The following is a 288358-nucleotide window of genomic DNA, read 5'->3' as shown; positions in this document are numbered from 1 at the left end:
CAGATTGGTGCTGTCTAAGGTAATAGCCACTTCCGTGGACCTCCAGAATCTTTCCAGTTCTGAAAGGGGATGCTCGTTACATCATGGAGTGTGCTACTTAGAATAGGTAATGGCCAGGAAATTCTGTTTACTTTTGGAATATGTTTGGAGAAAGAGGAACTTTCATGTTTTCAGTGTGGTCTCAGGTAGTTCCCTGCCTCTTACAGGCCTCTGAGTCAATGTCCTGCTCTGTGAAGGAGCCCCCTGGAGTTCCACAGGTAGAAGGCCCTGTCCTGGGTCTTGCCTCCAGGGTTAGGTGGGCAGACTGGGTGGATCTGTCTACACAGGCAGTTTAGGTGCTGGGATTTGAATGCCCATCCTTCCCCAAACATTAATTAATCTACACCAAACAGGGCTGGATTCAGAAAGTAAGGGAGCTCCTTTTCTTTGCCCACTTCTTTTTAATTGATTTTATTTTTTTAAATACACGACAGTGGAATGCATTACAATTCTCATTACACATATAGAGGACAATTTTTCATATCTTTGTATATAAAGTATGTTCACACCAATTCATGTTTATTCAAGTACTTTGTGGGGTTTTTTTGCATTATAATTCTTACTACACATATATACCACAATTTTTCATATCTCTGTTTGTATATGAAGTATGTTGATACCCAATTCGCGTCTTCGTACATGTACTTTGGATAATGATGTCCATCACATTCCACCATCCTTGCTAATCCCCTGCCCCCTCCCTTTCCCCTCCCACCCATCTGCCCTATCTAGAATTCATCTAATCCTACCATGCTCCCCCTCCCTACCCCTCTATGAGTCAGCTTCCATATATCAGAGAAAACATTCAGCATTTGGTTTTCTTGGGATTGGCTAACTTCACTTAGCGTTATCTTCTCCCTCAATCAGGGAGCCATTGCTATGACATTTTTCATGAGCTGAATGCAGGGATTATCTTTGTACCCCTCTTATTGTACAACCTGCCCTGTTGCTATTTCTTTCTATTTTATTGAGCCCAGAAAATAGGAACATTTCTGTTAGCACAGGTAACATGTGTACATGAACACGTTTCCTGCTATGCCATTTAGATAAAAGTTTTAAGAGAACTAGACAGTTGACCTGGACTTTCAGTGGTGCTCAGTGGCTCAGTTAAAGCCCTGACATTGTCCAACGTGTTCTTGTGCATCTTTGACAGCAACAGCCTCTGCCTTGAGTACATAACATGTGCCTAGGGGTATGTAACCAAAGAAATTCAGAGAAAGAAAAAGCTAATTGTGTTCCTTAGGAATTGTCCATGGCTGCTCAAAACAGAATTGACTATAGTGACTGAATATTGAGAAGTTTGTAAAATATGATGATGGTGGCTCTGTAAGGCCATCAAGGATCCTGCTTGTACTGTTTTTGTTCACCATTTTCATTGTTTGGTTCCTATTTTCAGAGTCAAAAGATGGTACATGGAGTACCACCACCAAGGTCACATCCCAGAAGAGAGAGGAGTGGAGACGTTTGGGTTGGTGTTCCTCTGGTTGGCAGTGGGTGACATGCGAGTAGATGGCTCATCTTTCTTTGTGTAATATGGCTGCTTCTAACCAATTACTTTAGGCCATAGTCATTCCTTGGGGGAAAACTCTATTTTTTTCTTCAGCATATTTCTACATCTGTTTTCCTCTCTAAGGTGATATGCAATCTCTGGAGGAAGAAGTATGTGCCCGGGTGACTCGGTGCCTTTAGCAATTGCCTAACTTTGTGGTGGGTCTTCATGGACATCCTTGGGTCTTCCATGACCAGCATCCTGCTGGGTTCAGGTCAAAGTGCATAGCTATAGAGCTCCCAGTTCACTCTTTGGCTACAATGATGTGTGCTCTATGTTATCGATGCCCTTCCTTTCAGCTCTTTCTGGATATGGACCCAGGTACCATCCCCTCATCCTAAATATAGCCCTCTAAATCTGCCTACTCAGCAACACACACATCACCCTTTGCTTCCAGCTCAGTGTCCACACTATACAGAAAATGAGGAGGCTTTGAAGTGACCTAGAAATTCCATGAGTCTGGCCATGCCATTCTGTCCAGTCCACTGGCTGCCGCACGTGATTCTATGAGACCCTACACCTTAGCATCCTCTTTGAGGTACCAAGAAGGGAAATGGGATAAAAACCCAGTGTCCCTGAAATACCACGATTTATCAAGCACCCTTCCTCTCCAGAGCTCCTGCTGGGAGAGGGGAAGGCACACACCACCTGACCACTTGGAGACATTAGCATGTTTTCCATCTTTGCCTTTCAAAATACATGAACTCATAAGCTTGGCACTAATAGACCTAAAGTAACCATCTGCTGGAGGAAGATTAGAATTTATTACAGAAGGAAACCATTTATTATGGTGGGAATGAAAAGGGGAAGGAGATATTCTGCTTCTGATATGCAAATGGGATAATGCAGTAAGAAAACTGCCTCCTGAGCCAGGATATTGTCTTGAAAAATGATCTCCCCAACTTTTTTCATCTGTTTCCCTCACCCTTTTGCATTTCAATAAGGAAGCCTGTAGGATCTGCATCAGAGTTCTCTCTGTGTGAAGAAAATTCCCCCCGTGTCTATGAAGGTTTGTGGGAGGTCAGAGTCATAAAGGGGACTGGGACATGGACACAGGAAACCGTGGAAAGAAGTGTGGGGGGAGGGAGAAAGATAAATGAAAAGAAGAGAATAGGGATACTGACTGCAGAGCGGGCTGGTCCGAAGTGTTTCCAAGTCTCGAGCTTTGGACATCCATCCACCTGTGGTCTGTCAGGCCGAGGACACCCCAGGACCAGCCTCCTGCTCATCTCTGGCTTCTATGGAGCATAAACAAGGAGGCTCTGAAGTGACCTAGAAATGGGCTGGTGTGGCAGGGACATGAGGGCTTATAGAAAGAGCTACAGGGTGGACCACCTCATGGAGAGCAAGGGAGCATCCCAGACTGGCAGGAGGAGGTGACTATACCACCAGAAATGAGGAAAGGTGGTATCATTCTCGGTTTTATCCCAACAATAGCCTCCACCTCACTCAGTCCAGAGTGTGTGCCACAAACCACACAGACTGAAGGCTAATAAGCAGTAACAAGGTGGGAAGAGGGGCGCTCTAGAGATGGGCAGTCGGGGTAGGAGATGTGGGGCAGAGACCACTGGGCCCAAAGACAGCAAGGACATGTGGTTGCCACCTCACCCCAGGCACGCGGTCATCACCCAGCAAGGGAGAAGGTGGACTCCTCAGCTCTCCCTTTCTGCACAGAAGCTGAGAGTTGATTATCTCAAGGGCTGGTATGAACGACCTGGTTGGTTAAGTCCAGGTGGGTGGAGGCTGCCTTTGCCCATGTGGAATAACAGTAGGAATTTGGAGAGGGGCTCTCTCTCTCACCTTAGAGTTAAAATCCAATCCATTCATTTATTCCCTCATTTCAATGTTCTGGAAAAAGAAATATTAGAGAACATATTCTAAAATAAATCCACTAGTGACTTTTAGGAATAACCCAATCTGTTTCCAAATCCTCATGAGCTGCATTATAGGCTGAACCCATGAGAGGGGAGTTTCACAGCTGGGCAGGGCTGCCTACCTGCAACCTATGGGGCACGTTCTCTCCCTTCCCTCTGCCTCACAGCCTCTTCTCCCTTCCCCATGTACAGCTCAGGGGGCTGCAGGAACCTGGTGAGCTGCATGAAGAGCAAGACACACCGTGAGAGAGACACAGGGGTGTCCTCCCCAGGTCCAATCCCACCCCTTCACTCCTCCTGGAATGAGGGTGTTGGTCTAGGCATTAACAGCAGCACCTCCCTTCTCTCTCTCTCTCTCTCTCTCTCTCTCTCTCTCTCTCTCTCTCCTCTCTCTCTCAATTTGTTCTTTTCAGATATACATGACAGTAGAATGTATTTTGGCATATCATACATACATGGAGTATAACTTCCCATTCTGATGGTTAAACATGATGTGATGTAGTTAAAGACTTGAATAAAAGTCATTATTAAATTCACATGAATTCAAGCTTCAACGGGACTTCAAAGAAATTTTAGACTTGGGGCAGATAACTTCAAAAACTCTCCCCATGTGCCCCAGAGATGAGCACTGTTCCCACCCACTGCCAAACATGTATTCATATATGAACATACGGAAGTGACAACCAATTAATTCCACTGTCTTTCCTATTCCCATGCCCCCTCCCTTCCCTTCAGTCCCTTTTGTCTAATTCAAAGAACTTCTATTCTTCTATACCCTCACTCTCACCCCCCTTATTGTACATTAGCGTCCACATATCAGAGAGAATATTCATCTTTGTTTTGGGGGGACTGGCTTATTTCACCTAGCAAGACAGTCTCCAGTTCCATCCATTTACTAGCAAATGCCATAATTTCATTCTTCTTTATGACTGAGTAATATTACATTGTGTATATACATCACATTTTCTTTATCCATTCATCTGTTGAAGGGCACCTAGGTTGGTTCCATAGCTTAGCTATTGTGAATTGAGTTGCTATAAACATTGATGTGGCTGCATCACTGTAATATACTGATTTTAAGTCTTTGGGGTATATGCTGAGGAGTGGGATAACTGGGCCATATGGTGGTTCCATTCCCAGTTTTCTGAGGAATCTCCATACTGCTTTCCAGAGTGGTTGCTCCAATGTAGTGGTTGCTCCAATGTGCAGTCCCACCAGCAATGTGAGTGTACCTTTTCCCCCACATCCTCACCAAAACTTATGGTTACTTGTATTCTTGATAATTGCCATTCTGACTGGAGGGAGAGAGAATCCATAAATGGGCAAAGGAACTGAACAGGAGGCACTTGACAGAAGAAGAAATACGAATGTTCAACAAATATATGAAAAAAATATTCAACACTAGTAGCTGGAAACATGCAAATTAAAACTGCATAGAGATTCCATCTCCCTTTACTTCCACTTCCACTTTGAAAAGTAACCAAGACCCCCATGGAAGATGTGGCTGTTAGGACAGGGTGGCAACATGTCAACTACCTAAAGTGTTTGCAGGAAAAGTCCCCGAGAGTTGGATCCTGCATGTGATTCTACTTTATAGTCATGAAAGACTTTCCATGAAGCCAACCCCCCTCCACGCCAGGCTGTTCAGCTGGGACGTGAGCACTCACATATGAGGAAAGGGCTAGCAAGCAAAAGAAATTGCCAGGGAAGCTTCCCAGAGAATCATTTGTAGTTAAAGACTTGAATAAAAGTCGTTATTAAATTCACATGAATTCGTGCTTCAACGGGACTTCAAAGAGATTTTAGACTTCGGGCAGAAAACTTCAAAAACTCTCCTCGTGTGCCCCAGAGATGAGCACTGTCCCCACCCACTGCCGAACATCCTCATTCCCTAGAGACAGAAGCCTTGGTTTTCTTTGCACAAGCCCATCTGAACCTCAAGAGTGCTCCTAGTTCAGAGTGAAAAATCTCCAGGGCAAATTTAATCCAGCAGGGAAGAAACTCAAAATGATTATAGTACATATTCCAGATGATGTGACAGGCAAATTGTTTTATTTTCTCTTACCACCCCCCTGCCACTGGTATTGAACCCAGGGGTGCTCTACCACTGCACTATACCCCCACCCCCAGATCGACCCCATTTTTTGTTTGGTTGGGTAGTTTTGTTTTTGTTTTTGAGATAGGGTCTTGCTAAGTCACCCCAGGCTAGGCTCAAAGTCATCATCTTCCCCCCTCAGCCTCCTGAGTCACTACAATTACAGGCATGTACTACCACGTACTCCCATGCCTGGCTATATGCAAATTCCTCAAACAAATTTTTGGAGGTAATCAAAGTTCTTGAATGTTTAGATATGAACTATCAGTATTAAATGAGCTAAAAAGTACCAAGTTGGTTTTAAAGGAAATGAGACTAGGAGTTTGTATTCACATAATTTATGCTGTTATTTTGACCTGGTGGGTGTGTGTGCTCTGTGTGTGTGTTGGGGAGGTGGTTTCTATCCAAGAGAGAAGTTGGTTCAGTAAGCCGCTGGCTTGGCTATAAAGCTCTGGAAACATGAATGCAGTCCAGTCATAACATTTAGACCTTCATTTCAATCCCATAATAGTTAGCCTAAGTAATGTCTAAATATTTCTTTAAGCCACAATATCCTATTTCCAGCAACAGACTCTAAATCACAATGCGCTTATCTGCAGCTTTCCGGCTGGGAACAAGCTCCTGCGAGGACCAGTGGTGAGTTCCTCAGAGACCTGCCCACTGTACCAAGGTCTGAAGGAAGACCAGCCTAGGACCTAGGTCTGAGCCCACCCTGTGGGGAGTCACTGGGAACCTTCTGTCTCTACTCGACATCCGACTTGGTCCTGGGCTGACTTCCTATGGAGCAGAGCGGCCTCTGTGACCTGTCTTTGAAATTACAATGATGTGCAATTAAGGGGAAGTTGTTTCGGTTATCAGCAAACAGAGACTCAATTGGCCATCGTTAGGAACATGTATAAATTCCACAGATATTCAAAACATCTGGCCTTGGATGCTTCTCTCCTGCCATAATTGATGTGTTAGGCTGCTGGTGGGTGAAAGCACATTGCAGTGACATCTGTTTCAAGTTAGGGTTAATTGGTTCCCTTTGTGCTTCTCTCGCTCTCTCTTGAGCTCTCTCCCCTCCTCCACCCCCGCCCCCGCAACCCAAATACATCAGAAGACACAGATCAGGGAAGAAACATATTTGCATATAAGACTTTCTATTTAAATATCATATTTTAAGAGAAAAATGTTCAATTAATATGAAACTTTCTGAAATCTTTCACTCTACTATGACCTGAGATCATTGTCCCTGAAATCATAAATAAGACATTGAGTGATTGGTGTGCCCTGTCATTGATATCATTCTTATCAGTCTCTGTTTTTATTAATCACAGTAACTAAGCTCTATGGGACCAGCCTTGCCATGAACACGATTTTCCAAGTGAAGAAACATAGATGCTAACAAGCACATCAACATGTGCAAGGGCACAGCTCCAGTGTGAGGGCAGCTAGGCTCCTGCCTCAGTGGTCAGACAGTGAAGCCCACACTGTCGGACTGCCTGGGTGAGTTATCAACTGCCTGGTGACCAAGCCACTGTGTGGAAGTTGATGGTGCTGCCTGCAGAGCTCAGTGCACAAAAAACTTCCAGAACTAGAAAAGCTGGCCCCGGCTGTCCATCCCATCATCCACAGCAACGTTGAGCAAGGATCGGGACACACTTTTTATTCCAGGGGTCCATCTGGCCTTCCCCAGGTCTCTGAATCTCTCTAAATCTGAGTTTCCAAAGGTTTGCTGGTTCTATGTGCCTGGCGTATCTGGTAGGACTGTGGTGGAGAACCAGGGTTAATCTGTATTGAAAATGCATGCGCGAGGAATAATTTCCCCAAGTGTTAAGTCAAAGCTCACCTCGCTAAAAATGTTAACAGATGTTGCCGTGGAGAGAGTTCCCAGGTGTTCCTCTGGGACTTCTCTGTGGCTGTGGGTCACCTGCACAGAGGACAGGCAGGCTGCCCAGCACGGGGCCTCTGCCCCACTCTCCTGACGAGGGACCCTTGCCAGGGGCACTGCTCCTCCTCCCAATCTCTTGCAGTTGGTGATGCCACTGCTCTCCTGGGCACCCTCGGGGCCATGTGACCTTCTACTCTGGAACATTTTACACTGTTGTCAGACTGTGCACAGTGAGGTCCGAGGGCCTGAGCAGCTGGTGGCCGTGCCCTGCCTCAGCAGCATCAACCTGCAGGGGACACAACACCATCTAACCTGCTTTGGTTTGAGGTCTGCTTAACATACTCTTCAAAGATAGATACTTACTATGAGGTTCAGGTTCAATGAAGTATTCTTAGAAAAGTTAGATGTATAAAGTGGAGTTTTCTGTTTTTATCCATTTAAACTTTAGTTATTAAAGAAACACAAACAATGCCACTTTACATATCAGTAAACGGGGACGCTGAACAGGCACATCACTTGTTAGAGCTTCTTTGTTAGGACGCCAGCAAGAGGCATCCAGCATCCAAGGAAGCTGACAAAACAACATTCTTTTTAATTATTTTGATAAACAATTATTTTGATAAATGGGAGGTTTTTAAAGGTTTGGGGTTGATTCTCAGTCAAATAATTGACACATGACCACAAGCAGGCTTTTCTGAATATACAAGGCCCAACTAAATGCTCAGGACTATGTAAAAAGTTCCCCAAAACCTGTCGTTCTGATTACTTTGTCAGCCATCACCCCATGGTGATATTTAATGTGGCAATGGGTCAAAAGGCTTCCGTAGTTTTGATGATCATATACTCACAACTCCAACAGCTGCGTCTTGCCTCTAGAACAGCATCCATACTGCGGAACTTTCTATCTACCTGTCTTTCTCTCTCTCTTGCTTTTGCCCAATAGACTTTTACAAACAGTAGGACTCAGGTCCTGAGACTCTGCTGTGCCCCAATTTTCCCAACAATGTAAAATGTTCTAAAGCAAAAAAAATCACGTGCCCCACTATTTATGATAGTCCATTGGGCAAAAAACAAGAGAAAGAGAGATTCATAATATAAATAATCTAAAGACAAAAGCACAGCAGCCTGATTGTGTTTATATGATTACCACCATTAAAGTATTTCCAAAAATATAGAGGTTTGAAATAATAGAGTTACACCTGGTCTAATATGGTCTTCATGAAAGTTATAAAGTTTAATTGACAACTTATATGGCCGGGGTTGTGGCTCAGTGGCAAAGTGCTTGCCTAGCATGTGTGAAGCACTGGGTCCAATCCTCAGTATCACATATAAATAAATAAAAAATAAAAGGTACATCAACAACTAAAAAATGTTTAAAAAAGAAAAAAAGCTCAATTGAAGGTCTGTATACTCAGGAAAGGATACTGGAAAGAACAGTGCCTTCTGGTGGGAATTAACAGACCCCTCTCTGCACAAGTATGGGTTGCCAGAATTGGTTCCATGTCTGTTAGCATGCTTTTAACAAAAGTAACAGAGGAACTGGGTGCAGTGGCACACCACGCCTGTAATCCTAGCGGCTCTGGAGGCTGAGGCAGGAGGATCACAAATCAAAGCCAGCCTCAGCAAAAGCAAGGCACTAAACAACTCAGTGAGACCCTGTCTCTAAACAAAATATAAAATAGGGCTGGGGATGTGGCTCAGGGGTCGAATGGCCCTGAGTTCAATCCCCAGTATCAAAAAAAAAAAAAAAAAAAAAAAAAGTAACAGAGCTACTGGGCATAGTGGACCACACTTGGAATCCCAGCAACTCCAGAGGATGGGGCAAGAGGATCACAAGTTTGTGGCCAGCCTCTGCAACTTAGTGAGACTCTAAGCAACTTAGCAAGACACTGTCTCAAAATTTTTTAAAAAGCCTGGGGAAGTAGCTCCTTGGTAAAGTGCCTCTAGGTACAATCTGCAAAAAAAAAAAAAAAAAAAGTAAACAAATAAAGATAAAGTAACAGAGGACACTGCGTAAGACATAGCATGACTCGTGGCCTCACGTATCTGGAGGACCGGATCATTGGTTCAGGAACTTGCAACTTCTCTCTGATTGTTCAGCTTGACCATCAGGCTCATGTCCACCACCTGACTGCAATGGGGCTGCAGCACCTCCACGTATTGCTTCTTTACCCCTGCCCGGAGAAAGGAATTACGAAAGGTGTATCTTTCTATGGTGCCTCTTAATAAAAAATAACACTTTTCCCGAACACCTCCCAGCAAATCTTCCCTTTCAGTTCATTGGCTAGAATTGTATCATATGATCATTGCGATTTCTGTAACTGTAATGATTTATAGTTGTCTTAAACTTATTAACTTTTCCCTTCAATGGCGAGAGAGTTCAGACTCCCTTAAAGTAAGTACTTTCCCAGTCCTTCACCAAAATAAAAGTTCTGTGTAGACATGGAAGGATCAGACATGGGGGAGAGCAGTGTCTGCCACAAATACCTCGAAAATAAAATGTTCTCGTGAACAATTACAAGAAGAAAATGCCAATTAGAAAGAAGAAAATGTAGAGGTGAAATATCTCAGAGGAAATTTTGTGCAGGAATTACTTTAAATTTCTCAGTAAATAAATGATATTGTATTTTAGATTGTCACCAGAAATTATATTGAAAGAAAACTGGTGCAGTGCTTGGAAATTTTAACAGTTATATGAGGGGGAAAGAGAATTACATAAGTTAATGTTATTCTGTCTATACCCTATGGAATGGGCTTCTAGTTGGCATCGAGATGCTTAATTAGATAAACAGATCAAAGTTTTCTACTGCAGTTAATTTAACTATTCTCTGGAGGCTATACTTATGTATATATAAGTGCATGTACATTTGTGTCCCATATGTTTTAAGGAGTAATCTAATACTGGCTCTTGGGGAAGAGGGAAGCGGAGTCCAGGCTAGCTCTACGTTGTGTCTAGGACCATTCCTTATGAGATCCTGTTATACACATATGAACACGTGGGCGGACTTTCACTCTGTTCCCCTGTGCCCCCTGTGCTTTGGAGACAGAGGTTTGAAAATGAGAATTCCTTTCAGATGTCAGAACAGGACCCCACCCTTCAGGAGAAACGCAGCAGGAGGTTGAGGATGTGGTTCAGAGAGCAGACATAGACACGGAAGGATCAGAGGTGGGGGAGAGCTTCGGACTTCTGGTCTGGTGTAAATTTCTTATCAGTGTACACTGCCTTCCACAGGCTTGGTGGTTACCTAAGGGTCAGGACTGAGCAGACAGGGAGAGCTATGGCATAATGTGTGAAAGAATGACCTGCACATTCTCTCAATATTCATTTAGAAGCATTAATTGTCCTCCAGGGTAAAGAGACCTAGGATGGGTGGTCGCTATATTTGGAGCTCAAGACAGGAAGCAATGGGACAAAGATGGCCAAAAGAACAGGCGCAGGAAGATAAGAAGCACGGGGAAAGATGTGCCATGTAAGCCACCAAGGAGGAGCTCTCCCTCGGGTTGGGGAAGAATGATGCAGGAATGGTGATTTATTCATGAATAATTCAGGAGTACTCTAACCCACTGCTATAAAATGAATGTTCCCTCCTAACAGAGCAATCGCAGGTAGACTGGACCCTGGATTCACTCAGTCTTGCTGGGTTGCATGGGTTTGAATCTCACCTTCTTGCAAAGTTTATATATATATATTAAAGAGAGAGAGAGAGAGAATTTTTTAATATTTATTTTAAAGAGAGAGAGAATTTTTTAATATTTATTTTTTAGTTTTCAGTGGACACAACATCTTTATTTTTTTTTAATGTGGTGCTGAGGATTGAACCCAGCGCCCTGCGCATGCCAGGTGAGCGCATTACCGCTAGAGCCATATCCCCAGCCCTCAAAGTTATATTTTTAACCATTGATTTTTTTCAGTCTCTTTTTACCTCCTCAGAAAGATAATGAAGTACCCGACCATTATTGAAAAGACTTTTCTGCCAATATTTGTTGAACCGAGAGAGATAACCCACGTCCAAGCTTAGTACACACATGACATTGACCCCTGAGCTCCAGGTTTCATGAAGTAGACTTGGAATCTGGACACTCCCTCGACAGACAATGCAAAGCTATGTTGCTCAATGTCCTGGTCACTTTCCCAGCACCTTCTTCATCTACACCTAAAAGTGACTACAAAAAAAAAAAAAAAACACCTTTTAACCTGGAGATAATTCAAGCTGTTAATGGCACTAAGGAGGTCATGATCCATGGATCATGTCCCAGACAGATAGGGACAACTTTGCCTGTCAACTGGAAGCTTGGTAGGCAAACGTTGACTGCAGCTTGGCAAACTGGTGAGTCAGCTAAAAATCCTTCCAGATTCTGCAAGTGGCTTCTCAACTATGGAAAGAGCAACTCAGCCAAGAGCTTCTCATATTTATCCCAGTGTCTTACAAATACTTCCCAGCACTATTCCTACCTAGACTAAGAACTAATCTAATTATTTCAGGACCCCCAAAGCCACAAAGCTTCAGCTCAGAGAGTCCAACTCCTTCATTCACTGCCAGGCACACACAGAAAGTGGTTAATCCTGCCCAACTGAAAGTCTGTGCTGCTTCCGCTTTCTCTGAAAATGTCCATGGTTGCAGAGAGGCCTTGATGAGATGTATTTCTCTACACTGATAGCTCTCACTGACTTTTATGATGTGCAGCAGGTGACAAGGGTTTCATCCAACCCAAAGAGAAGAATCACCTAGTAAACAATGCCTGGGCCTTGACTTACCACTTCCTAGGATTGGGATGTAGATTCATGAAAGAACATGCTTCAGCTGAGATTGTTTAAGAACATGTGAATGAGTCACAAGTATCCAAGCCAATACAGAGTTCAGATCATTATTTAAGAAATAATGTCCTTGGGGATGAGGATTTCTCTTGGAGAACTTTTCCTAATTCCTAGTCATTCATCACATAACAACTGACACTCATATGGCATACCTCCATTGAGGTAGATCCCAGGGGATAAAACCCCCAGAAGAACGCTTCCAAGTAGATCCCCTTGGCCCTTCAAGTCTTCATTCATTCAGTAAGGCTGGCCATATAATTTGGAGGGCTCAGTACAAAATGAAAACATAGGGCCCTTTATCCAAATGGTATTAAGAAATGCAGGACAGCAGAACATCAAAACAAGAGTGCATCCCTTGAAGTGCAAGGTCCTGGTCACTGATGACACGAGTCAGTCCTACTCAGGAATCCAGCCTTGTATTTGCTACCTACTGTGCATTTTGTGGAATAATGCAGAGGATGACACTGTAAATGGGAAATAGTTTGCCTTCAAGGAGTTTATTGCCTAGCACGAGCGTTAAGTCCTGTTCAGAATCTGCAAGTCAAGCCTTCCTAATTACTTTGAGGAAGATTCAAGATGGCGGGCTGGAGGCAGCATTTCTAGTTTCTCAAGGTGGGTGAAATAGGGCTTTTACTAAAATTTGATGTTTGGCAGTCAGCATGTCTTAGAGACCCAAAAATTTGGGTGGATTGACCAAAAAACAAAGAGCACATTGATGCTGGGCTGGTTGCAGCAGAAGCAGAAGCGGTGCTGGTTCAGCACAAGAGGAGGGGCACAGAGAGGAGCAGATTTGGTGTGAAAAACATAAGATCAGAAAAGAGGCCAGAACTTAGCTGATGCAGAGGCTGCACTGTGCACTGGTGCCTGAAAAGTGCCCTGTGTTTTCCAGCTGGCCAGGGAGAGCTGAGGCCATGGAGGAGCCAGGAGCCCAGAGCCAGCACTGCCACACTGTCCCCGCAAGTGCCTTCCATGAGGTGAAACAGGCACTGAGAAGACCATACCCAGGGTATTCAAGTCAGAAAAGCAAAGGGGAGGCCAACCCACCTCTCCTTAGAGTCCTGCAGGTCACGGGAGCAGATGAGGCGGGTCAGGGATGTGAGCATGAGGGTGTGACCAAATTCGGGACGAAGCCTGGGAAGGCTGTGTTCCTGGGCAGCAGCATGTGTGTGGGACTGACTGGCTCCTCTGCTCCACCCGTGGAACTTGGGGAGGTTCCTGAGATCCAGAACCCCCACAGATGGGCGACTGCCAGGCCGTAGGGGTGTGCTGACCCAATCTCCCCAACAAAGCCCTGAGGCCTGATCAGACCTAAGCCCCAACATGGGACTCTGCTCCTGGAACTGTGCTGTGGCTCCATCCGGGAGGGCACTGATCTGGTCTGTACAGAAACACTCCAGCTGGCCATGCCTTCCCCTTCTTCCTCTGAGACCTACTTCAACCAGCTTCAGGTTTAGGCCATCCAACTGGCAGCACAGAAAGCAACACAAAAAGAGAAAGGGTTAATAACCCCCAGTCCTTGTTCCTACTCTTAATTCATGGCTCCAGAAGAAAAAGAAAGAAGGACAGACGTACCTATTCAGGGACCATCCTCTCTTACTAGTTTGAGCACCTCAGTGGAAATGATTCCTTCATTTCTCATTAAGAGCCTTTTCCCATGTGCGTGCCTTCCTGTGCTGATTGGTTGATGGACATATATTCATATACATATTTGTTTCTTTTATTCTCATTTTTAGAATTTTTTAATGCAGTTATTTTTCACTGCCTTGTGTTTTGAGGGTGAGTTTTTGATTGGCATATATTGGTTTTGTTTTGTATTATTTTCATTTCTCTTGCTCTCTTTTCTTCCCCTGATAACAGCCAAATTCTATTATTCCCTCTTTCTCTCTCCCTTTGATTTATTTGTTCTGCTTAGAACCATCACCTGCTACAACTCTTCTGCATTCTGCTGTTTACTTTTTGAAATTGTAAAGTCTTTTTTAAAATTTTTTATTCTAATTAGATATACATGATAGTAAAATGTATTTTCATATATTATGCATGTATTGAGTACAACTTCTCATTGTTCTGTTTGTACATGATGTAGAAATATATTGGCAATATAATCATATATGCTATTGGAAAGTAATGTCTGATTCATTCCACTGTCTTTGCTATTCCCATTCCGCCTCCATTCCCTTCACTCCCCTTTGTCTAGTCCAAAGTACTTCTATTCTTATCTAAGTACCACCACTCCCTTATTGTGAATTAGCATCTGCACATCAGAGAAAACATTTGGTCTTTGGTATTTGGAATTGGATTATTTTGCCTAGAATGTAGTCTCCAGATCCATTCATTGACTGGCAAATGACATAATTTCATTTTTCTTTATGGCTTAGTAATATTACATATATATATATATATATATATATATATATATATATATATATATATATCATATTTTCTTTATCCATTCATCTGTTGAAGGGCACCTAGGTTGGTTCTATAGTTTAGCTATTATGAGTTGAGCTGCTATAAACATTGTAGTGGCTATGTCATTGTAGTATGCTGATTTTAAGTCCTTTGGGTATAAACCCAAAAGTGGTCTAGCTGGGTCAAGTCATAGTTCCATTCCAAGTTTACTAAGGAATCTCCATATTACTTTCCAGAGTGGTTGCACCAATTTGCAGTACTACCAGCAATGGATGAGTGTGCATTTTCCCCCACATCCTCTCCAACATTTATTGTTGCTTGTTTTCTTGATTGTCATTTTGACAGGAATGAGATGGAATCTCAGTGTATAGATTTAATTTGCATTTCTCTAATTGCTAGAGATATTGAGGGGTTTTTTAATATATTTGTTAGCCAACCCTATTTCTTTTTCTGAGAAGTGCCTGTGCAGTTCTTTAGCCCATTATTGATTGGGCTATTCAGTTTTTTGATGTTAAGTTTTTTGAGTTCTTTATATATCCTGGAGATTAATGCTCTGTCTAAGGTGCAGGTGACATAGATTTTCTCCCATTCTGTAGGCTCTCTCTTCACATTCTTGATTGTTTTCTGTGCTGTGAAGAAGCTTTTTAGTTTGATTCCATCCCATTTATTGATTCTTGATTTTACTTCTTGTACTTTAGGAGTCTTGTTCAGGAAGTCAGTACCTAAGATGACATGATGAAGAGTTGTACCTACTTTGTTTAATTCTATTAGACTCAGGGTCTCTGTTCTAGTGCCTACATCCTTAATCCACCTTGAGTTGAGTTTTGTGCAGGGTGAGAGATAGGGGTTTAATTTCATTTTGCTATATATGTATTTCAGTTTTCCTAGCATCATTTGTTGAACAGGCTATCTTTTCTCCAATGTATGTTTTTGGCACCTTTGTCTAGTATGCGATAACTGTATTTATGTGAGTTTGTATCTATGTCTTCTATTCTGTACCACTGGTCTATGTGTTTTGGTGCCAATACCATGCTGTTTTTATTACTATACCTCTGTAGTATAATTTAGTTCTGATATTGTGATGCTTCATGCTTCACTTTTCTTGCTAAAGATTGCTTTGTCTATTCTGGGTCTCTTGTTTTTCCAAATGAATTTCATGATTGCTTTTTCTATTTCTATGAAGAATGTCATTGGGATTCTCATAGGAATTGCATTAAATCTGTATAGTGCATTTGGTAGTATGGCCATTTTGACAATGTTAATTCTACCTGTCCAAGGGCATGGAATATCTTTCCATTTTTTAAGGTCTTCTTCAATTTCTTTGTTTAGTGTTCTATAATTTTCATTGTTTTTCATTTCTTTCGTTATATTAATTCCCAATGTTTTGAGGCTATTGTGAATGGGGTAGATTTCATAATTTCTCTTTCAGTAGATTCATCACTGATACACGGGAATGCAATTGATTTATGGGTGTTAATTTTATTTTCTGCTTCTTTACTGAATGCATTTATGAGTCCTAGAATATTTCTAGTGGAATTTTTTGGGTCTTTTAAATGTAGAATCATGTTGTCAGCAAATAGGGATAGTTTTGAGTTCTTATTTTCTGATTCATTTCCCTTTCATTCCTATCTTCTGTCTAATTGCTCTGGCTAGAGTTTCAAGGACAATGTGAATTTTTAACTCTTTTGTACCTTCCTGTCACATTTACTTTTCTCTTAATGAACTATATTTTTACCATCTTTTAGAACTAATTGGTTTATATAACTCCTGTCTCACCTTTAATGCTGTTGCAATTTTTATTTTTGTAGATAACATAGTTGACACCTATTGTTTTCTTTAATGTCAGATCTAGTTTATGGTTACTTATTGTTTTTGCTGTTGGCAATTGCTGATCTCACCATTTCTATTTTTGGTGATGTCATAGTAGGAACCAGGTATTTATTTTAATGCTGTATATTTTTGTATCAGTTCTTGCTCTTGTTTCCCCCTATTCTGTGAGGTGCTGGGAAATTACATGGACACTACCACTTCACAGGGTAAAGACTCTGGTGCTGAACTAAACTCAACCAAAAACAGGGCATCATGCTCCACACACAGATTAATGACACTTGGTCTCCAAGGAATAGAAGAGACAAAAACACAAACTAATGACCAGGTCCCAAGAAGAAATGTCTAGGGATATCCCCCTGCTCCCACCTATGACATCCACTGCTACAGCAAAAACAGAAAATTAACAAATCTGTGGATACCACACCTATGTGGAGGTCTCAATATAGAACATTCTAGTATACTCTGGAAAGTGAAGACTGCCCTAAAAAGGCCCACGTACGAGAGTGGAAGAAAACTCTCTCCCAAAGATGCATGAAACCTAACACAGGAATAAAAGAAATATGAAAAAGCAAGCTCACACATCACCTCCTAAAGTTAATAATTCACTAGCAAAAATGACCCCAAAGACATTAAAGAGAAAAAAATAAGATAAAGTGTTCAAAAGACTGATTTATAAAAATGATCAATGAATTCCAAGAAAACACAATAAAACAACTGAATGAATAAAGGAAGTCAGTACAAAGTTTGCATGAGAAATTCAATAAGGAGATAGAAATATTGAAATAGAACCAAACATAAATATTGGAAATAAAAGACACAGTAAATCAAAGAAAATATTCAGTTGAAAGTCTCTGATAGAGGAGATCAGGCTAAACACAGAATCTCAGAGCTGTTAAAACACAGTGAGTGTCCAGCCTTGAACACTTAGACAGCATTAATGAAAAAAAGAAAAGAAGTACCATAATCAGAATACACAAGAACTCTGGGGCAACAGTAAGAGACTAAATTTAAGAATCACTGGAATTGAGGAGGGATGTGAGATGCAGGCTAATAGAATGGATAACTTCTCCAGGGAAATAATAACAGAAAAATTTCCAAGCTTTCAGAATAAGATGAACATCCAGATACAGGAGGAACGCCAAACTCTGAGTAGTTAATATAAAAAAATAACCTTTCTATAATGCATTATAATTAACACGACTAACATGTCAAACAAACAGAGAATTTTAAAAGCCTCAAGTGAAAAATGTCCAGTCATATTTAGTGGCAAGGCAATAAGAATCACTCCTAATTTCTCAGCACAAACTCTAAATTTAGGAGGGCTTCGAATGGAGTGCTCCAAATTCTGAAATAAAATAACTGTCAACCCAAATTGTTGTATCCAGCAAAGGTATCCTCCAAAATTGAGAGTAAATAAAAGCCTTCCAAGATAAGCAGGAACTAAAAGAATCCATGACTACTAAACTAGCACTACACAACTTACTTTAAAAAATACTCCACCCATAAGAAATATTTTTAAATGCCAGAACTCACATGAATAAATCTCATTTGGTAAGTAGCTAAGCAAATGAGAAACATGACCAAATTAAACATTATAAATAAATCAAAATGGCAGGACTTAATAAACATCTCTATAATAACACTGAATGTAAATGAGAATGAAAGACAATGAAAAGACATATTCTTGCAGAATTAATTACAAAACAAGACCCAACTAGATACAGTTTATAGTCAAAGACAGCTACAGGTTGAAAGTGCAAGAATTGGAATTGATACATCATGTGAATGAAGCCCCAAAACAAGCAGGAATAGCTACTCTCATATCTGACAAAGCAGACTTCAAACCAAAATTAATCACAAGACACAAAGAAGATCATACTGGAAAAGGGAACAATCCAACAAAAAAGATAGAGCAATAATAAATATTTAAGTCCCAAATATGAGTGCAACTAATTACATAAAAGAGAGATTACTTGAATTGAAACCTCAGGTAAACCCCAGTACGATAATACTGGGTGAACACACCTTGTTCACCAATAGATAGGTCATCCAGACTTAAACTCAGTAAAGACTCTTTGGATCTGAAAAATATTGTAAATCCTATAGCATATTTCATACAAGAACAGCTGAATATATTTTTTTCTCGGTGGCCCAAAATAGACACTACTTTAGACCATAAAGAAATTTCTATCAAATAAAAAAATTAATACAATTCTTTGCATCTTATCAGATCATAATGTAATGAAATTAGAAATCAACATGGAAAAACCCTATAAAACTATATAAACACATGGAGATTGAATAATGTGATTTTTGAATGATGAATAGGTGATAGAAGAAATCCTGGGAGAATTTTTAAAATTCTCGTATTCAAATGAGAATAGTAATACAACATACCAGAACCTCTGGGGCACTATGAAAGCAGTTCTATGAGGAAAGTTTACAGCTATGAGTGCCTACATAAGAAAATCAGAAAGATCCAAACAAACAACCCATAATGCATCTCAAATAAAAAAGAACAAACCAATTCCAAAACCAGTAGAAAAACGGAAATAATTAATGTCAGATCTGAAACCAAAAAAACTTGACAATAAAAAAGAGTCATTTCTTTGAAAAAATAAACATGATTGATAAACAAACTAATCGAGAGAGAGAGGAGAGAGATTAATAAAATTAGAGATGAAGAGGGAGAAAACACCACAGACATCACAGAAATCCAACGGATCATTAGAGACTATTTTGACAACTTCTACTCCAATAGATTGGAAAACCTAGAAGAAATGGACACATTTCTGGACAAATACAATATTCTGAAACTGAATCAAGAGGACATAGAAAACAGAAATAGACCAATAACTTGTAATGTGTTAAAAGCAGTAATAAAAATTCTTTCAAGAAAAAGAAAAAATAAAGCCAGGATCAAATGGATTATCAACTTACTTCTGCCAAACCTTTAAAGAAGAATTAATGCCAGTACTCTTCAAATTATTCCATGGAAAAAAAGGATGGAACACTTCCAAATTCATTCTATCACACTCCTACTAAAACCACACAAAGACACATCAAGGAAAGAAAAGTACCAAAATCCCGGGTGAACTTAGATGCAAAAAATAATTAATTAAATATTAGCCAATCATGTTCAACAACCTATTAAGAAAATTGTAAATCACTACCAACTTAGTTTTGATCCAGAGATGGAAGAATGGCCTAATATATGCAAATCAATACAAGTAATTTCATCACATAAATAAAAATAAAGGACAAAAAATACTTAGCCATCTCAATAAAAATGGTCTTCAACAAAATTTAGCTGACATTCATTCTAAAAACACTGAAAATATTAGGGATAGAAAGAACCTATCTCAACATTATAAAGGCTATATATGAAAAACCCAAAGCCAAGCCTCGTAGTAAATGGGAGAAAACTGAAAGCATTCCCTTTAAAATCTGGAACAAGACAAGGATTTCCACTGTCACCACTCCTGTTTAATATAGTGCTGCAAATTCTAACCACAACAATTAGGCAAGAGAAGAAATTAAAAGGGATAAAAATAGGAACGGAAGACGTCAACACATCCACAACAAACTGTGGAACAAGCCTACCATGTCCATCAGTGATAAATGGACAAAGAAGACAATGGAGTTGTGTTCAGCCATAAAGAAAATGAAATTATGTTATCTGCAGGAAAATTTTGGATGGAAGCAGAGACCATATGTTAAGCAACGTAAGTCAAACTAAGAAGGTCAAGGGACGTATATTTTCTCTCATATATGGAAGGTAAAGGGGAAAAAAGGGTGTCAAGGGATCTCATGAAAGTCAAAGGACGATCAGTAGAGGAAAGGGACCAGGGAGTGGGAAAGGAGGAGGGAGGAGAAGGGCTGGGGAGTGACATTGGCCAAATCATGTCGTTGTGCTGTGTATTGCGCACATGTGCAAATATGTATTAGCAGATCCAAACACTGAAAATAACTCTGACACATCAATAAAAATGTAGGGGAAAGGAGGTACTAATTACATTTAAAAACGTTGGCTAGGGCTGGGGAAGTGGCTCAAGGGTAGCTTGCTCACCTGGCATTCGCGCTGCGCTGGGTTTGATCCTGAGCACCACATACAAATAAAGATGTTGTGTCCTCCGAAAACTAAAAATAAGTATTAAAAATTCTCTCTCTCTCTCTCTCTCTCTCTCTCTCTCTCTCTCTCTCTCTCTCAAAAAAAAAAAAAAATACCCCATTGACTATTTGACCCTGAAGAAGGAATGAACAAGTGCGTCTGTGTGGGTGGCTGGACAGGGTGTTCCTCTCTCGTGCTATGCCATGAGCACTCCTATCATCTTTTCCATGAAGTTCTTCAAAGCTTTTGAAAATGATTTTCCTTCAGACCAAACTGATTTCCACCTAAGTCTGTCGGGCTCATCCTGGCTATACTTCCTGGATCCTCACTGAGGATCCCCAAATTTGACTTCGATCTCCCCAGTTGCTCTTGTGCCTCCCCAAACCTTGCCTTCCAAATGTTTACAGTCATTTTTTAGCTTTATGTTTAATTGGGTGGTTTGGTCTTTTTTTGTTGTAAGCTCCCTAAGTACAGGTGCGATTCTTCATGGCTGTCCACTGCCCAGCTGAGGTCTAGAGCCAGAGTGCCTTTACTAATATATATAATATATATGAATATGTATATATAATATATATAAATAAATATGTATAAAACTTTGAATCCGAACAGATGTGTAGATACAAGGAACAAGAAGCCAAAAGGGGAAAATGTAAGTAGAAATGTAGAACAAAGCTTCAAACTATAGTTGGAAAAATAGCAAAAATCCCAATTTGTTGGAAAGTATTGTTAGACCTAGTCCAGGAGGATGGGAGGACCGAAGAGCCTGAGCAGTGGATGGGGCGACACCATGGAAGTGCTTGAGGCCCTAATGCAGGACTTTATATGTCACTAGAGAGGTCATAGGGAAGTTATTGTGAATATTTTTAACCTGACAACTATTTTTTTTTAAGCAGAACATAAAAAAATATCAAGTGGAGTCTATTCTGAACAGAGGCAATTGACTAGAGAACAGGCTTAAAATTTAAGAATGAATCCGAATCTAGGAAGGAGACTTGGGGAGAATGTGGGAGAGCAAAGATGAAGACCAGAGAGACACTTAAACCATTGTTAACCCAGCAGGGGATTTAATCATCCAACTTCTCACTCTGGGGAAATGTTTTTAGAAAGTACCCTTCCTCTTTTCTCTAATCTGTTGTTGAATTAATAAACTATTAACTATAGCACATTTGCCTGAAACAGGAACTTAGGCTGAGAAACATTCATGAGTCCAGCCTACGCTAACCACATGCAGAGTTTCACTTTCAGTCATGTTAGCTTAAAGCATGTTTTACAGCACTTTGCACTTTTTTTGCTTTTGCTTTTCTTTCTTTTATTTTTGCTTTTAGAGGGGTGTCTTAAAATGGATTATGAAAAGATTACCTTCTGCTAGAATCCATATCACTTCCGGATATCTGAGGATGTTCTGAAATGGAAGTGGCATATACATGAAATTAAAAAGTTCCCCAAAGTTGGGGACTTAACAAAAATTACAGAAATGAAACATATCCATCCTGGGAAAAGGTTTTCTTTGTTGGGTGTGAGTTACATCTATAAGTCAGAAAAACCTAATAGAAAGAATTCTCTGCAGTGAAGAAGCATCTATCAGGTCTCTATGAAATGACCTGCTGCCATTGATGCTTTCATACTGCAGTACCTCGACCATCCAGAGAAGACGATGTTGGATTAAGGTAGAGAAGAGATAGGCAGCTCCTCTCACGTCTTGACACACTGTGACTTCAGTGGCTGTAAAGTTGCTCGGTAGAAAGGAGATTGCAGGGGACTTGATCAGAACATGCACTTTCAAATGCAAGGGCTTCTATTACTGGCCTTATGACTCAGATGTCATTCCTAATAGGGTTATTTTTTGGTTGCTGTTCAGTTTTTAAACTCCTACTAGCTAATCTATGAAGATGAATCATAGCCCACTTCAGATCCTTCATCCATTTTGAGACCTTCCTTTAAACTGCCCAAATTATTCATCAAATCAATGTGTATTAGCAATCATTTATTCATGATGTCAACATGCGTTGTCTATAATGTGCCAAGAACTGTGCTGAGTACAGATGATGAAAAATAGTGATAAGACAATATGCCCAAAATAATTTTCAGTGCTCTATCATCTACTTTGAAAATGTATTCAGAAGAATACTGAATGCAGGGCCAGCCTTGCTGAAAACATTTTGTCTCTCACATCAAGATATTTACAGATTCTAGTGCTGAGGTTTGGATAAGGAAAATATGTGCCAGGGATAATTTAAACAATATTCATAGATACCTCTTCATTATCTCTAGAGGAAGAATCCTGCTCTCTACAATCTAATGAGGATAAATGTCCCTTCTGGAAAGAGCTTTTCTGTACTTATGGAAATTGCACTGCATTCCACTTTACTGTATTTAACGTCTATTATAGGTACTTCGAAATATCTTTGCAAAAGGTCCCCAAATAATCTCCTCATTTTCTTTTAAAAGAATTGAGGCACAGAGCATAGATGGTCTGTTTGAACTTAGAAGAACTAACTACACTCATATAAAGAGCAAATCTTGGGCTGGGGATGTGGCTCAAGTGGTAGTATGCTTGCCTAGTATGTGTGAGGCACTGGGTTCGATTCTCAGCACCACATAAAAAAATATATATATTGTGTCCACCTAAAACTAAAAAAAATGAATATTAAAAAAAAACTCAACCCCAAACAAAGTGAGATTTAAAAAAAAAAAAAGTCTTTTGAAAAGTCTTGTCACATTATGTACAATTAGAAAGCACTCAACAAACGAATCTCCCCTAGCACCAGTGTCTACAGTAGTGTGATCACTGTGGACTAAAAACCAATCTAGATTCTGGCCACTTAGTCCACAGTTCAACTGATGTGTCCCACATCCTGAAAAAGCAGATGGGACTTTTGATCAGCACGATTAATAGCTTCCTCCCTTGTAAAGAAATGTGGGAGACAGACCATACCAAGTAGAGCCAAATCAACATTTATGAATACAAGTCTAAGGAAAACTTAGGTCCCTTTTCATTTTCTATTGCTTTACAAGCATATTCACGTTTATTTTACATCCAAAAATCTGTCTTTCCAATCGAGGACCCTCAGGTGCCCCCCTGGACTTTGTTGATACTTTAAGTGCCCTGTAAACCAAGGGCTTCCCGGGGACACAGCCACACTCTCTGCTCTGAAGCATCTGTGTGCTGTTTAAATCCCTGTCACTTGAAGGATGGTTTTGGGGGTTTCCTGTTTGTTTTGGTTGTCTGGGTTGGGTTTTTGCTTTTATCTTTTAATCTATAAAGTGAGTTCCAGCTTCTTGACAAAAGAGAAGATTGAATTGCTAATGCTGAAAAAGACCTCTGAAGTCAAGCACTCTGCTCACTTCTCTGAAGCCTGAAGGGGGTGGTGAGCAGGCAGAGGGTTAAGAGGGGGCCTGCAGAGATGTACAGACATGCTTTGCAAATGATGGCTGTAAGAGGACCCCAGGCATGTGCTGACCTGAGGCTTACAGGGTTGCTGCCGTGCCTCTCAAGAGCCAGGATGATCTGGTCACATGGGGGAGTAAACAGATGCTGGGTTTGCAGGGTTGGGGGCCAGGGTACCCTCAGGAAGGTTGAGAGCTTGCTAGCTAGCATTGATTTGGATGTAGCTATTTATACTAGCACTTCTCAAAATTTAGCCAATATCCCTGCCTAAGAGAACATAAATTGCTGGACTCCATTCTCAAAACTCTGATTCATAGGTATGGAGTGAAGGCCCCCAGAATTCCTAACTAGTATTCAAGCGGTGCTGCTGTTTCCAATGAGACCATGGAAAGAGGAGCTTGAAATAAAACAGCAGCCAGGTAAGGAATGTAAATGTGAGAAGCCAAACAGTGGAAAGCAGTGGAGCTGAGAGGGGAAGGAGGGGCTCTGCCTGCAGCATTCATGTTGAAAAGACAACAACAACAACAACAATAAAAGCCAAAATGAAAGGATATGAGCCGGAACAACCCTGTCCTCTTGGAAGGCTTGAAGATCTCCTAGAATCCTTCTGTATATTACTGACATTCTGTTTACGACAGGTACAAACTGGATTATAACTTCATTGGATTTCATTCCTATATTTCAGTAGCATGAAACTGAAGTTCATGGAGAAAAGTAGAATATGCAACAGGAAAACCACAGTGAAAAACTTCAAAGAAGTATACTTTTTAATAACAATCACACACCCACCTAAAGACCTAAGGGGTGGGCTGCCCCCACCTTGGGAAGCTCAGGAGTAATGGCTGAAGGTCACGGGCAGGGGGCAGTGTGCAGGGCACAGCAGGGGCTGGCACTCATTGAAGGAGAGCAGCCCACCTGCAGGCCTATTCCATACCATGGGCTCTTCTGGATGCTTTTCTCACTTGTTCTCACACTGCTCTAAAGGTGGCCTTGTTGAAACATTAAAACATTTTATATGAAGATGAGGAACCTGAGATCCGACCTGGGAAGATCAGTGACTTTTCCAGGATCACAGCCCAGTGACTGTGGGCCTGGGGACTGAGAGAGGCCTGTGTTGCTCCTGACCATGTTGGTTTCTGTTCTCTGGCTGAACAATGTTGCTAAAGGTAAACTCCCTGTTCCACCTGGAAAAGGAAATGAGCAAATTTCCCCTCCTGACCACTCAGATAGCACAATCATTATCATTCCAGAACTCGATCTGTCCTTGAACTTTGCATCCAATGATCTGCAGAAAGTGGAAGGCAATGCAGAGGACAGTTTTGGGGACTGGCAAATCTGGCTTTAAATTCTGATTCCATGAACTCTCCTGTCATTCTGCCTCCGCAGGTAACACAACAGGTGGAGGTCAGTCACATCTAACTAATATGAGGATAAACGGCCAATGGCACAACTTAAAGTTAAATGACGTAAGTTGAATATTTGGGCATAACTCCTGGCAGGGGGCAGATGGCTCAGGGATGTTATTTCCCCCACCTTTTTTCTAGGTTATGTATGGGCAGGAGCACTCAGAAACTGTTTTCACGACTGCTTAACAACCCCCTTTTGTTTTTCTCAGCACCTTATCTTAACTCTTGTACTCTGGTTTCCTGTTCCACTGGTCTCTTCCGCTTTGCAATGCCCCTAATCTTTTACTGAGCAAAAAAATGTCTTTTGTCTCATTATCCCCTTCTAAAATGCAGGCTAGCCCAGATCCCAGCATTCCCTAGAGAACAGATGCTACTGAGGGGAGAGTTCAAGCACTCTGTCACTGCACATGCACCAGCACCAGCATATTCCGCAGTTTAGATTTTATGTTTGGTTTAATCTCTCCTGGTAATAAAAATAAATATTATAGAAAATAGTAATAAATACCATGGACACTTATTTTAAAAAGGAAAAATATGTTCTCTAAAATGCTGTAAGCCATAAAAAAAATCCACATAATATCCTCAAAGTATTTTTTTTTTTTTTACAGGCTTCCAAGTGCAGATGCGCATGCGCACACAAAGTTCCTAACTGGGTTCTCAACGTTCTTCTCTGGACATTACCTGATTCTTTCTCCTTTGTCGTTAGGAAAACAGTTTTAAAATGTGCTGGCGGTTGCACAGTGTTTCATCACGTAGCTTCCCTGCTTTCTCGTTTGTTGTGTGTGATTCCCTGGAGAAAGAGCCACGGTGCAATTACCTGTTTAAATTGCCATCACTTGCCAAACGGGACTAATGAGAAAGGGCATGGTTATGGCCCACGTTTAGTCTCTCAGTTTGTTCACCTAATGATTTGGAGGAAGTGCAGAGTCCTTGCAGCTGTGGCTTTGTGACACAGTTACCTAAAGTGGCAAAAATCCAGCATCCCCGGTGCTGAGAGCAGTCTTACCACAGGCTCTGCATGCTGCCTCAATGGCAACATTCCTTCAGGTTCCTTTTTGTTAGTGGAGGAAGGTGGCCTTCTTCTGCAAACACTTCTCAAGCAAATGAAAAATAAAGATTTGGGTCTCTTTTTTATTCTCTGATAACAATGTTTTTTAAAAAGGGTGCCTGAGTTCCAGATCTAAAACCAACCATGATGGCAGATTCACAGGGGTTCAGTCACATAGTCAACTGAAGCAATTTTCAATAGTGATTATTTTAAATAGAAATTACTTTATTGTTCATTTTCAAATTCCTCTATCCACTCTGTATTCATGACTGCTGTATGAATCCAAGCAATTTTGTCCTTCAGTGACCCTCTGTTTTCTAATCTGCAAAATGGAGGCAGTTCAAGTAGCTAATTCTTAGGTCCAAGTCATCCCTAAAATCCTATATTTCTCTATTCCGAAAGATGACTTCCTTTGGTTTCTAAAATTAAAACATAATAGAGTCATATGAGGGAACTTGTCTTTGAGGATGAGAAAGAATTTGTTTCAAAGCCTTATTAATTTTTCAGACATTGTTGTACATCAATTACACTAAAACTTTAGAAATTAAACACTGGCATAAGGTATGGCAATCAACTATGGCTGCTGATCATATAAAATATAAACAGGCCCCAAACCTGCTGAGTTAACAAAAAAATCTTGTTGTCAGGACACTATTAGTTTCGATAAAATCACTATTTTAGTAAGACACAATAAATGAAAATATCCCTTTATTTTGTAAGATAGAGTTTCACACGGGAAATGGTAGATTATCCAGAATTTCAATAGTTCAATATAATTAACAGCCAGAAGTGTTTTGGTGCTTCAATGAAAGTGCACCATAAAAAACTTATTTTGAGAAGTACTTTAGCAGTTACAAAGTTATCATGTAAAGACATGTTATTACATGCATGCATTCTTGCTAGGAGGTGGCTCTTTGGTATTTTTTATTTTATTTTATTTTTTAACTAACTCAATTTTTACATTCTTTGTTTGCCTCTAAATAATGTTAATCTGTTTGGTCAGAGCGTAGGTGATGGAGGTCAGTGCATTCTCTGGAATCCTGTAGGTGACCTCATGGTTGATGTCCTCTGTGGTATGGACACAGCTAAGGACCTGGAAGTTTGGCCAGAGCAGTGAAAGGTCTCCAGGGACCACCTCCCACACAGCTGCCACACTGCCCATTCCCACTCCTGTTTTCAAGGTGGCTCAGACCTTTCCAAGAAATGTCTAGCAGTAAGTTTGAGCCCAGCACTCCTCTCGGGCTCTGTGACAGAGCCCTGAAACCAGTCAGCCAGACATCTTGGAAGAGCAGCCAGTCTTCACGGGGGGCCTCCACGTCCCCTGACAAACATTTTCCTTTGCACTGAGTCTGAGAGGTTTGTCTGTCTGCCTCATGTTATTGTTCCCTTCCCTCCTCATGAGAAGCTGAACACTCCTGGCATTTTAGCAACGTGAGTTTTTGGCTCCTAAAATATTTAAAACAAACAAAAAGTGTCGGCTGCTTCAACTTTCGTTTTCACATCAATATTTCCTGGACTTTTCAAACACACACACACATACACTTTTCTGAAGGTTTTAAAGAGGACCCCTGATTTCAGAAATGAAAAAGGAATGGGAGGAAAGCATGGTGGTTTACTAAATTTGTGGCAAAGAATCAGAATGTGTGAATGGCCAGCCCGCAAGGCGTGTAGTTAAAATATAAGCTGTTTAATATCAACTTTATTGTTACCAACCTCTCAAATGCCTTCTCTACAAGCCAGGGCCTTGCAGAAAGCCATAAAAGGGAAGGAATATAATTTTGTTTGCTGGCTCTTACTGAAAATCTAAAATAGAATAGTAACAGAAATCATATTGGCCAGCTCTAACCAAGGAGTTGTGAAACTTGGTCTCAGAAGATTGTAAGTTATGGTAAAAATGTTGTAGTTACCATCCTATTGACAATGTTTTATAGGAGTTAAAACTTTTGTTTAACCAAAAATGATTGAAAGCAACAGACAGCAATTAAGTAGCTACTCACTTAGATCTTAAAATAACTTACAAAATATATTATAAACAATGATGTGGAGCTTTTTAAAATATGTCTTCATTTGAAAGATGACAGTTCATTTTTTTATTTCCTGGTAAGAATTCGGAGTCTTGCAATGAAATTTTTCAAGTCTATGTAATCGTATCTTTGTAATGACTCACTCATTCTTCCAGTTGATGGGCTGGAAGGGTAATAAAACTGTGTTGTTTATTTCATAAATTCTAAAATCTTTAAAGCAAATTTGGGTGAATGAAAGCTTGCAAAAACACTTCTATAGTAAGAAATGACTTGGCTCCTCTTTGAATTGTGGCTTTCTCAGAAAGTAACTCATTGGCTACGGCTTGAATAGCTTAACCCTTTGCAGTGTAAGTATGTGTGTGTACACATGATACATTTTGCAAAAATTCAAAAAGTTTGAATTACAGATGCATATATAAAATTGTGAGGCACACAGGGAAAATTTGGGCAAAATGTCCCTTAACCAGAACTCGAAAAATTACCATCAGCTCTGGGAACTTTTGCTGATGTAATAATAATATACACTAGGGTTCACCTTTAAAAATACCTCCCTCTGCCGACTACTGCATTATGACACGACATAATTACTGCTCTTCAAATGCAATTGTGAAAGTGGCTCTTACTGAAAATCTAAAATATGGAATTATTTTTTATTTATTTTCTAATTATAATTTTCAATCAATGTAATAGCCAAGGCTACATTCCAGGAACACAGTCAATTTATCTCTCTGTATTTTTTAAAGTAAAAAGAAAACGAAGCCTTTTCTGACTTTCTTTCTGAAATTACTTCCTTATTCTGTTGTGAAAACAAATTTAATCAGAAATTTAAATTTAAATATGAAACCCTTTATCAAGATATGCATGTAATTTGGGGTTTTTTTCTGGGCTTTGTTCTCCATAAGAACAATTTCTATGGTTCAGGCTCTAGTTCTGAAATAGCTTAAAAGTAGGATTATGTTTTTTAAGGAACCGAAACACCGATTTTCTGTCTTGACTGGCTTTATCAATGCCTCTTTCCTCCTTCCCTCCACTACCCTCTCACATACCTTTCCACAAGCCACCAACCAGCTGATCCAAGTTCTTTCCCAGCTCCATCAAGTGCTTTCCAGGTAGCCTGAGGGTTGTCCCTGGCCAGGGCAATAGGTGTGTTAGGGAGAAGAGTCCCTGAGACATTAAATACAAGCTACACAGGGCAATGTTATGAGTCAGCTGGCTTCTCTGTCTCCATAGCCTGAGGTCTGCCATGTTTGTGGAGGAGGTTGAGCAGTGGGTGCACTTACTTGCCGCTCTATGGGGAAATGTGGTTGCTTTAGAAATCAGAACAGCAAACCATGGCTATTCTGAACCTGCCAGAGAACAAGGACCCGCCTCCTTCCCCATTTACATCGTTTGGCTAACCAAGGGCCAGTACTGAAGGCTCTTTGGGGAAGAGTCTGGGGACTTCACCAGACTTCTCTTTGGCATGCTTTCCAGCTCCAGGCTGCAGTGTTTCCTGGGGGCTTTGAACATCTGAAAAGGCAAGAGCTCTAGTTCTCCATTCTGTATCAACCTGCCATCAGAAATTCTCTTGATTTTGGTTGCCCAGGTTGTTTTTTCTTCTCTTAGTTTTTTACCCATTTTATTTCCCAGCTGTCTATGAGGAAGACCGTTTATTTCTTGTCTATTATCAATGTTTCTGATGCCTACTCTTTTCTTAAAAAATGATGGGATAAGATATAAGAAGATACTGGGGGGTTGTTTTACATTCCACCCAAAGAAATTATTGACATTGCACTCTGATGGTCAAAATCCCCACACTCCAGTACGCAGGAGATGGCACGTCCTTCTGCTATCATTGTTGAGAGCCACAGCCAAAGGGGCCCCAGCAAACTTCCAGCTGCCAGCAAACTTCCAGCTGCCGGCTGATGATTGGCTCACAGTGGCCCCAGCAACATCTAGCTGATTGGCTCCTCCACAGAGCTGCTCATTGGGCTGTTTCCCTGCCCTTTCAGACCACGGAGCTGCTCATTGGGGGACTTCTTTGGCTCCGCCCATGCGACCCAGCCAATCGGCCTCAAGAGCAGGAGGATTGTGGGAGGTGGTGAGTTTTTTGTGGGTGAGAGGCTTGTGGAAGCCAGTGGTGGCAGTTGGGCTCTGAGGGTTTTTTTCCTGAGGAGCTGTTTTGCTTGGCGGTTGTAGTTCTAAAAATAAAGTTAGTTTCTTTTGACAAGTGGCTCCTGAATTGTGCCCAGCCAGACTGCGGCAATCATCATGTCAAAAGTCAACTTCTGGCCCTGAGAACACTTCCCCTTTGGGGTGACAGGAAATTCAGCCTCAGGCCTCTTCAACCTCCTTTCCTCTCACTGGCACCAGTTGTATTAGAGGAGGGAGATCATAGATGATACAGAAGCCATAAAAGGTGGTGCCTTTTCAAGGTTTCGCCCTTCTCTACGTGGGACCATCTGATTGTTGGTCCTGCATCTAGAGCTGTTCTGTATTTCAACAGAAGCCACAAATATGAATATTTTTGTGTGAATTATCCCAACTCCAAACATTTATTTAAATGATGCCATTTAAATAAAATATATCTTGGAGCCAGTTCAGCCCAGTGGTTGACATTCTTCAACTTCTGTCTTGAACTGAATAAATGATGGACGGGCAATGGCCTTCTGCTGCTTTCTGCCCTTCATGAAGGCCAGGGGTCAGCCTGGCTGCTGTTAACTTTTCAGGGTGGAAGGGCCCAGTGGAGATGCTCACTTAGCTGGACTCCCATCTAATATTGGGTGATTATTGTTTTTTAGGAGCACTTTGTGCTTCAGGATTTCCTTGGTGCTCAGGGTTGTGAATGCAGCAGTAATAAATTAATGATAGCAAACCATAGGCATTGCACAGGCCTGAAGAGGTGAAATTGTAGGAAAAGTTTGGTTCTTCTTTGGAAATTTTCCACAAATCCGTTGATATGAGGAATCTATTTGTAAAAGTAGAGACACGAGAGGTTATATTCCCAATACAGGATGGCCTTCAAAAGTCCAGGAAAGAGCTAGTAATGGAAGTCTGAATCTGGACGGGGAGGATGGGAGGAAAGGAAAGCAAAGATGCAAGAGGTGTGAGGAGTGCAATGGGAGGGTCTGGTACCAAACACACCCCCAGCCGCTGAGGGGAGGCAGAGCGAGCCCAGATTGCTGAGGTTGGAGGACCATGTGATTGAGAGGATGAATTTTCCCTTAATATACATTTTGATAAAGGAAGGTTTCACAGGATCTAGAATCTGTTGTATTTGAACCCTGAAGCTCTCCTCCTGAAACTCTCCACAGGCTTTCTAACATGACTGGGCCTGCTTTTAACCTCTCCTGTTTGGTCTAGAAAGTCCTTTACCACAAGACAGCACACCCTCCAGTCCTTATTCAGCATGCAGAGTGCCCAGTGTTTGCTTCTCTTTTACAGACATTAAATGTTCTGTTGTTTCTCAAACATGCCAGGCAAATGCTGCCATTTTGCTGTCCTGTCTGCAGTGCCCGCCTTCTCCTTCTGTGCCTGGCAAACCCAGTGCTGAAGGCACTGGCATTGAAGGTGCTGGCATGGCAGAGCCGTGCCAGGTCCCCTTGGCACGGCCATTCTTCCTCTCCTCTGTTATGGGCTGATGTTCATTTTAGATGATGATTCTGGATGCCTAAGACTTCCTAGATTTCTTCCAAAGTGTTCTATGAGACTTTAACAGATGACAAAATAATTCACAGTAGTCCACTGAATTTAGCAGCTTCCTAAATTTTATTGAGTATATCATGTATTCAGCTGAAATTGGTCAGCAGATATTTTTTCCCTCTTTAGGAATGTTAAGGTTTTAAATTATTTTGAATGTAGTATGTGTATGCAAAAACATATTTGAATATAATCAAACAATTTAGTGACATTCAAAAATAGATTCTTTTGAACGTTGCTCTTATTTTCAAGAAATAACATATTTGTTGATGACTCAGACATGAAAACATTATTTAAAAGATTGCTTAGCAAGCGTGAGGCTCTGGGTTCAATCCACATAAACAAACCAAATAAAATAAAGTACTGTGTCCATCTACAACTAAATAAAATTTTAAAAGTAAAAATAAAAAAAAAACATAGAGTGGTGGTTTATCAATTCTTACATAAAAGACTTGAATCCGCAGTACTTTGTTATGAGCATAAATATCAATGCTCTCAGGAGTTTTGGAAAACAGGTTTTCCTGTCACATTTACCAGTGTAATTATTATTTTAGAAATTAAATAATCAGAATTTGTTTCTTTGAACTAACCAAGAGCATGCCTCCATCTTAAGCAAAACTTCTGAAGGTTTTTATGTTTGTTATATTATCTGAAGATTTAGTATATTTCAGTTTCCTAATATTATAAGTTAAAAAATAAAATCATTGAACCATCATACAAACAAACAAAACCACCAGTTTTGAACGCCGTCCTTCAGTGTGGTGGACACGGAAAGCAGTCTTTGGCTCGTTTTATAATTTTCCTATTGGGCGAAAGGGGAAAGTGCTTCATGATTACACAATGACAGGACTGCTGGTTCACTCTTCCCTGCCTTTCGGGGACACACGGGTGGTTGGCTGCCAAATCACCAACAGCCACCAGTAGGTGTGGTTGAGGAGAGTGGCGAAGGACAGGAGGGCGGTCAAGGAGCTGTCTTCATTGTTACGCCCCATCACCGGCTCTGTGACCAGGGTCACTGTAAACGAGATCCACCGAGTTTATAAACTCTGTTGCATAAAAAGATATTTCCCCACATAGTACGAGGAAATTGCTCAACTGAAATGCCAGTGCTCCACTTTCTCTGATCATTTCACCACCAAAGCAGCTCCAGGCACTGCCATTGAACTGGAGGAAAAACTCCACAAGGGTCCAGGAGCCTGGGCGTTTCCAGCTCTCCCTGCTCCTTCCCCCACCTGGGAACGGTGAAAACAACTCGGGGCTGTGTACGGAATTAGAGTCATTTAATAGGGTATTATACTTTTAGAGCTGATAATTTCGTTCAGGAGAAATGAAAAGGCTGTACTATTTTTAAGGGTTGAATGACTGTGAACAATCTTTATTTAAGATGGGGTGCTTGTCCTGAACGTTAAATCAAGCCATGTTTATACAGGGGATACTCAACAAATGTTAGGTTCTGATTAACGGACTGATGGCTTGGCCAAAAGGAAATGGAGGACACCAAAGTACTGGGAATGGTAAAGGGAGCAAAGGGTAGAAGAAGAAAACTAGAATGATAGCCCCGTCCTTCCAATGGAGTCCCCTTAGATGCTGTCTGCTGATAGTAAAGTAGGCTCTTCCGGGAATATTTAAAATACATATTCATTAATTTATCAAATGCTAGAAGTACATATTTATTTAGCAAAATACTTCTTCAGTGGAAAGTTTGGATGTCCTTGTGAAACATTAGGAGATTTGATTCTCATTATCTGTTGTGTTGCTTTAAAATGGAATCTTTCATGTCTAAACCACAACTGGTGCCCGGTTTATGCATAAATTTCTGATTCTGGCAACAGGTGGAGGGGAGTATAGAGACTTGGGGGAACAGCTAATATTGACTTCTGTGTTTCCCAGGAGGGTTCTCAGAGCTGACTGTGAATGAGAACTGTGTTTCCACAGCCATGAACTGGGGGTTGAGAAAACCCAGGCAGTGAGCTTGATGGGGGAAAGGCGGCCTCTTCTTCTAATGTCCCCAGTTCTTTTCAGTAGGCATCATTTGCAGAATTTCAGTCAAGTCTTTCTGACTCTCAGAGGAATAGAAGAGTAGGGAAGAGAGACAGGCTTACCCTTCCCCTTGCTCAGGACTCCTGCACCCCGACCTTGAACTTGCCAACTCCCTGTTTCCACCACTCCAGCCTCATTCTCCTCCCCACCTGACCACTTTGTACTACATAGGTCTTGGTTCTCACCTCCATCTCTGACTTTGAACTTGATTAAAACCTTCCGTATTTATTTTCTTTTCCCCCAAGACAGTATGATATATGTGTTCATTTCCTGCAAATGATTGTCTCCTGCCCAAGGTCAGCTGAGGGTTCAAGTCACACTTCTTCCCACTGTACTTACACTACCACAGGGCATCCTCTCGATGGCTAGTCATCAGGAGGGTGTCCTTAGGAGTGGGTATCTATGGAAGGCTCAGAGACACCCCTCTGCCCCTGAGCAGGAATTCATTTACATCATCCCAAACAAACTACCTCTGTCTTCCAAACTCATTTTTCATAATTAGTAAATAACGTCTAAAAGAGATCTGTGGTCCAGCTCTTGCAGCGAGGTCAGAACGTGCAGTGACGGCTTGATGTGCAAAGGCCCTGGAGGAGTGGGCGTTTGCTCTGACACAGCGGCCAGGAGGAGTGGGCGCTTGCTCTGACATAGCGGCCGGGAGGAAGGCTCCCGGGGTCTGTGGGGGGTTGCTGCAGGAAAGGAAGATGACTATGAGGACCTGAGGACCGCTATCCATCCCCGCCTTCCTCCTGGCCTTCTGCACTCAGAGAGGTTGAGAGAAGGCGCAGTCCCTCCAAAACCACCCCACCTCCTGGGAGGGCCTTCAGTTCTCTCCACCGTCCGCCTGTGCTCTCCCCATGGCCCTTATGTCCTCTGGCCTCCCAGACTCCCGCCCTCGGTCCCATCTAGGGCCTGTGTTCTCCACGGGCTCCTTCCGCTTGCTTCCTCGGGTGTCCTCCCAGGGCATCACCACTGTCCCCTGCCCTGGATCTTCTTTAGTCACCTGCATCCTCATCTGGTTCAATGCAGTGTTTAGGTCAAGCGCAGGGCTAAGGCTTAGGAAAGGATTTTTTTTTTTCCAACAAAACAAGAAATCCAGAAATAGTTACTGGTGTTGATCATCAGCTCAGAAATGTTGGGACTTCACTCCTCTGGGCCCCTGGACCTTTGTAATCACAAGCCTCCTGCTCTGGCTTCAGTCATTCATTCAAATTCCAGGCAAGACAGAATTTGTTGTTTCTCCCCCATGTCTCCATTTACCGAGAAGGAAGCGTCAAGTTTTGTATGAAGGCCAGTGAGGCCTCCTGAGATTTTAAACTCCCTACAGTTATTGTCGGGCAGGGGAATACTGGCAGAGCTTATGGGGTACAGCTTGGGGGGCTCCTGCAGGACCTGGCCAGATCAGCTGGTCTGCTGTCCTCTGGTATCCGCCTTCGGTAAATGGAGACATGGGAAGGAGGACAGGTAGGGACCAGGTCCCTGCCACAGGGTCCTTTCTCTTCTGTTAGGTGATAAGCCCTTATTTATAACAGAGCAGTGTGGGATCAAGAACCCTGGTGTGGCGGTTAATGTCATGTGCTTGGCCAGGGTGGTGAAGAATCTGGAGGAGCACCATCCAGGTGTCTCTGTGAAGGTGTTTTCTAGATGGGATTAACACGTGAGTCACTCCACTGAATATCACAGATGACTCAGCATAATGTGGGGGAGCTCCTTCAATTAGCTGAAGACCTTAAGAGAAAAAGAACCAGGTCCCCCAAAGGCAGAGGAAATTCCATCTCCACGCAGCCTTCAGACTCAAAGGGTGAGGTCATTTCTTCCCCATGTCTCCAGAATGCTAGTCGGCCTCTGCCTTGTGGATTTCATACTTCTCGCCCTCTCCCTTCCTAAGGAAGCATGAAGTTTTATGTGAAGGCCAGTGAGGACTCCTGAGATTTTAAACTCCCCACAGCAATTCCTTAAAGTAAATTTCCATTGAGAGAGAGAAAGAGAGAAAGAATGTTCAAGATTGGTTGGAATAAATCCAGAACACGAAGACTGCGTTCTAAGACCTTGTATTGGTGTGTGATTGGTGCATGGTGGGTGGGGGCAGATCTTTGATTTTCTCATTTCCGTATTCTCATTTCAACTTCCTTTTTTCGTTTCTTGTTACTTGAGCTTTTAAAAATTGAGCTTCCCCATTAAACTGCATTTATCCAAGTTGATCTAATTAAAATAACATACTAGAAGATTCTGACATGAAGTGTCACAGACTCATTTCAAGGCATGTGGGAATTTCCAACAGCTGGGGCATCAGGGACTGTGGGTGCAGGGACTGAGCCAAATAGATGGGCTCCTTGGAAAGTGACCAGTGTTGCAGGTGACAGTGCCTTCATTAGTGTAAATGTAGATGGTTCAGACTAGTGTGTGGGGAACAGCAGCACGATGGGTGACATGGGACAGGCTGTGCTGTCGTGGGCTAAAGGCATTGTTTGGTTTGGTCTAAGTAATTCTCTGTCCTCATCTGAGGTGGGGAGAAGGTCCCACATGCCTGTCTTGCTAGATTCCCTCAGGAGAAGGGTTAAACTTGGCTCTTATTTGGCTACGCTGGCTAGGGCAAGTTGGACTGACCAAGACTTCAGGGCCTTTGGGATGCCTGAAATTCTTTGCCCACAAGAGAGACTGCATAAAAATACAGTAAATAAATAAGTTGAGAGTGACCCTACAACTCAAAAATCAAGTCCAAAGGTCATCACGGTATTTAATGTAAATGTGTAGTATGCATATTCTGCAGATGTCTTCATTAAATACAGAGTTTAAGAGATTAAACATCCAAATTTTAAGAGATTATTTCGCATCAGAAGCAAATTCTTGTTTTTCCAGCAATAAGAGCAGTTATGGGAGAAGATGTTAAACTAAAGGAGAATTTTTATACCTTGTTTTAGATCATATTATCACAAAATTTCCTCATTTTTATTGAGTTACTTGAAAGTATCTTTACAAGAAGGAAAAAAGAGCCATCTTTCTCCTAATATGGTGAAATACAAGTAGAGTTTATTATTGGAACTTACTGTATTATTAACCCAAATTAGTTCTCTGTGAAATGTGACCAGTTATTTTTTGGATATCATTTCTTTTATCTTATAACAACTGTAGAAGATCTGGTTTTGACCAAAAGTGTTTTAAGATGTAGCTCAAAATTTCTAGTTAAAGTTTATAACTGCATATGTGATCAAGAGCCTTATTTTCATAGGTTTATTTTGTTTTATTTAGATAATGGGATTTAGTTAAAGTCCTGGATCTGAATACTGACTTCATGTGGAACATTGGAAAAGCTGCTTAACTTCTGCAAATTCCACAATTCCCCTATGTGTTGAATAGGGATAATAATAATAATCTCATTTACTAATAGGTTCTGACTTTCAAGGTTTATAGAAAAAGCCCATGTACAGTGCTCAGCCAAGTACATAGCATAATGAGAACTGGAGAGTTAGGTAAGTATCAGTTACAATTTTTACATTTTATAACAAAAATGATGGCTAAGTTTAATAGACATAAATTGTTTCTCATTTTAAAACATGTGAAATCTTGTAACTGGACATGATTACAATCAGCTATGTGCAGAATTTCTTGTTCACACATGAAAAATCTACTGATAATATCGTTGTCTAAACTGTCTCTCCTCAATCTGACTTAGGAGAAATGTTCACATGAAACAGAGGAGTCATACTTCAGATCAATAAATACAGAACCAGGAGGCAATGGAGTCAGGGAACCAGGATGAGGAATGAAGGGTGGGAGAGTGGGAGGGGAGGCCACGGGCTTTATTACCACTGTCACTCTGCTCCTTCCAAGAGGCCTTGCTCCTACCCAGGCTGGTCTTAGGGTAGAATCCTCGAGGGCTCACATAAGCGCTCTCAAAACACTGACGATGAATAAATTGCTCCTATTCTTATCATATTATCATTTAGGCATTCAAACTCTAAGAGATCACCATTCAGAAAAAGGAATGGGCAAAAGTTCTAAAAGACCAGGAAACACCAAAATGAAAAGTTAGGTCAATAGCTTAAGGAGGAATTTTGAATTGGTAAGTACCATGGGATAAGGCAACTGGTTTTCGGCCACAGGCAAAGGGCTGAAAGCTGGACCTGAAAACAGGGAGACTGCCCACCACGGGGGAAGGCAAAACAGGAGTGGCTTGTGGGACTGGTGACTCAGGCTTGCTGGAATACCAGGGAAGAGAGGGCAGCTCTTGGGCCAACGGACAGCACTGAGCTGGCTTCAAGCTCACAAGCACACCAGGGCACGTGCTGGCAACCTGCAACTCCTCATCCTCTGAGAGCAAATGATCACGACTCTGGACCATTCTACTGGGACAGGAAGTCTGCCTCTCCCTGCTTTTTATTATTTGGCTTTAATCATTCCTCAATTAACATTAGCAGAAGTGCTCACAAATCTGTAGTGAATATTGACCACACGTTCTTCCCTTTCATCCCTATTCTTCCATCAAACAACTTGAGTTTTTAGTTCCTCTCTCTAAGTAAAGCTTTCACACTCTGGTTTTGTTTCCTGTTTCTGTTTTTCATTCTTCTCCCCCTCTGTTGTCACTTGTTCTGTTGGAAACTCTTCATCGCAGCTGGGAAGAGTGCTATGCTCAGTAACTCAGGTAGACTCTAGTCCAAATGGATGTTTCTTGGCAGATAACCCTCAAGCAAGAATTTTTTAAAGGACACGGGCAAAGTCTCCACATCCACATGTTGAGTAGTAATAGTGCAGCCTTCTTGCATGAAGCCTTCATCCACGAAACAGAGAAGTCATACTTCAGATCAATTAATTGTTACCTAAGAAATAGGTAAACATTCTGGAATATCGACTTTTATAATTATATTTGGTTTTCATTCTAGGGAAATTTCCAGTGTGGTGAACTGAGAGCATAAACTTGTGGGCCAGACAGATCCAGTTGGAATCCTGACTCCTTCTTACTCTCACTGTAACATTGAGCAAAAGGCTTGACCTCTCGTGGTATCAGATGCCGCCCTTTGTTGGAGAACCGTCAAAGTGAGGTAAGAAAGTGCATATGACAGCACTCCATGGCTACGTTGTTTGCATCGTCCTTGGCGTCACTAATCCTGTTTCCTCTCCAAGTCCAGTCACTCTAAAATGCTGACAAGGCAGAGCTAATAAAGCACAGAATTTATAGAAAGTTTGTTATGGTGCAGCTTATTGCCCCTTTCAGAAATCCTGGTACCCAGTTTTTTTCTTTCAAGTTTTGGTAGTTAAGTAACTGCAAAGTCAGATACCATTCTGTCCCTCCAGGCAACAAAAAATACAGAGAAAACATGGGGGAGAAATTCACTGGGTGCTTTAAATACAATCAAAACTCAAGATAAAGTTGGATAGATGGATGAGAAAACTGATCCATTATTTATATGGCCACATTACTTTTCAAAATGCCTAATTTCTTCAGATCTCTTACTTGCTACCCCTAACTGGCCTCATGGAATAATCAGATAAAAGGATCTGGTGGCCATGGACATTTTCAACATGGTAGCATGGGAATAGGGTGAGAGATGAGAAGTGTGAGTGGAAGAACCTGCCTGATAGTAAATACAGGAAATTTTGACACTTTTGATGAAAAAAACTATAAACATGTTGTAGACTGACTTTTGCCAGTTCCTTTAGTAGATCAAACTTCTTGCCAAATAAAATGTTATGCAGAACTCTCCTGTAAAGGATTTCAGAGTAATACTTGGACTAAAGTGACTTTATAACTTAAAAGTTTGCATAATTGCTCCTGTTGTGTGCAGATTCAATGACACCTAGGCCTTTGAACCCCAGGGTGACAGAGGACACTTTTATTCTCAGCATTCATTGCAATTGAGCCCAAACTTTATGCAACTGCTAATAGAGTTGGATCCTGAGGATCCCTGAGAATTTGCTTGAAAATCTCTAGGGTAGAGCATTTAAGGACAGGTTTTCCTTAACTCAGTTGAAAATGGGAGTTTTTGAAGGCTTCTTCAAATCGGGGTGGTGAACACACTGCTTTAGAAAGACTACGATGACAAAATGACGAGGGTGAGCTGAGAAAACAACAGTTACTCTAGAGACCTCTTTATCCACAGAGTGCTGAAATAATTCAAAAGGGGCTGAACCAGGGCCCCAAATTATGGTGGAGTAAGAATGAGGTATTCACTAACATTCTAGTTTAAATTAGGGCTTTATTTTCTAGTAAGAAATTTTTATTTTATTTCCACAGCATAGTAGCTTATTACTTTTACATTGACCATATTTTTATAAAATGTTAAGTTATCTTGAAGTTAATTGTTACCTAAGAAATAGAACCTTTTCTAAACATTCTGGAACATAGATTTTTACAATTATATTTGGTTGAAAATACCTACCCGAAAAGAATTTTCTTTTTCTTTTTTTCTTTTTTCTTTCTTTCTCTAAGGTTTTAGTTCTTTCCTCTGAGCCTCTTGACCCATGCCCTCAGGTCCATCTTTCCAGCATGAGATTTATTAGATAAAAAGTCCACACACCACCCTTTACATGTACAAAAATATTAATAACTTACTAGGCTTAAGTGAATAAGGACCCCTCGACCTGTGCTTCTATTTTCTGTTCCACAAACTTCTGTCCTAAAGTGTAGGCTTTTCACCTGACACTGGAACCAAAGCTTAGAGAGAAAAGTTTAGAATAGTTTTGTTGCCAAGTTCTAGAACTCAGGTGAATATCTTGAAGATGTAAACAGCTCTGTCTAAAGGCTTTACAACACTTAATTTATCAATCATCACCAAGAAAACTGATATTCCACACAAGAAAGCACCAACGGGAGGATGCTTATCACCTGTCGCTCACCCCAGATTTATTTTGTTTCGGTCATTTTAAGGGACGTCTTCCATATGCACTTCACATTGCCGAGCCAGTGTGATAACAGCATCAGCAACAAAATTTCCTCAATACTCTCTCAGATTTCAGATTCCTTCCTGGGTCTTTATAGGATCACCTTGATTTTCAAAGTGTCTTGATTTCTTCAAATCTCTCACTTGGTACCCACCAGTTGGCCCTTATGGAATATCAAACAATAAAGAAATTTTAAAACGTTGTTACAATTACATGTCATATAAAAACCAAAAGGAAATGATGGTTTAAAGACCACTTTGTGACAGCCATGTGCCAATCGGAAATATTTCAACTCCAAATGGTCGAGGCTGTTGAATGATAATTTTTTTCATTAAATGGAATTATCACTGTAATTTCCTGAGACACCTGTAATTTCAATGCTTAATTTCCATTGTAGATGGTTTATGTTAAGACATGACAGGGAGGACATAGGTGAAGAATCCCTCTAAATTAAATAAATCCACCACTCTTTGGAGAGGCACGGCCACACAGACGGCAGCTGCTCTGTGTGGCATGGTTCCCGTGCCATTTCGGGCAGTTCCTTCCTGAAGGGGCACCCTCCCATGCCCACTGCACCCTCCCACCCCCACGGCCCCCTCCCACTCCCACTGTACCCTGGATCACCACCACATGGTTCTTATTTCTTTGTAATTTTTTTCTCTCAAATCTTTCTGCCTTCTAGACTTAAAAGAATCCTAAGGGAAAGACCTGCTCAGTTTTATAGACACAAAATAGGTCCCAAAATATACTCCAATTTTCTGTTCATTATTGAAAAACATTGGGAACCAGGCAGATCTAAGAACTGAAAGGCCAGGAGCAGAAACTCAACCTGTTCCTTCAGGTTCAGTCTTCCAGGCGATCTTGGGCTGTGCTTGCTCCCACCCCTCTTACACACAGACACATGCACACATACACACACACACACACTCACTCTAGCCATCTCTGCCAAGCCCAACATCCTATCTCATCCTCTCTCTCCTAATTCCCCAATCTGCTTTCCAACACCTCTGAATATTGATCCTCTGTTCCAGATAAGCCCGTCTTTGGTCCTCACATGTTCCACCAAAGCTCTCTCATGTACTTTTTTTCCAATTTAGAGTAGTTCTCTGCCTGTGACCACCTGTCACTCAAGTCCTACTTCAGAGAGAAAAGGACACTGAAGGCTCGCATCATTTTGTCTTTGAAACCAAAGGTTTATAAACTTAAAAATGACCCAGAGACCGCAGGATGTCCCAATAATAGCTCCATTTCATCATTTTGTAATGTTTGTTTAAAACAAAGCTAGGCCTTCTCTATACCTCATTCATTAACCGAATGAGCTACTTTTAAATGCATTTTAAGATTAGACAACTAAAGACCAGAGAAGTTAAGTAGAATTTCCAAAGGCTCAAAGGAGAACATCAGAGTCAGGTTGTTCCGTCTTGTGGCATCCTGTCTTAGAGCAATAGGATCATTGTGTTTTCCGGTCTCACCTTTCACTGCAGGAGAATTTCCATTTTCAGAAGCAACCTGGCATTTTCATAAAAGCCTCCTCTGACAAACTGTGTCTTCCTAATTGCCAAAGCCCTTTTCCTTCCAGGTTCTGTAAGCCTAGGAGCATTTGCCTGGTAAGTTGCAAATAGCTCCATATGGAAACCAGCCTGGTGCAGGGCTGCCAGTGAGAAACAGCAACGTTTCCATAATGGACATGAAAAAATCTAAAAACTCTCAGGAATACGTCAAAATTTCAGGCACCGTGACCTGATTCTTGAGAGATATTTGGGGCAAAGATATTTACTAAGACACATCAAAGGCAGAGAGGTGCTTCTGATGAAATCTGTATGATCCAAGCTTCTCTACTCACATCACGATGAACTCTAGCCAGTGGGAGTGGTAGTAGAATTGCTTTTTTATTATTTATTTTTAGCAGGGGAGAGGGACATGGTCGGGAATGGGTGATGTCTCTCCTTAACGGGCAGAGTCAGCAAGCAGGATGAACCACAAAAAGTACAAGGCAAACCAGAGGACATGACAGCTGAATGAAGTGCCAGAGGGAAAACACAGACTCCAGATTTTCTTCTCACAAAGTCGTGGGGTCTCATGATGACAGGAGGCAGAGGGAAATGCTACCCAACAAAATCTCTGTAGTAATGGAATTTTTAAAATCTCAGCTGCCTACTCAAGTTCCCCCTAGTTACATGTGGCCATCGAGAGCTTAGAAATGTCACTGCTGAGGAGATGATTTTTTTGTTTTAAATTTTATTTAACTTAAATTTAAATAGCCTTGCATGGCTAGTGGCTACTATTAAGACAGCTTGGAAGTCAAAATAGAAATTGAAACCATCTGCACCTTTTATTCCTGTCAAAGTTAATAAGTTTCTGGTTTTGGAAAGTATTATAAAGGACTCAAGGCTATACTATTTGTAATTTGGCTCAGCTTATAATTGTGACAAGTCTAAAGTTAAGTGACATAGTCCAGCCTTCCAAGCCTAGATCCCTAAGGTCGGCAATTGTAAACAGTTTAAAATGGAAATAATTCCCCTGAATGCATTAATGATCTATCCAGAGACACAGGTAAAGCCCCTTTGCACAAAATAGCATAAGGGGCCGGGGCAGGGTGACCCACGCCTGTAATCCCAGTGGCTTGGGAGGCGGAGATAGGAGGATCACGAGTTCAAAGCCAGCCTCAGCAATTTAGCGAGGTGCTAAGCAACTCAGTGAGACCCTGTCTCTAATAAAATACAAAATAGGGCTGGGGATGTGGCTCAGTGGTCGAGTGCCCTGAGTTCAATCCCTGATATCCCCAAACAAAAAAAACATAGGGTAGTAAATTAAGGTAGGAATTATTTATGGTGGTTCCCTTTGGATCAGGAAAGAATGCTGTCAGTGGTCTGGGGAAACCTCTGCCCCCAACCTGGCCTTCTTCCTCCATGGCTGCAGGATGAAAGGAGAGGGAGAAAGGGTAAGAAGAAAGGTGAGAATATCAGTTAAGCTTCTCAAGTTCAAGGGTCTACAGGCCTGGGCAAATAGTACTGCTACAGGAGGTGTGAGCGGAGAGCCCTGTCCCTGTCCCACGATGTCTTCCACGGCGCTCAGTCAGGCTGCACTCACCACCCTGGGGTGGCCACCTGCCTCTTTCATGGATGCTGGAGATCCACCTGCTAGATGATTTCTAAGGTCCCTTTCAATTCGGGGCCCCTTGGATTCTAGGATAATATACCCAGTATCTTCCATGGGGAAAAGGGGAGTCTTTGTTGAATCAAAATTCTAAAATCTTAGACTTTGAGGTAAGGATTACCTTTACAACTTCTACTTGCACTTATGGGAGGAGTTTAGAGATTATTATATGCAATTTTTCCCCTAGGTCAAGTAAAATTCACAGTTTACTTTCACACCCACCAAGAATCTCTAAAGCAGGTTGCCACCATGGGCACAACCTAAATTAGTGGTGTATGTTCCTTCACTATTTTATATGATGGCACCACATGGTGTCCCACCAACAGGTCTGAGAGGGCAGGAGGTACTCAGCGAAAATGCTCCGTGAATGAATGGTGTGGGCTCCTGCATTGAGCATAAACATATTTCTGTTTACACAGGCTTATTTTAAGCCACAACTTGCTTGTGACAGTGTCTGAGGACACAGTGTTCATTTCACCTTGTGCTCTTCTTCACTTTTGGTGCCAGACCAAAAAGTCATGCCAATAATTAAAGCCAGTGGCAAGCATTTATACCTGTCATGGATACTTCATCTTTCTAGGGCTTATGGGAGCCATGACCCTAACTCTGTCTCCTTCCCTGTCTCCACATCTCTCTCCTTTCTCAAAGCCCAGCGATTTTCAACAGTTGGCTTAGGATGGTTAGGATACCTCTGCTGGCACTAATTCCACTTAGGGACTGTGAGCTTCCTGGATCTGTAGGTTTCTCGTTTTCAACTAATACAAGAACTTCGTCCGTGATTTCTGCCCCCTCCTTTCCCTCCTTTTGTTCTGGGTCTCTACCGGCTTCAAATTGTCCCTTAGGCCATTGAAATTTTGCTTATCTTTTTCGGTGGTTTTTTTTTTTTTTTCTTTGTGCTTCTCATTCTGAATGGCTTCTACTGCCGGGCCTTTACATTTTCCAAAATGAATTACTTCTGATTTTATCAGGTGAAATTCTCACTTAAGATATTTAATTTTCATCTCTGCAGGTTCTGTTTGTTCTCTTTTACACCATTTTTGTTCTTACTGGGTCCATATTTTCTTTTCTGTCCTTGAGGACAGGAAACATATTGATCATAGATATTGTAAGGTGCCTGTCACTGACTTTACCATCTCTTTCACTTCTAGAACTGGTTCTATTGAGTGATTTTATCCAAGTTGGTTACAAGTTTTTAATCCTTCATACATCTAGTAATTTTTTCACTAGGTGCCAAGTATTGTAGATTTTAGGTGTCTGGGGGGTGCCCGATTTTTGTTTCACTTCTTTAAAGATGATTGTTAGACATTAGCCTCATTTTAGAATGCTGATCTTTTAGCCTTCTTGTTAAGTCATTTGGGAGAAGATCCAGAGTAAGTGCTGCTCTGGCTCCTTCAGCTCCAGTCCTCGGACATGGGCCCTGCTGTGAGCCTTACCAATGTTCTGTATATTCCACAAGGCGTCTATGCTCAGCCTGATGGGAATGCAAAGCCTCCAGCTCCATGTGAGTTCTGTGTGTTGTTCAAGAAAAACTCCCACGTAATGCCTCTTTTCCTAAAGGATCTGAGACTCATGGGGCTTCACTGCACTCTTGGGTTTGAGGTATGCAGCCAGAGAGGCACAGGGATCCCTCATCTCTTTTAGGAGGTCCTCTCCACCTGGCTTCTGTATCTCAGGTTCTTTGTATGGTGGAGTGGCGCCTTCTTGGCCTGGGTACCTATCTCTCCAATTCAGTGACTTCGCCAGGCTTATTTTAAGCCACAACTCATTTGTTTCTTCCCTCAGTGACCATTACCTGTGCTACCTATGGCTCAGTTCTGAAAATAAAAATATCCTCTGTTTTGTCCAGTTTTCTCCTTGCCTGTTACAGCCTCATGGCCAGAAGCAGAAATTTCCAGGTTTCCACACTCGATATTCAGATCTGCTTGGGTTTCCCTTCAGTCCCTTGAGCACACAAGATCCTGACTGGCCCGGTGCTCAGGAGTGTGCAAAGCACACCACCCCTGAACAACTGGTTACCTCCTCTTAGGCTGTTGCCTTTCTGTCTTCTCAGGAAAACCTAAAATATTCTTTGTCTAGGATTCCATGAATATATGAACAACTTTGGGGACAAGAGGTATTTGTACTTGAGATGGAGAATCAGATGGAGATGGATGTGAAGACATAATTGGATCCTGTTGTTATGGTTTGGATGTGAGGTGTTTCCCAAAAGCTCATGTGTGAGACAAGGCGAGAAGGTTCAGAGGTGAAATGGTTGGGTTATAGGAGCCTTCACCCAATCAGTAAATTAATCCCCAATGGGTTTAACTGAGTGGTAACTGAAGGTGGTTAGGGTGTGGCTGGAGGAAGTGGGCTTTGGGGCCTGTGCTTCTGGGGAACATATCTGGTATCTGGCAAGTGGCATCTCTCTGCTTTCTGATCATCCTGTGAGCCACTCCCCGCCCCACCACACTCTTCCACCCTGATGTTCTGCCTCACCTTGAGCTCCAAGAAATGGAGCCTGCTGTCTATGGACTGAGACCTCTGAAACCAAGAGCCCACAAATAAACTTTTCCTCCTCTAAAATGGTTCTTGTTAAGTCATTTAGTTACATCAGCAAAAAAGCTGACCAAATTACCTGTCCACTCACAGTTCTAATTACTAGTGGTGGGTACTGCAGTTTCACGCTACCAGGAGAGTGAATTTTAAACATCAGTGGAAATAAAAGTCTGATATTATTGTGACTTTTATCATAATTCATTTTAAAATAATTAAGACAGGAAGCTTTCCATGGTTGATTGACTTTGCCTCCCTTTCTAGAAGTTACCTGCATCTTTTAAGTTTTCAATAAAACTCAAGTTATGAGACAGATTTTTCATATGAAATATTCTTTAAATCTGATTTTAAATGTAACTATGAAATTTAGCTGTTATTGCTCCTTACAATTCTGAAAACAGGTAGAGCCACAGATCCAGTTAGGCAAAAATTATCATATTTTTTAACCCAGAAGATACAAAATTTAAAACTATTGATCTCAATATGATCATCATCGTGGAGCATCAGTGAACACATAACATAGTAATTTGGTTCTGTTGGAATCAAAAACTTCACAGATTTTTATGGAACGAAAATGGTGCAAAGATTATATTGTATCAGTGGTTTTATAATGTTCTTCCTGTCTATAATAAAATTCAACTAAAAAATGATTTTTAAGTGAAAAATTAAGGTACACTATGGGCCATAAAGGGAGAATACCTGAATGATTTCTGGTATTGATGTGAACATTTATTCAAGGACTCTCACAGTTTATGTTACTACATGGCATCCATCTTTTAAGTACAAAGAACCACATTGCAAATAGCTATAAAAATTATCATAAGTAAAATTCCTTATTTATTCAGATAGACAGTAAAGACCCTTCTGCAACATAATTCACGATGAAATAATCAGTGATTTCAAACTTCAAATCTTCAGCGGCTCTACTTAGACTATTTGGAAAATTGTGTGGAAAGAGTTAGGAGGCTATGTGAATGAACTTGCTTCAGCACGAGATTCCATGGATTGGAGAGCTTTAGGGCACAGTGAGTGCAAGGGTCTCACCTTCCTGTCTCCCTAGCATCAGTCATAGAACTTTCTGGTAACCATCTTCCTGGATTACGCTAGATGGTAGTACACAGTACACTCACATTTCAGTCTTTTGTGGTATCTTTAAAGATTTTATTGTTTTCTTGACCAAGCTAAAATAAAACAGATGCAAGTCAATCCAACAAAGATGTGAATTTGGCACATGAGTAGACAGAGGGTAGAATGAGTGTCTCTTCCTCATTGTTTGCTTAAGCAATGTTAAACATATTCTGTTATTGTGAACAAGGGCTAATGTTTTAGTAGCAAAAACTGCCAAGTTTTGCCAACTTTGAAATTGGTAATACATTAAAAATTAGGGAAATGGAGAAATGGGAAGAAACATGATACTAAAATCTGGGAAATCTACTAAACAATAGGAAAGTTCATGCACTGACTCACTCATTAAACAAGTATCTATTAAATGTGAGCATGAGTGTGTGTGTGTGTGTGTGTGTGTGTGTGTGAATGCCTGTGTATAATTGTAAATTATGTTGTGCATTGAAAATTACATTAGGTCGAAATGCAGCCATCACTATCCTAATGCTAACTGTGAAGTGAAAGGGAAGCATTACTAGTACACAACAAAGGGAAATTCACTTATTTTTAATTCTGAATAAATTTGCATTAGTATTTTACAAGAAAAAGAATCATTTCAAAACAAGCCAATGTGATCAGAGTTTACAAAAGTAAATTATCCATAAGCATGGGTGATGTTTACTCAGGGTTCATAGGAAAAAGAACCAATAAGATAAACACAGAGGTTTATTTTGGGAATTGGCTCATGTAGTAGGAAGGCTCAGCGGTCCCCTGTGGTGGGCTATCAGCAGGCAGGAGACCCAGGAAAGCCAGATGGATGGAGCCGCATTGCCAAGACAGAGGTCAAATGTCCCAAATCAGGGAGAGTATCTGCCCTCCTCCCTCTGCTGTGGTCTAGGCACTCAACACTTGGATGACATCCATCCACACTGGTGAGGGAGGGTTCTCACTCCTCAGTCTACTGATTCAATCTCAATATCTTCTGGAAATACCCTCCCAGATACAGCAGAAAAAAGTTCTGCTCTGCCACCTACCTGGGAACTCTCAGCCCACTCCAGAAGATAAAACCATCCCAGTTGTTTTCCAGGGAGACAAAACTATGTTTTTACTAAACAAAGACCAAAGGGCCAAAGACATAGGTCCACAGATCGTTACATTCTTGCTTTGCAAGAAAATCAAGATACAGTATGTGCTCATGCTGAAAGATGCCTGGATTAATTTGGAAGAGTCTATGGTAGGTGCTGGGGTTGTGGATCAATGGTAGAACACTGGCCTAGCACATGTGAGGCATTGAGTTCGATCCTCAGCACCACATAAAAATAAATAAATAAAATAAAGGTATTGTATCCATCTATGACTTAAAAAAAATAAAACAAAAGAATATATGGGAGCTTAAGTAGAAAACAAAAACTATTTTCATTCTAAGAAGGTATTTTTTTCTTTTTCTTTTATAATATATTCTGGACAAATTTTTAACTGATTTTCTAAACCTTTATCAAAATATATCAGTCTATTATGTCAGTTTTGCTTTTATACATCAACATTATATTCTTTGTAGTAAAATAGAGAACAAATCTGAACTATAAACATATTCCTTATTTTTTCTTCTTCCACAATCTGAAACAAAAATTATTTTAAACAGAAAATTATGAGAAATTTAAAGGATGATAAAATTATTTATTCATAAAACCACTTACTAATATTTACAACTCATGTAGGCAATCATTTAATAAGTATATTTTGGTATGTTTTAAGTTTTCTAACTAGAGACCCTTCTTCCTTATTATCTTTCAGACCAAATAATATTTCATATTGGTGTAGAGAAAGAATATGTATGAGCAAAACTTCAGTAAATTTTATCGAGTTTCTTTGTACATTTTTGGTATATTCTATTAAAATAGCTTAAATTCTTGAATATGAAATAGGTCTTGATATATTTTTATTCCTCAGTCTTACAAACTAATAGCAAATGTAACATGACAAGTCATACTTTTGGTCAAAACTCATCAGATGAGAACTCCAATTCACTATGTGTTGACTAAAAATTAAAATCATTTCCTTAGGAAATAAAAGTAGATGACAATAAATACGAATATGACAAAATAAATATGACAAAACAATATAACCCATAGAACAATGTATCATACATACAAATTATCGAGAGTTTTGAAAATTTTCCACATTATTTCATAGTTACTGGAAAGTGTCCATTATGTTTGACTTTGATGAATTTTTTCTTTTTCTCAAAAAAAGTCTATGAATATGAAATGAATAGGCCTCTTGTATACTTCCACCATGTCTGTGATATTCCCAAAGTATATATAAGTGAGTTTCTAGTTACATTAAGGATTTTCTACAAAAGTTTGAAAGAATCACCAAGTATTTTTGTTCAGTTCCACCACAAGTGGTCAACCAAAGCTAATCATGTGCCAGGCAGAGGACCATGTGCTGTTTACAGAACTGTTTCAATGGACTGCCCATGTGTCATGTGTCACATCTGTCAGCCTTGGTCTATTTTTTTCCAATTCTTGCCTAATTCAACCATCCATTACCTTCCCCTGTGTCACACTTTAATTATAATTAAGTAGTGAAGTATTTAACGTACTTTGTCCCAAACTTTCTCATTTTATACATGTAAAACTGATGTCAAAAAACATTATGTCATTTCTCTTTTAATGTCAAACCTAGAAGAGTTGAAATAATAATAAACACATATAAGCTTCACCGATTTACATTTCGACAGCTTTTGTTCTCTCTTCCTGATGACACACGTGTGTGTGTGTGTGTGTGTGTGTGTGTGTGTGTGTTCCTGTGGAACTTTCTGTTCCATGACTCGGTACTTCACCTCATGGGTTTTGGAACACACCTCCTAATAAGGATAGGTGACGTAGATCAGTGAGACGGCATAAATCTTGCATTAATTAGGAATCATAAAAAGTTGCATTGCTCCCTCTGGTTGATCCTAAATTAGATCTCTCCATTAAATAGTAATTTCAAGATCTCCCTGCAATAAAGGTTCATTTTACATTTATAATTTTAAAGTTGTCTGTGGGTGATATTTTAAATCTGTGTAGGTATTTTGTCCTTTAGAAATGTTCACTACCTGGTTTGCAGACTGAGATACCCTGGTCTCCACTACATCTTACATTGGCGGTGACATAGTGGCAATTTTCCAACCCCATCCCTCCTTGTAGGTGTATTGCTAGCATTCTTCTCTGCGGATGACAGCTCCCCTTTTGCAGGCCTCCTCATTTCCTTTCCTTTCTCAACCTTTTCGGGAACCACTAGGTCAAGTTGTCCAGAGATCTCCTCCGTATCACACTCTTACCTTCAACCTGGAAAATTCTCTAGTCTTGAGTCATGCACCAACATCTCCCATGCTGCACATCCCAGACATGCCTTGATAACCACTCTGTGCCAATTTCCCCGAGGCCCACAAGAGCTGAAGGATGACTGGACGAGGGACAGACTCAGAAGAAAGGGAACCAAAGGGAAAAAAGATTTTGAGTTTGGACTTAATGGCTCAACTGATTAATGGAAGCAGGAGGTTAGGTCTCAGGGTTCAGGTTGAGAGGGGGCTTCTTTATTTATTAGCTTATTTATCTTTTAAGTTGACAATTTCAAACATAAAGGAAGCCGAATGAATAAGAAAATAGACCCCCAAATACCCTCCATTCAGTTTCCCCCAATCTGACTGTCTTCTTATCGCATCTCCTGCTCACTCTGTTCATTTCTGCATCAGTGCGAATGCCCTCCATACAGCCCCACTGTGTCTATGCACGTCAGTATGTGTCTCTAACATGAGGGTTGTGGCAGATTCCTGGAGCCTCTTCTCCATCGTTCAACCAAACATCAATTTACTTTTTATTCCTTTTGCAAGGGCTGGGGTCATGGCTCTGTGGTAGAGTACTTGCCTGGCATACATGAGAGCCTGTGTTTGATAGCCAGCATCAAAGAAAAAAAATGCTTTTGCAAAAGTGGTTAAGATCTTAAGACAATGACCTGAACAGAAGAAGATTATCTGGGTGGAGCTTACCTAGACGTCTGAATACTTTAAGTCTAAGTCTAGAGATGGAAAACAGAGGAAGGCAGAGATTAGAGACTGAGAGGGACTTGACCTGCAAGATGTGCTCCATCACTAGTGGGAAGATGAAGGGGTCCAGGGGGAAAAGAGCATGGCCTCTCAGAGGTGAGAGGAGACCTCATCAAAAAACAAGTGTGAAGGTAGCCACTTCCATACCCTGGTGTCCAAGTTCACGTATGTAAACTTGGACACCAAGTTTCAAAAGGGAATAGCAACCCTGTCTGGTGCCTTGCTTTCAGCAATATAAGACCCTAAACAGAGCACTCGTCACGTTATGTGAGATTCTTGATCCACAGAAACTGAAGATAATGAATTTGTATTGTTTTATGTTGTAAAGTTTGTGGTAAGTTGAAACTATAAAAAAATTAGTAGGGGGGCTGGGGCTGGGGCTCAGCTGTAGAGTACTCACCTGGTGCACATGAGGCACTGGGTTTGATCCTCAACACCACCTAAAAATAAAATAAAGATATTTTAAAATTAGTGGAATTATATGTATAATATATGTATAATGTAAAGTCATATTTATATGTAAAATATAATGAAATAATAGAAAAAACATAGGAGGCTATTTAATTCAAACCTAGTCACCATATCATTATGATATCTAACGAAGCCAGCAATCATTGCTTACAGGGTCTGCCACATGAGAGGTCTTAAAGGGGCTATTAATCTTGGCTGTGTGGTGTGTTAGACGGACTTTCATGAGCCAGTTAGGAAAGTTAAAAAAAAAAAAAACCACAAAGTCTAATCTTCTAACTACAGGGGAGTAAATTTAAACAACTAACATAAACTTTTGAATCACATCCCAATAAAACTCAGAGTCTGTCTGTATTTCTGAAATTAATTAAAGAGTTATAATCAAATGACTGTGGAAACCAAATTACTTAGAACAAGTTAAATCATGTCATAGTTAACTTCCTCTCTTTGATGAGTATCTGCAATTTTAAATACTTTCAGTGAGTCATTTATTCTAGAAGTTTTTTAAGAGCGTGTCATTTGCATGACATATTCCTCATTTCTCCCAAAGGGGCGGTTCCCTTTCCAGTTTCTTTCATAATATCCCAGCGCTCTCTTCAAGCACCCCTGAATTGCACCCCTGACTGCAAGTTTTAATTTTTTAACTGACCCTAATGAAGAGCTTGCCAATTGTTAATAACTTTTCATTCTGATAGTGAGTACACAGTGTTTGTGGAACTATTTTCTGAACTTATTTTAGAATTTTGCTTCCGAATTAAAAAGAAACTGGTCATTTTCTAAACATTTCTTATCTCGCTTCTGACAAATTCCTTTGTGAATTTTGACTTCTTGATCTTCCTCAGTACGATGTTCCCTGGATATTTCTTAAATTAAGACCCCTGATCCCCTGAAGTCTTTCTTCATCTGACCAACTAACTTCCTGTGGTATTGAAGATCCTTATTTAAAGACATTCTCCACATCTTATTCTCTTTCTAGAAGGCTCTCAAGGTTTTGTGGAAGGAAATTACTGATGCACGTCATTCACCTTAGAACAAGAACTACTCCAACTTAAGGCCTAACATCATGTCATTACCTTCCAAGACTGCCTCTTGCAAGCATTGGCCTGTGCTGGTTTACAGCAAATAGTCTGTGTGTGTGTGTGTGTGTGTGTGTGTGTGTGAGAGAGAGAGAGAGAGAGAGAGAGAGAGAGAGAGAGAGAGAGAGAGAGAACAACAAAAGCTACGGCAGGTAAAAATGCTTTGAACATAGAGTAATCAACATAGGCATAGGAGCTTGGCTTGTTAAAAGATTTAAGTCAGTAGTTCTAAACTTATGAGTCATAGTTTTTACAAATGTTCTTTAAATCATATCCAAAGGATTAAGTAGAATGAGTATATATATCTTCTGTAAGAATATGTGCTACTGTTCAAATATTTGGAAGTATTGTTTTTTGTTTGTTTGTTTTCATTGCTAGGGATTTGAACCCAGAGTCTTGAGCATGCTAGGCAAACACTTTACCACTGAGCTACTCCCCCAGCCCACAAGTAAGAACTTTCAAGTGTTATCAAGTTTCTAGTAGCTTTGTTATTATATATTTTCCAGTCTGTGAATAATAAAAAATAAAAAAGGCAATTATATAGTATTCTGTTATATTTTATATAATCTCATGTTTAAAAATGATTTAGATAGAAGATATAGAAATCTAGAAGGATGAACAACCAAATTGAATAGTAATAATCCCCAGCTGACTGTAATGGAGAGTGATCTTTCTTATTCTCTTTACCTTTTCCCATATTTTCCAAGCTCTTGTGATGATTGCATATGACTTGTACAACTCTCACCTACCAAAAATTTACAGATGTACTGTTTGTATCTATATACTTATATGAATATGTGTGTGTGTCCCCCCAAAAAAATATTTCCAGGAAGCCAATGTGTTTTGTGTCCTGACACTCATGAAATCTTATAAACCAACCTGATTTAGTCAAGAATGCAGAATGAACATTCCGTCTCCCTAGGGTCTGCCAAAGTTTTGAGCTTTGACATTTTTGTGAATTTTCAGTCACTGGGAAACATAAGTGACTTCACTTGAAGCCTTTTAAAAGCTGTGTAACTGCTGGTAATTGGCTTCTGGGAAAAAAGAGAATGCATTAAGGCCCAATTTCTAAATGTTTTACAACAAAATGGCATGTTGTAAAGCTATCCAATGTGACCACCAAAAGCTGCTGGTAGTGGCCAGATGGATGTCTGCACTTGCCATTGACCCTCAGGATTTACCTTCTGATACTGTGATTAGGTCTTTGACTAAAACAGCTGCCTCCACAACATAGAGGTCAGTACCCCCAAGGAGCAGCACTTCTCTTTTTGATGTTTACCGTTCCACAAACTGTGAGCCCCTGCATTTCTAAATATGGATCTCATCACAACCCCACACAAACAAAATAAAAGCAAGTGAAGAAGCCCATGTGTGACTGTTTAAGAGCTTCTCACACCGAGAGCACCACTGTTCTTAGGAACTCGTGTACCAAGGCAGCCACTGTGTCCCCAGTGCCTCTGCTTGGCTGTGGCCTCTAGCAGTGACCACTACATTGCCTTCTCCAGGACTAGGATGGCCACTCCCCAGGCACTTCCCTCTGGGGACGTTTTCCCTGACCTGACCCCATTTTGAAACATGTCCCTGTGTTGTAGAGGTTGTATGCTGTTGAAAGAGAACATATCCTCTCTTTGTTTTGATATAGAAATAACAAACATAGCCCTCACCCAGAGGGCAGAAAGAAAACAAATTTCACCAGCTACATAAAACATTTCTGCTCACGGATTTGGAATGTTCTTGCAGAAAAGGGTGTTTCTTACAAACCTGTTTTGGTGAGCATAATTCATTTGTTAAGACAACACTAAGACTCTTATAATTTATATAATTGTTGATTAAAATTGCAATGAATGTTCTTGAATGAAAAGTGTTATATCTTTAAATGACTTTACATTTTTAAAAATAGAAAATAAAGTATCAATCAAAAAATTTAATCAAGAAGTTATTCAAATATGCTGGATTAAACTTTATAACAATTTTAAGTTATATTTTATGTTAATTATCCAAGAAGATTAGAAAGACAATTATTTGTGTCTTATAATTCACTGGTTCCATTAGACAAATATAATTTTTTGAAGACCTAATGGGAAGAAATTGAAACTCTTTATGGAAAATAAAGCATGTTTTCCTCCTTTGGAGGTAGCAGAGATAGCATATTTTCTTGAGTCTAAGACTTATTTTTTCCTATTTGAATAGGTCTCAAATAAGAATTGGTCTTTTTAGTTTTTCGTGCATCTTATATTTGACTCCAGGTGTCCACATATCTGGTGACCTAGAAGCAGAAATCAGAATTCCAACACCAGTTAATAGGACCGGAGTATACCAAGCTTGGTCACAGGCAAAGAATGGATCGGCACTGTTGGGAGAAAGTCCTGCTCCACACGACAGTGCTGGGCTGTCACACCTGGCACAGGGGCACAGGTGCCACCAAGCTGAGTGCCACAGTGCAGGCTGAGCATGAAAGAGTCCCTGGGCTCGATCCCCAGCACCCAAACCAGAACAACACAGAGTGACTTCTTTCTCCTGCTGTTACACTCTGAACGAGTCCGTGTTTCTACCCCTAGAACACCTGACGTATGTCCTTAACTCCATCAAGAGGATTCTAGAAAATACGTCACTAACTTGAGGGAGAAATCAGAAAAACTGTGAGGATGCTAGTGCTGCCAGATTGTTTTTATCGAAACTTTTTCTTGCATCATTTTCCTGTTTAAAAATATCAAATATCTCCTCTTTGTAAGGCCCTGACATTTTCCTACTGGCTCGATTTCTGCTAGGTCGTTGGCTGCTCACTCTGAACCCTAAGATCTACAGTTTAGGGCTAAGCCATCTAAAGTTATTGAGCACTTAAAACATGGCTAGTGAGATTGAAGATTGGATTTTTAATTGTGTTCAGTTTTAAGCAATTGATGCTTACATTGAAAAGTGGAAGCATTATCATTTTCTATATTGCTGCATATTGAAATGGTTACATTCTTACATATTGGGTTAAATGCAATTTTATTCAAATTCATTTCACCTGTTTCTCTTTAATGTTGTAAGTAGGAATTTTAAAAAATAATGTATGTAATTAGCATTATATTTCTACTAGAAAATGCCAGTTTATATATAATTTAAAAGTCTTGCTTTTCTTGATATTTTACACTTCAAATAAAACATGCCCCCTCCTCCGAGCATCCTATCTAATATAAAAGACTCTTTGGGTTGTGCATGATAGAAATTTAATTCAAAGAAGTTTCAGGGGAAAAAAACCCAAAAAACACAAGAATGTATTAGTGCAGTAAATTAAAGAGAAACAGGGTTTCAGGCTCAGCCGGAGTCTGTCCCTTTCTCCCTCTTGCTCTTTCTTACATCTGGTTTCTTCTCTGTTGGCCTCTTTCTTTTGCTGTCTCTCTCATCTGTGGTCTCTCCTAGTTTCAGCTTGCATAATTCTTATTTTGTTTTGTTTTGGGTACTGGGGATTAAATCCAGGGACACTTAACTACTGAGCTGTGTTCCCAGCCCTTTTTATATTTTATTTAGAGACAGGTCTCACTAAGTTGATCAAGGCCTCCGTAATTTGCTGAAGCTGGCTTTGAACTTGCCATCCTCCTGCCTCAGCTCCTGAGTTACTGAGATTACAGGTGTGTGCCACCACACCCAGTCCGGTTTACATGATTCTTTTTTTTTTTTTTTTTTTTTTTTTTTTTAGGTTCACTGGATTCTTAAAGCAAGCTGATCCCAGCAAAAACAGAGCTTAAAATTTCCAGAAATTTTGGAGCATAAATCTTATTCCAGAAGTATGTCTCCCTGAGATTTGAATTATATGCTCATCTCAGAACCAATCACTGTGGCAAAGGTCAAGCATTTAGTTTACAGGCCAGACACTGGTCACATGCTTCCACTAGTGTTGGTGTAAGAGAGAGATCAACGCCACTCACGTTACATGGGCTGATACCAAGGAAGACCAGTTCCTCAGGGAAAAGCCATGGGACCTGTCACTGCAAGAAAGAGAAATGGTAATGGGTACAGATGTGCAAAGAGCCTGATCACCCACAAGATAAGGGTTTTGTTTTTTACAACTTTTGTTTGGTTGGTTGATTTGGTTTTCTGTGCTGAGCACTGAGCCAGAGCCTTCCCCACTCGGAGCATGGACTCTGCCATTGAGCTAACCCCCAGTCCTTTTATTTTTTGTATTGTTTCTTCTTCAAAGAACATTGTTGAAAACACCACGTATTGCAAGGCCCCTCAGTCATCTTCCCGAGCCTGGCTTTGTCTGTTGAGTTTCTTCACCAGCCCTTACCAGCCCTCCCAGTTTATGCACCACAAATATCATACCACGTGCAGCTGCATAAAGTGGTGCCCTCTCTCTGGCTCCACAACTCCGCAAACTGGAGTCCTCTAACCTAGGACACCTACAGATTTGCAGGTTCTCTGCAACTTCACCTTCTAATATATCAGTTTCACACTAACATGCACCCCTCCATTGCATGACAGTTCTGATACAGATCTTGAGTGGAGTCTTCTTGAGGCGGTACATTTTAAAGTAACAATTTCAGGTGATTTAATGAAGGAACCATGTTTTAGGTTAGGTATGAGGTTTCTCTCCCTGGGTGAAACTATTGGGTTATGAGAGCCTTAATTTAATTAGTGTGTTGATGCACTTGAACGTGTTAACCGCAGGGTAATGTAGGCAGGTAGCTGTGGCTGGAGGAGGTGGGTCCCTGGGAGTGTGCCTTTGGGGTTTATATTTTGTTCCTAGTGAGAAGAGCTCTCTCTCTGCTGCCTGACTTGCGATGTCCTGTGTTGCTTTTCTCCTCCACATTCTTCCATCATGATGTTCTGCCTCATCTTGGGTCCAGAGCAATGAAGTTGGCCATCTGTGAACTGAGACTTCTGAAACTGTGAGTGCCAAATAAACTTTTCCTCCTCTAAAATGGTTCTTGTCAGGTTTTGTGGTCACAGTGGTGAAAAAGCTGACTAAAATAAATTACTGAGTGGTGTTGGCATGATTAGGAGTCAATGAGGTCTGACAGCACCCAGAGGCTAGCAAAGGTAGCAAGCCATTAACCCTTCTAGCCCTGAGAGGCAAAGAGGAGCCATTTTGCAGGAACCTACTGACAGCCCAAGCCGAGGAAGAGGAGAAGACAAAAGGACAGCAGCTGCACGTAGGGAACAGCCACTTTCAAACCCTGGCCCTAATGGGAAGAAGCAGAAGTAGGTACTCCAGATTCTCTCTTCTCCATCCAGTGATGGTGCCCCCATTGGCCAAAGTCAGCCAGCAGGTCAGCAGGTCAGCACAGAGGTCAGCTTCTAGATAAAAGCGTAGGGCTAGAAGGACAGGGAAAGCAATGCACAGTCCAGCTGATTTTGTATTTCCAGCTCTTCTTAAGCTTCTTTCAGAGAGTAGGTAAAAAGTCTCAAATGGATGAATGACTCCCCACAAATCTTCTCTCTTCTGATTCTTTGAATTCATTTTTCTTAATAAGCACAACATATGTAAATTGTAGAACTATTTGTGGTTTAATTTGTAGAATTTTGTAAAGTTTTCAAATATCTAGATTCACAAAGTAAAAGATTTTTTTGGTTTGATCGTGTGTCTCGAATTAGATTTTGAAATTGTCAACACCACACTTAGGAAGAAGCATGTCCTTCCTGGCCCTTGACCTGGGTAGCCAGTGAGTACTCAGAGCACCTATAAGGTGGCTATTCTCATCTCCTTTTAGAAATACGGAGACTGAAAGTCCGAGATATTTGAGAATGATCAGACAATGACTTTGTCTTCCTTTCTCTAAATTCACAGAGACAAAACAATAAGCATATGAATGTTAAAATATTAATGCTAGTTCTTCAATAAGTTAAAAATAAAACCAGTGAAACAGAAGTACTTTTTTTTTTACCACTGAGCTATGCAGATAGCAATTGAAATATTACTACTTTAGTAGTTTTAAAGTGGCTATGATAATATACCTTGGGAAAGAAATAGTGCTAAAACTATGGTATATTTATTTTATTTTAATTGAAAATTTTTTTCCAGAGACATATGCACATTGCTTAATGCTTTCCAGGGATAAGTTCATACAGGTTCAGTATTGCTTGTCTGAAACACTCAGGCCCAGAAGTCTTTCAGATTTCAGATTTCTTGGTATTTTGGAATATTTGCATGTACATAATCTTGGGAACAGGACCCAAATTTAATCTTTATGTTTTGAATACACCTTATATACATAGCTTGAAGATAACTTTATAAAATATATTGACTGTCACCTGAGGTCAGGTGTGGAATTTTCTACTTGTGGCATTGCTTCAGTGCCCAAAATGTTTCCCATTATGGAGCACTTCAAATTTTGAATTTGCATGTTATAGATACTCAACTTGTCACAGAGAAGGAGGAGAGGCAGGAGAGAAGGATGAAGGTGACAGAGAAGAGGCCTGAGGAATTGGGGTTGTTATGGTAAATATAAGGAAATAGGGAAGCTGTATAATGGTTTTCCAGTCTACATGATTTTTTTAACATCTTTGTGTTTTTTTATGTTTTTTTAAATTTGTTTTAATTAGTTACACATGACAGTACAATGACCTTGACATATCATACATTTGAATCAGGTGGGATATAATTTCTCATTTTTCTGAGTATACAGGTTGCAGAATCACATTGGTCATGCAGTCACATATATACACACAATAATAATAATGTCTGTAACATCTTTGGAAGGGTAATTTGAAAGTTCTAAGTGTGAATAACAACAATTACTACATGATTGCCTCATTGAAATAGTGGCAAATTTTTATTAAAAAACAAGGCATTTCGTTGTATTAGACATATTAATCTTACATTATTTTTAACACAATGTAAGATGTATTCTTCATACATGTTATAAAACTTCCGAAACATGTTTTAGTATATTTTTGCAAGAATGTGTTGCTTGGCATGTAGAAGAAATTAACATTTTATTGACTAACCAGGTTTTTTCCCAATACTAATGATAACTTAGAAGTGATGAGCACCACAAAAGGTTTAGATTGTGGTCCCAGAAAGCCCTATCTCACTAAAAGAAACCAGGTTCCTATAGACAAATGGCTGATTTGGGGCCTAGGGCAGGAAATACACAAAATTATCCCAGTTATCTTGTCCCAGAAAGCAAGGATATTACCAAAAAATATTACGGTCATCTCAAAAGGTTACAGCAGCCAGCGGAGAGGGCCTAGAGTGGATTCTGGGAAGACTAGAGCATCATCCAAACAGAGTGTTCATGACACAGGGAGACCGAGAACCTCACCTCAGCAATCAAGCTATCCAGGGAGCACACGTCCACGGTGAATGAACAGGCAAGTCATCAAACAGGAACAGGAAGGAAGGACACAACATGAGAATATGCTCAGTCTCTGTTTTAATCAGGAAATGCAAATGTAAATATTAAGATGACATTTTCTTACCCCTCAGACCTGCAAATCTTTAAAGGTTTCTCGACACAAGTATCGACTATTGGCAATAGTGTGGGAAAATAGGAAATATTCGAAGTTCAAACCAGTAAAACATTTGACTGAGCATGTCAGTCAGGACAAGTAACATTTTAAGTGTCTAGACTCTCTGGTCCAACAGTTCTTTCCTATATGTAGCCTAGAGATTTGGGCACTCTATTAAAGAGCCCTTTGCTCTGGTGTTGACTGACCATATTGTTTTTAATTTGCAAAAAGTAACACAGATTCAATCAATAGGGGGATTTTGCAAGTATATGAAATAGCTCAAATGAATGTCTTGGGAATATCGTCAAGTTATAAATTAAGGAAAAGATACATAGTGTGGTGCTATTTACATTGAAATCCCATAAATATCAAATTCTGGATGAATAGATATGTAATTTCACAGGAAATAGGTCTTCAAAGATACACACCAAACTGATAACACTGCTTACCTCAGGAGAGGAAACCACCTCAGAGGGAATTAGGATGGACTTTGGGTTTCTCTTTATTTTTCATACTACAAATTCTAAGTAAGTATCCTTTGTTTTGTAATCTTCTAGTAACCCTCTTAGGAGCAAAAGGAAGGCCCCCTTTACAAGTGAGGATACAGGGATAAAAATAATGGCTGGTGTGCCCCAAGGTTAAGTAAACAGTTGAGTTGAAAAATGAACTCAGGCTGATCTTAGGGCCTTCATGCAAACTCTCCCCAGATCACAAAGAAAAATGATTTTTTATTGTACTGATGAGAATGTCTCCAGGGAGATATCTGGGTGTAAAAGGGCACTTTAGCAGCCATTAGTATTTGCCATCTGAATGCATATTGAGGAGACTGTGGTAAGCAGGCAGGCCCAGACAGAGTCTGCAGAGTAGCAGCCTCCCGAACACACATTGTTGCAGACTTCTGTGAGAGAGGTCAGAGGGCGAGGGCGGAGGCCAGGCTGAGACCCAGAGCGCCACCAGGTGGAGGAGGGGTTCTGCAGTGGGCCTGGGGTGCCGTGTCAGCTACGAGGGTTTTGAGTGGCACTTTGGGTAACAAGGCGCTCTTTGGTGACCTCAGCAAGAGTCCTGATGAATAGGAAGGGGCAGAAACCCAGGAGGAAGGAGTGTGAGCAAACAAGGTGGACTTGGCAGCCTGGCGGTCCCTCCGGATGGCCAGGTCCATTTGTGGGTGTCTACCCAAAAGAATTGGAAGCAGAGATGCAAGCGGGTCTCTCTCCATTGGAGTCTACAGCAGCACCAATCATAGTCTCCAAAAGATGGGAACAACCCAAAGGTTCACCAATGGAGGGACAGAAACATAAAGTATGGCAAACATACAGTAGCATGCTGTTCGGCCTTGGAAAGAGGGACATGCAGACATGTGTTAGGTCCTTCATGAACCAGTTCCCAAGTCACATGGTCGATCCTAAGTGGACTAAGGCAGACGCAAGAGGACAAGTGTCACCATTCCCTTACACAGGGTCCCTGGGGTCTTCAGATTCACAGAGACAGAAAGTAGGGAAAGAACAAGTGACTCCTTAATGAGCACTAAGTTTTAGTCTAAAGGACGAGAAGGTTCTGGAGATGGGCAGTGCTGGTGATTGCCCAGTGACACCAACATACACTTAGAAATGGTTCACATGACCCATGTTCTATGATATACTTTCTACCACACCTACAAAACCACAGTGTTGACAACTTCCCCAAAAAGTTCAGAAGAAGGGAAAGAAAGTACTATGGTTGTCAGTCAAGGAGAACTTTTGAAGGGGGAGGAACATCAAACATATATACCACTGGGAAGTGGTCATCAGGGAAGCAGAGTTGCACACCTACCCTTCAGGTAAGAGGGGCACACACTCTGACTCACTTACTGAACTAGCACATTAAAATTACGGTTGCCCCCCCTTATCCACAGGGGATGTGTTACAAGACCCCCCAGATGGAGGCATGGGAGTGCATAGTAACACGCCTTACGTGATAAGGTTTTTCCTATTTTGTTCTAAAACATTGTTCTAAAATATACATCTTAACCTCAGCACAGGTTCCCTTTGAAGAAGGGCTTTCTCGCTTCTCTTTGGCATATTTGCACTCGAAACATCACTGTCCTTGCATTTGGGGGCCGTTATTGAGCACAACAAGGGTTACTTGAACCCAAGCACTGGAACACTGTGCCAGTGGGTGTGACAACTGCAGTGACTACCAAGTGACTAATGGAGGGTAGTGCATCCAATGTGGGCATCTGGACAAAGGGACGATTCATACTGTGGCTGGTACAGAGCAGAAGGGCCTGAGATTTCATCATGTCTGTCCAAATGGGATGCAGTGTTAAACTGATGAATTATTTCTCCAGTTTTTACTTAGTATTTCCTGGCTGTGGTTGACTACTTGTAACTGAAACCTCAGAAAGGAAAGCCACGTATAAGGAGGTCCCAGAGCACCCGCAGACATTGAGGACTACACTTCCTGAAGTGGGACTGGGTCTTTGGGGTCAGAAGAGCCTAGTGTTTCATGATACTCACATGCAGTGATATTTAAATTTTATCTCAACACACAGAATCTAAGTCATCTTCATTCCATCAATAACTTTTTCTTCCAATATTTTCCTACAATTACCTCACTAAAGAATTCAAATAAAATTTGATATTGATGACACTTGGGGATTTTGTTTTTTGTTGTTCTTACTTGTATTTTTGTTTTGTTTTGTTTTGTTTTGGGGGTATTATTATGTGGTGGTTTTCTTAGTTTGGTGTATTTCTTTTTACTTCCAATCAATTCACATTAAATTTGAGGTTAGGTGAAATAAAAAATATTCCCATTTCTAATCACCCGCTACTCTGTTGCCCCTTTGGAAATATTATTAAATAAAAAACAAAAAATATGATACTCTGAGAGCCACTAGTTCCTAAAGTCTTGCAGTGTGTGGAGGTTTGCATAATTACTGTCATTCTTGCAATCTCCCCTCCCACTTCCTCATTAAGCAAGGAAGGGTTGGAAGAACTGCCACCAGTTTGCCACCCATGGCTTTTATTATCGGGTAACCTGGGCATGGGAGAAATGTGTACCTATATGTATATTTAGACAGACAGATATCCTTTTATTTGAAGTTGACCACAGCATTTCCTTTGATCAACTGTCTCAGTTCCTTTTCAACCAACCTTTGTCCCTATGGTCCTTTAAATATTTCCATTTACTTCACCAACTTGGAAGAATCCTAACCAGTTAAATGCTCAGCATTGCAAGATCTGCACCTGTTTTTCACTCTTGTGGCTTGAATTATGAGAGATCGTGGATAAGCAACAGTTTCAGTTTTGCAATGCTTTATCTGTATGTAACAGGCAAGTATGCATGAGAAAGGAAGTTAAGACTTATAGGTAAAAACACCACTACCCAAATTCCAGGAAAATGGCCACTTACTGCTCTTGAACTTGGATTCTCTCTTTGTCTCTTTCTCTCTCAGATGCTTACAGTCAGATTATCATTTAGGTTATACTGCAGAGACTTTAAATTAACTACATATAAAAGTAAGTGTATGCCCCATATATTACTTTCACAGTTTTCTTCCACATACAGTTTTTCTTCCTTTTTTTATAATTATCATTAGCCACATAGAAGATGTTTCCTTATGTGAGCCTACTTAATCAAGTATAGATTTTAAGAACTTAACTTTTCTAAAATATGCTTAACAGATAAGTATGTTTATACATTAATTATTTATGCATAGATGCATAGATTATAGCATGTTTCCATGATTCCCAGTGTAAGCTTTGTGAATAATTCACCATTTCCCATAGAATTTATAAAGCATAATGACTCTGGTGTTTCACAACTTCCTCTTTTGGTGCACTAGCCTTCTGCTGAGGAAAAAAAAAAGTAACGTGACTAGAGAAGAGAGCTGGGTAGAGAAACAGATCTCCTTGAGGATCAGGGAGTTCAACTCACCAATGGAGCAGCTTGACGAGCAGCTGTAGATAAGACAAAGAGGTAAGAAGAAAGCGACGTTGTTCATATTTTAGGATTTGGGTTGCTATTTATATGCCAAAAAAGTAAATGCTGAACAGATTATAAAATAGACTGTGTAGACCTGATACTTCACTCAAGCGAGTAGTAAATATTTAAAATAAAAGACTTTAATAAACATATGGTTTCAAGTTCACTCGCAACCTTCTAAAAAGCCAGGAAATTTAAAAAAATTATCATTGCTCTCCAACTTATATTACCTGCAAAGTAAAACGTTCTCTTTCTTGTGTGTGAAGAAACTTTTGGATGAACAAAGAGAACTTTCCTTCCTCCCCTACCATCAGTTTATTCCTACCATTTCTAAATTCTCTCACGTGGATCTCTTGTTCATTTTGAAAAACCATTTAGTTGAGCCTTTTCAGAAAAAAAAATACATTTGTTTTTACCCACTGTGAAAATAGATTGAATTATTTTGAATGAAACATTTCAGTGCTATTTGTTATATCAACATGTGATGACACTTAAACTTAGAGTAATTTGTGATGATAGCATGATTTTAAAGTCTAAATAAGTAAATCTGACTTTCAAAATGGTTTTCCTAATAAGATTAATTGGTAGTTATGCTACTTAAAATTGGAGTAGGAACTAAAACAAAGACCATTTGAAGTGATGGTTAGAGACCAACGTAGGCTGAGGCTGATCTTGTTAGTAAGTCCCCGGATACTCTAGGTCCTGTAGGACCCTTGATCCTTGCTGGTGTGCCGGTCCAGGAAAATAGCAGCTCAGATCAACTCTACTTTATATAATTGTCTTCAAGGTACAGCAATTTTTAAATCTTCCTTTTAAAAGCTGTTGGTTTCTGTATACTTCAGTGAAGACATTACCGATATTTCATTGAATATAGCTTTAAGAAAAATGCAGATTTAAGTGAACAATTTCTGTCCTGTTGTGTGGAAGCAGGGGAGTTCGCCTGAGCACTCTGTCATTGAAACATTTTGAGGTGAACACTATACATTGCATGTATGAGCTTTGCAGAAGTAAATATCCCAAGTAGTGTTTCAGAATGCTCACTTGATTTGGTTTGCTTTTTGAATTCGACTAATCTCATGACTTTCTTGAAGAAAGTTCTTATCCCTTCAATAAATGGATTTATCTTTTATAAAATTCTGTAAAAATTGTGAAATATGTAATAGAACCAATAGAACCACCATCCTGTTGGTTTATTACATTACCTGGTACCCACTTTTGTAAAAAATCTATTTTCATGTAATATGCTATAAAAATAGTTGGTGTCTATTGCAGGGAAAAGGAAAGCAGGTTGGTAGTATTATAAATTCAGGAAATGAATTAAGGACACAACTTTGACATTTTTGGCTAGATCAGAATTTTAAAATTAAGGTGATCTTTTGAGAAATCCATTAAAATTGTGCATCTTTGTCTTTAGGTGCCACATTACTAATTAAACACTAATTCCATTAGAACTTATGTTAATTTAATACCAATTTAACACTATCTCTTTTTTTCAAAAAATTGTGGTTTTGAATGGACACAATTTTGCGTATGTGATATTTTGACATGGTGGACTATTGAGCGTTACGGGGAAGTGACAGTGAGTGCATGTCGTAGCTCTCTCTGGGGGATAAGCAGCCCTGAGAAAATGGAGCCGAAGGAAATAGCAAATGAAGGCCAGAGCAGCCCGAGAAAATGCTGTCCTGCTGGAAGGACAGATTTGTGGTAATTCTTGTTAATTGTAAAGGTCTGAATGAGCAGCCCAGTTTCAGCTTGTTGAAAATAAGTTTAGAATTTGTTCTTTCCTTGTGAAAATTCTATTTTCTAGAAGAAAAAACAGAGTGCTCCTCTGGCCGAGCTTCCAGGACACACAGGGGTGACTGAGGGGAACTTCTTGTTGCGATTAGCATTGCATTTTTTTCTCACATGCTGTTATTTTTAAAAAGCAGTTAGAACCTGCCACGGAATCCAAAAATTTTAAGTGAAATTAGACACATTGTAAATAATTCATTGCTCAAAAACTAATTTTGACTTTTGAACTACAGAGACGTATTTTACTACGATTCATTAGAGTATATTCATGTGACAATTATTCAGGACAGATATTTTCCTTGAGTCTTATAAAACTTGGAATCAGATAGCTGCTCAATGGCATGGTGAAGCCGGGGGTCTGACCTAATGAAACATGGCTGATCTAGCGACCTTCGGGCCATCTCGCAGGTGGTCTGTGTGACTGGAGAAAGCCAAGTGGCCTTAACTCTCCCCGTTAATGGGTGTGTCCTCCTGCTTCCCAGAAGGACCTCCCAGTCTCCCTCTATAAGAATCTGACCAGCTTACAGAGAGCGCTCTCCCACCCTGACACATAGGAAAATATATTATTTTCCAAACAATGATTTCACTTAGGAACAACCATGCCATTTGTTTTTGACTTAAATGACAAGACTTCCAAAAGAACATTGAAACATTTATTTTTTACTTAGTTGTTTTGTTTTTTCTTCTTTCCATCATTTTCCATTTTGCACCAATAAAGAGAAGGAAGTCAGTTGTCTTGAAAGAAAATTTATGGTTTGCATACGAGCTAAGAATGTTCTGATTGCAAAGCCAAAACTCCTCTAAATCTAGATAATGTACATCTTTTAGCCTTTTAGAAACAAATTTGTGTCTTCTATCTCTATAGAACTTCCATTTATTTTTAATGATTGTGACTTCCAAATAAGTGTCACACTTAACATTTTCACATCTACTATACTAGAAATATGTACTAATAAATAGGAAAATTACCGTGTTCACAAAATAACTGCTGTAAGAGCAAATGTGGCCTGTTATGATAGAGTGTGCATCTCACTTCATATACGAAGCAATTTGTGCAAATATGAAAGATAAAGGAAGCCTTTTTGTATTTCTGAACATTTCTACTTAAAAAAAATAAATGAAATGCAGTCTTATCCATCTGCACTGTAAAAAAATTTAAACATTTAAAAACACTGCTAATTTTTTAATCTTTAAAATACAAAGTATTTGTAGAGAATTGTTATATTTCCATCACTTTCCTGACAGCATTAATTTTTTGTAGTATTTTTTATGAACTAAAATTTGGCACTTAGATTTAATGTTTTCAAGATTATTTCCAGTTTTATTTTTTTGCCATTGTATATGTATGCCAAAAATATTACATTTTATTTAATAATATTTTATTTAACATTTGTTATTTTTTACATCATTGAGATAAATACCAGATTTGAGTTTTTAAATCAAAATTCAAGGAGAAATGAATTAAAATCATTAGCTGACACTGGAACCATGGAAAACAGATCATAAATCAAGTGAGCCTAAAGGTGTTGCTCCATGTACACCTCTGTATTATTTTGCTTTAAACATATCTTATTATAAGCCTTTAGGTATTTTTTTAATAGTAGTAGTTACCACATTCTCAACGTTATTGTCACCTTGGAAACAAATATGTAGTAATATGATTTTAAAAAACATCACCACAGTTTGTCCTGATTCTGGAAAATATAAATAAAATTAGTAGAATTTTTAAAATATACCTTCATTCATTTTATTTTCACTTGGCACAAGAAAAGAACTTAAGCAGTTGTGTTGTGTCTATTCTTTGTCATGGTGAATAGATCTGACTTAGAGGAGTCACAGAAGTCCTCGCCATGAAATTAAGTTGTTTTCTGAGCAAATAAAATCCTATGTGTGTGGTGGCAGGTTTTTTTAAAAATGCTCACCAGAAACTCTTATTAATTATTCAAAATATTTTTATTTCAGAATAATTTCAAGCTTAAAACGTTTCTAGGAAAAAAATTATAATGAATACCTTTCTGTCCTTGATTAGATTTGTTTGATCTCATTATTTTCCCACATTTGATTTCTAATTTGCTCTTACTCTTTTTTTTTTTATCCATTTCTATGATTTTTTTCCCTGAACCACCAAGTGCATGTTATGCATAGTATGGCCTTTAATTCTGTGCATTCCTCAGAGTAGAGATTTTCTTATGTCCAAGTGGCACGTAAGTGGCTACTTCATAAATTTGCAACAATGCATTACTTTTATCTAATATTTGTCCATTTTCGAGTTTTGTTGCTTATCTAATAATATTCTTAATAGCAATTTCTCCCCAGTAGATAATCTTGTCTAGAATCAGCTATCACTTTAAGTTGCCATCTCTCTTTTAAAAAAATTAATAGACAAATAAAATTGCATGTATTTCCTGTGTATATCATATTGTTTTGAGACACATATATTGTGGAATTTGAGCTAATTAACATATGCTTTACACCATCTACTTGCGTTTTGCGATGACAACACTGAAAATCTTTCTTAGCATTTTTCAAGAATTCCATACATTGTTATTAACCATAGTGATGATGTGGTACCATAGATCTCTTGAACGTCACATCCCTTTATGCTCTTTTAATGTGGGACATTTTTATATCTTGTCTTTGTCTCTTATGAAATTGAAGATTTTAAAGAACACCAATAATTTTTAATTTACTTTTTAAACTTAAATTTATTTTTAATGGTACATAAAATAGAAAACTTGTACACATGTATGGGCTACCCTGAGATGTTTCAATACATATATAGGTTATATACATAGGAAAATGTTCAAATCAGGGTGAATGCATTTATTTCTTCAAATATTTATCATTTCTTTATGGTGCCAACATCCTATCTTGCTGCTCTTGAAATATACAGTGCAGTACTGTTACCTGTGGTACTTTTCCACTTAATAGCATGTTTCTCATTTTGTGTTTGTCTGATTCCTCATGATTTGATTGCAATTCTGCATTTCCAATAGAGCACTGCACAGGTGACGTGGCCTCCCATGCTGACACCCATGAAGGCCCATGGTACTCGCCTGTCCCACCTGGTGACATGGCCTCTCAGGGTGACACCTATAGAGGTACCTGGTGCTCACCTGTCCCACCTGGTGAGGGGACTCTCATGCTGAAACCTTGGAGGCCCATGGTGCCCACTGGTCCCAACCTGGCCAGAGGGCTCTTTGCTGCCTGAAGGCTCCATTGAACTCTGTGATGCAGTGACGACTCCTCACCAACTCCTGGGGATTTAGTATCCACAGTCACAGACCTTCCCATCTGGGGCAGTCTTTTCTATAAAAATTACAAAATCATGATTATTCAACTTCTCACTCGTCAGGTTAACATCCATCTTTTCCATTCGGCTGTAAATACAAGAACTTCTTCTCTGATGTTTATTCAATGATATGGATTTTGCATTTCCCTGTGTTTCTTGTGTGAACTGCTGAACTCCCAGATTTTCAACAGTTCTCTACTGCCTTAATTATGTGATATCGCGCTGTCCACAGTTAACCACAGGAGCTCTGATGTTCTGTCTGTGTCCTGGTGATGTCCCCATCCTAGGAGTGAGCCACCTTCTCTACCTGCCCCCACCCTGGAAGCCTTCACCATCATTTCTGTATTAGGGAGTGGCCATAGGTACCCAAGTCAGGTGGTATTTAAATCAGCTTCTTCACTGCTCTGACTAAAATACCTCACAAGAACTATTTTAAAGGAGGAAAAGTTTATTTGGGGGGCTCACAGTTTCAGAGGTCTCAGTCCACGAACAGTAGGCTCCATTCCTCAGGGCAGAACATCACGGTGGAAGAGAGTGGTAAAGGCAAGCAGCTCACATGACAATCAGGCAGAAGAGAGAGAGACTCCACTCACCAGACACAATATATATATACCCCAAAGCCATGCCCCCAATGTCCACCTCCTCCAGTCACATCCCCGCTGCCTCCAGTCACCACCTGGTTAATCCCATCAGGATATTAATTCACTAATTGGGTTAAGGCTCTCACAACCCAATCATTTGTCCTCTGAACCCTCTTGCACTGTCCCACACATGAGCTTTTGGGGGACACCTCCCACCCAAACCCGAACAGGCAGTTAAGTGTATTCCCTGCCACTGGCCGCAGAAATACATTAATGCACACGCACACCAGTAACATGAGCACACAATCTGCATGCCAACGTTCATGCAGGCACACATGTGAGTATTCATCTACATGCAGACGTGGCTACCACCCACGTGTACTCTGGGTACCCAGTGCTCACTGGTGTTTCCTCTTCAACCCGTCCTCGCAGTGTTGCTGCCTCCCCCACTCCGGGGTGCAGTCCCTGGATGCCAACAACCCTGCTGTGTTTACACACCTGTCAGTTCTATGGCATGTCTAGAATTATTATAGAATTGCTTCCCTTAAATCACTGCAACAAGCAGATCTTCTGTAGCAGTGTTTAGGGTTTGTGCCCACTTCTTCCCTGGCACACACACCTTCCAGAAATGCTTTATTTATAAATTTCCTGGATTCTTCCTTCCCTCTTTTCCTCCCTCCCTCCCTCCCTCTTTCTTATTTTCCACTCAAGGTGACCACAGTATTAATCTCAAATACAATTAAGTTTGGTCCAGTTCATTTCCAGCTTCAGGGCTTTTTTTTTTTTTTTCCTTACGGTTTTTATTGGTTTTCTTTTATTTTTTGAGTAGATTATTTTATTTATTTATTTATTTTTAGAGACAGGGTCTCGCTGAGTTGCTTAACGTCTCATTTTTGCTGAGGCTGGCTTTGAACTCACCATCCTCCTGCCTCAGCTTCTCTAAATTTATTTTAAATATTTCTTTTCTAAGTCATGGAGTCAAAGGGCTACTCACCCTAGTCATTTTTATTATGCCCCATGTGTCCTAATTCAAATGTTATTGACAGAATTCACAAATACTTACTTGAGTTATCGATCAAAAAATTTTTTTTGTATTTCAATTCTAATCAATCTACCTCTAGCCTGAAGTCTAAACATTTGATATTTAGATGTTTGATATCAAAGAATATTACTCTTTGATATTCTAAAAAGTGACAACTTCAGAAAATGAAGTAGTTATTTATAGTCACACTGATGCTTGGTAAACCCTATGGATTCCAGAAGCTTTTTCTTTTTCTTTTTTTAGTTAAATGTACAGACAGCATCCTATTTACAGAAAAACAATTATGTAAGGAAATAAGAAGAAACTATGAATTTTTGCAATAGATAAGCACTGAAAAAAATTCTCTACCTTTTGTATATGATTATAGAATATCCCTGCCTCCAACAGTTCCCATATTCTACTCCAGTAAACGGGCTATGATATTTGTGGTGGGAAGAGAAAGTGGGTCAGTCTCAAAAGATTTATTTCCAGGTGGTACACCTTCTGACTGTGGGTCTGAATAAGTCACTTTTCTATGGCCAAGTGTCTCTCACCCCACAACTTGACTAATAAAAAGTCAAAGGGCCTTAACTTTCCGCCACTTCTGGACTTGTAGACAACCTCTGCTCACAGGCATCTCAAATTCCACACACCCCAAACAAAACCTCCTTTCCCACCTGTCCTGGTGCTATGCGATTTTCTCTCCTCAGTGAAGAGCATCACCTCACCCCAGCTGCTCAGGTGGTGTCCTCTGACTTTCCCTCTTCCGTACTCCACCTACCAGCAAAATCGTTGTATATCTAAGATACCTGCCAAAGCTGAGCAGACTCTCCCCTTGTGCATCTGAGACATGGCATAGGATGCTGTGGTCTCTGTTGGTCTGTGTGTGTGGTGCTGGGATGGCACCCGGGGCTCCTGCATGCCAGGAGGCATTCCATCACCCAGCTGCATGCCCAGCCCTCCTCTCTTTCCTCGTTCAGCCTCCTAGGAAGCTCTTTCTCTTCCTTGCAATCTTGCCATAATCTGAGACACAAATCCCACTATGTGGCTCCCTGCTCAAGATTCTTCAATTGATTTTCATTTTAATGAAGATAAAATTCAAATTCCTCCTATGGCTGTATCTTGGTCTCTGCCTACCTGTCCCCCCCTCACAGTCTTCCCCCACCTCTGCACTCACCAGATCCTGGCTCCACTCCTCCTCTTTGCCCCAGGGAACCCCAAGCTCATTCATGCCTCAGGGACTTTGCAAATGCTCACTCCTCCCTTCTTGGCATGCTCCTCCCACATCTTCTGTGACACAATCGTTTCCTTATTCAGGTCTCTGTCCAAATGTTCCTCCTAAGAGAAGTCTCCCATGACCAACTAGATATTTACAATGTCCCTAGCCCAGTCACTATCATTAATATGGCAAAACTTTTTTTTTCTTTAGTACCAGGGATTGAACCCAGGGGAGGGCTTAACCCCTGAGCCACATCCCCAGCTCTTTTTATTTTTATTTTGAGACAGAGTCTCACCAAGTTGTTGAGGCTGGTTTTGAACTTGCAATCCTCCTGCCTCAACCTCCCCAGCCACTGGGATGGCAGGTGGGGCCACTGAGCCCTGCATAAAGTTGTAATCTTTATTTCTTTATTCAATGATTTGTTGCCTGTTCTTCCTATTAAGGATGTAAGTTCCAGAAAGGCAGAGACTTGGGCTGTGTGGTCCAGGCTCATCCTCAGCTTGTACTCAGATGCACAGAGCCTAGTTAGTCTGTGCTCAATGCATAAATGATGATCAAGCCAAAGACCCCAATGTTTCTGAACCTCATATACAAATCAAATGGGCAACATGAAAGTACCTGTGTCCCAGGGCTGTCCCAGGGCTGTCCCCAGGAGGCCCTGGCCACGGCAGCCCTCCCAGTGGCCATGCCACCGTCAGGGCTCATGTTGAGTGCATGGAACTGAAACCAAAAAGTGGTTGCTGGAGATGGCAAGGGGAAGTTCTCCGTTCCTCTGTGGGGTCTCTTTTCCTCTGAGCTAAAGAGAGACAAGTTCATGGTGGTTGCCACTAACGTCCGCGAATCCCAGGGGGGCAAGCCCAGCTTGCCCCTCCCCCTTGCCCTTCCCACCAAGAAAGACACCCAGGTGCTTTGACAGCCCAGGGTCTGGGCCCTCCTGGAGCCCTGTGGCAGCACTCTGTCCCCCCAGCACCTTCCTCAGGAATCATCTGCCTGGCGGGTGTCACACCTCTGCAAGCTGGTTACACATTGAAATGAGGACTATTATTCTCATGTTATAGACTTAAGGAAAAAAGGAGAAATTCAGAGATGTAGTAGCTTGAAAAAGGTTACAAGATGAATCCTGGTGCATCTGTCTCTAGGGTGGATCTTCCTTGTGTAATTATGGCACCTCTACTGTTTTTTGAGAAGGAAAGCAGGCAAATCTGTGGTTTAGATACTGTAAAGAATTTATAGATTTAATAGTGCCACCCAGGGGGAAAAAAAAAACTTATAGTCTAGTAGAAGAAATATCAGAAGTAGAGTGTCATCCACAGCCTGAAAAATTTGAAGTGTCCTGTGAGACAAGTGAGAAGTGTACTCATGTGCGGGGATGGCCCACCGTGCCCTGCAGGGTGGCTCTAGACTCAAGCCACTGAAAGCAGCTCATTAGCTGGAGAAAGTTGGGATAAGAAAAGTTCAGAAAAAAATTAGAGAAATGAAAACTGATGTTAATAGTGCATGAATTAAACGTCAAGCCCTTTCCTTCTGCTCTATCGTCCTATCCTAGAGGTGATTGGTGGCCTTGGGGTTCATCTCAGGAAGTGGGCTTTGTGAGGAGGGCTTTAACTCTCCTGAGAAGCTAGTTTCCATCTTAAAGCAGGCTGCTCAGCACTCACCTGTCCAGTCCTGGGCATGGGGCACTGTGCCATTCATTGGAAACAGCAATAGATAAGGTCCAGGAACCCTCAAGGAACCCATGGAGGGAGAGACGATCAGCAAACCAGAAGAGAGGGACATTTTTAAAGGGGACTTTTAATGCAATATGACCAAAAAATGGTAGCAGAGTGAAAAACCAGAGGAGGGAAGCTTCTTACCCAGGTGGCCTCTGATAGGGGAAGGCTCAGGTCAAGCCCTGGATGACAAGAGGGTAGTCGCCCTGCAGGGGACTCGGACAAGAGCAGCCCAGGAAAAATGATTGCCATGAACAGGGACAGGAAAGAGTGTGGCATATTCGAGAAGGAGACTGGAGGGTGGGTCTTAGAGGGAGGAGGGAGATGAGGACATTCGTCATGCACCGTGGACACAGGCCCAGGAAACTATTGTTTGAAAAAAAAAAAAAAGCGGAAATTACTACGTAGCTCAACAGCTTTTGGGGAGATGAATTATTATATTAGATGAGGTCCTGAAAAGTCAGGTCTACCTTCAGAGGTTAACTACATTTTCTTGCCTTTTCATTTTGATAACAGGTCAGATTTGATCAAACTGAAAAGGACTCAAATATTATTTAAAATTGCCAACCTAAGACTTTCAGCAGAATTGGCATGGAATAATTGACCCTGGTCTCAGCCAGGTGCAAGTCTGAACAGTGGTGTCCGGTAATGGTGTTGCTGTGAACCTTGATTTCTGCATCCATATGAGGTGGAAAGGACTAGAACAGAGGCTGTTTTCCAGCCCCCAGAGATCACAGATGTGCCCTTGTTTATTCCCCAAACCCCGACACCAGTGACTTTTGGGCCCATGTCAACATCAGCCTGCTCCTCTTCAAAATAGAAGCAACTTTGTCATTTTCCACAGTAATTATAAATCTCCTCTAACATTTAAAAATTATCCCAAGAGATCCAAATGATCTAAATTATTACCTATGAAGCCCCAGCATAAGTTGGACCTGACTTCCTGTGGGGGATGGAGAGGTCGAGGGAGGTGACATGGGAGGGAGTTTGTAGCAAAGAGATGACTAGAAAGAACATGTTTTAATTGAGTGAATGGACTCAACCTCCACTGGTCACATCCCCAAAGTTAATGACAACAGATGTGGAGTCTTCTGTTTCTGGTTTGGGCCAAAAGCTGGCAATAAAAAATCTGGTAGGGGGCCATGGGCTGTGTGAGTCAGCAGTACCAGCACAGGGGGGAAAGAGAGGCTGGTTGTGACCCTGAGGCAAGCAGATGAACATTTGGCCACTACCAGCTCAGTGTAGAGTGCTGCAGGGAGCCCCAACTCCCGACCCTTGTGCTGCTGTGTTGGGGGGATATCCATGGCTTAGGAGCTGGGTGAGCAATGCTGTCCACCTGTCATTTACTTGTCCAGGTATGCTGCACCACCACACTGTCAAGTCACTGCAGAGTGTGAGGCAGGTGCGGTCCCCAAGTGCAGACACGGGAGACAACAAACCTGTGATTATCTGCAGTGAGTCTCAGAGGACAGCATGAGACATCAAGCACTTCCTGACCTGGCCAACCGGGTGAGAGGCACAGTGACTAATTATGAGGGTGTTAGGTTTCCTGCCCGATGAGTGGTGTGCATTTTCTTCGTCCATTGTTTGAAAGCCTGTTAACTAAGCCCTAAATCCTGTGTTCCCTTCCTGAATCTAGTTCAAGTCAAAAATGTGTGCCTCTCTACTAAGTACACTCCACTAAGTACAACAATAGGCTCCATCTATTGATGGAGAGCTTGGGAGTGCAGACGTCTCTTCACATACTGATTTCATTTCTTTGGACATAAGCCCAAGAGCAAGATTGCTGGATCACATGGTGTTTTCGTTTTTAATCGTGGGGTGGGGGTGGGGGACCTGTGTATGTTTTCCATAGTGGCTACACCAATTTATACCCTGACCAACAGTGTGCGAGGCTCTCTTTTGTCTATATCTCTGTCAAAGATTATTTTTGTCTTTCCATAATAGCCATCCTACCAAGAATATTTCATCACTGAGACAGTAGATGTTAAGTGTCTCCACCACAAAAAAAAGCAATAACTATATGAGGTAATGCATTTGTTAATTAGCTAGATTCAATCATTCCACAGTGCATTACACTGTACTTTAAGACATTATGTTGTACCTGATAAATACACACAACTTTTTATGTTAATTAAGAAACAAATTACACATTTTTGACATGATCTAGATTCAGGAAAGGAACACAGGACGTGTGGGTTTAGGGCTTGGTTAACAGGCTGCCCCCAGGAGAGGGTGCTAAGGATGCCTTCTCTGGAGCCCAGGGGCCTCCTGCCTTGTTTGGTTTTGCACAATGAGACATTGGCGACCCCTTGTATTAAAAAAGAATCTTTCAAAAGTATCAATAGTCTTTCTTCTGTGGGTGATGTCACTGTTCCTATTGACCAAGGCTTTGCTCCTGAATAGTACTTAGCAACACATGGTCATTATTTTCTCCCCTTAGCATTCTGAGCAATTCCTGACGGGTATTACAGGAATCGAGAGGGCTGGGGGTGTAGCTCAGCAGCAGAGCACTTGGGCAGCACATGTGACACCCTGGGTTCAATCTCATGCAAAGGAAAGAAAAGAAGCAAGAAAGCAACTGAAATTTCCATCCTGTGCCAATAACTCTGACTGGGTTGAAAGATATATTCTTAACAAACATGGCCCCAAAGGAAGTGGCTCCCATGAAGTACTTGCCATGCACTCTCACATGGCAGCAGATGCCTTTGCCTGGCTGTCTTTGGCTTGTCTTTCTAGGTTTCTTCCTCATCCAGTGCGAGTGGTGGGCAAGCTTGGACCAAAGAAAGCCTTGCACTGAACAAGGAAAGACCACCTTTCCAAAGTGCCAGCTCTTCATTGCAGGGGACACATAGGGCCCCTTTCTAATGACATCTTGCCTACCCACTCAAAGACTGCAAGGGCATCTCTGTCCCTATACTAGACTATCTCCTAAAATGTAGCTGAATATCTCCTAACTTCTTATGATTTGATTTAAATCATGACGTTTTGGAGGGACCTGAAGTTGAAAAGGAGCTTATTATTTGTAAAATTATATTTTAAAATTCACAGGTACTATCCACTAAATAATAGCAATAGCCATAATGCATCAAAGACCTCACCTATGTTAGGACAGTTTTCTTAAGTCATTCATTATCATCTTTCCGTGAAGTAGCCATTGAAGTCCTCAGGAAACTGTGACTTGAAGCAATCATTCACTATCTCATGCTTAATGACAGACCCTGAAACCTGTCTCTATCACACAGGAGCAACAGTCCTGGGCAGAGGAGCAGACTCTTAAATAATGCTCCATTTTCTTTCCATCCTGATTCTTCTAAATATTTGGAGACCTATCCAGGCCATGGCACCACACAGGGGGAGGGGGCATGGGGCGCCCGATTGCCAACGGCAGCAGCAGGAAAGACAGGCAAGAAGGCAGCTGCACCTGGGAACTGGCCCAGGTGCCTGGCAAGTGCCAACCTGTTGCCCAGAGCCCCAGATCAGACAGTGTTCTCTTCTTATTCACCCAGTTATTCATTTGGTGGTGAACCCAATAGATTGACTTCATTTGGCTGCTTCTTCTACCACAGTGAGGAAGGTATCCAAAGTTATGCCACATGTCATCCACACTGTCCTTCCTCCCCATAAATACTGGGGCTGCCTCCTGTGAATTGCAGATCAGTGCCAAGCATGCCCTTTCCCACAAGTTTAGGATGGATGGAGCAAAGCTAACACCTTCCAATACCACATGGAGGGCTTGCTGTGTAGGGGCCTGACAGATTACTTAACAGCATCTTCCAGATAGACCTACCAGAAATCTGTAGGAATAAACAGATCTCAAAGGCCTCCCCGGAGGAAAACCGTCCTGGCTAAGTCTGTAATTAAGACTGTTTTTAGAGAGGCCCAATTGTATAAAGATAGAGGGTCAGTGTGGCCGGCTGCCTTTGCACAGTTAACATTTTCTTTACTTAATTTCAAAGGCTAAAGGACAAATAGAAGAGTGTTTTTGCAGGAACGTGGGCATCTGAAGCTGTAGAAGGCAGGGGCATGGCGTAGGCACAGGGGTGGGAGTTACAGATTACTGCTTTATTGCTAGTCTGAAATAATCCCACATAAACATCTTTACCATGCCACCTTGAACAGAACCAAGAAACTCCTGTTATAGGCACTCGATGCATTACTTAAATAAGCATGTAACACCTTATAACCAAGAATAGAAAAATAACTTTACAACCAGGAAAAAGGATTTTTAAAAGAGCATTTACTACAGTACAATAAAAGATAATACAATTGGATTTTCTTTTTTCTTCAAATATTAATTCAAAAGCCGACATGTTATACTCCCTGAAAATATCAGAGGCTGACTTTGTCCACAGATGTCATCACTTTATAAGATTAAGCCTAAGAAGTGAATAAAAGTACCATCCAAGAGCACAGCGAGGGCATAGCAATAATGTTAGCTACAGATTTCTTCCAAACTTGCCCTTGGGGCCACATGGTGGACATCCTGGCCCTTAACAGAAATAAAGTCACTATTTCTGGCAACTAGTAACAGAATTCTGTCCTTACAAATGAAGATGAACCCAGGCAGTATAGACAGGTAGTCTAAGTACTTTGATGATTCTCAATGGCTATTAATTCTAGACATCTGAATTCAATCAAACAAAGGGGGAGATCAGAAAAATAATGATAATTGTCTGTTGAGTGTAGATTCACCACTTATACACTCTTAATCTTCTCTTTTACTCCATTTTACATGTTTAGATTATTTACTGAACTGATCATAATTTGCTAATTCAGACTCATTATCCTTGCTAGACTGTACACTCAAGCGGCTTCGGGGTCAGTCTTTCTAACCCTGTGCCTTCAGACTGCAGAAAGGCCAGAATCATGCCGGTGTTGAGTGGCTATTTGGGGACCAGGCAGGAAAGTTGATAGCAATAAGGTTTGGAATGAAAATGAAACAGTGTCTGGTGACCTGGTGACCTATGTGAAGAAAAATTTGAAAAAGGGAAAGAATGTTCCACATTGCTTAAATGTTCCACATTTATTACCGGGCAGGCTGGATGGATCAGGCCCTGTTAGCAGCTTCTCATTGCTAATCCCACTGCAAAATATGGATATTCAGATCTACCCAGTTGTGGCCAGGAGTCTCCCCTGGACTGATGCTGGTGAATTCACAAAGGCTGTAAATAAAGACTTTCGTGCCAACTTCAAAGTAATTTCAAATGAGGTGCATCTTTTTCATTTGTCCGTGTTTATGATTTAACTTGGTTAACTTGTCAAATGAACTTATAAAACAGACTCAAATTTGCAGAAGAGTGTTTGGCTATTTCTTCATGTGAATATACATACAAAAGAAGTGGTCCAGGACACACTGGGGTCCTGGAGGCTATAACATTCTCATGGGGGTTCATGATTACAGTTTCTCATCAAGGGATGAGGTTACGGGATTTTAAGCAAACAGCAATCTGTGTATTTTAGAATATGTCAGTTTGTCCTCTGTGAGCCTGGCCACTTCTCTAGTCTATGTTTAAGCCCAAAGATGGTGAATGCTTATATATTTTGGTTGCCTGAGAAGCTCCATCTCCAATTAGGTGCATGATAAAATATCTTCTTGCTCCTCCAGTTTAGCTCCCACGAGTATTTTAACTCCCAGGTTTCTAGGAGCTTATGGACACCAGCTTATCCAAACCTAACTCTATTTGAGGCAGATTTTCCCGCAGATAACACTGTTTCTATTGAACGAAATAAACTTTACTTGCCAAAGGGAGAAATGGAGTAGGTCAGAGGATTGCCAAGGAGCCTGAGAAATTTCCGTTTTCTCAACTCCAGTGCAACCTTGCCTCAGCGTACTGAAACCACCTGAGGGCCTTAAGAAAAGCCAATACATGGTGCCACTCCCAGAAATTTGTTTAATTGGTCTGAATTGTAGTTTATTGATCTGAAATGTAACCATGGTTGAGAGCCACTGTGCTAGTTTCAGTGTTCTCATTTCTAGCAAAATTATCACCTCCTAGGCCTCCTAAGAGGGCTCAAAGAGAATGTGTGAAGTTGGAGTCCCTAAGAATCCTGAATTCACCAAGTTCCATTCATCCTTTACCTCAGGAGGGGAACCAGGAAGGGAAGGAAGGTCAGTGAGAAGTCTGGGAAGGCGAGGAGGAGGGCTCCCTGCCCATTAGCAGGTCATTAGGGTTGACAAGCTGTCCTCTGTCAAAGCAAACACTTCTGATGGACTAAACCTCATTCTCACCTTAGTGTGAATGACTATAATCAGATAATCTCCTGTCACCTAGTGGATTGGCTGAAGGTCTAGGGGAGGCAAGGAGGAGAATCTGCAAAGCCCTCCTGGGGTTCACAGAGGTGCCCAGGGGATCCCTCTGCCTGCAAGCCCCGGGCTCCCAGAAGTGGACTTGTTCCTTGGTAAATTTTCAAGAGGGCACATAAAGCATCTGAAAAGGAAAGTTTCCCCTCATAGTGCCGGGCAGTGATTTGTTGAAGGTGTCCTCTGATCAAGGCACGTGTCTAATGGCCCGTGCTGCCTTCTCTGGGACTTTCTTTCTGCCATGACGCTGTTAACGTGCACGGGGTGGTTTTACCACTTGCCAGCCGCTTGGGGGTTGGTGAAGAGCAAGACCTGGCTCAGCTGGCCTTCCTTCCCATCTGCTTGACACATGGTAAGGGTGCAGGGCTTGTTGGATTGAACTGAATTGTTACATTTGCTACACTTGTGTTCAACGGGGTCCCCGCTAGACCAGCCTGCGAGCACCCCAAGGAACACTCAGGCATTCCTGTGTCCCCTGTGCCAAGCACAGCTCTCATCATATTGTTGGTGCTCAATAAATACTTGTTGAACGCATTTAGAAGCAAAAGCCAGTGTACTGATGTCTATGTTAAGATATTAAAGTTAATTTTCAACTGTACACTACTCAGTTCCCACACTGGTGAACAAGGCAAGCAGGGAAGATAGGAAGAAGATGTAAATGTGGAACTCCTCCTGCTGATGAGCACGACCAAAGTTGTTCTTATTCAAAGTCCTTTTAGGGCATCTCTTGAAACATGGTTTGAAGGTCATTTCAGGAAACCAGCTTGGTAAGAAAGAAAGAAGGTCCAACAACCAGTCCAGAGAGAGCACAGGATGGAATGGAAAGAGAACTGGGACACCTCACAACCAAAGATAGGGGCCTGGAGAATGAAGTGAGGAGACAGATACCACAGACACTGGGCAAAGAATCAACCCTCCCTCTAGCACTTAAAGGAATGTATTGGCCTTTAGAAATAAAAAAGGTGATAACCATACTTTTCATGGTCTTGTTTCCCTACATGGATCAAAATTAATGTGTAGAAATGTTTGGATTACAGTACATAAAATAGTTCACTATAACATTAATACTGTAAGACCTGTCACTACTATTTTTTAAAAGCTTACGTGGGAATTCTGGGCTACAACACACAACACACAATTTTATGAGAAGGTTGCACAATATTGCATTTTTTTTTTTTTAGAGAGAGAGGCAAAGAGAGAGAGAGAGAGAGAGAGAGAGAGAGAGAGAGAGAGAGAGAGAATTTTTAATATTTATTTATTTTTTTTAGTTTTTGGCAGACACAACATCTTTGTATGTGGTGCTGAGGATCCAACCCGGGCTGCATGCATGCCAGGCGAGCGCGCTACCGCTTGAGCCACATCCCCAGCTCACAATATTGCATTTAATTATTATTTATAAGCAAAACTAGATAACAGTATATTTTGACCTTCAGGCTACTGTTTTACATCTATTTTTTTGTATTTATTAAAAGACCATCATTATAGCCTTTCATGGTGGTGCACACCTGCAATTCCAGCTTCTCAGGAGACATAGACACAAGGATCACAAGCTTGAGGCCAGCCTCAGCAACTCAGTGAAGCCCTAAGCAACTTAGCAAGACCCTGTCTCAAAAAAATTTTGAAAAAAGAGGACTGGGGATGTGGCCTGGTGGATAAGCACCCCGAGGTTCAATCCCTGGTATTTCCCCTAATATACTAGACATTTTCTTTTCCTATTAACAGTCCATAGAAGACCTGTTTACATCCTAGATAGAGTGTTTAGAAGTATATTACACATTAAGCAGATTAATTTAGGCTCTTGGGATATAGGCTGGGAAACACTGAGAGGCAGGCCTCTCGGTCTCTTAGTAGCTGTGAGGCTTTGGTCAGGGGTCAGCTCTCCAGCCCATTACCTCATTGTAATGAGTAATACGGGATGCCATTTATTCCATAAGTTTGTGTTAAAAGATTAGATTTAAAAATTTAAATTTAAATTGCATACATAGTACAGTATGGATTATGTGAAAAATAAATAAATAAATAAAAATGCGTGGAAAAGCCCAGAGGAAATAAACTGTCAGACTAACAGTCTTTGGGACATGGAATCACTGCTGATTGTCATAAAAGTATGCATCTTAAGTGACATTGAATATTCTATATTGTGTTGATGCTAAAGGAGAAATCAGTCTCCCACACAAGGTTGCCACCTACTTCACTTGCCACAAGGCATGGTGGTGGCGATCCAAGGTACCCTCCTCAGCCCTGAGAGGCAAGATTCTAAGGTGTGCCGGACCTACTACTAAGCTTAGTCACCCTCTGTGCTGGGCCTCCAGCAATTTGCTGCTCCTCGCCCTTGTGGACAGAGCTGCTTCTTGGATTTGCCCTGACCCAGCAGCGGCACACCCCGGGTCTTGCTGTGAGAACAGATCCTCAGCCTCAAACAGCAGCTGAGCTGTCTGGTTTGGCTAGGGGTTTGGCTCACAGGTAGAACGTTTGCCCAGCACAGCAAGACCCTTGGTTCAATCCAGCACTGGGGTCAGGATCGGGGGAGTGTTTTCTGATCATCTTTATGAAAAGCCATAGCACCACCTACTCTAACACAACCATTAACAAAGGTCAAGGTCAAGATCATAGCCTTACATTTCCATTTGATGAATTTGTTAGTTTGCTGCTTTGTCAATTCCTTGGGCTTAGGTAGTCCTTTGCTTTTTCTTTACTCCTGGACATACAGCCTTACAATCAGGCCCTGGACACTTGGCCCCAGGATTCTCCTGCTTTGCTTGGTCTTTCCCCAGGCATTGCTCTCTTGCCAGTGGAGGGCCCAGCTGCCTACCTGTCCTTACTCCATCTTGGTATGTCCTGCCTGGCAGCAACTCTCAGCCTATTTTACTTCCAAGTGCTGATCTCCATCTGAAATTGCCCAGAGCTTATCTTCTTCTTTATTCTTCACTTGTTTATGGCCTGTCTCATCCTAGGAGAATGTAAACCCCTTGAGGGAGGTGATCTGTGTTCCCTTTTGTAACCACAGGATATAGAATGGGACTGGGCTATGGTTGATGCTCAGTAAACATCGGTGAGGTGAATACAGTCATTGTGTGAAAAAGTGGTTTCTGTAGGGAAAGAAGAAGAAGGAGAAGGAGAAGAAAAGGTAAAGGATAAGGAAGAATAAATGAAAGAGAAAAGGAAAGATGTAAAACTGACCACGTTCATAGACAGCTGCTAGGCCCACCTCTGGGCTTCCTGTTGTCCCCACTGTCTTTCAGGAAAAAGACACAACAAATGACCTGAAGAGTTAGAAGACATCAGTGCAGGGTCTACTCGTCCCTATATGATGCTCTTCGCTGGCCTCACTGGGGAGAGAGCCAGACGGTCACCCACATCCTGTCCTGCTCACACTCTAGGCTCTGAAATTTTAATTCTGAACTGTATTTGCTTTCTCTTTCTCTATCGCCAGATCCTCAAGTAGTTACATTGAAGGGTAGATTCAACTTTTAGGTAAAATAGCTTTAAAAATGTATAATGGAATTGATATTTTGCTGTTTTAGTTTTTAAATCATTTTAAGATAAATATATTGACTTTATATAATACTTTCACATTTGTGTGATTTATACAATAAGTAGTATATATTTTGCATGTATATTGTGTTATATACTACATATACAGAATTATATAATAGAATACATGTTATTTACAGTTGAATAATGGACATCGTTTAAAGGACTTATTTTGCACATGAAATATACAAACATCCTTGAAGATAAACAGAATTCATGTAATTCTATCAAGTGTACTTAATCATATAGCTGGACAATTTGAATTCAGGCTACGAAAGAGTATCCCACCTCTGCCCCTGCTGTGAAATATATAACAGAATACATTTAATGCATCTCTCTTTAAAACTGCTTCTCCATACAAGTATATTTGAGATGCTTCATTGCTTTCTGTAACTTTTCTTCTCTTAACAGTCTACATTTTAGCATGATAAGGAAGGACCAGACGTTGAGTCCCAGTTTTGACACCAGGTTTCAATTCATTATTTCTATCCTGGTCTAATAAAAATGGCATTCCTGGATCAGTGATTCAAGACCTTTTTACATTTCCATTTTTAAAAGTATCTTTTTTTGTGATAGTTTCACTTAGATGATTTGGGAGAAGGGGGCAGAAAAGAAAATTACATTTGCGAGGCAGTGAGTGCTTATTGAGCTGTGAATGTGGCATGTAGGACAGAAAGATAAAAGTCTCACACACACACACACACACACACATTTATGTGGGTGTGGTAAAGACCTCCATTTGACTGAAAAAGATAAATGCTACCATTTCTTTTATCTGTATTATTCGTAAACAGAGTTGATGTTATCTTTAAAAACCATATCCCTTATCTGTATTCCTATAGGGATGTACTGGTATAATTAAGACTCACTGGACTGATGTATTTCAGGAACCTGTGCTGAACATTCTTTCCTCTGTCTGAAAAAGTAGTTTTATTTCATCTGAAATTGTTTTCTATAATTTCCCTTTCCGCCCGCAAATGACCTTCTTTTTGTACTTATGGATGTACTTACTCATGGGCCTGTGGACTATAACTACACTTCACAGAGTAAGAGAAACCAGAGTACTCTCCTGGCACTGAGGAAATATCAGTGATGTTCTAAATGGGGAACTATTAACTTTTTATTACTGCAATGATTTCTTAGTAATTTCCACAATTTGCAATGTGGTTAGGATGCTACTGGTAGTTGAAAGCTGGCAACCTGATTTAATATTTTGACATGATCTAGTGTTTGTTGCAGTGCTTCAAAAATTTAAATGTCACTCTTCATATTATATTATAAATGATAATAGATTAGCTTTAGCCAATGGATATATTGTTTTATGTTACAATTTACTTTGGCTCAGTTTTGAGTTCTCGATTTACCATTTTGTTTTAAGAGTTGTTTCCTTAGCCATTCCTTTTCTCTTTATCTAATGTAAAATAACATTTTTTTCTTTCTTGTTCCTTGCTAGAGTATTTATTTTACTGTTCCAAACATTCAAGGGTCTTTCTTGTATTTCTTTGTGCTCCATTAGGTAGAGAAGAAATTTTGTCTCAGTTTCAATTTCTCTTTTGTTCCCAGCAGTACCTTTATTGTGTAGTGCTGAAGTAGGAAAATAATTTCCCTTCTTGTACCATACTCAGGTTCAAAGTCCTGCTTTTCACCATGTTGCTGCATAAAGTGAATTTCTGACTCACATAAAAAAAAAAAAAGAACACTAAAACTGTAACTTGGAAGTTGACAGGGTCTGAGAACAATGGAAAATTAACTCATGGATGAGACCATGGCAGCTCACCAGGCACCTTAGGAGAGGGACATGGGAGCTACCTGGGGCAGCAAACTGCCAGCAGATGCAAAGGTGGCTCTGCTGTCAGGAAGTTAGGCCTCTGCTGTCACAAAGAGTGGGCCGCCCACATAAGAAACGGAAGAGCAAGCAACAAGCACTCCAGTAGGCTAAGCCAGGGGCCTGGAAGTCTCCCAAGACGCCTCCCTTCCTCATTCCCTGCATGAGTCACTTCTCCACTGTGTCCACACCCATGCACCCTTCCCTTGCCATCACCCCACACTCCAGTCACCCTCCCTTCTGGCTGCTGCCGCAGGTCTTTCTGCAAGTCCAGACTCCGTTCACTGTCCTGACTGCACAGGCCTCTCTAGCTCATCAGTTCTCAGAGTAAAGCCACAACTCCTTTGGATTATCAACAGTCTACTTTTAGCCTCAACTGCAGCCACTTCCCTGTGGGACCCTCCCTCCCTTCTCTTGGAAAGGCTGGAGAGGCTTGGCTGTGCTGTCTGTCTCCATTGGAACTCAGCCCTCCTTTCATCTTCTATAGCCTTTCAGGGCACCAGTTGGGGGAATTCCTCCAGGAGGCCTTCCTGACTCTCCCCAGGGTCCTCCTTGGCATGCCCCCACAGCCAGCACTGTCCCTCAGGCAGAATTAATTGAGTTGCCTCTTCCCTCTGAGAAGTGTCATCTTTGAGTGTAGGAACTCTCTTATCCATTCTTGCATTTATGGCATAGTAGACATTTGTTGTAGTTGTGGAAATGAATGCTCATTGAGAAGAAAAGGAAGTCCCCATAGCTTGGGTAGTTACTGATTGGCAAATAGAAAGTACCCATCCCTGTTCTCTGAGAAAGTGTCAGTGTCCTTTTACTTTGTTTCAACTGTGTGGGGACTTGGGTACTTTTTAATGATTAACACTGAGAAGTGGCACCGTTTAATCAACTTATTTCTTCATTCTGGAAGTGATCAGAACAAAGCATTAACTCAAGTATTTTGTGCATGTAGCCAAGGGTTAAGACCTCAACTCTGTTATTAGTCTTTCTAGAAGATTCTGTACTTTAGCACTTTTCCTGATGTTTTCCTTTCTTCTTCTTAAACTGGCCTCTCCCTTTTCTACACTGCCCAGTGACCTCTCTGGAGGAACATTGTGCCATACCTACGTTTTGTCTCAAATTATGTCCCAAACCTGGAATAAACATTCTCAGAATCATCCCTGGGCAAGTTATTCAAATTCCTTAATTTTGAAGGAAATCCTGTCCCCAAATCTTTAAAACATTATCCCCTGACAGCAGCCCAGGATTCTTTCCATTCGAGGTGCAGCCAAGCTGCATCTTAAGGCGCTAGTGAATTATGATTTGAGGCTGTTTTCTTTTGCTTAGGCAACGACATGGCTTATTTGCCTTGGAATATTTCAGTATTTTGGAGAATATTTTATTCTACAGGAGGATCTCTACTTTCTGTACATCGCACAGCACAGAGCAGGCAATTCGGGGGTTTTTACAACCCAACTATCATTCATGAACACGATGGGACGCTGGTCTGTGTCTGTGCTTGTGCGACAACCAGTTCTACCGAGGACTTCCAGACCCAGCGCAGCCTGTTCTGAGACAGATCCACCCCGCAGTCCTGCGGATGCTTTTCCCGCCCGTTCCAGCCTTCGGGTTCCAGCACCGTGCGGTGCGTCTCGGGGCGGCAGCGCCCTGGGAGCCTCAGGTTGGGGCCTAAGCGGAGGCTAACCTTCAGCCTAACCTTGCCGGCGCCCTCGCCAAGCCGCGTCCGGGCCGCTCCGCGAACCCGCGTGCCCGGGGGCGGCCGATGGCCAGGGCGCGGCGCGTCCGCAGAGCGCGGGGCGCGGGGAACCGGGCGCGGGCGCGGGAGCGGGCGCCCGGGCAGGGCGGCGGGGCGCGCGGGCCGGGCCGGGCGCGGGCGCGGGGCGCGCGGGGCCGCGCCGTGCGCCGCCGCGCGCGCGCTGCAGCTGCGAGGCCGCCGGCTTCCTGGTGGGGCTGGGCGGCGGGGGAGGGGCCGCGCGGCCACGGCGGAAGCGCAGCCGGCGATAAGAGGCCGCACCGCGACATGCAACAGCCTTTCCACTGCGGCTGAGCGGGCGCGGCGCGCGCGATGCTCGCGTGACGGGCGCTGACAAGTTGGCTGTCCCCGCGCGGCGTCCGGAGTCATGACTCCCACAATGCCTCGGGCCCCCGCCGGGCAGTCGGGCTGCCCTGAGAGCGTGTGAGAGGTGAGCTGCCACCTCCGCCCGCGCATTGTTCGGGCCGTGGGCTGCCGCGGCGGCGGGAGGGCGCTCGCCGGCCGGGCGGGGCGGCGGGCACGGGGGCGCCGCGGCCGGGCTGCGGCGCTGCGGGCGCTGTCACCGCGGGCACTGGGCGCCGGGGGCGGGGAACAGGTGCGTGGAGTGGACGCGCAACTTGCCGGCCTGTGGGGCGAGCGCGGGTCCTGTCTCTGCTCCGCATCCCTCTTCCCGGGCGGCGGTCCAGCCCGGTTTCCATCTGGGCCAAATATGTGCACGCAAAGGTTAATTCTCTGCCTGCTACCCATAAATTACGCATGACATGTTTAGCTGGGCTGCCTTATATGGAGAGTGCTGTGTTTCAGTCCAGTTTGTTTTTTGCCAAGTTTGCAGGGCGGAAGACGCCCTGCATGAGAAGGCTGCTGCTGCTGCTTTTCCTTCTTCTGCTTCTTCTTCTTCTTCTTTTTTTTTTTTTTCATCGTTTTGTAGTGCGTCACTCAAAAACTGTAAGAAAAGTAAGTATAGAGGCGCTCTGGGTGGAGCCGCAGTTCGTTGATTGCATTGCTTTCTTGAAAGGTCTAAAAGAATGAGAAGTAGTTGGTACTTGGGTTCTGGTTTTTAGACAAAAGCAGGACAAATATGTGGCCCCCCTCCACCCACTTTTTCTTTCTTTTTTTTTAAACGGAGCCGGAATCTGTTATTGGTAGTAATGTGTCATGTGAGAATACTTTGATTCCAGAGCCTGTAACACGAGCAGGTATATGGTGGAGCTGTGCCTTCCCGGCTCAGCTCGCTCTGGGCGCTTTACAACTACAGGGTGTTGATACAAGACTAATTGTGCTCTTGCGTCTGGGGGCCTGGAGCCTCTGCGGCTGCTGGGATTCCTAGGTGTATTTCCATAGAGCATGCCTCCTCATGAAAAAAACCGCCGAGGAAGCAGATGCCGGAAAGGTGACTGCCACTCTCTTGGCCGTGTGTGCCCACCAGCGCAGGCAGGCACTGCCGGTTGCAAATGCATCCTCAACTGCCATACTCCAAGGAATTTCTTAAACAAATTAATAAACCCAGAGAAAAGTCATAATTTAATTAATGCCTTTGGATTTGCAGGCCCTCTGCAATGTGCTTTGAAATACTACACCAGTGGACGTCCTGTTCCTCCCTCTTGGGTTTGAACACGGTGTCTGTTTATACAAAGAGGGCATTTAGTACATAACTATTCTATAGCAGCCGGATTGAGCCCTGCCACGGTCTCTCTCTGTGGGTTCAGAGGGTTGGTGTTTTCTAGCCTTGTTGCTGTTGAGATAAAATATCACTCTGGCGAGTTAAGCCGAAAGTTGAACAACTTCAAAATTCATCCCAAGAATATGAAGTTCAATACTTATAATGTCTTGGGTGTGGAGTGATAGCCCACACAGAATAAGTTATTTTGTAGCCTGTGAAAGCACAGTGCTGTCACTTGGGTCTTTGCTTCCTTAAAGTTTGTGACAACTGCGGTTCCAGACTCTTTTAGGAAACCTGCAGTGTTCCCATTTTCCCTGGTTTTGTGCATTTGCTTGGGGGTTACATTTTCTTTTTATTGCTATGTTGTTAGGCCTTCTTTCAAAATGCAGACATAATTTTCAGTCTTCTTTGTTTAATGCGGGGTTTCTCGCTGAGAACTACAAAAGTTACCTTTTGTGCTTTAGAGAACAGGTTAGGTCAGCGCCAGCAAACCTGTTCATCTGTCTGTAATTATACTGTCACTTAAGACATAATAATCGGGTTTTATTATTACTAAGAGACTCTGCAAAACCTCACATGTGCCTAGTTGGATTTTTTCCCTCATATAACTAGAACAAATCTATGTGTATACGTACAACTGTGGTACTCTGTGCACTTGTGCCAAAGAGAAACCAAAGTTCTGTGTGGTTCGAGATGATATTGCTGTGTTTACATTTCCATATTTGAGGCAAACTTAGACTCCAAGTCAAATTCATTAAACTCTATTCCAACATTCTGTTCTTCTACTGGGCACAGAATTCCTATGAAATGAAACATTGGGTTCTCTTCCAGAACAAGAAGAGATTCTTCCAAGGTTTCTTCTTGGGGGAGAAAAGATTGAGGAAGAGTATATGACTTTGTTATATAAAATTTCCTGTCTTCATTGTAAGCAAAAAAAAAAAAAAATGCTCTTGCATTTGTGACTGCCATCATACATTAGGCCTGCATTTGACATACCTGTTTATAGAAACACATAGTCTTCCTGTACCTGCTGGCTTTCTGCTGGGTTTTTGGAGATGTATAGACTAGAGAGCACCTCAGGTCCTACTTGGAATATTCCAAGTTTGAAAAGAAGAGGTGATTGAAATTTTTATGCTCTAAGAAAATGACATTCAGGTGTGCTGAAGACCTGAGGGTCAGGGGCATGGAGGGAGGAGGTGAAGTATGTCACTGAATGATTGGCCCAGTATGAAGTCCAGCAGCCATGCCATGTCTATAGAGAGGTTACACAGGAAGATGGTGAAGTGTCTGGCCTAGTGAGCCCCAAAGCTCCATGGTTTGGGGAATCTAGAAGGTGCTATCCTATCAGTCACTAGCCTTATGTTCCTAGAGCACTTGAAATGTGGCTTAGTCAGATTGAGGCTTCCTGTAGGGTAAAATGTGTACTGATGTCGAAGACTTCAGACAAAGGAAAAAATTGAACATCTGATTAATGTTTTTATATTGATTATATATTGTAATGATAATGTTGTGGCTGTTGGCCTCAGTAGATCTTGTTAGGTTAATTTCACCTGTTTCATTTTACTTTTTTACAGTGGCTACTAGGAAACAATATAATAAATGTGGCTGACATTATATTTGTATTGGAGAGTGCCATTCTAGAATAAAGAAGGAAAACAGTATTCTGAGAAAAAGAGTTTGCTGGTCACAGCATAATGAAGTTGACTTTTAGTCTGCAAGATAAAGAATTTATTATACATAGAAATTCCTTATTTTTCTTATCCATTATAACCAGAATTTGAGAAAACATACCACCTTACATCTATTTTTATTTCCTGAAAACTACTACTTAGTTTAGAGATTTAATGGTGAGGTCGTAATAGCAGAGAAAAGACTTATAATTAGGAGATGAGTCTTAACACCTCTCAAAGGCCAGAATAGAGTATGATTGCTACTTGGGAACATTTTAGAGACACTATAGTTATCATTGTCCTGGAGTTACCGAACATAAACAAGTCACTAAAATTTATTTTAAAGTAGAGTTTTCAGTAAATAGCAGTTATCCCCAGAAACTTAATATGTATTTTCCTCTGCTCTAACTTTCCTTCCTTAGAAAATAAAAACACCCAATACATGCATACGCAACCCTTGACCTGGTGTTAATACAGGATTCACTGGAGCAAAAGCTTGTCACCAGGAGGGGCTCAGGCCTTGTTCAAGTGTTAGGAAAGGTAAAAAGAGGTAATGTCACAGCTTGGAAGAACTCCCGTGTACAGAGACATGGTCTGGAGACAGCGTCTGGCTGCAAACAAAGCACGATGGCACAGGTCCTAGAGACATTCCTTTCAGATACTTTCATCACTGAAGTCCATTGTGCCTCGCACAGTGAATCTGGAGCCAGAGAAATGTGGTTCTTTTCTAACCATATAAAGTATGCTTGCTGGTATTTTCTTGAAAGACTTCAAAAAGAGATGGATGTACTGGGCATTCTTGGAGGCAGGAGGACAGGTTCCACGTGGAGCGTGGAGAAGACTGCTTCCTGGCTGGTGGCCTCTTGAATCTGTCTTCTGTAGTGTGAGGCCTCAAGGAGTTATGTGGAGGATTGGGGGACAATGATCCCATTAACTGCATTGTTTCTGATGAGTCATGGGGCATATTCACTGATGGCTGGAGTGTTATTGATTGAAAAGCAGAGGATGTAAGAAGAGCTATTGACATGCAGCATTAAATGTCTGTGGACATATTTTTAAGTTCGAGATAGGGAAATTGATTTTTATGTAATATTTTTCATACTTCACAAATGTACATTTATATGAGCATATAGCCATATCCTTGAAAACAGATCAGAAATACCTAGTAAATCTATGATTGTGGGTTGACACCTATTTTTAGTCTTTTAAAACAGAAATTCACTACATCTCTTTCAGATAATCACTCATGTTTCTGGAGAGGTATCTTGTCACACATGCCTGGAACATTCACAGAATTAATCTTTGAGAGACTTGGTGTAGGGGGCATGTATTCAGCACTTTTCCCACTAGTTTTGAGATCTTGTTCTAGGTTGCTGTGACTATTCTTTGTTTAAACCATTAGAGGAATAATTACTCTCAAGGTTAAATGTAGACATGTTGGGTAGAATATAGAATTGCTTTTCTACTGAGGTCAGTTATTTCAAAAAGGCGGAGTTGTTTCTAGAAGAGTACATGGTTCATGTAGTATGTCTGCTCCAGGAGAACAGCTGTTGCTTCTTTTGGCATTTTTCCAAGAAATGGAGAGAGTGACTTTTACCTGTCCCAAAAGGTATTTGGTGAAGGTACATGGGGTGTGCTCTCCTTAGGTGGGCAGATGCATGCATGGGAATATGGGTGTGGAGATGCAACTTTTGCTAAAGCAGCTGAAGTAAGTTTGGATACTCTGTGCTAAATGCCGTGCTATTATTAAAAATTGTGGTAAATATATAATCCACAGACCACTGTTGATAGCCATACAGGTGTCAACTTCATTCTTGTCTCTCGTTAGTTAAAAAGAGATTTTCCACCCCCTCTGGAGGCATTTTTAATAAATTTATATTCGACACTGGATTTTCTCTACATTTTATTTTTTAAAAAATTGGAGGCTATTATCTAAAAATGAACTTGTTTTAAAAGTAACAAGATTGTAGGATTACGGGGATAGGCTTAATCCTGTGAAATGAATAGTCTGAGGCTGGTTTGTAATATTAATTTATCATGTAAAGTTGACTTGTAGGTGAATACATACTGTGAGACATACCCCACTAGCTCATGAAAATCTACCGAATTTAGTCCATATATCCCCCTCCCACCCCCATTGGCAGTCTGCTGAAGGGGAATGAAAGTTTGGAGCTATCTATGAAAAAGAAACAGCACTTCAGAGTTAGGGCTAGGAAACATGGCACAGAAGTCCCCACACAGAAAAGGTAGGTCCATGCAGCTCAGACCCATGTGTCTATAATAGAGCAGATAGTTTTGCAATGAAGCATGCTTGGGTTTCTCATTACTTAATTTCACCTTTACCAAAATCGTGTTCTCTTAAGGAGCATTGGTGACATCTGACTGCATTTCCCATGTATGCATGTACCATCTAGACACAGGGTTTTCCCCCATGTTCTTAAGCCTTTTATCTGGCAGACTTGTATTGTTTCCCAGTGACCTGTACTAGAATGTCGATAGAGTGCGTCATTAGTGTTAGTGAAAACCATAAAATTAAAGCTTTTTATAGTTACATACATATCAGAAAAACAAAGTGGGTAGCAAAGGCAAGCCGTGGATGTAGAGAGTTTGCCCAGGAGAAGCTTGATTGAAAGTAACCCAACTCTTAGACTAGGTTACGATAATAACTTGAATGTGCACCCAGAATTCGTATATTAAAGTACATCATTGCAAATGATACCGAAACATACCAAAAAGCAGTGATTTAATTTTGGAAAGTAAATGTGCATAATGAACAGCAAAGAGAGAAATACACGGGCTGGGGGGTTAGAATCAGAAACAGCCTGAGTATCTAATTTACCATGACTGAGTAAAAGTGACCCCAGACCAGAAGGTGTGGCTGATGGTTTTGGACATAGGTACAAGTGTCCTATCTTGAATTCAGTTTTATGGGTGTTCAGAAACCTTTATGATACTTTAAGGGCCCTGTCTGTGAAAAGTATTTTAGCAATGTCTGTAAGTTTTGTACTTAGAATCTCTGTGACCAAGTAGACTCTTCCAGAACATTCTTAAAAGCAGGATAAAGTTCTATATGCAGTGAAACTGTAAGGAAGTCAACAGTGAAAGACTTCTACAATCTATAGCCAGTGTTCATGGGAAGCATGTACTGTGCTGACCAGCACAGGGTCAGAATGAGGCCTTATTCTTTGTATTCATGTTGGGAGAGTATCACAGAATTTTCCTGAGCTTGCCTTAGTATCAGCATTCAGACTGTCCACAGTTCATTGTATCAAAATTTTTTCATCATCTGTTTAATAATCTATTTATCATCATTGCTGATGATACTAGAAACAGTACATTAACATTTTATTTGTTTCTCTCTTGTCCCATTATAAGAGAACTTTCCTTTCAGGGAACATTTCAGGCTCCCTTGGTTGGAGGAGATACTGTCTTTCATTTTCTAGTAGAAACCAGGCGGGCTACTCAGTGAGGGGAGGTGAGCAGAGGCGGGGCCAGGGCTTGCTGCTGGGGACAGCCCTGAGCCGGTGGCTGGACTCAGGATTCCCCTCCAAAGGCCCCTCATTGATATTTGTGTGGACTGAATTTTGGTTTCACAAAGCAGAGTTGGGAGGGCACACCAGTTCCTATGAACACTTCAGTTTGTTTTCAAAGTCCAGTGTTTATTGAGTGTAGGTGAGCCACCCAACAGACCTCACAGGGCATGGCACATTTGGAAGGTCAGAACTCCTTAGTAGATACAAGTGGTGACAGCCAGATGACTTTCATCATTTTACTGTTGTATCTGTATACATTTATTATTTTTTGTATACATTTATTATTTTCTTGAAAGGAAGAACAGATTTAAGGGAAAAAGTTTGTCTTCCCATGGCTTTAGTTTCTACATCTCTGAAATTATAACATCTAAATAAGTATGATCAAGTTAACAGAATGCCTCTTGCTGTACATCTCTTTATAAGGTCTCATTTAGTTTTTTCTGTGGCTGTAAAATAGGCCCTGACCTTGGCCTTCAAGGTTAGACAGAACGACTGGAGCTTCTTTGGTCATGTGCATAGTTCAGAGGCTTCATTGTTTTCTGATTTCATGTCCAAATTTTTAACCCAGATTTTTGGCCTCCCCTAATACATAAAAAATCGTGATGAGCAGAGTAGCCATACTTGCGCTCATTAGGATTTCCCGTGCATCAGGTTGAGGCTGATGTACTCATACCTGTATTCCCTGGGGCGGCTTCATGAGGTGGGCATGACCAGTACCCTGGATTCACAGATGGGGAAACTGAGGCACAGGTATACTTCTTGCCCAAGGTTATTTGCCTAGTAAGTAGCACAAGGAGTTGAACCAGGGTGGTCCCATATCAGGACCCATGCTCTTATGTGAAAGAATAGAAACAGATTTTTTAAAAAAATGCTGTGTTGGCTGCTGATAGGAGGTTGAGGGCATGAACTCTTGGGGTACTTGAGGAGTCATACTTGCTGCATACACACCTGGGAAGCTCCAAGAGAGTGGGCGAAGAGGAGGCGGGTGGAGGGAGATGCGAGAGGGCACCCAGGCTGGGGAGAGGCCGAGCGGGTGGAAGGAGGCTGCACTGGGCTTTGGACACCATTGGGGAGCTTGGGAGAGTATAGCAGGTGCTGAGCACGAGCTGACCTTGGCAAGGGAGTTGACCTCATGGAGCTGTGCGCTGGTGACTTTGAACAGAGGAAGGATGGGGCACATGGATGAAGTCCAGATTCTGGTTGGCAAGCAGAATGTGGGACCATGTGGAGACAGGAATAAGGGGCACGGGAATAATGGCTTCGTGTGCTGGGGACATGTGCCAGGCCCAAGGTCCTGAGGTGGAGCTGATGAGGCCAGCATGGGAAGCTTTGGTTTACTACCAAGGATTTAAAGCATCTTAAGAATTAAAAAGCTTCCTATCCATCAAAATCCCTTATTGAGAATTTGACTGCTTTCCCTGAGTATCATTGCTATATTAGAATAAAGAATTATATTTATTTATATTTTAAAATATCAGCAAGAGAGTGTCTCATCAGGGCTTCTAACTCGGCTGGGTTGATGACACCATCAGTTCCATTACTGGCTGTGCCAGGCCTGGGCCATGCTCAGGACCTGATGGGCTACAGAAGGCCACCGAATTCTCCATCCTGACTTGGCCCTTCTGAAGTTAGTACAGCCTGATCTTTACCGTCTGTTGCTATTTGCTGGGAAGTGTCTCAGTGTCCACGCGGCCTGCCTGTGTGACCTGTCCTCAGTGATAAACAAGGCGGCAGATAGATGCATGATAAAGCGAGTTTGCAATGTGCTCAGCGTGGCTGACATTTGTCCTCCTCAGACCTGGCTATTTTAGGGAGGGTATCAGTATAACTGTGTATTCTTTTTCCTGGAAATAAAAATCCTCGGTGATCAGTCACTCTTCTAAACAGAGTGATTTGCCTATGGGAATCACTAAGCCGTTGCATTTGGCTCATGGCTGTGTGCATGGCTGTGATTCCCGTAGAGCAGGAGGCTTTCTGTCAGGAGCCCTTTGACTTGAGACTCTTGCCCACTTGTTCACATAAATGACTTAGCATAGCGTAAGCAGAAGATGTCACAGTAATGATAGATCATCTTATATTCAGTCATATATAGATAAATCCCCATGAAACCAAGACAGTTTTAAAGAAAAAGATCCTATTTATAAGTACTCACCATTTATTATTAATTTAGGTTCTCTAGATCCAGAGCATGTTTATATGGAGCTAAAGAATAACCTTGCTCTGTCTTGTCTTGCCTTTGCTATACACTGTTAGTATGCACTGAGGCAGAAGCCAACTTTGAGTACATGCCTCTTTCTGTTAGACTCTTTTTCTTATCTGGTCTTTGCCTTGTGCTATACAGATGCATTGAAAATCATTTGTTATATTAAGAGAATGCTTAGAAAGTCTTCCTTTTTAATTAACTAAGACGAAGCAGTATTGAAATGAGAACTTCTGTATTATTGTACTGATTTTAACTAGACTAATTGACTCCAAATGACTTTGAGCCCTTGTTTGAGTTTTACTGCTCCAACATTCAGGGAAAGCTGTGCTGTCAGTTTGGGGGCATTCCCAGGAGGCATTTGGTATTAAGTACTTCCCTGAAAGTCTTCAAGAGATTGGAAGGACAAAGTGGTTGGCAATAGCAGGGACACCAGAAAGTCTTTGACCTAGGGATAGAGAGTCTCTCTGAGGTAGTGCACAACCTTTCCACTAGATAATTTGAAAAGTGCAGAACAGTAGTAGTTCGGACTATTGAAAAATATAGACCTCAGAGAAGATCCTGCAGAGTGCTTTGATGAGGCAGGGGCATACTTGCTAAATGTTGCATAGTGGAAATGACTATCAGAGGAATATAGTTTTGAGGACTGGGATTTTTAAAGAGCATTTATTATATTGGGAGCAATTAACATAGGAAGAAGAATATTACATCTACTTCTCAGTAATGGGTTAACATCTACTAAGTGCCCAGGTCTTTCCCTCTCAAAAGTTACTTTATCATGTTGACAATAAGACCATAGAAAGGTCAATTCACCTTTTATGTTCTGCTAAATAGTTAATTAGCACACATATTTGGAGCACCTGTTAGAATCAAAAGATTGTAACAGATCAGGAGAGGAGGCTCTCCAATGAGTGACAGTTTCTGACTTTCTCTCATGAATAATTGAGTTGGGGAAAAAGACACAGGAGTTAACAATGGAGACCACACAAGGGAGACCAAAGGAGGAAGCTCAAAGAAGGAAGGAAATTCAAAGAGGAAGTCTCTGGAACTGAATGGCCAGGACCTCTACGTGGAGGCCTCTGAAAAAGGTCTGGGGGTGCAGCTCTCTTTGCAGATGTGGAGGGAAGTGGTGCACACAGGGTAGATGTAGTGGAGCAAGCTGTCGCCCCTGAGCGTCTTCTCTGTGGGAGCCATGATGGGCTTGTGTTCTTTTCTGTGAAAGGCGAGGTGGGAGAGAGCACCCTGGCAGTGGTCATGGTTATGGGCTCATGGTGCTGACCAGGACACTGAGACTCAGAGAGGTTAATGTAGCAGCTAGAAGTCAGGTCTTCTATTGCATCCCAAACAGCATCTCTTCCCACCCCGTGTGATTCTGCCAGGGGTGAGGGTTAGGGTTCAAGTTTGCAAGACAGTCATTTAAAAACTTTACTCTTTATAACAGTGGACACAGGTCTAGGAAATACAAATTTAATTTAAATGGTTGTCAGATTTTCATGTTTATGCTTTGGCGTTGAGATTATAAACGGTATATAGTTTGGCAAACGCTTATAATCTTTGTTCCTTGGATTTGTAAAAACCGAAACGCACATAAGATAGGGCTCCTGTTTCGTGGCAGGATGAGGCTGACGGCGTGTGCTGCCTTCTGCACATGCCCTGGTACTTGTGTTGGGCTTCCCCTCAGAGAGGGACTGACTTGGGAAGTTCAGAGGCAAAGCACAGTTGTCTCTAAGTATCCCCAAGAACTAGATTCCAGAACACCCCTTGGTTCCTGACATTATGGCTGTGCAGGTCCCTTACATAATGTCCTACATGTTTGGCCTGCATTTCTAATCACCTCTTGATTACTCACAATACCCAGCATAGTACAAATGCTATGTCCGGGGCTGTCAGACTGGCAGGGAAAACTGTCCACATATTCTGTGCCGACTGAAGGTTCTCCAGTGTTTTTCTCCAGAGCCTCCAGCCCCTGTTTGGTTGACTGCAGATACAGAGCCACAGCGGTTCAGGGTGGGAGCAGTTATGGCACCATGCAGCTTCCTCAAGACGTGGTAGGACCGCAGGGCCCAGCCCTGCCCACAGGTGTGATTGTGCCTGGTGCTTTCAGAAGGCACCCTCGTCACCCATCAGTCTGTGCCCTCTGTGACTGCCCCTGTGACTCAGCTATGTCTTTAAAGGATGAGCCCTTCTGAGGACATGTTCTATAGGAGACCTTTCCTTGGCCAGTAGCCTCCTCTCTTGGGGAGCTGATCAGGACATACCCCAGATAGAGTCAGATGTGGTTCAGAGAAGGAGCGTTGTCTTGCTCTTGGCATCAGAGCAGAGTGTTCTGGTACAGTGTTGACTCTGTGCTGCTGTCACACCTGGGCTTCAGGGGCAAAGGGGGAGGAACATGTGCCTGTTCTCAGAGTGATTTCCTGTATAGTGATAGAAACGTTCACCAGTGAGCTAGGGCAAAACAAAGTGGGCACAGAGGAGCCGAGAATAGGCTGTTTGTGGGCAGAGTGTGGAATTTGCCTAAAACCATTCAGTGAAGCATTCACTCTTTAGTCACTTTGTATTAGAAAAAACAAAATCCACCTATAATTTTACTAAAATGATGTGACTCATTGCTTAAACTTTTTTTTTAAAGAAGTTTTTTAAAAAGTTGTTAATAAATAAGCACAATCTAACCATAGTGTTATCCTGGATTAGGCAGAAGAGATTAATTTATTTTTCATTTTGGTGCTTATGGAACAATGTGGGGACGTCCAATTCCTGTGAATCTTTTCCACATTAACTCCTGATTTAGGGATAGATTCAAACACTCTGTATTGACAGTCAAGTTTCAGAGCCTCCAACTTTTTCAGTAAAGAAAACCCATAAGCGAGAGGTGAACATGCTTGGTTACAAAGGGTCCTGGGTGTGCGCACCATGCCTTCTCCCCCACTCTCCTTTGGGCGTAGGAGATAGAACTGTGTTCTGCAGGCCAGTTTCTCCACTGTACATGGTCCTTTTCAGGGGAGGTGTTCCTGGTTTCCAGGACTCCATCTGCCCTCTAGTTAGAAAACTAGCTGCTTCCTAATTTCAGAAAACTAGATGTAATTATAAATATTTGTTTAAAGCCCCCTGCATGAGAAATTTTACTCTAAGATTGTGTTTGAAATATTCAAGAGCAATTTGGGATATGATTTCTGATGTTCTGAAGTTCATGGCTTAGAGAAAATGGCCCATTCATAAGTGATATAAAGCAGAACAGCCACCAAGACCTCAGCATTACCAATTGTGATATTAAAAAGCTGGGTTCTCAACTGCACAGTACCTGTTCGCTTACCTAGGTGAGTGTGGCTCTTACAGGGCTCTGAGAATTAGGCATTGCTCTCCTGGCTTACTGGGGGATGGGGCTTGGGGACCTTCTGGGTTAGGGGATTTGCTTGGGTGGTACGGCCAGGTGCTTGAGGGCTGAGACTCAGCCCAGGGGTCTTGCTGTTTGTGGGTGTGCTTGTTGGTTTCCATGGCCAATAGAAGTATCCAGATCAATGCAGATTTGAGGTTGGCTCCAGGTTAATTCTGGAAAGACTGAATGAAGGGAGTGAAATGTGAAAGGAAGTTTTTGAAGCATTGCGGTCATAAAACAGCAGACGTGAATGGACTTTGAAGTCTCTCTGGCTTAGGAAGGAGTCCTGTGTCAAGTGGCCTGATCTGCTGGCGTGGTTGCACAGTATTCTGCTCCCACCTGATATCCTCGGTCCTAGCACTCTCCAGGATCAGCAAAATCTACTTTTAGACTCAAAATCATCACCACCTGTGAAGTTTCTGATGTCGCTCGCTTCTGAGTGACAGAGCACTCTGCCAATTGCTCTGTTGGGTGGCTTGCTACATGGCCAAATTCTGTTTGTCCTGAGTCCCCAAAGAGCTTAGTAAATGCTCTTGCCCCCTGTTCAACTATATTATTGTAGGGTCAGGAGGATGGATTTCATTTCTCTCATCCTAGAAAAATACAAATCTGTGGCCAACATTCAAATAAGCAAACATGCCATCGAGAATTGATAGCTCTGTGTTCTCTTGGAGATTTCTGGTTGATTGTTCTCCTGTACCCCCACATCCTTAGCAGAGTAATCACAGCAAGTCTGTGTGTGTGCACGTCTGTGCACATTTTTGGGTTTTATCCATATGTCCAAGTGTATTCCATAAATGATCATGAAGTACTGTATAAATTGTAACTAAAGTTGGAACAGAATAAATATATGAAGCCACAAGATTCATTCTTCAATTAATGGGCTGGTTTATAAATTTGCTTTGAAACATGTTTTATGTCATCTTGTGGATCTCTGCATTGTGAGAGTGTAGGCTGCAACAAACTCTAAGCAGAACAAAAAACACTTGTAGAGACACATGCAAATTTCAGTGTATTCTTCATGACTATGTTTACTGAGGGTTGGTAAGTAGGTACCGTCATTCGGACCTCAGCCTGCGTCTTAATGAATTGATTGCCATTGCGGTTTTCTTCTGCTGGCATTCAGTTTTTTTTTAACATGTATTATTATTATTTTTTTAGTAGTTGGTGGACATAATACCTTTATTCTATTTAATTTATTTTTTTAAAGATTTTTTTTAAAGATGGACACAATATCTTTATTTATTTATTTATTTTTATGTGGTGCTGAGGATCAAACCCAGTGCCTCACCCATGTCAGGCAGGCGCTCTACCACTGAGCCCCAGCCCTGGCGTTTAGTTTTAACCTGTGTTTGGAGCAACAGTTTTTTGGCATACTAATTGCTTGACATTCATGGATAAAAAATATTTTCCCTTAATATGTCAAAAAATTTCAGAGATAGATACATTCATAGAGATGGATAAGTTTAAAGATTCTATGCTAAGGTACTAATGTATGGTACTAATGTGAGGAAAAGTAAGCACCTACATTTCAATTCAGTATTTCTGTGAAAAATGAAATATTAAATGTGCAGATTACACAATGTTTACTGAAATATACAATTGGGTTCTTTTATATTCTAGGTACTGTGGTAGGCATTGGGTAGGCATAAATAGTAAGTATAGTCAGGAAATGTAGACGTGTCTCCAGTTTTAAATTGGCCATTGAAGGAAGAATGACGTTTTGTAAGGTCTTCCTGCCATTAAATTTTTGGTCATTAAAAAGTATTGTGTATAGATGCCAGGAAATATTTATTTTAAAGCTTCTGCCAATGTTAGGTGTATTATGTAAGCATAAGAAGAATATTTCCATGTAAAGGAAAACGTCATTTTATGCTTAGCATTACTGCTTTACAGTTAAGTAAAAATCAAAGCATCACAAAATAGTCCAGAAAGAGAAAACTCAAGTTTGAGTGGCCGCAGAACATTGTGAGTTGGGAAGGTGGAGCCAGCGCGGAGGCTCTGGCTTTGCCGCTCCATAGCATGCAGAGTGCTGTGACAGCAGGGCTGAGCAGCTGAAAATGTCTGCAGCTGGGAAGCTTGTGAGTTTCAGAAGGTCATTTTGGCATCCTAGTAAGAGCACCGATTCCCAGACAAGGTCCAACTGGACAGCCAGGAGAAGAGAGAGGTCCCGAACCCCGGGGTTGCAGCAGCCGGGATTCTAATTGGTTGTGGCCATCTTTCATTGAAATATTTATAGAGCTGTGAGCTTTGCTTTTCTCTTCTGAAAGTTTCAGTTTTTCTTACCTCTGGTTTTGTCCCTGTAACAGGGCAAATGTTACTTTAGTTTTATTTATGTATGTCATCAACCCTGTCCAGACGAGAAGGAGTAGACTACACAGCACTGAATGTGCCTCAGAGGCACCTGTGAGAGGGAGCGCATGTCAATCAGAAGGAAGAAGAGGAAGCAAGTATTGGAGATGAAATTGAGGGTGAATTTCTCAGCTATCTGGCAACTGGAGCAAACATGTTAGGAAGTAGAAAAATCCATTTAATGAAAGTTCTTCATATCCTATATAGTGTTTTATTGTTAAACCTTTAGGGTGTTTAAATATCTAACTTTGCCTTTAAATGAGATCTTGGAAGAGATGAATTCTAAGTACTTAAGAAGTGAAAGCTGAATTCTTTTTTTTTTAATGTATTTTTGTTACTTTATGTGGTGCTGAGGATCGAATCCAGGGCTTCCCACTAGCAAGGCAAGCACTCTACTGCTGAGCCCCAGCTCAACCCCTGAAAGCTTGTCTTTCAAGGCCCTTCCAGCCTCCTCTCCTGCCAGCCCCATTGCATATGGATACACCCGAGAGACCACTCCCTGTGCCCATGGTCATCTCTTCCCCAGCTCTCTGCCTTATGGCCCATATTTCCACAGCCTGGCTTGCTTTCCCTCCTTGTCTCTCCGTGGGTAAAAGGCACTGTTCTGGAGCTGGGGCACAGCTCCGTGGTGGAGTACTTGCCTAGGATGTAGGTTCAGTCGCCAGCACTGGAAAAAAAGCCATTTTCCCAGGCCCACCTAGATGACCATCATGACGCCATCTCTGACTTCTCCTTCATCCCACCAGTTTTACCCCTTGTGTCTAGGCTGCGGAGAGAGGGTCATCAATACGGTTAACACAGTCAGCACACATACATCATTTTACCTGTGTATTGCTTTTAGCATTAATGCTTACATTTATTCATTTAATAATGTATGAATGCATTTAAATTTATTTTGGGAAATATGTATTCCTCTAAGACAGGAGGAGAAAAAGAACCGGAGAAAAGAAGCACCCTTGGAGGAATAGCAGGAGAGACATTTGGGGATGTTGGAACCGGGATTGTAATTTTTAAGTCGTTTTCACTTTGGGTTTTAATTTTCTGAACCAAAATACCATTGACTACTTCCCTGGACCACCAGGTGACTAACCTAATGGGGAGCAGGTTTGGCACATGCAGAAAGAAAGCCCTCACTGTCACTGTAGGTAGTGCTCGGGGCTTCTCTCCGCCATGCTCCTCTACAGTTTTAACAGCTGCCCGGGCTTCACTGTTTTGGGGACGGTCATCCCCCCTTGTCCCTGCTTCCCAGCCACGTCCTGGTGGCCCTTGGAGCTGGCTCGGGCTCCCTTGGCCTGTGTGGGTCTCACCCGTGGGGCACTTTCTTCTCACACACCCAGGTTCCTGAGGGAAGCACTGAAGGAAGCGCAGGCTCCTGTTGTTCCCAAGCAGATTCAGGTGGCCCTAGGGCCTCTTCCTCAGAAGCCATCCTTCCAGTCAGCAGAACCTGTGACCTGTGAGGAGAAGCCAATCGATGTGGTGTTGGATTTCCACGTCCCCAAGTGTACGTGTTGATGCCCAGCGTGGATTACAGGGACAGTGTGTCCTTCACTGTGCTCACAAAGGAGACCATGCCATCTCCCTGGGAAACCTTACCTGAAGGTGTCCCTGCACTTACCCATCTCACGCCCAGCAAGCCTCAGGAGAGACACCCGGTCATGGCCCACCAGCTTGACCCTGGGCACACCTCGATCTGATTTTGGCATCTGTGGTATTTATAGTCCTTGTCATTTTCATGATCTTTGATATGAAATGGCTGGGATTGTTGTGAATGAGGTTTTGTACCTGGAACCATCAAGACCTGACGCTGAATCTTGGCTCCTCCGTGTAGCTAGCTAAGGGGACTGTGGTGAGCGTCTTGGAACCATGCAGTTTATTTGTTTACAAATGAGCAATCACTGTCTCTGAGACTTGTGAAAAACAAAGAATGAGGATGAAAATAAATTATACACTAGTATGTAGAATATTATTTGCTGTGTTGAAAAACAGTAGGAGGTATGAGTTCTATGTGGAGAAAACCCCAATTCTGTGCTTAGCTTCTTCACTAGTAACTTCAGAATTCAGTGACCAGAAGGGGAGGCCTGAGCTCACATAGAGAGCAGCAAGAGCTCACTTTTCTCTTTAGTATTGGAGACCCTTTACCGCTGCTCTACATTCTCATCCCTTTTGTGTTTTTTATTCTGAGACAGGGTCTCAGTTGCTAAGGCTGGCCTTGAACTTGGAACCCTCCTGCCCCAGCCTCCCAAGTAACTGGGATTATAGATGTGTACCACTGCACCTGGCTCCAAGATAATTTTCAAAAGTTAATCTCTTTAAAGGTTATTACCTAATAATATTTTATCCAAAACAAAATGATTCTTATTGCAATAAGATTACAGAATGATCTGAATCTTTTTTTTCTTCCTACTAACTTGGATATGGAGGGTTTATTTGAATTTAAATAAAGGGCTGGGTTTTTGTTATATATGAAGGAAAAGATTCCATTAATTTTCACATACACACAAACATACACGTACATTAATTCTTATTTCACATTTTATCTATAATGATAATTTATTCAATCATATTTTAGTGATTGGATAGGTAGGTGTCTCAATTGTTTTTCATCTTTTTGTGAAATAATTTTACTATTCTAAATTATTATTATTGTCTGGTGGTACCAGGGATTTGATCCAGGGCCTTGTATGCTAGACAGGTGCTCTACCACTGAGCTATACCCCCAGCCCTTACAGTATTGTTCTTATAAATAGATAAGGAGCCTACATACCACTCTGTGAGTATGTATAATAGTTTGATACTAAAATGATTGAGAAATATGGAAAATTCAGGATTGCTACATGAGCACTGCTCTCATTTGTCTGATGCATTCTTTAAGATGTGCTGGGGGATTTTGTACAAAGCTGGTTGCTTTTGCCTCCACATTTGTAGTGCACTATTGGGCAGGACTCAAGTAAATGCCCCGAGACAGGAAGGGTGGTGTTTTACCGTGTGCAGAATGTGAGCGTGATGCCGAGGGGCATGCGTGACTTAATGATGAGCATTGGCAGAACTTTCCAGAACATTTTACAGGTGTACTAGTTTTCCAAAGTAGTTGATAGAGTATAATCAAATAGCATGCCACTAAATATGTAAGCAAGCCATCTTTTCAAAAAAGAAACACTTTTTTTTTTTTAAGAAATGATGGGGTCAGAATACAGTGAGCAGTCAATTGTGACAGGAGTGTGCTAGCTCTAGTTGACTGTGATTGTCAGAGTTATATGGGGTTAAGTATGACCTCTAGAGTCTGGTAAAAACCTGAGTTCCCAGTCTTGTGCCTCTGGGTGTCTGCTGTCTGTCCCAGGAGTATGTTTTTAGTGGCCAACCCTAAGGGGTGGATTCGGGTTCCCCTGGCCTCTTTCTGGAAGGTCAGCCTCCTCGAAGGTTGGCCTTGCAGCTGACCGATGCCTGGCAATGGCGGGAGCTTGCTTGCGGCTGCCCTGGGTGCTCTGATGGTGTGGAAAGCTACTTGTTGACCAAGAGCACAGGATGCTGTGGGACAGGCATAGTGCCCCAGTCACTGTCTCATTAAAAGGGCATATTCTTCATGTGACCCATGTGTCACGGCCCTTCTGGGATGCACAGAACCTATGTCCTATTGAAAGAATTAGGAAGAGGACCTTTTTTTTCTTCTTATTTAGCAAAGGAAACAAATCTCAAGCTGTCCTATTGGTTCAATATGTGTATTCTTTTGTAGAAAGTAGAAAATCCTAAGAATAAAATCTTTGATCCCATCTCCTAAGACACATGACTTTATTTATACTCTGACAACATGGTGAATCACTTTGTCAAAATGGGAATAAAAGCCTTGGAAATGCCCACATCCTGCCACCCAGCCATTTCAAGTCTTTTAAAAAACCCTCTTTGAGCTACTTCTGTATCCTGGAAACTGTTGTTTACTCACTGGGAGAGAGAGGGGAGCAAAGTCAGGGAGGAGTGCTTCTATTTTCTAACAGGACACTTGCTCAGGCGAATTAGAAGAGAGGACTGGGCATGGGTCTTGGTTCTTTAATTGGAAGTGCATGAGGCTTCAGGAGGGCCCAGTGCAGATCTGTGAAGGAGGCCTCTGCAAAGTTACGTGTGGGAAGATATGTCCGGGCACCCATGAGCCTTCCAGAATTTTGTTGTGCCTTAGCTAGTTTGATAATAACTTATATTTATAGCAGTTGTCAGAAACCATTTCCTTTAGTCAATTAGAATCTAAAGGAGGAAGAGGGGCATGGGCTATTTTCTTGCATTTGTAGAAGTACTGTGTTGAAGCATTCTTTACTCTTGTGACCGTGTTGTGAGGTTTCCCAAGTAGAGCATGTCCACAGACACCTGGAACTGCACAGTATTTTTATTATTATGAAAATAACAGTAAGCTATGGATTGTCCATTTTGATACTGTCAACCCCCAAGTTTATTCAAACTTCCAGCTTCTGTTTTTTTGGCAGATAATTATGGAATACAATTGCTTGATTGTTTTGGCAAGAAAGGCTTTACATTGAAATAACAGGAGTCTAAAAACATGTTACAAATGTTTCCATTGATTAGCTGCCTTATATGAACTAGCAATTGAAAAGATTTTGCAAAATACAAATAGGCTTTAAGTTTCATTATAAGAAAATAAAGGTCCATCATACTTTTTTGCATATTCCTACAGGAGAAATTTACAGTGTAGATTTAAAGATGGTGTCTTTTCAAAGTAAGCCTAGATTTAACAAAAACAGAGAAGCGTATTATCATTCATTGCTGGTGAGAGCATTTTGGTAAATATTTTCTTGAAAGAAGTTTGCTGTTCTAGTTCAGAGTTAATATATGAATACACTTCACGTTCTAAGATGTATACTATTAAAAGCACTCATATATAAGCATAATTTTTCATATGCAAATGCAGCATTGCCTAAAATAGTAAAATATCTAAGTTAAAGAAGTAGATATAGAATAATGTATAATTGTTAAAAAATAATTACATTGATAGATAGGTTTGTGTTGACATAGAAAGATCATTAGAGTGTTTTATATTTATACTTATACTGTAAAATAGCAACATGATTTGTTGTTATTAAACATTCCAGACCTAGTGAAGCATGGGAATTAGTGTGGAACCTTCCCCAAAGAATAGGAAAGGCATAGGGGAAAGAAACCCAAGTGGTCAGCACACCTCTCTGTCTTGACAGGCCTTACTCCTTTAGACCAGGGAAGAGCACCTGGCACCTGATTCGCTGTCATGAAACATTACTGTAAGCTATAATTTGAGATATTTTTTTTTAAAGAAAAGCTCACGTTAAACTGATCATCTAATTTTTGGTTATTTGGAATGCATTCATTTGATATTGGCATACTATTACGAGTGTGTTTGAAATCATTTGTTGAGCAGGTGATCTTCTAGATCAGATGTGTCAGTCAGTAGAAATGCCCACCCATCCACTGGCGTAAATAGACCGTGCAGTACCTGCATGGCTATGTATTTATAAAAAGTTCAGAATAAGAAATATGCTAGTGAAATAACAGAGACTTTTACTGATTATGTGGAAAGGAGGGAATGTGTGTGTGTTGTGTTGGCTCATGAGAAGTCTACTAATTCATCTTTTAAGGATGCATGTAAGTAATTCCACACTATGTTCACTCAAAAGTGGTTTTAGTCATTATGATTATTTTAGATCTTTGTATTTAATAATAATTTTTTATACTTTTCTCATAATGATTAATAATTAAGCAACTTATTTTGAGTAATCTTTAATAGAAGCCAGTAAATTCTTCCTGATTGAGTTTACTATGTTAGTTTTTAAATCAGACATTTTAGAAATTCAAGATCTATTTGTTAGAGTCAAGCTTTTATACTCAGATTTAGTTTTTAGTATTGAAAGCAGTTGCCACATTATATTTTTAGAAGTTTTATGAAGTATGGCAACAACTGATCCTAATAGAGATTAATTTCTATTTTGGGAGGGTTTTATACATTACTCTATATCTACTTCTTTAACTTAGATATTTTACTATTTTAGGCAATGCTGCATTTGCATTTCCATTTCTTCATATGTTTATTTTATTGTTTATTTTGGTACTTGGGATTGAACCCAAAGGGGTGCTTTACCACTGAGCTAAGTCTCCAGCCCTTTACATTTTTTATTTTTATTTGGTGTAAGGTATAGCTAAGTTTAAGTCCTTAAACCTGTGATCCTCCTGCCTCAGCATCCGAATAGCTGAGTAATATTATAGGTGTGTACCACTGCACCTGTGTGATTTCTACTTCATCTCAGTCAACTTGAGTCTGCTACAGTGGCAGCAGGAACAGGCTAATAGTGGAGAAGATCTTACCACCACTGGCTGTGAGAATGGCTTCTGTCTTGGAGGGAAGGTTGGACTAGTGGGGCAGAAGGGCACCAAGGGAGCAGCTTCAACTGATGCCTGTGGACAGGGGACTCTTTCCTCAGCTCTGGTGGAGCACCTCCGTGGTCACTCCTGAGCTGCAGTGGTGTCACTAGGGCAGCCTCAGAGACTCTGCTGCCACCCCCCAGGTAGTGAGGGACACATTCTAAGATGGGCTGATAGAAGTGTTATTATCAGCTCCATTGAGAAACAGGGTGACATTGTTCAACAGATAGAGAGGTGCATCATAAAAGTGAGACTTTAGCCCTTAGTCGGGTTGTCAAGGGTCTAAACTCATCTAGGTAAGCTGTAGGGTCATAGCCCATGATGGGGAGGGGCACTGTGAGGGGACACAGGACCATGGCGATGGCATTCCCTTGGGCAGTCAGGGTTTCCTCCGGCTCCTTTCACACTGATGGATTGTGGCTGCCTCCACATACCATTCTTCCTGAAAATCACCAGGATGGGGACATTGGTCTTTTCTGTGACTTAGCTCTTGAGTACAGAACAGCTTTGTTAACTCTGTGTGAGTCTGTGTTTTGATTTCTGACTGTTTTTCATTTTGAAATATTACTAGTTTTGGAAAGATCAGCTATGACTACCTGAGGCTAAAAAGATTATGCCGTTGTGTAATAGATGAGAGTAAATAAAACACCGAGGGAGTAGGGTTTCTCCTGAAGCACGTGAGGGTAGCACCGTGGTTTTCTCTCATTATTCCTCCGCGTAGACTCAGGGCAATGCTGAACACCGCCTGCTTGAATGTCATCAGGAAAATGCAAATGTTCTCTTCTTTTGCCAGAAATGAAGACTGGGTCTGTCAGAAATTTGCAGATAATTATTTAAATGTTTCAAATTTGCAAAGCCACACAAAACTGTTTTGAATTATTCTGTGGATAAGAAAATCTTATTTCAACTCACAATCCAGGAGGTATTTAAATGTTGTTCTATTTTAACTTCATTGCCTCCTGCTCTTTCGAGGGAGTGCCTTCCAGCGTGAATTCTCTTGGTTATAAAAGTGGCATTGCAGCTCAGTAAACTGTGCCCAGGTATCGGGATTCTTAGACCAGGCTTCAGATACACCAGGACAGACATCCTCTCATGTCCCAGGTGTGGGTGGCTTGCTTTCTGTGGATGAGATGCTGTTGTGTGATTAGCAGCTGCCTGTGCTCCAGGGATCCTGTGCTATGGCAGAGCAGGACAGGTAGTGGGACAGGTAGTGGGACAGGTAGCCACAGGTGCATGGCAATACTCTGCAGTTTTTCCTTCCTATGGCTCGTTATTGTTGGTGTGATGTTAGGCCTCTGTCTTTCATCAGGACTGGACTGGTGTTGGGAGGAGCAGAAGGTTGAGCCTTTGGACAGTGGCTGGAGAGGCCACTGGGGGGTACCCTTATGGTAGGGGCTGGCTGAAGGCCTGTGGAGGGCCAGCTAGGATCCCATGTGATGCCAGTGTAGCTGCTATAGTGGGGATAACCACCTGGTGACCCCAGACCTCAGGTGCTTCCTTGTGTTGCCTGAGGGAGGATTATTCAGAATTCACCTTCCACCCCTGTCTGGAGAGAAGCTTTGTGTTTCCTTTTGTCTCAAATGTAAACATTCTGATTTGAGTGGAGTACAATTAGTGGCCTCTGGAATTCTACTCTGGGGCCATGGCGCTTCACCTGACCATCCACCGCCCCCTGGTGACTTAGGGAACCAAGGCTGTGAGGGGGTCACACTTTGTGATCTTAGATGACTTACCTGTGTTCCTAGATGCACCTTCTTCCTCTGGGCAGCAGCCAGTCTGCCAGCCCAGCACAGTGGCGGTGTCTGGGTCGTTGCAAAACCTTATGACCGAAGGCCGTCTTTTCCTTAGTAGTGTTTCTAAAACTCCAGTCATCTACAGTCTCGTCCCCAGTCTCCGTGGTCTGCCAGGGCCTGCTCTCAGCCTTGCTCTTTTTATTGAATTTGAGCTTTTTTCTAAGCCGTCGAGCTGATGTGGTCACAGAACCTGCGAGCTGTTCTTTGCGTCCCATGGCATCTGTGAAACTAGTGTACTTTGCATGATACCTGCAAACATGTTGCGTTCCTGGGAGTGTGCTGACCCCTCACTAAGAAACGCCCATCTCAGCTCTTTGGCCAAAGGATGCTGAACACTGCTGAAGGCTACTTTGACCTCAGACCAGTTTTTCCCATCAAATAACTGACCGTGTTGTTCCCGATTCAGCACCTCAGCAGGGAGAGCTTTGGTGGACCAGCACCCAGGAGTGCTCAGGGGAGCATTTGCCTCCTGCGATCTTGGTTCATATTTGGGACCAGCCCTGAGCAAAATCGCTGGATGAGCAAACTTAGTTAGCTGAAGGGCTGTGTTGCTAATTATGGACTCATTGACATCAGTGATCCAGCGGGAGAAGTTAGGGGTTTGGGCAACGGGTCCCTTCTTGCCATCTCCAGACTTACTTGGTGAAGTTGACCTCACTGTCCAGTTAGATTAAAGCTTAGGGGGTGAGAGTCATCATGGAAGACTGCCCATTGGTACCCAGTTACCCTCTTGAGCACGTACCTGTCTCAACCTCAAGAGCTTATGAGAAGGGTCCCCAGATTCCTGCCTGAACTACTCAGGAGGAAGCTGGACCAGCCTGCCCACGTTTGGCCTGGAAGGACAAGAACAATCAGTAAACAGACGTGACTAAGAGATCTAAACTTGCTCACAGAGGCCACCCTGTTCTCAGAAGTAGAATCTCATTGCAGACCTGGTGCTGTCCTCCTCTTGCTCTGTGTGCATGTGGGTCTGGAAGGTGCTCAGACCAGGCCATCTAGCCCAGCACCTCAGTGCCCTTAGGGCATGACACTGGCCATGATGATACCTCTGTGAGCTCCATGATTTTCTTTTCTCTTTTACTTAATCCTTGCTCTTTTTCTTGGTTTTTCACCATCCCCATCATTTCACGTTGCATTTCTGTTTCCCCTACATCCGTCCTAAAGAAGAACACAAATGTGACTTCTCAAGAAGACATTAGTTCTTGGTTCCCAGGCAGAATATCGTGTTTGTAGAGTGTGTCACGTAAGGTGAGGAACTTGAGAATTTGGGGTTTGATAGGGGGTTAAACAGGGCTTGTTAAAAAGGCTTCAAAAGGTTTGATTTTCACTGCAAAACCGTTAACCTCCTCAAGCAATCTCTTTGTGATTGGGGAAGTTTATCATAATATGTTGAAGTACAGGTCATAGATTTACCTATTAGCCAATATCTGTAAAGTAGAAATATTTCCTTTAATAATCATTAAAAATAAAACAATTTTAGGGAAAAGATGTTTGTTAAGACTTGTCACAATCTGGATATTATCCACATGTTTTAAAACGTCCTCTATGTCTGTGGAACCAAAGCTTATTACCAGCTGAAGGCATCCTTTGAGAATTCAATATTGGTCTAAATTCTGTGAAATCTTAATTTTACTAAAACAGTTAATGCTGATTTCAAGTCTTCCCTGAAGTTCTTTTTTTGAATAAAGAAAAGGAATAAGAGATAATATTCCTATATCAGCAGTTCAGTCAGATCAGTTCGTAGGATAGAATCTGAATTTTGTGTGCAAAGTGCCTTACATCAGGGGCGGGTGCCCACAGCGTGGGATCCAGCAAGACCAGTAATACAGAGGGGTCACTGTCTGATCTGTCAGTGTGTGTGCCCAGCTAATGATAAATATTTTGATTCTCATCTATACTTATATCCTTTTTACAGTTAAATAGTATATGATGAACTTACAAACACATGTCTACAATATTTCCAAGAGCACTTTTTCAAATAGAATTTTTCTATTCCATAAAATAAAAGCAACCAAAACACTAATTTGTAAGCATTTTAGTAACTTTAGTATGCTTTGGGCTGAGCCGCAGCCTCAAGGAGCCTGTTACGTGGCAGAAAGGAGAAACGGTGCACTCTTGAAGGCAGTTTTGTCATTGTACTTAGATATAGCCACCAGTGCAGCTGTGCAGGTCTCTTTACTGGTACCGCTTGTTTGGACCCCATGGATCATGACGGCAAATTTCCTCAGAATTGGGGACACATCCTCATGTTCATGTTTATTCCAGAGCAAACTTCATTTACCAAACATGTTAAAAGGTTTGTTGTACTCCAGGATCTGGGGAGTGGGGTTATTGCGGGAGTCCACATGTTGTCAGGGAGTTGATCATCACCAAGGGGCCATAGGAAGAGGTCCAGGTTCTGAACATGGTGAGGTTTAGTATTGAGGCCCAGCCTTCAGAGATGGTGGGATCTGATAGCTGCTTAAGCAAGGGGGAGGGATTTGCCATGTTGCGGGGGGCGGAACCACACATGAAGCCCCAGGAGAGTGTAGTGGGCAGCCCTGTGCCTCTGCCAGAAGAGGGTGCAGTGGGAGGAGCTACAGAGTAGCCTGTCAGCTCATGCCAGGGAAAGGTCCAAGGCAAAGAGTGGAAGTGGTGGCCTCAGAGGTTCTGGAAAGACAGAGGCTGCCCTCAACTCTGGATGTTGGCCTCGCTGAATAGTGAAGTTCAGGGTCTGGAAGTCAGACCCAGAGAGGAGAGAACAGAAAGACTTTGGACACTGGGCATGATAGGTGGAAAGTAGTAGGGAGCGCAGGGTGTGCAGCCCAGGCAGCTTCCCCTGAGCCAGAGAGAAGGAGCTGCTTCCTAGAGGGCTGCATGTGTGAGGGGAGGAAAGGACAGTACCTGAGAAGGACCCAGCAAGGTGGATGTTCGCAGAAGGTCACCTGGACAGGAAGGGGAGAGTGCTGGAGGCTGAGAAGCAGGATGAGGGTTTCAAGTCAGGTGAGCAGCAGGTCAGAGAACGAGAATCCAGCTCAGCGGCCGCTGTTGTGACCATGACGTATCTGTGATGTATGAGCTCGTATGCCTTGATAGGGAGGAAAGCATGAAGAGGGCCTTGGGAGTGAAGATGTAGGAAAGTCGCTATTTGGAACGAGAGAGGGAACTGTCCAAGGCCCAGGGAAGAACCCTCGACAAAGGGAGGGTCTAAGTAAGTGACCCTGGAGCATAATAATTTATAAAGGCTGGTTCTGTGTTTTTGTTTTATTTATTTATTTTTTGGTACTGGGGATTGAACTCAGGGGTTCTCAACCACTGAACCATATTCCCAGCCCATATTTGTATTTTATTTAGAGACAAGATCTCAATGAATTGCTTAGGGCCTAGGTAAGTTGCTGACTTTGAACTTGTGGTCCTCTCGCCTCAGCCTCCCGAGCTGCTGGGATCAGAGGTGTGCATCACCGCGCCTCGCCTGTGCCTATGTTTTTAAGAGTGTGTTTTCATACTTGGGTGTGTTTATGCATAAGTGTACACGTGTATGTATATTTTCATGCCCTATAGGTGATCTCAGTCCTAATGTAGTAGTTGATTATTTAATCTACAGGTCGTTGAGTAATGCTAAATGCACAGCAAAGATTCAGGAAGGTAGACACAGCTTAGGGCTTTTGACTGGAAATAACTTGGATTTTATAGAATCAGGCATTAGGACCTGAAAATGTTTTTTTGAAAAGAAACATTTCTGAATACTTGGATGAGTTGGTTCTTATATCCCTCTCAAAAGTTTTCGTTGAGGGAAAGGGGAAATACTGCGGAGTGATATTGGCTAAATTGTTATATTTGTGTGTGTACAAATACGCAACACAATCCCACCATTATGTACAACTATAATGCACCAATAAAAATATGGAAAAGTAAAAGTAAAAATGTTTTGGTCTTGCTACAGTGTTTTCCAAGTAGTTTTGGAAGATAGGTTAAATTATATTTTTAAAGTTACTGTTGAGAACTAAAGTATTAATCTTAAAAAAATTGAAGTTTAGTAATATTCACAACTTTAATGTATATTTGTATTCTATATTTTATGTTCTAATTCCCCAAATTATAAATATACAAAATACCAGTCTACCTGTTTGGCCCAAGAAGCACTCCTTTGGAATGTGAGATTTAGTTTCTGAAGCCTAATTTTCTTCATTAGCAACATTGAAAAGTTAGGAAAATAAAAGCTTTTTTTTTTTTTTTTTTAACTAGTAAAATTTTCTGAAAGTTTTTCATCCTGATTGAAATAGAAAATCAGTTGTCAGGCGTCTGTACCCTTGTCTAAGGAGTGGTCTCAGGTGTCCAGGGAGCAGACCCTGGGTGCTGCCCTGCCCTCTTCCAGTGCCCCTGAACTGCTGCTTAGGTGCTGGCTGCCCGGTCGATTGCTCTCCTAATATTTAATGTTTCTGCGATGGAATCACTTTCTCCCCTGAGTTGACTTGGGATTTGCCAGACGCACTGACAACACTGCACTCCTTATTTTCGCCACATGACCTCAGCTTCTGCTTTAAAAGTGTTGGAATAAAGGATGCTTTTGTTCCTATCTCGCCTCCTGTGATATATGGACGAAGTGTCTGCGGGCTGAATGGAATAGTTCTACAGTAGGAGGCTGCCTTCAGCTCAGGGGCTGGCCTGGGCTCCGAAGGAAGTGAATCGGATAGGTCAGGAGAACGTACCATTTGTAAACACCCCTTTCCTTTTTTATTCACGTGTCAGGACAGCAGCAGCAGGCTGTTCAGCCCTCCCTGCGCAGAGCAGAGGAGCAGCCGGGAAGTGAGCTGCAGTTTTTAAACCTTGCCTTTTAATCCCCGGTAGTGATCTTCAAGGGCTTGGGCTCCTGTTAGGAGCTGTTTTGAAACTAACATGGTTTAGTCCACTAACTGCATGTTGGGTAAATTCAAAACCCACATGCTCGTCCTCTTGCAGTGGAATAAGTCACATCTGATGGACATTTTCTGTGCTTATAGCATAGTAATGAACGTCTGACAGGCGCGACCTTTCATAAGACAACCCACACTATTGGCTTTCTGCCCAGAATATTGCTGCAACACTATCTGTGATTGGTTATCTCTCTATCATGCATTGCTTCACAAGGGGAAACGGCCCCTTTTTTTAATAAATCTACGATGGCTGGCTGCAATATGCCTCACTGTAAGTATTTGTGTGTGTGTGTTTATGTGTGTGTGTGGGAGAGAGAGGCAGAGTTTGAAAATTACTTAGTCTGGTATCACATGGCAAGGTTGTGATACTGTAGGACAGCAGTGAAGTGCTACTTAGTAAATCTTAACCTATCTCTTTTTTCTACAGGTTGGTACTAAGAAGTGCCTTTCCTGACGTCTCTGCTGCTTGGAACCGCTTCTAGAGCAGTCTCTGCTTTTGCCTTGCTTGCTGCCAGCTAGACTGTGACGACAGCACATCCACCCTCCACCTCTGCCCAGACACCCCCATTTCTACTTATAATCAAGAGAAAAGCTCTAAGTATCTGGCATTGCCCTAGGCTGCTTTAGTTTTAAAAGAAAAGTTTGCTGAAAAAGTAAGATATCTTCTGCCAGGAAATCAAGGAGGAAAACAAAATCATTTTCTCGATTTTGCTCTAAACTGCTGCATCTGTCTATGCCAAACTAATCAATACCGATTGCACCACCAACTCCATTGCAAATTCAGCTGTGAGGAGATTCCCTTTCAGACAACTTTGCTGAAAGCAGCTTGGAAATTCGGTGTCAAAGGGTCTGCCACGTTTTCATGCTTGCATTTTGGGCTCCAAATTGGCACTGGGAAGGGGTAACCGAGAGCACAAGGCTGATTCCAGGCCCTACTTTTAAACGTTCATCTACTTACAATCCTAGTATTTCTCTGAAAACCAAAACCTCTTTGAATTAACAGTTTCGTGCTGTGAATTTCTCGTGGGAGATCTTTTCCTTGATATCGACAACACAGTTTTCCATGTACTTTTAAAACAGGGAGTGGGGGAAATATTTTGGAGGGGAAATTTTCATCATCATTTTACAGTTTTATCAGTTCATTGTTTTTTTTTGGGGGGGGGGTTGTTGCTTTTTTTTTTTCTTTTCTTTTTTCCCGGGGGGTCGGGTTTGTTGGTTTCACTGAAAAATTTAACTACCTGTAAAATCTAAACATGGCTGTTAGTGTCACACCAATTCGGGACACAAAATGGCTAACACTGGAAGTATGTAGAGAGTTTCAAAGGGGGACTTGCTCACGGCCAGACACGGAATGTAAATTTGCACATCCTTCGAAAAGCTGCCAAGTTGAAAATGGACGAGTAATCGCCTGCTTTGATTCATTGAAAGTGAGTAAACATTCTATTATTTTAAGGATATGCAATAATTGAATACAGTCCTCTGACCTGGGAATTGGGGGTTGCTTTATTGATAGTCCTACGGATGTTCTTATGATGATGTTGGGCTGGGAACTTTGTTAGATGATAGCACCAGGCAACTTTGCTCAAAGCAGATTGGAAATTCAATGTCAAAGAGTCTGCCACATTTTTTGTGCCAAACTTTGTCTAGCCAACTCTGTTGTGAATAACTTTTAAATTTTATTTATTTATTTATTTAATCGGTCCTTTTAGTTCCATGCCTTTTTTTCTGGAGCAGAAAGTGTTGATGTATGTTTACTTCCTAATGGAAACACAGTATCTGTTCTGGATGGTAAATGTGGAGACGTATGTTTGGCATGTGCAGACCTTATATGGTGAGGGTCTCACAATAGCTGAATGGAGATGATTTGCCTGTGTTGGCATAGGAACTGCCCTGTGGTCAAAGAACGGTAGATTTTAAATCAGTTAATTGTACATAGAGATTTTTTTTCAGTTTTTTTTTTTTTTTTTTTACTATTTTGAAAAGTTGGATTCTCTTTATTTTATGGGCATATTATTTTAAGGTAGAAGTCTTGCATTTTGTGGAAAATATAACTAGAAGTGAGAGCCAGAACTTTTGCTACAGTACCTTATTTGTGGCACAAGCTTTGTTGATAATGAATTTTATAGATAAGTGGAAACTCAGAAGTCCAGTTATTCATTGGATTTTTTTCAGCCTCAAAAATTCTAGTTTGAAGGAACTTAGCAGTTGATTTTATGTTAGATCCTTATTAGTTTTTATTTGTAACAGTCTTAGTTAGAAATGTTAAAAGTTAGCTTTTGTGGGCCCTGGAATACTAAAAGATTTACTTAAGCCTTTCTTGACATTCAAAAATGTCATTAGATTTGCAATCCAGGTATCAGATTTGGAAATGTGACTTGTGAAAGGTAGCATTCTTGTCTTTATTTTGACACACAAGATCAAGACTAGAAATGTTTTCTTAGTACACTCAACCTATTTAATCAGATTGTTTTTTTAATGCCAACAATGGTTAATTAATTAAACGTTTGAGGAGGGGATCAGTCTCATATCTACCCTTATACAGATGTGAAAGTGTCGAAGATCCAGCTTGTCTTTTAAAAAATAAATAGTGCTTTAATAATACTTCTAAAAACAATATCAGGGTGAGTTATGAGTTAACTGTTTCAGTCAACTGCTTCTTGATCCACCTTGGGCTGCTTACTCTGCTAAAGTTTTTGCCAAAGATTCCAAGGATATCATCTTCAGAGTAGGATAAAATTGAGACATTAACAACCACAGAAATATCTTGAGATGTTAGGTTGTTCTTAATGTCATAGCCCTGAGATCAATAAGCACAAGTTGTAAATTACTCTCGGGCCTTCCCCCCTTTCCTTTGAAAGGCGTGGATGAAGGGCACAGTGGTTGTACTTTCCTGAACACGTATTCCTAAATTCATGCTGACCGAATTCAGGTGTAATTAGAGATGGGGACCCGTAAAATAAGGGCCAAAGGGCTAATTGCTCTTCTCGATAACCAGCTGTGTCCATAAGTGACCCTGTTTTGACCCAATTACTGGTAAACCCAGTCTTTAATCCTATAGACGTTTGCTGGTGCATTTGTAGCTGCAAAGGGAAGGACATTAAATTTGGCTGTGACATTGAGTGGTTTCGCAGAAGACCTGCCCTCCACAGCGTCTGGAAACATTGTGAAACATTAATATTCAGTTGCTATTTTTCCATCTGAAAATATTTTTGTAGTTGCTGCTCACTTGTGGCCAGGGAACAGTTCCCCTTTGAGCTGAGCGGCGGCATCGCTCAATGACAGACTGTGTCACTGACGGGATCCAACTGCCACATCAGGGGCTCTGTTAGCTGACAGGCGGTTTCAAGATTTTAAGTTTATTGATGACATGCATTCACTGTAAGCAGCCAATCAACGTAAACTTTGTCCTTTGTCTAAGAGAAACTGAAATCTGTGTTGTCTAAAACTTGGTAAAATATCTGGGGCTTGAGTCAAAGGAGAAGAGAGTAAACATAAGTTTATTTATGGTGGAGCTTCGTCATCAGGACAGCAGCTCCTTAAATGTTGGCGACATAACTATAGTAAGAGTGAATTAGGACGATTTTGAATCTGCAGTAAAATGCTCATGCCTGAAAGACCATGTCTCATGTATATACATTATAACTGGTGCACGGTGTGATCTTTTAAACAGTGTTGAAAACGCTACCTTTTAGATGATAGCCTCCCTGTCTTCGGTTTTGTGGCTAAAATAGATCAAAAACATATTTTAAAACAGTTCAAGTAACTGTGACTCATGCTTGAAGTTCTGAAATTTGGGAGCCTGGCGCGGGTTCTGTGCCAGTAACCACTAGATGGCTTGCATTGTCTCAGTGAGCACAAGGAATTCAGAAAGCTCCGCATATCCCGACTTCTTCAGCAAAATGTGCCCTGTGTGTTCCTGCAGTCCATAGTCCAGCCTCTGTGAGTTCTTGAGCCACGAGATGGAGGTGGCCTGTGTAATCTGCTATTTTTAGAAAGTTAGGAAAGCAAACCAAATACTCTCTGAGAGGACCCTGTGAAATGGCTGTCCCCTTCAGCTGTGCCGTGGCAGGCTTTGGCCAGGCTCCCGGCTGACTTACATCCACGGCAGACTTCTTGTTAGGAGAATTTGCTCCATTAAAAAACACAAGTTAAACACAACAAGAAAGTATTTATTTATCTAAAATCAGTTGGCACGATACTGAAGATGATAGGAAGAAAGTTAGCTGAGGATATTTCAGTTGGCATTCTGGTGAGTTTAAGTTGCAAAAAAATAACATTGAATATACAACAGGGAAAACATAAAAATCTGTAACAATAAATGTGTTGCTAAGTAAAATGGTTGTACATGGTAATGAGGAATGTATATATGGAGTGTGTGTGTGTGTGTGTGTGTGTGTGTGGTGAAACAGAATGAGTTGCAGTGAGTGTAGTATAACAACCAGTATTTTAAGCACTTAATTTCTCTCATTAGTTTTGCTTTTAGATTTGGAGTTCTTGTTCACAGTCCTTAAAAGAGTACGTTCCATCTGAGGCTCTGCATGTTTACATGCTGTAGTTTTGCGTGTTTTACTTACTTCAGAAATCTAGGACATTTGAAACATGTATTGTTTTATGCTGATGAGGAATTTTCCTGCTTATGGCTTATGAAAGGAGTACCAAGAGAGAGAAAAAATAGGAATTAAAAATGCCAGTCTTACAAGCCATCTTTAGAATGTCATATATAAGAAACAATATTTTAGATAATAACTGATTATGGTTACCTATTTTCTTCAGTCATGACCTTTCAAATTTAGGGAGTATATGTAAAGAGAGCCTACAAAATGTTTTTTTAATGTGATGTTGAATTTGTTATATTCTTGAAAATTAGACTTTTATTATATGATCGACAGAAATGGAGACTTATTGTTGAATGACTTGTTTTCTTTCAAATATCCATTCACTTTTCAGTGCTGGGAGGGAGGGAGAATAAACCTTTATGTTTAACTATATGTCTTCAAAAAAATCTATCAAAACTCATTTTTCTTGAAACTTCAGTAACTTGTTCTCTTATCAAACTAAACAATTTCATTTAAGATAATTAAACTTTCATTTTGCTATTATACATGTCTGTGTGTGTGTGTGTGTGTGTGTGTGTGTGTGTGTGTGTGTAGTCTATCTATATTTATCTCCCCTGATGAGATCTATCATCTTTCTTATGTATTTATCTCCCTCCCCTTACAAGGACTATCTGTCTGTCTCCCTTGATGAGATCTAACATCTGTTTGTCTGTCTATCTATCTAGCTATTTCCCTCCTCTGACAAGATCTGTCTATGTTCCCTGATGAGATCTATCATCTGTGTGTCTGTTTGTCTGTCTATATAATCTCTCTCTCCCTCCCCTGAGGAGATTGTTGTAGATACAGCAGAAATCAGATTCTCTCTCTCTTTCCCTCCCCACCTGACAAGATTTGTCTGTCTCCCTTGATGAGATAGATCATCTCTTTGTCTGTCTGTCTCTTTCTCCTTCGCTCCTCTGAGAAGGTTGTTGTAGACAAAGCAGAAATCAGATGCCACTGCACAGTGGCATGGGATCTGGGCATTGACCTGGGACAGCATATGAAGTCTAGAAGTTGGGCTTTGAGGCTCACAGAGGTGCATTAGGTAAAGGACCAGCTCAGTGCAGAAAGGAACCTAGTCTCTGGGTGTCCCATGTGGGCTAGATGGCATATATGGAGGATAGGAAGTGGTCCCAAAGGTGTTCTCAGCTAATTCTTGGAGTTGCTTCTGTTACTGCACAGGGTTCTTCAACCCAGTGACTGCCTGTATTGCCTCTGTTGCTGAGCCTCAACACGGTCTTTTCCTGTATTTGTGACCAAGTTTAACAGTAACCCTGACAGAAGGGTATCTGAGAATTCTAGATACAACATCCTCTTTCAAATTAAAATGTTCATCCAGTAGGTGCCTAATTGGAATAGCTGTTACTGAGTGTTTTGTTTGTTTGGTTTTTGCCAGTGATGTCTCCACATGACATTAAAGCTTTTCTCATAGTTACATGTGGCTCTTTGGGCACATGTTCAATGTGCCTCTCAGTGATGGGTTGACACGGCAGATCCTTGTCTCCCATATCTTTGGAGATGAGTTCATAGGAGGCATGGCGAGCACCATGGTGCTCAGTGCACAAGTGCCACTCACACTTGGTCAGCAGAATCCTCACACCTCTGAAGAGCTGTGCATGTGCCCAGGGCCATCAGCTTTGACGGGGACCTTCTTAGCCAGGTCCTTGGTGGCTGCAGCTGCTTCAATAGACTCGGGCCTATGTTCATTTGCTGTTTATGCTCTTATAGTTAGAAAGTCTTTGAGAAAAGATTTCTAAGTGAATGGATGTCTTTAAAGTTATCGGACAAACAAATCTGTATTTTGAATGGCACTCTGTGAGGACAAGTGTAGACCCTGCAGTTGAGCCACTGCTTCTGCTTTGCCTTTTCTCCTTAAACCTCGCTTCAGTGTGTGCTGTACTAAGCTGTTGCGACCCAAGGCGCACAGGACTTTAGTGATTAGGCTCAGGTTAGTACTAGGACTTGAGCAGTTAGTGCTCGGGGTTTGCACACATCTAAAACTGCTCAGGGTCTGTCTGATTCCATGAAGAATTTGGAGTGGTCCAGGAGCTCAGAGCAGTCCATGGGGAGCTGAGAACAGTCCAGTGGGAGCTCAGAGCAGTCCACGAAGAGCTCAGAACAGTCCATGGGGGGCTCAGAGCAGTCCACGGAGAGCTCACAACAATCCGAAGAGAGCTCAGAGCAGTCCACGGGGAGCTCGAAACAGTCCCACAGCCAGGCTACTGCTAGGAGGGTCCATTCTGTGAGCAGCACACTCCTGTGGCCAGTCCAGGGTAGAGGAGAGACACTTGAGTGTTTCTGAGACCCCACAAAGGTACTTGGGGACTTTTTTTAGAAGCCAATCCTGTCACTTTCCTTGCCAGGGATAAGCACAGGATTGTGGCCATCAGCATGGCTAACCCGGTATCTTTCATGCTGAGCAGTGTCTGCCTTCCCACAGACATAGACAAAGCTGCTTATTTTCTTAAAAGATCCTATTGAAAAATTCGAGGCTCTTAAAAGTTTTTTTTTTTTTTTTTTTTTTTTTAAATTTCAACAGAAACACATTCTGTGTTTTTAGCTAGAGGAACAGTTTCCTATGTTGACATGTAGGCCAAAAATTAAGATAGTAGAAATGGGTAATCAGGTGACTTAACACTAGCGAGAGTTGTTAGCATACAGAAAACTGACTAAGGTGAAACCCCCTGGAATCTTGATGGAAATACTTACTGGGTTGAAGTGTAAGAGGTTATTGGAGTAGTGATTTCTCTGTGAACGTCACTGTAAATGAGATTAATTACAGGGAGGAATTCTTAATCTAATACTCAGTATACACTAAACTACTACAGAATTTTACCAAATATCATATTTCTTACATGTATCTAGTGCACATTTACGTATAGCATCATCCTTAACCCTCTGATGTATTTTTGGAAGATTTTCACTGGGAGATAAAATTTCATTTCTTGTTTTTTATGGTACAAGATTTTATGTTGTAAAAATCACTGGCGGTTATTAAACTGTCCAACTGACTTATCCCTTTTAGTTTGATTGACAGGCTGTCCCCGGGATGTCTTTGGACCTTGTCCATCTTTAACCTCTGTTCTTCCTGTGTTATCTGTAAGACCTTTCCAGCTCCTAGCTGTCCAGCCTCAGAACTGTTGGTTGTGAACCCTCTTTATTTTCCTCTCCACAGTCACACAGAATTCATTTACACATGTTGTTTGTAAAATATTAGATTCAGCATTGAGTAAGAGAGATACTTCATCCCTCCCGAGCATTTGGCATAAACAAATTAGGGGTTTATAATCCTTATCTAGGCCTGTTGGTGACTCCGTAGTCATTAGAATTCAGGTTCCTTCATCCTTAGTTCTGAGGCGTATTTGACTTCCAAATTCAGGCTTGCTTTAAACCTGTAAGATGGCTGCTGCAGCCCCAGCCATCATATCCTTGTTCTAGAAAATAGGAACAGGAAAGAGACAGAGGGACCTCAGTCCAATCCAGTCAGGATTCCTTTCACAAAGGTCCTCTGAGCTTCACTCAATGATCTGTCCTGGCCTGTAGTTGGTTGGTGTTGACATATGGTTTTCACATAACCGTGGTCTTTTGTTATCTTCATTAAAATGAGACCTCTGGTAGGTAAGGTGAGAGGATGGTTGGGGGTCCAGTCACGGGGGTAAGAGTTAGAGATGTTTTTCACCCAAAAGCTTCTAGAATCAAATAAACCTCCCAGAAAAGCAGGTAGGTGTGGGATTGGCCGGAGGGAGGCCACTTCTGAAGAGAACCTTGTGTCTTGTCTTGCGGCAAATCTGTCGTCACTTCTCCGTGTTGGCCAACCTGGTGTATCTCAAATGGATTGATTGTTACTTGCATAAAAATAAAACAGCTTCACTTTTATTTTCTGTAACAGTGCCTAATTATATATTTACTTACCCATTTGCAACTTGAGTATAACAGGCACACCTACCATAAAAATGGGTCCCAAATGATCGTACATGATGAGAGATTCTGTGCTTACCGTGATCCTGTTTCTGCTTCCTCCATAAAATGTTCTTTTTTTTTTCTTCCATATAGAATACAATAATAAAATGACTTAATATTTAAGTTGCTGCATGTGGGCGCCCTGTTCAGTGCTCTGTGCTGTTTGGTGATACTCAGTCCTGCTAGCAGCCCTTGGACCTTGTTCCTGACACTGCTCCCATTTGAGAGATGGGCAGGTGAAATGCAGGGAGGCTGGGCGGGCCTCTGTTCTGCTAGTGAGATGAACAGGAAGCCTCAGCTTGTGCCCTTTCTGCTCCCTGGGGAGCATTCCTTTGCATTCCCATATTCTAAGGAGTTCACCCAAATCACACAGCATGCTTAGGAGTAAAAATGAATATTCCAGGCAAGTTTACAGCCCAGGGCTGTAAAGAAGTAAGTATTTAGAAGCAATTATACTTGAAGTCAACAAGGAATCAACAAGTATTGAATCCAAGAACTGGAGAGCAGGAGACCAGCTCTCAGAGATGACGTATCTGTTGTCACATATGTGGCCATGAAGGAAAGATCCTCAGCTGAGCATCTGAGATAAGGAGCCACTGTTTCAACTAGATAGCTGCCCCTCCCTGGATACAGCCAGTTCCCAAGTTGTAACTGTTGAGGAGGCCTTTTCCCACAGAGCAGTGTGGTCCCATCATCAGGCCGCGGCTGAGAACTCAGAGTGACTGGAGGGTGCTGGGATTACTGTCTGGAACAAGCAGCTTTGAAAACTCCCCTTATTGGTGAGGCCCAGGAGGCTCCAGAGAGGCCTGGGAAGAACCACGCCTGTCACACATCTCAGTCCCACAGTGCCATAGACCCTGATGCTCTCGTCAGAGTGTTTCTGTGGGAGAGAAGTGTTGGAAGTTTCAGTTTGGGGTTCAGAAAGGCACCTGGGCCCAGGTGGGGGCGGCGGGGGGGCTTCCCCAGCTCCAGGAGTATCCTCTGCAGCCCTATGTGGGGGTTCTCCGGTGTCATCTCTGGGCTGCTCCTGTTCCCTGCAGCTGGCCTTTCGTAGGCCAGGGCTGGAAATGGGCAGACCAGAGAGGGTGGGGGTGGGGGAGCGGCCTTGTCACTTGTAGCTGTGGCCAGACAGGCAGACGGTGGAGAGGTCAAGCTCAGTTGTCCCCCTTTCTGGCAAATAGTTAGGGGTTCATAATCAACTCAGATGGGAGCACAGAGGACATTGAGGAGGCGACGGGGGGAGTGTTCAACTGTTTGAAGACTAGTTCAAGTGCTTCCTATGTCAGACTTGGGAGGGGCAGGCTTTAAAACACAGGGCCCGGCTCAGGAGACCAGGGTGTCAGGGAGTCGGGTGATGAAGGAGGACCCGAAGCGTCCGGGCAGGAGTTGGGGCGGGAAGTCCTGCTAAGTCTGAGACCACAAGTGGGGCCAGAAGAACTGGAGGGAATCCCCATTAACAGAGGTCCCCTTCCCACAGGAAGTAGCTGGCCCTGGTGGTCAGTGGTCAGGTGGGAACCACCTACATTTCAAATTAGATCACAGTTTTGGGTCCAGCAGAATTCTTCTGAAGCTTGCTGGGCTTATTTAACACTGTTTATGTTTTAGTAGATGTTAATGTGAGTTTGATGTTCAATGATTAAGGCCCAAGACCCAGGGCTGGGGCTGGGGCTCAATGGTAGAGTGCTCGCCTCGCACATGCGAGACCCTGGGATTGATCCTCAGCATTACATAAAAATAAATAAGTGAAATAAAGGTATTCTGTCCAAATACACCTAAAAATAAATATTAAAAAAAAAAAAAGATCCAAGACCCTGGACTTTCCAGTGTCTTAGGTTAGAATTTATCTCTGTGCACAAGACCCAGACCTAGTGTGGAGGCTTCTGGATTATAGAAACACTTACGCCTAAGTCCAGGCTTTTCTCAAGTAAGGAGGAAGCAGCTGTAGCTAGCAGTTGACAGTAAATTACACGAAGGAAAACATGGAGAATTAAAGTTAGGAAAGCTGGGAAAACTTTCTGTCATTTCCAATTTTCTGCACAGATACAGACACAATCAGTGTTCAGGATCTGCTTGTGACAGATAAATTACATCTGTAATTCATTCTTTTCCATGGTACTGCATTCAGACAATTTGCTTTCAGATATCTTTGCTCATCTAATATTCTAAAATCTTCCATAGACTGAAAATAAATCTAGTAACATCTTCCAATCCCAGGAAGCTTTTATAACTAAACAGTGTTAGCTTGCAAAGTGGGCCAAATTAAGAAAAAAAAAAAGGAAAAAAAGAAAGAAAGGTTTTAGAGAAAAACACAGCCAAATTTATCCTTCCTGAAATAAGATTCCTTTTTGTAGACGACATTGCTTTTCACAAAACAGTTCTCCTTTAAGGGAGGCAACCAAGAAATGAACCATGAAGAAAGACATACCTAAAGAAGTCATTATTTATATAAAGAATCTCGTTGAGAAAGATCTATGTTCTGAATGAATTATTTTTCTCCACATTATCTCATATCTCTTCATGGCTAAGTGGAGACTAATGAAATCCAAATCTAGCTCTGAGAAAAGATTATCATCATGATTTTATTTATTGAACTTTTTTTTTTTTTTACTACTGTGAACTTTTACTCCCAGACATCGCCTCCCATGAATCATAGCAGAATAATAAATTGAAAGCAAATGTTCAAATATGAAAACCCAATATATTAAAAAAACCCTCAACTCCCATTGCAAATGTTTTGTGTTGGGATCACCTGAGTAGCTCCTCTAGTACCTTTAAATGATTATTAAAGTATAGTAGTTTAATATGTACTGTATAGTATAGTGGCTTAAGTATATACAGAATAAGAAAGGCAAATAAATTCAAAATGAATTTTGCTCTGCTTTTAGTATCTTTATTTGCTACTCTCGGCTTTTTTATCTCCTACTAAGGCTGAATAGTGCAGGAGGAGAAATCTCATGGGAAATACACACTTTTCTACTAAAGGTTTATTTAAGAATTTGAGGACATTATAATTTAAAGTACATGCCATCTCTGCATCTCAGTTGCTAAAAGATAATCCATCCTGCTACCCTCTCATTACCTGCTCCCTATCAGACGTTGCAGTTGGCAGGACTAATGTAGGGTGAATGATAGTCTTGCTGCTTTGGGTGTTGACACACTAATGGTTATTCTGAGCTCTCAGGCTATTGAGAAGTACAATGAAGATGAAAATGATTGTAGAATAATAAAATATTGTTTTAAACTTCTCAAGTCTTTAATTTCAAAATGTTCCACTAGAAAACAAATTTGCCCACATAAAACACAGGCAGGTATTAAATGTCTGAATATGTGCTTGAGGTTGTCCTGAAGTGGGTTGGAAATGTCATCTGCTTACTGTAGGAGAAGCAGAGAGGAATCTCAGCTTCGGTGCTGTGTACTGCAGAAGAATCTGCGTGTTTGGGTTGGAATGGGTATAACCCTGATTTTTTTTTTTTTTTTTAATGTGACAAGAGGGTTATGCCAGGCCTTCCATCAGATTCTGTGATTCAGTGAGATAAATCCAAGTCACATTGAGTTTTAGGTAGCACAAATATTTGTTGAGTCACCACTATTGCCTGAATATAACTGTACTTTAAAAAATCATGATCAATTAGACTTTATCTGAATTCAGAAAACTATCTCCACACAATTTCTTAATTTTTTTTTCTCATTTAGGATGTGGAATTTCCATTACATTTTAAATTAGGGATCTGACAGCATAGAGTCTAACCCTTGGGTCAAGTTGAATTTTAAAATTTAAGCCATGCACAGAGAACAAACATGTTAGCAAATGGAACAAGCTGTATTGGGAAAAAACCACGAGAGTCAAGATTGCAGGATGAGGCCTCATAGTGAAGGAAAGGGCAGCAGATAAAGGGGTTTTCATCTCATGACTATCCTGATGGGACTTTTTTCTTAAAATAGAGTATTCCTTCTTTCAAGGAAGCAGCATAATTGATGTTTACCTAATGCATGTAACTGTGGGATGAATTTGACGCTGAAATTTCATTTTTTTTGTGAGTTTTACTGGGCACTTTTTAAAATTTCCAATATTATTATGTATGCTTAAAAAAGACTTGGTTAGTTGTACTTTGTGAAGTTAACTGTAAGTGAGAGCCTTCTCTGCCTCTTTGCCAGTGATTCTCGTTAAAAGTCTTCCTATTGTATGTTGTACTTATATGTTTATGATTTCTAATATGGCATTTCAAAATAAGCTGGGAATAAAATCACAGTAATTAATTTTTATTCTTTGTGTATCTGTAATACTGTGTGAATAATACTGACATCTAGATCCAGGTAGTGGAATTTTTTTCACATAAAGTATGAATTTCAATGATGTATTTAAAAATAACTCAACATCATTTTTGAGACTTTTGTACTCTATGTAATTGAAATAAAAAGGACTATGTAAATGTAAGAATGCTTTTTGCATTTTGTGCATGATATGGCAAAAAGAGCATGTTCACTCTCAGAAAAAAACATGGATTTAAGAAATCCATGAAATTCCTGGTCCTATGGAACGTTTAGGAAATCTTAGTTTAAATTGTCATCCTGGACTCTTAGAGATGTGGCTAGACATTAGTGCCCACGGTGTGATTTGGAATGCTCTGGGAAACACGTGATTCTCAGGGAGCAGTTCTTTTGGATGGATGGCAGGAACAGAAAGACCCCCGTGTTCGAGGGTCTCTCCTGAAGGGGAAAACACTTGGCTGCTTAGCCGTTTTCTGAATCATATCAGTTTAGTCTAACAGCCAGTTGGAAATATTTTTTTTTTTAGAAAATTGGTTGCTATGTGGATGGAAAGTTGGTGCGTGAGTGGGATTCACTGTTTCCAGGACTGAGTGGCAGTCCTCGTCCTTCGAGTTTGTCTTGTGAGCCGTTTGGTTTCTTCATCATTCTGCTCTCATGTCACCTTTCCTTTTTGTTATCTCTTGATGTTTTCTGAGGGTCTAGATTGGCATCCCTGCTCTTTTCCTTGGGGTGAAATTTACAATACACATGAGGCAAGTGTCAGTGCCAGGAATAATGAGAGTGTTGGTCCTCTTGCTACCTGTGGAGTTTTAATCAAAGTGGGGTCTTGAGGATGGTTGCACAAAGCTCTAGGCAAAGTCTAGTAACCAAGAAACAGATTCTTTATGGCAAAGATTGTCAAGGTCGCCTTAGGATCTTACACCTGGGATTCAGCTGGACATAATTTATCACGAAAAGAGAAGAGGTTCCCTTCTCTGTGAGCCCCATACCTGTCCTGAAGGTTCTTGAGGATTCTGTAAGGTCCACTGTGTTATGTAAATCACCTGGGCTCTGTCTTGCTCTCTGTGAATACCCTGTAAGCAGTGGCTATTGGTATTGTTCTTGTCTGGGTGCCAGAATTCAGTGGAGGTTGTATATCCCCTTAAGAGAGAAACTGCCTTGGTTCAGAATGTCACTCACCATTTTGCACATTGCATGGTAGGTGTCCATGGGTCAGTTGATTGAAACAATGAGAAATAGCTGTGGAGGTGGTATCTAAACACACACTCTCACACTCTACCTCATTACTGTCACTTACCAAGAGAGAGTATCCCATCACATGTCTATCACTTGACCTCGAGGTAACGAGGTCAGTATCAACAGAATAACCCTGTATTTGCACTATTGTTTGTGCCTAAAACCCATTTAGTGAATGCATTTGTCCATGAATGGAAAAGTCGTTATAACCATCTGTTGTAAATTCGATTTCATTTTAAACTAGTGCCTCTTAGCTTTGTGCTGTTCTACAATAAATAGATCTGCATTTGATATTTCAACTGTGATATTATCTATGTAAATTTCTTCCCAAAAGACTTATCTAAAACATTTTAAAAAATTGATGTTTTTTCAGTAGAGTACCTGCACAGAACAGAAGGTTGAATTTCAAAGTCCGTTTCTTCATGATTCGTACTGTCCTCCTGTGATTCCCTCACCTCTGTGAACTTTCTCAGTCTGACCTCTGCCTCTTGCCTTCCCTGGGGCCTGAAGGAAGTTTCAGATCCCTGATGCTCTGTCTTTCACAGCCTCTGTTTTCTTCCTCTCGATGCCACTCCCCAATTCATGGGGATGCACTTCTAGCCCATTGAAATGGCCCCTTTGCACCAAGGGATTTAAATGCGTTTGCTTATCAACTCACAAGTGTGGAGCTTTTGTACTGGTTAGAGGTACAAGAGAATCTGCTCCCCACTACCTGCTGCCCCCAGAAAGTGAACAGAAGCAAAACAAAACCATCACACAACACCACCTCGGGTCCCTGCTGCTGGGTTTTGTGTGTGGCTCACGTGAATGTGGTCGCTGTTATGTCCTAGCTCTGAACAGGGGCGGTGCGTTTTCTGTTGTCTGACTGGGCCATGCCCCTGCCTCCGTAAGAGGCTAATTATTGCCCACTCTGGACTCCTGGGTAGCGATGAGTGTGTGGTGGTGAGTTAACTGTGTTACTTCCTGTTCTGGAAGGATCAAGTGTGTGCAGGGGAGGGGCTCCAGGCTCTTAAATGGAGGTGGCTATTTTAGTTTCTTACATGTTGAGAAACAATTAGGAGAAAGTACAGGGGGACCTCTGAGAGCAAGGAATATAAAATTTATTTTCAGCCTTTTGGCAGTTGCCAAAAATGGTGCAGTAAGACCTTCCTGGAATCAAGTAGTCAATTGGTATTTTGTTAGCAGATGCATAAAACCTAGAATTTTTCCTCTCTGTTTCTTTTAAAAGTCAAAGAGGGCAGCAGCACTATTAGCTGCTTCCATTTTCCTGAGAAAGATTCCCTTGTCTTTAAGAATGTTTTCATATTGAAACTGCATGCTGTTGGATTTGTGAGTGAGTACAACAAGGGGTGGATATATATATACTGCTGTTCACATTTTGGGATATTGCAGAGGTAGAAAACTAAGCTAAAAATTAGCAATCAAGTGTATTCTGACTTAGATTTGTTTTGTATTTTATAATTTAAGTTTTTTCACATAATAATATTTAAGGCAAGGCAGACATTTACTTATTTTCTTTGACATTGATAGTTTGATTTTTCAAATTTTAGACAGTTTGCAATTAATGCAAAAAATCAACCGTCAGAATGAGATCATGGTGCCCTGCTCCACTAATGAATGTCACCTTTTGTTTTAGCTCTCAGTTGGCTCTTATCCATGGAAAAGTTTTTATTTCCCATCAGCTCCAAGGTAAGAGCCAAAACCAAAGTTAAAGAAACATTTTCCAGCAGACAGGTTTCTATAGATACTATCAACAGTTGGAGCCCATGCACTCATGCTTGCTTTCTTTCTCAGACTCATGCAGGCACTTCTTATGGGTCTATTAGATCAGGAAAATATGCTGAAATAATGATCATCAAAAATAAGGTTAAGTTAATAAAGGTGTTGCTCCTTATTAATCCCTTCTAGTTACATGTTGGTCCCAAAACTTGATTGATTTTTCAAAAAAGTATTTGCTTCAGGATGAATTGAGGATCTGCCTCTCTCCTAACCTTGATGCCGTCTAGCAAGGTATATTGCCACCTTGGTTTCCTTGGCTAGCTTATGAGTTTTGAAGGAGGAGGGAACATAAACAATCATCAGAGGCTTTTTCTAAATGCCCATTACAATCCAGGCCTCAAAAGACCTGTCAGTTTAGAACTCCAGCTGTAAAAAAGCTTGGCATTCAGTCACTCCTGTGGGTGCTGGTGCACGTGGACCCCATTGTTATTGGCACCTGCTAGACCCCCACCTTGCCTTGCCTTGTGGCCAGTGAGTGGCAGCCTCCGTGGTGTGGCCACTGTGTGCTCAGCAGCATCTTGAGCCCTTTTCCAGGTGTCCTGCTTGAAGCACAGGGAGGGGAGCAGTGTGTTTATTTCCCGGCCTGTTGCTGGCCCCACCCCTCCACATAGTTGGTTGGAATTGCTGTTCCAAAAGATGTGACCAGGTAGATGTTCTTAAGAGTGGCATGCTCGGGGCTGGGGATGTGGCTCAAGCGGTAGCGCGCTCGCCTGGCATGCGTGCGGCCCGGGTTTGGTCCTCAGCACCACATACAACAAAGATGTTGTGTCTGCTGGTAACTAATAAATAAATAAATAAATAAATAAGAAATAAAAAAAAAAAAAAAAAAAAGAGTGGCATGCTCCTGATTGGCAACCATTGCTTTAATGTGTCTAAGCAGGCCAGGGAACCCAGCATTTTTGCTGTGATTTCTCAGTCCGAGTAGAAGGAAGTATTTGTCTCCTAAGGCTAAAACCATCTGGAGACCTTCACAGGCTCCAGTCTGAAATAGAGCTGGCTTTTCTTCTTAGCACTGTGGGTAACTTTGAAAAACATGATTTGAAAAACAAAATTACCCTTCTTATCTACTCAATGAGTTAGTTCTTTTTGTATCTGTGTTAAGTTTTTGATTAAAAATTTGTTCTCCAAAGACCATTTCCTATGGCTTCTGTTCCCTAGAATGTGAACCTGATGTATACTCATCGTCTCCATTGAATACAGCTTTAAGTTTGCTGTATCTTCTCCATCAATGATGTTTGCCAGTAGATAAAATGAGCTGTTATCTTTTATACGATTCTTACAAAACTTTTCAACAGATGTGGAGTTCCAGTGACTACCTGGTATAACTACCCTATTTTTGTAAAGAATTCATATTTTTACCTATTTCATGTCATTTTTGATCTACAAATAACTATATGTGAATTTATCTCCAAATGACTCTTAATATATTCTCTTTGAGTTTTTAATTATTTCTTATTTGTAGCATGGAAATTAAGAAAAAAAGACGGATATTATTTTATTTATTTGATTTTTTAACCTTCTGATTGCAATGGATTTAAATAAGTTTTCTTAAAGAACAAGTGGCAGTCTTCAAGTACAGCAAATTAATACATTACCTTGTGTGTATGTGGTTTTATAAAATATCAGCTCATAACAGCAGTCTAAAACTCCAAGTGTTGTTAGTTTAGAACTTCATGCATAAATGTGTGTGTTGTTCTAGGAAACAGAGAAACTGATGGTCGGTATTAGCCTGTAGTGTGTTTTGACAGCATGAATGAGTCAGGCAAGCGATTTTCCAGACTGTTTAATAGTACAAAGGAAAGGTTTCTAAGGAAGTCATCCTTATGACGAGCTGAAAAATGTTTTTTCTTTGTAACTGTTCTAGAGAAAAACAGGTCCCCAATGGAAGAAAAAAGAGAGATCTCGAGTTACATGCATTCTGAAAATGACTCGATCACTTCAAATATGTGTATTTTAAGACAAAAACACCTTAAAAGGATACTGCAGAATATATTTTGAATTACTTAAAGACTATTGCCTTGAAGCTCAAACAACAAATTTTGTAGCACCATTAGAAGTTTTATTTCAACCATCAAGGTGGAGTTTTAGAGCTTTTAATCGTTGAAGAGAGAGAGAGAGAGAGAGAGAGAGAGAGAGAGAGAGAGAGAGAGTGTGTGTGTGTGTGTGTGTGTGTGTGTGTGTGTGTGTGTGTTTATTCCAGTAGCACAGGTAACACTGTGTCATCATAAAGACAGTGTTTTAGTTTGATGAAATTACTGCAAATATATTCCAGTGTGTGGCACAGAACTGCGTTTGAGTTAAGATGGGACTTGATGGATGAAAACTTGTTTGCTTGTGGTTTACAGATTCTACTCTAGGTCAAGATGCATGGTCCAGCACAACCCTTAACCCAGATATGTGGTACTTAGTTAGCCCAAGCTCCATGGATGTGAACCACTGGGTTTATCATCATTGCACAGATCCTTGAAAGGACAGGCTGCAAATCTCAAATCTGAGGCATGTCAATGTGAAGGGTAGAAATAAAATCAATACAGTTTTTTTTTAGAAAACACTTCCTAAAGTTATTCACAGACTGCAGACCAGCTCTCAAATTATAATGTCTGACTGGTTAAGTTCCCCTGATTATTGTGCTTTTTCAGTATCAGGTTAACATTTTGAATTTGTTGTATAGCTTACTAGCCTTGTTTCTATTCACCGTATTGAAAGTATCTGTAGCTTTTTCGAAGGGACTGGAAAGACACTGATGGTTCAGTTGTGGTTCCACTCAGGTTTTTATCAGGACTGCCATGGAGGACTTCCAGATAATCCAAGCTTCATAAAAATGTCAAGACTGAAAACTCAGATGTTAGCCTTAGTTCTATGAACAGTCTGACATTTTTTCTTCTTGTTCTACATTCAAGATTTGTTTAGTCTTTGCATTTTGAAATATAGTTTGTGTAACCGTAGAGGGTTTGGATTAGTGTTTGGAGGTGATTTTCTTCCTTTGCCACGTTCAGCATTGAGCTCCAGTGATGTGCTGTTTGGTTTTGCAATTGAAGGCACTTTAGAAATGATGTCATGTGATGCTTTCATTTTACAGATTAGGAAACCAAGGAGTGGTGACCGTAGGGATTAATGATATTCATAAAAATGTCATGGTTGGCAGGACCTTTTATAGTGACCAGTTTCTAAGTCGAAGGAAAACAAATGGAACCTGCTGGGACATTGGGATATTTTCATTTGATGAAAATCACATTACCGAGACACCTGACCGATGAGGGTCCCAAGCGGAAAGCTTTCCTGACTGTTCTGAAGCCTTGCTCGTGGGTGGCTTAAATACATACACTGTGTTTTGCTGTTCTCAGAAGAAAGCGGTGCCTGTATATACATCATAAGTGAATTATCAGATTTCCTAATATAAAGGATGTGCGGGACACAATTTAATATTATGATTAAATATATAATGCCTGCCATTTTAAAATCGATGTGGCCAGTTGATTCTTAGTGAATGCCGCGTTCATCTTGGCCAAGTCTTGCTGCTAGCCACCCTGCGGCCTCAGCGGACAGAGGGTTTGATTCTTCTTCTCCCGGAGTCCCCCACCTTCCGATAGCCCTCACACGAGGCCTCCTTCATGAAGTGGGTGGTTTCTTCCTTCACATTTCCTTGCCATTTGTGTCCTGTAGAATAAATCATATTATGCTGAATTTTACGGCCAGTTTGTGTTTTCCCCCTCTGGTTCATAAGCTCCTTAAGACTGGGTGGCTTACATTAATCACCTCTGTATGCATGGTGTCATGAATATCCTTGGCATTCATTAAGTGTTGAGTGGGTTGAAAGTGGTGTTTCCTCCTGACCATGACTAGTAATTACCCGTGGATTTTATGTGCGTTTGAATCCAACTTCAGAGAATTTCTTTTCAGGAGATGGGACATTGGCCAGACAGCAGTGTGACTCCTCATACGTGCTATCTCTGAGGATTCCAGCACCCTTCATTCATGGTGGTCCTCATTAGTCATGCTGCCATGGCACAGTCAGGGTCACTGGTGGTTCTGTGGACGGACACTTTTGGAGCAGGCCTTGATCTGGACCCCTGCTGCGTTTGTATGTCACCCTGTGCTGGCAGCATGTGGGGGCCTGGCCAGCCTCCCTGACACAGTGACTAGTTTCTGCAGCCCGTGTTTCAGAGGGATTGTAGACTGGTCTCTGCAGGGCACAGTCCACAGGGGTGCTAATAACTTTGCCAACTCCTTGTGTGCAGTGTCCTATGGCTTGCCTCCCCTTCAGGGGCTGTGGGGAGGGATGCCCTGGCCAAGGCAGCAGCATGAGTAGAGCTGTGGCTGTCTCTGTTTTGACCCTATTGAGAGAATCAACAGCAGTTTTGCTTAGATCCGTGTTGATTATGAGAGTTACGCTCTGAAAACCTGACTACCATCATTACTTTGTTTTTAATATAGAAATAATAATAGTAATAAAGATATGTGGTATTTGTAGAAAGATGTAAGTCCCATTACACTTTACTCTCTCCCCACTCTTAGTTTTGGGAAAAAAAATTGTTTTATCTTTCAAAAGTGAATATGGTGCTGCAAATTTTCACACTGAAATAGAAAGGAGATCTGAGCTTCTAAAGCATGACTCTGCCGATTGTTCACCTGCTCATTATTTTTCCCTCCAACAAATTTTAGGACCTCTGTGATATGAGCTATATTTAAAAGAAGTGAAAAGTTCTATAGAGTTAAAAAAAATGTTCCAGATTATGCATTGGTGCCAGCAGTACTGACAATTAAGTGTTTGAGGAGAAACCCACATTTATCCACTTTGAAGAAGGATCATCAGGAGGGATTAAACATTTAGTACTTGAGGCTCATTAAGGGTTAGAGTGGAGTAATTATGTGTGTAGCTGGTTAACATGCTACAATCTGCACGTGAACATGAAGATAGACTCCTGGCTCTGTCAGGAGCTTCCCAGATTGTAGAAGTCATCTGCTTCCAGAGTAAGTTCTGCTGTCCCATTATTTTAGATCAGCCCTGCTTGTCTGCACACAGCGTGTTTTCAGAGAAGAGAAGCTTTATAATAATCTTTAGAAAATACGGACTTACAGAACTTGGCCTGAGCAGTACTTCGTGTGTTGAGCAGTGGGTTTTGTTCACACGGTGTTTGAAAGACGCACACGTGAGAACCTTCACACTGCATTCTCTTGGCTTGTGGGTAATTCATGGCTGGTCCAATTTTCTAATCTTGCAAGTTGGGAAGTGATTAGAATACTCTAAGGACTGCAGATGGAGCTGGTGTTGTTCTTCATCAGAATTCTCAGGGGCTTCCTATCAGTCACTCTGCTTTGGTGTATTTCAGTCCTGATTCCTAATTGTATTTGCACACTGGCACATTCATTTCAGAAGAAAATGTAGTCCGATCTGCTTTCCAAACCACTGGAGGAGATAGTGGTAGTTGTTTTATCCTGAGGGTTTTTGTCGCTATTGTTCTTTCTTTGTAAAATCTGCGCATATCAATTTTCTCCTAATACAATCTCTTAATCCCTAACCAAGAGCCGATTCATTCTTATTTTAGAAAAGCCGGGTGATATCCTGTTGTACAGATATTTGAAAAATAATGAGAAAACATGGCTACCAAGTTATTTTATGGCATAAAAGTGCAGTGACCAGAGGGCCATGGTAGAACTCTGCCCCATGCCCATCTGGACAACTGCCATCAGGCTTATAACTCCAGCTGCACTTTCTGGAAGCTTCTGAAAGCAGAGGCGAATGCCTTGGTTATCTTTGGATGTTACCTTCCATGAGATTGCCCAGGGGAGGCCCCCAACAAACGTTCCTTGACCCAGATGGGGTTTAAAGTGGGAGGGAGTGTGGACTGTCACCTGACACAGCTGCTCCCCACCCTGCCAAAATCTCCCTCGCTCCCACCCCTGGGTTTGAGAAACATTTAATTACAGTCATTATTGTTGTGAATGAGGTCACACATTTGATTAAAAATGGATGCCATCACCTTTTCGAAGGACCACGTCAAAGACAGGAAAAGTAGCGTTGTGTCAGAACCCTGAAATTGTTTGACTTGAATTTATTTTCACTTTTAACTAATCGTGATATCACAAAGATAAAAAAAAAATAAAGTCTACATTTTCTTCTCAGTCTGATAACTGGCTGGAAAAATGTCAATTTCGTTGAATAACAAATTGGTTATTTTGTGTACTAGACAGCAGTATCATTCATTGATTATTTTTTTTCCAGTTTTAATCACAAATTCTGGGGGTTTTTCTCCCCTAGGCAGTAGATTGAAAAAGTGACATTTTTTTTTCTGCCATTTATAAGAGTTAAGAGTAGAAATCAATAGTTAAATTGACCTGATAAAAGATTTCTGTTCCCTGCTGTTGAAACAAGAAGAACACTGGGAAGCAGCATGCTATGTGGGACAAGGCCCTGCGCCACCCATGTGAACTCAGCACAGGACAGTGCTGATCAGTTACATTTGTCCCCGCAACCCTGTTAAGCCAGGACTCTTTAAGAAAAGGGCTGCAGGTTCTTGTGAGCCAGACTCCTCAACAGGTCAGCCACGGGCGGAGTTGGGACATGCTGGTTCACTTCACACATGAGCAGTTGGGGTAGAATTTGTCTTCTCCATGTTGTTCATCTCTGGTTGCTTCTCTTTAGCATTATTTTTTGCATGCCTTGTGAAAGATGGATGCTATACTTAATTTAAAACTTTTATCTAAATATACTTATTATTATTTTACCTAAATATACTTATTATCTAAATATACATATTGTTCATTAGACACTTATTAAATGATAAAATGATAAAAGAATTTATAAAGTGATAGGATCAATATATAAATCTAAATCCCCTTTTATGTATATACGGTTTGTTTAGCTATTCTTATTTATTCAGTGCTATTGCACGAATATTCTAAAGTAATGTTTTTAAAGCAATAGTGAAAAGATTCTAATATTAGTGAGAACCCTCATATACATATACCTGTATATATATTCATTAAGTATAAACAGTTAAAAAGGGATGTATGGAGGATGGAGAAATTTGTTCCCTTTTCCTTTCTGGTCAATATTTATTCACCTTTTGCATGACATGTGGTTTGAATAGGACATGCAAAAATAATTCCCCATTTTGGCTTGTATTTATTGCTGACCCAGATCAACTAGTTTCTTTCAGCTGTGCTTTGGTCTCTAGTTGGACATAAATCCTAGTGTGCCCCCGAGGGAGGAATAGTTAGCAGAAAAATCACTTACTAATCGCAGTTCATGGATCATATGTAAAGAATACTTACTGAGTGTCAGTTGTCATTCATAGAGAGCCGGTTTCCTTGCAGAATCTCTTTGAGTTACTTATTCATCCTCAGTGTCTTTTGCACAGTAGCTACATTCCTCAGGAGGTCATTAATTTCAGATGTAAGTCGACAGGTATTTGTTTATAGAGTCCTGTGTATAACAGACAATGTCAGTTGCATCTTTTCTTTGCTTACCTGCCTCCCTTCCAGCTTGTTGGCCCCACACTCCGCATGAGTAATTCACAGAAGGTTGTAGGAAGGATGTGCAGGAACTGGCTCACACAGCTGCTTCAAGTTGGCTATGGGAGGAGTATTTACACCAGGGAAATTGGCAGAGGTTACCATCCAGGGGCCTTTCCTCTCCAGCCATCCATTAAACCTTTAGTAGCACTCACTTTTTTGGGGGGGGTACTTTGGGAATTGAGCCCAGAGGTACTTTACCACTGAGTCACATCCCCAGTCCTTTTTTTTTTTTTTTTTTGAAACAGAGTCTCTATTTAAATTGCTGAGTCTGGCCTTGAACTTGAGATCCTCCTGCCTCAGTCCCTAAGTCTCTGGGATTACAGGTGCATGCTATCATGCCCAGCCATTAGCACTCACTGTTTACAGTTCTCTCTGTCCTTGGGAAAAATATTTAATTCTATAGGAATAGCCATGTAGAGTTTTCTTTCCTGATTTTTTTCCCCCTACACTGAAGCACTCAGAACATTCTTTATTATACCACTTGCCTGCCAAGTGCCTGTGAGTTACTTCAACCTCTGAGCCTCAGTGTCCTTACCTGTAAGACCGGGAGAAGACGACTTGCCTTGGGGGATGATATGAGGTTTGTCTTATTAGAAAGGTTAATCTTAGAGTCCCTGCCTAGTGGCCTCGCACACAGTGAATGCTCTCATAATGCTGCCTGTGTCTTGATTACCACAGTCCCCCTCGGTGTCCCTTAGGGTTGCTCACGGGCCCTTATCCTAACCCTCAAGGGTGCCGCATCCTCTGATGTTCAAGTCCTTATTTAAAATCCTTCGGTGTTTGCATGTAAGCGGAGCTCACCCTCCTGTATGCTTTAAATTTTCTCTAGATTGGTTACACTATCTAACACCATGCAAACACTAAGGAAATAGTTATGATATTGTATTATTTAGGGAATCATGACCAAAAAAACCCCTGTCCATGTTCAGTGTGGACACAGGGTTGTTTTGTTTTTGTTTATATTTTCTGTCTGTGGTTGGTTGAAGGCCTGGAGGTGGAACCTGAGGATGTGGAGGCGTGACTGTATATGTTTATTGATCCCTTGCTGAGTCTAGTGGGTCATCTATGGAGAATCAGTGCCTCTCACATGGAATAGTGTTGAACACACAGGCCTGGGGAACATGGCTTCCTGTGCCGTTCCACCTGATGTCTTTCTGCCTTGGATTTCCTTCCTGATGGGAGTTTGGTGAACCTCCATATTTAGATTTGGTTTAGAGCATCCCTCCTCACCCTTGCCCTCTCCACCCTGCTGTGTCCTCTGCTGCCGCAGCTCGTGCACATCATACTCTACCTGTGCTTGGAGTCACCTCGAGCAGCTCCCTGCAGCTCAGGGTTGGAGTTCATGGCCTGAGCTGGACTGCTTCTGCGTCCTTATCACTTGGTCACAGAGACTTGACACATGGCGGACTCACCAGAAGCAGATGTGGTCCGGCTGGGAGTTGAAGGGATAAGACCTGAACTTTGCCCCTGGAGACCTGGCTGCTTGTTTGAGAAGAGATAATGTATTCACACATGTGTGACGTAAGGGTGAACACGTCATTACACGGCATGGTAATGACCCCTACAACCTTAACATTTTTAGTTTATCATTCATTTTCATATACATGAGATTTTTTATATTAACCAGTTATTTCCATGCTACACCTGTGAACATTCCTGTTCACAGATATAAATGCATTGTGTTAGGCCAGCCAGACCAGCCTGTCAGTAGCAGAGCACATTTTGTGACTTCAACTCAGATATAAAGTATAGCTTTGTTACTTGCCCAGGCATTAACTCATTCTATTTTTCTGTTTGTTTTTATTTTTTGATCACTTTTCCATCATCATGATAATTTTTAAACATGCAAAATTAGAGAAGACCTTCTGAGCACCTTCATGTCCACCTGAAGTCCCATATGCGCCTGCTGCGCAGCTGCTCACCCCCTGGCCTTGGGGGTACTGTGTCTCTGTGTGCCTCTGTCAGCATTTTGCCCATTTAACTTATTCCCTCCACATGCCTTTTATCCCTGAATTATGGCAAAGTAAATTTCAGCTCCATACAGTTTCCCGTGTAAACTCTTCAGTAGTATTTCCAGCAGATAAGAACTTGTCTAAATGTGACTCTCTCCAGATCTGTCAGATCAACAGTTCTCATCATATCCTGTGTGCACTTCGAGGGCCTCTCCCTGCACTGGAAGGGAAAGCAGTGTTTCTCAGCTGTCGCTCAGGCAGCCGCATCTAAACCAAGTCTTTTAAGATTCTTTGTTTCTGTGTCTCAATTCCTGCTTCTGTTTTCCTCTTAATGCCATTATTTGTTAAAAAATTCAGATCGTTGTCCTGAAAAAAGATCTGAAATTCTGAAATCAGCGGACTGCTTCTTCTCTGTAGTGTCATTTATTTTGTCTCCTTCCACCACCCTTGTTGTTTGCACCTGAACTTGGAGCTGGAGTTCTGTGCACCTTTGGTATTATTTCTTAGGGTTTGGGAGACCCTTCCTGGAAGGTCAGGTGTCTTGACAACATGCCAGCAGGAATAATTCCCCTGGTCCCCACTTGCTGTGGTGATGGTCTGTCAGGGGCTGGAGTTGCCTGACCCAGGCCCTGGTGTTTCCTAGACCCAGGGCTTTTACTAGATTCTCCATCATTTTCTAGCACCGTTGATTTAAAAATTTTTTGGGGGGATTACAAAGTGATGACTTCATTTCTACTGCATTTGTTACCAGAAATTCTATAAAGAACTTTTCTTTAGTATTAATTGGTTGCTCTATTATGTAGTTTATAATCAGGAAGTAGGAAAAACACCTGATTTTTAGATTTATCAACTTTCAGATTCATATGTTAATTTCTAATATAAGATCTGAATAAAGCCACACATATATTTAGAGTATTCTAGTGTATCTAGAAATTCTTCTCTTAGGAATATTCTCAATTGCTCTTTCTAATCCTGTTGATTGTTTGGACTAATGTGTTTTGATAACATTACTTACCGTGGTGCCAAGAAGTTTTCTCATTCTTTTTTCTTTAACTATAATATGCCTCTATATGATGGGACTTGTTTGTGCAAAGATATGAACAGATATGAACCCTGCCTTTTCACAGAACACATATTTTTGGTTTGTTTTATATCCCTGATGTGATTTTAAAAAATGGACATGTTGTCTCTGAATCTGATTTTGCTTACTATGACCTTTAATATCAGATACTATACATTTTAACTAACAGTATTTTCAACTGACTTTTAGAGTTGTAGGTCTTACTTTCAAATTAGTGGCCGTAAGGGGGGATTTGGACATTGAATTGAATTTGCTGAAGAATGCAACAATTCTTCTTTGCTGATTCCAAAGAAGAATCAGATGATTCTTTAGGGCACTCTACATGACAATAAAGGAATTTTTAATTAATTTATTTCAAAGAAGTAAGAATTAGAACCACCTCCAAAACAAAAAGCAAATTATAGTTTTTTGTGGGTTTTTTTTTTTTTTTCATAATGGGGATTGAACTCAAGGGTACTTAACCACTGAGCCTCATTCCCAGCCCTATTTATTTATTTATTTATTTATTTATTTATTTATTTATTTTTGAGTCAGGATCTTGCTTAGTTGCTTAGGGCCTTGCTGAGTTGCTGAGGCTGACTTTGAATTTGAGATCCTCCTGCCTGAGCCTCCCCGAGCTGCTGGGATTAAAATGTGTCCCACCACACCTAGGAAATTCTGTGTGTTTGGTTAAGATTTTTAATTGTAGTTTTTTTTTTCTCAGAAAATGCATTTTTTTTCCAGGTCTGTGAGCATCTTGATTGGCTGGCCAGTGTGAGCAGGAAGGGCTTCTTTTTGCCCCAGGCCTGTGGCTGGGATAAGGAATATAATACCAAGTGTGTCACATAGGCCTGGGGTTGGGGTCTATGCTGTGGTTTTGCTACACGTGGTTCTGTGCTGTGAATTTTAGGATACATTATTTAACTGATCACTGTAATTCTAGAAGTCTCCTGAATATTTTCTGAAGAGCAGAAACACAGCTCTTACTCGAGTTCAGATGCTATAACAGAACCATTACAATTATTTGGGATTATAGAGAAGACAAATTCTTGGCATGAAATTATACTATATTTTACAATTGATTAGGAAATAAGGAAAGCTTTATTTAGGTTGTGCTCATAAAGCCACGGTAATACATTTTATGATGTTACAGAGAAGTAGCTGGGAAGAAAGAGGTCTTTAAAAGGAGTGGTATTCTGTTTGCTTTGCCGGAGTACCTTATCAGGAAATTTGAAAGGAGAAGAAAGATCTAAACCCTTTAATTGTGGCATCTGGTAACACTAAGGATTAGGCTGAATTTAACTTTGAAGATTAACAAAGGGTTATTTATTTATGTCCATTGAAAGAGTAGTTGCATTTTTGACTTGAGGAAGTAGCTTCATCTGAATAGCACAGAAGTTGACCAAAAAAGTTTGCTAATGCATAAATATTGACTATTTTAATCTGTTGAAAACGGAAGGCTAGCACCAAGGAGATGGTAGTAAAGTTCTAAAAAGAGGCCCTGAAAAGTAAACGTTATGCAAATGAAAGGAGTCTCAAGGGAAAAACTGAAGAGTCCAATAACAGGAAGATTAGTCATTTCTGGGAGGAAAAGAAAAAACTAGGGGGTGGGGGTAGGTGTGTTTTCAGCAGGAATGTGGCCTGGAAGTGCCTGTCCCCAGAGGCGGAGGGCAGCTCAATCAGAGCTAAACTGGCTTTAAACAAAGAACATAAGTAGTATTTAGTATCAAATTATAAAGTTTATATTAATAATAAACAGAACAAAAAGGGAGAAGTTTCTCTCTCAGGGATTAAGAAAGCCTGTAAAAAATAAAAGAACGATGTTTACTCCTTTACAGAGCTGATTTGGCTTCTCTCCGACAGCTCTGTCAAACGTGAACAAAGAAGCTATATTTCTTTGAAAACAAGCTGAAGTTCCATCATTTTCAAGTGTTGGATAAAAAGGAGCGTTCTGGATGTCTTGGGTGTGTGCTTTCTTCAGGTGGAATGATGTTCACTGATGCAGTCCATTCATCTGAAAGTGAAGGAGTAGCAATTTCCAAGTATTTTAAGAATTATTTGTTTAAATTCTTAGAAACATGAATTTAAGTCTATGTATTGTACAAAAGGTTATGTTGCTCCCTGTCACTGAAAATAAGAAGGTGCATGTGTGTGTGTGTGTGTGTGTGTGTGTGTGTGTGTGGTGTGTGTTCATGGAATCTCATTAACCTCCAGGATCTACTTAGGTTCTTAGGGACATTCATGAAACACATTTTGCTGGACACATTTTCCACCACTCTGTTCTCATTGGTCAAATGGGAATATTAAAGTACCTGCCTCAGAACTCCATAGTGGGAATGAACTGAACCTCGGGCCCGCATACAGGCCTGACGTGGAGGATATAGGTTTTGTGCCCTTGATAGCAGCCCGGTAGCCTGAACGGTGCTGGCGTGTGGGAGAATGCATGATTACAGAGGAAGCCCTCAGGATGCCTTGGTCATCCACAGTGTCACGTGGTGGATCACCTGTGTCCGCCCCTGGCAGATGTAAAGCTCTTAGCTTTTACTGGCTCTCCTTTAGCAACTCTGGTAAATAACAGATTTTGTAAAATATATTTTAAATAAAGTAAACGATGCTAGGCTTATGTAAGCATGACACAAGGAGAAAAATCTGCTCCTTTTTGTATCAGGAGAAAAATATACTGTCTTCACTTAGCCATAGAAAATGACTTACGCATGTTGAGATGAAAATATCGAATTAATTTAGGATCCCAAGATCTGGAATATAACTTTCTGTGTTGTTTAGTTCATTGGCAGTAAGAATTTCCTGTTGATTCTGATATAAGTGGCAACACTTTTATGGCTCACGTTCACAACGTTTTCTAGGTAAATTCTAACTCCTGCATTAAAAGCCAGGTAACACGAACACTAAGTACTGCTTTGGGAGGAAAAATCCTGTTTCTCTATTTCTCTCTTTCTATTCTGTCTCTGCCCCGCACCCCAGGCATCACTGAGTGGGAAATGTTTATTTTCCAAGCTACAGAAAAATGTTATCTCCAACACCGAAAGTCTTTCCTTTTCCTGGTTTGGAAACACTAGGTCATATTGAGTCACTTGTGGATTTTCTTTAGTTTTGTTTAAAGCGTAAGGTTGTGAGGACAGGGTGACTCAGGAATTGTGATGCACTGTTGGAGCTTTGCACTGTTAGATGGCTTAGTATTAGTCCAGACTGGTGGATAGTTTAGTCTGCAGGAGAAGCTGCAGAGCACAGAACAGCTTCATCTGGTGTGCCCAAGTGTGCCTAGAATTTGTGTTTATTAATGTATTTCCAGATAAAGCCATATCTGAGGAATTAAATAAAAAGTAGACCCAGTGAGAGCTGATAAGAAGCTGTTAATCATCTACAACTGTTCCTTTGATAGCACTTTAAAAGTAAAGTTTTAAAATTATTAGATACTTGAGTGTGGTTAATTGCACTGTCATTAGAATTAGCGAGCAAGGACTGGAGTTGCCGAGGATAAATTGAGAAGTCCACCTGCCTGTCTGCATCCATGTCTGTATCTTTTCTCTGTCTGTAGCTTTATCTGTATGTATTTGGATGGCTGCATAGATGAGTCATGAATTTTTCTGGTCTACCACTTAGTAATGCCAAGGTCATAAAAATTGTTTGTTATGATCCATCTTCTGTAAAAGCCTATGGGTTACTTTGATTTTCTCACCTGAAGATGTTAGGATGTGCTTTTTAGAATTTTTGAATAATTTTACTGTAAATTCAGTCTTGAGATTGGAGATGGAGATAGATTTAAATCTGCTGCCAGCCAAAAGGTAAATCAAGCTTCTGCTGGTGCTGTGAGTAGCACCACTACCAGGGAGTTCTGCAGCTCTGCAATTATCTAGAGGCTGGGTACAGATTGGCACCTTCCTTCTGTAGTGACTATTGATTACAAGTCTAATGGACAGTAAATCAACTCTAAGTGACACATCACCTCAAGCTATGCCACATGGGCACCTAAATAAGGTCTTTGCTAAATGCTACCACGTGGCTGTATTTCTCAAAGCTATGGCTTAATTTTAACAGGGAAAGTGCCTTTGCCATAGGTATGTATACTCTCTGAGGCTCTCATTGATTTTTTTTTTTGTGCTGATTTATATTGTTAGGCCTAAAATAGCTGAAGATAGACAAAATTAGTCCATAAAGTTAGGCTTGCTGCCAAATTAAAGAAACAGGTTGGTTTCTCAGTCTTCCTTGGCTCCTCCTTCTCAGGTTTAGGGCTCTGGCTGCTGGATTTAACTGTCCAGTGGCTTTGTGTCCTCAAAGGGCCCTTCAAAGAAGGCCATTTCAGCTGCTGAATATGCAAGGAAGTTCTGTGGTCCAGGGATGGTTCCAGACCGTGTCTCAAAGGGTGACCCTTGGACTTCTGAAGCTCTCTCTGAACACATGACTTTTGTCTAGCCCCTGCATATCAGTACATTGGTTTGCCAAGATGGGAGTGAAGTATTGGTGTGACTGGAAGTCGCCAAATGGAATGACAGGCATCGTGAAGGTAATGATGTTTCTTCCCTGTTGGTGCCTCTGGAGAGCTCGGAAATCCAAGGAAATGGCATTTGTCCTTGATGTTCCAGAATCTGAGATTCACATGAATTATTTGTGACTTCCTTGAGCTAGTAAACTTCATAAGAGCAATGTGCCTCCATAAGCTTATGCACAGATTTCTGTATTTTAAATTTTTGAGAAGGAGGGGGCCATTTCAGGTTGTCCACCCTCCAGGGTTCGGGCAGCCTGACCCTCCTCATCCCCTTTCTTGAAAAGCTCTGACCCTGGGTCAGCTTTCCAGAAGCAGGAAGGGGCGGGTGGAGGGGGGAATCCAAAGCCACTCTTCAAGGGCTGCATTCCCTGGAGCCCAGTTTTGCCTTTGTCCTGTGTCAGTCCTGTGACCTTGGACAACCTGGTTAACACTCTGTGCCTCAGACTGATCAGAGGCACCCTATGCAAAGGAGCATCTCTACCTTGCTGGGTTCTTGTGAGTCTTCAGTCAGAAAACACACACAAAGGACCTGTGGACTTTGAGGACCCGACATAATAGCTGCCAGTCAGTCTTACTGCTAGTCATTTTGTAATATCTGCCTTGTCAAAGATAAACTTTCAAATAAGCACGTAAATGAAAGCCGGAATTAGTGCTGTACTTGTAAGGAGGGGATCTGTAGCTCCCAGAACTGTGCAGCCTGGGTTGGTAGCTCTGTGACCTGGAGGTTACATGACCCAGGGGAGCCTCAGTTTCCTGAGTTCCAGAATGGGGCCCAATCTCCTCTTCAGTGGTGTTGTGCAGATTGCATGGGGCAGCATTTCTGAGGCCCTGATAGCAGCACGGGCACTGGGCAGCTGGGCTTGTGAGCATTGCTGTTGCTCCTCATTGCAGAGGTGATGATGAGAGCAATTTGAAGGACTCCTGCAAGGCCACACATCGCACTCGGGATCCGTGTTCGCATGGATTTCAGTTTTCCTAATGAGGATTATTATTCTTTACTATGCAGGTGACACATGTCTTGGTGTTGAAGGTTCTGTAATAAATATTTAGGAAAATGTTCATCTTTTTTTTTTCACTTATCCTTTGTTGAGCTAGTTAAGTTATGGGAAAAAAACCCTCTTGGTGCTTTTTATATCTGTAGGATTTTAACTCTGGGTCAATCAGTTAAGTGAAGCACAGGCTTTATTAATGTTGTTACAGCTTAGCTCTGCTGTCCAGCAACATTCTGGTCCCTTGCTAAAGCTGAATGCCACTGAAAAGAAAAACAACGGATCAATAACGTCAAACGGAAATGAAATGTGGGAGCAAAGAGTTCATGGCTTGTTCTGTAAAATGTAGATCATGAGACCTGATATTTCCCCATCTGTTCTGAGTGTTGTAAAGATTAGGAATACATTAGCATTTGAGGAAAAAAAAAAAAAGATTCCATGCCAGGAAGGCAGATAGATTATTATGGAAGAAGTGACCAGAGTTGCTTGGCAGCAGTCATTTTATTGGCCTTTCTTTGATTAGCAGGAAAATTTGGGGCAATCTATTTGCTTGTTGAGAGTGGGGAGGGTGAAGGAAAAATTTAAAAGAGAGCATCAGGGTGGCCTTACAGTAAAGTAGACTTTAAACTTTGAAGAGCATGCTTTCCCATGGCACTGGAAACTTGGAATACGCATCACCTTGACTGGGGAGCAGAGCTAAGTGGGATCCCAGGGACCTCCTGTGTTGACACCCTGTGGGAAGGTGCAGGGGATGGGAAGCTCCGTGCAGGTGGGAACCCTCATGCTTTGGCTGGCATCTGCCAGGAGGAGGGTCTCAGTGGTCTGCTCCAGCTTCTGCCGCCGCTGCTGCTGCTAATACTGCTGGGACGGAAGAGTGGCTGACCTGGCACGTCCTTCACTCCCGTGCTCAGCAGTTCTCGGGAGATGTGGTGGAGGGGAGCCTTCAGCATCCTTCATCGCACCAGGTCCAGAAGAAGCCGTATCTTCTCTGTGGAAGACAGTTGCTGCATCGGCTGATGGATGGATGCCGGTGAGTGAACCAGGCAGGTGTGGAGCCAGGCTGCCCAGATGCCCGTGGGGTGGGCACCCCTGGAACCTGGCCTCTGGTGCTCTGCCCTCAGGAACTTTGCTTTAGAGAGGGGTCATGATTTTTCACATTAGTGACATGACCGTACTCCTGAGTAAGTGTTCCATGACTAAAGTTCCCACTGTCTTCCAGCGTCACTACTTGAAGATGCTAACCCCAAAGTTTGTCGGCTGCTTCAGTGGATGCCTTTCCAAGTCGTTTCTTAGTAATCAATCTCTGCTCTTGTCTTCATATTAGACTCACAAGTTAAAAAATGCCTGTTATCTGAAAGCAGTTACTTGTTCTTCATTTCCAAATGAGCTCATTCTTTTTTCACATTAGTAGATTGTAAAATTTTAAATTAGATTCTTTTGTATGCATGACTATTGCCAGGAATACTGTTTTCAATTCAGATGATGACATAAGCAAACTAGTATGAAATACACTTGTATTAGAGAGTGGCACAAGATATACCTTTGACATTAGCAGTTAACTTTTTATTGCTAATGTATTCATGTACCAATACAAGTTGGTTATCTTTAAGGTTCCTTTTATTAATCAAATGAATACTTTGAGCTATCAAAGATCTTACACTAAAATTTTCTCTCAAAGTAGACCCCTTTTTTGACAAAACAATATATGATTAGAAATATCTATCTGCATATTTAGATGATCTTCATGATTTATATCAGACATAAATATGTACCAATCTATAGCTTATGTGTGTCTTTTGTTAAAAAATTGGAAGAAATAGGAATTTTAAATTTTCCATGAAGATATACACCACATTTTCCTAGAAGAATTGTTCTATGATTAATAGACATTTCATGAAAACTTTGACAGCTAAGTTTGGGTACTTAGAGTAAGTAACAAAGACTCTGACAAGTTATGCAGGAAGACTTGTTTAACTTCATTTTAACTTTTAATGAATTAGTCAGACCACAGGCCCCTCTGCACACACAGTCCTCTGAGCGCCTTCTCCACGTGGAGCCAGTCTGTGAGTATTTGCAGGACTTCCTGTTGCTAGGCAGACTGGGCGCCCAGATACAACTGGGCACTGAGGATACAACTGGGCATGACTTTACAAAGTTCCTTCCCTTGTGGAACTTAACAGTGGTTAGGGCGATTTCCATTTAGATAATCGACTCTTATGAAACATATTTTCTTCACAATTTGATTTTTTATCTAAAAGAAGCTGGTCCCAATTTTTTTATGTTTATATGAAATGACATGCTATGTGGTCTTAATGAGTTTGTAAATCAGTGAGTGAATTCCATTTCAGATCACCAACATTTATTTACATATTTTTGAGGTTTGTTTTATTTTTTGTCTAGATTTGCTGAAAACTGGTTTTCCTAAGTGGGAATGAGAACATAGGTGCAGAAATACAAACACATTTTTTTTTTTTTAAATTTGAGTTCAGATGATTACATAATACAAGTGGTGGCTTCCAGTTCATTTCTGCCATAGGGCTCACCTCATCTTCCCCTGTCACTGATAGGTTCATAGGCTAATGTTTCAAAATTTAAAATTTTAGTCCAAACCACATAAATTTATTGAAAAAAAATTGTTTTTAAGGAGAAAGTTCTTTCCTTTTTTGAAAATCCCAGTTCTTTCAGATTTAAAATACCAAGTGCTCAAGCAGTACTTGGGATGCTGTAGTGCAGGGATCCTTTCATTTGGTAACAATCTCTGAAACTTAGTTGTCAGAAGTGGAGAAGCCTGAGAAGCAGCTTCACCATCTCATATGTAGCTAACAACATATATTTTGGAAGTGAGGAAAGGAAGCTGACTTTTCTCAAAAAAACTGTTATTTCAAGCAATCATGAAATCATTCGAGCAATTTGGCACCAAGGTAAAATGGATTATTGTCGTTACCTTGGATTTGAAGAAAATACAGGTCGATATGATACGTGAGGTCGAGATGCCATACACACGACTGCTGTCGGGTGTTTGGGTTTCTTCTCGCCTGTTTTTAAAGCAAGTCTGAAGCGCCTTGCGTGGTCAGTCCCCTCCGCTGCTAGTCTGGAAAAAGTGAGAGTCCCTCAGTGGTGCCGGCCACTGCCACTTGATATGCTTTGGGTTATTAAGGTCCTGTCAGAGTGTTTATTTAGTTTCTGACTTGATTTCATCCAGCTTGTCAAAGCAGAATTGTAGTAGGATCTATCCTGTGGCTGCTTGGTGTTCCCTGTTCTGTGGGCTCCAGGTGGGCTCCCAGAGGCTGGCGTGTCACCGCAGGGCTGGGAATGGCCTTTGAAAGCTCCAGTCTCTGCAGGGAGCCTCATGAGGGTCTCAATCCTGGGAGCCAGTGCCTCATGCCCCCTCGATTCTTTCCCCGCCCTTCCCTTTCTTATCTCTGCCCCCTTGTCCATTTGCCCCCTTTCTTCAAACTCTCCTCCCTGTCATCCCCAGCCACCCTCATCTGATCTTAGTAGCAAGTGCTGTGTTTGCTAAAATACTGTGTTGTGCTTTTCAAAACAAGTTTAGTTTTCTTTCAGTTTAAAAAACAGCCCAGAGTCTTTCCATTGTTTCCCTCTTCCAGAAAAGTCCATTTTTAGTCTCCATGTCCAGGTGGCGGGCCTGGGCCTGTTTTCACTGGTGAATCTCTGACATGGAGGTTGTGAAGACAGGATGTCATCCTCTGGTGTCACTGTCACAGTTTTGGTCTCCACCCAGCAGGTGTGCTGCAGTGCATCCTCACTCCTTTCTAGAAGGAGCTCTCCACACTCTTCCCCCACCCTGGCTCCCTTAGGGACGTGCCAGGGGCTCTCTCCCAGGATCCCTTGCTGTTCTCCTTGCTGCCTGTGTCCTGGGAGGGCGGGGAGGGTTGGTCATCAGGTGCCTCCGAGCCCATGCTGGCTGTTCTCCTTCTCCCTGGGTCTTGTGCTGCGTGGCCCTGGCTTCTCTTCTTGGCCCCGTCTGGTCCCAGCTGGCTGCCCTCAGCCCTCAGGGGTGGGTGCTCCCTCCCTGCTGCACAGGAGGGGCGTGCTGGGTGCCCCAGTGTCCTCTGTGCTTGCTTCCACTGTTAAGGCTTCCCAGCTTTGGCTGTGGCTCGGGGGTCCTGCTGTCAACACCCTGCAAAACTGTCCAGCTTCAGCCCTTGGGTAGCAGCAGGTGCTGGGATTTCTGCAGGCCCTCAGGCCCGGGCAGGAAGAATGCTGCTGTTGACCCAGACCTCAGGAAACCTGCAGAAGGTGTGGGAAGGTAAGCCTCTCAGTTCTCTAGGCAGCTGCTCTAGAAGCTAGAATACCTAGCCCAGATGGAATGCAAGTGATTTTAGTGGTTAAAGAGTATCCCCTGTGTTGATGATGGAGCCAACATTGTTAATTGATCACAGAGTCCTAGATGGGGGAGTTACTTGCTAAAAGCACTTTTACAAAATGTGTGGGATACTTGCAAACTCCATACTGAATGTGGCATTGAATGGGTTTTTAAAATATTTTACTCTAGTTTTTGAATTGGAATCTGTGAAGCACCTTTTTGTCTCAGAGTCTGCATTATGTATCTAGCAGGAGAATTCTGTAGATATTTAAAATGGTCAAAATAGAAATAGAATTTTTATATTTTACCAAATGCTTGTATTTTAGTAACGTCTCCATTAATACTTAAAAAAACAGTAAATGAATATATTCCTCAAAATCTGTAAATTCCCAAATTTAATGAATTAAAAAGGAATTTGGAAGAGCAGCTCTGATCTTGGTGGTGCTGGGATAAGTTTTCGTCCTTTGTCAAAAATACTGCCTGGCATTCTAAAGGCAGGGACTCTTTTCTCTTGGGCTTTACTTTATGTTTTATTAAGGGATTATCCCACCCACCCCTGCTTTTTAGGGAAAAAATATCATGCGTGTGGTTATAAATCTCCTGGGTGCAGGATCTGTGTCAGGGGCGGATGCTGGCCCTGTGTGGGGGCAGAGAAGCGGGCAGGGTTGCTGGCCCCGAGTGGGGACAGAGAGGCAGGCTTATGCACATTAGAGTGAGCAAACGCGTCCCTGCTGGTGTCACAGTTCTGCACCAGCTGTGACTACGCACACCTTCTTCCCCTTTGCCCTGCCTCTGTCCACAGGTAGTGATCTGTGACGTGACATTAACACGCTTTTTCTAATAACAGATCATTGTTGGCCTTCTATTGATTTATCTCTTCTTTTTTTAACATCTTTGCTTTCTTTTCAATATGAACATAATCCCTTAATTGATTCCCTAGAGTGGGGGAATCAAGTCTTTTACTTTAATGCCACAAAGAAACCCTTAACTTCAGTGCCTTAAGAGGCAACTTAATATTTAAAAGTGAAAAAGAAAAGTATTTACCGATAGCTGTACAGAATGAAAAATACTTGTATTTGGTGGTATTTATTTAGGATGAGTTTTAATAATAAACCTTATTTTCATTGATATTTAACAATTTTAAAGTAGGTCAGTACTCTAAAATGACAAAAGAACAGATATCCTCATATTCCAAATCTTATAGATTTTTTTTTTCATGCTGCTTTTCTGAGTAGGGCATGAGGTTTCAGGGCCATATTGACAACCAACATTTTTCCCCATAAGATTTTACCTGTGCATAGAGGAAGGAGAGGAAGAGTCCATACATAAGGACTGAACTGAATGATGAGCTCTTGTGGTACCCACCTGGACCTCTGTAGTGTTGTAATAATAATGATTGAATTTTTTTTTCCCCAAGTTCAGGGTTGCTTCTGCTTTTTAAGCAAAATGTGGGGAATATGTGAAGATTCTGTGCTTGCTTCTCTTACTTGAATACATTAAGAGAGGGGAGGCCTGGAGCTTGGCAGTTCTTTATACATGGATGGGACCTATTCAGAATACCTAATTCCAAGTCAGGAGACTGTCACCAAACTGACATCCACACTTAAATCCTCAGGCATATGTTTTCCAGTAGAATCATATTCCCATAATGCCAAGGTCCCAAATGTAGCTAGGAAAACCCAAATGTTCCTTCGTCTTGTGGCAGCTGATAAGCACCCAGGCTTGCTAAGCCACTGGACAAGGCCCAGAAGCCAGGGGCTGGTCACTACCTGCTTTGGCATAGCCAGTGATCCCAACAAAAGCTACTAATGCTGGGCAGCCAGAGTAGGACAGTGTCAGGCAGTAGCTGGCCTGTGTCCTGCTATTCTGCCACCCAGCCTCTAGAGAGACAGCACCACGCCTGTACCCAGACTGCTGTCCCCAAGGCCTGGACTGGGTAGTGGGGTCACATAAGCCAGAGGATGCTTATTTTTTTTAGAATTAAAATATATACAACAAAGTCCTTTATTTATATTTGGAAATATCCAGGTTTTATTCCCTCCAGAACTCAAAGGATAAGGAAATGGAATGTTTTGATACTTTCATAGAACATTTAAATGGGTAATTGGCTTCATATGTAAAAACAGAAAAATGAAATTTTAATACTTTTATTCTAATGTTTATAATGAGATTACAGTTTTTAAAAATGTAACTTTATTTTCCTTTTTTAAAAAAGTCAAGGCAGGGTTCCAGCTAGGGGTCTCATGTTCTGGGCTCTCTCTCTGGTTCCTGTAGAACTTTCACAGTTCCTCGGGGTGAGAAACCAAGCTGCTGGGAGAACGCAAACACTTTTTAGGAAGTTCAGTTTGAAGAGAATGCCTTTATTACTTTTGCAGTAATAATTTGTAATACTTTAGAAAGAACATGAAGTCCTTAGTCTCTGTAAACTTAGAAAGTAGGTGCTAGTTCTCAAAGTAAGGCGGTGATCATTCCTGAGGGTGACCACCTGTCTAGCTCCCAGCTGTGGCCTCCTGGGCCCTGTGTCCTGTCCACCTTGCCCCTACGCTGTCTGTGCTAGGGACCAGGAGCTGACTGCTCACCGCCCATATGAAGGAATGTTGAGAATTGGGTTTGAATGGCTTGTTTCTTTTGTCCTAATAGATAAGGTTTCCCTTCTGCATTGGGCACATCCGCATAGGAAAGAGAGCAGGACAGCTCTCTGCCAGGGGAGCAGCTGACGGGAAGGCCATCTCAGGGGGACGGGGGGCTCCATGCTGCCGTTTCTGAGGGTTTGTGGGCAAGACATCCCTGTTTATTGTTCATTTCCATGTGGAATAGAAGCTGAATCAGTTCACTATCAGAGTGTCCTCTGGGGTTAAGCAGTGTGCTGACCCCTGCTATCCCAGCCCCATTGTCTGATTTATTCTCCACAAAACACCTTGAGATGATATATTATCACCTCACCCTAACAGATGAAGAAACTGAGGCCCAAGGTGGGGAACGGGCCCCGGCTCCACTGCACACCTGGACTTCAGCCAGGGAGTGTAGCTTCGGAGTCCATGCTCAAGGTCCTTGCCGTCAGTGTCCCCGGGGTGGAGAGCGCCAGTCCTGCACCCAGTCCTTACCTCCTGTAGCCACCAAGAGCCTCTCCTGCACCTCCCAGCACAGCTCTGGGCTGCTCGCCCCACTTGCTGTTGGCCTGGGCCAGTTTAGTCCTTGTCCCCTCCTACTCTTGCCCCACCCTCTCTGAAGCATGCATCTTGTCATCTCCTTGTCAGGGACTTAGGAAGAGTTAATGCACTGAGATGGAGTCTGCCCAGCAGCCCACGGGGAGGATGTAGAAAACAGCCAGTAAATGGCTTTCCCTGGTCACACGGCTGGCAAGTGATAAGAGTCCAAGTTCAGACTCAAGTCTGACTAGAAAACCAAGTAAAATGGAAACATGCGCGCGCGCGCGCACACACACACGTGCACACACGCACACACATACATGCACACACACACACACACACACACACACTTTTCCACAAACAGTAGGAACAACAGAGAAAGCCATGAAGCCGAGTGTACCTCATCTTTGTAACAACTGGGTTTGGGGATCTGGCAGAACTAATATTGTCAGCGTGGCCTGTCAATGTAGGAATAAAGCATTCTATATCATCTATAAAATGTTGTAAGTAGGTGATATATTTAAAGAATTGAAAGCTATAGGAATCCATTTAGATTCATTTTTTCATACAGTGAAAAATATTTCTGGCACTGGAAACTCAATTTTGGTGCCAAAGGCTTGAGGAAAAAAGTATTTGTGAATAAGTCCCTGATATGTTGATATATATGCATCTTGCTGTGTGCGTTAAAGAGGTGATCAGTGCGGGGTTGTGAATCTGTGCTTTGTCAGGTTGTGCCTGTGGTATGTGGACACTTGAAGAGTGTGTGGATGATGTAGTCAGGTGGTGTCTGAAGGCTGACATACCCGGGGGGCCCATTTGGCGGAGCTTGTGAGGTTTGGTTTTTACTATAGATGTCGCTACTCTTTTGATGTTGATTTCTTAAATAATAAAGTAAGAGCATTTTTTCAGGTAATGTCTGTGCCATGCATAGAAGACATACCAAAAAGTTTTTGGTGTTGATTCAACTAGCACCACACAGCAAACCCTCAGGATCTTTCTGGAGCTAGGGTTGCTTCTTGGCGGATCGCACTGGGCATGGTGAGTCAGGTCCTCTTGGCGGATCGCACTGGGCATGGTGAGTCAGGTGCCCTTCAGAGCAAGGAGGGTAATGTAGTGCCCTGGTTCCAGTAGGTGACTGCAGTTGGCCTGGTGGGCTCTCCTGTGACGTGTCCTCCAGCTAGACATGTTAGTGCTCTTGGGTTCAAATCCTGGATAGTATGCGCTGGCACCTGACGAAGGTTTAGAAAACTTGAGATGAGAGTAAAAAATCAAACCAAATGTTTCTGTGAATGTTTGTGTCTTTTTATTTTGAAAAAGACCATATGTTGCAGATGTACTTCTGTGAGATGAAGATAGTGTGGAACTTTCCAGGGCATCTCAAGAACAAATTCTTAAATCAAGTGCTAAGTTATGTCACATTTAAAATTTGTGTTACAAATACCACACATTGATGTGAAGGTAGACAGAAGGTTGAGTTTGAAGAGAATAATGATGAGTAGCCCAGGTACTTCATTTTGTAGAAAGTGGGGCCACCTGTGCTTTTGTTATTTTCAAATGTGCCCCTGCGTGGGCCTCTCACTGTGGCTCTTGCTGTGCCCACGGACATGCACACATCTGGGAGATACACAGGCAGGGGCTTTTGCAAGAAAAGGACTTACCTGATGATAGCTCTGTGGTTCTCCGTATTCTTGGCTTTCCTGGCATGTACCTGAGTTCTCGCTGGGCTGAGCATACTTTCTGGGCTCGGAAACATTGTTATTACCTACTGTTTTTGTTTTCCTATTCCTTATTTCCTAATGCCTGCTTTTTGTTAATTTTGGCACTCTGCTATGCAGATTTTAACTGGGCACTAATTTTGGGATACTGAAGCAGTATGTTTTAACTAACCCAAGGTGAACTCATGGTAACATTTTTTCCATGTGAAATAACTTAGGTACCTGAAATAACTTAGCTCTTTTCCTCCCAGCCCTCGTCCCGGATGCGCTCTTGACAGTTTAATATGTTTTCTTTCACTCTTTAAAAAGTATGAGGCAGTGGTACAAATAAAATCATCTCCCTGAGGAGAATTTTGTCATTAGAAACAGAGGTGTCATGGCCAAGGGAGAAGATGGTGTGAGTGGTGTTCGGTGATCGCCACCACTCCTGATTTCCCCTGTGGAAACTGCTTTCAACGAAGGAGTTTTCAAAAGAATCTTGCAATTTAAAAAAATGACACATAGAATCAGGCAAAGAAATATTTTAAAATACTGGTTTTATTTAGCTGGATGACCCTCTTGTCAAGCGGGGTGTGTGTGAAAGTCGAGGTCACCTCAGATGTCACTGGCTGAGGAGAATTGTGTGCGTGCTGGCTTAGCTTTCTGGTTCAGAATGTCAGTCCTGCAGCCAGGTAGCCTGGGCTCCGACTCCAGTTCTTCCATCTACCCATTGTCTTCCCATGGGTAAGTTATTTGAGCTCTGTGTGCCCCAGATTTCTTATCTGTGTGGTGGGTATAACACCAGCCGTAGCATCATTTCCATGGGTAAAAGAACAGATAAGTCACTCAGAACAAGTCCTGAGGTCCACGAAGTGTTGAAAAGCTGTTGTTCCTTTTTGCTCTTCTTTTTCTGTTCCTAGCAGATGTGGTTTCTTAGCCCCTTGTTTTATGATGTAGGGCCGATGAGAACCAGCAGTTCTAGAGAAAGGTGAAACTGAAAGTGTGGAGAAGTTTTTCTTCACCGTGAAGTCAAATGTGAGATGCCAAGTCCATGTCGTAGGGTGAGGGGCTCAGAGCTTAGGGATGGAGGGGGGAAGGGGCCTGGCCAAAGACAGAACCAGAGGTGCCCATCTAGGAATGGGGTCGGGGGGAACCCTCACTTGTGTCCACCCCAGATCAGCCCTGCATCTCCGTGGTTTAGTCGAATGTCCTACCAGGATCTATCTAAGCCGTCCTTGCTTTGTATTTCCTAAGAATTCTTGCCTTTGGCGTGAACAGGCCACTCTAGGGGTCTGAACGCATTCACAGTTTCCCTTCCATCTTGAATTTCTCCCTACATCCCCATCACTACCGAGAAGAATGAGTGGGGGTTAATGCAGGAATGTTTGTGATCCTAGGAGCCAACTGAGGACCACCACTGGCCAGGCCCAGGACCACCACTCGGCCTCTTCCTGGGCTCATTCCAGAGTCAGTTTTCCTTGAGGCCTGTGTTGCTGTGTGTCCTGGGGTTCAGCTTTGAAGTCTGCCCAGGTTATGTGAAGCTACCATTGTCTTCTCCATCAAAAGTGAGGGCTGCCTGGGACCAAAGGACAGAGCTTCTCCAATTAAAAGCACAGAAATAGCAGAGTTTTCATGATTCCTGACCTAGGTTGGAGAGCCTTCCTGTCCTGGTTACCTAGTGTGTCTACCCAGTACCCCCAAGCCCACCCCCAGCCCACCCCCGGCCGTGTGTGGAGCTTGCCATTGAGAGACAGGTCCTGCTTCCCTAGTGTGACTTTAACTTTGGAACTACACTGACATGTTTGTAAACAAACATTTCATAAACAGAACAGTACTAACTGCTATATTAAGATTGTTGCACAAACACAGATCCCTTTAAAAAAGACATCTCAGAGGAGAATTTAATTTACTTTCATTCTAAAACCAAAATTATTTTTTAAAATATTTTTACTAGGTTGAAAAGTAACATTAAAAAAACTTGATGATTTAAAAAGTACTAATTGATGCTTTATTTTTTTAAAAAAAATCTTTACTGAACTGAAATTCAGTTAATTTATCCTTTTAACTATTTTTATGTTGGGATTTTCCATTTCAAAGATACTTTAAATTTAGGTTTGTGATTAAATCGTGAGACAGGGCCAGTTTCTGCCTGCAGCTCAAATAGGCTGACCCTTATGTCAGGTTAGTGCAGTTTGCACCCAAGGTTTTTAATGTATTTAGCCCTTCTGATAAGTCAGCAAAGAAGAATATAAGTCATGTAAGGGGACAGTGGACAAAGCCCTGCAAGTGGAGCCAGTCACTTGGTTTCCATGAGCTTCCCATCTGGGCACAATGTCACCTGTGTGTCCTGTGTCCTCTGAAGCATGCCTGCCATCTTGCCTCTCTGGGCTGGATGGGGCTAAAGAGGTTTTGCACCTGTTGTAACTTTTTATCTTGTGAATTTATTCATTTATCTGAAAAGCAGTAATAGGAAATAGATGTTTGAAAGCATACCATGGAAAGCCAGCCTTTTCCTGAATTCTGCTTCTGAATCCCATAATTGTGTGTGGCTTTCACAAGCATTAAAACTGAAAGCATAATTATTTTTATAAATATAATTGGTAATGTAACATTTAATCTACTTAGAAGAATACTGGAATGAGGAAAGAGTTCAAACCCTGCCTTTAAGCTAAGTCATAGATATTAAAAATGAAGATATTTAAAATTTAGTCCAAAATAGTTTCACATGTATTTCCCAAGTGAGAAAGTGTATGTAATTGGAGGAAAAATAGAGAACAGAAAACAGTACCATCTGCTCCTCATGGAGAAAATATATTTTTAACAAACACTAGAGAGTGTAGAATGTACTATGTCAACAGAAAACATTTTTTTCCTCAAACACCTGGAAAATTCTGTGTATATTTATTAAGAAATGAATATGTGATAGTGAAAAATGAATGAGTGAACAAACACATGGATAAATTTTGTAGGTAGCACATTCTTCTCCCCCTTTTTTAGGAAACAATAAACATTACAAGGAATTTATTGCAAGAACGTGGGTGAAATTCCCCATCTTCCATTGTGATAATAGACTGTTGTTAGAGCAGGATCAGAATTTTTGGTTGAAAATGTTGAATTATCTACATTTACAGAGCTTTGGGGAATAAGGAGATGAGAAAGCACAAATCATCAACAGGGCAGTAAGTACTATCCCCAAAATACGCACTGATCCATGTGATCACATCCTAAACAAAATAAACAGAAGTGGGTTCAGAAATTACAGTGGTTTAGAAGGACTGGGTGTGTTTCCTGTCGCCATTTTCATTTGATTTGATGGTCACTAAAGGAGGACCAAGCATTCAGTAGCTTTGAAGGTTTGCCTGCATGTGGCAGGAAGGCTTGGAGACCTGGAGTGGGCACCGCCTGCAGCTGCGACCCTCTCCTCTCAGGTTTTCACCCACTTGCGAAGGCTGAGAATGTGGGTGAAGTGTCATCTCTGAAGAAGGGCTTGTTGGAAGTTGGGCAGTTCGGAGAGGATGGTAAACCTTACTTCCAACTGGGAGCAGGAGTGGTTGCAGAAATGAACAGAGGTGCTACTTGAGGGGGAGGAAGAGCCTTGGGGTAGAGGGAGAGGACATCCCCAAGAGTGGTGCTCTCAGCCTGCTCAGGGCCAGACCTGTTCTTGGGCTAGGTGTGTGTGTCCACGTGCCTGAGCAAGAGTTCTGCAGGGGTGACCGTGCACTTATTTCTAGCTATTGCATTCATCTGAGTGCCGCTGCAGAGCTGGTTTTTGACTTGTGTTACCTACGCTGTCTTGTTCTGTAGTTCAAAAAAAAGTACATGAGCAAATGCTGCAGGGCTAGGGAAGAATAGGACTACTTTAGGTTAGGCGGAGAAGGGAGGGGAGGGGTACAGGGCAGGAGGACAGGAGAATGAATCAGACATTATTACCCTGTGTGCATGTACAGCTACATGACCAGTGTGATTCTACATCATGTACAATGAGAAATTATACTCCATTATATATGATGTTACAAAGTACACTCTACTGTCATGTAGAACTAACTAAAACAAATTAAATTTTTTTTTAAATAAAAAAACTACATAAGCAACATCAAAGAAAAAAGGCAAACATCAGGGGCTTTATTTAGTGAACAGAACAGCGGGAAACTTGCCTCTGCATATTTTGTAAATAATAGCTGAATGTAACATTATGTTGAATTACGTACATTTATTGAATGTAGGTTGAATTATCATGTTAAAAAAGAAAACAAAAAGAGTGGAACATGGACTTCCTAATCAATAGCTTTTGATTTTGTCCACACTTTGGAGAGTTTTCACTCTTTATAAATCTGGGTGGAAATAACCGAACCTGAAAGGCTGGGTATCATTTTTGATAAACCTGTTTGTCATCTTAGTAATAGGAGATGAATTACTTTCTACTTTTCATTATAGTCTAACTTGAACAACAAAATCACAGCCCACCCATCAATGTGGCAGGAAAATTGAGATGATGTATGAAAGATGTTAGCACTTTAAAAAGTGGGCAGAGTGAATGCTCTGTAATATGCGGCTGTTTTATCAGCGTTTCTCATGTGTAGGTAGGAGAGTTAGTGGAAAACGGCCTCGAGATTCCTAGTTTGGACAATTAGGGATTGATGCAGTGTTGCCCTCTACCAGGATAGAAAGTGCTCTTTCTTTTAAGGGAGTATAAGCAGGGGAAATAAGGCTGTTTTGGTTCAGAGTCTTTCAATTTACAAAAGAACATTGGAAGTCATTCGTCTAGGATGGATCATGCTGTTAAGAAGGTACCATCAGAAGAAGGGATCTAAGGACAAGTCCTTGTGCGTCTCTGTGTGATTCTTAGTGAGAAGAGAAATCAGAGTGACAGAGTCTGGGCAAGAGTAAGGATGGTGGGAATGGGAAAGATGCCTGATCAAGAAAAGGAAAGAGAAGGCATGGGGTGGGGGGTGAGGGTGGCACACATGGACAGACTTGGGAAGAGGACCGCAGCCTGCAGACCGGATTCCAGGAGGGTGAGTCCCCGTGGGCTGTCCTGCAGGAGGATCCAGCAGGTTCAGAGAGCTCTCTAATGAAGTCCAGCAGAAAGGAGAAGAGAAGGGGTGTTCTGGAGAGAGCAGCAGAGAGCGAGGACTGTTGCAGGGCTGGGGAATTAGCTTTTTCCTCAAAGGGAAGATTCGGCCATCAGTGGAGAGGGGAGAGGGGGTCATTAAAGCAGGGATCCTGGCTGAAATGCTGCTTCAGAGGAACTGGGAAGGGGTCCGCAAAGTGGGCCCGAAAGCTTAGGATTGAAAGGAAGGTGGACCAGACACCTCCTGAGAGGCGGGTGAGGGAGGAGCTGTCCAGTGGGGTCCCTCATCCCAGTGCTCTGGGTGGTAGGCTGCCTTGTCCACATCCTCAGGTGCTGCTCTTAAGTCCCGCAGTCTAACTGCCTTGCCAGCAGGACCTCCCTCTGTGACTGTGGGCGTTTGAGGGCACATCTTCTCCACATAGGGTCCATCTAGGTGCTCCCTGCTGGTATGTTGTAGGTGTCTCAGTAACCGGCAAGGCTGATCCACCAGCAGATGGGTTCTGCAGCCCTGCCTAGCTATGGCGGTGAAAGCCGAAGTCAGCGACCTGGGTGGACTTCAAAAGCCATTCCTGAAACAAATCCATTCCTAACAAATGGGACAGGTTATTCTGTCAGACTTTTAAAACCCCCGGGTTAAGAAAGTTTCAGGGGCTGGGGATGTGACTCAAGCGGTAGCGCTCTCGGCTGGCATGCGCAGGGCACTGGGTTCGATCCTCAGCACCACATAAAAATAAAATGAAGATGTTGTGTCCACCGAAAACTGAAAAAAAAATATTAAAAAATTCTCTCTCTTCTCTTTCTCTCTCTCTCAAAAAAAAAAAAAAAAAAAAACGGAAGAAAGAAAAGAAAAAAGAAAGTTTCAGTATAACAAAATGTAACTTAGAGCTCGGGACTGATTACTTCTGAAGCCAGGTATATAATTTTTAGCCACAATTCATTGTAGACAGCAGAAACACTTGACTAAAACAAAAATACATATAATAAGACAAAAGTTTGCAAAACAAATAGCTGCTAACTGCTATTTATATCCATCAGATAAATTAGACTGTGTCATTAACTTTGATCTGATCCACCTCTGGTTGTTACAAATCCCTTAATTAGAAGAGTTGAATTAAATTTCTGATTTCTTTCATAGCAAAAATGACTCTCAGCAAAAATTAAAAACTAAAGATTGTCTTTTCCTTAATGCGTGTTACTCATTTTGTTTCTATAAATTCATTTTGTTCAATTTTATTAAAAGTGTAATTTCATGGGATGTATTTTTCCAATCTTGACACTTTTTTTTAATCTGAAATACATACATAGTATAACAATTTTAGAGGCACATTTTTATGTATAGAATGGGAAGGATCATAAAGGAGTAGGCTTCAAAGAGCACTGGTGTTTAAATTCTGGCTTCAGGAACTAATAGCCGTGGAGTCACATGGGAGGTTCTCTGAATAGAGATGTCTCACCAGTAGATCAGAGGTCCTCACCTGAGGTGAGTTTGGGGACATTTAAAGGAGTTGGAGCATATAAAACATGCCAGCAGGTTCTAGAACATGCTGAACCTTCTTAGGTGTTCTTACTGTCTCCAGATTACGTTTTAGAGATCAGAAGGCCTCAGTGCATACCGCTGCGCCTAGTGTATGCTTGAGCTGCATTAATCCACTTTATCGTTCACATAAACGACTATCAGTCCTTTTTTAAAAAAAAAAAAATTACGTTTTATAGAAACTATGAACCATGTTCATTATTTTAGGCTCCATATTATGTTTTAAGTGAAAATTATAACTGTTTTAATTCCTGAATGAGGTAAAGCTATAAAGTCTGTAATTATAGACACTAGGTTTTATTCTTTTTAAACACTTGGTTTTATTTCTCTTCAAAATAAGTAGAGAAGGAAAAAATAGCAAGCTGAGACAACTTTTTGCGATCTTTCCTGGTTTTTATTGTTGATTGTCTTTCTCATTTGACACATGGATTGTTACAAGTATGCAGTTGCACAGACACTTGCACAATTCCTTCTAGAAGCTTCCTGGAAAGCACAGGAGATCCTTTATGGAGTTGTCTAATGAGGTGCTTCTCTTGGGCCCCCTTCCACCCTTCTTCAGGGCAGACTGGCCTCATTGGCCCCTGGACTTCCTCAAGCACATTTTTGCCCACCCCATCCATACTCCACCCACCCTGTCTGGTCACCTCACATAGCCTCTCCATCCTGGTTTTCTTGATTGTGCACTAGGCCAGGCACAGTTCCCTGGGGCCTCTCTTGCCCTCCTGCTCCCTGGCCTGGGGGATGCCCCGTGTCAGAGACACTTACTCTCCGGTGTCACTGTGGCTGGCAGCTGTCCCCATCGGTATTGGCTGAGACATTCTGTCAGTGCCCACTTGAGGTGTGTGGGTGACCTCGTTCATGAGTAGCTGTGTGGTTTTTGAAAATCTTCTGGGTCTCATCCTTGTTTATTGAAGGGAACACAGATAAATAATTTCTAGATCTGTAGTCTGTTTTTAGTTAAGCTGAAATTGACTGTAGGGTGCATAATGTACAAAAATAGAGAAATAACACTGTATAGCGTCATTGTTAAGATTAAAGCATGGGCAGATTTAACTAGTTCTGTCAGAGGGGAAGTCTCCTCTTTCATGCTGGAGCGTCAGAGTTAGAAGGAGGCTCCCCGTCTCTGCCTTTGCCCACACAGGGCTTTCTTCTTTCTTCTGTAAGGTCAACGGTGCTCTCCTCCATCTGATCCACGTTTGCTCCTCCTTCCTACAGACCCTGACCTGCAGAGTGGCCGAGACTGTCGCAGAGAGGGGCAGGAGAAGGACACTGGCCCAGTCTCCTCTGCTCTAGTCGATCTTCGTTTGTGCTCAGGTTCCCTTGGCTAGTGCAGCAGAGGCTAGGGTCAAGTCCTGGTGGGTGCTCAGGCAGACTGGGCCTGGCCAGGCTGCGTCTTACCCACTTTGTGTGTCCTTTTCACTTTCTTTTTAGAATATAGTGGTGAGGTGGCTACATTGAAGTAGAAGCCCTGTGTGAATCCAAGAGAAACCCACGTAACTCCACAACCATCCCTGGAGTTCCTGTCCTATTCAGGCATATTGATCGTTAAAGAGTGTATCTCAGGAGATGCTAACATTGGGGAGGAGGTTCTGGTCTAGTTTGAGAATCTGTAAGATGTTACAACACAGTGCATACCAGCGTATAACCACAAGTCTGGCCTACAAACACAGGTGTGGACAGACTCTGTGGCCCACCTGTTGCCCTCCAGAATCCCCAACCTATCCCGCCTGGCCTCAGAGCACCAGGTGTGTGTTCCATGGATGGGTGAAGTATGAGAAGAGGTGAGAACGTAAAATTTATCTGCCTTAGGTGAGCACTAGGAGGTTTTTACAGGAAATTAGGACTTCGTCTCTCAATCCCTGTGGACTAAGTAAATCTGTTGCTACCTATACCTATATTAGATTAGTTGGGGGAGGAAGATGGAGACAGAATTACTGATGAAAGTGTAATTGAGAGCCCAGGTGGTGGATTGAGCACGAAATTCAGTTTGTGCTCATGGTATCTCGCCAGTCTGTTCTGCAGGAGGCTTCCATGATAAATGGATTAACTCATATTCTTCACGGCTGCACTGCAGAGATGCTGATGTGCTTTTAGAGTATCATGCTCCTGGGTCTGAGGTCATACAGGTCAGACACAGGGCTGGGGTGGGGGGGTGGGGGGAGTGCCAGGACCTACTTCCATGTTCAACTTTTTTTATTCTTTAAAAACTCAAAGCACATATCTTTATTCTCTGTATTTCACTCTGACTTTACATTTTTTTAACATATGAAAAAAAGTCTAAAGCCTTTGGTTCATAAAGAATAAAACGGGTATCTGTGGCTGGAAGAGAAATGAATACCAACGTAGCAGGCTTAATCGTAGTTGAGGATTCTTTCCTTTTAGAAGTAAATACTTTACTCCCATTTTATATGTGAGGACATTGGGATTCAGAGTATTCAAATATTTCTCCCCAAGTCTCTGCTTTTATAAATGTTTACGACATTTTCTGAGTGGATCGTTGTTGTTATTTTGCCCTTCAGAGTGGGCACTTTTTCCTGGGATTGGTGTGCATTTATTCCTTGAGGAAATAATTGACTGAATGTATGGGGGAAAAAAAAAACACAAGACCCAATCCCTGCACACCTGTCTGAGAGGCCAGGCAGCATCCTAGTTAGGTGTGGGATTCCAGAGCTGACACCTGGGTCCAAGTGCCCTTGGACCTCCTCGAGGGAGTGATGGTTACCCTGTGTCTCACCCTATCCTCAAAGGGACCAGTGGATGAGTGGTCTAATGCTGGAGAGTCATGTCCACACCCAAGTTTCATTTTGCTTTATAAATTTAAGCCCCAGAGATGATATAATTATGACATAATTAAATATTTAAAATTTAAACTAAAATAAAAATCAGTAATTATAAAATTTGCTAGAGATTTAATAAAGTGAAGTAAAACATTTTAAACTTTGGTTTATTACTATATATTTGATAATCCAAGAAATTGACACTAAATTCGCATTTTAGTTTTAGTCTAAAATATTTGCATGTTATTTAAGTTATTAGGAAGTATAAAAACATTGAGGTTTTATAAGATTATAGAATTAACTTTTCTTCCAAATTTTATTTTATTTCATTGTCAAATGAGCATCCAATAAGAAAAATGCAGTGTTTTAATTAGTGTGTATTCTATATGCTGCTGCTAGGCTAAATCACGTTGTTCCATGAAGTTCAAAACAAAGATGGATATATACCGAATATTGGCATTCACCTCTTGCGCTATTGAAAAGTAAGCATTTTAAAATTTACTAGTTTGAAATTGTAATCTGATTTTTGCCCAACAATTATTTAATCTTTTTCCAGCAAATGCCAGTATTCTGGCAGATAAAATTACAGAGAAATAGCAGGAGCTGTCATGTGCTTTTGTCATCTTTGGCTTGTGTCCTCCCCCAAAATGCACTCTCTGGTGTGTAGAGCTGTGCCTTGGGAGCATTGCAGAGCCTGGTGATTGGCTCCACCTTCATAGGCGTGGTCAGCCCTGCCCTGTGCAGCCCCCCTGGGTGGAAAGGAGAGCCTGTCTTTTTAAAAGAAAGTTGCAGCAACTGGCTTCTGGCCTCAGTTATACCACCTTGTTTCTCATGGAAGAAGTAGGAGTTCTAGAATGGTGTGGCATGGAAAGGGCTTCTTGTTTTCATGTGAAGGGTGTGCTTGGTGGTGCAGCCCCGGAGAACAGTGACGGTCATGAGCAGTCATTACTGACTCATCAGGATGTTGGCTGAGAAAGACGGTTGTCTCCCCAGCATCGTTTTATACTGAGACGTGAACTTTATGGTCTCAGATGCTGGAGAACGTGGTCCTCCGTTCCCTTCTGAGATCACCCCTCACAGTTCCAAGAGCTGCCCACACGAAAATGCCAGTCAAGCCACTTTCCCCTTTATGATGCCTCTTGGCCAGTCCCTGCCCCTGACTTTCCTGGGCCCTAGCATATGTCACAGAGTGGAGGAGGCTGCTTAGAAAAGCCACACCTAAGACTGTTCTGATTTGCCTGGCCACGTGTCTCCCACCATGCTCTGCACTGCTCCTCTGTAATCCTCAGGGCTAAGAAGCCACCTGTACATGGCGTCATGTGCTGAGGTGGAGGCCTCCCACAGGGCCTGGGCCTTCAATTGCACACTGTCCACAGATAGAAATTACTCCTGTGGAATAAAGTGATGTAACTGTGCCTTTAGATCTTTAACTTTATTGTAGAAATGACTTAATTTTTTTTAAATCATAGAAATATAATTACTTCTGTTCTCTGTGCCAGAGGAGGGATGTGTGTGTGTGCGTGTGTTGTGTGGTGTGTGGGTGGTGTGTGGGTGGTGTGGGTGCAAGTATGCGTCTGCTCTCACTGGTCCTCAGGTGTGTCTGATTCAAAGCCATTCATGCTCCTGTGCTGTTTCTCGGTTTATAGCCTTGGCTACAGGGTCCAGTGGGAGGAGGGCATCCAGGGAATGAGCAGAACTGACCGGATCCCCCAGATTCCCCACTTACTATGGGAGTGACCCTCTGGCTTTGCTGTTCTCATTTTCTAAACAGCATTCAAGTTCTGAACTACAAAATATGCCTTGGGCGGGTCTCCAAGCTGTTGGAAGAGATCCTAGCGAGGACTTAAGGAGTGGCAGCCGTGGTCAGCCATGTTGTTATTTACTGTCCCTTAATGGTGCTCCTGGACGGAGGCCAGGTGTAGTGTTCAGAAGCCCATGATTATAGTCAAGTTACCATTGCCACTGTTAATTACGTGACCCTGGACCAGACATTTCACATCTCAGAGCTGGTTTTCTTACCTCTAAAGTGAAGGAGAGTTCACCTCGGTGACTTCAAAGGCCCATCTTGAGGTTTTCAGAGAAGATGATGTTAAGTAAACATGAACAGTGCAGTCTTCCCGTGCTCTCATGGTACTTGGTTCCCAGCTCTGCGAGGGAGCTGTGGGGGAGCTGAGATGTCAGCCATGGTGTGTGGGGAGGAACAGCTGGGCACACTGCTGGAGTAAGCAGTGGCTACAGTCAGAGCGTGCGTGTGCAATGGGTGGGTGAGTGGGGTGAGAGTCTGGGATACAAGCTCCTCGAGGATCTTACATCCCCACCTCATTCTTGCTTGTTTATGTGTTGGTGCCCACAGGACACTGGCTTCCGATGAGGGAGACCCAAACATTAGTGTCAGGACATTCATCTGTCCCCATAGAGCTACCAAGAGGTACATGCCAGACTGGCTGTGTCCTGTGTCATCTGCACATCAGGATGTGAATGATGGCAGAGCAAAGTGGGGGGGGGGCGGCTCATGGAAATGAGCTGCAGGACCCGTGGGGTCCACGGTGCAGAAGTCACCAGGGCAGTTGGACATGAAGACAGCAGGGCTGTGAGACCAGATTCAGGAGATGCCATCCTTGAAGGTGGTAGTAAAAGAGAAGGGATTCGTGAATTCAGAATACTAAATTTTTTTATGAGTATTTATTTTTTTTTAGTTGTCAATGGGCCATTATTTTATTTATTTATGTATATGCAGTGCTGAGAATCAAACCCAGTGCCTCAGGCGTGATAGGCAAGCGCACTACCACTGAGCCACAGCCGCAGCCCTAGAATGCTAAATTTTATATACCTTATCAGTAGGCTAACTCTGGCATCCAGTGTAGAGTCAAAGGTGCATAAAGCAAGTCTTTAAGCTTAAAAAATGAGTTTTAATTTGAGGAGCTTAAAACCATGGAAAAGCAGTTTATTCACAGTTTGTACATATGTCTTTTATCTTTGATTGCTGATATCATTTAAGGTTAAAATTTGTCCATATTTAAAGACACATTTATTGATAGTTTCTCAGGAATTGTGCAGCCCTGAGTTACGAAGTAGAAAAAGAGTAAGTGATTGAAGAGGAAAGAAGAAGGGTAGAAAGGCTGCAGTTCTAGCAGCCTTTCAGTATTTAAATGACTCTTTAGGATAAAGGATAGAAAGAGGGCAAGCAGTATTTGAAATATATTATATACATGTCTATATTGCATTCACTTTTAAATATCATCATTCTACTGTTTTTTTTTTCCTTAAATAGATCTGTTTCCTTTGCTCTTAAGGAGAATGAATTGAGATATCTTAGTGATAGCATTCTGGTTTTTATTTTTTCTTCTATTCCTAACAACAAAAAACATATTTTGCTCCTTTTCCAGTGGTGGGTTGCCTAAGAAAGCACCAGCTCAGCCTTCCCATCAAGGAAGCTAAAGGTTCCACATCAGTTAATCTCTGATTCTATAAAAGCCATCTTAAACTAATAAATACACATTACAGAAAGAGATCAGTTGTTTAAAAGTACATTAACAAGTATATTTGATTGATTTCCTTTGAAGGGAAAACAGTTTGACTCACTGAAAGACCAGCTTGGCTACTTGTGAGCAGTGACTAATAATTTCCCTGGAGGTCAAACCCTTGCACCCTCAGGACAACACCCTTTAGGCTCACACACCTGTTCTGTCATTTGACTTCAGCTACATGTATAAGCAAGAAAAGGTTTTTGCTTCCGTCTTTGCTGACATTAACAGGAAAAAAAAAATATATATATATATATATTTTTTTTTTTTGACCTAGTCACTTGCTTGGGCAGGACAAATTACGTTTTAAGTTTCAATCATTTGATTTACAAGAGGCATCCAAACCCAATTTGATGGCCAACAGTTTGCTGAACTAAATTTAAAAATATAATTTTGCCTCCATCTTTCCTGTAGTTTTTGTTTAGAGTGTTACTCAAGGCAGCATTTCAGATGTTGTTTATCATGAAGTGTGAGGTTGGTTCCTGCCTGTCCCAGTGGGGTGGGTCCTATGGAATCTGATGGTTCACATCCTTGTCTCTGAAAGGGCAGAACACCCTGACTGGCCATCATGACTGGTCTCGGAATACCAAAGCAAGGCTGCTGGATGTGGACTTGGGAAGGGCTGCCCACACTCTTGCCAGCCAGTGTGAGCTGGCTTCAGAACCCCTTGAGGATCCACATTACAGAGGGGTTTATTTCTTGGACCCAGGGAGGAAACAGGGAGGTGACAGCCATGGAACGGCTGGAGATCTCTCGGTGGCATTAGTGAGTGCCTTGGTCACATGCACCATAGTTGCTCCAGCTCCTGTGTTCATGGAGAACATTCCTCAGTGACTCACCGTGTTTTAAAAAGCTGGACGGACGTTCAGACAGTCATTCCTGCTTACAAACCAACCTCTGTTTCATGTGCATTTCTAGCAGCCTCATGCTGTGCAAGTTGAACCAGGGTACCACCCAGAATGTACTGGGGGTTCAGAAGGTCTTCACCTTACTGCCCTTGGAAGCTGCTGGCCTTTTCCCTCTGGGTCTGGCATCTTCCAGGACACTGGCTTGCCCCGTCTTGGGTAGATCCCTTCGTTTTTTCCGTGGCAGCCAAGTACCGGGCCTGGCCCTGATGATTTCTGGTAGTTAACTCTGCCTTGGCTCTGATGTCATTGTTCTGTCCTCTTCTGGTATCTTCCCGTAACAGGGTTGAGGAGGTCTGTGGCCTGCCCTGATAATCAGGTCAGTGGCCCTGCTAGTCTTTCCTCACCCAGCTTATCTTCCCCAATTACTGGAGGTCGAGGCAGCTTCTTGTTATACCCACTGGCACCCCACCCCTGTCCCAAACCCAGTGGTTAGGATCAGTGATGACTGTAAGTCATGTGCCCATCCATTAGTCAGGTTTCAGTATTTTTCATTGAAGGAGTCCAGTATGAATGAATCCCTTCTTGCCCACTCCCTTCCCCTGTCTGTCCTTTTAGACTCATCTCAGGAATTGTCCTAACCAGCTTTCCCTGCTCCCCAGGCCTAATTGAGGTTTCTTCTCCTGTCCTTATAGCAGCTCCCACTGAATTTTGTTAACCTTTCATTCAGTTTTTTCCACATTTATTATAACTATTGGTATTTGTTCCCAAAATTTTATTTTGAAAAATTTCACCCTCCCCTCAAATTGCAGTACTAGCATAATAAATGCCCATGTGCCATTTAAGCGGTTGTGCCAATCATTTCACTTGGTTTTGCCATGCTGAGTATTGTACCCAGGCCTCACACATGCTAGGCAAGCCCTATACCACTGAGCGAAACCCCAGCCCTGTCACATTTTTAATGTGTGACATATATACACAAACACATTTACAATTTTTTTCTGATTGACTGAAGAAGTGAGTAGCATATATACATTCCTTTTTGTTAGTCATCTTTGCCCAGATCCTGCTCTCCTTAGATTAATTATACTCAGCCGTTTTTGATGACTTATTTCTTGATTTGTTCACTCATCAAATAATTATTAAATAGCTGCTGTGTAACAGAAACTGAAGCTGAGCCTGAATGGTCTCAGAGTGCAGGCGGCCTAGCTGTAGGAGTGTGTGTGTGTGTGTGTGTGTGTGTGTGTGATTATAAGTTGATCAGAAGAGAGGAACACATGGTCTGTGAACCCAGAGAGGGGCCGTGTGCCCAGGTCTTCACAGTGCCATCATGCTCCCGTTCAGTGGTTCTGTTACAGGTGTGAGCCTGTCTTCTCTGTGTTGGATCTGCCTGAGGTTCTGAGTGGGAGCAGGTGGATCTTCCTACCTAAAAAGACTAACCTGACATAGGAGACAGGGATGTGGGAAGAGCTTGTTTACTGGTGGAGAACCCTGGGTGCTGTGGAGCCCTGGAGAGAGAGGCAGGGGTCTTCCCTAGTCATGCTGGTGGTCTGCCGTAAATGAGGCAAATAGAGAGAACCCACACTTGAGACCCAGGTGTCATTATACCTCAAGTCAAAGAAGCATGAATAACTGCAGGATGTCCCCAGAGCTGGCCACAGCTTCCTCTGCTGAAGTGCCAAGGCTCAGGAGCGCTAGGGGAAGGGAGGGTCCAGGGCTGCCGACACAGGCCCAGGCTCCCAGGGGCTTCCTGAGGCAGTTACCAGACAAGGCTGAATGACTCGGGGAGCCATGATCTGTAGCAGATTTGTGTTTAAGTGTCTTACCCTGAGAACATTGTGGAAAGGATTAATCTTGATAGTTTTGATTTGAGGAGGTGTACCCATCTTTAATAGGAGCTAACTCGAATGTTAAAAACGATTCAAAGACAGATTTAGGTAATTATTAGCCATTTAATAAATTAAGCAAGTAATAGATGCCTTAGCCAATTTTTCTTACCTAAGAACTTTATTTTCTTTTAGATATTTTCTCCTAAGGAAAATGGTGTCTAAAAATTATATATGTAAAAATATATTAAATATGTAGATATATATCCTTTTTATATACAATTATGTATATATGTAAATACATATATTTCACAGCAAGGAGCTCTTATCTCTGCAGCTAATATTGCTGAGAGAGAAGAGAGGAGTTGCTATAATTAGACACCTGGCTTTGTGGGGTACTGGATGTCATTTAAATCATTTTATTTCTTGCTGCAAACTCTTTCTGTTGAGTAAATGAGTAGGAATTAATCAATGAAAACATGACAGTGATTCTCCAAAATTTATAATTGATGTAATGTTTTTGTTTATTGGACCAATTAAGCCTGATTGACTTGCAGATTGCATCACTGACAAACTCCGTGCTCCCAGCCTTTCCGCCCCTTTGCTGATGCAGTGCAGATCTTCTGCAGGACCCAGGGCTGCAGGGATCCCGACAGAGGTGGCATTAGTGGGGGTCGATTGTGCAGATGGTCAGTTACTAGACAGGGAAAGCTTCCTAGCTGGCTCAGTTGCAGACTTTTAACACACAGTCAGATAGTGTAATTCACATTTTAAGGTTGTAGCCCAGAAAGAGCGTCCGTTTTATTTCTGAAGGACATGATGTTATTAAATGTCCATGTTTTCCAGAGCTCAGCCTCAGGACGGTAGGCATTTTGGATCTGATAAGGCTTGATTGTGGGGGGGTCCCTCCTTACTCTGGAGTGCTAGGCAGGCCACATCCCTGCCCTCCTCTGGTTACTGACCTCAGCCATTTCCCCTGACCTCCAGCCGTAACTCCAGCATGTCCATATGTCCTTGCTAGAGCACCATAGTTGTAGACGTGTAAGAGTTTTTTTTTTTTTAAAAGGAAAAGGTGGCACGGTTACCCTTCCCATGTGCTGATTGCATCCATTCTCTTCTGTATTTACGTTGGAATAGATATAGTATTTTGGTTAAGTGTTCAAAGTTAGGGATAATTTTATAGAAAGAAGAAATCCAAAATATCTGAGGAATTGTCTATATTAATATGTATGTAAAGTTTTCATATTTTTAAAACTAAGGAAGAGAGTCATGAAACTGTACCGTAGAAATATGTTTTAAATAAAATAGTTAATGGCATGGCAGTAGTGTTCTAGGTTTTTTACATAATAATAGCATAAATAGGACTCAGCCTATGAAAACATGGTCCACAGATAGTCCTTTTCTGATGTGGTTTACAATATTATACATCTGTTTACATTTGTGTTTTTACCCACAAACTTAATATTTCTATTTTTTGCTTTTCAGAAGTTATTAATGAAAATGGCATTGAGGGATGTGGATTGCAGGTGTTAGGACTTTTTTAAAGACTGGGTATACCAGGAGCTGATTTCGTTAGTAGAATGTTCAGGTCATGTTACAGCCAGTAGAATGAGGGCTGTCGTGGTGAGTCATTAGCAGGGCTCTGTGCACATTGCTAGTTAAACAGAGGCATATGGTTGTCACAGCTGTCAGGAAGACCAGCCCATGGAAGGCCAGTATGCTTCTGCAGAGGGAACAAAGGTGGCAGGAGATCCACAAACCCAGGGTAGCGGGTTTTGTCTCAGCCCAACATCAAGCTACCTTTCCCTTCTTTTCTTTCCGGTAGCCACTCCCAGGAGGCGAGGCAGGGGCTCTCTGGCCCATGGTTTCATCCAGTTATGAAGTGGCAGCCTACTGAGGCACAGTGTGGATACGCCTGCCCCAGAGGAGAGAAGTATGACTTAGGTGCCTCAGCTCAGAGGGGACAGACGGCTCGTACTGGACCTGGAGACCAGGCCACAGACTGCCTCTGTTTCTTCACCCTCTGCCCTGGGCAGACACCTGCAGGGCTCTGGGTGGTTCTGCAGAAACACTGTAGTCTGAATGCTGCCCTTCTGTAGGTGACAGTCTTGATCAGACAGCCTTCACCTGCCATCAGTTTTCATACTCTTTCTGAACCAAATTAGGAAGGAGATTGATTCCTCACAGAGCTGATGGCCAGGGAACGTGACCTGTGCAGGTAACTGGTCCAAGCACATCAAAGCTTTTATTCGGAAAAGGTCTATTCAGTGTAGAGAAGGTTTGTTCCCATAATATATATATATATATAAATTTAAGATGCCCTGTTCTTCCTGCTAAGTTCCTGGAATCCAGTTTCTTCTTTCTTTAATAAGATCACTTAAGCTGTAGAGACTCTAGTTACGGTCTTTATGGCTTTCAGAGCCTAAGTTAGGAGGGCCTCGTCTTTTATGCTTAACATTCCTTAAGACAGGAACATCTGTACACAATGTAGCTATAGTGTGACTTACAATAACTTTGTGTTTTGTTATCTCAGCAAGAGATCACTTGCAGAGGGACAATACACCCTTTGTAATTGCTGATCAACCCTGTGTAGCTTGACATGGGAAGTCCATGGACAGCATGTAGAAGTTGGGCAGGATAAATTCATAACAGGCCTGCAGTCAGGCTGGGAATCCACCTCAGCAGACCCAGAGTGAATGCTGAAACCCACCTGCCAGCCCAGACGATGTGTTCATCACACGTGTGCTCTGAACTGTGCTGCACGTTTATGACTCCTGGTGAGGACATTTGATTTGGAGATAAAAATCCACCTACCCTTAACACATTGTATTTGCAATATAATTATCACTACAGATTATTTGGTGAAACCAGTCTTGCTAACATGATTTAGCTTCTCAAAAAAAAAATATTTCAAGCTAGAGACATGAAGTTTTTGTTGTTGTAGTAGATGGGCACAATACCTTATTTTATTTATTTATGTGGTGCTGAAGATTGAACCCTGTGCCTCACATATTGCAAGTCAAGCACTCTACCACTGAGCTACCACCCCCAGCCTGAGACATCAAGTTTTAATTAAAGCCGATGACCTGCGGGGTGGGGGAAGAGGTCAGACAGAGAGAGAGAGAGAGAGGCTGAAAAGAATGGAAAGGAAATTTGTTATTACGGCAGAGAAAAGGAATCCAATTTGTTATTTTTTGACTTGTCTGGCCTTTTGCTGGCATGACCACTTTGGAGTTCTAAGTCAAGATCCGGGACAGGCCATGTGGGGACCGGGGTTACAGACGTGCCCACGACTCCGTGGACGTTGACTCCATCTATGTGGACACTGGTCTGGCTTCCATCAGGCTGAGCCCCATCTTTCATTACTGACCCCTCCTTGGGGAAATTCTGCAGATAATTTTTACAGCCAGACTCAGAATGGCTGTGGGTGGTTTATTTGGAAACCACTTAAGTGTGCTGGAGATTGGAAATAAATGCAGGTTTGTCATTAATGAACTTAACACCTGTAACATATACTGAAGTAAGATTCCCAGTGTCTTGTCAAAAGACATGAAAGTAAAATATAGGTGTGGCCTCTTTCTAATAATGTCTGTAAGTTTGTAAATCATTTTACGTAAGTGATTAAGTGAAAAGTTATATATAGTTTCACACACACACACATATACCTCTATGTAGATCTCTCTATATAAGTTAATTTTTGGATTCAGAAATATAAATGAGGAAACTTCACAAGTATTGACAGAGCAGCCTGTGTGAGGAGCAGCGGTTCAAGGAGGCCAGGAACACAAGACTTGTTCCGTAAGCCTCCATTTCTTCATTGACAGAATGGGATGGTTGTCTCATACTGTTTTCAAGCCTTATTTAACTCTAAAATTCTGTGACCTATTAACAGCACAATTAAAATGAAGAGAAAACTGGAGATGGCTGTGTAGCTAAACCGCGGTACCCAGGCTGCTCGTCATAGCCAGAGGTTTCGTTGCTGTTTGAATATCGGGTCATGGCTTTCTAACCTTGAATCGCATTATGATTAAGTCTTTTTTTGGCGTTAAAAACAATGCATTTCTGACTTGAAGAAGTAACTTTTAGAGAAAGTATGTTTCTTTCATCACCTGTGAGTTTTACAGGTTGGTTTTTACAGCACTTAATTTCACTCCATTTTGATCCATTTGTCTTATTTTGCTGTGTGAATCATCTTCCCGAGCGCTGCAGAGAAGGTAATATCCCTTCACTCCTAATAGGCTGCCAGACACATTTTCATCTGAGTGTAGATGCTATGGAAAATTAACTGAATTAGGCTGAAATGCCCCACTTACTTTTAAGTGGTCCTCATTGGAAGATGAATGAAGGAATTTTTTAGTTCAGTGTTATATTTTGGAAATGCAGCAATCTGATGCTTTGGGGTATAGGTTAATAGCAGGCACAGGAATGCCATTTCAATACACGGTCCTAATGAAGAAATAGGTATCACAGCCCATTAGGAGGTTGAACGAACTTTTGAATGTCAAGTCATCTTTTTTTTTTGTTTTATTATTTGTTATGGAAATGAGTGTCTCCAAATTAATTGCTTACTTATGTCAGTTATTTTGGATGAAGAACAAAGGCAGATTTTCCTCCAGATACCATCTCACTTAACTGCCTTCAACAGTGAAGGGATGGTTTTCAAAGTGTTAGACACTGATTGTTTGATATAACAAAAATGATAAAATGACATTGTTCACGGTGCTGTCATGGAATTAAAAACATGTCATATATTTACTTAAAGTAATTCAAGTTCTAAATTCCAAAGTGAGAATACCTTAGACATAATCTTTATTTGGTATTTTAAGTGAATGAGTTTAAGGAAGTAGTGATTTAATATGAAACTTGTGCACTTTTCTGTATTTTAAAACAAGTCTGAAGTGAACAATTTCAGACATATACATAAATGAAATGAATACCGTAATCTGGTTTTGACAATTTTCAATATTTATTAGCCTTATTGCTTCCATCTCCTGCTGCTTTCTGTTCTGCGTGAGGGGGACCTGGAGTACTTTAAAGGAGAACCTAATGGCATAACATTTCTTGGGATAATGCTTAATGTCTTTTTCATATAAAGACTATTTTGAAAATGAGTCTCTCCTTTATCTTTTCTGTTTAGAAACATTTAATCTTAGAAATAACAATACATTTGAGTTAGAAAGAGTCTAGCTATATAATATAGCAAGCACATTTATAAACTCAGCTCTTATTTTAAATTCACTATATACAGTGTTGTACTATTTGCAGATTATCTGAGGTTTTAACATTCTAGTAAAAGGCATGTTTTGGGGTGAGGTTTGGATGGAAATGGGCCGTTTTTAGATTAGTGGAGTGGCCACCAGCAGTGACCCAGGGAGAGCAGGATGCTCTGAGCATCTTCTGATGGAGAACATCAGTAGCGCTCTGTGATCAGTGTCAGCCACCAGCATCTCCCAGAAGTGCCGCAAAGTCTCTCTCCAGCTCTGTGAGAAACCCTCAAGTGGCCGCACTGCTGTGGCTTGAACTCAGGCTGCTGAGAACTGTCCTCCCTTGCTTGCCATGGGCCAACTTGGGGGCCAGGGACACTGGAAAATGAAGGGAATTGAATGAAAAATGGGCAGGACAGTGAAATTATTGTGTTAGTCATGGAAAAAACTTCTGTGGAGCAAGTTACATGTTGATAATTGGGAAGCAGAGGAGGGTTTCAGAGATGTTGGCGCTGTCGCCGAGGCTGCCAAGGAGGGCCACTCCCCAGCTGCTGCCCCACACCACAGGCCTGTGTGCTGTCAGTCAGTCAGAAGGGGACTCGTGACGGGGGTTACTCCCACTGGACAAGGAGGAGATGACGTCTTCATGTCACTCCAGGGTACATTTTTCTTGTATTTCTTTGTTTAGAAGGAGGTTGTCTTTTAAGCTGTGTACCTTGTAAGGACTTGAGGCCGTTCATTCCCTTTTGAGAACAGTTGCATTCAGTAGTAAATAAATATGGGTTTGCCCAAAAGGAACTTTTTGTCTTCCTCATGTAAAACATTGACACTTTTAAAGGCCTCTCTTGGCAACTGTTTATAGCTGTTCTCACAATAGAGTTTAGAGGACTGAAGATTAATTCCATTGAAATCATAAATGCACTGCAATCTGTAGATTATGCTAGTCAAGATAAATACCACTGATTACCACTGAATTATGCATACAGATATTTACAGCATCCTGTGTAATGAACTCATAAAAATAAACAATAATTATAATAATAGAGATCTAGTTCATAAATTTCCTTATATTTCCCCGATTTCAAACAAAGTATTTTCCAACTGGTTAATACTGTTTATAACTTAATAAAAATATTTGAGATGGCAATGTCAGCCATATTCTTTTTCCTTTAGGCTTCACATGACCTAAGTTTAGATACCAATATTTGGTTTCTTGAGAAATTGCATGTATTTTTATATTGGGGAGTGTCTCTGCCCAAATCGCACTTTCAGACTAGTGTTCCAGATGTCATTCCAGCTATTGAACATATTAATCAATTCATAAATCAGTAGTTTGAGGGATAATATGAAATTTTATTTCACAAAAGATTTTTAAATTTCAGAAACAATTCTTAATGACTGAAATCTTTAAAATGTAAAATGTAGGGCTTTTTTTTCCTTGAAAAGAAACTATTTGCTATTAATGTTTCCGGTTGTGTACAAGTGTTTGACTCAGAGGTCTTAGAAAATCTTTTCACATATTGAGGAAATAACCATGAACTGATGGCACTCTATTTGTTCCTCTAATGTAATGATAGGCTTCTGCCCTCCCAGCTGGACTGTCCTCAGTAGGGGATCCTCTGAAGGTGCCGTTGCTGGGAGTGGGTGGGAGAGAGGTGGGGCCGTTGGAGGAGCAGAGCAAGGCGCCTGGCGCACAGGACTTGCTGACTAACAGCACTTGGACGCTGTCCACTGTCAAATTGTGTGTGGACGGTCGTGTATTGGATCCAGCTAAGAGGAGAGCCACAGCCCCAGGAACACAAAGGGACGTGTTATTGGCTGTTGGTGTGCTCCTGGGACGAGGGCCGCCTGGGGCAGGCGAAGCCTCCTGTCCTGGGCCTACTGCCAGCCCCTAGCAGGGGTCCCCGCTGTGCTGCTGTTTCTGGGAGCTCTGAGTCTGCTGCTGGCCTGGAGATGTGCCTCCTGCCCCTGGTCTCCGTGTTCCCCTCTCTCCCCTTAGAGCCTCAGTGTGGTTTGAGTAGACTGGCAGTTGGTGGCTCACAGGCCAGCTTCTTGTTACTTTAACACAAAACCCCAGTTAATCACGGAGTGAGGCAGTGCAGCGGTGGCAGCAAGGCTGTCAGAGCAGGTTAAAGCTGTCCGCAGGGATTGTGGCTGTTCCTTTCTTCAAAGGTGTCTTCGTTTTTGATAATAGTCCACTCTATTTATTCAGTTTATGCTCAGACACAAAGTGTCTTCCATTGGATTGTCCTGGTCCTTGTGCTTACGTGGGCCTTTGCATTTGGTGGATTTGGAGCTGCCTTTTACTCAACCATCTGCAGAGACTTGAAGGTGTCAATAGAGAAGAGGATGCACCATTTTCAGGACCCAGAGAGTGGGCAGAAAGCCGCCAAGTTCAAACCTGGACACCGCCTTGTGGCCACAGAGCATTGGCAAATTCTCCTGTTTGTGTTTCTGTCCCATTATGTATTATTTGGGGGAGATAATAGTGCCTACTGCGTAGATGTGAAAAGTCTTAAATGAGCTAATCCATGCAAAGCACTTAGAACAGTCCCTAGGACACTTCATATGACAATAAATGCCATTGTGGTCATGCGTCCAGACGCAGATTACGGATAAAATTTAAATGTGTATTGTGATGCACATCCGTGTATTTGGAGGCCATGCATTTGTGGTTCTGAATCTCTGGCATTTATTTATGTAGAATTCTTCAACATTGAACAAATTAGTTAATTTGCAGTGCCCTAAATTTCTTCTGTGATGGACCTATCACATCAGTCAAGCTGTTGTTTGAGGCAGTGGACGGCTGGCGGTGTTGGACACAAAGGCCGAGTATTAGGAATGCTGCATCTGTGAGCCAGGGCAGTGGCACGCACCTGTAATCCCAGTGACCAGGGAAGTTGAGGCAGGAACATCGCAAGTTCCAGGCCAGCCTCAGCTACTTATTGAGACCCTTCGCCACTTTGTAGGACCCTGTCTCAAAATAACGTTAAAAAACAGGTTGGGAATGTAGATCCGTGGCAGAGTGCCTCTGGGTTAAATCCTTAGTACCATACACACCCACAGAAAGAATACCACATCTTTGTTCCATTTATCGAGATGACAGATAGTAGCATATTCTTATAATTGTTTTGTTTTGTGATGCCTAAATTCACATTTTACTATATGAAATAGATACAATAAAATGCAAATATGTTTTAATACTATTATCACTAAATCAGTTTCCATGTTTACTAGTGTATGCCTACCTGATATTTATGGAATGGCTACATAGCCTTTTGCAAAAAGTGTTTTAAAATGTGCCTGTATCATTGCTTTTACCTATGAAATACATGTCTGTAGGGGATTAGATACCTCTCGGCTAACTCTGATTTATAAAATGCTTATTATGCATGTTTATCGTGTACTGAGTAATCTAAAATTAGGTTGAAAATTATGACAAGTGTAAAATGGCTTGTTATGTAAGGTTGCCACTGACGTTTCTGATAGTTAAACTTAAGTTTTTCTGTTGACGCCAAAAACTGCACTGAAGTGAGAATCCTGCATGTTTAACTCTCTGCTGATTCTTCAAGTGGTTGGTTATTTCTGAAAAATTTCCGTCAACCAAGGACCATTAAGATTGGGTAATTCCAGCATTTTCCCTTGCCATAGAAGCTACCTGTGTGTGGGTAGCAGCTTCTTTTAGAGGTTCAAGTGTTAAGACTGTTTTAACATTTCTTCAAATTATTGTTTTGATTGAAGTTTATATTTTTTGGCAAGATACTGTTTCCTTTCCTGAAACCTTTCCAAATTGCTCAGAATTACCTTTATTAATTTTATCAGAACACAGATTTTTCTAAATAACATTGACATTTAATAATTGCTGAAAATACGTATGGTTGGAAAGACTTTCAGATTATTACTTGATTGCTAGGCATAAGCCTAAAGAGGTATTGAGAGAACTCTCATGGATTTTACCTCCTGCTCCGCATCCCTAAATCCTGAACTGACTCTACGCAGAGCTCTGTGAGCTCAAAGAAATGAGAGTCAGATACGGTGGCACATTCTGCTCACCTCCTCCTTTGAGAGTTACCGTGGTATATTTTAGTGCAGTTTGTACACGTTTCCCTGCACTGTGTTTATTTTTAATCATTTCTGTTCATGCACATCAAACCCGGGTGTATTCCTCTACATGTATTTGGAAGCACTGACTTACTCTTTTTGCCTCGGAATATTTATGTTTTTGTTTACCATCACAAGCAGATTCTGTGAATCATCCTGATATTCACAAGCCAATCCCAAGTGAAGATATTTTTGTCTTGTTTTTAATAGCAAGTTCTTGCACTATAGTATTTGAGAAATATTTCATGAATAAAACTGGATGTGGTGGATGAAATAGAATACAGTCTTTGCTTCAGAAAATTCCTCCTTGTTTTTATACAAATCTTAATTGCAAAAAAAATGCATCTTTTCCAAAACTAGGGTTATATAATGAGTGTTTTCATTATACCAAATTTACATGTACATTACATTTATATATATGGGGCTCTGAACTCTGACCACATTTGAAGTTACATGTAACAAAGCCTGAATTGAAAAACAGGCACATCTCGGTTTGGAGAAAGGTGTGCAGATACAGGTGTCTGTGAGGGTGGCACAAGTTCATGGGCTTCCTTGTTGGAGCTGTCTGTAAACTTCAGGCTGCAGCAGAAAGCCCCAGGGCATATGGAACTGCTGTGTATCTTTATTTGCTTGAAAGTAAATGTAAGAACATTCCACCCATAAGTGCATACTGTTCTGTTCTATTTACTGCTTATTTTAAATTTTAATATAACATAAGCACATGAATGTACTTTGATTGGCTACAGAATAAAGTCCTGATATTGAGCAGAAGAGGTAAAGGGGTCTCGTGTTGTTTGCTGGAGCCCTGCTTGTTAGAAAGCTCATATTGGTGATGATCTGGTATATTCCATAGTTAGAAAACCCTCATATTATTTACTTTTTCTATATTCATAGCTCTATGAAAATGGTTCTTCATTTAATTTGCAAATAGTTGAGTTTTCCTTTTACTCTTGTTAATTTCTGAATCTGTTTCTGTGAAAGATTTGTTTTTAATCTTTGATTAAAAAATGTTGATGTAGTTTAGGTTCGTAACTCAGGGTAAGTAAAGGCTGAAGTTTGTGTTTCCCCAAAACTCAATTTTATTTCACATGATCAACTCCATGAAAGAGTGTGAGGAGAGGTTAGTTGCTGATGTCAGAGAGTCATGTGACCCATCTCTTCCTCTCTTTCCATCTGCTTCTTTGACATCCTTACTTGCTCCAGTGCCCAGATCTTACTTTTTGAATCCAGAGCCGTGTCAGGTGCTCAGTGCGTTTGTCAATTGATTTGGAAACAACCTCTGTGTAACTAAGTAGCCATAACACACTCCTTGGTTACCCAAGGAGGGTATATTTAGACTTGTTTAGTAAGCAGAGGTGATAATGTTTAACCATACAAGCAGACATACCTGGGAAGTGATGTGACTTTAAACCCACTTGGCACAACCGGAGCCACATGAGAACTAACTGCCCCTCTACTGTGGGGCCTCCTGGTCCTCAAGCTCAGGGCTGCTCGCATATCATGGATCAAGGAAGAGGAAACACTTTTCCTTCCTAAAGTCATAACATAATATCTTAAGAATCCATGGTGAATCTGGTTGGATCCTCACCCCTTTTCCTGATGTCAGGCCACATTACTTTGCTTAAAGGGGACCAGAGCTGGGGACATCCAATCTTGCATGAGCAAGGGAAATGACAGAGAAAGTGGAAGTCTGATTTCCCTGCCCTTCTCTCTATCTTGAAAATGAAAACAAAACCTTGATAATGCAAAGTGAACGGGGAGAGCACGCTCTTCTGGAGGTTCTTCAAGGCCTGCGGTTCCTCTTGTGTGTACACGTGCACGTGGTGTATGTCCCAGGCCACTATGAGTGTGCGTCCCAGGCCCGTGCACGTGGTGTTTGTCCAAGACCACTATGGTGTGCATCCCCGGCCATCATGTGCATCCCAGGCCACCACACGCTTCCTGTATCTCTAACTCTGGTTGGAAGGTGGTCATCTCCAGTAGCCGGACTAAAACTGCTTTGCCTGGGCTTGCGTGAGTTTTGTTACCGCGTCTTACTACTTTGGGGGTTCCCCTTCCTGTGGTTTTCTCTCCCTGGGATTCCAGCTCGCCATATCCTCAGCCTCATATGGAGCTTCCCTCAGTGTTGGCTGAGCCCTCCTGGCAGTGCTGCTTTGCCTAGTGCATCCCCTGTTCATACTGGGGCGTTTCCACGTGTCCCTCAGACAGGAGGACCTGTTCTCTGCCAGGTTCTGTCCTCATACCCAGAGTGATGGGGGAGGAGCCTCTTGGTGACATCTCTGACCTGCAAGAGCTTGTAGGACAAAGGACCCTGGAAGGGGGCATCAATCTTGTGTTTAGACACATGTTTCCACTGTGCTTCCTAAAACTTCTTTCCATGGCCTGGTACAAGCCTGTCCATCAGGTTGCAGCAGGGAGTGGCCTTGTGCGACCACCTTGCTCTTGGGTGCTCACTTGGGCCGGGCCCTGTTTTCTCTAGTCTCTAACAAGGGGACCATGGGCGGGGTTTGGGATTCCATCTTAAGATTCCATCTTAACCCCACGGTTCTTAGAGTGTCTGCCCACCCCTGAGGAGATGACAGTTAGGTCTTAGGGTATTCAGAGGCCCTGAAACTTGGGGTGATCGTACGTGTACTTCTTTCCAGGAGTTCGCAGTATTGGGGGATCTATCTTGGCTCTCCATGGCTGAAGAGCTATTGGTCTGCACTGTACAGAGCCGGAGTATGCTGTAAACAGCAGATGTGAGAACTTCGGTGTAAAGGATCGCTGTGTGCTAAGCAGGAATGTTACTGCACTAGAGGGGCTGGTCCCCGTCCCAAGATCAACACAGGTTGCCTAGCCGCCTGCGTGGAGTAGCTGCCACGGAACCAACTCCCAGGAGGACACTTGGGATGATGCTGAGGGGAGACATCAGCTCTTTGTTAGAAGGACATGCTCTGAACATGAGCATGCTGGGACACATTTCAAAGCCCTCACCGTGAAGGCCACGTCGCTACCATCTTGGAAAAACAACACCTAACAAAGTGATGAATTTGGAGAGTGCACCCTTAATTGTCGACTCAGAGAGTCTGTGGTTTCACTCTCCCTCACCTCAGATGGCTTTTCTGTGTTAACCTTGAGCAGATTTATAGTGATGATGGATATCCAGTCAATCTATACTGATGATAGATATTGATATTGGTCTCTTTTATACTCATAGCACCTGAGTAAATCATACATAAAGGGGAATACTATTAAACTTGTTACATTTGTTGTTTATTTAGAAGAAATGAGAATTTTACTTTGTAACCTGTGTTATTTATTTGGGTAATGAAAGGGCAAACATTTTCATGTTGTTACTTTTCTTAATCTCCAAAGGGCTTTACTCTCCTGTTTTTGCCTGGCTGCCAGTAACAGAAAAACACTGAAAGTAAGATGTATATAATTTGAAAAGAATCCAAGCTAAATGCAAACTGAAGTTACATTTATTTTTCCAAAAAAAAAAAAAAAAAGAAAGAAAGAAAAATAAACTTTGTTGTCCATTTAAGAATTACAAAACCTTTAGGTGGGGATTTCATGACAAAATGTTGGAACAGCACATCTTAGAGAAAGCAGCTAAGTATTGAAGGGACGGTGGTCAGGCTCATCTTCCTGGGCCTGGTGCAGAAGGCGCAGGGGAGGAGTTTGCTGCCTTATAAGGCAGGTGCTGGCTCTGGGTGCTCTTCTTCTCCCAGCTGATGATTTCAAAACAGTTGAAGTCCAGGTTTTCAGAGGATGTTCTTGCTCCATGAAGCAGAGGTTCTCTGGGTTGCCTTGGGGATGCCTGATGGTGATAGACTGAGTTGCCAGGAGTTTACAACCCCATGCTTGGCCCCCTGGTAGTGGGACAGTGGCCCTGAGATGGCCAGATCTCCACTGGAGCACTGATGCCGTGGGATCGCTTGGTAGGCATGTGCTTGGAGAGGGTTGATCAGAGACTACCATTTACTCTTTGAGCCTGAGGAGAAGATGAAAGAGCTTTACGTGCTTTTCAGAGACACTTGCACTTTTGACATAACGCAGGAGGAATTGCACATCTCCAGTAGAAATCTCAGAAAGCTACTTGGTAGAAGGACAGTTTTGATGTGCCCACCCCATGTTTGCTATGGTTGCAAAGACAAATAGCTGAAGGTGTGTTTTTAAATGAATTTGTGAGGTAACTTTTAAAAATAGGTCTTTTCCTGAGAGTCCTTTTTGTATGTGGCCTTCCCTGGGTTCAATCTTTCCAGAGCCTCTGCTGCCTTAAGGGCATGGGCGTTTCCTCCCCTGGGAGTGGGAGGAGGCCCTGGGGGCTGTGGGAAGAGGCAGGCCTCTCCTGCAGTGGTCTGTGTATTCATCCAGAGTGTGCTGAGGGAGACCTTGGCGGGTGTCACCTGCCCCAGGTCATACCATTCCTGGAGGACCAGTCACAGGCACTTCTCATGAAGCTGAAGGATTCTGAGGGGGCCTTTCCATATGGGGAGTGCTGCTGCCCTCAACTAATGGAGGAATACTTGATTTTTAAAATTCCAGATTTTGATTTCAAAATGTTACAAGGTAAAAAGTAATGTTTGGATCTATGAACACAGCATGGAATAATTAAATCAATCTAATTAGCATATCCACTCCCTCAAAGAACATTTTGTGTGTGTGTGTGGTGAGCGAGCACATTTGAAATTAGTTTAGTGATTTTGGTATTCAATCTTCCATTGACCATATGTACCATGCTGTGCAATAAATCTCAAAAACACCTATTCCTCTAGTTAGGAGAATTTCATTTTATTTTCATTCTTTGTTGTACTAGGGTTTGAACCCAGGAGCATTCTACCACCCCCAGTCCTATTCATTTTATTTTGAAACTGTTTAAGTTGTTGACGCTGGCCTCGAACCTACCATCCTCTTGCCTCAGCCTCCTCCTGAGTGGCTGAGATTACAGGTGTATGTATCACCATGTCCATCTCTAAAAACAAAGTTAATGTGTCACTTGGTTTTTAGATGATCTTGAAATGAGTACAATCTGAGACAACATGATAGAATTTCTACAAAACATTATTATTTATCTTCTGGGTCACCACCCAAAGACTAACACACTGTGTCTGGAATTCTTGTCGTGGACTGTGTTAGTAAAACAGTAATAAAAGTGATAGAGAGGCTTGCTATTTTCTCTCCCGTGGTGGTTGGGCATGGTCATCTGGCCAGAGCCTGTCCCATATTAATCCCTTGAGTCAACAGTCAGGAACATTCAGTGATAGACTGGGGATATTTTTTAGCATGTGGCATTTAGAATGTTTAGAATGTCAAAGGAGCCTTTGTAATGATCTTCCCCTGGGGTAGTTCAAAAGATATTTTTAAAGTTATTTGTCAAAGAACACAGTGTTTGAAGACTTTTATAAAATATAAATCTAGTAGAGTACTTTGGTTAAATAAAAAAAAGAAAAGCTCAGTGGTCGGGAAGTAAATTACAGCATACAATGAAGTGACAGATTAGTCAGGGAATCTGTGAAAAATCTAAGGAAACAGTATGTTGTTCATTTTCAGGTGAGGAAAGGAACTTGTGTGTGTGTGTGAGTTTAAATCTTAATGACCAGGAGAATGTGTCTGAAGCTCCCTGGGAGAGATACACCTTTCTCTATAATTGTGTTTTCCACATTTTTATGTTCAGATGTAAATGACTGAAGAGATAGCATAACCTGTTCATATTTTTCTCGGAACATATTACAGCCTGTTTCCATGGCAACATTTTTTAATTGGCAAATCCTATTCTGTCAGTACTCTCAACTCTATTTTTCTTGGGTGCATTGAATTGTTAGAAATTCTTCACACAGAAACTGTTCGATTTGACCTTATTCTTAGGCGTGGAAGGAGGTCGGTCGTGGCCCAGGATTCCCTTTATGAGATGGTTTGGCTGCAGTGTGCTTGTGGGGTGGGCTGGTGCTGTGACCATGCACCCTCTGGTGTATCAGGACACCCCCAGGATTGGTGCAGACACATCCGCAGACTGACAGTAGCACCTTGTCTTGTTCTACACAAGAGAAGTAGTCAGCTGCCTTACCTGGCAAGAAATTGCAAAGTTTGAGAAAAATTAAAATGCTTTTGGGCAACATTTCAGATGTTTTAAAAGAGCTTATCTATGGCTTTTGGTTCCTTATGGCCTGGACTTTAATAGTATAGAGGAGATTGATTTATTAGAAACAAATACAGTTTAAAGCTTTCTTCTCTCTTAAATCAATGTGCTGCAGAACGTGGAAGCAGGTATTTGGTGAGTTGGATCCGCTGCTGCAGTGTTATAAAAATAGATCAGTACACAGACACAGCAGGACAGTGCAGCTTGGATTTTTAAGTCCTTCTGAGACTCTGGCTAACTTTAATAGTCTGTATTCCAGAGAGGGAAAAATATGAATCCCTACGGTGGTTTTAATATTATGTAATGCAGGAAGAACTATTTTGCAGACTCGGGCTGGTGCCTTTCCTGAGGTTCTGGAGACCTTCGTAGGAGGCTTGCTTCGCAGCACTCACTCCCAGTCTGCTCTTTTTCGCCTTGGCCTTGGCTATTTTGGTCGCACTGCAGTAGCGTAACCCCGCACCCCTCGCAGGCCCCTGTGCAGTCGGGAGCAGGAGGCAGAGCTAGTCCTTGGAAAGAAGGATCTCGTCTGCGTCCAAGAGTGGAAATCCTAATCCCGAACCTGTTTTCTAAAAATTAAAAAATGAAAGGAGGAAGCGGAACGGTGCAGTTCCTCCTTCAAAAGCTGTGACTGCATTTAGTGCAGAACCAGCGTGTCCATCCCCTCGTTTTATCATCCTGCACTGCTGCAGATGTTCTGGGAAGGTGTTCCCTCCTCAGATGTCATCCTTGTCCACAGCCTGGTTCCCCTTGCGCCTTTGGGTTTTGTTCTTTCATCAGAAGTCACAGTGAGAAAGCGTTCATGGCTGAATAGTGCAGTGTCACCCCGTGGGGCCACGTGCCCTTCCAAGCCATGCACGCTCCCTGAGCAGTTGGGACTCTCAGACTCTCATAGAGTTATGCTCGGACATAAAGAAAACAAGGGGTATGTGTGTGTGTGTGTGTGTGATGCTTTGGGCAGATTTGGTCATTTCCGCATCTGTTTCTTTCCAGTCGCCAAGGGAAAGGCCGGAGGGCATATCAACTTCAAGAGCAATGGGCTGGTTTACAAAGGCCAGTCCGTAATGAGTGGGGAAAGGAGGAGTAATGGAGACGAGGTGGCCTGTAGCTCCTTGTAGGGCCTGAACATTGTTTATGGCCAGCAGAGTTTCACTGGACCCTTCATGTTCTTCTAGTTTGGGTTTTTGTTTTGAGTGTTCAAGAACAACCCCAGAGGGCCCTGGCGCCATGGATGGAGGTACTTGGGAGGAAATTTGAACCCTTCACTCTGTGCCTGCCTGATGAGTCAGCTGGAGAGGGCACCCAGCTGGCCAGCAGCCGTGGCATGTCTTTGTTGACCGTTCATATAAACAGTAACTGACGAAGTAGAGGATCATTAGTCCATTTGGGAATTTACAGAGGTCGGGGGGACAGGTGGCATTGAAAAACCAAGGCTCTTTTCATACCAGTTTTGTCTTCACAGAATTTGGAAAATGAATATAAGGAAGGTTGCTGGCACAGCTGGTGGGTCTGTGGCTTTTGTAGGCCCCTGCATCCCAGGTATCCCCCACAGGTCCTGTATCATAGTTGAGTGGGGCCATTGACCTCTGCCCTCTGCTCCCATCAGTTTCTATGCAAAGAGCAGGACCTTGGTCCTGAGGGCTTCAGATGTCCCGTCCAGTTCTTCCTTCTGCCTGACTACATCCAATCTAAGGGATCTGACTTTGAGAATATATGTCTAGGTCCACTTTGGGAAAAGGGTTGGGTAGAAGGACACCATTTCTGGGAATCGGCCAGTGATTCTGGCTCAGAGGCTGAGCAAGCCACAGCTAAACATCTGGAACCTTCATCAGTGGCATTCAGTATGCCTGACAGCCCATGTAAATTGTTTTCTCACAAATTACAGGTAAATGAACTGATGAATTAAAATAAAGTCTTTTTATATTCTAAAATACTAGCAAACAAAGAAGTTGGTGATGAAGCACCTGGTTTACTTGAAAATACAAATATGGATAGTATTGATAAAGTTTAATAATAACCTTTTTCCAATTTAGAACCTAACATTTCATCTTTGCCCCGGTTCACAGGAAATATTTCACAAACCTTGAATGAGAACCAATCTCCATAATGTATTCCTATGTATGCGTATACCGATCTCTCTGTGTACACACACACACACACACACACACACACACACACACACACACTCTCACACAGGTAGTGGGTAAAAATGGTGGTGTCCTCTGCTGCAGGCTGAGATCAGGCTTTTGGGAGTGAGATGCTGTTCCTGTTCTTGTCATGGGGAGGCCAGGTGTGGAGCAGCAACACCATTCCTGAACTGGGATACCTGATACAGGAGGAGGGTCACAGGTCTGGGCAAGGACGCCCTTGTCCCTAAGTCTGCAGAGCAGGAGCCAGTGCTTCCTGGAAAGGCCCAGCTGAACCAAAACAGTGTGTCCTGGCCTTTGAAATGTGCTGATGTGTAAGGGAAACTGGAAACTTTGATCTAGCAAATCTAAATGAATTTTAAAAAACCTCCCCATGTTCTCTAGGCTGCTGGGTATTAGACCCAGGGCTTTATGCACATTTTTATGTAAATCTCATAGGGAATTAGGTAGATAGTATAGTCACTCCTGTTTTATTGATGAGGAATCTGAGGTCTGGGGGAAGGGGTGTAAAGAGACATGCCCAACACCACAGGTTTGGAAAGGGGCAGGACTGAGAATTGAACACTGGATGTCTCTTTCTGCTATGTGAGCCCCCACTGGTAAGCTTTGTCTCCTTTATCAGTATCAGGGGACTTGGGTGTGCAGTGTGAGGGGTAAAAGTGCTCTTCTGGGAGAAATGGGAACCTTACCTGGAGTGAACAGGATGACAGTCCCAAGTTTGGAATGAGAAGTCTTCCCAGCAACACGCATTATGTAACTGCTTCAGCGCGTGCTCTCTTGGCACTCCCATTCAGATTCCTGACCTTGTTCCCACTTTCCTTCCTCCAGCTCCCCATACCTGCAGACCTTTCTTGTTTGACCTTGCCTCTTGCATCTGAACACTTGAGTTCCAGGAGACCCAGAGGAGGGCTGACAGTGTTGGGAGCTGAATGCTGCATGCTGCTTGATTCTCTGCAGTTAGCTCCTGCCTGGGAGGGTTCCGTTTTTTGCAGCGTATGGATAAACATGTTTCAGGCATATTGCAGTGATATTTCCTGTAGAAAACACCTTGGCTCAATTCAGAATAAAAAGCAGAGTGTACATGAGTGGTGAAAAAGCAAATTTGATCAGCAAAGTGCTGATGTCCTAATTGGAAGCAGGGAGAAGTAACTGCGGTTGCCTGGGGTGTGCTAGATCTGTTTGTCTGTCTCTGTCCCACCCCCACCTCACAGGCTGACAGGGAAGCACATTTTGGAAATTCTGATGAATTCATTCCAATGCTGTTTTGGTGGGAAAGGCTGAGTTTGCAGGGAATTGGTAATAAAGTATTAGCACTCTTTGCTTCTGTTATCTCAATGAATTGCAAACCTGGAGTCAAAAAAAGTTTCTTTTACTGAGCCTGGATAACAAATAGAAGGAGAATCATTAAGTCCTGTAGTTTTGTGTTAAAAAAAATACACTTGCATTATAGAGAGGCTGTTTAGGTTTATAAATAGAAAGTGGTGGTGAAAGGCTTCTTTTCTCTTCACATAGTGCAGTGTAAACAGAAATCTTTCCAGAGGTGGCTGAAGATGAGCCTGATTGTTTTTTTGAAAGTACAGCCCTCGCTAAGGCAATATTGTATCTACATTGATATGGATTCCACTTTCTGCTGCTGTGTACTGCTTTTGTTAAAGACTTCAGAGTCTCTGAGATGAAACTTGAGAAAACCTGCATAAGTTATGGGAATGGTGTTAATGGAGGACTGAGTTCAACAGATTGAGCCTTTTGTACATATTTACATTTCATGTGCTGTTTCAAAACTAAAAAAATGAATGGAATGCTTTTGAAAATCAGCCTGCTTCTCCTACTTATGCCTCTTTGAATAAACAACTACTCCAGAATCTCTGCCTTTGTTAAGTGACAGCAAGAAGGACAAAGTGTTCAAAGTGCTAACCATTAGTTTTTGAATAATAAATGTCTGCGTTAACATCTCTTCTCAGCCCCTTTCTATTTTTGTCCTCCTTGGCAATGTTGTGCAGTAGCCTAAATGAGGTGATCCATGATCTCAGGCGGGAGAGAGACGCACAGAGGGGACAGGCATTGCCACAGCAGCTTGCAGGGTGTCCTGCTCGTGCCATCCTGTTCTTCTGAGAGGCAGCCACTCTGGCGTTTTTGCAGTCATTTCACAAAAATTTCCTACAAGATGCAAACATATGCCTGAGAATTCATCCGAGTGGAAAATCCCAGAGGCCTCTTTTTGTTTTCGAGCGGAAGCATGCCTGTGCAGGCAGCCTGTTGAACTCTTCCAGTGTGCTGTGCAGTGTGCGGTTTGCGGCTCTGATCCTCAGTTTCTGGAGTGGCGCTATCCTACTGCTTCAGGGTGCCCCCTGAGAACACCGTCATCTCTGGCCTAGATGCCACGGCAGGGCGACACAAGGCTGTCTGTGTCCTGCCTTCTGTCAGTCCTCCTTCATACCCCGCTCTGAGCTCAGGAACACAGACGCTGTGCTCCCGGTAGAGAGCAGTGAAGGGGCCGGCAGCCGTTGTGTGGCTGCAGATCTGTGGTGCAGGTTAGGATTACAAATTCCCTTGCAGCTAGAATCTCTTACAGAAAATTTTTGACATCCAGGACTGATCCTAAGCTTCAGAATACTTCTAACAGACATGGAAATTGTAGGCCTTTCATTTTTGAGATTTGAGCCTATCATAATTTGGCAGCAGTGAGCTAGAAGTCTTGAGCCAGACTGAGTCACTAGGCAAGGAGGCCACTCGCTTGCCTTCTTCAGAGAATGAGCAGCAGGGCAAAGTCGGCCTGCTCTGGGCCCGGCTGACTATCCTTTGGCCATTTTCCTTTCCATTCCATACCTTTCCATTCCATTCTGTCTTTGGTACCCAGGGTATCACTGGGGTATATCTCCCGCCTAGCCCATTTATTTCACTTATTTATTTTTGTTTTTTTTTGAGACAGGGTCTTGTCAAATTGCTTGAATTTATAATCCTTCTGCCTCAGCCTCCTGAGAGGCTGGGATTACAGGTGTGTGCCACCATTCCTGGCCCCTTTGGCCATTTTTAGCCCATCTTATTCCTTCTTCTTGAGTGTTTCTCAGGAGGTCAGACTCCATGGACGTCTTCTGCATCTAATTCCCTTTACCAGGTGGAATTGCATTCCACATTTCTTTTTCCACCCAGCACGATGATAAATTGTCACGTACTGTACCACCCATTATCCCTCATAACGATAAGCTAACAGATTATGAACACACACACACGCACACACATACACACACTAATTGATTAATTAATGGGTCGATGTAAATCGAGAGTACTGGTAAACTTGTGGTATACATGTTCCCCTTACCTACGAACGAGAAGTGGTTGGCACAGTTTATTTAAATATGACATAGTTCACTGGTTCTTTATAGAAATTGCTTTCTCAAAAGAATCGTTAGTCTCTTCGAGTCCTTATGTAGGTATTATCACTATTATATGTGGTATGTGATTATTTTAAACAATTTGAGAAAATAGTGTCTAACTGAAAGAACTTTCCTAGTAGTCGTTAAAAGTAAACAATTCAAAATTTGTTTTTAATGGCTGGCATTCAGATCATCCTACATGATCTTCCAAGGTGAACCTACCATTTTTAAAACTGTCAGATAAATTGTCTTCCTGATTTCATCTAAAACGACAACTACTGAGACTAATTACCATCTTTGTAATGGCTGCACTCATTCTTTGGGGCAAAACCGAGTGTTATGAAAAGGTGAGACAGACAACCCTACAGTTTGCAAAACTGTCACAGCCACAGTGGAGGTCCATAGTTCAGTGTGTTTGTTGGGTCAGGCTGAGGCGTCCTCCGGCAGTGAAGAGCCTTCTGCAGATTGCTGGCTTAATTGCCGCCTTTTAAACTGCGCTAGCTGCTTGAGTTTCCGTGTGGTATTATTGTTTGGGTTCTGAGCTCCGCCTGCGAAGCGGGATCACACAATACATGGGAAGTTGGCAGATGTCTCTGTCACTTTAATTGTTCTGTGACCTTGTAGGAACTATTTAATTTCTCAGGATCTCTGCATGCTCATGGAGGGCAGGGGTACCCAGGCCACAGAATAATCGGAAGCCCACGTGAGGGTCATTGTTCCCTCTGGTCAGCTCTGGGCATGCTGCGAGTGGGGCAAAGCAGGGGTCTTCCTTCCATGGCTAGTCAGGGGTAAGCACAGAAGTGACATCCGAATCAAGGAAGGGGGGATGGCAGAGGCGTGGAAGAGCAGGGACGGCCGGGGCGGTGTCTTCTTCCTGTCATCTCAGTGTTCTTACCTTGTATTTAAATGTGTTTCATGGTTTATAAAACATGCATGAGTGGTTTTTATTGGTGAGAAATATTTTTTATCGAGTCTGTGGTTTCGTAGCAGGGTATTCCTGTGTCCAAGTTCCTGGAACCCCAGGTGCGGGTCACCTCTTCCTAGGGCAGGACCAGCTGTCTGAACTTGTTGTTTTGGTAAGGTAGAAAGGCTCTTGTGCCCAGGACAGTTGACACAATACAACCAGACACTATCCTCACTCTGGAATTTACTTAATGGGCACAGGCTTTCTGTATCCTTAGGCCATTTCCCCTGGCTTATCTTCCTGAAATTCACGGTCTCAGGATGGCAGTGGGCCTTCCTCCTTGGTGACCCATCCTAGTTTCCTTGACCTGGCCTTGGAGTTTCTTCTGCTCACAGCTCACCTTAGCTCTTCTGAGCAGCTCCCTCCCCAGCAGCCGGAACATTCTGCCTGTGTTGGGATTTTACCTTGGCCCTTTTGCTCCTGGGGACGTCCTGGCTCTTTGGATTCTGGGGGCCAGTCACGTTATGAGGAGACCAGTGATTTAGAGCTGAGCTCTTTGCTGCTCCTGAATCTTGGGTTGGGATTCTTTGACCTTGGTTGAGTCATTTAGCCACTCTGAGCCTTAACATCCTCAGGGCATAAAGGGGCGAGGAGCAGTTGGGTCTCAGGTGGGCCTGGTGAGCTTACCTGGAAATGCCTGCCAGAGCACCAAGCGTGCCTTGCCCCGCTGCCTCTGCCTGCCTCTTCCCACCAAGGTGCAGGGCTCATCTCCTTCCATGGAGTATCTGTCTTCTTAAATAGCTGTGCAGGGCTCTGTGATCGTCCTCACCAGGACTCCATGTCACCTTCTCATCTGATTTTTTTTTTTTTTGCATGTTTGTTTGGATTTTTTGAGGGGAGTGGGTAGGTTGTGATATAAGAGAGATTGAAATTCTCAACAACAACAAAAAAGTTTGGGAACTGTGTTTGTTGATGAGCTGTCTGCCCATTTGGGTGAGTGAAATGTTTAATTTTGTGAAAACTGGCATATAAGAGATGGCCTTTGTGAACTAACAGATGATTTTTAATAAAGGACTGACTTAGATATATTAGAGGAAAGCACTTTGGGGTGCAGCATGGTTGTAAGCATGCCCCAGGAAGACAGCAACAGAGCCTGAGAGCTGTACACCCACAGCAGGAAGCAGGCTGGCCAGCAAGTCAGGACCCTGGGGCAGCAGTACCTTAAACCCATGGCATAGGACGTGCGAGGACCAGGTGAGCTGACGGCCTCCACTGCAGGTCCATTCCGAGACCAGTGCTGTCTGCGGTGACTGACACGGTGATAAAGCAATTGATGATTTGTAAAGCTGGCTCCACTATTGAAAGTATTCTTGGTACTTTCATGGTAATCTTGTTTGATCTTTCTCTAAAATAATTCTATTCAATTATACATCATAAACCTTTTCTGGCCCTGTGACGTGAGCTCCAGCACTTGCCCCGATTCACAAGTGTGGAAAGGAACCCACCCCCCCCTCTTTCTGCACCTTCCCCACTTGCAGCTTATTTCAGCAGATCCCTGGCAGCTCATGACGCCCAGTGCAGGTAGAGAAGAAGTTATTCTTTGTTTGCACAGTAGTCCATTTGATTATTGGCTAATTTTCTACATTTTATGACATTAATGTTTAAACAAATTCTCTTATGAAATGGTTTATTAAGACCACAATTTATTTATTTGTTTGTTTCTTTGTTTTAGTACTGGGATTGAAACCATAGATGCTTTACCACTGAGCCATATCCCCAGTTTTATTTTGAGACGGAGGGCACTAAGTTCCTTAGGGCCACACTAATTTGCTGAGGCTGCCTTGCAAGTTGGAATCCTCTTCCCTCAGCCTTCTGAGTCTCTGGGTTTATAGGCAGGAGCCAGGGCACCCAGCCCACAATATATTAAAAAAAATTTACAAAAAAATGTAAATTAGGAACCACGACTTTTTAAAATAACAGATGAATTTGTTGGTGTGCAGATGTGTAAATGCTAATTACAAAAATGACATAGTTTCTGAAAGACCGAAAGATAGTGTTCTGTTTTAGTAATTTGGAACTCGAATGTCACGATTATGATTCTTTGAAACCATTTTAGAAAACATGGTTTAAAAGATGGACATATCTACTATAATTTTTTTAATGTTAATGTATTTAATATACCATTTAATAATGTTAGTATATTTAAAATACCTTTTAATGTGGAAAAGGGGCCTTTCATGTTTGAGTTCATGAAATGGTAGATTCACTTAGGCTGAGTAATCAATTATTGTTTATAAATATAGCTTAATGTGTCAATCTAGAAAATATACATTAAAATTGCCTTTATCAGCTAAAAGAATTTAATTCTATGATACTAAAATGAGGCAAAATAAATTTTTTTTTATTGCTTTTGGTTTTTGTGGAATCAAGAAATATGTAAACCAAGTGTTCTAACAAGAAATATTACAACAGAAAAGAAGAAGCGACTTTACCTCTGTTTTGTTGGTGCATTCCTTGGGGATTTTGCCTAACTACCCACCCTCTTGACACCTCTAAGTACTTGGGGTTTGAATAATCCAGAGTGCAGTGACAAAGTATTCTTTTCTGAGTGTTTGTAGTATGTGGTCTTGCTGTAAAGGAAACAATAAAGTATAGAATAAAATTGGAAGTTGCATGAAGTTAGAATATAATAGAGCTTAATTCAGTGGCTGATTAGCAAGCAAGCGCATTTTGAAAGCATCACTGGCCTTTGAAAAATTGCAGCTCTGTTTGTGTTCGGGTGACGTGTATGTTATGTGTCTGGTGTATGATGTGCTTTGTCAGCTTCCATTATTCACCCTGTAGATGAATGACACCTGCTGTGTACCTGGCACTATTCTAGAGCTTCTTGGTTTGGGGGACACAGCTGAAGAACTGGCAGTCATGCCTCTTGCCCTCATCGAGTCTGACCTGTGTAGGGACAGGAGCTGCTGAGCAGGTAACTGCTGAAGGGGACGGGATGCCCCAGAGCCCGCTGGAGCAGCCGCTTCTGACTGGAAGGCGTAAAGTAAGCCTCCGGGAAGAGGTGACCTGACTCAAGACCCCAAGTCTAACCAGAAGTTAGAAGGAGAGAGAGGAGCCAGAGGCAAGAGAGGGAGGCTGCTGAGAATTGTAACAGCTGAATCTTCGTGGCCAAAGACATGTCTTGTGCAAGGGATTGGGCGCAGTTCCGTTTTGTGTGGTAGCAAAGAATGTGTGTGTGCGTGCACTGGTGTGCGTAGACTGTGCTCTGTGATAGCAATCATGTGGGACAGTGTGACCAGGTACACCTGGAATTGCAGCCTGGGGAAATCCATGAAGCAATGGTGGCCCTCACCACCCCCCCCCCCATTCTGTGGTTCTCCCTGGCTGCAGATGGATGTGGATAGTTGTTCACATAGAAGCCTCCCCAAAGCTACACTCAGCTGCTTTGCAAATTGATTTCTCAATGCTTTTGTTACAAACTTATTGCTTATCATTTTTGCCTCAATTTATGGTAATACTTGTACCTAGATATCTCTTTAACTTCTCCTGTATAAATTTCACTTCTTGAAGCTCTTATCTGATTCTTCTATGTGAAAAATAGCTCCCTTTCCCTGAAAGCGTTAAGCTTCTTTATCTGAAAGTCCCCTAGCAGCTCTTGCCCTCTGACCTTACATCCTCATTATCTGTGTGCACCTTTAGCTTCCCACCCCAGGAGCTGTCTTTCCTCCCTCCTGCCTCCTCTCCTCCACAACCCTGAGCATATGACAGGCTTGCCAAGGAGTACTTGAATAAAGGTAGGAATGAGTTCTAGACAGTATCAAGATTTGGTGTAAAATACATTCAAAGCAAGACCCCTTCCTCCCTCCTTCTATCCTTCCCTCCCTCTTCTCATCCTTTATTTCCATTTTTCCAGCCTGCTCTGTCAGATTAGATCAAGAAGCAATGAATTAATTGTTCTGCTCTGCATTCTCTTGCATGTATTTACACACACACTATATTTCTAACCTGGATAGAAATGTAATTCTTCTAGAATAATTTTGTAGAGTCAATATGCGTGGATATTATTCCAAGAAAAAACAAAAGACTAATCCTGTTCAATTTTTAACTGCTTAAGAGGGAAACACACATTTTCTATCTCAGTATAGCAGTGAAATAATTTGTTTCATCTGAAGAACAAGCAGAAATAACAAATTAAACTTGCCCTCTAGCCTCAGATGACCCCCGGTGGGCTGCATACTCACATTGATGGGCGGATTCTCCTGACTGCACACCTTCACATTGGCTTGGTCCTGGCTGAAGGGTTTAATGTCTGAAAACTTCAGGTGTGATGTGAGGCTGATAAGAGCCTTCTCATGGGATTGCCGGAGGCAAATAGCAGAGTGTGGAGTGATCATGGTAGGGCGCTGTAATTACCTTTGAATTCTACCCATTTAAATTGTTTTCCAAAGAAAACAGCAATTTTCCTGTTGAGACTTATCTTCTTAACTGGAAAATTATAATATACCAGTTTACTTTTATAAACATGAAAATTTTTAACTTAAGTTTAATCAGTTCAAGATTGGATTGTAAAAACAGTGTTATCTGGTTAACCTAGGAACTCCTGAAGACCTGTTGCAGTTAAGGTGATACAGAAACTAAATTTGTAAAGGAGTACCATCTAATATTTTGCATTCCTAAAGAATACTGAAGGGCTTTCTCCAGTACCTTGTTGATACACCTGTCCTCTTTATAATTTTTTTTTTTTTTTGCTTCCTGTTCAGAAGGTGTTTAGACGTGATCCTCTGGTCACAGAGGTATTGTTGGTCCTGAGACCTCATCCAGGATGGCATGTCCAAGGGAACCAAGGAGAACTGCTCTCCTGTGCAGTCCCTTGTCTCTGAATGCTCTTTATCCCACTCACTCACTTTGAACAAAGCTGTTTTAGGAGATGGACAATCTAGGAACCCGCTTGTTAGTTACCTCACAGAAAACATTAGCAATTATTTTGAAGCCATTGTTAAAAGCTGGCTTCAAAAGAACTCTGGAAAGTGTTTTGGATGTATAAGCGAGAACATGTGTTAGTGGAAACTGACCCTTGGTCTTCAGATGCAGGTGTCAGACTCATCCAGTGTGTGCCGGGGGACACTTGAAACACATCCATCCTGGGGCCTTGCCAAGGCAACTAAGTCACAATTTCTGGAGGGTGGAAGCTGGGTATGGGAGCTAGTTATTCATTTGTAATTTTCACTTGCAGTCATGGTGGGAGTCCAACAACAGGCCTCACAGAGGGTTTAGGAAACACTATCGCTGGGAAGCCCAGGCCTGCCCTCCTGTCTCCTGACATCTCTAGTTCATTCTGCACACATTCACAAAAAGTTCTCAGCTTGCTAAGATAGGGTGAGTCCTGCCCTTAAGGCTGCATGCAGACTTGGGGAAGACATCTGTCTACAGTTTGACAGTGCTGAAGTCACTCCTGGGGTGCCTGCCACCTGTCGAGAAGAGGAAAAAGAGAGGGAAACTTTGCATTGAAAGTGACCATTGAGCCCCATCTCATAGTCAAATGTAGCCTGAGGGTGGTTCTTTATGACTGTAAGCTCCTTGTAAGTTACATGTGCAGTGTCTCACTGTGAGAGATGCGGACTTGACTTGATTTTTCCTTTGGGCACTGGACAGGCTCTGGCCCAGCCTCCCAGGCATGGCTGCTGTTTAGCAGATTCCTAGGCGGGGTGGGAGGCTGGGGAGTTGCTTCTGTGCAGTCACCTACCTGGTGGGTGAAGGGCTGCAGGACTCCAGGTTTCCCTGGCCCCTAGAAATGTGTTCTTCCCACTGGGCTGGATTGGCCATCTGTAGCCACTCGGGACATCAAGTGAGCTAGTTCATCCAAGGAGACTCAGACTTGGGAGGACTCTGACAGAAGGTTCCAGGATGGGGAGAATGTGCTTGAGAGTGACAGAGGCTCACTCCCAACCACCACGATGGCAGCTTCTGCCTACGTGCCCCCGTTTGAGTCCCACTCCATCCCTGGGGTGGTGCACTGATCTTCATTTTTATGGTGGAGGAAGTTGCAGTCCAGTGAGGTTGAGTCATGACCCTGAAGTCTCCCTGCTGATAAACAGCCAAGTTGAGATTTGAATAAGTAGTCTCTGATTCCAGTTCATGTGATGTGAGCCACTGACCTGGGGCTCAGTGGGTTTTTTCATGGCACTGTTTTTTCATGGCACCTCTCAGGCTTGTGTTCTAGGACAGACTTGTGAACTGAGGATGCAGATACAGCCAGTGAGTGACTGTTTCCTCGTTAGGTGGGAGCAGAGATGCAAAATCGTGCTTAGAAAACAGTAACCAGAAAGCTGAGGACAGGAGCAGATGGGAGGAGACAGCAGAGAAGGAGCCTGTGAATGAAGGAACCGAACCAGGCTCAGGCCTGCGGGTGTCAGGGATCCTGGAGGGGTACGTGAGGAGCGTTCAGGAGCTTTACTCCACAGAATGTCTGCCTGAAACAGGACTTGGCAGAGGCTGGGGCTCACTTCTTTAGCCAGAGTGTGTAAAAATCGCAGATATGTGCTCAGTGGATGCACCCCAGCCGGACAGGGAGCAGATCTGGGCTTGCAGCCTGACTGTGGTTGATACGATAGCAAGAGAAAAACATCATGTGACCGCGGCGGCCTCTCCTCCATGCTCACATCTAGCTGTCTGCAAAACAAGGTTGATGGAGCTGCGCTGCTGCCTGGCCCAGCATCTCTACCTTCTCTTCTCGACTGTGGCTGGGCAGCAGCTCTGCTTGCTGTCCAGAACCCACCAGCTCCCAGCAGCAGAGCTTCCCAAGAGCCTCCATGACAATTTCAGCATCCTGTGCCTTAGAGCCTGGCCTACAGATGGGTTAGGAAAGTTCTGTCATTCATAGTTACTTGTTTTTATTTATTTGTGAATATGAATCCTCCCCCAGAAAAATCTATACAAGAATACTAGACACATCTATGAAACATTTCTCAAAATGCTGTTTTATTCCCAGCAATCATTCCCAGGTAGGGGTTTCATTGGGTATTTGGGGACCTATTCAGGAAAGCCAGCAGGGGCCTCTAGGGTGAGGGTGGCAGGCTCAGAGGGCTTGCCTGAGGAGATGGCCTTCACCCTTCCTGCTGGGCTGCTGCCGGCAGTGCCTTGTAGCAGTGTGTTCTGGGCACAGGAGCCAGTTGTCCCTGTCCTCGCCGCAGCCTCAGGTCTGGGAGGGCTATGGCTGGGTGCAGCTTTAGCACCTTGCTGTGGACCAGGGAGGGGCTGTTTCCCCTGTGGGGACAGTCCGTGTCCTGGCGCACATCCTATTCAGGGGCAGAGTGGATCTGTCTTCAGGAGACCAGGGCCGGTGATGATGAGCCTTTGATACCTCACCTTCTTTTCCTGCTCTGTCATTGTCATTTAGGTGGAGCAGTCGCCTCAAATGGAGGGACTGGAGGCAGGATTTGTAAGGACAGAAAGTCACAGCATGTTTTCAGTTAGAGAATCCTACAGGCTGCCAAAGGGAGTACTGACAGGAAAATATCAGGGCAAAGCAAGGGTCTTTGATACTTGGCAAGGACAAAAGTGTTTCTGAAGATCAGAGAGCAGTGTGCTGTGGCGATTTCTCCCCGTCCGCGGAGGCCCAGACTCTGAGCCTGGGTTGTAGCCAGGATGCTGTTTGAAGCACTGATCACACGCATAACATCAGATATGCCATCACATCTAGTAGATGTAGAAGATTTATCATGGAAATATTGACCGAAATTTTTGGACACATTATATGACATTGTACTTTGACATTTATCATAACTTAAACAATAAATGTCACTACATTTGGCATGTGAACACAGGGTTTACTCTTCTATATTTGCAGGCATGTGTGGGATCCAGCTGGTACCAATGCAACCATTTATCCAAACGTTTTACCTCTGGTTGTGTTTAGATTCTTTCACATTCTCAGATGGAGACTTGCCCCTGAAGCCTGCCATCCAATGTCACATCTGACCTGACGTATACATATAGCTGTGCATCACTTTTTCATTACTCCTGACACCTTCAAATCACAGAGGCCCAGTCAGCAGATGCACAAACCACCCAATAACCTCTTGAGTCCCTGTGAAGCCACATTTTAACTCATTGGTGCTCATTTTTTTTTCTCTTTTATTGTTGATCCTGTAATAGAGGTCCCTCTGAGGGGGGAACAAGGCAAGAATGACAGATAAAATGAAATTAAAAGAGCCTCTAATTTTTCCCATTACACTTTGGAAATACCACGTGGGTTCATCTTCTTCAAAACTGGTTCTCTGGCTCCAGGACTTCTATTCCTTTGTAGAACGCAGAGGGGTGGGAGCCTGCATTGCCTTCTGACCCCTGCTTGTTGGTCATTTGTGTTTTAGTGAGCAGTCAGTGGTTCAAGAACCTTTATCCTTAAAGATGAGATGGGTATATGCCTGGTACAAAGAAGGCCCGCCTCAGGCCGTGGTCAGTAGGGCTCTTGGGAGCCAGTTGTGTCCTGGGAAGTTTCTCTGTGAGCATGGTCCTTTAGCAGAAGGTAACAGACTCTAAAGCGACAGTGATGTTGAGAGGAACAAGTGGAGTAGCACCCACAAGATGCTCAGAATAGTGCCTGGGGGGGCATAGGAGCTCCGTGTAAGCTTCACTCTTTCTTTATCACAATAAAATACACCTCTTGGACTGGGCGTGGTGGCACACGCCTGTAATTCCAGTGGCTTGAGAGGCTGAGACAGGAGGATCACAAGTTCCAAGCCAGCCTCAGCAAGTTGAGGTGCTAAGCAATTCAGTGAGACCCTGTCTCTAAATAAAACTCAAAATAGGGCTGGGGATATGGTTCAGTGGTTGAGTGCCCCTGAGTTCAATCCCCAGTACAAAAAACAACAACAACAACAAAAAAAAAAAAAAAAAAAAAAAAAAACCACATACCTTTTGGGTTTTAGTCAATAGAATATAGAGGGGGAGAGATTCAGAGATGGAGAGGTTCTGCTTTAACGATGAACTGGGAACTGACACAGGTCAATAAGGACAGTCTAAACACGTCTTCAAAGACATTGTTTTAAGGGAACATTGTATGCATTTGACTCAAGAAATTCCCTCCTCCTTATCCTCAGGAGAGCCCTGGGAGTATATAGAGAAAGTCAGGCCCTATCCACCTGTGATGGTAAGAGGAACTATTGGGTGCTGTTTCTAAAACATTTTTTTTTAATTTCTCAATTGAAAATCAGACACTAAAATAGACCCTGCAATTTTATCATGTAAATGTTAGAGGTTTTAATTATTAGCCAAGATTGAAGAGTGTCTGATTTGGGAGTCCTAAAACTTGAGAAATGTTTGAGCTACAAACAGCTTCTAAGTCTGACAGTTGCTCTATCAAAAACATAAATAACTAATGAAGCAATTGGAAAAAAAAAGAAAGAAACACAGTGATCTGGCATTTCCAATTTTATGATGCTATAAAGCAGCCAACAACTGTTGGACTGCTTAATGATGCTGGCACCTAACAAATGTCACTGGACTTTCACAAGGTCATGAGACTGATTTGGTGCAGGGATGTTGGCCAGATCATCTTCAGGGCCGGAGCCGACTGTGGCATAGGGGCCGACAGTAGGTGCCAGTACTGCCCTTCATAGCATTAGCCTTGGTGACATCTGCATGCTCATTTTTAGGGCCCTCTGGAGAGAGACCATGGGCATAAGAAAAACACCAGGTTGCTTTTTCTGACAGTGTCCCTTTTCAGCAGCTCCAAGCCATTCTCCCAGGTCCTGTCCCCACAGCACCCTTCTGCCTGAGTGCTGTGAGTGTGGCCTCCCGGGAGGGCTGCTGGTCACGCATGAACGGAGGGCTGCGTGTCCTCTTCCACGATCTCCCCCTCCTCAGTCTCCCCCTCCTCGGTGGCAGCCAGCCCAGCCCCTGCGTTCCGTGAGGCTTAGGTGGATGTGTGGGTTTCAGCTGCGCCATTTTCAAGATGATTAATGGGAGTTGTGCAATTAAAGCTCCGAAGTTCTCTGGGAAAAAAGTCATAGTATCCCAGCGTTTGAGTTAGATTGCCTTGACATTGCGTCAGCAGCGAGGGTATTTTGGGATGTTGTAAATGTCACTATTGGTTTTAATATCCAAGAATCCTCACCATCAATCTTAGGAATGTTCTGTAGAATAGTGCCTAGAACAGCTGAGGCACCCTGGGAAGGGCTCTTTAAATAGCTGGCAAGGTCCACCCCAAACCTCTCCTGTGAGATCAGGTTGGAGGTTGGTGGGGAAAGGTGTACTGGCTGTTAGATGGAGCCAGTTCTCACAGTCTTCCAGGCCCCAGTGACACGTCCAAACCCAATAGGCCATGTAAGCATGTCACCTTTACTGGCCTCAGTAGCACTAAGCCAGTGTGTGCCTGTGGCTCTAGGGATGTGTGTGTATGAAGGGGAACTTACGGGATCAGGAAAGGGAAGGCTCTGAGTTAGCTTTCTGTCCTGCTTTCCTTGAAAGCTCACTCTGTGCCCTCAGTGAACTACCTGTGGGAAGCTGCACACCTGCTGGAGTCTCCCCATTCCCGGGGCAGTCGCCAGGTGTGTTACCTTGACTTGGGGAAGAGACTGTCGCTGTATCTGGAAGGCAAAGGTCACAGTGCCGTCTGGGACTGCTGTCTTTCTCAAGCTCCCCGTACAGGACTGGGGATTACCAGCCTGGCAAAAATGGGGAGAACTGACCCTCTGCACCCGCTTGGTCCTGCTGTCCTCTGAAAGATGTGGGGTGCTAAAACAGGACATGCTTGCTGCAGGGGTGGTCTCCTGCTTTTGCAGATGACAGAACTATGAAATAAAGACAAGGAGCTAAGATAGTAAAGATAGGAAATGGTGTAATAGAAAAATCTCACTTACCTGGGCTAAAGCCTCGTGAAGATTTGGGCATACAAAGTGAACATAGCATTGGGGTTAGTATGTGACTGCTTTGTAGGTACTGTCCCATGTACCACCTGTGGTAGACCCAGTGGGCTGTGCTGCAGTCCATGCCTCATACCTGTCTATGCACAGTAGGCACTCTGCAGGGCCACTCGGTGGCATACTGTATTGTTTGTGAAATGAAACAGACAATGATATAAAAACAGTGAAATCCACAGAGGCTTTCTAAAAGAAAAAAAATGTGTCTCTGTTTTGACTGCTTTCGAATTTTCCTCCAGATGATAGTTTGGCATCCCTTTAGGTTTTATTCTAGAGCATTCTAAAGTTTGTGAGTATTTTTTCAAGTAAAACACAAAGTGCAGATTTTAAGACATGTATCCTAGGTTTCTTGAGTTTGGAGCATAAGCACTGTGTGTGTAATATGTGTCCTGCTCTTAGAAATGGGTGCACTGTTGGGATGGCTACACAGGCATGTGTATATGCACAAACATGGCCACGATATCCACTTCCATGCAACCTAACAGCAACAACTTTATGCAGTGCATGTACTAGAATTCTAGTTAGTGGTCAGAAACCTTTTATTTTCTGACTTCTGAGTCCATTTGATTAATCTTTTTTTCTTGTAGCCTCTTACACATATTTTAGTTTTATTTATCCTGGAAAGACTTTCTGTAGAGAAGTGCAAGCCAAAATCTGTCATTTTCCCTTAAAAAAGCCAGGGGTGGGGGGTCGGGGGGGATCAATCAGCACCTCTAGTGTTCCAGTTAACAAATGGAAACAGAGACATGAATAGGATTTTAAAATTCAACTATTTACTCTTTGATATACTACAATCTTTGTCTTCCTTATAAATGCAAGAAAAATACACATGGACACTCACATACTCAGACCTTGAGAGCCTTACAAGTGGCATCTGTGATTTGACAAAATTGGAAAGACCAATTGGCCAACCACAGGCTCCTTTTCATTCAGACTTTCGAGGACAGATGTGTTCTCTCATGTTTGAGGAAGTCTCCAGAATAAAAGACCCTACCATTTAAGTGTGAACATATTTAAATCTATATACAGTAACTGTTCATCAGCTGCTTTTCATCCTTGTTGTAAATTGAATGTTTGTGACCCTGTAAAATTAACATGTTGGAGACCTAAGTCCACGTGTGTATTTAGAGATGGGGCCCCTAAGGAAATAGCTAAGACTGAAGGAAGCAATGGGGTGACTCCCCTGATAGGAGTCGTGTCCTTCCAAGGAACACCAGAGCTTGGGGCTCACTTGCCTGCTCTGTCTCATCTCATGCATGCTGAAGAAAGGCCATGTAGGGACACCCTATGAAAGTGACCCTGGAGAGAGCACTAATAGAAACTGAATTGAGTAGATCTCCATCTTGGACTTGTAGCTCAAAATCATGAGAAATAATTTCCATGACTGAAGTCACCCGGTCTGTGGTATGTTTTCATGTGGCCCTCGCCCAAACTGGGCATGGGGGCACTAAGGGCATCTAGTGGCGGAGGCCTGGGGTGATGCTGGGCATCAGCAGTGCATAGGACAGCTCCTGTGACAAAAATGACACAAAAGTGATTCCCCCCCCAAAAAAAAAAATCTGGCCCCAGATGTCAGTAATGCTGATGAGCCTGAGGAAACAAACACTTTTCAGGATGCGTGATCTTGTAGCTGATACAAGTTCATCATGGAAGTAAGTGAGTTGTAAGGAAATAAGCAGTTAAGAGTGCAGTGTATTCTGAGTTATTCAGTAATTTATTTTTATTTTTTATACTTGCAAAAGCCAATAGATTGTGGTTCCTAGAGGTCATTAAAACTCATATCCACCTAAGTGAGAACAAAATAAGTCTTTTATTTATGTTTGTTTGAATGTTTTGGGGTATATAAAGTACAATTTTTTTTCTTAAAGTAAATCACCTTATAGACTTCTATGAATTTCCTATCACTAGATAGATACAGTGATTTAAAAATAATCATGGTATGTTAATATCACATGATAATATATACATATACCTAATATAATAGCATTAGAATAAAAAACTTAAACAGTATTGTAAGCCATAAGAAAGCATCTTAGCTGGGAAAAAAAAAATGGTGAGAATTTTCAATAGACAGTTACCAAATTTCCTAGCTAATTCCTGACTGAGATCTGAGCAGTGACTGTCTCCAGAAAGTGCTTCAAAAACATTTGCATACCTCAGCTGTCCCAAAGGAAATATTGGCTTTAACAAGTGACAGGAATGGTTCTAGTTTGAAGAGCCTCACGAGGAACCAGTGTTGCCAGGAAAGCTGTAAAAGACTTCTAAATTGGTGCCCCCCACATTCCTTGCCCCTTGATTTCCAGAGTGTGCTCAGATGCCCTGGTGATCTGAATCCTCCTGGCAGCCCCAGCCGGGTTGTAGGCCTCTGTAGACCACGACTGCACACATTCCAAGACTCCTTTAGTTTAGGTGGGAGAAGTAAAATTAAAAATGGAAAATCAGAATATTTTTTTTCGCTTTACGAAGTTCATCCAACTGAGTCAGTAGTTACTATTTTAGCTAGGAAATCGTTTTCTCAGTTCTCTAAATTGCCACCTGTAGCTTCATTCACTTTTACTCTTGTTCTGGCTTATTGCACCATATTCTGTAATTTCTCTTTTACTGAATATATCACATACACCCAATTTTATGTAAATTACCATATATACACATATTACAATTTTTCAAAAAATAATGCTTTATTAATTCATTTTGAGGATTGATTAATCTAAACATATATCTTCCCTTATTTATGATCACTTCATAGTTGAACAATATTTAATGTCAGAAATCAAGGGCTTGATCTTTCAAATCACTATTATTAGTCTCATGCAGACTTTATGACTACAGCGGGAAATCTTACCTTTTTGGACAGGTTAATTTTACTTTAAAGATGTAGAAAAATATTAGAAAAAGTAGACTCTGTGAGTAGTAGACTCAGTGTGTGGTACAATGCAGCAGTTCAGAATACATAGTATGTGTGCTACAGTTGTGTCTTTGGACTCTCTCGTGGTCCTCCTCTAAACAGGTCCCTGAGTGCTGCCTAAGGAACCGTGGGCATGGGCATTCCAGAGGGCCTGCTGGGCAGTTGTACAGCTCTCTGAAAATAAGACCGCAATGCAGTCAACACAACCAAAGCACAGAAATACAACACTCTGAGAAATGTACTAGAATGACATTTTCCTCCGTGGATGTGTCAAATACAGAATGATGATTAAGGACCAACTTTGTATTACATTATTGATGATTGACATGCATTGTTACTGGATGTCACTACCTGTGTTATTTTTAGTGCCTTTAACAGAAATGGTGCTAAGCTGAGCAACTGCTGCTTGTTCTTAACTTGTGCATGTAAGGAAAGAGGAAAATAACGAGCAGTTATTGACTGTTATGCCTGTGCCCCTTGCCCTTGCTCAAACTCACATGTCACCAGTGCAAAGGATGAAGTCATCACTGTTCTACAGAAAAGGTGTGGCCACACCAAGAACCTCACTCCCCCTACATGGGGTCACACAGAAAGTAGCAAGGTTGCTGTTTGAGCCAGGCTTTATACAGTTATGTAGTGGGTGCCTCTACAGGCACCTCTGAAAAAAGAATGAAAACTTTTTCTATTTTTAACTTAATGCTCCAGCCCAGTTTAATGTATGTGAAGGTGAAATCTCTGGATGGTTTAGTGTAGCAGCTTCTATATGAAAATTTGAATACATGAACTCTAGACAGTTAATTTGTTTTTGACTCTCAGAATCTATTGTCAGTGTATCGATCTTAAGATGCCACATGCACAGCACAGGTGCATGCAGGTCTCCTTCCTCCCGGCTGCACTACAAAACTCCTTCTCTCACCCTTTCTTTCTTTATTGTGGCAAGCTTTATTTTTCATTTAAATGCCTGGTTTCTGAGTAAAGCATCATTAGTCATAATCCAGAACCAAGATTTGATATTAAATTTAGTTTGTGTTCTATTTTAACAAATAGTAGATTGTATGTTAATTATAGAATAATATCTTAACAGAGGTCTCTGTTACAGAGTTAAACAGGATCCATCTTTGAGCATCTAATAAGAAATAGATATGCATCCATTCTGCAGAAGCTTATGGAGACATGGTGCTGGGAACTCAGCAATGTGTGTGGACCCTCCGGGTTCCAAGATGTGCTGGTGGTGGCCAACTCTGGGTTTAAGCAGTCCTCTAACACAAGGATGTTTATTCAAATGCATTCTCAACCTTCCTATTTGTGAAACCAAAATTATTCAGCAGTGCAATAAGCATTAAACCAGTGTTGAAGTTCCTAAGAAGCAGTTTATCCAATATTGCTAACAAATGCTGAGAGCCATAGCCAAGTGGGAATGACGCATGTTACTATGTGACTTTTTTCCATGTTGTCAATAAGTGTGGCGATGCACGGTCCTGTTTTGCAGTGTTTTCCCTGTACCAGAATCACCTGTAACGCTTGCTCAAATGCAGATCCCTGGGCCTGTAGACCTGTGGCCATGGAATTGGGAGAGGTGGAGCAATCTGCACACATTTTTACCAAATTGGCTTTGTTGATTTTTATGACAAGGTTTTTCGAAAGTGAGCCCTAATGTAGTAACATCCACCTGAGCAGCATAAGGAAGAAATGTAGTCAAATGGTACTTTTTCTGCCCTCAGTAGATATAGTAAATACACAGCAAAGCCAGAGATGTGAGCTTCTGTCAGAAGCCCTGAGATGCACTAGTACAAGATACCTGGCAAACACTCCTGATTCCTTTCCATGATTGCCTTTCAGGTGGTGTCCAGGTGGGAGGGGCTGGGTGGTCTGTGTTGAAGAAAGGTGCTGGAATGAAGTGCTTTGGACAGCCACTCTTAGTTCTGGCAAGGCCTGGCTCAAGGCCCAGGGCCGTCGCTTACTATTTATGGAACTCCAGAAACTGACCCAGTGAATTCAGTTTAATCTTTTCAGAGGATATAAGCTTGCTTATCTGCACTCACATAAATCCAGTTCAGTGAGACGTATGATGTGGAGATAGTGTGGACCAGAGTTTGTTCTTTGTGCTGAAATGGCAGGTTTCCCCTGGGAGGCCTTGACCGGGGATCCCTGAAATTGGACCGTGTGTCATTCATGAGCGTGTTTGTTTTGGCCAGCCCTGCCCTGTGGTTTATCTTGTGATTCTAAGTTATTTTGTGGTTGATTTGCACTGAGGTGCTTGTAAGCTTGTAATAATGTGCCTATGAGCTCAACTTATAACAAGCATGGGCATTGTACATGGAAAAAGTCATATTTATGTAAACATTGGTTTATTTGTGATCATATCAGGAGAGGCAATAAATATTACCTTCCTGCCAATGTTTTTTGTTTGTTTGATATGTGGTAAAATTTGCAGCAGGAGTGAGATAGATTCTGCAGCAGCTCCTGGTTACAAAGCCTGGGGTTTAAAGTGGTCAGCTTCTTACACTGTCCGTGCAGCTTCTGGGCAAAAGCTGGACATCTGTCTCAGGTCCTGAGATCCTTGCTCTCCTCCCTGTCCTCTACTACCTCCTGATTTCAAGTATGCCATAAAGCTCGTTAGAACATAGTCTCCCATGACATTAATCCTGCACGGATACTTCTTTTTAAAAAAGCAGCAACAGTATTCATATAGAAGTGTGATGAGTTCGATCTTACACGTGAACATTCGTTTTCTCAATTGCTTTACAATATAATGACAAATTAAGATAAATTGATTTGTTGAAAAATCGAAGAAAGCTCCACAAGTTGGTTAATTGCTTAATATATTTTTTGTGCAGAGTTCTAATTAGATTTATTGGTAAAAGAAGTTGATGAGGTCTGTTATTATCCATATGACTTGACAGTGTCTTGAAAGAAGTCACTGTAACACACTTAATGTTGCATGTTATACAGCTAATATTTTAATGAAAAATATTCTAAAGAAAAAGTCTACTTATATTTCTTATTTTATAGTAAATTATTTCTTTCTTCATTGTCATGATCAGTTATTCAGAGAACACAGATTCTTCTTAGTGCTTTAATAGTTTTTATTGGTGGGGACTAGATTTATCTTTGAAAGGTTAAAAACTACATTTTGTACTAGTGTTTCCCTTCACCTCATTCCCTCTGGGCACTGGGAACACATGGGAATTTTCATCTGTAAACTTCCTTGTGCCTGGCTCAGTAGGACTCAGTGGTGTTGGGGGTAATGGTAAAGGATGAGGATGCAGTCTGCTTAAGCACATTTCTTAAAAATGCAGCATAAGTAAAAGTAGGTAATAAAACTCCAGGTTTGTTCGGATTTATTGAAGTGAACCAAGAAGATATTATGGCAGGAACTAATGTACTTTATTTGACAGTCTGTGTTTTAATATTATTACCTTGGAAGTTTGTTTTTAAACTTGAATCTATAAACTTTTACACTAAAATTATTAAAATAAGGGAAATTTTTTAAGTGTTTGAACTTCTTCAAATGTCTTAACTCTTTTGTTTGGGTGAAGTTGTTATGAACCCTGAAGTTACAGCAAAAGGATGGGACTTGGTGGAGAAAACCTTGGTGGATTCAGGGCTTGATTTACATGGTTATTACTGTTTACAGTTCACTGATTCTTTCTTAAGATGGAATTTTGCTTTTGTCTTTGTAGGGTCGTTGCTCCAGGGAGAACTGCAAGTATCTTCACCCACCCCCACACTTAAAAACACAGTTGGAGATCAATGGGCGCAATAACTTGATTCAGCAGAAGAACATGGCCATGCTGGCCCAGCAGATGCAACTAGCCAACGCCATGATGCCCGGCACCCCGCTGCAGCCCGTGGTAAGCCCTCCAGCCTGCTCTCCAGCTGTAGGCGCAGGCTTAACTTAGGGAGAAGGGGCTGCAGTAGATGGTCTGGACACAGTTTAGTTATCAGCTGCTGGTATTTTCTAGTGAATAAGTATCAGTTATTCCTGGATCCGTTTTCACACTATAAACCCAGGGGCACTTGACCACTGAGCATAGCTCCAGCCCTTTTAACATTTTATTTAGACAGTAAGTTGCTTAGGGCCTCGCTGAATTGCTGAGGCTGACTTTGAACTTGTGATCCTCCTGCCTCAGCCTCCCGAGCTGCTGGGATGACAGGCATGTGCCACCTAGCATTGTAGGTCTCTTTCTTTTAAAACTTAAATTGAAATGATTTCATAGTCACAAATGCTAAGCAGCTTCTGACTAGTGGTGATCATCAGACTTGGAAGCCTCATCAAGGGAGGCAGAAACTCCAAGGGCTGTTAAAAAAGAATGAAATTGATAAACCTTGGGTGTCCCTAGATGTTCAGTGTCTATCAAGCAGTAGATGTGTGCAATTCTGCTTCTGAACACACATATATCTATTAAACCATTTGGATTTTTATGATTATGTGGCTGATAAGTGTCTCTAATAATCTTCTTTACATCATAATTGATATTAGGTTGATAAGCTATTTTATGTTAATTGTGATATAGTAGTTTTACTTTTAAATATATGATGAAATCTATAGCGATTAGTGAAAAAAAAAATATATATATATACTATTGCATCTAAATTATGACCTAAATTATTGCATCTGAATTATTATGGGGTCATAGGAATGTAAAGACCCCCATTTTTCTGGCATCTTTATTGGAAAACTGCTAACTATTTTTTTTTCCAGATGCATTATTATAATACCTGAACTCAGTGTAACTGGTATTCTCTCTTAGAGCTTAAAGCAACAGTTATTCCAAAAAAGAGGAGGTGGTCTATTTGAGGTGGGAGGGACCTCCATATTACATGTTCAGTGATACGGTTGTCAGTACTATACAGTTGAGGTGAGAGAATTATTGTAATTATTTCTGTGTCTGTCTTAATCTGATCTATTTTTTCTCATTATTGGGGACTCAGTTAAAAATGTAGTATCTTTTTTTAATATTTATTTTTTAGTTGTAGTTGGACACAATACCTTTATTTTATTTATTTTTACGTGGTGCTGAGGATCGAACCCAGGGCCCCGCACATGCGAGGTGAGTGCTCTACCACTGAGCCACAACCCCAGCACCAAAAAAATGTAGTATCTTAAGTTTATTTTTTGTGACATCTGCTAATTTTTCATGTCTGAATTGGGATAGCAGGAATATTTCTATTTGGTTAAAAGTTTATCTATCATCATTCTTTCTAACAAAACAATATAGGGCAAAAATCTCTCTTTCCCTTGGCCCTCAGATTCAGTTTCAAAGATCTGGGTGGCTCCTTCCTTAGTTGATATAAGATCTCTCCTTGACGTGAGACACTTGGTTCCGGTTAAACATTTAAAGCATACTTACTGCCAGGTTTGGCCTCTCTCCACCCAGGGAGCCCCTTAGATCAGCAGGCGAGGTTCCCTGATTGAGGAAGACCCGAGAGTCACAGCCTTGAGCTCCTCAGTGTGAAGTTGGGCCCATCTCCTGACCCAGCCCCTGAGTTCTGACTCTCAAGGTCATTCCAGGGGTTATGGCACACACAAGATCCTAGTGCAAATTATAAATGACGTTCTGCTCTTGAAATGCTAGTAACACATGTGTTGTTTATAAAACCGCTCAGTCACAGATTTCAGAAACCATCTGAACACTCGCCCCACTTTTTGCTGCTTTTGTAAGAAAATTCTCTGCTTTGATGATGTCATTGCTGTGTTAGTCTGGAGCACATTCCGGCTCTGTGTTAATTTCCCCTCATGTGACTACTTGAATGTGGAGTTACCCCTCTGCTAAAGGCATCCTGGGATCAGAGCCTTAAAGTATTCGGCATACAGAGTGAGATTTTCATAGTAAGTATAGGAATCATTTTGATTTTTCAATTCTGAAGCATTGGGGGTTTTAGTGGCTTCAGAGAAACCTTCAGTCCAGGAAAGTTTCTCTCAGAACTCCGCCTGAGACTGTCCTTTTGTTTTTGAGGCCAGCCCTGCAATGATGAGGATGATGAGAGGCAGGCTCAGGAATGAAAGGGACGGTTGTGAGCAGCTGCTGGCTGGGACTTAATGTGGCCCAGGAATAGGGACTCCAGCAGAGCCGGGAGCCGCCTGCTGGCCACATGAGAAGGGCTGCTACTCAAGGGAGCGGCCCTGGTCAGGTGGAGTCTTGAAGACGTGGCTGTAACTTGGACCCAACCAGGAGGTGGCCCTGTGAAGAAGATCCACCACATAGGGCACCTGCCAGCAGCGACAGGTTTTTTGACAAGGTTTTTAGACAGGTCATTGGCAGTGCCTTGGCTCTCTATGGCCAGACAGGTTAGCTGGAGGAGCAGGAAGGAGCAGGGCTGGGGTGCATGGTCTAAAGTAAAATTCTCAAGCAGCTGTAATGGTGGCTGGCACCTTGTGGAGTCAGATCAATAATCACTTGACGAACGAAAGGGCAGGTGGAGGAAGGAGTACCACCGACGCCAGAAATCACGGGCAGAGGTTCCTGGCAGTTCTCCTGCCCTGGAGACCAGAGGAGCCTAAGTCACCAGCAGAGCAGCAGCCCCGTCACAGAGGCCCCCACAGACCAGGTGGAGTGGCTGCTCACCCCGTGTGGAAGCCTGAGAGACTGGCGCTGTCCGTTTTCAGAGCCTGGCCTGGACTAATTCAGTTAGACAGGGATCTGTAGGACAGGGTCCTGCCTTCATAGCCTTTATTAGGTTGAAGAAATGCACCACACCGAGAATCAGAGAGAGGACTGGCATTTTTGAGACGATACTTGAGGGGCATTCACTGTACTCAGCACTTTTTGTATATTACCTTCTATCTTCTATCTAATGAAACAGGTCATATTACCTCAGCATAAGAGATACAGAACCAAAAGTTCAGAGAGGTTAAGTAATTTGCTCAGCCTCACAGCTAGTGAGTAGAAAGGTTCAGACTTTAATCCAGCCTGTTTGGGCTCCGGTGTTCGTGTACGGAACCCCGTATTGGGTCAGGTGGCCAAACATCTCTGGGTCCTGGGCAACTCATTTAAGCTCTCTGACCTTTTCCCAAATAGAGAGAAAAATTTGAAATCTATTACCTCTGAGGTCCTGGCACTCTCAGACCTCAAACACAGTTATTCCCATTTCATAAGATGAGGAATAATGTAGTTGAAAATGACCAGTAGAATTTATCTGTCTACTTCCTAAAAATTAATAATGAATTATAGAAGTATTGGCGTTAATTCTATTGGCATTCGTAAATTCTTAATAAAAATGTAAAAGTTCACTTCTTTTTTCTTTTTATCCTATAATCTTTGAAAATAAATAGAAGAGCTCTAACATTTAGTTATCAAATAAAAAATAATGAAATTTCTGCTTTCTCAGTGTTCCTTTTTTCTAGTATGACTTTGCTGCACACTGTCAGGTGCAAAGTCATCAAATAAGAAACTGCAGCATGGTTTGGCCACCAGCCCACACTGTGGATCACACCCTGGAGAGCATGGGTCCCCCGGCCCATCCAGAGGGCCTCAGGAGAGGTGCAACTCCTTCTACGCTCTCTGCGTGGCCCTCACCGAGGTCTGTGGAAGCCTTCACAGTGAGGAGCTCACTGTTAGCAGCCTCTGCCCTTATTGGGCACCCAGAGCTTAGCTGTGGCCCCTGTAATTCTGCTGGCAGCTGTCCCCAAGTGCAGAGACCTGGCTTCCATGAGACACGGAACTCATGCAGAAGTCCCTGTGCATGTCATGAAGTTGAGATGCTTCGAAGATAGAATCCCAGTCACCGGCTTTGGCTTCAGTTTCAGGAGCGTCTTTGGCTCCTGTCACCTCGACTCTGCCATTGCTGGCATTTGCAGAGCACTTTGAAGTGGCCATTTGTCACATCTGCAGGAACTTTCAGAGTTCTTGAACTGTTTTTTCCTGCTTTACTCTCCAGCTGGTGCTCCGGGGATTGAGAGGAAGCCTCTTTGTCCCTGGGAGTTTCTGAGAAGAGTTTCCGTCTCAGCTGCCTTCAGGTGGTGCCGGTCCACCTGCCTCAGTCCGGGCCAGCAGCCCTTGGGTAGCCCAAGAGCAGTGCCGATGTGGGAACCAGCCATGTGCCTGTGGACGGGGGCCGAAGTGAGCCTGCTTTATTTAAAGGGTCTCAGTAAAACTGGCCTGAAGGGCAGAGTGACCCTGAGAATCACACACATCTCATCCTTCTGTGTAGGCCCAGCTGGCCAGAGGCGGGTTCCGGCCTGTTGGCAGCTCCACTCCAGTCCCAGGCTGTCTTCTTGGAAGAGGAGAATTTGCAGTGTGGATTTGTTGATTCCTCCCATTAGCTTTGAGTGCCTTTTATATTCAAAATAATAGTTTACTCACGATAGCTGTGGGCACAGGATGATGCCTCAATCTCTTTCTCTTACACACACACACATACACACACACACACACACACACAATCTAGAAAAACCTGACTTGTAAGATTTGTGTTCCATAAGTCTCAAGTAATGCTGATGATATGTTACTTGTAATCTTTTCATTTTATTACTAATTTCAAGCAATATTTTCAAACAAATGTTGTTTCACATAGTGTTTTCAAATAAACAATCCCTATGATAGCTTCAGCATTACAGTATAGTCGCTACCAAAACTTGGGCAGTTTAATAAAAAAAAAATTGCAAAACACATTAAATTTCCAAATCACCATGGAATAACCATTAAATTTTGAGGTGAAGGGCTGGGGTTGTAGCTCAGCAGTAGAGGGCTCACCTCGCACGTGCGAGACCCTGGGTTCGATCCTCAGCACCGTATAAAAATAAATGAGTGAAATAAAGGTATTGTGTCCAACTACAACTAAAAAATAAATATTAAAAAATTTTGATGTGAAGAGAGGAAATATTAATTAAATCTCTTCATTTTTTGACATTTGGGTGTCTGTACTTGAAAATATTTAATGCATTTGCTAGTTAATTTCTGTGGCAAAGAAAAGCATTTAGCAAATCCACTCAAATACTCATTAGCAATAATTATAGAGGTCTTGTGGAAATGCCAGTTAGAGCAGATATGGATATGTATTTATTCATGTGTATATATACACTCACATTAATAGATACATATATATATATAAATACATATATATAAGCATGAATAAATACATACACACACACACACACACACACACACACACTGAACAAAGTGTGTGTGGAGAACAGAGGATAGGAATCAGATCAGAGAAACTTCAAGAAGAAGAGTTCTGGTTCTTGAAGCATGATTCAAAATTAACCAGGTGGGCTGGGAAGTGGTAGCATTCAATGTGGAGGAAAAAAAAAAAAAAAAACATGCTCAAAAGAGGAGAACCCTAAGAGAAGAGAATGTGTCTCCTGGGAGACCTCAGGAGAAGCAGAAAAGTGAACTGTTTCTGTGGAAAACCACACGGTGCATGGATTTGTAGTCACCTAGGAGCTTTCAAAAAATACTTCTTCCCTAGTACATTTTGTCAGGGATTCAGAGGAGCAGTGTCCTGGGCTTTCACAGATCAGCAGTCCTCAGGTGGTTAAAGGGGACCTGGTCCATTATGTGAGAACCTGGATTCCAGAACTATTGGAATCAGACACACCCCTCTCCAACTTGTAGGCCTTCCAGCCATTCATTTGTAACCCTGGGCACATGATCTTTGTGAGCTTTTTATCTACAAAGTGAGTAAGTACCCACCTGACCGTGCTGTAATTCACTCACTCATCCATTCAGTCAAGTGTTCATTCAACAAATTTCCATTAAGTCCCTACAATATGCCTGGCATTGTTCTGCATTCTGGGGATTTAGCTGAGAATTGAACAGTCCCCTCCTGCAACTCCACCCCCATCCTAAATAAATAAATGGAAAAACAAAAAGGAAAAGAAACTTGCCAGAGATCTGGGTAATGAGGATTAAATACAGTACCACAGGTAAAGCACTTAGCCAATACTGTCACAGGACGAATAGGGAATTTATACTAATAATCATGTTTCCGTAGTTAACTAGGTTTTATAATGTGAAGCTGAATAACGTTTTTATTTGTAACAGAGCCCGACTGCCTTAATGGAAATATAATATCTAATTTAAAACAAAAAGTGATTAACCCATAAGTGGCACCCAAATTAGTAAATTTGCAGATTGGGAAAAGGCAGTCACAAGCCACTTTCTGGTGCCTTCTGGGAACGAAGATAACTGTGAATCATTATCACAGGGGTGTCGTTGGTATCAAATATACCAATTACACAGTTCTGTGTTATCCTGTGGGCGCTTTAGAGAAAATTGGGTGCCACTTGATTTTCCCGGAGCCTGCAGCTCTGTAGGAGAGCTCGCGGAATAGGGGCAGAGCCTGGCAGAGGCAGAGGGGCACAGCCCAGCAGTCCAGGGCCTTCCCGCACCCGGGAGGGCATCTTCTAAGGCTTGGCCATGACTGGACTCTACCAGGTGCTCTGGGATGACTCCATGTTCCATGTAACCAAAGCTGTGTAGCAAATTTGCAGAAATTGAAAAGAATGGAAGGAATGTGGTACTTTTTTGTTTATGGCAGCTTTTGGAATCAGGTTCCAAAATGCAGAGCTGCTGTTACCAGTTGTCTTCAGTAACTAGCTCTACATAACCTGAGAGGGAGCCATTGGAGATAGTGCTTGCTGAAGAGTTGATATTTCTAGTTTATAAAGCGGCTACAGACTTTACTTGGGGACCGTGCCCTTAAAAACTTCAGATTTGAATTTGTTCTGCTGAATTAATTCAGGAAATCAGTTCACGTGACAATCTGGAGAAACAATTCAGACATGAGATTGTTGCCAGTTAATGGGATCAATACTCTCATGTAATAAAATTATTATCTGTAATGTGCAGCAGCTGTGTTGTGTGCGTTTGTGGATTTTCACTGTATTTTGTTTAACGAGATTTAACAAAGCTGGGTTTTATTGGCCCTCTGGCATTAGGTTAAAATAAGGGTGCTTTTTCCTTCCCCCAAACTTTTTGCTTTTAAGTAATTATACTAGATTGCGGGCAGTGACATAAACTTCTCAATAACTCCCTGGAATAAACATTCAAAATATACTGTCTGTAAACACACAGTCATTCATAGCAGCCGGATGCAGAGTGGAATGATACTAAGTACCTTCTTCCTCCTATTCTCAGCTCTCCTTTTTCTGTGCTGTTTCTAACAATTCTGAAACCTCTAGTAAGAAATTAGAGTGCTGGTCTGTGTTTTCACGCACTGCATCCTAGTCCAGGGCTGCCTGTGTAGCAGGGGACAGTGGAGCAGCGTTAAACCAGCTGCATCTCAGGGAGGTGCTGGTGGATGGAGACTGCCCGGCCCCTCCCTGACAGGCCGCTGGTTGTCTGTGATACAGTTTTCTGTAGTCTGAGGGGAGCTTCTCGGGGAAGGGGTGGGGCTGGAATTGCAGGTGTTGCCTAGGCATCAGGCATCACCTGACAGATCATCTAGCCATGCCAGTCACACCACCATGTTTGGAGGCCTAAGTACGTCAGCTCAGTAGTAGCAATGGAATCTGTGGTGTGTTGTTTTTTCTCCCCAGCGAATCAAACTGTGTATTGAATAGTCTGTTTCACATTTTCTTGTTAAAAATGTGTATACTAACTGCGAAGATTCTTCCCAAAGCAGTTTGTGAGGCCAGGAGAACAGTGGGTGCCCTGGTAGCCTCAGTCCTACATAGGTGGCTTGGGCTGGATGGTGCCGCTGTGGGGATTGTCCTGGAGCCTCAGGAGCCCCGCAGTGTTCCAGCACTGTGCCTCTGCAGGTGAAGGCAGCCACTTCTCCCTCCTGATAGGAAAACACATGGGCTGATGCCAGGGCACAGGGAGTGTCCAGGGAGCTTTGAGTTTGAGCCTTGTGCAGTGTGGGTATGTATTAGAAAAGTAACATATGGATCCAGCCATCAAGTGCCAGAGTGCTGCTGCCACCCAGGGTATCTCCAGGTGTTGACGAGCATCCCCTGAGAAGTATCATCCCTGGTTGAGAACCACTGACCTAGAGAAAGGGAGTGCAGGAATTCTGTCTTACTGTTCTGCATATGGGATGATTGACAGCCAGACTAGAAAAAGGATGTTTTATTTTCTAACCAGTTTCTTCTGTGCTATAAGAATTACTTTTGTAATTCCATACTATATACTGCACAAAGCTTTAATCGAAAACTCTCTTCATGTACTGTGGCATCATGGAACTTTTTACTCTTACCAGAAGGAAGAATTAGCTACATTCAGATGTAATCTAACATCACCTAATGCCACTTTCATTCCAAGAAAGTACTGTGATACTATTTCTTTTCATCAGGTAAAGAAAATGAATCACTAAAAATTACCTTAAACAACAGGATCCATTTTGTCCATGAGTTTTTGTGTTTCAGAGACAAATATAATTATACAGAGCATTAAACTTAAAATTGGAACTACTGAAAGTGTATCATCAGTAAAGTGCAAATGGTTAAACTAGACCTCGGGTAAACGGTTCAGTTCTGTGCAAGAACAAATGTATTTGATAAGGCAAATCTGCATATCAACAGATGGAAACAAGTCTCACATGATGACAGAAGTTGTACCTGTTCTTGGTTGCTGTATGGATTTCCTTGAACCGTTCTGTAGCACTTCTTTAGAAGTATTCTCTGTCAGACCTCACATTTCAGACTTTCTTCCTCCCTGGTGAGATAAATTCATTGTTGAATGTCTCACAAGGATGTGACAGGCTGGCAGAACATTTGCAGTGACCTCAGAAACACCCACATCAAGTGAATGTCCACACACCTTCTCCTCTGCTGTGAAGGGCAAGCTCCTCAGTGCCTGCCTTTCACATAGCCCAGGGACTCATTTACAATTTACATTGGCTGTGAGACTCTCACCCCCAGGACTTCTGCTGTGTTTATGCCAGGTAATAGGGCACTTGAAACCTGTTAGCACTTGTAAACAGGTCTGTCAGGCTCATCTAACATGGCAATTATGAAGTCCGTGTCTTCCACAGGTTTCTAGGATTAAATCAGAACAACAATGTAGATAAGAGACCACAGGAAGTTTCTGCATTGAACAATCTATTACTTAAAGGAAATCCCAAGTACTATGGACCTCAGACTTCAAAATCCCTGTGGAGGACTTAATGGACTTTACCTATTATATTTTAGGGGGAAAATATTAATTTGATGAATATTTATTTAACAAAGTATTGTTCTCCTAAATGAGAGTAAATAAACACAGGATTAAAGGGAAGGAGGGAAGAAAGAGGAATGGAATATGGATGGGTGGACGGATGGATAAGATGAAAGACAGCAGCTGTGAACTGTTGTTCATGCACGTTGAACTTGGATTTCTGTTTTACTTTTCAGCCAATGTTTTCAGTTGCACCAAGCTTAGCCACCAATGCATCAGCAGCCTTTAATCCCTACCTGGGACCTGTCTCCCCCAGCCTGGTTCCAGCAGAGATCTTGCCCACGGCACCCATGTTGGTTACAGGGAATCCCGGAGTGCCGGTGCCTGCGGCTGCCGCTGCCGCTGCCCAAAAACTGATGCGCACGGACAGACTGGAGGTAGGAATGTGGTGTCTGCGTCTTTGTGTTTTTCATTCTAGTGCTTAAACTGTGTCCATGGCCAAAATTGTTTAAAAATTGTTTAAAAAAATATCAGAATCAACATTTGGTTGGTAGCATTTTAGAAGAAAATAGGTGTGCTTTATTTGATGAAGGCAGTGTTTATAGAAACCACAGCATCCCCCAGTATAATAGCAGAGAGCCTGAGATCTGGAGCTGCCTGTTACTCCACTGTGCCTCAGTTTCCTTCTCTTTAAAATGTTAGTGATAATGACATTTGCCTCAAAGAGTTAGAAAGACATCTGGTGCTGAGCAAGTATTTCTTTTTCTTTCTTTCTTTCTTTTTTTTGGGGGGGGGCAGGAGAGTACCTGGGATTGAACTCAGGGGCACTCAACCAGTGAGCCATATCCCCAGCCCTGAGGCTGGCTTTAGATTCACGATCCTCCTGCCTCAATTTCCTAAGCCACTGGGATTGTAGGAGTGCTGTTTATTGACACAGCCATCAAAAATAGCAAATTGTATCAGTCCGCTAAAATTCAGTTCTCATGAAGAGGTAACAGGCATTAGTTACTGTGTATTAAACATTATAAAATTTATTATTGCAAGTTTCTTTATAAGCTGTACAATATTTTGGTTGAAATCCCAGAGCACCTTTGTGAAATGTACTCTTCTAAAAGTATTTTTCAAAGGAAATTGCTTGGTGCTCTCAGTCTTCCTGTCAAGGATGATCAGGTGCATGTACTTTGCTGTTGATACATGAGAAAGAAATTAAAGTTATAATACTTTGAAGGGGTTGCTCAGAGTTTCAGCATGGCTGGATTAATGGATCTGGAAGACTACAGATATGGGGGAACTGGTAGTATTCATGAAAGGTACAGACTTGGCCCTGAACCACCTCTTCTTCCTTCTCTGTTGAGGCAGTACCTGGGTGGAGAAGTCCTGCGTGTGTGAACTGCTGAGGCAGCAGCAGAGGAAAGCTGTCAGTCGAAAGTGGTCTGTCAGTTTGCAGGAGCTTACTTAGTAAGCACCAGAGTCCTACTGACTGACTCTTGTCTCCTTTGTTAAAGAGGGTCTCGGTTTTCAGCACATTTGCAGCCAAATACCAGACATTCACACCTCAAAAAAAATCTTAGGAGGATGTCATGACCTTCATTTTACAAGGAAGGGAGGGGAAGAGAGGTGCACTAACTTGTCCTTGCTAGAGAGATGCACCTGGACTTTTAGGTGGGTTGTCATTCACTCACGGTTGTACTTGCTCATTCATTAACTAATTCTGTTTGCAAATGAGTTAGGTCAGAACGTAATGAATTTTAAATATTTCAGATCACTGGGTGCTCACCATTTGAAGCAGTTGTGTTTCACCTGACGTTTCTAAAGCAAACTGTGGGTTCTTAACTCACGATTGTTAATTGATTAATGGGAGGACATAAGCAGTCTGAGCCGAACATGGATGAATTAATTATTAATCGGTGATGATATTTTAAAAACTGAGAGAATGGAGACAGCAAAAGGCTGAGTTGTGTGGCCAGAATGCTTCCAAAACTAACCCTCCCTCCATTTGAGGTCGTCGGCCTTCGGCTGCATTTGGTGGTGTTTAATTGGAAGCAGACTGGTCTTTGGGTCGTGTTTTCTGTGGATATCACCTGTGTGCTTTGTCTCTTTCTTTTGCTGTGCTCTTGTCTCTTTCTTTTGCTGTGCTCGTAACAAGTGTCTTCTGCCCCATCAGCTGTCGCTCTCTTTTGCCTGAGGGCCACGTACCCCAATGCTTGATGGTAGAGCAGCGTCCTGTGCTGCTTGGTCAGCAGGATCAGAGTCGGTGTCCCAGTCTCCATCCGCTGGAGTGCTGAGTGTGACAGAGGAGAGTCCTCTGAGCTGTGCCGCATTGTTGTGGACAGTCTCCTGCATGCTAAAGACACTGCTTGGGGGAGGGCGCAGGAAGGGCCTGCCAGGAGAGCACACAGTGGTTCACTAATGGCCGTGTATTTGGTTATTTGGAGTTGAAACCCATACTCTATTTTAATATGTATTTTAAACTTTGTGTTTCATCTGAGGTGAGACTAGCCTAAGTCATTTGGTATATTACCTAATTCTTACCACTCTATTTTCTCTTTTTATTACACAATTATTACACAGTAAAGAAATCTTTAAAACTTCTGATTCTTTGGATTTGCTTAGAAGAATTGACATGTTTACAGGACCCTATGCCATGCTACAAAAAAGAATTTTTAAATTGGAAAACTGACAGCTGAGCATTAATGTTCTGGTGTTGTTAATTAGATGGGCTTGGTCTGAGATTCTCAAAACTCCAAGATTCACATTTCAAACATGTAAAATGAGGGGGTTGCACCCAATAATCTCCACTTACAACATTCTGTGGATATTGAGGCCCCTTTTCTTGCTTTTAGCACCAGCCATAATGTTTTGGAACGTTTACTTGAAAGTGTGTACACACACGCGCACACACACACATACACACACACATATCACATGCATGGCTTGATCAGGCCATCTGTCTGTCTGTTTATCCACTCATCTATCTTCCTTTTTTCTTTATTATTTTTAAAGACTGTCTTCATTCATTTCCTGTATTCTCAACCTAAGACTTTGTGGTTTTCTCTGAAGATGGTAAATACCAATCACCCATGTGACTTTTAAAATTCCATTTTGTGACCTTCCTAGCAAGTTTTACTTCAGTGATTATTTTAGGAAATCACTAAGGTGTGTAGCTACTAGAAAAGTCTGGGTCTTTATGTCCTACCATGCTTCTTAGCAAAGAGCTGGTACTGAGGGAAATCACTGTTTGACTTGCTTTTGAGAAGCATAGTAAGTTTGGGTACAAAAGGATAACGAATGAATTACTGCTGAGCATCCAGTGGAGAACGGCTGAGCTTCCTTCAGGTAGAAGCACCTGAGGAACACCTAGGAAGCCCCCACTGATCTCCCTGACCAGTCTTCAGGAAAGGGCCACGGGAGAACCGTGCCAGCTCTACACTGCTGTCCAGTCACTGGTTATGTGAAAGAATGAAGGAGTCCTTCAGCCCGTCAGCCCTTCAGTCCATCCTAGGAAGATCCACGTCCTGCTGGGCATGGTAGTACACCCTGTAATCCCAGCAGCTCAGGAGGTTGAAGCAGGAGGATCACGAGTTCAAAGCCAGCCTCAGCAACTTAACAAGGCCCTAAGCAACTCATGGAGACCCTGTCTCTAAATAAAATACAAAATAGGGCTGATGATATGGCTTAGTAGTTGAATGCCCCTGAGTTCCACCCCAGTACCAAAAAAAAGAAAAATACATGCCCTGTTTAGAGCTTAGCGTGATCCCACCGGGTCACAAAACAGGAAATTTTAACTTGAAGAGAAATTTTTAACATGTGCTCAGGTGCCCCTGGGGTCACGTTTACATTCTGAGCAACCAGCTACAAGACAGGAGTCTCGCTCCTGCTCCTAGATGCAGTGCAGTAGCTTCAGGCCCAATGAGATTGGAACCACTTAGAGTGATTGCCAGAGTCACAGGGCCTCCTCTGAGGACTTCCTAGTAGGTCTGTCCTGAGGCTCAGGCTGTTTGTTCCCACAGGTCAGCTGATGTCTGCTGCAGGCTCGCTCTAGAGGGGCCAGCGCTGGTTACCTGTGCCTCAGCTTTTCATTGTTTATTTCAGGTACAGTCATTGTGACTCGGTTGAAAAGTCCGCCTCATCCAGACAGAAAACATCTGCAGAGTGCTAAACTGCTCTGAATGGAATCCCCAGCTAATGAAGCCTTTAGGTAGACGGTGATGCTTATCAGAGTAGTTGATGTCACACGGCAGTGGTCAAACCAACCCAGGGTGCTTAGGAAGACGTGAGGGGGCTCTAGGGTCAGTTGCTTCCTTTTCACTTCAGGGGTCTTCATGAGAACATAGCTGTTCCAGGTGAGGCGGGCAAACATCTTGGTTTCTCCTATTTTCAGTTGAAGTTTCCTTGTAAATAAAATCACCCTCGTGCTGCTGCCTTTCTCTACTGGGTGATGGTGACGCAGCTCCGACTCAGGCCTCTGGCTGCCGTGTGCTGCCACCGTGCATGTGCGTGGCAAGAAGAGTCAGAACGCTCCTCTGTGGGCGGAGGGTTAGGGGACAGTATTCACCTCACAGAGCTGAAGAGAGGTCGGTCGGAGCTTTCATGAGTTCAGTGGATTTAGCATGATTAGGTGTAAGAGTTTCTATTCAGAGAAGATTAGAAAAGCAGAAGCTTTCAGTGATACACGAGAGGCTTATTGGCAGGGTTACTTTGCTTTTCTATTTCTGTAGAGAACGTTTGGCTACTGCTTATGTAATATTTTAATTTCTCAAGAAAATGACTGAGAAATCGTACAAGTTTTGTGCACAGGAATCAATCTAGAAAGCACAGTAAAAGCAGCCGTGCAGGTGAGCGTTCAGGCATCTGGTGAAGGTTGGTTTCTTTTCCTATCCCGGTGGGTTTGCAGGCTTCTCCCTTCACCCAGGAATAACTGGACCCCTGGAAAGTAGGTTTAGTGATTCTTTTGTTGGTCATCCCTACATATTAACGTTTGATTATTTTCATGAAGCCAAATGACAAATTCCCATCATACACACACACACACACACACACACACACACACACACATACACATACATACATACATATATACACACACATATACACATATATATGTAAAATATAAATTATACTATATAGAAGTATGCTGTGTTCCTGTGTTCTTTGGCATAAATGATAATTATAGGGTCCACTTTAGATTTCAAAGAAAACTTCCCTTTGATCTTAACAGAAACAGAGACAGTTAAAGCAGGTGTCCTTTTCTTCCTTTTTAACAAGAGGAGAACATCGATCAGATTTGTGCAATTATGGAATAACTGACCAAAGCTAGCATCATGTCTTTGGATCCATAAAAACCTTATTATATAGTAAATTAAATGAAGTCACTTCCACTGATCACCAGAAGTTTAGAACATGGAGATTTTAATCATTTCTAAATTGAAAGCACAAAAAAAAAATGTTTTTGAACTAGAGTTTAAACTCACTGGATAAAATCACTGGTTGTCAGTATTACTTTTCTCCCAGTATTACTTTTTAAAGTGTCATGTTAGCTCAAGCTTAATTGGAAATGAAGGCCACGGTGCCTCCTGCTGAACATGTATGTGTATGTCTTTCAGTAAGTCCCTAATATTGGTCATTTAGTTTAAAACTGACTGCCCCAAATATTAAAATAGACTGAGTCTCTGTCTCTGTTATAATTAGGTCTCTGTTCCTATTTTGGGATGTTATTCTTCAAAAAATGGCTGAGTCAATTACACAAATACGATGAACACAAAGACTGTTGCTTCAAAGGTATCTCTTCTAGAAAGAAAGAAAAAAAAAACATGCAGGTGTCAGTCCATTAACTCAGACATTGACACTAGTTTCCTTAGACTCCAGCACCTCACTTGCAGAATAAGGAGAATACTCCTTATGAAACCTATTATTATTTTGACCATTTGGAAACATGTTTGTCATACTTAAAAAAAGAGATCAAATAACAGAATTGTCTGTCATCATAGGACTTGTGTGGCATGTTATAAGCTATGAATGCATTATCTCCTACAGTGTTCATGACCTTAAAATTGGGCTTAATCGTGTTCTCATTTTGAAGATTCCATAGCTGGCAAAGTGGCAGAATTGGAACCCACAATCTTAGACTCAGAACTATCTTCTTTCTACTGTATCACTGCCATTTATTTAACAAAAAGAGATTTATTCCTTTCTGTTTTTTTAATTAACTTCTTAAAAGTGTATAATTATTTCATAGATGTTTTAGAACTTAAATGTTTTTAGAGAATATCTTTATTGGAATGCTGATTTTTTTTTTACTTGAAAAGCAACCTTTTACCCATTTTCTATTGATCCTGATAAACTTGCCTGATTTATAAAATAAATCTTGCCTTCATACCAGTTGAATAAAAGACTCAATATTCTTTTTGATTGAGTCACATCTTATGTTTATCTAAATATGTCTGATTGTTTTAATTTAGATTTGAAAACCACTTATGCAGCTTTAGATAGTGCTTTTATTTTTTTTTTTATAAAAGGCCATTTCTGCACATTCATCCTTGGAAATGATCAGAAATTCCTCTATAAGGAATGTATTCTTTGTGGTATTATTTGTAGTATGGGAATATTGGAAATAACCTCGGTGTCCTCTGAGGTACCTGTGTTGTGCGAGCTAGTGGATGAATTAGAGGCACCATCCAAGGTGGTCCCTCCAGACCATGTTTAGCAGAATGATTAAATGCTCATGCTATGCTGTTGTTCATAGAAGGCCACCAAGTTTAAGTATACTATAATCACACTCTTTAAAAACATGTGCATATGGAAGACTAGATAAGAAGACAGGGGGAAAGAAGAACCATGATATTGGGGTTTTTAGATGTGCCCTACCTTCTCTGTTTCAGATTCCCTGTGTGCTAGATTCCATAATCTCTTATTCTGATTTGAATGATGAAGGTAAATTTGTAGAAATTGTTTGTCAATTATATTTTGCTAATGCAATTCTACATCTGAAAGATTCCTTTGGGCATCGGTGCAGTCTAAAGTGTTCTTGAGTTTATCAGACAAAACAGGCCAAACCCGTTATTCAGTCAAGGGGTGGATCCGTTTATTGATGGAGACTGTGGAGGACGGTGTGCTTTAGCTGGAGGAATCCTGTTCCATCTGCAGAAGGACCCAGCAGTGCAGACAGACGTCTAGCACCTGGAAACCTCTCCTGTCCATCTGTCCCGGGGCTCCCTGGGGCTTCCACCAGGGCAGGTTTTCCCAGGAGCTTTCCTCTTCCTCCTTTATTTTTTTCAAAGACATAAATAATGTGAGAGTAGCACTCTCAGTATGTTTCTTCTGTCCCATTTCTTATGTCAGGGAGAAATTACATAAAAATTAAAATATGAAACAACCAAAAGTGCATATCCTGCAAAATCATTGGCTTTGAAACCTGAAAAAAAGGTTTTGATTTTAGGAAATGCTCTAAACTAATTGCTAATGATTAAGTCTGCTTAATTATTTTCTGATTTCTTCCTGTGTGCATCCCACCGAGGAGTGAAGAGTGTAAAATTGTAATGAACCAGTCCTGAACCTATAGAAATCACACACGTGAAGAACTCACACACACACTCACTCTGGCTTTCTTGTCAGTGTGCACAAAGTAAGTTCAACTGAAAATTGGAGTGTGAGATCTGCTGCCGCTGGTTCCTCTCAAAGTGACTGGGGAAGGTGGGAATCACCAAGAGCTCAGGACAGTGGGGAGAGATCTCTCGCACCTCATCCAGGTTCGCTGCTAGACGAGGCCTCCTTGGCATGGATATGCATAAACATCGAAGGAGGCTACTTTTTTTTTTTTTAATGCTGTGGCATTTGCTCAGCATGAGCCTGGTATATGGGCGTCAGCTGCTGCTTCTCACTGAATTTGGTGCTCCTTCTCTTGGCTTTGGTCAGGTACCGGGAATCTGTTCCAGGAAGCTCCACCACTGATTCTGACGCTCTGCCAGAGAGGACAGGGGGACAGTCATGCTGCAAAACAGCTTGGCCACTTTTGCTTTTTAAATTATGAACTTCCTGGTTATGCTTTCCCCCCTCCTATTCAATAAAATAAATACAGTACTAAAAGTTGCTCTTTTATAACTTCCTAAGTCCTCTCTGTACTCTGAGTGGCTCTCAAGAGTGTCTGTCTGGCACATGGTAGTAAATTATTCACTAAATTTTGAAAAATTAAATAAATTGAATAATGTGATGAATGGAGTTGGCGGGGCCGTGCTTGCTGAATACAAAGCTTCAGCCAGCTGACATCACCCAGTGGTGCAGGCTGTCATTCTGGTGGTGCTCTTAGGATCTAGTGTGGTGCAAGCTGTGGAGTCCTTTTTTTTTTTTTTTTCCAAACATTTTTTAAAAATCTATTTTGTTTTATTTATTTTTATGTGGTGCTGAGGATCGAACCCAGTGCCTCACCTGTGCAAGGTAAGGGCTCTACCACTGAGCCCCTGCCCCAGCTCCTGTGGAATCCTTCTTCGGAAGCACTTTCCTCAGTACTAAGATATGAATGTGCTGGGGGAAGCAGCAGGTTTGAAGGCAGTCATTTATTGATGAAAGTCAAAGAAAACCTTTACTTTTAAAATTGTAACAAGGTTAGTTTGTCTTTCTTGCTTGACTCCAAAACAAAGTGCCCCATCTGCATTGCGCACTCTGTGGAAAATCTTGAAGCACAGAGCTGTTTCCTTGCAAGCCTGTGCTTCCAAAGCTTTGGCAAGTTTGAAACAGGAGCATGTAAACAGTGCCAAGGCCTTTCTGTGATTGAGAGCGCCCCCTGGTGGTGAAAACATCAAACTGTTCCCAGTGAAGATGGCAGATGGTAATGAGTCGAATCTAGCCCATCAATAAGAAATGATCCATTTTCACCTTTTCCATGGCATCCTCGTGGAGAAATTAACAGATATAAAACAAGCAGATGATAACACAGCCAAGGATTTGTCCATATGCTTTAAGTAGCTCCCACGTGAATCTCTAGTGATCAGAAATAATTCCTGGGAACGAGGTAGTCAAAAGCCGTCAGATTTGGTTTACTTTTCACTTGAAAATAATTTCATATTTACACAAAAGTTGCAAAAACAGATCCTAAAGTTTCCACCTACCGTTCATCCCCCGAGCTAAATATTAACATCTTATATCACCATGCTATTTATAAAACCAGAAAGTCTGCATTGATGCGCTGCCCTTAACCCATCCTCGGGTCCAAATCAGGCTCCACCAGCTGTCCTACCACCGGTCCTGTCTGTAGCTCCCAGGTTGTCCCATCTCTGACAGGGTCTTGGTTTTGCTTTGTTTTATGAGCTTGACAGTTTGAAGGGCACTGGTTGGTTATTTTGTAAAATATCCTGCACACAGTTTGGGGTTTCCTCATGGTTGATTTTAGGTTGTGAAGCTGTGGCCCTCTCATAGTTAGATGCGTGATGATGTCCTTGTGTCTCATGACGGGTGATGTTAAGTTTGTTCACTTGGGTCAAGTGGTGTCTGCCAGGCTAGGTCTGTGAAGTGACTCCGTTTCCCTTGGTAATTGCTAAGAATATCAACATGATATGATGAAGTGTTGCCATGGCTGAATCACGAATGCATTTTCTTTCTCAGGGCATTTTTCCTAAATGGGGTTGTGATTTGCATACTAAACTGGGCACCACTGAAATTTTGTTGCATTGTTTTGCAGTCACCTTTTGCCTGTCATGTATGCCTTCTGCCACCCGTTTTGACCATAAAGGCACAGTCTCTGGAAAGGTCCTCCTTGTTCATGTTGACTGAACCACGTGCATTTAATGTCCCCCAGGTATGTCGAGAGTACCAGCGTGGCAACTGCAACCGAGGAGAGAACGATTGCCGGTTTGCCCACCCTGCCGACAGTACGATGATTGACACCAACGACAACACAGTCACCGTCTGTATGGATTACATCAAAGGGAGATGCTCTCGGGAAAAGTGCAAATACTTTCACCCTCCTGCACATCTGCAAGCCAAGATCAAGGCTGCCCAATACCAGGTCAACCAGGCTGCAGCAGCACAGGCTGCAGCAACCGCAGCTGCCATGGTGAGTGGGGCCAGCAGCCCTCCCCGTGGGCATTCGGGAGCCCGGGGAGCAACTGTATCTGACTACAGGCTGTTCATTTATTAACCTTTTCCTTTTTGAATCTTTGCTGAAGATATGTTTGTTCAGGTATCCCAGACAATACATAAAGAAGTTACCGCTCGCAGAAGTGAGGCTTGCCCCTCCGGTGGTTGAGATTGCTCCTACTCTTGGCCTGACTCTTAATGTCTGTCTTATTCTGGATGTAGGGTTTCTGAAATCCCCGCTTTGTAAAGAACCACCTGTCTCCTTTCCAATTGAAGGATATTGCCGTTTCCGGTCTTATTTCTGTGTACCGTCCAATCAGCCACTCTGCCCTTTGGTGTGTTCTTTTGCACATCAAACCTCCTTTTAGTGTATTATCTGACTGTGAACAAGAACATAATCTGGAACTATTTAGGAGAATCGCGTCCACCAAATTGTTTTCAGAATTAGCTACAGGATTTGGAATAGTGCGCTATCTAGATTGGCAGAGATGATACTGTGGCATAAACATAACCATAAAGCTACAGAAGCTCGACTCTGCCATTATACAGACAGGAGGAAGCTGTGCTCAGCAGTTAGAAGACTGCTCAGAGTAGATCCTAAACCACTCTCCAAAGGTGAATTTAATGGGACCTAATAGCTGAGTTTAATGAGTCCATTCTTTGTTCTTTGCTTAGCTGTTTTAATGTTGTCCTTTTTTTTACATAAATATATGCCTTAATCTCCAAAATGCCCATAAAAATATCGCTGTGCAGTATTTTATAGCACAGTGAAATGATGGCGGGAGAGATCTTTTCTGTGTTTGTTATGGATACTTGAGCAAAAATACAGAAGGCCGACTCTCTCCTGTTCTCCTTCTTTCACTCTCTCTTTTTTTTTTTTTCTGTTAGAGTATCTCTTTTGTAATTAACTACAAAGAGGAATTATCCTCCCAATAACAACTCAATAGCGCCTTTATTGTGCATGCTTAGTCTTGTTATTCGTTGTATATGGCATTCCGATGATTTGTTTTTTTATTTGTTTTTTCTCACCTACCCAATGCACTGCTGCCCCCATGATGCACCTCTGCTTGCTGTTTATGTTAATGCGCTTGAACCCCACTGGCCCATTGCCATCATGTGCTCGCTGCCTGCTAATTAAGACTCAGTCGGCTGTCAAATCACTGAAGCGACCCCTCGAGGCAACCTTTGACCTGGTACTATGACCTTTCACCTTTTAGCTTGGCATGTAGCTTTATTGTAGATACAAGTTTTTGATTTTTTGATTTATTTTTTTTTACCAATTTAAAAATATATAGATTCCTTTTTCTGTTATAAAGATGTAAAGTACAAAGTACAATGAAAACTGAGTGTGGTTTCCTGACACAATGAGTGGAATACTGTAATCTGAGTACAGAGATGGATATGGTGCAGGGAGACGCTGAAAGCCCAGCAGCACACATTCAGTTTAACCACATTGTAAATGTTCTAAATGAAATACCTGGAGGACTTTAGGGTGTATTTTTTGACTGTATATTTATGTACCTGTTTGGTTAGCATGGCTTTAGTGATAGAATGATCTACTTTTCAGTATTTCTAGTTGAGTATTTGAGGGAAACAGTTGCATGTTCTGGGACATCTGCATGTGTAGGCGGGAGGGGACAGCGGGGGTCGGTGTTACTCCCTGTTGCAGTCACTCTGCACAATTAACTCTTAACATTGCTTGTCCCTGTCGACGCTCATGGAGCTCGCAGTGCAGCTTCTTCTTCCCCCAAATCAGTGGCTTCCCCCTGAAAGCCTGAAGCATTATGGGACGTGAAACCCGTAACACACCGTAACGCGTGCTGTCCTACCGGTGGGGATTGTTGTGGGCAAAAATAATGCTTCCTTTAAAGCTTTTATCTTGCTTTTGGTACCTTTGATTTTTTTTTTTTTTTTTTTTTTTTTTTTTTTTTTTTTTTTTTTTTTTTTTTGTGTGTACTGGACTCCCCTGGGTAGTTAAGTGCTCTGCTGTGTGCTTGCTCAGGCTTCCTAACAAGTGTAGCCTTCGACTGATTTCTCTTTTTTCTTTTTCTCTTTTTACTGGTATTTGTTTTTTATACTCATTCACTAAACAGGGAATTCCTCAAGCTGTACTTCCCCCATTACCAAAGAGGCCTGCTCTTGAAAAAACCAACGGTGCCACCGCAGTCTTTAACACTGGCATTTTCCAGTACCAACAGGCTCTGGCCAACATGCAGTTACAGCAGCACACGGCGTTCCTCCCACCAGGTAAGGGGCCCGTGGGCCAATGCACCTGCCAACCTTGCAGCCCCGAGTTAGAGAGTTATCCCACCCCCTCTGCTCCCTGTCCTAGATAAGGGGTACGGTAAGGTAGTCAGCAGTGAAATCTAGCTGAAGATGTTCCTTAAAAACTAAGAGCTTTAGCTTAATGAAACCTGCAGTCAGGGTCCGTGTTGTTTTATAGATTTGTGTTTGTGTTATTTGGAATTGAAATATGGTTCTCTTCTCTTTTTTCTCTTCCCTCAACACTGTCATATGTCTGTCAAGCTATCTTATGATTCTTTTCGGCTGTAAGACCCCTTTGCCTTCATGATTACATAGGAGTTCATTTGAATTATGTGAAATGACTCAAATTTGATCATTTTTCAGCATTTTTGTTTTCAAAGTGGACAATAAAAAAACAATTATGGTTCCAGAGCTCTGAAAACATGCTTTTCTTAGTAGCAATTAATACGTTGCTCAAAATTATTATTGCTCATACACTATCATGGAAAAAAATAGCTCTAGGTGACAATGATGTTTGCATTTATTATTGAGGTATAGATCTGTGATTCCAGTTCACATTCCACTTTGCTCACACATACATACTCTACAGTTATTCACATGGACCCAGGGTTAAAAACACAAGCTGACAACTCATTTACACTCAGGGAACTTTGCTGCTTTTACACACTCAGGGTTTATTTCAGAAAATCCATGCTAAACTTAGTAATCTGCAAGTTAACAGCCAGGCCCTCTAAATCTCATCTTTCTCTCCACTTTTTAACCTTCCTTTTAAAAAAACAAAACAAAACAAAACACCATGAGTGTAGAATTTTATTTATTCAATAAAATAATTTTACTAATTAAATCAGTAACTAGGTGTTAATGTCAAAGATCCAGTCCCTTATGCCATATTGTCAGTGCATTTGGTTTCTAATGCTATGAGAGAATGTGAAATTTGTTTTTAATTTGTGAATAAAAGAATATACTCACATTATTTTTTCTGGTTAGTACAGCTTTTACATAGTGCATCTTTGAAAACTGGCTGTCCATATGTAGTAAGAGTCAGCTAACTAGAATATCGTGTTCCCTGCACAATGGACAAAATGATCGTTATACTCATGAAATAACATCTATCCAGTTGCAGTTTGTCCCTGTTAAATAAAAAAGGAAACAGTTTTGGCTTATAGCATATTTGTTGCATTCTGAGGGAAAATTCCTGTTTTATACCTTTGTTCCCAACATACGTTTTTTGGAAACCTCCATAAATGAATCTTTTTGCTTTTTTGTTAAGTTCTCCTGTCCCTAGATTTTTGCTGTTTCCAAAAAACAATCCATCAAATTTTGTATACTCAGATCTCTCAACAAAGTTTGAAGGAATTGTAGGTGACTATCATAATTTCTTTGAAGAAATTTTAAAATTTATTTTTGTCAGTTTACTTCACTGAATAAAACATTGTCATTAGAAATGACAGTTTCCCTATTTAAAATCTAAAAATAAAAACAAATTTATCTTCCTCCATATGCTATCTAAAGGAAATGGAAATAACCCGTCTCATCAGATGAGTTTTGCATTTGTTTCTGCAACAATATTCAGTTGACTGTACTCTTTCCTAAGTGTAGCCATTGGTCGTATAATATGTATGACCCTTATTTATGACCTGAGTGTCTCCCTGACAGCTTTTAGCCTGTGGACAGAGCGAGGTAAGGTACAGATAGATGTTAGGAAAGAGTCAAGTAAGGGAAAACAGCAAACTCATTCATAAGTCAGATTCAATCGTCCCTCTGTTCCTGAAAGTTAATCATTGCTAATTTAAATAAAATGTGATACAGTATCTTGAAAAATTAAGATGGATTTGCATTTTTCATTTATGATGCATTTTGTAACAGAGATAGTCTGTTGGATACATGTAGTTAAAAGTTGTAATTAATATAAAACTATTTCCAGAGTCATATTAAATAACCTTTAGTTGCAACCTAACTTTAAAGTGTTAAGGCTTCAGGTTAACCTATTTATTAGTCTTGTAACCAGAAGTAGGTAACTGCCTTGTGAGTCTTTAAAAATACTATCATCATTATCTGTGTACCTGAATGCCCAGAGAGCAGCCCTAAGATTTGAGGACTTTAAAATGGACAGTGCAGCCCTACTTCTGTCAGAGCACCATGCTGGCGCATCAGAAAGGACAGCGTAACCCAGAACCAGGAGGGCAGCAGCAGGAGTGAGGGGCACAGGGAGCCTTGGGGTCTGGGAGGCGCCCGGGAACACAGGCCAGTCTCAGGATGGTCAGTGTTCACACAGCCCTGTGGCCTGGAGGAAGGTCTACTGGCAGGTGGCACCTGTGTGCAAGGCAGACCCCCTGTGTCTCCATTTACATCCTAGTGTGTACCACAGGGAGAGGTGGGTAGCTGGGTCTGTGCCCCCTAGGGCTGGCCAGATGCACATACCCACCCAATAGTGTTGCCCTTATGTGCAGTGTTACCGGATCTAGTGATTTTCCCCCAGAGATTCTGGACGTTAGTGTGTTCATATATGAAAATTTTAGAAACATTTTGACAACTAATTCAATTTTTAAAAAAAAAACACCTCTGAGAACTAAAGGAAATCCTCCTACCATAGATTCATAGGTGATCTCATGTGTAATAACTGGGAGTAAATGAGTGAGTTCATTTCCCAAAATCTTAAGTTAACCTGTATGCAAATAGTCCAGAAGCAGCACAGAGCTGAGTAAACTTCTGACCGCTGTATAGCAACTGGGAAGGGTCCTCCGAAGGTGTTGTTGGGACTGGGAAGAAAAAGGAAATAATTTATTTTTTGCATCTCAGATTTTTAAAAGTCTGAAGTCTGTTGAATCGAAAATAACTACAGAGATATGTAAGCATATTTCATCCGAGTCACAGTGACACATGGTTGCTAAATCCTTAAGGCAGCTGACTGTATACAGGGAGAAGGATGCTGGCAAAACAGTCAGGGCTCAGGGCTGGGGTTATAGCTCAGTGGTGGAGCGCTTGCCTAGCATGGGAGGCATTGGGTTCTATCCTTGGCACCACATAAAAAAATAAAGTGATTGTGTCCATCTACAACTAAACTATTAAAAGTAAAAAAAAAAAAAAAATCAGGGTTCAATGGCAACCCAGCCAATTGGCTAAGAAAAATTGCTAGATTCAATGACTTTAAGAACAGGCTTGTCCTACATGGCGTCCACCCACTGCACGCACAAGTCCTCTCCTCTGTGTCCACTAGCGCTCCTTCAGTCCTTAGCTCCCTCTTCCCTTTCCTCTCTTTGGCCTCCCCTCCCATCACCTTTCCCTCTTCCATCCATCCATCCGTCCATTCAGTCAGTCAGCAGACATCTGGTCTTACGCCACATTTTGTGTCCATATTTACCCCAGGGATTGCAAACTCAGTTCTCAGGGAGACTCTAGGATCCAGAAATGTTTAAAGAAAATCTCAGTGTGCATCCTATAGGGGAGGCACAGACACCCCAGCTAGAAGCCCGCTCTCCTCTGTCCTCAGACCTACCTGTTTCTTACTTTTGTTCCAGGGCTCTCCAATCTAGTGGTCACGCCTCACGCCGAGTCACTTGTGTTCCATGATCTCGTTTTCCCCTCCAGCAATATCAAAAGGTTGTCTTAACACTCCAGTTTTAGCAGTGAGCAGTCTGGGACCAACAAAGGCCCAGCAGTTTGCCTACAAGTTCAATGATTTACAAGGTTTAGCTAGAACTTGAACTCAGGACAGGGGACGTGGCTTAGTCTCTGTATCTGTGAGCTTATGACGAAAATATCAACACAATGACTCAGGAGAATGGAATCAACCCTTACTGATCACCTAACTCCCTGCATAATGTCTCATGACCTCCATTTTATTTAAAGACAAATATTAAGTGAAATTCACATTGAATTTTTTTTTTTTTTCGATTTTAGGTATATACTGCTCTTTTTAGAACTTGATCACTCTTCAGGACTAAATTGATTGTTGATGCAGATTATGCATAATCTAGGGCCTTCTTAGGATGTAGGTATGAATTTAATTTTACCCTGTAATGAGAGTATGTCAGAAATATCATTTTATTTACATTGTTTCTTTTTCTTGAATTTAAATTAAGCACAACTCTAAAACTCCAAGTTTCCTTCCTTCGAGATAAGAGGCATTACAGGCCTCCTCCCTCCGACTTCCTCCTCCCTCCTGATCCCACCTCAGGGTGAAGCCTGTGCAGCCCATGATCTCAGCTGACTCCCCCTTCTCCATTCTCCAGCCACCAGGGCTCATTGGTGATGCAATCATTGCAAGCCACCAGAGCTCTGTAAGACAGGTCCCCGGGGCTCTGAACCTGCTTAGGTAGGAGCACCCCTGCCCTTAAGGTCCTGCTCCTGTGGGCCATTGTGAAAGCATGGGCTTCCTGCATACCTGCATAGCTGCTACTGGCCTCCGCAGGGCCTTGAGGACCTTTCCTCTGGTCCTCCATTGCCATCTCTGCCTGCCTGAAACACATCCGTCCTCTCCCTCCCCAGCACACCTCCTTCAGTCCGTGTGGGCTTTGGCTTATATACCACTACGAGAAAAAAGGGACCGAAGGCCGGGAGACTCCCTCAGGTGTTGGGGCTGCAGGGTGGGGTGGGGGAACATAGAAGACAAAAGATATCCAGCTTGTCACTTTTATTACGATCAGTAAATGTGAATATAATAATTTATACTCATATGATTACATATCAATAAAAGTTTATAATAAAAATAAGAAGGTGCCACTTATTTGGGATATCAGTTTTGATAAATCAGTTGTGACTTTACTCCTAAAATGATAGACATTAATTTTAGAAGATTTAAAATCACCTTTAATTCTTATAATAAACCTAAAGAGACCTGAATTATCGCATGGAAATTTCAACTTCCCAACCAAGCCTTATTACGATTCTTTTTCTCTCTTCTACTTCTTTCCTTTCTCCTTAACATAGATTTAAATGTGCATACATTTCATTTTAAATTAGCTTGCTCTTGTTTTTCCTGCATCTTCACACAGATCAATTAAAAATTTAATTAAAAACACTGTGTAACTAAAACAGCACGTTCCACAGAAACACACCATTCTGTTGTGCAAATATCTTTGTAGGGGAAATTGGAAATTGACAAATACAGTCACTTAAATTTTGCCTTGTACTGAAAACTGAGGAAAAATTTAAATTGGCTCTTTGTGCCTCTTTATTAGTAAATGAAACCATTTGAAGTAAAGTTGGATATTATGGTCATTTCACAAGAGCTTTTTGCTCATGGTAAGAGGGTCCTACAGCATTATGTCTCTGTATCTGTGAGTTTCTGCACCTGGCTAGTATTTTCATTGCTGCCTGATGTTTATTTGCCGCAAATCCCTCTCAGAACTGTGTGCGCTGGTTATGATGGTAATGAGGAAGATAAGTCAAACCGAAGCTGAACTCATAAAAGCTCTAGGGCTCTAGAGAGATGGCGTAAGGTAACCTCCTTTCAACATGTGTAGGCTTAATCACAGGGGCTGGAGCACCGTGGTCAGACTGCAGCATAATGGCAAACAGTCAATTTAGAACCAACAGCCTGCACAGGACCTAAACTGGCTTAAGGATTCCTTAAAATACCACCTTACTCTTCAGCGTTTCTTTCCCAGTCCTCTTGCCCTACCATTAGGGGGAGATGGTTCACAAAAGCTAGACCCAGTATTCAATTTTGCTTGCTCTTCTGTCTCAAATTAACTTCTGTATAATTATTGGCTTGTTTCTGTTGTCTTTCACAAGTCTTTACTCAGTAGTAGTAGCAAATGACAGAGATAGTCCAGTGTCTTAAATAACACCTGTCAATACCACATGACTCCTCCTGCAGGGTGCCTCCCTAGACCCTCCTGAGGTTAATCACTGATCTTGTGGCCACATTCTAACTGTGAACACAGACTAATTGGCAGCTGGGACAGGGGTTCCAACTAAGTAGTCCCAGCCTCGGCTGAGTCCTCAGTGGCAGCTTTGTTTTGTAAGGCCACCTCTCACAAGACTCAATTGGCAGATTTTTTTTTTCCTAACAAATGTTCATCCCAGATGCTGCTAGTATTTAAACAGGATGTGCCAAGATTTAGATAGAAATATAAAATCATTTGATATTTTGAAACCTAGAAGTCTAAAATAATCTCTTAGAAAGAACAGTAGATCTCCATATGGGAAAGTGCCCTGTTCTTGGTAAAAATAAATAGATTTCCAATATTTCTATGTCAGAAAGAACAGGAGCTATATGTGGAACATTTATTTTTACTTAGCATGGTCAAACAATTGGGAACATTGATGCTAACACTCCGTATGTGATACGTGCATCTTCATTATTTCCCACTCAGGGATTTTATTGAAGTCTAATTAGCAATTTCTTATGTGTGAAATTTTGTAACATTGGCTACTCCAGGAATCTGGAGACTCTAAACCAGCAATGAAAACCAGCTTCTTTTCCCTACCAAGTAAACCCACTGGAGACTTTACGTCTGTTCCTCCTTTAGTGCTTTTTCTTCATTTTAATTCCAAAGTAAGGCGATAAAGAAGTCTCACTTTCTTTTTGTGTATAGTTGATTGCTTGATATCCCTCCAAATAAAATTCCTGTATGGATGCCCCCAGCCCCCTTGTGTCTGTGTGGTCGGTGCTGCAGTGAACAGAGGAATAAAGCTCAGGGAATTTAAATAAATGTTTTGGTCTTGTCACATTGTTAAGTCAGTTTTTTGTGCATTGATATTTAGCATTTTAATAATAAATAATATCTCAAACTATTTAGCATGTGTTCAATCTAAAGAAAACGTTAATACATTCATGTGTCAAAGTCAGAAATAGCAAACAGCCAGATGGCTAGGAACCAGATTCAAAAAAAGCCAATTCAAATATTATTTTCAAAAGAATTGAGCAGGTTTAAATTTTTCCAAATACTTTCCTGGTAGGCGGTAATTAAGAGAAACAAAGTGTACAGGCACACAGTTAACCGGCCTTTATTCTTCACTCAAGACTAGTTCTGATTGATCACTGTGCTGTTGTATGATTTGATTGTGCTGACAGTTACATGCCACTGTCCCATAATAACAATTTTTCTTCTTTGTTCAAATGAATTTCCTAATTACACGTGTGATGGGATGTTTTAATTCTTTTCCCTTTTCAAATCCACCTTCCTGTTGCAATGCATGATGGGCAGGCTCAATATTGTGCATGACACCCGCTACAAGTGTTGGTAGGTGCCAGCTTTGTTTCTTGATTATCTTAAACCTATGGTGCACCTCACAGCCCCTCAAAATCCACTGCTAAGTTTAACTTGATCTATTGGGCAAGTCCATTCCCTTTTACTAACACCTGTCAATTAAATGCCATTTTCTATTTAATTGACATGGACTCACATCAATGTTTTCTTTACACACAACAGTTTCCTTGAATCACCTTTGGTGGATTTTGATTGGACTATGAGTTCTGGTGTGTAAAAAAAAATCTATTTCATAAAAGTAATAAACTGTATATTTTTGTAATAGTAAATAATAAAAATAGACTTTTACTCAAACGGATAACTGAATATATGAAGTAAATACCTGTATTTTGACTTAGATTTTGAATGTCTGTTGAACACTATATAAAATTCTTGTTTTTGACTTAGAAAATTAAGCCTGTTTGTGTCAATTTTCTTGATTTGATGGTAACAAGCTTTTTTTCCCCTTTTTTTTCTCTTCCATCCCCCTCCCCTTCTCTCCTTGGAATGTTGTCCTGCTTTGCGCTGTGCATGTCACTCGCTGGTGATGATGTCCTGTCACATGGCTTCTTGCTCTGATAAATACCATGCCCCATGACCTCTCCGTGTTGCCATGGTTTCCATATCGCTACACTCTTCTGTATGTTTGCTTATATGATTTTCCCTCCGAAAGTTCCCATGGTGCACGGTGCTACGCCAGCCACTGTGTCCGCAGCAACAACATCTGCCACAAGTGTTCCCTTCGCTGCAACAGCCACAGCCAACCAGGTTTGCTAATTTACAGCTTTGTTTCTTAAAAACCAACTCGGATAGGGCTCCATCCTGCAGCCTTGGCGCACGCGGACCTCCGGCTGAGCTCCGTGGGTGCTGTGTGCGCGAGGGCTGTGGAGGGTGCTTTGAGAAGCATGGGGTTTCAGAGATACCTCTTGTTGGCCTACACATTCTCTCTACGATGAGCAGCAGAATGCTTTTATGCCATTTATAAGTGCTCCAAAGTTGTCGCAGCTCCGTTTCTGAAGCTACTAAAATGGTATTTACACAAGCAATTCTCATTTGGTCTCAGCCGATTGTGCAGGCATTTTGACCAATCAAAAATGAAGACAGTTTTAAGATTTGGGTTTTTTTTTTTTTTTTGGAAAAACATTTGGTATGTTCAGTCCTCAGTTCTTAACTAAATTCTTACAAAAAGGAAGGTCCTTAAATGTATTGCATATGCCACAAATGACCACTCTTGTAAATAGTTTGATATAAAATTATTATAATTCGATTTGTTTGACAAGCACATTGCATAGTCAAAATTAGTTAAGTTTAATTACAGCTTCTCTAAGCTTTGATTCTCTTATGTTAAGCAAAAAGAAAAAAAGCTAAGTGCTGTTATTTCTATAATTACCCTGCATAAATGCTGGCGATATATGAAGGATAAAAGAAATCAAGTAGGGTAAATTGACAGACATTCTATGTTCCATACAAGTTTGTAGGGCAGCAGTTATGCAAGATACTTTTATGTGAAAGAAATCTATTTAAGAAATTTAAGTGTTATGATGTACAAGGGTGACTATTTAAAATAAAATTATTTAAAACATTTGAAATTCAAAACCTGCCACTGATTCCACCAGTGTTTCCTAAGCCCATTTATAAACATGTTCTAGAAAATACTGGTTGAGTTAAAGTCATGTTTATATAAAGTAAGTCTGGGCTTTGAATATTTAGAATGTTTCGGCTGAAAGGGTTCAGTGGCATTGGTACTATATGAAAACAGCTAAACCCAATTTCAGATAACCCACCGACTAAGGTTAAACCAAATGAGTCTCAAACGGACCAGTGTCAGGTGAGATTCCACATGTCGCCCCTTTGGAAGAGAGACCAATTAAGAGTCATCTGAACTTGTGGTTACTCCTCTGAGGAAGGGCCACCCTTATTTCTACAATACGTCATATAAAATTGATGAACTTTCAGCTGTTAGTATAGCCATTAAAAACTTTCAAAAGCATAATGCCAAAATGGACTTATTTTAAAGTTTCAGACAAGCTTTAAGCATTTCTTGGCAAAGAATCATCAGTTTTTCAGAAGCTTGTCAAAATAGCCCTGGATTTACACTAACACATCAGACTCATTTACAAGAATGCTGGGTGGTGCAGATGTGGCATGTTAGTGAGCAGCATTTGGCCGAGATATCTTAATGGATTCAGTGCCATCCACTGTGGCCCAGGTCTTTGGTGCCGACCTCTCGCGTGAGTCCCCCGCATGACTGTAGAATTGCTGGTGTAAGCAGAACTATAGCAAAGCCAATTTCAACATGCCCTTGGCCACCTGGGTTGTAGGGGACACTTTACTTTTTGCATTGTGCTGTGACCATTTCATGCATAATCTTGGGTCTTCATACTATTTTACAACCAAACAAAAGAAAAGGGAATGGATATATATATACACACATATATTATATCTACATATACATACATATGTATATGCCTACAGTACATTAGCAATGCTGGGAATAGCTGATGCCACAAACTGCAGCCTGCATGCATGCAGAGGTTTCTAGCTGGCCCTTCATCTGCATCGATTGGTGTTGAAGGTCCTTGGTATGTTTCGACAGCCCCATCCTTGATGCTTCTACACTGTTGGGTGCAGCATCCTGTCCTGCAGCAGCAGGAAAAATGGTATGAGAAGCTTCATTATGCTTGGAGCACATTTTCGTGCCATTTGCCAGTACCGTAAAATTGTGTAAAAATGTCAGCTAAGAAATGGAAATAAAATAGGGACCTATTAATACGCACTCCAGACTGTGGGTTGTAGTGTGGTGAATCAGCCTAGGATGTCTAAATCGAAACAACAAAAAAATGGCTTCACGTATGTGATTTCATTATTCTCCCATCCACCTTGCTGAAATGGGACATTTCATTTTATAGATTAGAGAAATTAGTTGCTTAGAGAAATTAGTTGCTTTGCACGAGGTCACACGGCCAGGAGACTGATTTTGAGTGTCAGAACCCAAGCTCCCAGCCTCTGACAGCCTCAGTCTGTTGGGCTGCCTCTCCCAGGCTCGGAGCCTTGAATTTGGGTTTGGAGGAAAATCAAGTCGCAAATTCAAAGTTCTTGGCTTTGGGGACTATTGAAATAAGTAACCCCTATATTGGTTTCTTATTGTATTTCTCTGACGTTCTCTAATTCTCTTGCCTGTTTAAAATACAGTAAGATGTGCAATCAAGATTCAAAGATGGCTCTAAGGCAAACCTGCGCTCCTAGTTCTTTTGAAATACTCCTTTATAATTCTTACCTGGTATTGTTAATTGGGGGGGGGGACTAAATGCCCTAATTCAAATGAAAATGTTAGAAATTTGGTTGCACAAAAATAGGCAAGTCATCTCCTCTCTGATTTCTATATTATTATTCAATAACCGAAACCGCAGGGGTGTGTGTGTGTGTAGGCCAACAAAAAGGGCTTCTTTCAATTACTGCTCTGCATGAATTTTTGGTAGTTTTACTTCTTTTACTTCCTAAAAACTGGTAACATCTATAGAATAGTATTTAACACAAAAATTAAAAAAACAAACTGAGTCGCTACTCTGGCATTGAAGTTGACATTAACGTACTGTTATGTTGACCAGATGAGGACTGTCACCTCGCAGCTGAATCTCACTGTTCTTTAAAAATTTAATAATAAGATGTCTTCATCTCTTGGTTGTTGGCTTGCTTGCATGGATCATTCATTAAATAATCTTTTATTTGCTAGATACCCATAATATCTGCCGAACATCTGACTAGCCACAAGTACGTTACCCAGATGTAGAATTGTCACCATTGAACAGTAAGTGCATTATCTGATGTACAGTCGCATATTCATGGTGGGTTTTTAAGTTGGCAGTTTTGTAGTGCACTTAAAATTGTATAAAACTTAGAGAAAATATGAATATAGAGCTCCTATTTTATCTTAGGTAGTTTATGAAGAATTTTATCATACAAATTTATAATTAAAATGTCAGTATCACTTAAACATACAAAATACTGAAGGATAATCATTTTCTTATTTCGTATTAGAAGTAAGCACAAGCATGAAAGAAAAAAAAAATGTGTCTTAAAAGTAATTAGAAGGTGTGGGCTAACTGGGGTGAACTTTTCTTTAAAAGCCCAAAGAGCAGGTATCTGGGTCGGCTTGGTCCCATAGTTCTGTTGTGGCTGTTGACTCTGCCCCACTGGAGCAGGGAACTTGGATGTGGCCATGTTCCAAGACAAGTTGGATTTTTTTTTTTTTTTTTAACAGGCTAGGTAGTAGGCTGGATTTGGCCCACAGCAGAGATCGTTATTAATTATGTTTTTCCTATTACCTGGCTAAATCCTAGATGAGAATAGGTACCCACCTCATCCACATGTCACTGTACACAGGGCCATTAGAGTGGAGTGAGTCTGACTTCACACAGCCCCATGTGCACATGCCCATGTGTGAACAGCCAGAGCCTTCACAGTCGAAGCCTTGGGGGACCGTGTGGTTCTGAGCATGTGGCCTTTGCTCGAAAATGGTCTGAAAGTCTTGTGTTTTGCCTTCAGAAACATTCTCTTACATACTTGCCAAGGCACCTGGTGTTCATTCTTAGAGGATATTTTATTTAGCGTGGGGACATTCCAGTTACAACTAATGCCCAGAAGCATGATAGGTACTTATTTTTACATTTAGAAGAAGCCACAACATAAAACTGACCCAGGTGAAAGAGATGGATGATGGTTCTTTGTTGCTTCCTTTTCTTCATTTACTTGGTCATTAACACATTTATGAGTGAGGTTTTGGTGCTACTTTGTGAGTCACCATGGCCTGGAGGAAAGGCTGTGAGTCACCTCTGTGTGAGGGAGGTTTGGAGACTTCTCCCTGAGCAGAGAAGAAAGGGCAGCTCTCTCCAGCAGAGTCAGGAAACAAACGAATCTGGACACTGAGGCAGTGGACATAGAGAAGGGAGGGCGGGGAGCCCCTACCACTGACCACCCATAGCAAGAGCCAGTGGCGGAGGACGTGTGGGCAGTCCCAGGGCCACAAGGACAGAAAGGAGAGGCTCTTTCCCGCAGCACTCCTGGAGCTGTGCTGTGCTCACCAGCACATGAGTGGAGTTGTGTGGCTGGCTTCCTTGATTCTCGTAAAGCAGTTTAGATAAGAAGGCTCGGGGTCCTGAACAATAGTCACATTTTTAGAATAAGCACATTATTTTGTAGTGTGTAGGCTTAGAAGAAGAGTTCTGCTGTTTCTGTGTTTTTTTAAAAAAAAAATTTGTCCTTTATACTTTTAGTTTAGTGATGGGAAATTTTAGAATAAAGTCTTAGTTTTTTTTAACTGTCCATCTCATTTCATTCCCGTGGAGATAAAAGACATATTATCCATTTTCACTGGTGAAGTTTTTGTTTTCACCTGAAGATTTAATGACATACATGTGAACAGAGTGTTTAATCAAGAAATGAAATTTTCATGTTAAGTATGTGTTGGAAACTGCTTACAGTGATGATCTGTTTTAACCAAGGTTATCTCTTTTTTCCTTGTAGATCATACTAAAGAGGAAAAGACAGTGTGCTTGGTTAGAGTAAAGGATGAGGTCATTAGCCATATTGTATATACCGTCAAGCTCCACACACAAACCCCTCAGCCACAAGACATCCACATATTGCATGTTACCAGAAGAAAAGACACCACGGAGATCCACCGCACACTGCTGCCTATACACTTTGTACATTTAATTGATATTTGTGCTGAGGTGATATTCCTGTCTAAAAGAACAACATTGTCTTTCTTTTGTAGCACAGAGTTATGCATTAAAATATGCATACATAATTAGTTTCCTATATATTCATGCCATCTTGAAAAGACAGACTATGGTGTAACCATGATTCTATTATGTATTGGTACGTCTGTAGACCAAGATATAATTTTTTAAAAAAATAAGTTTATTTCTTTCAAGGTTTACAAATAACAAAGGTGCACCTTGTATTTAAAATTGCCATTATAGATGAGAGCGTGCATGCACAGTCATTTTTGTTTAAGAGTAATATTTTTAATGTAATAGATTGTAAGGTGTGGTGAGGGAGGGATCTGACAGAGATGAATGTGCCAAGAAAAACCACAACTGTGTATATTTTAAAGCACATCATGGCTTTAAGTACCATGTTGTTAAGGATTCTCATGAAGTGCCATAGACTGTACATCAAATTAGAGTATTATTTCTTCAGTGTTATTGTTTTCAGAGCCACGTTTTGTTGCTTATTTGCTAGTACTAATCAATCAAAGGGCACCATTCTTTTTTTTTTTTGTTTTGTTTTTTTGGAAACCAAAGCTGTCTCAGAAATGGCCAATTTAACTACAGTAACAATAGACAGCACAACACAAACTCAATACAGATAAACTCACACATACTGGAGATATATATATAATAGATATATATAAAATTATTTTAATGCATTGTAGTGTAATATTTATGCATACTATACTGTATAACATTTTATTCAAAAGGGATATGCCATTTCTGAGACACGATAACAAAAAAATGTTTGAGGAAATTCTTTTGCTTCTATTTATAGCCTCTGTCAAAAGTCAAAAAGACTATAAATGCTTTGCAAAAATGGTTTCACGTTTGCTTCAATGCTTCATCACAGTCACATTGAAAATAGTGACTCTAAACAAAGAAGAAAGCAGCACTGTCATCAGATGCATGATAAACCAAAATATGAAAATGGGAAATGTTTAATTAACCTAGTAATTGGGTGGGTTATTAAGTACATGGGTGAATTTTATATGTGATTTGTTTTGTTCAGATTAACTGCTTATAGCCTTAGAAAGCCTTTTACAAAATTAAAAAAAAAATAGATGTGCATTCAGTTTTTAAGAATGGATTCATCCAAAGGAATTCCTTTTTTGTGGTTTGGATGTTGCAGCTAGTAAAAGGGTATTTTTGCTCTGTTCAGCAGTTCTATCAATTGCTGAAGTAGGGCCAGGTCACTGGTAGTTCTAGTGTGGAATGGGAGAAGCGAAAGTTCAGTTATAGAACTTTCCATACTTCCAAGTTTACTGCAAGTTTTTATGCTTGAGAGAGATGCTTTCTAATATAAGACTGATGTGTTGATTTTACTGATTGTACTGTACATCTATTAAAGCCTTAGATTATTACATTACGGGTTGGAACCCATACCAATGTAATTTCAATCGTGTTAAGAGAGTAATGGTGACTTCACATGTTATTGTAGTTAGTGACATTATAGAATATTACTTATTTTTCTTGTTAAAATGTAGTTTTTCATTTCCTACATTTATTAGATTTTCATTTTCTATTAACAATTGAATACCATTTCAGTTTATAGACTATTGTTTTATTAGATTTTACCAATGAATTTTTCAAAATACAAAAAAATTAAAGTAGTTGTTCCTTCATAACATACTCAGTTTTGAATTACATGTAGTGTCATATGAATATTCGTATTATTGTTAACTAAATGATTTATATTTTACTGATTTAATATTACAGTGTAAGAATGTCAGTCATTGTTAGTTCTTGTCTAGTTTTCATTAAAAGAACAAAGATCTTTTATATGGATATCTTATAAATATATAATCATTGCTAAGTAAGAAGTTAAGTTGTTGCTATCGCAACAATCCTGGCAGACAATTGAGTAATATTTTGATGATTTATTTTGTTTGTAATTAGTTATTATAAGAAGATCTAGATCCTAGATATTAGAATAAAATTTATTTTCTACTGTATCCATTTCAAATGTTAAAGTATTGTTTAATATTTTTGAAATCCCTGAATATCAGGCCTTGTTATAAATAAGCTGCATAATCAATAAATAGAACAAGGGACTTTTTGTTGATAATCCAAATACTCAAAGTTTACGTAATGAGAATTATAGCGTGTGTGCAAACTCTTGAGGGTTGATTATGCTGCAATGGAGCATGTTGGGATGTCTAGAGAGAAGGTTGACTTTTTGCACTTCTGTATATAGTCAAAAGAGAGAAACCTGTATAATAGTAAGATCTTATTTTGAATAAAAACGTCTATAATTACAAGGAGTTTTGTTAAGGCTGATCAATGACAGACTGAGCAGAATTGCTTGCAAAAGTGGCTCAGAGTTAGCGCTCCACACCCCTTCACACGTGTTGCTTTGCTTTTTGTGGACAGCTTGTAGTTTGCCAGGATCTTTTCAGCTGGGAAGATATGCCATCCTTCCAAGATCTCATGACTGACGAAAACTCCATTGGGCCAGATCTGCCTGAAGATCATTACCAAAAAATAGCAGGTACTTCGACCATCATGGTGAAATCATGGATCAGATATTCCGTACATTTTTCAAAACTACTGCATGTTTAAAACTTCAACAGACAAAACAAAAGAAGGAACTATTCTAAGGACATAAATTGTTCAGATCAGTTTCTGCCAATTTCAGTGGTTTATTGTTCACAAAAAAGAAATCTTCAAAATGAATATCGACTTTCACAAAATCTAAACCATGAACAGGCAAACCAAACAGCACACCGTAGCTCTAGTTGTTATGTGATTGTTTTTAATTGCTGTAGGATCCTGTTCTTTCAGCAGGTGAAAAAATAAAACACAGTTCAAATTTCACGGTTTTCATTTTCAACTCGGAAGCACTCAAAAAAAGCCAAATGTAATGATGGGCACTTGTTCCTGAATCGAAGCCCCCGCCCCTGCGAGGGTCGCAATGTTGCACTTATGGCAACCGCCACTTTCATCTGCTGAAAGGACACATGTGCTTGGTTTTACTATTATGTAATCACAACTTACTTTCTGCTAGTAGTTGCTTAAAATTATGTATTTTGTCTTGGGCTGCAATTTGTTTTATGCTTATTTTATTATTACTGCAGTAGTTGACTTTGCTGTATGGAAAAATAAAGTGAAATTGCCCTAATAAAACTTCTCTTTCTTAAGTATCTTTGTGTATCTGAGATTGAGTGACAAGTTATTTCTGGGCATTTCATATGCTCACGCGTATACCTCCTTATCAACACGTGGGTGTGTAAGTTCATTATCTTTTCTTATTCTTTTGAGGATTGAACCCTGGGATGCTTGACCAGTGAGCACATCCCCAGCCCTTTTTTAATTTTTTTTTTTTTAATTTTGAGACAGAGTCTCACTGAGTTGCTGGGGGCCCCGCTAAGTTGCTGAGGCTGGCTTTGATCTGATGATCCTCCCACTTGAGCCTCCCAAGCCACTGGGATTATAGGCACATGGTGCTGTGCCTGGCCATTATCTGGTTTTAGAAGATTTCAAGGAAGGCATTTACTTCTTTCTTACTAATAATTTTTTTAACTGATTTAGGTAAACAGATTTATTTTATTTTTCCCACTTTTTTTGGTGCATTATAACTGTCCATAATGTTGGATCCAGTGTTACATATTCATATGTGCACACAATACACATTCAGCCAATTCCATTTCCCCTTGATACTGAGAATCCGAATCAGGATGTGTTACCGTCCTGTGCCAGGGTGTTGTTTTCTGAAAACAATCTTGCCCTCTTCTGCACTGATGCTTTAAGTGCTGACGGCGGAGAAGAAAATTGTAAAGGAAAAGGGCTTTACCAGTTCCAGATCTCTATCTTTCTATCAAGTAATGCTGTTTGCCTGACTGGTCCACTGACCATGTCACGGCCCCATCTCTCTGCCACAGCAAGGGGTGATGGAGGATTGAGAAAAGATAAACAGCAGAGAGAGAGAGAGAGAGAGCTGGGGCCAGGTGGGACGCTGACCTCTGATGGAGGGTCAGTGACCCAGATAGCTCTCGATTATTACATAGGTTTCATCAAAAAGTTATTTGTGGGAAAGATGCAGCAAAGCAGGCAATCTGAAGGACTTGGGACTGACAAGACATTAGGGTTATCTTGTTATGCTCAGAATTCTCCACCTACAGGAGTTGGTGCCTGAGCTCAAGGTCCCGACTACTACAGCTCTGCACATTTGCACAGAGCCTCCTCAGGCCCGCATCACCATAGCAACTGGGCCATCTTGACCTGAACCTTTGCACAGGAAGTTCCCAGCACAACATAGCCACAAGACAGACGGACCATGATTCAAATCACCACTCTCTACAGACCGTCACTGAAAATCAGGCAATGTAAGAAACTTTGCAGTGATGTAAATAATAATGCGTGATCCAGGGCATTGAGTTTATGCACACATCCAGCTGAGCCGGGCCATGACTGCTGAGTCTCTGCGGCTGTCTTTGTGACTGACTTCATTAAGCAATAAATTAAAAATATGGTTGAAGTTAAACCTGGTATTCCATACCCACTTTGCATGTTGCAATTTCTACAGATAGTCAGCAGAGACCAAAGTTTCCATATGAAGAAATGTATGCATTTGGTCTTTTAATACTACTTTCTTTTGATTTTGTCACTTGGTATTTAGTCAAAGGCTGTATATTCTCCTTTGAAAGTCAGTGCCTTTTCCCTAAAACTTACTATTAGTAAGAAAAAGAAGGGCAATATTTATAATTGATAAAATTTTTAGATCATGTTGGTTCTATGACTGGTTGCATTATTCTCAGCAGGCCCAACTATTCCAGATGTCATTTATGAAAAACAGAATGGCTTTCCTGGAGATGGTTCTCTAAAGCAGAGTTTACAACTGAGTAAAAGACACCAGCTCTCTCGAGTCAATGGTAGTATTTTGAGTATCTTCTAATTGAACAAAAATATTATAACAACATTGTAGTATTTGTAGTACTCTAAAAGCAACTGCATTTTATTAATCACAACAACAGATGCAGGCATCTGAAAAATGGTGTCGATTTTTTTTCCTACCAAAGACTCTTACTATTCAGAAGGAGTTATTATTGCAGAGCCCACTAGGGGTCCTCAGTGAGCAGGATGGGACTCGATGCTGCTCCTGCTTCAGGGGACAGAACATTGGCATTCCCACTACTTCATAGGCCTTTAGTGATCTCTTGGGAATGACACTGCATGTCGGTGACATGTAAGGGCCTCTGAGCTTACTGAGGCACACCTTTGAATAGTGGCTTGCCTTTGAATAGTGCTCTTGCATACAGTGAACAGTCACATGTCAGAGAGCCTGCAGGACATGACAAGATTTGGATATCTTTCCATTTGTTGTAGCTCCACTCTGAAGAGTCTGGGGACATCACTTTAATATTTGAGGCAGTCTACTTTGTGTCTTGGGTAGACTATGACGTTCCAGTATTGTTCAAGAATTCAGAAGCATTCGAAAGCTTAGGACATGCTCATTTTAAGTGACTGAAATCCATTGTATTGCCATGGAGAGGAACACAGGTGTGAGGTATATAGAGGCTCAAGTGGGGAAGGATTGGCTCTGAGTGACCTAGGTCTGCAGAGCAACACTGAAATGCCACATTGAAATGACTTGAAGGTGGCTCCTGTGCCACTTGCCATTCAGTGGCCCAGCCTTGTCCCTCCTCCATGGTCAGCCCTCACTGTTCCTGGAGGGAGCTGGGTGGCAGCAGCACTTGGGGTGGTGATGAAACTGGAACTGCTCACCTACCAGGGCTGCCCACAGCCACACTTGCCTCAGCTCCCTCACCCCCACCCAGGAGGTGGTCCCCAGTCTCACAGGCCCTGTGCTCTGATCACCAGGAAGGTGACACCCAGGTGTGTTAGACAGCCTGGGCCTGAGGCAGGAGCTCTTCCCACATCCTGCTACCGTCCTCCTCTGCACTGCCTGCACTGTCTTGGACACCCCATTGTCCCCATCTGTCTGGGGCATCTGAGGGAGCCCTGTTTTGTCCCTTCTCGAGGAAGCTGACTCCAGGTCACTGTGCAGGACTTCCAGGTCTCTCTCTCTCTCTCTCTTTTTTTTTTGCATACACTTGTTCTTTGTTCATGTATTTTTGTTTACTAAGCAAATGTTGAAAAGTGAGGGAAAAAATACAGACTTTCTTATCATTTTGGAAAAAAGTAGCAGTGGCAGATCAGAACGACCCTAAAAGATAAAAATCTATTACCAGTGGTGACCGTTTGGGCCCTTCTGAAATGACTTCCCAGGGATGCTCTCTCACTGTGGCTCCTTGTAGTTGGGTTTCATCTTGACAAAACCTAGTGTTTCCTTTTGATCAGGAATAAACCTGAAACGTGGTTCTTGGTGGTTGGGAGCCACCAGGTGGTTTTGTAAATGTAAAAGGCCACTCTGAGCCACATTTGCCTGGTGGCAGTCACCTGGAATGTCAAAGGTTAGACCTCATAGCCCTAGAAGAGCTCAGAAGTGGGGTCAAATTGCAGCTGTGGGTGGCTTCTGTGATCTGCAACCGCCGACCTCCTGTGAGGGGAAGCCGTGCCGCCACTCTGAGGCATTGGTCCCCGAGACGTTTCCTGGGTATCAGAGCCTAACAAAGCCGGGAGGGTCTAGGCCTGTGTGGCTCCCCCAGCTCATGGGCCATGATGATTCTCTTCTGGCACTGAGTGTGCAGGTGCCAGGAGAGCTCTAATGATCAGCTGTACCCCAAGTTCTTGTGAAAGGCAGTTGGGTTTCGTCACTTGGGTTTCATCCTAGATCAGGATAGCTGTGGCCAGGATGGCCCAGGCCGACAGGATCCGCTCTCAGGAGAAGGCCTGCATGGACTTGGAATCCAGCAGTCATGGAACCTCCTGGAGTCGGAGCTGGGTACATTTTCAGTGGTCTGCATAGGAGAGCATCTTGAATTTAAAGCAATAAAGTAACAGAACCAAGGATTCAGCCAGGTGGGTCTCCAGTGTCCATTCGGACTGGCACACAGTTCCCTCCCGTGGAGATTATATAAGTCCTTTGGCTACAGTCACGCAGTGAGAGAGTGGCAAAGCCCAACAGGAAACCCAGACCTGCAGCCCTGTAGTGTCACATGACTTCTGCTTAGATGAGGGTAGGAGAGAGCAGAGGAGACCACACTGCAGCTGAGCTTGAACCAAAGCCATCTTCACAATTCCCGCCTAGTAGTCGGGATCTCCATAGGACCAAGGGGCTGTGGTGACAGGAAGGACCTCACATGTGCCCTGCTTTGCTGTTCTGGGTCCCCACCTTGTGCCAGTTCCCAGCCATGGGCTCGGGCAGGCTCTGAAGATAAAAGTGAGGTAGCATGTGGAGGGCTGAGCACGGAGGCAGACAGGGCTGATGTCCCCAGCCTTGTGCATGGGAAGGATGGGTGCCGCCCAGCAAGGTCCGGGCCACAAATGCTCAGGACACTGAGCCCAGCAGGAGTATCTTCCTAAAGCCATGCTTTGTAAAGATGTCCTCAGAAAATTAAACTCACCACAAGCAAGGCTCAAGAAGGCCAAGGGTTCCGCCATGTGAACCCCAGGATTCACGCCTCAGCTCTCCAGCAGCCTGATAGGGCCAGGGACTTCTCCTATCTGTGGCTCCGTGACACTAATAAAATAGGAACATGAACAGCAACTTCGCAGGACTGTAGAGTGGGTTCCAGACCTTGTGGCAGATGGGAATTATTTTGAGGATCTTTAAAAATTATCTATACTCAGTTCTTCCCCTACCACCCAGGGACATTGACTTAATGACTATGCAGAAAAGTGCTTAAAAGGTGCCCGGCTTTTAGCAAGCCATTAATAATGTGAACTCTAATGACTGTCTTGTCCATTTTGCCCATCACCCTACTTAATCATTAACTTCTGGTTCCTGGGTTACATGTCCCCTTGAAGCAGCCAGGTACACGCCACCTTTATCCATCAGGGCTGTCTGTCATTCTGTGTTCCCTGGAGCTTACCGCCACACCACAACAGGTTCTGCTCATTTCTTCCCATCTGGTGAGTGTTGAAAAACTAGAATTGAATATTGCTTTACTCATTCTGAAAACTGTTATTTCTTTGTACATTTAGTTCCTGTCCCAGCTTGATCTAAACCATGTCAAACTGAAAGTAACCATTTGATATATCTTAACCTTGACTATTTGAATCCCTTTTAAACTGTACTCAGGATCAAATAATAGAATAGATGCATTAATTGTAGTGAAAATTGTGCAATTATATAATGTATTCTAAATATGGTATTTGTCAGAATAAAATTTCTAACAACATTTGAGCTGCACTATATATTTCCATATGCTATTTTGGATGTTTAAATTGGCACTGATTCAGCTCAATAGACTAAGGGTCTCCAATCTGCTAGCCATTGAGCTGGGTATGAAGACAAGTGACCAGAAGCTTGTGATGTAGTGGCAAAAAAACACATATGTAGAACACAGATTTCCTCTAGCCACACACTGATCTAAGTTTTCCCACCTTCCATACCAGACCCAGTCTAACTGTTCTGCAAAGTAAGTTAGAACAAGAACAAGTGAAAAGTGCTCTCTTCTTGAATATAATACTATGACTACCCACTCATCACCTAACTTACTTAAAAAGTAACCCAAGTGTTGAAAATATTTATATGAATATTTACTATAGCAATTTTGACATCAAGTTTGCTTTTTAAGTGATTTATGCAAACCTGAAGTTGTGCCCATCCACAGGGTCCTATATGATGCTTTGACAAGGAGAAGTTATGTAAAGTTTAACAGGTTAAACGTACCTCTCTCTCTTCAAAAATTTGCCCTTCCTTTATGGTGAAAACCTTCAAAGCCTTCTAATCTTTTGAAATATACAGCACATTACTGTTACCTGTAGTCACCCTACTGTGCAAAAGCATATCAGAGCTGTTTGCACCTGTCTACCCGGTCTTCTTACTCCTAAGTTATCATTTTCTTATAATCGCAAACCAGGAATAGCCTATATTTCAATAATTGTTTAACAACCAATTTCACAGAATGTTGTGTATTTGAAAAGCACATTGTTTTTTTCCAAAAATGACTTAATGACATAGGAAAATAATTTTCGTGGTAAGATTATAGAATTTTCTGAGTTTTCAAACATTTCTGATTTTTTATTTATTCATTTTTTTTATTAAACACTCACTGCTTATAGTTAAGTTCCTTCACATCTTATTTCTTTATTTTTTTACTTGGAATTAATTTATATTATTTCTTAGAACATTTTTCCATGTAAGTGAGATTGCCAAATTCAGAATATTAAAATGTCTAGTAAAACATATATTTTACCTATCAATGGTATTTGAAAAATTATATGAAATATCTTGCCAAATCAGTAAAATATATATGTTGTTTTAGGGAACAATAGCTAAAGGATATTAACAACACCCTTCTTAATCTTAATTTTTAGTATTAATTCTCTGAAATTATAACTAGTTTCCATGTGAGATACCTCATTCACATTTTCTTTAGGGTGCAGATATCTACTTTAAATTAATCCGTCTACTTATTTAGATGGTCTTCACCTTGCCCTCCCTTCCCTCCAAAAGGTATCTTGAGTCATCAGAATTAGTTTCTATTCATGATGATTTTTGTCAGAAAAGACAACTGGGTGCATCATGCCCAGGGAGATTGGCCAGCAGGGTAGCTGTGTTAACCATGGACACAAGGAAGACGCTGTCCAAGAGTGGACCTCTGAGCAGTGACCCCACTGAAGTGACGTGACCCGGCCTTGCTCCTGGCTGCCATCTTTGCTGCTGGTGCTGACTCAGCCTCCTGCCAGGTTAAACCCCACACACCTGGAAGCCTCCACCCTCCGGATGCTGTAGGATGGCACCCCCATGCTCTGCTCTAGTTCTTCCTTGACCTTTGTCTCGGTGCCCATTTTGTCCTGTGGACCTTGCAAGTGTGCCGTTTAGGATTTGGAATCCCTCCAAAGACATGCTTTCTTGCCAGTCCTGCTCATCTACGTTGGACCCGGTGCCCAGCACCGTGTTTTGTAATTAGAAAGCACTGGTTGATGGGTTGTTTTCTTGAGTTTTAATTAAATGTGTCAGGCAACCTTGATCAAAAATGCAGACTGGGAACATTCCCCTGAACTCCACTTTCCAGGCTGTTTAAACAGTGTTACCAAGGAGTATCTAGACCCGTGGATAGACTCACGATGCCTTCCATCTTTTGGAGAAATGAGCTGGTATTTTCCCAGCCCACACCCCACTCGGAATCCCCTTACCTGTACTACCAGAGTAATTTAGAATGTGTTTAATTAAAACTTCCCTCTCTTCTTCCATAGGAAAAAAAAAAATGTGATTGCCTAACTCATTGACTATTGAAAGGAGACATAAGAAGGAATATTCTGGAACATGTTAGAAACATGAACATTTTCTTATAAGGAATCTGTGGCAAAAGAGAGAATGTACTTCTATAATCTTTTTACATCCTTCAAAATATTTCTAAGCCTGCACTTGAAAGTCTGTTGCCTTGCATGCTTTTGCCTTCCCTGGCCATCTGCTGCTCTGTTTTTTATTGAATGTACTTCTTTCCCAGACATCTTCTTGGGCCTGTGTTAATCATCACGGACAGCAGAGCAGAGAGGAACACGGCCATTTACTTGGGAACAAATGATAACAATTGCAGCGGACACAAATACACAGTTGCTGAGCAGAACATACATCTGGTCTGGGTGCTAGTTTATTCGGTTTAACTGGTTTCTTTCCCTCTTCCCTCGACATATCGCACAAGGCCCGGATCTTTGATCACTATTTTAGGCCCTCTCTGCTCCAGGCAGGACCCTTGCTAGGAAAAGCTGCTTTGAACAATTGTTCATTTGATATGATTTAAAAGAGTCTGGGAAGCTAGTCTGTCCCCCTACAATTTTCCCAGTTGTTTTCTGAAAAGAGTAGCCCCTGAATAGAACAGGGGTTTTAAATGCTATAATTAAGGAGATTTTAAGACTTTAAGAGACTGAAATTCGTCATTGTTTATCTTCCTTCCATCCTCTCCCTTCATCCCTGCCTTCAACCCTTCTTTATCCTCTTTTCTGTAAACATTTACAAAATGCTCATCCTTGTCTATGGAAGACAGCAGCATGAATCCAAATATGTCCCGGTGCTCAAGAACCCAAAGAAGAGTGCCCAGGACAGACTAGTCCACAAGTTGCTGCACTGCACTCCAAGACTCTGCAGAAGGTCATGAGAAAGAAGACAGAAAGGTTGTCGATTCCCCATTCCCCGGAGGAACTGAGGAGGTGCCCCCTGGGTCTGTGGTTACAGGACACAAGCTCCCCCAACCTCACCCTTTACTCCCTACAGTTATGTTTTTATGCAACTTTCTAAAAGCATTATCATGCTCACAAATACAGCACAGAGGATTGCTGGGTTCCTTCTACAATTGCATAATACCTAGACCTCACGTTAGTTGAGTCAGAATGTGAGGGTCATCACACCTTGATCCCACAAACTCTGAGGATGCTCTTTCTTTACTTTGAATTCGTGGGTGAGTTATCACAATGTCACATCTTTTTACATTTTCTCATTTGCTAATGTCAAGTGCATACTCAGCACATGCATGTGTAAATGAGAAAAATGTTTGAAAACATCTATCAAAAAGGCACCAAGATATTTTCCTCATTGCATCTTTCCAAAACTCCAAGAGAGAAGACTGGTTTATTAGCTTAATATTAGTCTTATTTCATTTAGAAATGGGTAAGGATGGGTTAGAAAAATACATATCCAAAAAATTCAAACCTTATTTTGGTTTGGGGTGTTTTGTTTTCCTTCAGAGGCGTTGATAATGAGGAGTGGAACAATTCTATGTGCTCTTGTTTTTCTCCTTTGTCCACCTTCTGGTGACTCACCCTATATGCTGAATTAACTGTAATTCTGTACATCTACTCACCTACTCATGCATCATCTGGAGTGCAAACAGCTTGTTCTCCAATGATTATGCAACACTGGAACAAACTAATCAATTTATTCTTTTAAGAGTTTCTAAAGATAGTAATTTAATGACACAAGATCCTAACATTTTCAAATAAAAATAAATATTTATTGTTTACTCTGAGCTGAGCATGTGCCAGCACAGGGCACATGGAAATGAAGTGACCGCAGAGGTGTTGGAGGCACAGGTCCTGAGGCAGCCATACAGAGAACCAGGAGCACCCAGGAGGAGGGTGCAGCCTGCACCACAGCTAGCTGGAGGCAATCTGGGGAGTTCCCCTGGCGGAGAGGCCAACCAGGTGAGAGTCTGTATCAAGGTAAAGGGGTGGGAGCTTCTCCTGGACCTTAGCTAAGGCACAGAGGAAGCAAGTACAAGACATGAGTGGAAAGTGTCAACGGATGTGACATCATTGTCACATAAAGTGTGAGACTGAGGGGCACAAATGGAGAAGCTGGAAGGAGAGATTGGAGTGGGATCATGGAACCATCTTAATAAGGAGGGTGAACCATCTCACCCTCCGAGAACAGCTGTGGACAGATGGGTCATTTTGGTTGTCACTGGCAGAGAACAGGTGAAGGCAAAACTGGAAGCAGGAGAATCAGCTGTTGGTTATGAGAGGTGAGGAGGATGAGTAGTCTTCAGAAAGTGGATGCCCAGTTGGATTAAAATTCAAGAGACTTTGTGGGAAGAGAGTCAGGGAAAGAGGAAAGTGGTGTCAAAGAGCCCCATAGATGTGCACCTGTGGGGACAGGGGACAGGAAGGAGGACAGGAAGCATTTCAGACTGCAGCGCAACTCCAGGGAAGTTTGAGCCAGACTAAGAGTGTCCCCAAGCCAAAATGGCCATTGAAGGAGTTGGCATCTTGTCATGGTGTGCATTGATGATAATAGCCCACAGGGAACATGACCTGGGCTCCCAAGGATGTGGTGGCACATCCAGAGAGAATGCTCCCTGCACACGTCATAGACCCAAGAGGTGCTTGTCTGTGGCCTCCATGGCATTGGAAAGAGACTGGGGAGGCTTGGCCACTACTGAGGGGACTTGTAAGTGGATGTAGAACTGGAAAGAAAAAAACAGGGTGGCCTGAAGTTTCTGTGTGAGCCAATGGAGAGAGAGTGAGAAATTGAATACAAAAAGGAGAACTTAGTATGATAAGCAAATTCAGAAGAAAATGAGAACATTTCTTAATGTGGAAGATTCATGCCAGTCAGCTGGGGAGTTGGGAGTTGTTTTTGTTTTGTTTTGTTTTTATACAGAAAACAGTTTAAATTATACTGTAGGGTTTTTTTTTTCTTCCTGAAAAAGAGGAAAAATTTTTCCTCAGAATTTTTCTCTTACCAAAAAGTTGTAGTAAATGAAAAGGAAGTATAGAAATATTTTGCATCAGATTGCACTAAAGATTTACATGCAAACAAGTTGAGCAAAATGTATTCTTCATTTTGACTATTCCCCCAATACCTAATTAGTAGCACAAGTCACAGCAGAAAGGAACCTTATGAGAGGGGGCAGAATATCACAAATCACAGCAGCCAGCCATTTGTCAATCTGCTCTCCAGATCCATGAAAATCAAGGTCTCAGAATGATTTAGGCTTTTCTGTTGCAGAGAGCACTTGCCGCACTATTTATGAAGCACAAGGAGATTAATTGAATCCCTTATGTGCACACATATGTATTATGTTTTGCTGTAAAAATATCAAATGCATTCGTCTTGGCCATGCTAAGTGTGATTTATTCAAAAAAATAGAATTCGTAGTCATAAATCTATGGCCATGAGTATCTCCAAAAATTTGTTTGCCGAAATAATATTCTCAGTAAAAAAAAAAAAAAGTGCCTGAGATTGTCCAAATGCACATCCTTGTTTGACTAGGGAGGTGAGTTTTAGTAGTCTGTATCATTTTGTTCTGTGCATCTGTTTTCTTTGAAGCCTGGCAGGAATGGTGGGCAGTGTGGGTCTCCAGCAGGCATCAGTGTTGAGGTTGATGTCTCTGAGAAGTCCTATGTACATGAGGTCTCTCCCTGAAGATGAGCAGGGTACCATGCAAATCCTTAATTCTTGTGAAGTATTGAAAAACATTCTGAGGAATTCTGTCCTTTGGGAATGTATCTTCAGAGATACATTGTTTTAGACTGGGAAACAGATTTGGCTTCAGCATTATCCTTGGATCTATGAGATTTAATTGATTCTAGATTTATGTTAATTATCTGCATTTATTCCTGTTTTGGTCCCCAAAATATATATTCACTATCTATTCCTCTCTCTGAATCTCTTCTCAAATGATGATCTTATTTGGCTTGTGGAATTTCAATGTGATTATCACAGAAAAAAAAGGAAAATGTATATATATATATATATATATATATATATATATACATATATTATTTATCAGGTATCAAAAAATAGAGTGGTCTAGCTGCCTTAAAGAGGCATGATTATGGAATCAAGTTCTGTCACAGGAATGAACAGGTCCTAGGGATGCACAGGAGAAATACATGTAAGGCCTATTATTAGTAGCTCCTATACTTCATAAGTCATGAAGAGCCATGCAAAAGAAGTAGAGACTCTCAGATTTTTACTCAGAAATGATGTGAACTGATCATTTGTTTATGTCAGTAGCAGACCAGTGCCTGACCCTCATATAGAACTGGCTCTACCCTGTAGGAAAGAGAACCCTTCAACACTGACACCAAAACAGTCAGCTCCTCTGTTTTGCTGCACGGTTTGTGTCTTGTTCACATGGGATCCAAGTTTAAAAAACAAACACCGAGAGGGAGGTGGTCTCCAGGAGCAGAATGTGAGGACTCTTCCACCAACCACGTGGAGAAAGCCAGGGTTATTGACGATTCTGTCAATTTTAGTCTAGAAGCCAAAATTCCAGTTAAAAAGGGCACTTAGTAAGGAATCTTGCCTCACTCTTCCCTCCTGGAGAACAGGGACGCAGAAGGAAATGCACCGGGTGAAATTATGTTATGTCCATGCACAAGTATATCTCAATGAATCCCACTTTTATATATAATTAGAATGCATTAATTAAAATAATGCTAATAGAGGGGAGATCAGCAAAGTAAAGCCAGCAAATCAGGGGGAGGGAGAGGGGAGGAAAAGGGAAGGGAAGGGGAATGAGATAGATGTATGTGTGCAAGTATGACAGAATGAATCCCACTATTACATATAATTATAATGCTCAAGTAAAAATTGAAAATAACAACAACAACAGCAAAATGTTTTGGTGGACGGAGAAAGTAAGAATCATATCCTTATCTCTCAAGTTGATTGGGTGGTCACCTTCATTGTGACGCTGGTGAATTAGGGGTATATTAAAATCACATTGTCTGTCTCTTCATATTTTTATTTATTTCACTGAGGTCATAGGATTAAGAAAGTTAAATGACATGAAATAGGAAAATCAAGACTTAAAGAAAACAATAAAATTTTATTAACTAAGCAAATACATCTTACATTGATTTTCCAAGCAACCAGAGTAGAATGACTCAGTTCAGGTTCCTCCAATCCTCCCATGCTCCCCACCCATTACCCTTATCAGTTAGTATCTTCATATCAAAGAAAACATTGGGCCTTTGGTTGCCGCAGTCTGGCTGGGCACAAAATACCCAGGAGGTCACGAGCCACTTGTAAGTTCAAAACAGGAACTACTTTATTGCCCGAACCCAACAGGAACTCCAACCAGAACTCTATGGAAACTCTGCGAGAACCAATGGGAACTCCGGGAGAGCTCAACAGCAGCGGGAACCCGAGGTAGCAGGAGCCGCCCCATTGCGGGACAGCAGAGGTCTATATATACAACTGAATACACAGCTTGTTTCAATTTAGCATCATCCAGTTACAGCAATCAGTCATTATCTTAATAGTTATACACAGCTTAACTTAATTATCATCATCCCAATGGCTCGCTGGCACCACCTCTCAACCACTCCCTCTGGCAAAATGCCAGGTGCCATCCTGACCTGGATGTGGCTCTCAACATTGGTTTTTTGGAATTGGCTTGCTTCACTTAGCATTATCTTCTCCAACTTCATCCATTTACATGCAAATGCCATGATTTTATTCTCTTTTAATCCTGAGTAATGTTCCATCTTGTATATATACCAAAGTTTCCCTATCTATTCATCCACTGAAGGGCATCTGGGTTGGTTCCACAATTTAGCTATTGTGAAATGTGCTGCTATAAACATTGATATAACTGTGTCCCTGTAGAATGTTGTTTCTAAGTCCTTTAGGTGTAAACTGAGGAATGGGATAGCTGGGTCACATGGTGGTTCCATTCCAAGTTTTCCAAGGAATCTCCATACTGCTTTCCATATTGGCTGCACCAATTTGCAGTCCCGCCAGCAATGGATGAATGAGCCTAGGCACAGATGGACTTAACCCCCTCCTCAACCAAGGCTTTTCCCCCACATCCTCACCAACACTTATTATTGTTTGTATTCTTGGTAACTGACATTCTGACTGGAGTGAGATGAAAGAGTAGGGTTTTTTAAAAAATATATTTACTTTTTACTTGTAGTTGGAAACAATATCTTTATTTTATTTTTACGTGGTGCTGAGGATCGAACCCAGGGCCTCACATGTGCTAGGCGAGTGCTCTACCACTGAGCCACAATCCCAACCCTGAAAGAGTAGTTTTGATTTGCATTTCTCTAATTGCTAGAGATGTTGAACATTTTCCATATGTTTGTTGATTCATTGTATATCCTCTTCTGAGAAGTGTCTGTTCAGTTACTAAGTACATGTATGAAGACACAAATGGTGTGAAAATACTTTGTGTACAATCAGTGACTTGAGAAGTTGTGTTCTATATGTGTAATATGAAATGAATTGTATTCTGCCATCAGGTATAACAACTAGAATAAATAAATAATTTAATAAAAAAAGAAAATATGGTATGCATATGCAATGGAGTTCTATTCGGCCATAAAGAAAAATGAAATTTCATTTGCAGAAAAAATGGATGAAACTTGAAACCATTATATCAAGTGAAATAAGTCAGACTCAGGTCAAGGGTTGTATGTTTTCTCTCATATGTGGAAGCTAGAGAGGAAAAAGGACAAAAAGGAGAGTAGTGGATCTCAAGAGAATCAAAGGGAAATCAGTAGAGGAAACAGACCAAACAGAGAAGAGAGAAAGGAAGAGGGAAGTATTGAAAAGTGATATCAACCAAATTATATAGTCATGTTGTATGCATTTATGAAAATATAACAAATACCATCATTATGTACAGCTATAATGCACCAATTTTAAAAAAATCCACTTGGTCAATGCCTTTTTGTCCTTGAAAATATTCCTTGAATTTATTTGCTAATTTTTTGTTTACAGATTTTGTATTTATATTTTCATGTAAATTTCTGTGCGGGTCTATAATTATGAAATACTGATGTTAAATGCTAAATGCTAGCTACGTAAAATAAATTTGGAACATTTCCCATAAAAAAAGAAAGATTGAGTTAAATTAGTCACGTAGAAGATACACATATCAGTCTCTCAAGGAAAACCAAGTTTTTGCACAAAAAAATGTTTTGGGTAAGCTATGGTATAGGGCCATGCGTTATATAATTAAGAGTGTTCCTGCCAACCAGCCCACTGAGGGTTCCTGCCTCATAGTTTATTTGACATATGTTTGGATAAGTGAGGCAGCTCACTGAAGTTTTAAATGTAGCATTGACTTCTTTTCTGCTTAGATTCTAATCATTTGTATTTAGTGGTCTGCCCTCTCTGCCTCTCCTCTTTCAAACCATCTCCTAGCTATGTGACCTTGAATGAGTCACTGGTACCCATGAGCCCTGCAGGCCTCCCTCACTTGTAGACTGAAGACCAACACCACTGGTTTCCTGGCTGGGATTTTAATTGTGTAATTCCCCAGCAGGAACTCATCTCTCTCTCCCATAAGACCAACATGTCTCACTGGCCCCGGAGGATGAAATAAACTCAAGGTGGTTATTGGTACTAACAATCAGCTCTGGTTCCTTGGTTTAAAACTGAGAATGTTTATTAATTATTAATCAACATATGTAACTTGTTGGAGAGATGAAATAATTCATACAGCAACAGCAGGAGTTAAATTATTGAAAGCCTCGCGGCTGAAAAAATATTGTTTCTAGGGTATAGAATCTGTGCCTAGGCTCAAACTAAAGGTCTGTTTCATAGCTTCCTTAAACCTGTCCTCATTCTTCCTGGTATATGAGGGGTTCAGAAATGTACCTCTGCTTTTTCCTACAGCAGAATTTTCTGTCTACATAAAGCTCCCAATCTGCAAACCAACTCACCAAAAGTGCCCCCCAAAACCCTCTGATTCTAGTCACCCCCAGAAAAGCCTGTTCAAATCCAGTGGCCTTCCCTCCAGTCCACACTGCCCGTCTGGACTTAACCACCTCCTCAACCATGCCGGACCATGCTGGCTCCTACCTGCTGTTGCAACTCTCTTCCTACCTGAGACTTCCAGGCTCCAGTCTCCTTCCCTTTCTGTCCAACTCTGCACCCCTCTTCAGGCTGTTGAGGAGCCCTGGTTTCCCCGGGCACCTGAGTGTGTCTAGAAGCTACTGGTTCTGACTCTGCTCACAGGCCTCTTTGACACAGGCTGATAGGGTGGTGGTGGCAAGGTCCCAGATCACCAGAGTCAGAAGGGACTGCTAATGCTCAGTCTCCTCAGCTCGGATCCACCCCTCAGTGTTCCAGGAAGTACTTGTGCAGCTCCAAAGACCATTCCAGTTACCTCCGGGGCACAGATGAGAAGTAGGGCACAGAGAGCAGGGACGTCCCAATGCCCTCCATTCCCTCCCTGCTCTGTGAGAGTCTGATCTGGTCTGGATGAGAATAGAAGCAGAGGAACTAGTTCTAGATTATCTCCAGTCACTTTCTGAATTGCCCTTTGATATACCTTGATGGAGGGCTGAAGACAATGCTAAGAGTTCCCAGAATTGATGTCACCTCCATTTCTGATGCATCTTAACTGGGCAAGTGGGCTCCTACCTCTTAGCCCTAAAGATATGGCAAGTTACAATCCTTCCATGTGAGTTTCTTAAAATTGGTCCAAAATCTAGTGAAGTTGAAGAATAATCTCAATTACCTCCACAAGATAAATATTCACAGGTTTTTTTTTTTTTAAGAGGGAAAGTTTCTCAAACCCAGCTTTATTGGGCATATAACTTAGGATAAAAGATTCATGACTTCTATATAGCATAAATTCTTCATAAATAATATATTTCCTCAATCAAGACTTTCTCCAAACAGAGATAGTAGATATTATTTCCTTTTCCCTTCTCCTCTTCTCTCTTTTCAGCTTCTTTATATCACATACACCTGAGTATTAAAGAGACAGAGAATGCTATGAGCATACAAGATAAAGTTAAGATGTGCACAATTCGAACAGATATAAAAGTCATCTTGCTACTGAGATGATTTATTGCTTTAGAAGAATGTGTACTTGTAGAGGTGGAGAGAAAATATCCTGAAGTTTTGGTATCAAGTGAAAACTACAATAGCACCTCAATGATAGTTGCTATGTGTTAGTGCCACGGTGATAATTATTGTATGGTAGGTATGGCCACCAATTGGGTGCTGTGCTCTGCTTATTTCTGGAAATTATTTAATTAGCTCAATTTTCATGTATTTAGGTGGGCATTTTTTAAAATTTCCACTTGGGATATACCATTAATAATATACCATTAATAATTAAGGAAGAATTTAAATGAGTTTTTTCTGAATCTACAGGTCTTAAGGCAACTTGTTATTCTCAACAAGAATGTCATTGGACTTCATCAATTTTAAATTCTGGTTAACCGAGCTATGTGTGGTGGTGATGTTTGAATCACAGCTACTTGGGGGTCTGAGACAGGAGGATCTCAAGTTCAAGGCCAGCCTGGGCAATAGTGAGACTCCATTTCAAAAGAATCTTTGGTTAATGATTAGAGAACTGATTTTATTTTATGTAAATTTAATCACAATTATTTAACGCCACCCACATATTTATAAAAAAAATTATGTAACTGATTTGTTCAGTCTTCACTAATTTGTGTTAAGGGATATATCAGGGTTTACATTTTAATATAAATTTCTCTTTATTCAGGAAAAAAAATTAATTAAAAGTTTAATTATAAAGATGCATTGATTCCTAAGGATAATGAAAGACAAAATAGAGGATTTAATGAAGGATAAAAAAGATCATTGTAGACATATCATATTTTAGATTCAAGGCAATGTTTTTGACCTTTCTTTTTAATATAGGTAAAACGGATGTTTGTAACTAACTTCTCTTCTCTAAAGCTACCTCCTAATATTTTAGCTAAATTGGTCAGGCAAGTTCATCTTGCATCCTATTCTTGAAGGTTTTCTGGTGTTGGATGGCCCTAGGAAACTCCTACATCATTCAAAATACTAACTTTATTCCACGAAAGCCTAGCAAGCTGTTTCCCAGATGTCTGTGCTGATATCTGAAGGCAGAGGGAGCCTTAATAAGGGTTATATTTGGCTTTTCCAAACTATTAACAATCTAACAAGACCAAGCTCCAGAAGGTGCATCTGTGAGCCTGGCCTCTTCAGGGGGAATCTCATCAGGAGGTAGAGGCGGAAGGATACATCCCAGAACAGGGCCACCCATCTGAGGCTACTTGCTATTGGCTAGTGACAAGTGACAACACTGTCATCAGTGTTTGTGAATACGCCCAACCCTGGTGCCAAGCTGACACTGTAGTAAGAGTAATGTATCTCTCAGTCCCAAATTCATGAGGGAATGTGAGAAACGAAAGTGTATCTCAGCAAAACAATCATGCAAAGATACATCTTCCTTCCTTCCTTTTTTTTTTTTTTTTTTTTTTGGTACCTGAGATTGAACTCAGGGACACTCGACCACTGAGCCCCATTCCCGGTCCTATTTTCCTATTTTGTATTTATTTAGAGACATGGTCTCACTGAGTTGCTTAGTGCCATGCTTTTGCTGAGGCGGCTTGGAACTTGGTATCCTCCCACCTCAGCCTCCTGAGCCACTGGGATTGCAGGTGTGCACCACTGAGCCCTGCATAAACATGCATCTTAACAAAACAAGCAGAAACTGTTCTGGGTTTAGTTCTGAGGTGTTGGGCTTTTCTGTTTGTTTATTTTTGGTGCTGGGAATTGAACTCAGGGGTGCTTTATCACTGAGTTACATCCCCAGCCCTTTTTATTTATTTATTTTTTTTGAGACAGGACCTCGATAACTTGCTGACACTGGCCTTGAACTTGTGCTCCTCCTGCCTCAGCTTCCCCAGTAGCTGAGACTGCAGGCCTAGGCCACCTTGCCTGGCCCTAAAATGTGTATTTTGATTGGGGAAAATATCTTTAGAGGAAAATAGAAAAATTTGAACTCTCTCTGGATCCACTTTTTGCGTTTTATACAAATAACAAAAAGTTAATTAAAAGAGATCTTTTGTGATCCTCAGTTTCATTTTTCAGGGGAACATCAGCATTTCCGAGTCTCCCGAGTCAAAGACAAGTTTGTGAGACTTTTTTCCTTTACCTTCAAGGAGAAACACAAGATCAGCAAACCGTATGAACTTATGTGTACATGTGCAAACTAAACTATTTATATCTAATCTCACAATCACAGGGAGACAGGAAGACAAATGATTTAGTTTATATTATATAGAAAGGAGGGGAAAAAGTCTTAGTATTTAAAACCCAAATTCTTGTAGGCATTTCTGCCAATTCCCATTAACAGTAATAGTATCACTTCATTGCTCTTTTCCCTTGAATTATCAAACTTTTGGAATAGCCTGCCACAAATGCTTATTTCTTGTCCCACCCTAGGGCTGAGAACTGGAACTCAGGGCTGTGTTAGGCAAGCACTGTGCCACTGAGCTAAATCCCCAACCCCACAAATGCATATTTCTTATGTAAGGGGGATGTTTCTGTTTCTGTTATCATCTTGGTCATGACACGGATTGAATTCTGTGTCAATGTAATTACAAAGCACAGTCTTGGGAGGCAAGATTCGAGAATCACAAAGGAACAAGAATTACGAGACTGGGGTTATCATGGCAACCCAAGTCCTCGTAATGCATGGCAACCTTACAGGGATCCGTGCTGGCAATCTTAGGGGAATTTGTGCTGGAGGCAGCTGCGTGTTTGCGTGTTTACGTGGGCGTATTCAAACCTGTGCTGTGTGTTGTTCAGGCAGAGGACTGTAAAGAGGGGGATTTGTTTTTGATGTTTGTTGACAGTTGCGAGTCCCCCTCCCTTTTCCTTCTGCCTGCTCCACGTCTGGACACGCTGGTGGAAGAGCCAGACACGCCCTGCTGTGCACATGCGGAACATTCAGGCCACTGGGGAATTCTCCCTGCAGCCCTGTCCCCAGCCACCATCAAAACTCCAGGCTGGCAGAGCTTCCACCTCTTTCAGATCACTCTTGGACCTGCTTAGGAACCCCCTGCTCTCCTGAGAAAGCCTCTTTATGTGAGTAATAAAACTTTGCATACCATCTTGCTGCGTGAGCATCAGTATTCAAACCAAACTGTGAGTGTAGTCCAGCTCCCTCTCTAGACCTAAGCATTTCTACAGGGACATCTCAGTATATGCACACAATGAGACTTCAGATCTAGGCTGAATTTCTATGGGGGATACTTACTTATTACCCTGCTCACAGGAAGAGGTCTCAAAACTCAATGTGAAGACAGAAGAGAACAGAGTAATCTAAATATGTGTCCTGAGCCCCTGTCAAAGATGTACAGGAAGGGGACAGTGATAGTCAAATGGCTAAAAAGTCTTTTTGGAAATTAAGGATATGCTGAGAAAAGAGATCATCACTTTTGAAGTTGCACCTAGTAAATGTTTCCCTTTCTTCTAAACACAAGCAAAGCTTTTAAAATCCCAGCCTTTAACTACAGAGCAGGCCATGGAGTCTCTGCTGGGCAAGCACAGATGGCAATTAACGTGGGTTCTCCCACTATCACCAAAATCACAGCAAGAGCAGAGTCTGACTGATGAGCTAAAACCAATGGGTGAAGTCCATGCACATGGCACTGATGCACATGGAAAGCCCAAGGCCGCCTCTGTCCCCTCTGGAGTTCAAGGTCATGCCAGCTTGCTAAGGGCAAAGTATTTAGGTCAGATGCACTAGATGGAATTTAATCACAACATGCCCATGAAGAAAGACATGTGGATTTTATGAGGATAAGTGGGGAAATTTAGAGAAGTTCCATGTGTAGTATGTCTTTCAAAAGAGGAACACACCAGTCATTTTTATGTCTTCAGCAGCCATGTGGACTCTTTTTAAAAAAGACTATATTTTAAAAATCTATCCAGAGTGGCTTTTCTGGATCATTCCACTTCTAGAGGAATCTCTGAGGTTGAGGTCCTTGGATACACTCTCCAATTTGTATCTTGGTCTTTCAGAGAAATAACTGTTCCTTCTAAAATATGTTACAGCCCAGCCAACTCCCTCAGGCAATAGTAACGTCTCATTGCTATATAAATGTTCAGCAGAGGGAGAAGGAATAATCACATTCAGGAGATAATTCTGATGGATTGCAGTTTGGGGTCTTGTTAAAGATTATTAAGGATTATATCCTCCAAATGATTTATCCATCACAGTAGGAACAAATATACTAAACAGTTTGAGAATGAGCACTGCCATTTTAATTAGGTGAGCACTGAGTTGTTAAAACCCAAACAGACAGTAATCTTGATCAATACTCACTGGAGGCACTTAGAAGTATTTTTAAACAATACAATCTTTGTGTAATTCAAGAATAGCTACTCAAGGATTTCTAGTTAACATTTTTCCTGCTTACCCCAAATATTCTTTCTACCATCTTTAAGTGAATAAAGACAAATAGATATAGACATTCTACCTCCTGAGTGTGGGATTATTTAAACATTATAATGTTTTTTTAGACAGCAAATGCAATAACTTTAATTATATCATGGGAAAGTTATGATTATGTGAGAAAGACCAAATGACTAAGAATCCACTTGTAGAAGCAAAAAAAGATAAGTGAACATAAAAACCAGAAATGTGTTTCATTAGGCACCTCCTAAAAGAAAATCAGGAAACTGCAAAGCAAATTACTTCCAAAGACATCTTGGTATCATATGACTGTGCCTATAACAATATTGGATTAAAGAGTAATAATCCTCTGTCTATACCTACTTTGGAGATAATATCTACAGATAATGAGAAGAAATAAAAGTCCAGGCTGTAGGTAATTGTTTTAAGAGACAGGAGGGCACTTTGCAGAGCTGTAATTAGGATTGTGGGACTCAAAATCCAATTTTGTTAACAGTATGGGTTTTTATTCTTTCCCTCAATCAATTATTCAAGCCTATTTCAGGAATGTACACAATGAACACATTCAAGGTACAGTGATTTTGGAGGGCACGAAATTGTCCAGAGATGCACTAAGAGTAATTTAGTCTGCACTGGAAACTTTCCAGCGTATGAGCGTTTGTTAGAAGTTCTATAATGCTTAATTTTCTTCCAATTAAAGTCTTGGCACGAGCTAAGCACTTTAGTGACTCTCAGTAGGAGCAGCCTGAGCACATCATCTGAAGGCATTTGACACATTACACATTCAGTTAGTCTTGGAAACCAAACACAAAAATAGCAACTCTCTATCTATTGAGCATCTATCAGGCCCATTACATATATAATCTCATTCCCCTAGGAAAGCTCTGTAACCCCATTTTTTTAAGACGGGGACATTGTGACTTTAAGTGATTCCATGAGCCCTTGTGTCACTCAGTGGATAAATGGAAGGCCCAGGTTTCTCTCCATCAAACTTTCCTTTGCAGGTTCACATGGATGACGGGAAACTGCTCTTGAGTCACACTGAGGGGTTCGCTTTATGTTCTTGTTATTTTTCTGCTTACGAGGTGCTGTGCTAGCCCAACCCCCTTCAGATATTGAAGCCCAATTCCCAATCTGGTGGACTTTGAAGGTGGGTCTTTGGAAGGTGATTAGATGACATCCTGAGAGTAGATACCCTGTGATGGGATTAGTGTCCCCAGGAGGGGAGGAAGTGGCAGAGGCTGGAGGCTCTCTTCCCACAAGGAGGATACAGCAAGAAGACAGCCAGCCATAGCCTTCAAGAAAGCCCTCACCTTGAGATGCTGCAGTGCCTTGGGCTTGGACCACCCTTCCCACAGAACTGTGAGCTACTGAATTCTATTGTTTAAGCTGTCCTGCCCTTGGTACCTTCACTATAGCAACTAAGCTAAGACACACAGCTGAGGCCAAGGCTCAGCGATGGGGCTGTGCATCAGCCCTCTCTGGCTGCCTTCCCTGGCCCAGGTGCAGTGGGCAGCAAATGCAGTGTGGGGGGCAGGTCTGGCTCCATTGATGTGAGGGCTAAATATTGGTGTCCCCTAGACTGGGTTGGAACCAGAGGGCTGACAGGGCATTCCTTCTGGGTGTGTCCTGAGGGTGCTTCCTGAGGGGACACCTGAGAGTTGGTGGACAAGAGGGGGAAATCTGCTCTCGATGCTGGTGGGTACCCTCTAATCAGCAGAACCTCAACAGAACAAAAATGGGCGAGGAACAGCGGTCCCCCTCACTACTGGAGCTGGGCCACTTAGTCACCTTCCCCTGCACCTAAGAATCAAGTCTCCTGCCACCAGAGTCCAGAGTTTCCAGCAGAGGCTGCCTGGGTCCTCAAGGCTTCTGCCTCAGACCAAGAGTCACTCGGTGCTTCCTGGCTCTGAGGCCTTTGGACTTGGGCTAAGCCACACCACCAGCTGCACAGCATGCAGAGAGACTGTGGAGAAGCCCAGCTCTCCATAACCACGTATGGCAGTCCCCTGATAAATCCCCTGTCACCTATCTGTATCTATAGCTCTGCCTCTCCTCTCTCTCGCTCACCTCCTGTAGGTTCTGTCCCTCTGGAGAACTCTGATGATCCTACCAGCTCTGTGACCTTTCGCAATTTGCCGTTATGGTTTAGATGTGAGGTGTTCCCCCAAAGCTCAAGTGTCATGAGACAATGCAAGAAAGTTTAGAGACAATGCAAGAAAGTTTAGAGGTGAAATGCTTGTGTCACAACCTCATCAGAGCATTGATCCACTGCTCAGGATCAACAGGTGAGAACTGTAGGCAGGTAGGGTGTGGCTGGAGGAGGTGGGTCACTGGGGCGTGCCTTTGGAGTTTATATTTTGTCCCTGGTGGGTACAGCTCTCTCTCTGCTTCCTGATGGCCCTGTCCTGAGCTGCTGTCCTCCTCCACACCCTTCTGCCATGATGCTGTGCCTCACCTCAAGTCCAGAGCAATGGAGTCAGCCTTCTGTGGACTGAGACCTCTGAAACCTTGAGCCAGAATAAACTTTTCCTCCTCTGAGAAAAAGGGTCTTTTGGTTAAAGCTAAGAAAACACGGACTAAAACATACCTTGTCTGAACTTGTCTTCAGTCACCTCTAAAATGGTAATACTAATAATGGTACTTACTTCACAGGATTGACAAAAATAAATAGTACCTGCAACGCACCCAGTCCTTACTGTGCTGCATTGACGGTCAGCCACCAGACCTACAAAAAGTTGGTATACACAGGCAAAAAGCAGATTTGCTGAAAATAAGATTATGGAGCTTTAAAAGATGTTCTGATTTTTAAAAAAATGATTACAAATATTATTGTTTAGCATCAGAGATATCTATAAAGAGCTGATTTCTATAGACACAGAGCATGAAAAGATAATTTTCAAAAGATAATACAATAAAAATCATGTAGATTAAACCTAATTAGTAATAAAAAATGCAACACAATAACACTGAGATGCTATTTGTTATTTATTAAGTGATTTCCCCCCAAATGATACTACTGGATGATTAAATTAGCACAGTATTGAAAGTAACTTTGTAATTGCTAAGAAAAGATAATACTTTGATTGCAACTGAGTAAAGTTTTTCAAAAAGTATTAAAATAATATTAATTTTAAACATTAACTCTATCCCTGAGAACTCTAAGGATATAATAAAAATGTGAAATTGCTATAGTTATAGATTTTTATTATAGTGTTATTTAATGAGTAAAAACTGAAAAAAATCTAATTGTACATCAAAAAAAAATTTTTTTCTTTGTAATAACCATGGTGTCATCCTCTCTTGGTGTATTAACTACCAAATAAAAATAAGGTTATAAAGAGCATGTGGAATAATGGAAAATTTATTAAAAAGAGGAAAATGTAATATAAATTGTCTATAGACTGATTAAAGTTAAATGAGAAAGAAATGCCTATGAAAAATTATTGCAAGAAAATGTGATATATTAATAATTGTGCTAAAATGATGGAATCTGGGGTCATTCTTTTACCATATTATTTATAACTTCAATATCATACAAAATAAGAAATAATTAATTTTATTAAATCAGGAAGCCAGATAGTGACTATCTTGTGCTCTATATAATAGTGGTAACTTTAGGACTATTTCAAGTTTTCCGACTTCAGAAACTAATTTGTAAATTACTATTATTTTTATATGGGTAGAAATAAGAGAATAACAAACAAACAAAAATCCACCTATAAAAGTTATCCTTCCAGATATTTATGGTCATTATTTTTAAAAGTTTTCCAGTCTAATAAATATTTTTTCAAATGAGATAACTGTACACAGGACTAACTATACACTGGTATCATTACAGTTAAAATTTAACCAAATTGATCAATATCTTTAATTTCACATGTGAATGGACCTTGATAATTTGTTTTTTCAAAGTCTGCAACACAATCTCTTGTTTGGGAAGTTTCTTTAGAAATATCCTAAAAGTATGTTTATTGCTATTTTGTTACCAAAAAAAAAATTTTTTGAAGGGTTTAGAAAAAAGTACTAAGTCAATTACATCAGAGCAGATAACCACAGAGAGCTCTGCATCATGACAGAGCTGTTTCTAGCAACAGAGGAAACTGAGACATAAAACAAGGGCCACTGGGAGAGGGAATGTTCACCTGGCCAACGTGCACACCAGACCCCAAGGGTGGCGTACAGGTGACGGAGACTCACTCGCGCTGTTTCCCAGGGGAGAACTGTGGGCAAAGCCTCAACAACAGGGATACACAGGAGAACGGTGACGTGTCCTCCAATTCTGCTGAGATCTTTCAATTGCTATTTTTGCTCAGCAGTTTTAGAAAATGTAAAGCACAGATGTGTTTTACTGTTTCATATAACTTTGAAATACATAAGTAATGCTTGTGCTTATCATTAAAAAATTAGGCAAAATGGGCAGATATTGGATTTCTGGTGGAAATAAAAATAGAGCAAGCCTACTGCTATCTTTCCCACTGATTATAACTGAACACTCTGGACACAATATCACAGACACACACACACACACACAAATTACCTGACAACTCTGAAAGCGAAAAGAAAATTTGGGAAAGAAAGACCAAATAATGTGTGAATTTCCCAATTATTTCCTCTCCTCCATCACTGGGCTTTGATCCTCGGGCAGCAGCAGAGTTAGTGCAGGCTGCAAATTCAGAGATAAACTGTCTCTCTGGCCAGAGGGACAGGGACAGGGTTTCCTCTTTGTTCCAATGACAGCCCCAATTGTGCATAACCCTACAGCAGCAACAGGGGCTGAACGCCCCCAAAACAAAGCAAAATTAAACCCAAACCGTCTTCCAAGCCGGAAGACTAAGAAAAGGGAGCCCTGGAAGTAAGGATGCTGGGGAAAGTGGAGAGAGGAAAGATGAGAAAATGGGATTCCTCAGCTCTGTGTATGAACTGACAGAGCCCGGGGCTCAGCCCTGAGCTGTCCTATGTGGGGCACATAGACCAAAGGAGCACAGCAAAGGTTTGGAAAAACTCAGCTGACTTGGGAAGTCCAGCCACCAGGAGGTAGGGCAGCTTCCACTTTCAACCTAACTGGGTTAATTGTCTGTCAAAACAACAGTCAAAAAGGAAACATTTTACAGTGGGTTGTTCAGTCTCCTAGCACAGCATCGAAATGTGCAGGATAAAATCCATACATATGTGATATATATAAACCAAAGGAAAACCCAGGGAAACAACCAACAGATCAACAGCTAGAACCCTTGAGATGGACCAGATGTTGGGCTGGAAGATTTAAAGTGACTGTTCCCTCCTCCATCCCTCTAAAGGTCCTTCGATCCACCTTCCAGTGTCATTTAACCTGTGCAAGGTTCTTGACTGCCCTGTATTAGAATTAGAATTCTCTTCTAGAATCCAAGGAATTGATGAGCTATACAATCACTGCTGCCAACAAAGTTCTGTTCTTTTCCTACCATCAGGTCAGCACAGGAGACCAGCACTAATTATAGGCACCCTGGCTGTATAGGCTGTGTTCTCCTCCTGTTTGCAGAATAGAAGCTACTTGTCAACCAAGATGTTCTCAGGGATTGAATGAAGCATTTTTTTTTTTCTGTTTTCTCTGTGGCGTTCTTCATCCTGTTTTCAATCTCAATGCCAAAGTGTTCAATAGGCACATTACTCCCAAGGTGAATTTCACAATGTTCTCTAATTTCCCAACCAGAGCATCTCATTTTTCTTTCCTCGATTTGCTGTCAATTTTCTCCCTTTCTTAGCATCTCTGCTATCACTCAACTCTAATTTCCAATTCCTTCTCAGAATTTTTATATCGTGTTGCATTCTTGCCAAACAGAAGAAAAACTACCATCGTCTGTCTTGGACTAGGGAAGTTTTACTCTCTGCACAATTTAAAAGATGGATGCTGAGCTATATTTTCTCTGCTAAGTGACAAAATCAGCAAAGCAAGAAACATGTCAGGGAAATGTCGAGCATTAGCAAGTGATGGAAAATATTGAGAAGAACAAAGCCCAGGAAGGGTTCTGCCACAAATGAATTCACAAGCTGTGAATGATAGTTCTTAGTTTCTTAGTGTCATATATATGGAAAAAGTAATAGTTATCTTGTTACATCTAGCCTGCTTATTTGATACACTGTTATATTTTATTCAATGATCTATTTATAGATTTTTAAATAAATTGCTACCATGTGCCATGAAGCAGTGAATAATACAAAGTCTGTGCTACTCATCTTTGCCACCAAGGGTCACGGGAAGATGAGATGCTCTACTTACAGTTGACAGTGACTATAATATTCAAGAATGAAATAGGCAATAAGACAAGGAGCCGAAGTAAGCAATTCAATGATAAATGGTGACAGTGTGGTGATGAAATAGGTTATGACAGCCGGAGAATGTCAAAAATTGGTATTGCCATTTGTGTGTGTGTGTAATATATTTTATTATTTCCTTTTAGATATACATCACAGTAGAGTGTATTTTGACATATTTTACATACGTGGAGTATAATTTCCCGTTCTTGGGATTGTACATGATGTGGAGTTACACCTGTTATGTATTCATATGTGAACTTGGAAAAGTCATGTCTGATTCATTCACTGTCTTTCCTGTTCCCACTCCTTCATTCCCCTTTGAACTGCTATTCTTCCCTCCCTACTTTATTGTGAGTCAGCATCTGCATATCAAAGAGAACATCTGGCCTTTGGGTTTTGAGGACTGGCTTATTTCACTTAGCATGATAGTCACCAGTTTCCATCCATTCACTAGCAGAAGTCATCCTCAAATAGTTCTCTATGGCTAAGGAATATTCATTCCATTGTGTATGTACACAACATTTTCTTTATCCATTCACCTGTTGAAGGGCACCTAGGTTGGTTCCTTAGCTTAGCTATCGTGAGTTGAGCTGCTATAAACATGAATGTGGCTGCCTCATTGTAAGGGTCCTGATTTTAACTCCTTTAGGTATATGCCAAGGAGTGGGATACTCCTAGTTTTCTGAGGAATCTCCATAGTACTTTCCAGAGTGGTTGCCCCAATTTTCAGCCCCACCTGCAAATGGATGAGTGGTTCTTTTTTCCCACATCCTCGCCAACATTTATTTGTTGCTTGTATTCTTGATTGTTGTCAATCTTGTATTGCCATCCATCCCACTAAAATAACACATTATTTATTAAAATGAAACACCTGTTCTATTTCACAGTTTAAACTAGAGTTAAGTCTGGAATCGCCTTTTACATTATGAGGAATAAATTGCTCTGATATTGTGTTATAAGGGAATCATTGGCACCATAGATGTTTCTCTCATTTATTATGTGAGCAGCTAGAATATACCAATGTAATTGATAGGAAATTGATGTACCAAATGTGTTAAAATTTTCACATTAACTTATTTGTAGTAGAGATTGGAATTAATATATCTATATATAAATTTTATACTTATGCAGTTACATTGTTTGAATTTATATGAATTTTTTTACAAAAGAATTAGCAATATTTATTAAGAAATCTACTCCATTCTCATAAGGCAAATTTATGGCTTACAAAGTAATTTGTTGAAACATCTTTGAAATTGATTTCCTATTAGCACTTGATCCAGAATACTTTGATTTAGGGGATGTTAAATTTCTGAAGCTGGACTAAAAAATGTTTACTAAGTCTGTCATATAAGATTTAATAGATGTGACTGGAATCATGAATATTATAAGTGAATATGGAGGATACTGTATGTTGATTTCATGTAAAAAACGGAAATGCTAGAATTTTTCAGATGGCTAGTTTAGGAGAATTAAACTAGAGATAAGTAGAATCCAAGACTGTCCTTCAGAATGCCTTATCATCCAAACCTGCTTTTCAGTGATGGAAATGCAAAGGGGAGATGTCTTCATCTGCCCCATCTCTGCTACAGTGATGCCTGGTACAGGTCAGTCCAGTTCTGTGGTGCTAAGTCAGGGTTGATCTCAATGAGTTCCAGAGACTACTAAGTTAGCACTGATGCTTCATGGTCCTTGATGTGCTCTTGCAGGGATGGGGAAGCTTTATGCACTGCAAACACTCCTGGTGATTAGTGGCATCAGCTGGTAATGGCCAGACTAAACTAAGGGTACATTCCAGAGAGGTGAAAATAGAAGAATCTGCCCTCAGTACGCTGATCCCATTGAAACTATGCTGTTGCCCATTAGTGGATGAAGATTCTGTGCAGGCCTGCAGCCAGGGCTAGATTTTTAGAAGTCCTCCAGGTCAGAGCTCTCTAAGCCCATGTGACAACAACAACAATCGTGCTTGGGTTTGCAAAACCCACGATTGGGCCCTCTTTTGTCCCACATTAAGTACATTTGTGTTGCAACAGCTACTTTCATTTACTTAAGCAAATATAAAAGAAAATATGGCCCCCTCAGAGCAAAGACAAAATATATATTTTTATCATATGTAAGAAGATATGGTTTATCATCACAACAAAGCATTGGAAAGAAAGTTAACTAGGACTAAGGAAGAACAATGAGTAGGGGTTCATTGCTGAACCAAAGGGCAATTTCTTCAGCATATGGGAGAAGAATCAACCCAGACTTTTCATTTCTTTGTGCTGGAAGGTGAATGTTAGGGCCTATGGAATTCCATTGGTTAAGGTTGGCCCGTGTGCCCACCTCTTGCCATCTTGTTTCAAAGTCTTACCAAGAGAACCTTCATGGATCCACAAAAGATGAGATAATGTTATAAGAAGAGAAGTGGGTACTGGGCAGAAAGCATGATGATCATCCCACATTCCCTCCACTGAGTTTCAGAAAGTCATCCCATTGGACTTCACTTATCAAACACCTGAACAGTGTCATAATCAGCATGGTTCCATGAATCTGAAAACTCACACCACTGTGGCTTACATAAGATTGAAGTTTACCTCTCTCTCACATAAAGAGAGAGGTGTCCAGGGCCATTGACTCTTAGCTGGCCTCCCTCTTCAGTCACCTTGCAGATGGCTTCTGGAGTTTCGCCATCAAATCTGATTTTCAGGTGATGGGAAGGAAGAAGGGAGAGTCGGAAAACACACCCACTGGCAGAGTCAGCCTCTGATGGACAGTTTCCCCAGTGGTTCCCTACAACCAAAATCACATCCCATTGTCCAGAACTTTGTCACCTGGGTGCAGGAGGGGTGGGCTTTGAATCCAATCCATTGCCAGAAAACATGGCGGCACCCACTGAGGCTGGGTTAGTAAGGGAGGAGAGAATGAGTACTGTCTCCACCCTACTTACACTTCATAGTACAAGATTAATTCAGGGTAGCTATAACAATCTGACAGTTTTAAAAAACTCAATTTTTAGCAATCAATGAAGTTCTTATGTCTAAGATTTAATGTTTTTTCTTCTTCTTGCTAATCATTTGTATTTTTTTCCTTAATTGACTGCTAGTTTCAATCAAGTGCAATTGCCCTAAAGAAAAGTGAGAGTCACATTCCACTGATTAGAGTTGTCTTCTAATGATTAATGAGCCAGTCTGAAATTCACACTGTGCTTATTTGGAACATGATAGCATCATTCAGTAATGAACTTCCAAGAGATTATTTATTTCCCATTGCCATATTTCTAATCAAGTGCTCATATGCATAATGAATGCTTCAAGACAAATCTGTCTTTTGCCTTGTTTACAAAAGTCATCTTAATGGCAAACCATGAGCATGTTGAGATGGATTGTCTAGTCAAATCTGAACGTAAATTAAAATATTTCAATCATTCCTACAGCAGTGAAATACCATTGTCTTCAAATTCTTACAAGTTGCACAAACTCCGATACATAAGAGACCTTGGAATTTTACCCTAACTCCCAATCTAATGTCATAAATATAAGCACCAGTAGGTGGTTCTTTGGCATCTTGTGGATGGCCTCTGGAAATTGAATCTTATCTTCTTGTCAGTTCCTTCCAGATGGCACTAATTGTTAGAACCTTTTTTCACTGAGCAAAGTCACAGAATTTACTTTCCCCATCATCTTTAACTTCTGTCCTTCTACCATGCTAAATGTGTATGTATTAGATATTTATTTTAGACAAAGTAAGTGGCCATCAAAATGGACAGCCATAATAAAACAACATTTGATTTCAGTAGAGCAAAGGCAATAAAAATACCATCAAAATGTAAATAAGTCAGGGAAAGAGGATAGAGAGCAAAGCAGGGGAAGGCAGGAATCCCACTTTGACAGGCACAATTTGACCAGGAGAGCAGACAGAATTGAGAAACCATCATGCATATATTCAACTCTCTGCACAGAGTTCCAGGCTGAGAGCATGGGAAACAGACAGGCCCTGGGGAGAGGAGGTGGGTTGGTGGGTATGCTCAATGAACGGCAGGAAGACCAGAACAGATAGAGTAGTGTGAGGGGAGGGGAGGGGTGGGCATGGAGCAGGGGAAGGGGCTGTGGAGGAATCCAAAGTCTTTGGAAGGTTCTGAGCCAAGTAGAGACATGCTTGCTTATATTTTCCGTAATGATTCCATCATGTGTGGGAAATAGACTAGATGGCCAGGAGGAGAGGAGAGAGACCCCCAAAGGCTGCTAAGTGGGGTGGTGGCTTGTGTGGAGGTGAGGTTGGTCTGGAAGTGTTCGTATTTTGAAGCACTAAAGAGGAGACCATACCCACGACGCCCTATGAAGAAAACAACCTTACAAGATACTGGGCCAACGCTGTGGCTGGACTCCAATGTAGGTAACTACCTGCCTACTCAGTACCTCCATTTGGATGCCTAGGTGGCATATTAAAACCAAAGCCAGCGTTTGGTCTTCTCCTGAGTACCTGTGCCCCTCCTGAGGTTGCTCACTTCCCTGAGGGGTGCTGTGACTCTTCCAGGTGTCAAGTTAGCATCACCTGGTTCACAGTGCCCTGGACGTCCTGCACTGGGGCATCCCCTGCACACCCACTGCACTGGGGCATCCCCTGCAGGCCCTCTAGGCCCTTCCCAGCCCAGCCTCCTCCTCTGCTGCTGTCTGCCTCCACTCAGAGGTGTTCCTGGGAGGGGATCACCAACACTCTAATCTCCTCTCAGAATCTGGTCGGCCGGGAGTCAAACTCAAGTCCAAGTGTTCCATGAAAGTGAATATTCAAAAATAAAACGTAAGTTGAAAACGTAATGAAAATACTGGTGATAAAATTGAATTTGGTATTATTTCTATTGTTTACTGTAACTGTCCATGAATACCAATTAAAGAAGATTCAATGAAACTACATCCTGTTTAAGATCATTTCACCTAAAGTAGATGGATCCAGGCAGAATCAGAGTCTCATGGCAAATCTGAATGTCCTCTGCCTTGCATTCTGTCTCAAAGTTTAATTTTAGATTAAATCATCCATCATCTCTCTTAAAGAAAATCTAACAGCAATTATATTTAACAAAACAGAAAAAAAAACTGAACCAAGAAGTATTTCAATTGCAAAAATATCTCTGAACAACGTGGTGGGTTTATTATTTTTATAATTCAAAAACTTCATAAAAGACACCAGGTTCAAACGCCCAGAGCTTTTGTGCAGCTTCTTATCTGTCAATCAAATGCTCTTTCTGAACATGTTGCTTTACATCCTTTCAAAAAGTTGATGCTTCTGTTATTAAGATTATCCCCTCCTTTGACTTCCTATGCTTTTTTGTATTATTTTTTAAACACTGATAAAGGATCTATTGATGGGTTTTGTATGTTTGTTTACCTGATTTCCCATAAACCAGCACACTTTAAAAAAACAGAATTTCTTCATTGTTAATTCTAAAAACATCTAAAATTCTTAAATGAACTTTCTTAATTTTTATGATATATTTTCTGGGATAGATTTAAAATATCTTGGAAACATGGAAAGAAAAAGAATGACCAAAAATGAGGCATACTAGAAAACTCATGACTTAATTGCTTTTTAAAAACAGAAGCTCTGAATACAAATGTTCGGTTTGCCTGCTGCGTGGAATGGCTGACCCTCATCTATTCTGTTTGTTTAATAATTTGAATCTTCTATTTCTTTCTTTTATTAGTCAGGTGAAACTCTATCCTAAGAGAAAACATGGGCTATGTTTTTCTAGGTGATTTTAAACTGAAATAGTGTCATTTCAAATTGTGCTTCATGAAAAGAAAATGGAGGCCTGTTGTTCTAATTTCGGTATCAATGACCGAGGTGAAATTCAGTGTCTTGGAGATAAATTTCAAGTTTAAATTGGCTGGCTGAAAGTCTAATTTGGAAGTGTTTTGTTTTTGTTTTCAATTTTTCTTCCATGTAACAAACTGGAATACTCACAATTTGACATGAATTAAAAACCCAGTGAGTGTCTCTATAATGTCACCTATATCTTAAGGGTTCTTCTCCAATTCCTTTTGCATCAGCGGAGTTCTCTTTTTGCTTTCTTGATTCACTTTGTAAGATAGGAAGGCTTTATCAGCTTCCTCAATCTGCTCAGAGGTCTACAATTTCTCCTGTATATGTCAATGTGTCTCCTCCAAAACCAGTTAGAAATGGGGGTTGAGGATAGATTTTTGTGGGTCCAAGTGGGAGAGCTGAGCTGTGTGTAAAGATGATGGCTGATGAGCACGTTTCAGCACGGTGGCAGGAAGCTTCAACCAATGACAGCACAGAACTCCAGCGGGTACTGGGTGCCCTCCCAAGTCACAAGCCTGTGGAGTGGATGGTTGCCCTGGGTGGACAGGTCAGCGTCTCCATGGCTCTGCAGCTCTGCAGCAGGTCTGGATGACCACTGGTTTCGGTGGCTGTTTGGACACATCCCAACCTCTCCAAAGCAGAAGCGTTTCACATTTATGTTGGGCCCTTTTCATGTTGAATCAGCAACGCCACTTTGTTCAGTTTTATTTGTCCCAGTCCCACCAAACCCACCCAGGCTGGAGCCTATTGACAGGGTTGGGCTGTCCTTCAGCTTGCTGGCACAGAGGCTGTCGGGAATACAGCAACCTCTGTGTCTGGCTGGGAATGAAGTCCTGCTGGGCTCTCACCATGGTGACTTTCTCACTTGTCCCATGGAGGTAACCCTTGCAATATCAGTCAAAATATTCCCAACTAGACTGTGTGTGGTGGGCAAATCATGGTCTCTCAAAAACATCCTATTTTGGAACCTGTGCATCCGATATCTTACCTGGGAAAAAGGAACTTTTACAGATGTGATTAATTTTAATGACTTTGACTGTGCTTTAGGGTTTTCTTTTTGCAGTGCCCGGGGTCAAACCTAGGGCCTCATTCATGCCAAGCAAGTGCTCTACCACTGAGCCACACCCCCAGCCCTTAATGACCTTGAAACAAGATTATCCAATTGAGCCCAATCTAATCACAGGAGTCCTTAGAAGCTGAGCCCAGGGCTGTGGTGCTGAGGTGCAGCTCAGGGCAAGAGCGCTTGCCTCGAATGCAGAGGCTCTGGGTTTCACTGGGGGAGGACTGCAGGATGCTTCTCAGCTACTGCCAGGGCTGTGGACACAGAAGAAAGCACAGAAATGTGCAGAGATGCAGACTTCAAAGATGGCCAAGGACACCACGGGCCAATGACTGTGGCCGCTCTAACAGCTGGGGAAAGCAGGGAAGTGGCTTCTTCTCTACAGCCTCTAGCAAAGAAGAGCCCACAGGGTCCTGATGTCAGCCGTGGGACCCTGTGGACTTCTGACCTGAGAACAAGGGGGCTGCAGACTTGGGGTCTTTGAGGACATTCTGCTGTGGTATCTCACCAAGGAGGTAACAGGAAGCTAGAGGAACACCAGGAAGCCACCTAGACCTCTCCCAAAGGAGGCCTGGGGTCCAGCTGCCGGCATCACAGACTTGCAGCAATGTGCCCTGCAGTCGCTGCCCTGCCCTGCTGTCCAGGCTCTGCACATCTCCAGACAACTCAAGCAGCTTAGAGAACCAGAAGGCTTGGAGTGGATTTCTCCATGGTGACTGCTTATAGCAAGATCCCAGGGGTTTATTTTGAATCATCAACTTAAAAGAAGATCTTCAGCATTGTTTTGGTTTAGTAGACATAGAATTGTTATTACATTTTAATTATCTTACAATTTTCTACCCTTCAAAGCCTGTAGGGAGCAAGGGCACTAGTAAATCTATTGCTGGAGAAGCCACATAGGAGTCAGTGGCATGTGGATCTGTTTCAGCCAAGACAGCCTTAGGCACACTTAAAAAGGAAAATAAAGACACTCTGGGTGACTACTCACTTTGTCTTCTGTAGGCTCCTTGCCTTGGGCTAACCTGCCACTCAGCACTGGGGTGCCCGTGCACAGAGCTGACATTATTCCAAAATCATTGCATTCTTCACCCACTGTCTTGCTTCCCTTGTATCAGAACAGCTAGTGAGAGTGTGCCTGGTTAGTACAAAGGAAGCCATCAGATTAAAGACATTCACTGAAGGAATGAGGGCCTTGCCAGTGCCGTGGGAGGCCAGGCGGGCACCTCTGTGGTCAGGGGACCCAGTGCAGACTAGACTTTCCAAAGAACATGGTAATGACAGCCCTCGGCTCCATGGTGTGCCCCCGAGACAAGCACCGTCCACGCATGCACTGATGTTCACAAGTAACTCTCAAAGGCCTGTGGTCAGAAAAGCTGCCTGGGGTCAGTACCTGCCTTCTGGCACCTGTGAGCTGTGCTGATGGAGTGTCTGTTTCCTCACCTGTGAAATAAGAAGGCAGCTCCTAGGTTTATCAAGCACCAGGCCAGTACCTGGCACCTCGGGGGACTCCACGGGCAGGATCCACCATACGTTCCTGACTCAGGCTCTGCGTGGATCCTCCTGTGCAGACAGACAGATCCGGAGCCCTGTCCACCCTCCTGACTCTGCCCTCCTGTACCAGCGCCAGGGAAGCTGCAGCCCTCACTTTAAGGAGTAGCCTGTTCACGCAAACCTGGGACGTTTCAAATATGTTTTCATCAGTAAAAGAAGCCAAACTCATTAAGTAGATCCTTGTGTTCGTGGGTGTCTACTCCTTGCCTTAGGAGCTCATGGTTCAGGGAGGGAGCAAAGCAAAGGAGAAAACTAATTAATTCACGAGATTGTTTTCCCTTCAGTGGTATTGCACTGAAGAAATAAATGGAAGTACTTTAGCAAAGATTATTTTAAAAAGTCATTTTACGGTAGATTTTTGAGAAGGAGTGTAAATCTTGGAACATGCCTTGTTCAGGACAACTTTGTCACTGCTGTGAGGTGCAGGGCAGTCCTGGGCGAGGTGAGGATGTGCAGACGGAGGTGGCAATGGCTCTCAGGTGCCAGTGGCTACTCACGGCTCCTTCTGTGGGCTCCAGAATACCACACCAAACAACCCAGATCCTTTGCTTTCTATTTTAGCATTTTAAAAAAGGGAAAGTACAGCCTGAATACAAGACATGGTAAAGTAACTTGAGAAAGACCTTCTTAGTAGTTCAAGAAAGAAGGATCATGTTTCTTGAAAGTGAAATTTAGAGAAAAACATGATTAGAGGAAAGCTGGGTTGCTCCCTCCTTCACGGCCACCTTCCTTCATGACCACCCTCCTTCTCCTCCTGGGATAACAGAGGTGACCGACAAGTGTCCAGAGGCTTCATTTTCCTGGCTAACTCTCAACGTCTCCTCCTGGGAGCCAAGTTTAGTTGGTATATTTTGAGGTGCTGCCATAGACTCATTAGAAGGGACTCGATGTGTTAGTTCCTTGAATCTATGAATCCAGCAGGGATCCCAGGTCTGGGTGATACAGGTTTATTTAATGAAGTTTTTGGAAATTTTTGGAACTCTCCAGAGATATGGAAAAGAATCACAGCTAAATCTTTATTAATAAGTCAGAGAACTTCAGAACAGTGCTTCCTACATTTAATCATACTTTACTCTTGTCATTTTGAACTGATATTTGCAATTACAGTGAGCTGAAGATACACAGCAGGTAAAAGCCAAATGCAATGCCATTATTTATTTTGTTAACACTTTTTTTTTGAACAAAAATTGAGTTAAATTCCTTTGTGGCATGAAAGAATAGCTCTAACCCTTAAAACACCTACTTTCTGATGAAGGGAAAGAATGAACATTTATATTTAGTTAATCCTTCCTGGGACAAATGAGTCATACAACCACAAACGAATAAGCACAGAATGATGTTATCTTTGTAGAAGTGACACTTATGAATTTCTTAAGATGGTATCTGGCACATGATAGATACTTAATAAATGTCAAATATGTGTCATTGAGAAATGGTAGCTGGTGTTATAAACATCTAAAACATACATTTATCTAAAAACACATTAACTTTTCTTCATGTACAGTGGAGTCCAGAGATAAGGCTGTTATATTGATGTCCTCACACTGACAATATCTTAGAAAACTTCTGTTTTTTTTTTTTTTTTGCTTTGCTATTCTTTACAAAATTTTGCATCCTCAGAACCTCCTCATGTTCACAAGATGGCTGCCATGACTCTACTCATCATGTACAGAATAGAAAGAAGGAAGAGGAGCAGGTTGTGTCACAGGTGGAATACCAGCTGAATTCATTTTAAAGCTTTACAGAGTCCTCCACAATGACTTTGCTCAAATATCACTGGCCTGAATTTAGTCACATGCCTTCTTTTTTTTTTTTTTTAAGGGAAATGCACCTTAGCTGGGGCATATTGCTGACCCTTGCAAAAACAGAGCTTCTGTTGTTAAGAAAGAAGGTGAACTAAGTACTAAGCAGTCTTTCTCACCGTTATTTTTGTGTCTATGATTATTTAAAGGACTAAAAATAGCCCAGTCCTCTTTCAGAGGCTTGCTCCTCCTCTGGCTGTAGTATTTCCTTTCAGCAGCATGCTGGAGACAGCTCTTACCAGCCTGCAGGAGACCATTTTGAGAAAATTTTAAGCATTCTGCAAGTTGCTAATTAAACATTATTTCAAAATTAAATAATACAAACAGAAATAGTTATATTAGTAAAAAAGATGGTGAATATAGGTGGTTTCCTGACTGTTTTACTAAGTAAGTGTGCTCTTACCTGTGCTGCTGAGTTTGCAACCGTCTGCTGATTTGTATGGAGCCAGAACTGCATCATAGAAACCTACATGGAGCTTGCACTCCTCTCCTACCTGTGGGGTGAAAATACCAGATGACGGAAACCTAGATGGTGGCACTCAGTGACATTGCTTTGGTAGCTTATAACCGATCTGGAGGGAATATTTATACCACAGAAGCCGACAAACACTAAAACGAGGGCCCTTTTAACAGAGAACAGCTTTTATACCTTTATACCTTTATCTGTGCCCCGTGTTTACAGACACACCTCAGTAGTTTGCTCACTAATGAAGGCCAGGATGCAGATGGGAGCAGGGACACTTGGGTGTGTTTCACTGATATGACTGCATGCAGAGGGGGACCAGGCATCACCTGGATGAGAGGAGACATTGCCCTTGTTCTGTTGGTGTCTTGAGCCACCCACAAGAGTGCCACCAACCACACACTGCAGCTCTGAGCTGGGAAAAGGAATGTTCTGCAGCCAGCCCTGTGGGGATCCAGCAAGAAAAAGCAACTTTTCTGTGTTTTTTCCCTAAAGGCTAACAAGTTTTTGTCCCATTGAGCTTGGATAACTCATCAGAAGAGAGAAAGGTAATGAAAAAAGAAAAGAAAAGAAAAGAAAAGAAAGAAAACAGCAAAAAGAATATCTCCTGCTCTGCCACACTGGTTATTGTACCAGTGTGTGAGGGAAATAAAGATGTAGAATTAAGCAGGAAGTAAATGGGAGAGTCCTCCTGTAGCAGGGATGATTGAAAAGGAAATGTGATTGATAAATTGATAAAGGGAAATGTGATTGATAAATGTGATTGATTGTTTATGTATCTAGCATTTACATTGAGCCTAGTAAATTAAAGCTAAATTCATTGTTCACTTGGGAGCTCTTCCTTTTGCTCTGTATGATCTTTTGTGAACCTCCTGTCCCACTGGCTGGAGTCTGAGACTCTTGCAGAGAGATCTTCAGGAGAAAGGAGTTGAACCACCCATCTCTGAGGAGAGGCTGCGGGAGGCCAGCTCCTTTCACAGTTGAAGGAGGTGTGAGTTGGTGGGACCACTAGGAGGATAGTTTGGCAATGATTATCTGCATTGTAAACATAGTCTTTGACCCGATCATTTTACTTTTTGCAATATATTTTATAGATATATTTGTATGCATTCTAAATGACATAGGTTAAAATTTATTCTCCATAACATATTTGTATAATAATAAATGGTCAATGTCAACTCAAAATCCACTCACGGTGGGTAGGGAAGATAGTAGGACAGCAGAGTGGATCAGACATCATGACCCCATGTGCATATCTGATTACATAACCTGTGCAACTAACTCTACATCACGTACAA

The 288358-nt window shown here is 41.7% G+C and overlaps 1 protein-coding gene across 17 annotated transcripts; it reads left to right on the top strand.

The window, feature by feature from the left end:
* The first annotated feature begins 88131 nt into the window (after positions 1-88131).
* Mbnl1 (muscleblind like splicing regulator 1) lies at positions 88132-249544 on the top strand. 17 transcript variants are annotated; one of them, XM_026408173.2, is made up of 12 exons: positions 88135-88335; positions 148545-148663; positions 151730-151903; positions 211739-211909; positions 221335-221535; positions 230886-231143; positions 232306-232359; positions 233260-233413; positions 240586-240621; positions 241301-241395; positions 244361-244435; positions 246151-249544. In XM_026408173.2, the coding sequence occupies exons 4-11, from the start codon at positions 211841-211843 to the stop codon at positions 244415-244417; spliced, it is 924 nt and encodes a 307-aa protein (XP_026263958.1). In that variant the 5' UTR covers positions 88135-88335; positions 148545-148663; positions 151730-151903; positions 211739-211840; the 3' UTR covers positions 244418-244435; positions 246151-249544. The 17 variants fall into 17 exon arrangements, with proteins under 17 accessions (XP_026263950.1, XP_026263958.1, XP_077651430.1 ...); XM_026408165.2 differs by lacking the exons at positions 148545-148663; positions 151730-151903 and adding an exon at positions 116199-117198 and having other exon boundaries at positions 88132-88335; XM_077795304.1 differs by lacking the exon at positions 151730-151903 and having other exon boundaries at positions 148548-148663.
* Positions 249545-288358: the final 38814 nt, after the last annotated feature.

The sequence above is a fragment of the Urocitellus parryii genome, chromosome 2 (assembly GCF_045843805.1).
Source record: "Urocitellus parryii isolate mUroPar1 chromosome 2, mUroPar1.hap1, whole genome shotgun sequence".
NCBI classification, from domain to species: Eukaryota; Metazoa; Chordata; class Mammalia; order Rodentia; family Sciuridae; genus Urocitellus; species Urocitellus parryii.
The sequence above is the reverse complement of the archived record's forward strand: the minus strand, read 5'-3'. Positions and strand labels throughout refer to the sequence as shown.

Excerpts from the sequence above, each read along its gene's own strand:
- Mbnl1 (XM_026408175.2), top strand. The coding sequence starts at position 88,662 with ATGACATGTTTAGCTGGGCTGCCTTATATGGAGAGTGCTGTGTTTCAG. Across the intron at positions 211,910-221,334 it reads GCACCCCGCTGCAGCCCGTG|CCAATGTTTTCAGTTGCACC; the intron begins GTAAGCCCTCCA and ends TTTACTTTTCAG. Across the intron at positions 233,414-240,585 it reads CACGGCGTTCCTCCCACCAG|GCTCAATATTGTGCATGACA; the intron begins GTAAGGGGCCCG and ends CATGATGGGCAG.